The sequence below is a fragment of the Giraffa tippelskirchi genome, chromosome 5 (assembly GCF_054371585.1).
Source record: "Giraffa tippelskirchi isolate mGirTip1 chromosome 5, T2T-mGirTip1v1.2.pri, whole genome shotgun sequence".
Taxonomy (NCBI): domain Eukaryota; kingdom Metazoa; phylum Chordata; class Mammalia; order Artiodactyla; family Giraffidae; genus Giraffa; species Giraffa tippelskirchi.
Window position 1 is genome coordinate 3,247,389 of NC_137279.1, and position 288,358 is coordinate 3,535,746.

The 288,358-nt window shown below is 41.5% G+C and overlaps 1 protein-coding gene, 3 long non-coding RNA genes and 1 other non-coding gene across 13 annotated transcripts; 3 read left to right on the forward strand and 2 right to left on the reverse strand.

The window, feature by feature from the left end:
• The first annotated feature begins 1,366 nt into the window (after positions 1-1,366).
• On the forward strand, positions 1,367-8,651 carry LOC145504738 (uncharacterized). The gene is made up of 3 exons (XR_014052463.1): positions 1,367-1,437; positions 5,955-6,328; positions 8,089-8,651. It is a non-coding gene; the product is annotated as an uncharacterized LOC145504738 (long non-coding RNA).
• An 87,608-nt stretch (positions 8,652-96,259) lies between these two features.
• Positions 96,260-215,136, reverse strand: PTPRC (protein tyrosine phosphatase receptor type C). Of its 9 annotated transcripts, none has more exons than XM_081493082.1 (32): positions 215,068-215,136; positions 214,871-214,983; positions 160,869-160,895; positions 157,210-157,404; positions 153,945-154,211; positions 153,096-153,164; positions 151,642-151,671; positions 149,280-149,489; positions 147,634-147,768; positions 146,391-146,531; positions 143,127-143,246; positions 140,873-141,031; positions 138,930-139,138; positions 134,327-134,387; positions 123,226-123,334; positions 122,584-122,618; positions 120,222-120,331; positions 119,569-119,659; positions 119,402-119,478; positions 116,647-116,683; positions 116,452-116,549; positions 115,475-115,600; positions 113,175-113,332; positions 112,495-112,630; positions 110,362-110,511; positions 107,089-107,179; positions 105,458-105,591; positions 103,742-103,876; positions 102,176-102,298; positions 101,779-101,957; positions 100,059-100,194; positions 96,260-97,734 (listed from the first exon to the last, which is right to left on the reverse strand). In XM_081493082.1, exons 2-32 carry the CDS (start codon positions 214,941-214,943, stop codon positions 97,459-97,461), a joined length of 3,897 nt encoding a protein of 1,298 aa, XP_081349208.1. In that variant the 5' UTR covers positions 214,944-214,983; positions 215,068-215,136; the 3' UTR covers positions 96,260-97,458. The 9 variants fall into 9 exon arrangements, with proteins under 9 accessions (XP_081349208.1, XP_081349210.1, XP_081349207.1 ...); XM_081493084.1 differs by having other exon boundaries at positions 157,228-157,404; positions 214,871-214,986; XM_081493081.1 differs by having other exon boundaries at positions 214,871-214,986.
• On the forward strand, positions 129,080-140,814 carry LOC145507148 (uncharacterized). The gene is made up of 6 exons (XR_014054614.1): positions 129,080-129,275; positions 129,364-129,540; positions 133,557-133,673; positions 136,104-136,250; positions 138,316-138,440; positions 140,299-140,814. It is a non-coding gene; the product is annotated as an uncharacterized LOC145507148 (long non-coding RNA).
• LOC145508081 (U6 spliceosomal RNA) lies at positions 132,995-133,098 on the forward strand. The gene has a single exon (XR_014055346.1). It is a non-coding gene; the product is annotated as a U6 spliceosomal RNA (small nuclear RNA).
• Positions 215,137-221,557: 6,421 nt separating the features above from the next.
• On the reverse strand, positions 221,558-231,747 carry LOC145507912 (uncharacterized). Its single transcript, XR_014055236.1, has 3 exons — positions 231,463-231,747; positions 230,707-230,814; positions 221,558-222,403 (listed from the first exon to the last, which is right to left on the reverse strand). It is a non-coding gene; the product is annotated as an uncharacterized LOC145507912 (long non-coding RNA).
• Positions 231,748-288,358: the final 56,611 nt, after the last annotated feature.

Consider the following 288,358-nt stretch of genomic DNA (forward strand, 5'->3'; position numbering starts at 1 on the left):
GGGTCGCTAGGAGTTGGATACAACTTCCCTTTCACTTTTCTCTTTCATGCATTGGAGAAGGAAATGGCAACCCACTCCATTGTTCTTGCCTGGAGAATCCCAGGGACGGCGGAGCCTGGTGGGCTGCCGGCTATGGGGTCGCACAGAGTCGGACACGACTGAAGCGACTTAGCAGCAGCAGCAGCAACATGATGTTAATAAAGAAGAAACATCTAAGAAGGCTAGAACATTTTCCCTGGAGAACTTGGTAATTGATAGCATCTTAACCATTAGTAAGTAAGCCTTTGTGTTTCTTTTGCAGAACAAATTTTCCATTTGCTGAGACTTTTTATAAATGTCAATTTTGTTAATGTGACTGATTTTTGGATAAACGAATCCTAATATGTAATCCAAATTCCACTGAGCCTTCAGAAGTAATAGTCTTCGAAGATGAAACTATAACCCAGGGAATCTTCTCCTGATCACTTTTTGGAATTGTCTAAATCCAACCTCACTTACTTTTTACCCCTACTTTTTAAAGATCCTGAAAGATGACAACTTTCCTCTAGTGATTCAATTTTCAAAAGAGTTGAAACATCCTAATGTTACAAAGTTTGGTGCCTATAACAGCTGATTGATTCACAGGGACTGGAATGAAAAGATCAATACAAATTTTCACCTGTACTTAATGAAAGACCTCCAAAGGTCATTGTGGTGGACAGAATCAGATTATCTTATTTTTATTTTTGCCAGATCTTTCCTCACTGGGAAAACAATATGTGGTTACAATATTTAGATTCCAGAGGGGGTGGGGGGCACAAAATTCACTAGCAAAGGTATATTTTGACAAGAACAGAATTAGAAAAACTCATTTCCAAGGGACACTTTTGTCTGACTGGAGGACATCACCTCCTTTTCTGCTCTCCCGCATACAGTTTTTCACTAAATTAAGCTTGGAGCAGCTAAAGATTGGGCCCTGTATTATTATTCTTTCCATAATACCCTCGTCTGGAAAATAGAGATAACAGAAATGTTTTGAAAAATAAGAATATTATTGGAAGAAGTGTTAAGTCACTCAAAAAGTTCATTTAACAGCTAGAAACATATTCATGACTATGTTGTTGCTTAGTCGCTTAAATGTCATGTTTTTGGCATATGGTCAGGAGAAAATATATGGTCCGTTGCATGCAAGAGTAAAAATTCCTAATTTAATGAAACACTTGAACAAAGAGCAAACAAGAATTGTTTGTCTGAAAGTTAGCCCTTGGCGTTGCTTGGTATCAGCAATTCTGGTGGCCAAGATCTGTGATGAGTCAAAACCTGTTCGAAGGTTTCTGTGTTAGAATTTGGAGGATGTTTAGCTTCTGTGACTCCGACTTTAGATTCTAGAACATCCCAATGCATGGAGCCCCATGAGGAAGTTAGCTGCTCCCTTCACCCTGTTTTACATCAATCCAGGTGAATGCGAGGTGGAGGGGGTGTAGACTGTGTCTGGTGGGCAGCTGGATATAGACCTGTGCCTGAGAATTAAGGAAGACACACATACATATTGTGTGCTTACTGTATTCAAGGAATTATGTCAGGTCTCCAAGGTCCATGGATGTTTGAGAAACAGTCCCTGACCTCAAGAGTCTCACTGCCTAGTGGCACAACAGCCAGAGGCATATGCAATGTACCTTCACACAATGGCTGGTGTGTCTATTTTTTATTTTTGAAGGTCATGTCACAGAGAAAAAGATTCGATATAGAGACTAGAATTCCACATCTCTTGGTGTACTTGTCCTTAACTTACGACACTTCCTTCTTCTCTCGTTTGAAAGTTCAGTGGGAAATATCACATGGCCTTTAAGTCTCAGAATATATATATACAGAATCATTTATCTTGTCTTCTTGTGCAATTTTGATTTTAAAACTCCTTAGCTAATAATTTGGTAACAAAAAGTTACTAAAACAGAAACTTATACATTGTATATATACAGTGATGAAAAGGGGTTGGGGTAGGGAGTAGAATTCAATCACTGGTGACTCACCCCCAATTATTCTGTGTTTCTGAGTCTCTCTACCAATGAAGCATAACATTTAATGCTTTTAGAGAATAACTATCTGTCTCCATCCTATAGTTATGCTGCTGTTGTTCAGTAATATCCGACTCTTTGCGACCCCATGAACTACAGCACAGGCTTCCCTGTCCTTCACTATCTCCCGGCGTTTGCTCAAACTCATGTCCTTTGAGTCAGTGATGCCATTCAACCGTCTCATCCTCTGCCGCCCCCTTTCTCCTCCTGCCCTCAATCTTTCCCAGTATCAGGTTTTGTTTTTTTTTCCAACGAGTCAACTCTTCGCATCAGGTTGGCAAAATATCGGAGCTTCAGCGTCAGTCCTTCCGATGAATATTCAGGGTTGATTTTCTTTAGGATTGACTGCTGTGATCTGCTTGCAGGCCAAGGGACTATCAGGAGTCTTATCCAGCACCACAGTTCAGAAGCATCAATTCTTCAGCACTCAGCCTTCTTGCCTGGTAGAATCCGCCTACAGTTCAAGGGACCCCGGTTCAATTCCTGAGTCGGGAAGATCTGCTGGAGAAGGGATAGGCTATCCACTCCAGTATTCTTGGGCTTCCCTCGTGTCTGAGACAGTAAAGAATCTGCCTGCAATGCAGGAGACCTGGGTCCAATCCTTGGGTTGGGAAGACCCCCTGAAGAAGGGAAGGGCTACCCATTCCAGTATTCTGGCCTGGAGAATTCCATGGACTGTATAGTCCAAGGGGTCGGGACACGACGAAACAACTTTCACTTTCACTTTTTTCTTTTTTTCAGCCTTCTTTATGGTCCAACTCTCACATCCCTGCATGACCACTGGAAAGACCATAGCTTTGACTATCCTGTGGCTATACGATGAGTTTATTTGTACAATGTCATCTTTTCCATAAAGCTTTTAAGTACTTCTGGGCATGTCTATACTCTTATGCCTGAAATCCATTGATAGCTAAGCTTCCCCCATCCCCAAATCTGCATTTGTAGATCCTTTTCCAGAGGAAAGGTAACAGTATTTGCATTTGCGTTCTTCTCTCATCACAAAAAAGCATCAGCTTCGTGGCTGGAATGTTGCAGCTGCTCACCAGCCTCCAGGCAACACTAAAAACTAGTTTTAAGACAGGAAACCAGGAAGAGTGTTGTATTTAATTGGAGTTTCAGAGAGGATATAAAAAAAAACACCAACATTGACTTTGATCCGAGATTATCGGGTTAATACCCTCACTGATTAAAAACTGTAACCTCTAGAGCCACTCTATCATGAATAGTAAATAACAGTTGTTGAAAATAGTTCTACAAATGTGTCATTTTGTCAGTTTCCTTCTGCATTAATCTCTAATAACCATTTATGAGTAATACAGGAGAGAGGCTGCTTGTTAATTAAGCCCAAAAGGAAAAATTCTGAAAAATATGATGAAGTTATTGCATATCTTTGCCAGAAGCTAGGTGTTTTCTCCCTGGATTGATTAGTGGTGGTGAGGTGTCCTTACAGGGTTGTAAACAGTGATTTCATAAAGATCACTTAAATCATAATTTTCTACTATAACCTAGTCCCATTAAAAATGGTTTAACTCCATCTGGCATAGATTTTAATTTATCATATGGTCCTTTTTGAATATTTAAGTCATTTGATTTCTTTTTGTAAGATATGTTAATATGAAAGGGAAGCAACTCAACAGTGAAGATTTTAAAATTTGGATGAAAGGAAACTTTTTTCTTTCTTCTTTCTCTCTTTTGTCTCTGTCTCTCTCTCTGGAAACATTTTAATATATAATAATTTTGGTGTAACTCTTTTGGAGAAGAAACAGTTATAAAGAATATAATGAGTAGTTTAAAACTGTTAAAATATCTGGATTATTGCTACATATTTAATAAGGAACATTCTTAGAATGGTACAAACATAAAGTAATATCTGAATGAAGTCTTTTGTCTTTTCTCTCCTCAATTATGATTTTAATGAATCGAGTTGCCACATGGTCCTATTGTTCAAAGAACAAGCTGATCTATTAATATTTCTTTAAAAGGTACTGTGAATTGTTAACTAAATATTGGGTTTTTGCCTATTTGTTCTCTTAAAATGTAGAATGGAGGAAATATTAAGGCCTATAAATGTATTCTCTTTGATGGAAATAAAAAAGAATAAAAATATAAAAACCATAGAATATCATGTCTAGAAGAGGTCATTCATCAGCGTTCAAAATAATTCTTTAGACAGTTAATCCAAACGTATCATACAGCATCTGTTTGAGGAACAACTGTGCTAAAGTATTTCATTTTCATGACATTTATTGAGTGATGTGATAGTTAAGTTCAATGGACTTGACTTTTGGTTAGAATCCTTTCTTGGCCCACAAGTCACCTGTAAAGAAAACCTGCTGGTCATTATTAGGAAAGGTTCTTGCATGTCCAAGTCTCCCTTGGATTTTTCTTTCTTAAGGATAAATTCGCATAAAAGTGATCTTGGAGAACTGCCTGGCAATCCAAAGGGCAGTACTTACCCCCCTACCACCCCACCGCCCGCAAAAAAAGTGATTTTGATGTAGTAACCCAAAAGCTGTGTAATGCATATTGGAACTTCATATGAAAAAGCCTTTGTAAACTGCCATATTTTCTGAATATAGTATTTTATATACTATTAAAGCCACAAGAAGTAATCTTTTAATAGAGATACAGCTTGTACTTAAAGGTTATCAAGTTCTGCTGACCTCATCTATTTTAAAATTTCTCTGTGGAATGACCCCTAGAAAACTATTATACACTACTTTTACATAATAAATTCTGTTTTATAATTCCCATGGATCAATTTTGTTTACTATTTTCATTTCCCTTTTACCTTCCTAATCATTCAAAGTTTTTTGTTGTTTTGTTTTTTACCACAGAGTTAGTGCTTCCTAAAAACTAATGGGAAATAAAATTGTATTATATACATTGTTTCACAATTGATGTGAGAGGTTGATGTAAAAAGCATTTGGTATCCTGTTGAATGAAAGAACAGAACAGATGCTTGTATAATTTCTGGAGCCAGAAATACATTCACACTATCTTCCAAAAATAGTAAGACATTCTAATAACACAGTTCATGAGGAATGAAGTAAAAAAGCTTGGGAGAGTCGAGGTTGTAGACTATATTTTGAATGAAGCATGGACGGTTTGAAAGATTTTATCTGTGTTCTAAATATCTGGTTGTAATCACTCAATTTATAATGTAACAATATAACTGTAAAGTAGTATTTGATTGTTTTAAATGAAAAAAAAACTAGCACGTGTTATTTTGGATTATGCATATCTGATCTCTTCCACTGACAAATTTTAAACATATGTAAGCAAGAGGTCTACCTCTTTTCAAAAACTAGATGGTTTCCTAGCAAAATACTTATTTTCTATAGAACAATATTGCTCTTAATTTTCTAATATTAATTTATGGGATTAACAACAAACCAGGATAAGACAAGTTGAGTTACTATCATGGTAGTGTTCTCTAGGGGTTAATTTTTAAATTATTTTGAATAATGGTCAATGTATTCCTCCTTTCCAAATTGAAGGATGCATCAACCATTCCTGCAAAGTCTCAGAACACAAGCATTATATTTCCTTGTTAAAAATAAACACTGCTGAACATAGCATTGGCACAGTTTGTTGAAGTCATGATGGCTATACTATTGACATAATGGTTCATCATTATGAAAAAGAAAAAACTGGTTTCAACCATGATTTGAATCTTTTCACTGTATTCTGTTCACGCCAAAATCAACACAATCCTTGTGTCTTTTCCTATCAAAAAGGTTTTATTCTCATTTTAAAAATATACTTGTTCATTGGTTCTTTAAATGATTAACTGTTCATAAAGGAATAGTTTTGATAGCTCAGTATAACTACAAAATAGCTAATGATATTTGGAAAAATGTGGTATTGTGTATATTTTCTTTCCTTTCTTTGCTTCAGGAAGAAGCCTAAATTTCAGAGCAAAGAAACACTGACATATTTTTCCCAGCAGACAGACTTTGAAACATCAAAAAAAATGAAGATTTGATAACTGTTTAAATGTACAATAATACTGAAACAGAGGCCTAATTATATGTAAAGCCCATGACATACTTACTTGATTGAAAATGATTTCTGACAGCAGCTCAAGGACAAGAAACTATTTTGAAAGGTGATCAGGAAAAGCCATCTTGACTGTGTTAATTGACGATGAAGATAAAGATGCATTAGGTTAATGATGCAGGAGTGTTTGAGATGAAGGATAACTTTTAAGTCAACCCCCAGCCTTTTGAGACTCACCTGTCTTGGAAGAGCCAGTCAGCACCACCTACCAGGTAAGAAAGCAACACAGCAGAGGGCTGACCTTACTGGGAATGTTATTGTGCTGGTCTTTAAAGAATGATATATTTAGAGGCTACTTAGAAAAAAAAATCTAGCATTTCTCTTTTTTCAGTCTTAGAAGTGGGGAAGCAGCAGTTTGTGAAGCATTAAAATCTTAGGAGATACATTTAAATCTCTATCCCTTAAATAATGAGCGTCACACTAGCCCTTGCAAAATATCTAATATGAGGGATTGTTTAGCAATAAAGTGAACTAGTGTATGTGACAGTGATTTTATGTAACTGTGATGGTGAGTGGCAGATCCCGGAACAAAGGCCCAACTCTTTTACTTTCTAGTTATTGTGTTGTGTTGTCCAGTGAGGTGCATCTTTTAAATTGCTGAAGTTCACATGCCGAGAAAACCTTCAGACATATACACATAGTTTGCATAAAAAACATTTTTAATCAAACCTGTGATAATAAATGGTTAATATAAGGAAAGTAAGATAAGCACAAAAAAATCAATAATTCTAGGTTTTTGTTAAAAGTGACGTTCTTTTGGGGGTTATGCTGGTTCTTTCTTCCTTAACCTTCTCTACTAGACTAAAACTCTGTAAATATTTGAGGTAGCGTATGGTTTTTTAAACAGGCGGCCCATAAATGTATCTGTGAATACTTCCAAAAACAGACATCACAAATCTTTCCAGAGAATACAATTTTCTTTTAAAATGATAAAGGCTCCATAAGTGTCCATTGGACCGATTTGCCTGTGGAAAAATATTTTTTGGTGACTTACAGTATATTTTGGAACATATATACCAGCGGTCCCCAACCTTTTTGGCACTAGGGACCAGTTTCAAGGAATACAATTTTTCCGTGGACCAGAAGTTGGGGGAAATGGTTTCGGGATGATTCAAGTGCGTTACATTTACTGCGCACTTTATTTCTGTTATTACATCGGCTCCACTTCAGACCATTAGGCATTCGATCTGAGGTTGGGGACCCCTGATCATACAATATGGGTTTCATGTGTAAAAATTCGATTCCTCTACACATTAAGCATCAATCATTTTTTTTCTCATTACTGGTAACTTTGCCAAATAGTACAAAGGTTGTGCTAGAAATGAATCTCTTCTCCAAAAAAATTTCATAAGGGCATTTAACAAATTGAGTAGTATGGGATCATTTCCATAGTTTATCGGGGGAGAAAAACCAGGAACATTTCAGGCCCTTTGCCGTCAGCAGGAGGAAGGGTTATCGGTAATTACGAGGCTGTTGGAAAACAAAATTATAGGCCCCTCCGGGGTGTCAGTGTTTCAATAGTAAAAGCTTGTCTAATCGGAGCCAAGCTTTGGCATGACTTGCCCTGCTTTTTCTGCTTCCCCAGTGAAGAACCATGTCCAAGTATTAAGCTTGGCTCTCTCTGCATTGACTCAGACGCTGACACTTTGAAGCTTCCACTCTTTCTATTGAAGTAGCCAGAAGTCCCAATAATTACAATGATAATTACCCAGAATGAGCATCCGTAATAGGCTGTATAATTGGTAAGGTGAAAGTGCCCGTGCTGAACCCCTTCAGGAGATTTCATATCTGAAAGAGAGAAAGAAATCCTCTAAGAGAATGGAAATGGACTTAAGGAAGGGGTCGGGGCCCCCAAATACCAGTTAAGGGGCATCCCAGGTATTGCAGGTTTCAGAGAGCATGAGGCGAGGGGAGGAGACAGCACTGGCTGTTTTTCTAAAGCAACATTTCTCGCTCTTTCTCTCTTGAAAAGATCCACTTCCATGAACAGAAGATAAAGCTGATTAAACCATAAATATTCATGAACAGGAGCTGCCCCTTAAGCGTCGAGATGAAGTAGCATGAAGGATAAGACTTGTGCGGTCTTATGGAGAGTCTGCTTCCATGTCATTGGTCCAGCTCAGAGCCTGGTGCTCAATGTAGGTCAAGGCGTCAGGCGAGGGAAGGACCACAGGATGACATTGGGATGCTCTATTTCACACACTTGCCCTCTGGAAGGACTGGCGGAGGAAGTCACTTAAATTAAGCACAGGTCATCAGACAAGACATACAATCTATTCCTAAAGCAGACAACTCAAGCATTCCAAATCCCTGTGGCTTTTTTACCGGGGCTCATCACACTGCCTCCCCGTGTCCCTCTGTCAGTTCACGTTAGGGCTGGCTGTGTTTAAAAGTGATATTTCATGTATCCTGTGACCCTCTCGCTCAAAGCAAAGAAATGGCTTTGGTTTATTTATGACCTACTAACCTTAAGGAAAACTGAAATACTTACTGTTCTCACAAGCTTAGGAATGGAGAAATAAAAGCTAAAATAAATCTGGCTTTGATACAAATTGTTCTTATTCTCCCCTCACGACCCTCCAAAATGATGGGAAAGTGGAGAGGAAGATATTTGTCCATAAATGGCCTATGTATTGTGGCTCTTTTTCATTCAAGGAAAACCATGCAAAAATTCAGATTGCTGCCATCTGCTTAGAATTCTGGAATTGTGACACTGTGTTCCCCCAAAGTGACACTATACGCTTTCTCGCAGAAAATGTAAAACCTTGGTACTGTCAAATCTCAGTGCTTTAAAGATAAATATTTTACAGCCAAGATTAAGTCGTGAAAATAAAGACGTAGAAAACATAGGATCAGAAGATACTAGTAATAGAAAGCCATGCTTGAAGCAGTGAAAAGCTAAGTTGAATCAGTAAGTAAAGCAAAGTACAGAACAAAAACATGGGAGAATATAGGCCTCTAAAGTTTATTTTCTTTTCTGGTACTAGGGTACCTGCAAGCAAGAACAAGATCCTATTTTCCGGTGGTGGAAATGTAAACTGCTCTGAGAGGAGGCACCATCTTCAACAAAGTATAACTAATCATGTATCACATTTAGTCAAAGGAGGAAGAAAGAATTAATTACTGAATTTACTACTGCTATTTTATGTGTAAATGAAATTTAGTCGAATTTCCTTTTGTTATGAGTGAATCATTTTTATATTTAAGAATTTTAAGTTAATTATATTCTGCTAAGGACTTCTAGGAAAATATGCTGGAAAATGAAGGAAAACAAGGTTATGTGTTGCAATTAATTCCAACTGCCCTAGAGCTTTGCTTATTAGTAGGCCGATGCATGTTTTACGTTCATGCAAAATACACCATCTAGAGGCTTTTTTTTTCTCAGAGCATCCCTATTATACAAATGTCAGCAGAGGTACCAAGAGATGAATAGGCGTGATTGAAACTGGCTGCATGTTGACCTGACACTGATACCATCCTGTGCAGGCAGCAGAGTGCGAGAGATACGCTTCCATCTGAAACTGATCGTGCAAACAAGTGAGCGCCCAGTCCCATGATAGTGTCTTCCCACCTCCAACACCTGGGGAGCAAGCACACCCTCCTAAGGAGTTTTATTCTGTAGGGAGAATGTACTTATTTCAAAAGAATGAAACACTACGAAGTTCAGATTAGTCACTGTTTATATTCTAAGATTATGTGTCACCTCAGTATGAACTCCCAAGAGATCACTAAACTCTCTGCCCTGAAAAAAAATTATCTGGAAGGTATGAAACAATTGGTGGCTTTAAAATATTTTGACTGAGTAAAATATTGGATTATATACAAGTTGAGAGGAACTGTTCCACTTATATTTCAAGAACGATGGTCTTAATTGAATAGACTGTGATCACCTTCAAAGTAGGAGCACAAAAGATTTGGGTCACCCATGGATAATCATAACCATGTTGGGTGCCAGTTTGAGTGTATGAAATAGTGACTTTCTGCTGTGATTTTGATACATGCAAAATGACTTTTTTTTAAAAAATTGATGGCAGAAAATTATTGAAAGTGGGTCTAGAAATATATTCACTGGAGTTCACAGAATTTTAAAGTATAAGTCACAAATCCCTCTTGGAGAAAGGGAATATGAAAAGAGCAGAAAAAAACAAACAAAAAAACGGTTAGGATTTTCATGTCCAAAACTTTGGAAATGAACGGCTTTGTAGCACAACTAGATTGTACCTTTCATTGAAAGGTAATGAAAGTATCAATGAAATCTTTGTACCATAAGCTAAGAGAAATGTGTTGAGTTGGTTTCGTTTATTTTTTGTTCAGTAGTTTTGAAATGATACTAATTTTAAAACTCTCTTTTAGAAAAATATATATCTATTAAATACAAAAGGATAACACTAACATTAATGTGATTTTAGGTAATGTAAGAAAATTCTGTTTAATTTATGTAATCCAAATACATCATGCTTACCTACCATAAGCATAACCATATTTAAATTATGAGATATTGTTTTGATTTGATGCCTCAAGCTACTTTGAATAACAAATTCTCCGTGTCATTAACAGTGAGATAAATTCATCCCTGGAACTAAGCCAAAGAGGCCTTTTTTTTTAGCTCAATGAAACAGATCCTCCTCTCTCACACAATGTGACGTGGAGGGCTGCCAAACTCTCGGCTGGAGGAATCACGCTTCTTCTTTCTTATTCTTCAGAAATGGCTTAAAATGCATAAAATGTATGACTGCAGCTCCTCTGTGGTTTCTGTCTCCCACCCTCTCCAGATCCTCGCAGATATTGGAAAGTCAGCAGAATTCTGAGCTTAGAGGTTGCTTCAGTGAACATTCAACGCTGTCGGTGAGTTTGGAATTAAAATCAAAACCATCGACCGTTGATTGTACCCTATGGCCAACCACCATCTCCACCCGTGGCTTCAGAAATTGCTCAAGACAGGAAACCAAAGCAGGACACACCAGGACCTTCTCTTCCTTGGGCAGAGGTTATTTCTTAAAAGGTCACAATCAACATTCATTGCTGTCGGTGGGTTGAACTGTGTGGACAAGCTCACTGAACAATGAATGCAACTGTGGCCCCGCATTTTGCAATCATGATCAAGAGCTATGCCATCCTTGAAAGATGTTGTTGGAAGTAGTAATAACGTTCTTTATGTCAATTTTCCAATCGTCAGAGTCCATACGATCAGATTTCAATGGAAAAGACACTAGTTAAACAATATTTTTCTACATTTCTGTATGTTATGCATAGAGCACTTTTTAAGAGAGTTAAGCTATTTTGCTCATGAAATCTATAACACAACTAAGTTTGCCCATCTTCGTATAGGGGTGAAAAAAGAAAGCATGAAGAATTTTATCAGCATCTTTGCCTTTGGTACCCATGCCCTTAAAGCAACAACAACACTTAAAAATATCTGTTCTCTGCATCTTTTGTTAGATTTCCTGGTCAAATTGGAACATATGTGCCAAGTCTCTTCAGGCGTGTCCAACTCTTTGCCACCCTATGGACAGTAGCCCACCAGGTTCCTCTGTCCATGGGATTCTCCAAGCACGATTACTGGAGTAGGTTGTCATTTCTTCCTCCAGGGGATCTTCCCAACCCAGGGATCAAACCTGTGCTCTTATATCTCCGGCATTGGCAGGCGGGCTCTTTACCGCTAGCGTAATCATCAAGTAATTGTATCTTTCTGCTACTCTGACTAAAATACTTCCTCTTGTCATGGAATTTGCTAAAGAGGGAAGAAAATATATATAAATAGCTATAGAACTCTCAGGACACTTCTGAGAGTCATAGAGCAGATTGATGTCCATAATTAAATCCAATTTGAAGAGGAAATTTTACCCACATTTTTTGTTTTCCCTTCCAAGAACCTTATCTATCATTAGACTTATGACCACAGCTTATGAATTGCCTCCTGTTACACCATGGTTTGGGTTTCTTAACTAGTTTGGTGCAATGTTTTTATACAGTCTAAATGTCTTTGAATTTGATTACAGCAGTTTTAAACTTATCATTTTTGATGATGATAATCATCCTATTATTAGTTATAGGAATAACAATATAAATACTTATGGAGCATCTATGTTTGGAGTATCTGGAAGGCTTAAATGTTTACTTTTTAAAGTCTGCTAAATATATTATTCTTTCCATTTCTCGCCTTTTTCAGTTCCCTTTACCTTTAACTCCCACTGCAGTAGCCCATTCTTGAGCCCCTGCTCCAGAGCTCATCATGACCATCACATATTTCAGCACGTCCATACCTGAACTGTGAGGGTCCGCTCTCTACCTATACACGTCCTCCTATTCTAGTTTCTCATTATTTTGTCCCCCAAATAACTGTCTATTCTGCTGCAGTGTTGCTGAAAACACACACACACACACACATACACACAATCATATGATTTTGTGTTTGGACGTGTTCATGGGCTTTCAAATTTCCTGGTCCCTCGACTCCGACCTTACATCCCCCCAGCTCCTCCCTAGGAATTATCCCCAGCCTTCTCCTTGCTCCTCAGCAGCTCCTCTCTGCTCCCTGGTTTGCAGCAGGTGGACTGACCTCTGGGCTCTGTGGAGAAAGAAGCTTTAATCTCTCCGGCTGTCCTTCCATTTTTCACTCGTGGTCTCTGAAGGCGTGGCTTCCTCCCTGTGGTGCCCTTCCTGCCTCCTCCTTGTCAGAACAGGTCTTCCTCCACAATATTCCTCTCCTTTGTTGCCATATTGGTTCTTCTCATTTCAGTTCAGTTCCGTTCAGTTGTCAGTCGTGTCCGACTCTTTGCCACCCCATGGACGGCAGCCCGCCAGGCCTCCCTGTCCTTCACCAACTCCGGAGTTTACCCAAACTCACTGTTTTCATTTAACAGGATGACAGAGGATGAGATGGCTGGATGGCATCACCGACTCAATGGACATGAGTTTGCGTGGACTCTGGGAGTTGGTGATGGACAAGGAGGCCTGGCGTGCTGCGGTTCATGGGGTCGCAGAGTGGAACACGACTGAGCCACTGAACTGAAAAGTCAGGTTTCTCTCTTTTTCAACAGAAATAAAAGAAAATTCGGAAAGATCTCTGTACTTGCTGCATCCTTGAAATAATCATCCCGTTTGTTTCCTCCTGCTTCAAGCTGGGTCTTCAGAAATAGGATGCAGGAGCCACAGTGCTGTCTGTATTTGATGACTGCCTATTTCACCTTGATTACCTGTAATTTGGCTGCTTCTGACATTCTTCTCTCTCTCTCACACATAACTTTGCCCTGTTGAAGCTGTTCTTGATCAAATGCCCAGTGAGCTCCCTAGCACCAGGTACAAACCACACTTTCCTGTCCTCATCCCACTTGAACACCCCTTGCTGTCTGTCACTACTGGCATTTGTTCTTTTCTTAAACTCCAGTCTCCATTGACATGGTGAGCCTATCCTCAGTGGGATTGCTTCCCGTCTTTTAACAGTGCTGTCCTATTGTTTAGAGGCCCATCTTTATCCGCCTTACCTAGCACAGCTGGTTTGTTTGTGAGACACAACTTTGGTTCTCAGAATCACTTCTCTTCCCACACTTGACAATCTCTGAAGCGATCTCAGGCCCCTGTACACTGTTTACATCTGCTTAGATGTTGCTGATACTCAGTCTTTGTCTCCAGATGAGATATCCCAAATCTGCAGACCCACCTTCTGCTCTTCCCATAAACCATTGTCCATACATGACTGCAACAAATTTATCATCTTTCCCCCAAAGGATAACAACCTTTATCTCCTGGGCAACCAAAGCCAGAAATCTGGACATCATCCCATTGTTCTGACTTTTGCTTTCTGTTCTTTCCTGCACATATAACCACAAAGTCCTAAAGACCTACACTTATTGCTGTCCTCCTAAGATCCCATTTTTCCTATGTACTGCTCCTCTGTCATTCAGAAACTTGTACTTCTTACTTGGGCTATTCCAATGGTCATCCAAGTAACTTTCTGTCTACAATCAGCCATCTGGTCAATATACTTTACCCATAATATTTTTAAAAACTCTTTTTAAAAATTTAATCTTGTTTTGGAACACTTTCATGTACTCTGAATAAAATGCCCTAGTATGTTTAATAGATATATTGTTCTAATGGGAAATGTGAACATAGCTAAGTGGGAAAAAATAAAATTTCACCTTAAACCTCACAGAATCTCTCAAGTTTTATTTCAGTATATTAAGGAACTGATTGCAATTTAAAATTTTTTCTAAAGTAAGTGAGGTTGAAGATTTATTAATCTTGAAAAGGTGAAGAACTTTTAAAATATTAAACACAATAAAAAAGAAAAATAAAAGAAATCAAAATAATGGGAAGATTTGACTACTTGAACTTAATCTTTAGCATGTCAAAAAATACGATAAAAAGGCAGATTGACTAATGACAAAGAATATGAGAGATAAAACAAATTATTAACCTGCTTAATATGCAAGATTTTAAAATATATGTTCAGTTCAGTTCAGTCGCTCAGTCGTGTCCGACTCTTTGCAACCCCATGGACTGCAGCACGCCAGGCCTCCCTGTCTGTCAGCAGCTCCCGGAGTTTACTCAAACTCACATCCATTGAGTCGGTGATGCCATCCAATCGTCTCATCCTCTCTCACCCCCCTCTCCTCCCGCTTTCAATCTTTCCCAGCATCAGGGTCAATATAGAAAATTTAATAAGGAGAAATTAACACCTCAAGAGAGAAATGAACAATGCATCTGAACAGAGAAGTCACAAAAGAAATGCAAGTGGGAGAGGTAACCTTCACATCCATGATGTAAAATTCTGCTTCACTTGTGAAAACTCAGGTGTAAAACAAGGAGATGTCATCCATCTTTAGTAAAGTTAATGGATGAAGAAAAGAACCCAGAAGCCACTAATGCTGAAAGGAATGTCCTCATACTGTACAATGTATGATTATCTTTGGTTTTTGCTAACACTCATTTTTATGCTTAATCTGCCTTTTTAGGACATTTAATCTCCCCAGTGATGGCTGATTGGACCAAGAGCACATGTTTGTCCCAAGAGGAAATAATCCATAAGTCTGGAGGAGACTTTCATATTTTTTTCCTTGGGAACTTGAGCTAAAATCCTTTAAATCAGTCAGGAGGTAGTAAGTGTGTGTGATATCTATAATGTCATGAGGACACGGGGGAGATTTCATTTTATTCTACTTACCTGTCAGTAAGTCGAAAGTAGAGGGTGGTTAGTGAAGAACAGCAATTCCATGAAAAATGGATGGAACAGCTTTTGCCCACAAAACTCCAAGTCCAACCAACTGTCTTTGCTATGCTTTTTGATGACTTTTACACACCTACCAGATGACTGATGCCTTGAAATTAACCCTAGTTTATTTGTTAGCTAAAACTATCCTGTGCTTGTGAGAATATGAATGGATGTAAACTTTATGGAAGAAAACTTTTATTTATTAAGAATTTTTAAATGTTTGTAAACTTTGAATCAGTCAATCTCATTCTAGGATTCTCTTTAATGTATGTATGTACAAAGATATTTAAAGCAACATTAATTTTAAAAATATCATGATGGCAGCAAACTATAAGTCTGACAATGGGTAATGGGACAATGGATTATGACAGGAATTTGAGAAAAAAAAGAAACAAGATGTTTTCATGAGTGGAGAGCCTGCTTATAATTAAGTAAAACTCAGACTGAGGATTAAACCCCAACTTACTAAAGGAAAAGTTATGGTGAAATTTATTAACCTTCCTAAGTCTCAATTTTCTTAACCATATAATTGGTATAATATTTCTTATCTGATAACTTTTTAGGAGAAATGAAATAATTTGCTTAATTACTTTTTCTCAATGCCTGACACTTAACACTCAGTAGTAGCAGTAGATTCTATCCTATGTATGATAACATCTCATTATGTAAAAGTTATTCTTTTCATTTACCTCTTAGTGCTGAAATCTTAGTTGCTGTTCTTCTATGAATTATATATATATATATATATTTCCTTTTCTTTCTTTTTCTTTGGCTTTGTTTTTCTTTGATTTGTTTTAAGCTGTTTTAACGTATACCTCTTGATTATCCTGAAAAACTCCAGGCCTTAGTTCAAAAAATCACACCACAGATTATGCTTAACTTTTGATCAACTACAGAAAGAAATAAAGTTAAATGGGATTATTGTTTACTCTATTGAACTGATACAATGATCTAGGTATACTGTCTCCTTTAATCCTCACAGGAGCCATCTTAGGAAGGAAATATGATTTTAAATATGGGGACAAGACAGTAAGTCATATGCCTACTCTCATGACTGGTTGAGTGATGGCTCTCAACTCTACCATCTAGTTTATACTCAAGTTTTAAGAATCCAACTATTAATGAACAACTTCAAGAAAAGAAAAAAATACTATATTTCTTTCAAAACAACAGTTCAATCCAAATCAAGTTTCCCTGGAACTTAAGTGAAATACAAAGACATGGTCTAAGAACAAGGTGTAGCCTCCCAGACTCCATATTTGGAAGGATGGTCTATAATTTAAGTGATGTGAGACCTGGTTTTTCTTGTTCATCAGAGAAAATTACTTGTTTTGGTTGCTGCTCCAGGCTGGCACCAAAAGCTGTGTCAAAGATATGATAAGAGTTCAACAGCATTAGGTGAATGAATGAGTCATAAATACAGCTTCACAGCAAGCCGAGGCTCACATGACATGATGCTTTAGGCCAGATGCTGTTGAATCAAAGTTGAGTCTTGGTTAAAAGGTAGTTTTTTCAGGAAACTAAATGTGCAACGGTGGCATTTACTTTTAGCCTCTAGAGTGGATTCCTAACATTCGCTTATATATATATAATATACGAATTTAACCACAATATTTCTTCCAATCAGAGCAATAACAGCAAGCCAAACCATCATTGTAAGTAGAAGAGAAGGAAGAAAGAAATGGAAGGATGGAAGGAAAAAAAAAGAACTCTGATCATTATGATTTTGAAATGCCATCAATAATAAGACACTTCTCAATCTAAGAGATGTTAAAATCAAAACAGATGCATCTTAGAGTTGATGAAATAGAGTATTTATTCCCAGAAATCCACCAGGTTGTAGTCCTTCTTTTAAACAATAGACACAAACCTGAAAATGTAATGCAAGCAAGAAAAAAATTATGGAAAATTTGGAGGAATGGTTTTAATTTTTCCCCCACCTTTGACCACAAATGAAATGCATGGTTTGGAGTTTATAAGTGTTTTCAAGGATTTCCAAGAGTTGTTTGAGTTGTACATTATGTTTATCCTAGATGCTGACTTGAAAATCCAACTTTCCCCTTGACCTTAAGGTAAGAATAACTCCTAGGTATAAACAAATTTTTCATAATTTCTAAGACTATAAATTATAGCTAGTAAGGAGAGCTAGCATTTGTCTAGCAGCCAAATTTGTATTTTTAAGAAAATCCTTTCTTTCACCTTCCACGACGTCATCACAATTCAATATAATTTTAAGAGGTCTTAATCACATTTTCCAAATCAGTCCCCCATCCTCCTGAGACAAATTCACTCATTCTTTCTGCTCCCTCTGTGAGTACCTACAGAGTCCTTTAAAACACCCCTCCCCATGCAAATTTTTCCAGATTCCCGGCCTGACTCTCTCTAAGCCCTAGACAGACAGCTTGGACTCGGGCACATAAAGCCTTAGCTAGTGGCGCCAAATCACACAAAGCCATTTTTAAGATGCCTGTTCTCTGCTATCAATCCTCTTACCTTAGGCAACCCCCTCCTGCTGGTTAAGTGCTAACACATGCTTTACAACTGCAGGAGGGGATATGGTTTACAGATTAAAATTAGATGCCGAATTAAATTGCTTGAACACAGCAAAAAAGAAGAGGGTAGTACAAGGAGTGGAGGAGACAATTTGGTCATGCCAGCACTCACACACTTAATTCCAAGACTTGAATTTCCATAAATTCCCATTAGAATCCTTGGGTTCAGCTTCTACTTTCATTACTGAGAGTCATTTTCAGAGCACTAACACACAGAATCTGTCAAAGAATAAGCAGCCCCATGAAAATGCATGTTCAAAATGTGGAATTTACAGCCATGCGAGATCGCTGAGTCAAATACCAGAGCTCCTTTTAGAGAGCCAAGGAGAGTAATTTAAGGACTCCTAATGACATGTGTAACTTTTCAGGCTACTATAATAAGAGTAATCAGATCTCAGGCTTCAGGGTGTAACCTGATCACCTGTGCTTTTCAGAAAAGAATTTCTTATACACGACAGCACTGCACAGCTGGCTGAGCATATTACTGGGCATGTCAGAAGGGAGAGGAGGAGAGAGCACCTCCTCCAGATCATTAAATGCCTTTTGCAACTGGTAAACACAAACTAACATGGCAGTGAAGATAGATGAAACTTGATTAAATAAAAAAAAAAAAAGACAGCTGATGCCTGAAAATTACGACCTAAATCCATTATAAAGGAATACGGCCAATGACATGTAGTTTCTTGGTTTAGAATGCAAGGGCATAAAATGCAAAGTTTTGTACTCTTCTATTCAATAGACATGTGCTTAGAGCCTATTTTTTCCTGGCATTTTGTTGAACAGTGGGTGGTACCTTAAAGTCAAGTGGCAGAGAAAGATATATAGCACAAAGTTTACTATTTAGAGGGCTCTAAAGTAAAGGGCTAGAGAATAAAAGGTAGACCACCAGAACTCAAAAAAAGATCAAGGTTGAGTCTTCCTAGCTTGCAAAGCAAAGGGATGAAAAGCAGTGAAGAACATCCCTCGGTCACTGACAGATAGGAGAAAGTTATGGAGCTCTACTGATAGAGGAAAGTATCCGTGGTCATGTTGTAAGTTAGCATTGAAATCTAGCTCTCTGGAGATGGTGATAATTGAATTCAAGTTCTACCTATGGTTGGGTAAAACAAACCTCATAGTTAATTATTGACCAGTGAAGTGTTTTCAGTTAGGTCCAGGAAGGGTTTGCTATGCCAAAGTCACTGCAAGTTCACGGTCTTCTACTAGTTTCATCTGGTTAGAGCTTGTTGTTCAGTTGCTCAGTTGTGTCCGGCTGTGACCCCATGGACTGCAGCATGCCCGCTTTCCCTGTCCTCCACCCTCTCAAACTCCATCTCATCCTCTGCTCTCCCCTTCTCCTCCTGCCTCTCATCTTTCCCATCATCAGAGTCTTTTCCGACGGTTAGAGCTAGTTGTCATGAAATTTAGTTTTCCTATCTTCCAGGCAAGTTCTGCTCTAGTTGAAGTTTCCATGTGCAGATCTGGAAGGTAATTGGTCAAGGAGCAGAGGGTATGGAGTCAAGGAAAAGAGACAGAGCACTCCACACAGTGAGAATAACACATGTGGGCACCAACGTGGCATCGGAAAGGCTATTACAGGAACCAACGGAGACCTCCACGGTACGGATGAAACAAAGCCTGCACAACTGCTGTCCCTTGAGGTTGAGAAGGTGGCCTGTGGCCAGCCCATAATATACAATGGAATATTACTCAGCCATAAAAATCAATGAGACTGGATAATTTGTAGCGATGTGGATGGACTTAGAGTCTCTCATATACAGCGAAGTATGTCAGAAAGAGAAAAGTATCGCATATTAATGCATACATATGAAATCTAGAAAAATGGTACAGATGCACCGATTTGCAGGGTAGAAATAGAGACAGAGATATAGAGAATGGACATGTGGACAGAGGAAGGGAAGGTGATATAATGTGTATACTTATAGCTCAGGGATGATGTTGTACAGCAGAAACTAATACTACCTTGTAAAGAAGTTACGCACCAATAAAAAATAATTTTACTACTGTCTGAAGGAAAATAGAAATCCACCAAAGGATTTTAAAACAACAGGTAAGGGTGGGATTTGAAGGGCCGTCGATGATCTGATTGAATTTAAAAAATTCACTCTGGTTACAGTGTGAACCACAAGTACAAGCTGAAATCAAGATTGCCGGGAGAAGTATCAATAACCTCAGATACACAGATGACACCACCCTTATGGCAGAAAGCAAAGAAGAACTAAAGAGCCTCTTGATGAAAGGGAAAGAGAAGAGTGAGAAATCTGGCTTAAAACTCAACATTCAAAAACTGAAGATCATGGCATCTGGTCCCATCACTTCATGGCAAATAGATGGGGAAACAATGAAAACAGTGACAGACTTTAATTTTGGGGGCTCCAAAATCACTGCAGATTGTGACTGCAGCCATGAAATTAAAAGACGCTTGCTTCTTGGAAGAAAAGCTGTGACCAACTACACAGCATATTAAAAAACAGAGACATTACTTTACCAACAAAGGTCCACCTAGACAAAGCTATGGTTTTTCCAGTAGTCATGTATGGATGTGAGAGTTGGATTATAAAGAAAGCTGAACACCGAAGAATTGATGCTTTTGAACTGTGGTGTTGGGGAAGACTCTTGAGAGTCCCTTGGATTGCAAGAAGATCCAACCAGTACATCCTAAAGGAAATCAGTCCTGAATATTTGTTGGAAGGACTTAATGCTGAAGCTGAAACTCCAATACTCTGACCATCTGATGCAAAGAACTGACTCATTGGAAAAGATCCTGGTGCTGGGAAAGATTGAGGGCAGGAGGAGAAGGGAATGACAGAGGATGAGATGTAGGATGGCATCACCGACTGGATGGACATGAGTTTTAGCAAGCTCTGGGAGTTGGTGATGGACAGGGAAGCCTGGCGTGCTGCAGTCTATGGGGTCACAAAGAGTCAGACATGACTGAGTGTCTGAATTGACTGTGTGAAGCTTTGCTAGCTGACCTGAGGGTTTAATAGCTGCTTGGGCTTCTCCAGTGGCTCAGATGGTAAAGAATCCGCCTGCAGTATGGGAGACCTGGGTTTGATCCATGGGTTAGGAAGATCCCCTAGAGGTGGGCATGGCAACACATTCCCATATTCTTGCCTGGAGAATCCCCACAGACAGAGGAGCCTGGCAGTCTATAGTCCATGGGATCACGGCTGAGCAACTAAGCACAGCACAGCACACCATTGAGGAAGCAATTATCATTGTCCAGAGAGAGATGAAGGAATTCGAAACAGAAGTTTCCAATAAATATGGGTGATTTTTACAATGAGAAAGAGTGATTGTGTGAGGGGAAATAATTAGGGCATCCAAAACGCAAACTGCTGGATAATTGATGAACATAACACTTAAGGCTTGATCCCAAGTTTCCATCTTAGAGGCTGTGTTTGGCAGCCTCTGAAATGAGCCCCGGTGATCCTCATTGGCAGGTATTTATACTCGTGTGCAGTCGCCAGTTCCTGAGCATGGGCTGGACCCATTGACTTCATTCTAACCAGTGGAATGTGGTGGGGGTGAAGGAGTCATTTCCAAGATCAGGTCACCAGCAGACGTATCCTCTCTTTTGATGATTCTCTTCTGCTTTCTCCCAGTCCAGCTCTTCTTCTGTCATGAAACAATCTTGGTGGAAAATTGTCTGCAAAGATGGGCTGAAGCCACAGCTGCTTGAGTGAACTGGCAGGTGGATCCCACTGTAGTTTGATCTGGATATGACTGAAGCTGGACCAATGCCTTGACCGCAGCCTATGGAGATGCTGAGCCAAGAGGGATCCAACCAAGCCGCATCAGATTCCCGACCCCAGCGTGAGGTAGTAAGTCTTCATTCTTTTAAGCTGCTAAGGGTTGGGGTGATTAGCGATAAGAGACTAATGTAGAAAGCTAGCTGGATAAATAAGAAGTTCGCCCTTCTTATGTCACTTCTTCTATTTTTTTTAAATCTCCGGATGCACCATTACACTTCTTCACTATCTTAGACTTTTTCACTTTCCTTACTAAATCTTTTCTTAATATGTTATGTTTTACAGGAGTCAGTGTACAGATAGATATAATAGAAATATTAGATGCTTTTTTTTGGTTTGTTTCAATGGTTCAGAGGTTGATAAAAGAAAAAATGAATACAGATGTGATGTCTTTATAAATCCAACTCTATTATAAAATTAGGAGGTATTTTGCATTGGTAAATTTCACACAATAGATGAACTCAAAGTTTTAAGGTATCTTTATCTTTTCTGCTTTGTTAATTTAAGCAATTTTTCGTAAAAATTATGGTAGTACTTATTAAGTAAAAATGACAGTCGTCAGGTTTTTGATGTGATTACATAATAATAGAAGAAAGAACTCTTGGTATCTCATTGATGATATTTGAGTACCATAAAATAAGAATGATGGTGGGTATATGGAGGATATGAACTGATTTCCATGAAACCTTGTCCAGCGGGTACCGCACTGCTGTTTTGGCTGCTTGATGTCACACTCAGCAGGGACTGCTTCCGCCTGCTGACAGAGCCATCTCATTGGATAACAGCAATCAGGCTGCCAGGCTCTGCCTCTTCTGGGTACCACAACTCCCCTGGAGCGCTGACTCAGACTGCCAGAGCTGCCGTGTGGAGGCTCAGAGCGGCTTTCTTTCATCCTTCAGTGTAGTGCTCTAATAAAATGGTACTAACGAACTGCATTTTCTTCAATATCATATAAAGCCTTCATGGACCATTTCTTTCTAATTCATAGAATCAAGCATAAATCCATAAATGGAGCCAACAGAAGCATCTCTGTGTCAAACACCTTGCAAAGGTGCTTTTAGGACTAAGCCCAAACTAAAAATTATTTTTTGTGTGAAAACCTCCCGATTTTTCATACAATAGATTCCTGGAAAATCATGGCCAGAATTATCTGAATCGAGACAAAGGAAACCACTTGACCTCAAACTAATTCCACCCAGCATCAAAGAAAAGTCATCCTCAACCTTTTCATGTCCTTCTGTTAACAACAACAGCAACAATGACAAGAACAAAAAATTAATAAATGTCTAAAGATCTCAGTCAGTTAAGAATCTGCCTACAAAGCAGGAGACCCAGGTTTGATCACTGGGTTGATAAGATCCCCTGGAGAAGGAAATGGCTACCCACTCCAGTAGACTTGCCTGGAGAATTCCACGGACAGAAGAGCCTGATGGGTTACAGTTTATCGGGTTACAAAGTATTGGACACAACTGAGCAGCTAACACACACACACACACACACACACACACACACACACTACTTTGAATGATTGGCAGAATGTAAGAAGTTCAGTTCAGTCACTCAGTCATGTCCAGCTCTTTGTGACCCCAAGACTGCAGCACCAAAGTTCTCCCTGTCCATCACCAATTCCCAGAGCTAGCTTAAACTCATGTCCATTGAGTCGGTGATGCCATCCAACCATCTCATCCTCTGTTATCCTCTTTTCCTCCTGCCTTCAATCTTTCCCAGCATCAGGGTCTTTTCCAATGAGTCAGTTCTTCCCATCAGGTGGCCAAAGTAATGGAGCTTCAGCATCAGTGCTTCCAATGAATATTCAGGACTGATTTCCTTTAGAATGGACTGGTTGGATCTCCTTGCAGTCCAAGGGACTCGGAAGAGTTCTCCCCAACACCACAGTTCAAAAGCATCAATTCTTCTGTGCTCAGCTTTCTTTATAGTACAACTCTCACATCCATACATGACTACTGGAAAAACCATAGCCTTGACTAGATGGATCTTTGCTGGCCAAGTAATGTCTCTGCTTTTTAGTATGCTGTCTAGGTTGGTCACAACTTTTCTTCCAAGGAGCAAGCGTCTTTTAACTTCATGGCTGCAGTCACCATCTGCAGTGATTTTGGAGCCCCCAAAAATAAAGTCTCTCACTGTTTCCACTGTTTCCCCATCTATTTGCCATGAAGTGATGGGACCAGATGCCATGATCTTCGGTTTTTGAACTTTAAGCCAGCTTTCTCACTCTCCTCTTTCACTTTCATCCAAAGGCTCTTCAGTTCCTCTTTGCTTTCTGCCATAAGGATGGTGTCATCTGTGTATCTGAGGTTATTGATATTTCTCCTGGCAATCTGGATTCCAGCTTGTGCTTCATCCAGCCCAGCGTTTCTCATGACGTACTCTGGATATAAATTAAAGAAGCAGGGTGACAATACACAGCCTTGACGGACTCCTTTCCCGATTTGGAATCAGAATGTATTTGAATTTGGAATATAGGAAAGGAGAACCCATGTGATTGCTTCCCTTAGAAAAGACAGTGGAGCAGGAAAGACGGACAGCGGAAACTTGCAGCCTATTACACTGCTGGCTCCCAATACAAATAACATGAATAGATTCACAATAATGCAGAATTATTTTCACTTTTGGACAATGCATGTAAGAATCACCTGGGCTTCCAGACAAAAGTCATATGTTATAAATACCATTCTTGATATGAAAGTGGCAATAAATCTTCCAGAAGATAGGAAGAAGAAAAGAGGTTGCTAAGTCACTTCAGTCGTGTCCAACTCTGTGTGACCCCATAGATGGCAGCTCACCAGGCTCCCCCGTCCCTGGGATTCTCCAGGCAAGAACATTGGAGTGGGTTGCCATTTCCTTCTCCAATGCATGAAAGTGAAAAGTGAAAGTGAAGTCACTCAGTTGTGTCTGACCCTTAGCGACCCCATGGACTGCAGCCTACCAGGCTCCTCTGTCCATAGGATTTTCCAAGCAAGAGTACTGGAGTGGGTTGCCATTTCCTTCTCCGATAAAAGAGGCTAGAGAGTACAAATTTAGAGGCTTTTGTGTCCTCACTTGAAGACATGGAGATTGGTAATAAACTGCCAATAATGATGGGAGAAGAAACAGTAGTTTCAATAAATTATTTAAAGCTAAAACATTACCAACAGAAGAGCTGTATACTGACAGTTACTGACAGTGTGTAGAAGAGTTAGGGAGAATCATAGCGAGAAGTCAGTAAACTATGCAAAGTGGGTAAATCAATATAAATATTGATAAATATATTTTTAAGAATATACATAAGACAAAAAATTATTTCTAAGTGAAACTGAAGAATATTCTTTTATTTACGAACACCACTCTGCAATTTTTGGACTATGATTGATGTAATTTTAAGAAAAAAATATTTAAAAAATATTATAGAATAAAATGGCACTAGTATAGGCTGTATTTTACTGATTCTCAATGGAAACTAGTGTGCAATAGTTTTGATAATTCATGTTTGTAAGGCAGTTTTCATGTTAAATACAACAACTTATCCAGCTACCCAATTCCTCTGTATTCTGAAACTTCACAAACTGATTTCTGAGAGCCTCTGAGGTATTTCAGATGATTCCATTGATAATGACGTTTTCTCTGCCCCCTGAGGTCAATACCCACAACGGAAGCTCTCGTGTCCTTTTCAATACCGTCATTGCCAAAGACACACGAGTCTGACTTGGCAAATTGGTGACAACCAGAAGCCATGGTTCTCACGGGTCAGTGGGGTGGCTGCTCCTCCTTGCCACCCTCCCACACTCATAACTCAAGGTTCCAGAGGGTTTTTTTATTTTTTTCTAAAAAGAAAATTCCTTTGGCTTCTGCCCACAGCCTTTCTTCTCATAAAGATCAGGGAGATATCTAAAGGTCCAGCAGGGAACTGTCCCAGCACAACCTGCTTCCAGCCTGCAGGATGGCAAAGGTACAGTGGAGGCTGAAGCTCCAATCCTTTGGCCACCTGATGCGAAGAACTGACTCATTAGAAAAGACCCTGATGCTGGGAAAGATTGAAGGCGGGAGGAGAAAGGGGTGACAGAGGATGAGATTGTTAGCATCACTGATTCAATGGTCATGAGCTGGAGCAAGCTCAGGGAGATACTGGAGACAGAGGAGCCTGGTGTGCTGCAGTCCACGGGGTCCAAAGAGTCGGACACGACTGAGCAACTACAAATAACAACAAAGGGCACAGCTGGCCTCAAGCATTTGAAAGCTGCCAGAACCTACTAGTTCCTTCAGTTTGGATTCTCTTTTCAGATTTGTTTTGTATTTTAAGACTCAAATTCTCTATGCAGTAGGTATTATGCCCTCACAGATATCAAAACACACGGCTCCCTAGCTATGGACTAAATTGAGAGGGGCTCATCATAGACTCACATTCCCAAATCTCAGAACAGGTTTCTGGTTCAGTCAGGCAATGTCGACCAATCGACAATCACCGTCTGATTGGTTAAGGAGGCAGAGTTCTGTAAACCCATGCCTGTTCTAACGGAAATCCTGTAGTAGAGAGTGTAGGAAGAAGGGACTTTCCTGGTGGTCCAGGGGTTCAGTCTTCGCCTTCCAATGCAGGGGATGTGGGTTCTATCCCTGGTTGGGGAGCTAACATGCCACGTGCCTCACAGCCAAAATACCAAAACATAAGACAGAAACACTATTTTAACAAATTAAATAAAGTCTTAAAAAACAGTCCACATTATAAAAAACATTCTATAAAAAAGTGTAGGAAGGATTATTCTTCAGAAGAATGAAGGGGAGGTTGTGGTGTTAGAACTCAAGGAGAAGAGCATCCAGGCGCAGGAAACAACAGCCCAGGTACAAGGTCGTGGAACCCCTCTTAGTGGATATAAGTTGAGTGGTTTAAAACTCGAGTGCTTTCAGTATGTACCCACCTTCACATATAGCAGAGAAGTTTGTCCAGGTGGTGTAATTTGTGGTCAGCAGAGCCAAAACTGTGTTCATTCTCAATCCTATTACGAAGCCCAAATTTTCCACAGCTATTTAGTGTTCTGTTCAGGGAAGTTTCTTTCAAGTGTGGGCGCAGTGGTGAAGAATCCACCTGTCAATGTAGGGGAAGCAGGAGATGCGGATTCAATCCCTGGGTTGGAGACATCCCCCGGAGGAAGAAATGGTAGCCCACTCCAGTATTCTTGCCTGAGAAATCCATGGAGAGAGAAGCCTGGCGGGCTACTGCTCATGGGGTTGCAAAGAGGGGGACATGACTGAGCGACCAAGCACGCACAGACAGGACGAATGCAAAGCAGGAGAATTACAAGTTATCCCGTCATGAACTTTAATAACTTCCCTCAAATTAGATTCTTAAATTAGCTGAATAGTCAAGGAAAGCCTTGATGGCGTGAGTTACACAGGGAGAGATTTTGTATGCCTGTTTTCATGATGCAATGCTTAGGGAAAATACAAAATAAAGTATGCAGTCTTATGCAAAAAGAAAACCATTCACCTTAGAAATTAAGACTCAGGAGACACGAGGCATATGGTGAGGCTCTGAAGGAACGGGCCCGCTCGTGTTCCCTCACACACCTGGTGGTTTAATGTCAGTCTTTCGAGTTAAGGCATCAGGCTTGAATGCTAGTGAATTTGGGCACGTTCCTTCACACTTTGCTACAGCTTCCTTGACTTCTAAGCTACAAATGGTTTTAAAAGCCTCATGGAGTTGTGGTGAATTAAAATGATTATATACAACACAGAACGATGCTGAGCATATACTAAGACTTGAAAATTATTAATGCTAGCTATTACCCCTAGGGAGAAGGTTAGACACTCTGAAGCCGTGAACTTCTAGAAGCAATGGAGAAGGAAAAATGGAGGGGGGGTCATTCAAGAGTCAGAGAGGCACCAGTAGGCACACTTAAGCCCGGGATAGCATCATTGTGGCAACCCCTGTGACTGCAGAATTGGTTAAGGTCCAAAGCTTCACATATGGTTTTTGAGATGGAGTTTTGACAGTTTTGTCCTGCTGTGGGGGTGATGCCTTATTAGACTGCCCAGTGCAGAGGTCAGCTTTGTATAATTTTGGTATAGTTTCTCCCGAGTTTACTCAGTAACTACTTTGAACTTAAATCTGGACATGGCTGTTACTTAGCCAATTTGGCATGAGAATTTTGTAAATATCTTTTGAAAGAAAACAAAAAGTGTGGGACTCCCTTACTCCTCCTTCATGGAATAAGAATATTGTATGGAGAAATACACACCGGTACGTTAGATTTGGGGTTGCTGAATTAGGATCGGAGCAGCTCAAACCTTAATAGCTGTGATCCTGTGCCATTCAGAGACCTTTTGCATGCATGCCAAGTCACTTCAGTTATGTCTGACTCTTTGTGACCCCATGGGCTGTAGCCCGCCAGGCTCCTCTGCTCCAGGCGAGAATACTGGAGTGGGTTGCCATGCCCTCCTCCAGGGGCTTTTCCCAACCCGAGGACCCAATGTCTCCTGCACTGGCAGGCAGGTTCTTTACCACTAGCACCACCTGGGAAGCCCGACGGACATTCAGACATCTTGGGTCCTCAGTTTTTGGGTTTTTTTTCTCAATTGTTTGTGAGACTGTTTAGTCAAATAAAACCTTATCCGGAAGCCATGCATATAAAACAGGTATGAGGGATGCTTCTTGATTAAAATATAGAAGAAATGATAGAGTCCTGAAAATTCAGATCTCCTCCTCTTGGTTCCTTTACAGTTCCCTAGGGCGGTTACATAACTTCTGGATAAAAGCCTTCCCCAGGCCCTTTCTGTTTTTAGACACGGATTTCAGCTGAGCACCTACTTCCCGCAAAGCTAAGCACAACTAACATACCATAACCAGAGAAAGTGGTTACTACAGCTTTTTGCCTCTTCTGTTCTCTTCTGTGTATTTTGCCTTCTTTAAGTCTCCTTAAAATACACTCTTAAAAATGTCTTATTAAATGGAAAGAGATTATCAGTAAACCACTATCAAGAAACCATTTTAAAATACGATAAGATCACAAACGCAAGTAATCATCCATGAATTATTCAAAAATCAGTGGATTACTCTAGTTTCTCTGGGTTAAACTTGGTCAACATTTCTTGTTGCAAGAAAATGCCACTCTCTTGTATTCATGTTTGGAGCCTTAATTACAGTTACAACTGTTGCTTCTTGTCTAGGCCTTCAGTGTTTGGAGTAAACAACCCAGATTTGAGGTCAAAAGAGTTGGTTTTAAGTCCAGTTTCTACCACTTGCTAGTTCTATGAAAGTTAATCAAAATGCTAAACATTTTGAGCCACAAGTTGAGATAAATAATATTACTCAGGGTATTCAATTGGCTTTGTGACCACCATACTTTCTCTTTAAAAAAAAAAATTTTACTGGAGTGTAGTTGATTCACAATTTTTTGCTAGTTTCTGCTATACAGAAAAAGTGAATCATATACATATATCTCTTTTTCCTAGTTTATTTTCCGGTACAGGTCATTACGGAGCACTGAGTCGCATTCCGTGTGGTGTACAGTAGGTTCTTGATGTTTATCCACTCTATGTATAGTAGTGTATCTATGTCAATCCCAATTTCTCTCTCTGGTAGGTGGCCAAAGCGAGACAGGGAGATGAGGTAAGAGACTATCACAGCAATTTACACATAAAGAGGGTGGCCCTGACCAGTGTCCTAGCCTTTTTAAAACTTAATTTTATTAGAGTACAGTCGATTTACAATGTTGTGTTAATTTCTGCGGTACAGTGAAGTGAATCAGTGGCCTGTTTCCTGTCTTCTGTAGCGGAATGTAAGCTCCTTGACTGCAGAGAGGTTCACTTCTTCAGTGATGTATCAACTACCCAGAGGGCTTCCCAGGTGGCTCTAGTGGTAAAGGACCCTCTCCTGATGCAGGCTACCTGAGAGACCTGGGTTCGATCCCTGGGTCAGGAAGATCCCCTGGAGGAGAGCATTTCAGCCCACTCCAGTATTCTTGCCTGAAGAATCCCATGGACAGAGGAGCCTGAAGGGCTACAGTTCACAAAGTTGCAAGAGTCAGACACGACTGAGAGATTAAGCACACACAAACACGTACACACAATTACCCAAAACAGTGCTGAGTACAGAGTGGAACATGAATAAAGTGTTGGTTGACTAACTGAACAAATGAATGAATAAATAAATACATATTTTGAAGTGGTTTTGTCCCACAGCACCTACCACGGTGTCTGACATGGAGAAAACACCAATCAAACGTTACTAGTCTTAAGAAATTTGCTCAGAGTAAATTCTGAGGTTATTGGATCACCAAATCCATTCATAAGCATGTGGATAGACTTTCCTATGTAATGTTCCATATGAATCCTGAAAATGATTGGGTAGCAACAATAAAACTTAATGTGAGGCATTTTTGTTTATCAAATTCCATGCTTGTTTGCATGACAATAACACTTTTTATTATTGTAAGAAGTTTTTCATAACATTTTCTCAAAGCAAGATTGGCTGTACTGTAATTTTTCTGCCTGGGGATATGTAGAACATCTTCTTAGCTGTCTTGCAGGCTATCTTTATCCAAACTTATTTAAAAGAGTGTCTCTAGAAATATCCTCACATTTTATTTTGAAGATTTTTAAAATGTAACTGTCACACATTTCTTACCAGTATTTCATTAGTGAGCTCACAAAGCTAACAAAGAAAATAATTTCACGTTTTGCAGCTAAAAGGAGACTCTTAATGTCAAGCCAGCTTTTCAATTCCTGTTCTCGTGATCGCCAATGCTTGTCCAGTCATAGGAATTATCATAACCACCCTTTCCTTGAGTTGCTTGGAAGACTATGACCAGTCATAACTACAGAACTTTGGTTTCCCAGCTGGAAACATGGCTGTTCTCCATGGCATATGCAAGACTTTCAAGCAGGAATCAAATTCCCCGGTTTATTTTGGGTATTAATGTAACATGGACAGACCATGTCAAAGGTGAACTCTCTTGGAGCGACCATAAAAAGACCCACCAAAAAAAAAAATGCAATTCACCATCACTTTCCTATTGTTACAGATATTTAGCACCGATAGCTTGGAAGGAATCAATACATTGAAAAGAAGATTCTGAGCTGAAACACCTCATTTTTAAACAAGGACAGTTATCATGGGTTTAAAGGACAGTGAGTTCACAAGGCCCCAGTGTGAACACGAGCGACCGAGGGAGAGGAGGTTTACAGCAAGGCCACTTCCAGCTGCCGGCAGGTGCGGCCCGGGTGTCAGTCTGAAGACGTGACTCATTAAGTCCTGCCCCTCCGGTACTGTACTCTTTATGACAAGCAAAACAAGAAGGAACAGTGAGGCTTTTATATTTAACCCATAAAACTTAACACTCTGACCTCAACCATATAAACCAGAAGTGAAAGAGGGCATTGCAAATCTGACCAATAAAACTGGAAAAGCACTTCCACGCTGGGATTAGAAGACGCTATGTCTGTGTACACCAGCGAGAGAACAATTTGTAAGCTCCTTTGTGTAGGTGGTTGCAGAACCGGCAGAGTCCACACTCTTTGCAGCATTTCAGACACGTTGGTGAATGGTGGACAGGCTCCTCAGCAAGAGCTGGTTTGCCCCAGGGGCTGGGAGGTCTCTTGGGTAGAAAGCCATGGTGATGGGACTTACCTGGTGGTCTAGTGGCTGAGACTCCTTGTTGCCAATACAAGGAGCCCAAGTTCGATCCCTGCTCAGGGGGCTAGATCCCTCTTCTGAAATAAAGACCCAACACAGCCAAATAAATAAATATTGGGAAAGAAAGAAAGATGCGATGAGGTGAGGAAGGACCCCTCTGTTGCAGAGAGAAGATAGCATGTCATGTCTGTCGGTCTCCTTTTGTGTCAATCCTGAGAGACCTGTACCACGTACAACTGAAACTTCGTGCACACCCAGAAACAAGCCTCCATTTCCCCTTCCCCCAGGCCCCTGACCACCACCACTCTACTCTCTGCTTGTGAATTTGACTCTTTTATTCATAAATTTAAATCTTTATTAAATCTACTTAGTCATTTTTGTAAAGTTTTTATTTTATGTTGGAGTATAATTGATTAACAATGCTGTGTTAGTTTCCCGTGTACAGCAAAACGATTCAGTTATGCATCTATAGGAAGCTGTTCTTTTTCACATTCTTTTCGGATGTAGGTTATCACTGAGTGTTGAGCAGAGGTCCCTGTGCTGTACAATAAGTCCTTGTTGGTTATCTATTTGAAATATTGCAGCGTGTCCATGTCCATCCCAAGCTCCCAGGATGTACAGTACACTGTGATCATCTCACCTTGGAAGAGAGGAAAGTGCAGAGAACTGAGAGGAGGATGTTGTTTTAATGCTCTCTTCCTGGGGAAAGAGAAGTGAAAATAACACTGATGTCAAGAAGGTGTTCTTAAGTTATGATTTCAAGTTTTTCATAACCGTATCATAACTTAAAAAAAAAACTTAGAAACACCTTCTTTTCTGCACAACTTTCACTCCAAGTTTTTATCTACTTAAAAATAAACCTACCTATGACCCAATGATTCCACTCCTACGTATTTTTACCCAAGAGAAATGATAATGTATGTTTTCCAAAAAAACCCTTATACAAGTATGTTCATGGCAGCTTTATTTCTAATAGGTAAACTAGGGGATTTTAATATGCTACAGTTGGTGAAACTAGTGAATTATAACTCAACTAAAGACCTACTTTATGAGAGGCCCAGGTGCGCCCCTTAAACTCAAGCTGGAAGACACCGCATCCTCCACAATCTCTTCTGCACATTGTCTGATGAGCCCACGAAGGGAAAGGAATTATATGGAGAATAGAAGCTCTCGCTATCAAGGTCATTTTCTGGTGGGTCCTCACCAACATATATTTTAAATAATGTATGAAGACACCATCATAAAGATGGGGAAAATAAACTTTGATTCCCAGGGCTTCAGGGTTTGAGAGATCGACGCACCCAATGTTATGCAAATGGAGACCACCTGGCCTCAGATTTGCTGCTGGGAGGAGCTGGCCTGGAGGGGAGGAAGCAGAGAATGTAGTTGTAATCTGGTGCAAACCTGGGCTCTGTCTCTTGCCCCTTTGTTTGCCTCTGGAGCTCAGCAATGCTGTGTCTCACTTTGCAAAGTAAGGGAGGGTGTTGATGTGAGAAAGTGTGGGACCCCTTACACACAGGAGGAAGGGTCTCCAGTCCAAGCGCTTTAGGTAATGCTAGCTTTTCTGATTTTACTGTTGTTCAGTCACTCAGTCGTGTCCCATTCTCTGTGACCCCGTGAACTGCAGCACGCTAGGCTTCCCTATCCTTCAATATCTCCCGGAGTTTGCTCAAACTTATGTCCATTGAGTAGCTGATGCTATCTAGCTTTTCTGATGCATTCAGCCAATTCTCCAGGAAACCCTTAATTCACAACAACTGGGTCGGTTTGGAGGCCAAAAAGATGGGGATGATCAGAAAAATCCTGAATACCTGACACCCTTTGAAATGTCAAGATCCTCTAGACATTGCTGTTATCCAGGCTTTAAAAGAAATGGCTGTTTGTTGTGTTTTATTTTTTTTTTTTACTCTACTTCCTATTCTCTCTTAGAGACACTGAAGCACAGTCCAGCTGGCAAGCAGAAACAACATAACAAAAAAGATGAAGAGACAGGGATGAGCTGAAGGGGAAAAAACACCACCAGAGTCTGTATAATTCACAAGCTAATTATCGACTTTGGACATTTGAGAGTTGACCCCACTTTTATAACTCAGAGCCACCAGAAAGCTGAAGAGGGTCCCCTAATATAAAGCAAGTTCTACACATTTTAGCAATTTTTACGATGAGCCAGGAGTGATAATTCAACTGAATAATACTTCTCCGGAGTCTTAGGCATTGTATAGAACAGCTTAATTGTAAAACAGAAAAAATGATTTTATGAGGTTCAATGTCATGTTTTGCATAAGACCCAGTGTATTCAGTAGCAATAAGCAGGTACTGTACTTCCTATTGTAGAGGAAACTGTCAAGTTTAAGCCCTTTTTCTCACTTCTTCAGCATGAAAAGATTTCAAACTGAATGTGTTTGCATTTAATGGCTTTATAGCAGTTATTTAAAAAGGTTTCTGTCCCTTCCTTTCAGGTATTTTGTTTTGGAAGGGCCGGGGCAAGGGGATGACCCAGAGGGATGGGATGGGGAGGGAGGTGGGTGGGGGGTCCAGGAAGGGGAACACATGTAAACCCATGGCTGATTCATGTCAATGTATGGCAAAAACTATTACAATATTGTAAAGTAATTAGCCCCAAACTAAAATAAATACATTTATTAAAAAAAAAATTATATTGGAGTATGGTTGACTAACAATGTTGTGTAAGTTTCTGGTATTTTTAAATGTTTTTATTTACTGTTTGAGCATTTCCAAGAACTAGCCCCTTGTGGTTCCACCATCTTTTGACACAGTTTCACACAGTTTTCAGGGTGATTGTGAAATTTTGTAATTTTTCAGGAAGTCTCTGCTGTTATGGTCCTAGTGGATGGGTGTCCTGGTCTGATGTTCATGAAAGGACCTGCCTATTATAATAGAACAGCAAGTCTTCAAAAAGGTATATGGAATTTGGGAGGAGGTGTTTGAGCTCACAGGTTTCATGTAGAAATGGTACACAGGAGAGGGTAATGGAAGGGGTGAGTGGAAGCAGCCCTTCCCAGAGGCAGCTTCTGATCTGAGCTGCACCTGCAGAGGCATAAATCTAAGCCCAGTTCAGTTCAGTTCAGTCGCTCAGTCGTGTCCAACTCTTTGCAACCCCGTGGACTGTAGCACACCTGGCATCCCCACCCATCACCAACTCCCAGAGTTTACTCAGATTCATGTCCATCGAGTCAGTGATGCCATCCAGCCAACTCATCTTCTGTTGTCCCCTTCTCCTCCTGCCTTCAAACTTTTCCAGCATCAGGGTCTTTTCCATGAAGTCAGTTCTTCGCATCAGGTGGCCAGAATATTGGAGCTTCAGCTTCAGCATCAGTCATTCCAATGAATATTCAGGACTGATTCCCTTTAGGATGGACTGGTTGGATCTCCTTGCAGCCCCAGGGACTCTCAATAGTCTTCTCCAACACCACAGTTCAAAAGCATCAATTCTGCGGTGCTCAGCTTTCTTCACCTTCCAACTCTCACATCCATACATGACTACTGGAAAAACCATAGCTTTGACTAGATGGACCTTTGTTGGCAAAGTAATGTCTCTGCTTTTTAACATTCTGTCTAGGTTGATAATCTTCTTCATGATGAAGAAGTGAGAAATGGGGCTTAAACTTGACAGTTTCCTCTACAAATAGAAATTACAGTACTTGTTTATTGCTACTGAATACACTGGCTCTTATGAAAACATGACATTGAACCTCATAAAATGATTTTTCTGTTTTACAATTAAGCAGTTCTATACAATGTCTAAGACTCTGGAGAAATCTTATTCAGATGAATTATCACTCCTGGCTGTAAAAATTGCTAAAATGTGTAGAACTTGCTTTATGTTAGGGGACCCCCTTCAGCCTTCTGGTGGCTCTGAGTTATATAAAAGGGGTCAACTCTCAAATGTCCAAAGTTGATAATCTAAGACAGAAGAGAGAATCTCTTTGCAGACAATCTCTGAGCTGTCTTTCTCCTTGCAACAACTGTGGGCAGCCTGATAATTAAATCCAACACTTGATTTTGGATGAGCCCAAAAGAGGATTCAGAATTTTGTTTTTAACAGAGTGCTACCGAAGCACTACCAATCAACAGCAACTGGAACTTTTCATCAATGAAGGACACATCATGCCATCCTGAGATTAGATAATCTCTGTGGCATAAGAGTGGTTCCAGGTGATCTTTTATTTGATTCATATACAAAATTAAAAATAGATTTGGGGCGAGTCTGAAAGTAAGACTTGGGCACTTGTGCAGCCTGTGGGAAGAATTCATATAGTGAGGGAGTGATCTGTCCAGTCAACAGTCATGTGAGTGGCTTGTGCAAGAGGCTCTTCCAGCCCCAAATGAATGCGGCTCCAGCTGACATCTTGACGGCCAAATCATAAGACTCCAAGTCATCACCGTCAAGCTAAACAGCTTCCTTTCAATAGGGACTGCATTGGATCTGTAGATTGCTTTGAGTAGCATAGTCATTTTGACAATATTCACTCGTCCATTCCAAGAACATGGAACATCTCTCCATCTGTTTGTATCGTCTTTGATTTCTTTCATCAGTATCTTATAGTTTTCTGAGTCCAGGTCTTTTACCTCCTTAGGCAGGTTTATTCCTAGTATTGTATTCTTTTTGTTGCAATGGTGAATGGGATTGTTTCTTTACTTTTTATCTCTGACCTTCCATTGCTAGTGTATAGGAATGCATGAGGTTTCTGGGCAATAATTTTGTATCCTGCAACTTTATGTGCAAACAAATACTGTTTGATTCCGCTTAAACAAGGTACCTAGACTAGTCAAATTCATAGAATCAGGAAGTACTTTGGTAGATGTCAGGAGCTGGGGAAGGGGGGGAAGGGGCGATGGGGAGCTAGTGTTTAAAGGGACCGAGTTAAAGTTTAGGAAAGTGAAAAATTCAGGAGATGGATGATGGGGAGCGTTATACAACAATGCGAATGTATTTAGTGCTGCTGACTGTACAAATAAAAATGGTTAAAATAGTGTGTTTTATATTATGTGACTTTTACCACACCACAATAAAGAAGGATTTAAAAAAAAAAATCTTAGCTGTTTCCTGACCTTCATAAACTCAGTTCAGTTGCTCAGTGGTGTCCAACACTTTGCGACCCCATGGACGGCAGCACACCAGGCTTCCCAGCATCACCAGCTCCCAGGGCTTGTTTTTGCTTTGACTCAGCCTCTTCATTCTTTCTGGAGTTATTTCTCTATTCTTCTCCAGTAGCATATTGGGCACCTACCGACCTGGGGAGTTCATCTTTTAGTGTCATATCTTTTTGCCTTTTCAGACACTGTTCATGGGGTCCTCAAGGCAAGAATACTGAAGTGGTTTGCCATTCCCTTCTCCAGGGGACCACATTTTGTCAGAACTCTCCACCGTGATCCGCCCGTCTTGGGTGGCCCTACACAGCATGGCTCATAGCTTCATTGGGTTGGACAGTGGGATGATAAATGTATGTTTTTTGAGTCCAAAGAATAAAAGACTTCATTTCTAAAGGAGTATGGGTTTGGTGGTGAGGATCATTAAGCCTTGTATTGTGTTTTTTGTTTTTATGGCTGCAGCACGCAGCATGTAGGGTCTTACTTCCCTGACTTTGGAGGCATGGAGTCTTAACCACACCAGAGGGTCCAGATGAGTTGCCATGCCCTTCACCACATGGTTCCGCAATGTCTGATAAAGCCTGCTGCCTAACATTTGTATATATGAAAGAGCAGGACCCTATGGGGACTTCCTAGCACAGACTCCCACCTCGTCAAGTCCTCAGCCTACCTTTGTCTGTAGAAAAAATTTTAGTCAAAGAATAAATTCAAACAGAAAAGTAAGAAAATGTAGGAGCAAAGGAAAATAGTCAAATGAGACCAAGCAATAATAGCTTAGTCATTAAACAAAGCCAAGGACCTTTAGCTCCTTCTGAAGGGCTACAGATAATTTTCTGAGCCATATCCTGTGAGCTGTCTCATAGATACTGAAACTCCCGCCAGGTGGAAGAAGTTAGCTACAGGATGACCACACTGTAGCCATGATTCTGAAAACTGGCCTCAACGAAAGGGAACAAACTGCCCCGGAACTGAAGACTGACTGTACTTAAAACAGTCCAGATAATGCTGGTAAGATACCAATGACCAATCTCAGGATGGCCATCAGACCTGGCCATGCTGTTTGTAGCCCCCTCCCTCCCCCCATGCACCCTTGAAACCTCGCATTTAACAGTTCTTGCCCACTGCGACAGGGGAGTCTTCCTAGGTGGAGTGGTGGTAAAGAATCCACCTGCCAAGGCAGGAGACATGGATTCGATCCCTGGGTTGGGAAGATGCCCTGGAGAAGGAAATGGCAACCCACTCCAGTATTTTTGCCTGAAAAATGCCATGGACAGAGGAGCCTGGCGGGCTACAGTCCATGGGGTTGCAAGGAGTTGGACATGACAATCAGCTCAGCGTTCACACCCCCCCACTGTGGGGAGTTGGTATTTGGACATAAGTTCACTTTCCTCCCGGGTTGCCAGCCTCTGAAATAAAGCGAACTTCCCTTTATATCAACCTGTGTCTCGAGTTTTGGTTTTGAGCCCCAAGAAGCCAGACCCCATTTTAGGTAACATATATGTGTTTCTGTGTGCTTATGTTTATATTCTTGTGTGCATGTGTGTGCATGTGCACAGTGAGTGCACACTTGTGTCCTTCAGTAAAATCCAGTGTCATGAAAATAGGACCCAGTTGTAAGTCCTGGCAATGCGGTTGATAGCGTGACTAATAGGAAGCACTATTTTTTGACTGCCACACTGAGCCAGGTGATGGAGACACGTTCTGTAAGACGTCTCACAACCTTCAGAGGCAGCTGCTCCTAAGCATCGTTTCCAGGCTACTGAATAAACACTTAAAGAGGTTATGTAAGTGCCTAGATTCATCTAACTAGAAACTTTATATTACTTAGAGACAAGTGCTACAAAATGAAGAAGCACTATAAACAAAAAATAGAGAAGTCTTGATGAGAAGCTTCACCGGCCTTAACCTTTGCCCAGATCCCTAATCTGTACAGCAGAGTCTCTCGGGTTCACTATCAGAACTCATTTTTCATTATGACAATTCCATCTGCATGAAAAATAAAAAGAGTTCAGGGTAGACTCCTACTTCATCCTTGCATGAGTGCATATGCTAAGTTACTTCAGTTGTGTCCAACTCCTTGAAAACCTATGAACTGTAGCCCACCAGGCTCCTCTGCCCATGGAATTCTCCAGGCAAGAATACTGGAGTAGGTTGCCATGCCCTCCAGGGGATCTTCCCCACCCAGGGATCAAACCTGCATCTCCTGAATTGCAGGTGGATTCTTTATCACTGAACCACTAGGGAAGCCCCTCATCCTTGCACACCTGAGTGTAAAATTACTTTCTGATTGCAGAGCTGCTATTTTTAGTTTGGACATGCAGAAAAGCGCACGCACGTGTGTGTGTATGTGTGTGTGTGTGTGTGTGTGTGTGTGTGTGTTAATGTTTAGAGACCAACATTTGGACTCCTTCAACCAATTCAACTGAAAAGTCCCCTGACAGAAAAATCAGTACTATCTGAGGACAGCTATAACTTAGTGTAATTTGTTTATTGCATTTTGAGAATGCTGTATATCCTTCCTACACTTGACATAATCTACTAAGCTGGTACCTGATGTTGATTACATGATTATATTCCAGAGTATTTAAAATAGCTTCCTTGTATCTAGTCAGATGTGTAAATGTTGATTGACAAGTTGAGATTCTTACTCAGACTGGAAATTCCTTTCAGAATCAATTCATAAACACTCCTGAAGAATGCATGCCTGAAGAGGATTTGATTACATTACTTTGTATTGCATGTTTGGGAAAAGTGTTAGTGGCTGATGTATACATGTTCTGTTGGGATTTATTTTGAAAACAGAGTTTTATTCTATAGGCAGCCTCCTGTTGTGTATTCATGGTTATTTTTCCACTTCATTGGTTAAAAAGAAACAATTCCAACCCAATCAATTTGACAACGTAAGTTACAAGAATTTCTTTATTTCCATAGAAAAGCTTGCTACCTTTTATGCAACACCTGCTAAGAGTTTTCCATATATCAGGAACTACGTTATATATATTTTATGCATTATATTTTCATCTTATCTAACCCCCAATAATCCTGTGAGTTGGGTACCATTATATCTGTTTGATGGATAAGAAGCTAAGAGTCTGAAGGTCAGGCATTTGGTAACTAGTGGATTCTATCCCGGGTTCTTGAGAACAGAATAGACACAGATTATTTCCACAAATCTCAAAGCCTATTAGCCCATAAATATCTAATTAGCAGTTCTTGTGGTCTCTGAAGTGTAAAGACCATGATATTCAAGACACTTTGGGAACTCAGTTAAATCAGATCCCTAGCCAGTTAAATAGACCAGAGATTTGAGTGAACCTACTATTGTGAGTCCTGACTCAGAAAACTTCGAAGAAGCACAGGACAGATTTACGCGCTTCCTCAATCAATGACTAACACTAACCCTTGCTTTCTGATGTCGTGAAAGGAAACTTAACTCTATCGCTCATGCTGATCAATAGCTCGAGCTCCAGAGCCGATGTTCAGCAGGTCATTTTGCCTTTAATTCTTTGTAGCTTTGTGATTTATTCAAGTTCCTGAACGTCTCTGTGTCTCAACCCCCCTTGTGTAATATGGAGCATATAACAGCATTTATACCATAAACCAGTATAATGATTAGCTGAATCCTCATTGAGAATTATTATTTTGCTTCTTATTAACATTTCTTTAAAACCTTGCAGCTATAAATTAGATTATAAAGCTTTTCTACTAATTATTATTATAACTCAAGATGCATGATTGGAACTGAGCAATGTACTACTTCCCACTGCAGTTTACGTCACCTAGGAGATAGAGCCACTCCTTAATTTCTGGTTCTCACAATAAAACAATTATGGGTAAGTTAATGGAGAATGATCTGTTTATCTCTAAGAGGCACTTCATAAACAATTCTGAGAAGTCAATAATGTCTTGTCATTTATACAGCACTTTTAAATTTCTTAATATGTTTTTACATGACATATTTACTGCAACCCAGTGATGTTGGAAGGGAAACATTACCATCATTATTTACAAAAGCAGAAAGTGAGTTTAAACGTGGCGTTTGGGTAGAAGGAAGGACAGAGGCTCTAGCCTCTAATTTTTTGATCTCTTGTGTCTCCTCTGAACAGTCTGAGGGAAGATAAAAGGTGATGATGGTCTGTTTACCAGAAAACTGGATTTTCCCCATCTTTGCCCATCCCAGTGAAGATTATCCCTAATGAGGACCAGAGCCCCCAGAAAGAAAGGATGGAATCACTTTTAAAACACTACAGGGACCCAGCAATCCCACTACTGGACATATAGCCAGGAAAAAAACAACAACACATAATTCAAAAAGACTTCATTGCAGCCCTATTTACAATAGCCAGGACATGGAAGCAACCTAGATGCCCATCAACAGAGGAATGTGATAAAGAAGATATAGTACATATACACAATAGAATCTTACTCAGCCATAAAAAAAGAATGCAATTGGGTCATTTGTAGAGCGGTGGATGGACCTAGAGACCATCATACAGAGTGGAATAAGTCAGAAAGAGGAAAACATATCATACATAATGAATGTGTGTGGAATCTAGAGAAATGGTATAGATGACCTTATTTGCAAAGCAGAAGCAGAGACGCAGACATAGAGAACAAATGTGTGGGTACCAAGGGGAGGGAGGGCATTGAGAGACTGGGATTGACACAGGTACCCTAATGACACTGTGTATCAAATAGGTGGCTAGTCAGAGCCCGCTGTAGAGTGCAGGGAACTCTACTCCATGCCCTGTAGTCACCTGAAGGGGAGTGAAATGCAGAACAAGAGGGGATGGACGGATACACACGGCCGATCCATTTTGCTGTGCAGGAGAAACGAACACATCATAGAACCACCCGACACCTGTGGCTGATTCACAGTGACGTATGGCAGAGGCCAGCACGATACTGTAAAACAACTATCCTCCAATTCAAAAAAAAGATTAAAACATGAAAGCAATCCATTCATTCCCAGAGGCAAAGAAGGCAGGCAGTCTCTAGAAGCTGGGAAAATCAAGGGAAGAGATTGCTCCTTAAAGCCTCCAGAAGTGTAGCCTGTTGATACCTTGATTTTAGCCCACTAAGAGGTATTGTGGCCTCCTGACCTTCAGAATTTTAAAGCAATGTATTGTATCATTTTAGGATACTGATTTGGGAGAAATTTGTTTCAAAACAATAGGAAACTAACATCGGATTTATGTTTGATTTTATCGTGAATTTATAGTTCCGTAGAAAGATTCGGGAGGATGTGTGCTCCATGTAAGAGAACAACGGACAGTGCTAAAGCACCAAAGCTGGAAGGAGAACAGCCAGGGGGCCTGGATGAAGTGAGGATGCGGGTGAGGACCAGAGCCATGCAGGCGGGGAGCTGGGGACCACAGGTGCCCAGAGCCCGGATAAACTCTCTTCCTTCTTAGGGAATTTGAACAATAGGGAAACGTGAGGGATGACTTAATTGGATTTGCCTTTGGGGAGACTTGAAAAACAGTCCTTGCAAGAAGCAGAGTGAGATTTAAAAGCTCAGCCAAAAGTTAAGGAATACAGTACCCAGTGGGAAGAGTATATAATACAGGTGCCCTGTGCAGGAACACCTTCATGGGATAGGTATAGAGCTAAGGGGCTTCCCAACTGGCTCGGTGGTAAAGGATCCGCCTGCCAATGCAGGAGATGTGGATTCAATCCCTGGGTTGGGAAGATCCCCTGTAGAAGGAAATGGCAACCCACTCCAGCATTCTCACCTGGGAAATCCCATAGACAGAGGAGCCTGGTGGGCTACAGTCCACGGGGTTGCAAAAGAGTCAGACAAGACTTAGCAGCTAAACAACAACAATGCGATGATCAGGTACCAAAGGATAACTTGCTTCTAGTTCTGATTTCCATCTATAGTAACCGAGAAGGCTGGGAAGGATAAGAGATAAAACTGCAGACCAAGGGCTTGCTCACCCCTCCACCTCCCAAAGAAGACCCACAGTAAAACATTCAACCTGGAGACCTCACTCTGCAAACACAGCTAACAAGTACCATTCACTGCTATGGTTCTGGAAAACCATACTATCTATCTGTGATTTGAATTCATGACCATCAGCAGGCAAAGCTGTAACTTTCTGTTTATCTTAAAGCTTTAACTTTTTGATTTGCATGGGAGAATGGTTCTATTTTTCTATTTCTATTTCTCAGTTGCTGAGTCGTGTCTGACTCTTTGCAACCCCATGGTCTGCAGCCTACCATGCTACTCCATCCATGGAATTTTCCAGACAAGAATACTGGAGTGGGCTGCCATTTCCTTATCCAGGGGATCTCCTTGATCCAGGGATAGAACCTCAGTCTCCTGCGTCTCCTGCACTGGTAGGTGGATTCTTTACTCCTGCACCACCTGCGAAGCCCATTTTCATGCTAGCATTAGTGAATAATGTGAAAAGCGAAAGCAAAAGTCACTCAGTTGTGTCCTACTCTTTGTTACCCCATGGACTATAGCCTGCCAGGCTCCTCTGTTCATGGAATTCTCCAGACCAGAATACTGGAGTGGGTAGCCTTTCCCTTCTCCAGGGGATCTTCCCAACCCAGACATCAAACCCAGATCTCCCACATTGTCGGCAGATTCTTCACTGTCTGAGCCACCAGAGAAGCTCAAGAATGCTGGAGTGGGTAGCCTATTCCTTATCCAGTGGATCTTCACAACCCAAGAGTCAAACCGGGGTCTCCTGCATTGCAGGCAAATTCTTTACCAGCTGCGTTGCCAAGGAAGCTCGATAAATATTGGGGACAGATAAATTAGGAGCTTGGGATTCAGTTCAGTACAGTTCAATTGCTCAGTCGTGTCCGACTCTTTGCGACCCCATGAACCACAGCATGCCAGGCCTCCCTGTCCATCACCAACTTCCAGAGTTTACCCAAAGTCATGTCCATCAAGTTGGTGATGCCATCCAGCCATCTCATCCTCTGTCATCCCCTTCTCCTCCTGCCCTGAATCCTTCCTAGCATCAGGGTCTTTTCCAGTGAGTCAACTCTTCACATCAGGTGGCCACAGTATTGGAGTTTCAGCTTCAACATTAGTCCTTCCAATGAACACCCAGGACTGATCTCCTTTAGGATGGACTGGTTGGATCTCCTTGCAGTCCAAGGGACTCTCAAGAGTCTTCTCCAATACCACAGTTCAAAAGCATCAATTCTTCAGCGCTCAGCTTTCTTCACCATCCAACTCTCACATCCATACATGACTACTGGAAAAACCATAGCCTTGACTAGACGGACCTTTGTTGGCAAAGTATTGTCTCTGCTTTTTAATATGCTATCTAGGTTGGTCATAACTTTCCTTCCAAGGAGTAAGCGTCTTTTAATTTCATGGCTGCAATCACCATCAGCAGTGATTTTGGAGCCCAGAAAAATAAAGTCTGACACTGTTTCCCCATCTATTTCCCATGAAGTGATGGGACCAGATGCCATGATCTTCGTTTTCTGAATGTTGAGTTTTAAACCAACTTTTTCCCTCTCCTCTTTCACTTTCATCAAGAGGCTCTTTAGTTCTTCTTCACTTTCTGCCATAAGGGTGGTGTCATCTGCATATCTGAGGTTATTGATATTTCTCCCGGCAGTCTTGATTCCAGCTTGTGTTTCTTCCAGCCTAGCGTTTCTCATGATGTACTCTGCAAATAAGTTAAATAAGCAGGGTGACAATATACAGCCTTGACGTACTCCTTTTCCTATTTGGAACCAGTCTGTTGTTCCATGTCCAGTTCTAACTGTTGCTTCCTGACCTGCATACAGGTTTCTCAAGAGGCAGGTCAGGTGGTCTGGTATTCCCATCTCTTTCAGAATTTTCCATAGTTTATTGTGATCCACACAGTCAAAGACTTTGGCATATTAGCTTATACAAAATAAATAGCCAACAAAGACCTACTGTATAATACAGGGAACTGTACTCAATATTTTGAAATAAACTATAAGGCTGTGGTCCCCCAAACTTTTTGGCACCAGGAACTAGTTTTGTGGGAAGTAATTTTTCCATGGACCTGGGGATGGGGGATGATTTGGGGATGATTCAAGTGCACTGCATTTATCGTGCACTTTATTTCTATTATTACATCAGGTGTTAGATCCTTGAGTCCCTGACATAAAGGAAAAGAATCAGAATATATGTATATACAGATAGATAGATAGACTGATAGACAGATAGATAGATAACATCACTTTGCTATACACCTGAAACTAATAAAACAGTGTAAATCAATTATACTTCAATTTTTTAAAAAGCAAAAATGAATCAAATATGGGGCTTTCTCTAAATAATGTGATTTATAAATTATATGGGCTTCCCTTGTGGCTCAGCTGGTAAAGAAACTGCCTGTAATGCAGGAATCATGGGTTTGATCCCCGGGTAGGAAAGAAAAAACGAGTAACTAAGGCATCATTTTGACAAGCTTTTAAGTGCTGATGCATTCATCTGTCCTCAGTCAAGCAGCCTTGTCCCACTCCTGTGACCCCACGGACTGTAGCCCGCCAGGCTCCTCTGTCTGTGGGATTCTCCAGGCAAGAATACTGGAGTGGGCAGCCATTTCCTCCTCCAGGAGATCTTCCGGACCCAGGGATTAAGCCCACATATCTGGCATCTTCTGCATTGGCAAGCGGATTCTTTACCACTGAGCCACCTGGGAAGCTGAGTAGATAACAACAGCCACCACCCCGCGCCTCTCCAGGAAAGCACCCGTGTTCTGTGTGCCCAGTGCCTAGTACTAGGAAGTCATTTATTTTCATCATAGAAGAGAGCTTACATCCCGAACAGATTCTCTTTTTTTGAAAATATTCAGAAGAACACAAGACACCAACACATGTTTTGTATACATTCTTTGTTTTAAAAAATGTCCAAATTTCTTACCCACTTTTTTGCTTTTCTTCATCTGAGGCCCAAATCCTTATTTGAAACGTTTTGCTGATTTCCCAGAATGCTTCGGCACAGAGCACACACGTGCTCAAGTTCACTCTTGGGACTCACTCCAAGAGTCAGCGCCTTTGTGACAATCCGGGTGAATCTTTTTCCAGCATTTTGAAAATTACTTATCAAATGCAGCATATTATCCAAGCATTCTAACCTTGTCTATTTAACCGATTAACCTTTCTTTTCACTCTTAATGGGAGTGTAGAGCAGCAGTTTACTGAGTTTAACACGCCTATCAGACACAAATAAGGTGCCAATGGGAACAGTGTTTGTTACAGCTGGAAAAAAATATATTTTTGTACTACAGAACTCTGTGAACCATTAATGAAGTTAATCCTCTCAGCATATGCTATTTACTGAAAGAAATCACCATTTTATCCATTTTGCTTAGGCATAATGCCAGAACTATAATAAAATGAATTAAGGCTAATTACGATGATTTTGACCTCAGGATAATGATATTAAAATGATCAGGCAGAAGAGAAAATTGAAATTGAAAACATGTGGAGACCATCTTTTTAGTCTTTGGATTAATTTCAAATGTATTAGGAGTATTAATCAGCCGGTTGCCCGACTTTGTATAGTCCTCTTAGACTGTTCAGCTCAACAAACACGTTCCCTCAGGCAGCAGGACCAGGCTGGGTTCAGTCCTCTGCTTAGAGGGTACCCCAACCTGAAGAGGGCAGAGATGTGCTTGGATTTGACATAGAATAGCTTTCTGTGTGGTGTTCATGAAAGGAACAGTTGGAGTAGGCATTGAGCTAAATCAGTATGTGTGTGTACGTGTGTGTTTGTTAGTTGCTCAACCGTGTCCAACTCTTTGCCACCCCAAGGACTGCATAGTCCACCAGGCTCCTCTGTCCATGGGATTCTCCAGGCGAGAATACTGGAGTGGGTTGCATTCGCTTCTCCAGGGGATCTTCCCCACCCAGGGATGGAACCTTCGTCTCCCTCATTGCAGACAGATTGTTTACTGTCTAAGCTACCAGGGAAGTCCCAAGTTGGTGTATGACGCGGACAAATGAGAGATAGATAAAAAATGATGGACAGATGATAAAAATAGATACAGGCTAGATCGATGTATAGATAGAGCTAGAATGATGACAGAAGATAGACAGGTAGAGAGATGTATAGATAGATAAGCGTTAGTCATTCAGTCATGTCCAACTCTTCGTGACCCCTTGGACTGTAGCCCACCAGGCTCTTCCTGGTACATGGAATTCTCCAGGCAAGAATGTACATGTCCATCCTAAAGTCTGTAATCGGAAGTGTGAGTCCCCTCATTTTGTTCTTTTTCAAGATTTTTTTAAATATCCGGTATTGAGTTACAAGTGTAATCAAAGTCTAGTCCAAATTCATCATTAGCATTGGGCACAAGTAGTGCTTGGTACTCTACTGTAAATATGAACGTGTTCGGCACAAGACCGTTACACAACATGTGTATAATAAATATATTCCCGTTTGTGTCCACTTTCTTCTCACACACAAGATAATATTCTATAGCTGAGATAGATTTTGGCAGCTAATAGGAATTTTCTGTGTACGGATTTCAGATAGCAGGATTTTCTGTCTTCCAACGCACTACAGAGATGTCCCTTCTAATGAAAGATGTGAGATTACAGAGTTAAAACATGGTGAGGACTCAAATCCCTGGTCTAGATGCCCTGTACCCCAGGGAACAGCACAGGGCTGGATAGCGGTGGTGTTGACCCAGCGAGAGATGATGCTATCTGACAAGCTGGGCTGCTTTCCTTGTCGACATGGAGCTCCCAAGAGAGCCGTCAGGCATTTTATGCCTGGTGAACTGTGGAGCAGGCTGGGCTTCTCTGACTGTCTTTCCAGCCAGGGGTGTGGGGAAATAGCAGACACATAAATCCCTGGAAGCTCCACTGAGTGGTCTGAAACACTGCATCCCTTTGTAGGCTGACTTCTGAATATTTCTCAGATTTCTCAGAGCAAGCAAGAGCCACTCAGGTCAATTAACTCTGTCTGTCAAGCGTTTTCTTTCTTTAGATTCCATCACTCCCACTTGCTGAGTCAATGTCCATTTTTTGCATTTCCTCCTCTTTCTTTGAGGTTTACTTACCCTGAGTACATCTTTCACTGGACTTTGTTATGTTCTTTCTCTAGCCTCTCATGATTACAAATCCCCCAGTCCTTTAATTTTCCTTCCCACCCCCACCACACCCTCATCTAATTATCTTTTTACAAAGCCTTCCTCAAAGAAACCTTTATAATGAAACCTGAGGAAGATGGTGACAATTTCAGACAATAAGAACACACCAAATACACCTTCAAGTGGCTATTACATTGCAGGCATTTTGCAATCGGCTGGAGACACATCATGCAAAGGATGGGTACCTCCCTTTCCACGCAATTAAACACATGCTTATGAGTGTGTAATAAATGCTACAGGAAAGCATGAGGTTCTGTTGGGTGAAGCATTTGCCCAGAGATACCTGGAGGAAATTGAGACAAGTAGGATGAATATGGGGAAATCGGTGGAAGAAACATTCCAGCCAAAGAAAATGACATTTGGAAGCCATGGAGTGGAAGACCCTATTTCAAGATCCGAAAGTTGTCCAGTACAACTGGAGCTTAGGACAAACAAGGAAGATAAAACTGTGAATTCAGAAAGAGGTACTTAGAGACCACATATAGGAGTTTGGCCCCATCTCTAGGGGACAACCAACGGTTTACCCGAAGGCTGACATGATGGAAGCTGTATGTACAAAGGAGGAGAAGGGGATGACAGAGGATGAGATGGTTGGATGGCATCCCCAACTCAATGGACATGAAAGTGAAAGTGAAAGTTGCTCAGTCGCATCCGATTCTTTGCAACCCCATGGATTGGATTGTCTGTGGAATTCTTCAGGTCAGAATTCTGGAGTGGGTAGCCTTTCCCTTCTCCAAAGGATCTTCCCAACCCAGGGATCAAAACAGGGCTCCTACATTGCAGGCGGATTCTTTATCAGCTGAGCTATGAGGGAAACCATGAGTTTGAGTAAATTCCGACAGGTGGTGAAGGACAGGGAAGCTTGGAGTGCTGCGGTCCGTGGGGTCACAAAGAGTCAGACACGACTGAGTGACTGAACAGCAACAAGTTTGTGTATTGGGGTTGTATTGTAAGGGGACAAGGTCTGCTGTGGTGAGGAGGTTATTTCCATAGCCTAGATGAGGAATTAGAGTGATGAAACTGTGTCACGCAAGTGAGTATTTAAAAAAAAAAAGGAGCAGATTATTTAGTTCCTTCAGAGATAGAAATTGCAAATATAGGAGTTATAGGAAGAGAAACTACCAGGCTTGTGAGAGAAAAAACACAAGGATTCTAACCTGAGAAAGTACAGATAGATAAAAATCAGACATGCCTTCCTGGAGAGATCCCAGAATGCCAGAGGGCGTGTTTATTATCAAAGGCAGCAGGGGCATTAACGGTTCAGGATATGCAAGATGGCACAACTGGAACAATACTTCACAAAGGAAAAGCATGCGCTTTATAACATTCCTAAATATTAAAGTCTGTTGAGTTTTAGCTATTGCTAGCTTTGAAATATTTTTGTCTGCCTTACCTCATCTTATACTGGACTTCAATAAAATGGATTTTTCATTTGGGTAATAAAACCCAGCCTGCGTTACTTGTAAAATTTGAACGTGTATCCTCACAAGGCACAGATCAAGGAGGGAGAAAGCATGAGCCAAGGTCCTCATGGAGAATCAGAAGGTTGGTGACTGAGGCAGCCTCTGAAAAAGACATTAATTCTTATTTTTACCTCCGTGGGACCTTGAAACAGAAGGCACTGGCGCCTGGATGAGCCAGGGAAGTTCCTTTCACTGACAGCGTTTGAAAGACCCGGCCATGGACTCCATAAACCTGTCACGGTGACTCTCATGAAATATTTTGTAACTCTAGCCCACACCCCTTCTCTGAGCGTCAGTCTCATTTATCCACCTGCCTCCTTGATCCAGTCTTACGTCTAGAGCAGAGCTGGCCTTAACACGCCCACATCTGAACTCTGGACCCGCCCACGTGCTGAGGCGTCTCTGCCTCCAATCTCCATGCCTCTCAGTAAACAGCACCACTAAAGCCAGCTTCTGAAGCCAGAAAAATAGGGGTCATGTGCGGACCCTTCCTTGCCTACCACATCTAATCTTCCTGGTCTTTTCATTTTTTTCTTTGATTTTTTTAGTTTCCTCGTGTAAGAGAGACCGTATCATGTTTGTCCTTCTCTGACTTATTTCATGTACCCTCGAGGTCCATCTGTATTTTCACAAATAACAAGATTTCATTCTTTTTATGGGTGAATAATATTGCATTATCTTTATCCTTTCTATATCTTTATCCGTTATCTATATCCATTCTGTATCTATCCATTCATCCATTGATGGATGCTTGAATTGTTCCCATAGCTTGGCTACTGTGAATAAAGCTGCAATGAACACAGCAGCGCATATATCTTCTGAATTAGTGTTTTCATTTCCTTTGGATAATCTCACTTTTTTATTTTTGCTTTTGATGTAAGATTTAAAAAATCATTGCTAAGACATATGCCAAGGAGATTACTGTATATGTTTTCTTCTAGGAGTTTTACGGCCTCAAGTCTTATATTCAAGTCTTTAATTCATTTTAATTAACTTTTATGTATGGTGTAAGATAGTGGCTCAGTTTTTTTTTTTTTCTTTTGAATGTGACTGTCTAATTTCCCCAGTACAATTCATTAAACAGGCTATCATTTCCCCATTGTATACTGTTGGCTCCTTTGTGATAAATTAATTGACATATATACTTGAGTTTATTTCCGGGTTCTCTATTCTGTTCCATTTCCATTAGTCTTTGTGTCCATATTTTATGCCAATATCATAGTGCTTTGATTCCTGCAGCCTTGTAGCATAGTCTGAAGTCTGTAGCAGAGTATAGTAACACAGTCTACTATAGAAGTGCAGCTCTGTAGTATAGTCTGAAAGTTTAAGACTTCTAGCGTTATTCTTTGTTCTTAAGGTTGTTTTGGCTATTCAGGGTCTTTTGTGGTTCCATACAAACTTTAAGAATTTTATTCTCTTTCTGTGAAAAATACCACTGGATCCTTGGTAGGAATTGCATTGAATAGGTAGATTGCTTTGCATAATGTAAACATTTTAACAGTATTATTCCTTCCAATCTATGAGCATGGAATATTTTTACATTTTGTGTATCCTTCAATGTCTTTCATTAAAGTCCTTGATAGACAAGTCTTATAGTTTTCCATGTATAGGCCTTTTTGACCTCCTTGGTCCTTATTCTTTTGATACAACTGTGAATAAATTTATTTTCCTCAGTTTCTTTCTAGTAGTTCATTATTAGTGTATAAAATGCAACAGCTTTTGTGTATTGACTTTGCATTCTCTAACTTTAGTGTATATGTCTATTAGTTCTAATAGTTTTTTGGCAGTCTTTGGGTTTTCTCTATATGGTAGCATGTCATCTGCAAATAATGGCAGTTTTGCTTCTTTCTTTCCAATTTGGATGATTTTATTTCTTCTTCTTGCTTAATTGCTGTACTAGGACTTCCAAAACTATGTGGAAAAAAAAGTGATATGAGTGGACATCCTTGTCTTGTTCCTGATCCTAGAGTAAAAGCTTTCATTGAATGTGACACTGGCAGACATAATTTCCCTCGGCAACCCCTTTCTAGAGATTTTCTGTCATTAATGGCTGTGGGGCTTTGTCAAACACTTTTTGCGCATCTATTATGATCATATAAATTTTATTCTTCATTTTGTTAACATGGTGTATCATACTTATTGACTTGTGAATGTGGAACCATCCTTGCATCCATGGAATAAATCCCAGTTGACCATAATATGTGCTGCTTTTAATGTATTATTTAATTTGGCTTGCCAATATTTTCTTGAGAATTTTTACCTCTTTGTGCATCAGGGGTGTTAGCCTATAATTTTCTTTTTATGGCATCTTTGTCTGGTTTAGTATCAGGGTAATGCAAATCAGGTAAAATGTGTTTGGAAAAGCTCCCCCTCCTTCTGTTTTTTGGAAGAATTTGAGAAGGATTTGGTATTAATTGTTTTTTAAAATTTTGGTAGAGTCCTGGACTTTTGCTTGTTGGGAAGTTTTTGATCTCACGTTCTGATTCTCTGGAAGAAGAAACGAAATTTAAGGGCCTCTCCCTGGTGGCTCAGCTGGTAAAGAATCTGCCTGCAATGTGGGAGACGTGGGTTCGATCCCTGAGTTGGGAAGATCCCCTGGAGGGGGGCATGACAACCCACTCCAGCATCCTTGCCTGGAGAATCCCCGTGGCAGGCTGCTGTCCGTGGGGTCTCAAAGAGTTGGACACGACTGAGTGACTAGGCACAGAACACCATGGTATTTTATGATGAATGAGGCAGAAGCATTGAAAAATAGTGGTGCCGACACATTTATTGTAACAATCAAAAGGAGAGAGCCTTAGTTTTCCTAACTGCAGTGAAACCAGAAAGTGACCTTTCACTGTGCATTTGTGCCGGCTCTTCTTCTTTTACGGTAGAAAAATAACGATATAGGGAGATTCATGTGTTCGTGAGCGCCACTTGGCTTGTTTCGACGAGGCCCCACCGTTCGACCCAACGAGAGTAAGCGGCCAGTATCGCCTGCCTTCCTGCCTCTCCTGTGTCTCCTCTCAGTTCTTAGAAACAGACTGAAGGTATAATTTTGATCTGACTGCTTCATGCCTGTTTTCCTGCCGTGTCTGTTATATATATGAGTCATTTTCCAAATGTTTAGAAGAGAAAAACATTGTGTCAGAGCTCATTGCAGCATCTTGGAATTCCTTGGGGAGTCTGGGGCTCCTCATGGAAACTGCTCTCCAGAAGCCTTGAGATTAGCTCCGGAGTTCACTCTGTCACTCCCGCTCTGCGTGAACTCGGACAAGCCAACCTGTGTTTCTGGACTTCAAATTACAGGCCTGCGTGCAACAAGACCATTGGATTTGATTACCTGTAATCATGTTTTCATGATTTATTTTGCAAGTGTGGGGACCCCTATTTAATTTAGGTAAGCTCGGTGATTATAAAATAGCAACACAGTGGTTATCACTTCTGAGCTGGTCACAGAAAGAAACCAAGAGGAACAGAGAGAAGGCATCAAGGAGGGCCAGAGCAGACACTGGACTTTAGACCGTGTGATTCATTCTAGTATCACTGCTGTGTTTTGGCCAAGTAAAAAACTTCATTTAGATTCTGTACCAACCAGCTTAAGCTAGATCATGTTGAAGTAATGTGTGTGTGTTAGTTGTTCAGTCATGTCTGACTCTTCGCGACCCCACGGACTGTAGCCCGCCCGGCTCCTCTGTCCATGGGCTTCTCCAGGCAAGAATACTGGAGTGGGTTGCCATGCCCTCCTCCAGGGGATCTTCCCCACCCAGGAATTGAAGCTGGATCTCCTGCATTGCAGGCGGATTCTTTACCATCTGAGCCACCAGGGGAGCTGCAGTAATAAGTGGCCACAATTATCCATGGCACACACCACCAACAACAAAAGCTGTTTTACATTTAAATTACATCTCCAGTACGGATTGGTTCTGGCTCTGCTTCTAATTTTCTTTATTCCTGGGCCCAGGCTTAAGGAACAGCCTCTCCCGAAGTCCCAAGGATGTGCCATTCTTTTCTTTTTTTTTTTCTTAATGGCTTCCAACTTTGTGTTTATTTGCTTATTTTAAATATTTATTTTTGGCTGCATCGGGTCTTAGTTACAGCACGTGGGACCTTTTGTTGCAGCTCAGGGACTCCTGTTGCAGTGTGCAGGCTTATGGGCTTAGCTGCTCTGTGGCATGTAGGATCTCAGTTCCCCAACCAGGAATCAAAGCCACCTCCGCTGCATTACAAGGCAGATTCTTCACCACTGGACCCCCACGGAAGTCCCAGGATGTGCCTTCCTTAAGTAAAGCAATGAACAAGGATGAAACCATACGAGGGCCTTTAAAACTGCTCCTGAGCAGCATCACGTTTCCCTTCCACTCCTGTCTTATTGGCCAAAGCAGAGTACACTGCTGAGTCTGAATTCAGGGAAGAAAGAAGGATGACCATCTTACAAGGAGAGAAGCCAGCACTTAGGGACAAAAATGCGATGTACTACAGGCACATTTTTACGGAAACTGAACAGAATGTAGTGATCCTACAGGAAAGTAAGGATACTTGACTGCCAACCTACTAGATAAAAGATGTGCAACCACCACTACCGGTTGACTTTCTTTACACAGAGCAAAGACAGCAGATTCCCTGTCCTTCTAGTACAGCTATCTTCCAAACACTGGCTTAGTTATACACTGATCAAAGTGGAGAAGGATCACATCCTGCTCACGGGATCGTCCTTAACTGTTCATCCCCACTGCCATGTCCGCACCTCATTCCGTTCACTCTTATCTATTTTTTTCCTGTTTGCATTATGGCCACAGTTTTTCAAACTCAGAGTTTCACAACTTTTGAAAGTTTTATAAAGCTCTATATTTGTTCAATAAATGCACATGAACTTGGCTTGTTACAAAGCAATAACAAACTACCTGCCATAGGAAGGCTAACACTTCTGCAGATGGGAAAATTTGCTTTGCATGTATTTCGTAGTGGTTTTCTGCATTTAAGTATTTCAACATTTAAGACCACCATTGATATCACACCTATAATAATTAAGAGATTACAACAATTTAGGGCACTTTAGCTTTATAACCTTCCAAGACTTATGTTATTTAGCTGTATAACAAGGGGAAAAAAATGGTCTAAAGGAGAATGAGTTTTGCTACATCTTAAAAAACAACTAATAATTGCCTTTCAATGTTTATTACTGCTTTGTTTTGTTTTCTAAGCAGGAAGAAACTTTACACATGCACTCCAGAAAATCTTAACAGGGCTCTTCGGTATTCTTTTATTTATATATACAAAGTCTAAATATATTTAATCCATATAAATTATAATGCCCTTTAATTAGCCAAGTAAAAATTGGAGCTGATCAGAAATGAACCATTTCTATAGAGCAGTTCTCTAGACAAGGCAGGATTAGAGACCAGCATTAAATAGTTTTTTCTCTTTCCTCTCAGCCACCTGACATGAAAAAAGCCCAATTAACAAGATTTCTTGGAGGGGGGAGGGCGTGCTCACCTCACTGACCAAACTTTCTGCTGATTATATGATTATAGCACCGTTTTTCCTTTCCTGACTCTTTCCTCACCATCTTTATGCATCAACCCTTCTGCAGATATATTTTGAAAATTATCACCAGACAAATGTATCTCCCCCTCTTTCTAAGTCACTCGTCTTCTTTTCATTCTCCATGTTTTGGTGTTTGAAGTCGGCTGATCGTGAGGCCAAGATCAGAGACTGACTCACGGCAGGACCTCTCCCCGTCAAACCTGTCCAACTGTTGCTTCCAACCAGTCTATTACGTGCTGACTTTATTGTGTCGTGATTTTGCTTTCAACTTCCACATACTGATTTGTCACTTGCTTCTATTTTCAGCTGTGTGATCTTGGGCCAGTTGTTTAAATTCCTGTGTCCTAGCTTTCCTATTTGTATAATGAGGAAAATACGAGCACCTACCTATTTGTGTCATTAGGAAAATAAACTGTTGCTAATAAAGCACTTGAAATAGTGCCTGGGACATAGTAAAAACTGTTCAGTCAATGTTAACTATTACCATGGAGATGAATACACATGAGAAATCTCAAGCTTTGGAATTTGACTCCTCTGTGAATGCAAGTCTTTCCATTACTGCTTTTGAAAATATAAAAATTTCCAATAATCTGATAAATGCATTTAACAATTTTATTTACCAAGCACTTTTGCATGTGATATTTTGGTAAGTTCCATGAGGGTAGAAATCTCTGGCTTCCTGTCTTGGTCATTGTGATGAGATGTATCTTGGTAACTGTTTGTTGATTAATGAATAACAAAATGATATTCTTTTATCCTTGCAGTCCTGGATCTTGTGAAGGAATGGAGATGTAATTCAACCAGCTGTATTAGCTTGGTAGGGCTGCTTAACAGAGTACACAAGACTTGGTGGCTTAAACAACAGAAATCTATTTTCTCACAGTCTGGAGGCTAAACATCTGAGACCAAGGTGTCTGCAGCACTGGCTTCTTCTGAGGCTGTCTCTTTGGCTCATGGGTGTCCACCTCCTCCTTCTGTCTTCATGTGATCTTTATTCCATTTGTGTCTGTGTCCTCATCTCTTCTTATAAGGACACCAGTCATACTGGAGAGGGTCTACCTGAAAATACCCCTCATTTTAAACATAATCACCTCTTAAAAGACTCTATCTCCAATGCAGTCACATTTTGAGATTCTAGCCGGTGATAACTTCACTATATTAACTTGGGGATGTCTCTCATGTTAGGGTTGCACATAGAACCAAACCTCTTTAGTCATCTTCCTGACACAGGGATCGAACCTGCATCTCCTGTGTCTCTGGCATTGGCAGGCAGATTCTTCACCACTGAGCCACGTGGGAACCCCTGTAGTCATCAGGTTCATTTATTTTATTTCCATCAAAATGTGATTTACCCTAGGCTTCCCTGATGACTCAGCTGGTAAAGAATTCACCTGTAATTCAACAGACACAGGAGACCCAGGTTCAATCCCTGGGTTGGGAAGATCCCCTGGAGAAGGGAATGGCAACCCACTCCAGTATTCTTGTCTGGAGAATCCCATGGACAGAGAAGCCCTGGCAGGCTCTATAGTCTGTGGGATCGCAAAGAGACTGAGTGTCTTTATCCTGGTAACAGGGGAAATGGGTGGCAAATATTTGGCAAAACAAGGAATGGGAATAAAGATGAAAAAATCAAAGTCAAAATAGAGAAAGAGGAGGAAAAATAAAAGAAAAGTTAAAGCTATAACAAACCTAGACAGCATATTAAAAAGAAGAGGCATTACTTTGCCAACAAAGATCTGTATAGTCAGAGCTATGGTTTTCCCAGTAGTCATGTATGGATGTGAGAGACGAACTATAAAGAAGTCTGAGCGCCAAAGAATTGATGCTTTTGAACTGTGGTGTTGGAGAAGACTCTTGAAAGTCCCTGGGGCTGCAAGGAGATCCAACCAGTCCATCCTAAAGGAGATCAGTCCTGAATATTCACTGGAAATACTGATGTTGAAGCTGAAGCTGCAATACTTTGGCCTCCTGATGGGAAGAACTGACTCATTAGAAAAGACCCCAATGCTGGGAAAGATCGAAGGCAGGAGGAGAAGAGGATGACAGAGGATGAGATGGTTGGATGGCATCACGGACTCAATGGACATGAGTTTGAGCAAACTCTGGGAGTTGGTGATGGACAGGGAGGCCTGGTGTGCTGCAGTCCATGGGGTCACATAGAGTCAGACACAACTGACAAAGCAACAACAGAAGAAAAGAGAAAGGAAGAAAAGACTGGCTAGAAAAGTAACTTATCCTGTGTGATGAGTGTTTTTTTTTTTTTTTTTTAAGGCTAACTCCCTGAAGGCTTTAAAGAAAAGGTTATTACAATCAGTAATCTAAGAATGAGAGGAAAAGCTAATGCTGGCCATAACATTATCACCATCTTTCTCCACTATTAATTCAAAGCCTCACTTTTCACTTTCAAATCACATTTAAATTGTTTTTTTTCCATGATGTCAAGCTTGGTCTGAAAGCACTGATGAACTTTTTTTTTCAACTTTATATACAGAAAACCATCAACAAGCAGACAAAACCCCAAATCATTACTAGGGTTTTTATTAACTGCCCCAGAGCTGGCTCTATCTGTGTCGGTCGACAGCCTGTCCCAGCAACCACAACTGCGGTGTCCAAATCACACAGCTGGAAGTCTCAGCACTTGGAGCGACACTGTACATGCTGCGTCTCCATTAATCCATGAACTTAATACACATCCGTCCTCCAGTGGTGCCTCAGTGTCTAACTGAACTACTTACATCCTGTAAATTTGCAGTCGTTTTGACTTCTAGAAAACAAAGCAGTCAGGCTTGCCTGATCTCATCAGTTTAATCTCAGAGTATCTAAGCTACTCCACAACTCATGTATCTTTAAGTAAAAAAGAAAAAAAAAAATGGCACAGAAAGAGCTGTTATTAGAGACATGTGTTCCAGGCTGTGATCAGAAATCATTCGTCTTTCTGGAGGAACATGAAAATGTGAATATAATATATTAAAAACGAATGTGGCTAATGAATGACTATGTGCTGAAATCACCTCAGTCACGTGTAGGATGACATCGTCAGGGACTTCAGTATCCGTTGGAAAACACATCTTCTGGGGAGAATTATTATTCACAAAGGCCGTGAATCTGTCAGTGTATGTAAGTGTGTTTAATGTATTAATTACACTATATCTGAAAGTTTCTTAGCTCTGCTCATTTAAGTCTCAGAAGTCAGGAAACAGTATAGACTAACCAGCGGGACTTGATTCTACAGGGGTTTGGGGACAGAACTGTCTTTTCATGAGTTGCAGCTTTATTGCCTTGAGCCTTCTTGGCACTAGGCAAGTGGGCACCGTTGTCATATAATGTCACACAGAAGCAAGAAGAACCATTCATTATAAAGAAGAACACCTATCAGCAGATCTTCTTCCTGTTTTACAATTTGGATAGCACCTCACAATACCCTTCCCTGTTTTGTGCATCAGTTCAGTTGCTCAGTCGTGTCCAACTCTTTGTGACCCCATGGACTGCAGCACACCAAGCCTCCCTGTCCATCACCAACTCTCGGAGCTTACTCAAACTCATGTCCATTGAGTCGGTGATGCCATCCAACTATCTTATCCTCTCTCATCCCCTTCTCCTCCTGCCGTCAACTTTCCCAGCATCAGGGTCTTTTCAAATGAGTCAGTTCTTCACATCAGGTGGCCAAAGGATTGGAATTTCAGCTTCAACATCAGTCTTTCCAATGAATATTCAGGACTGATTTCCTTTAGGATGGACTGGTTGGATCTCCTTGAAGCCCCAGGGACTCTCAAGAGTCTTCTCCAACACCACAGTTCAAAAACATTAATCCTTTGGTAGTCAGCTTTCTTTATAGTCCAACTCTCACATCCATACATGACTACAGGAAAAACCATAGCCTTGACTAGATGGACCTTTGTTGGCAAAGTAATGTCTCTGCTCTTTAATATGCTATCTAGGTTGGTCATAACTTTCCTTCCAAGGAGTAAGCATCTTTTAATTTCATGGCTGCAATCACCATCAGCAGTGATTTTGGAGCCCAGAAAAATAAAGTCAGCCACTGTTTCCACTGTTTGCCCATCTATTTGCCATGAAGTGATGGGACCAGATGCCATGATCTTGGTTTTCTGAATGTTGAATTTTAAGCCAATTTTTTCACTCTCCTCTTTCACTTTCATCAAGAAGCTCTTTAGTTCTTCTTCGCTTTCTGCCATAAGGGTGGTGTCATCTGCATATCTGAGGTTATTGATATTTCTCCCGGCAATCTTGATTCCAGCTTGTGTTTCTTCCAGCCCAGGGTTTCTCATGGTGTACTCTGCATATAAGTTAAATAAGCAGGGTGACAATATACAGCCTTGACGTACTCCTTTTCCTATTTGGAACCAGTCTGTTGTTCCATGTCCAGTTCTAACTGTTGCTTCCTGACCTGCATACAGATTTCTCAGGAGGCAGGTCAGGTGGTCTGGTATTCCCATCTCTTCAAGAATTTTCCACAGTTTGTTGTGATCCACAAACTGTGAATTTGACATAGTCAATAAAGCAGAAGTAGATGTTTTTCTGGAGCTATCTTGCTTTTTGGTGCATGGTGCAGGGAAATGGAAAAGATTACCAGCATTTATCAAATCCTTACTCTATTCCAATTGTTTCCAATCACCCAGACTATAGAACCACACTGTAAATGGAGAATTAAATTAAACCATCCCCACTTAAAACCAGAAAAAAAAAAGGGAGCTTAAGTAACTTTCCAAAGTTGCCATCCTCAGTGAGTAGGAGACCTTGGACTTGAACTCAAGCTTTCAGCACCAAAGCACTGAGACTAACTGCTATGCTGTATAGCAATTGGGAGCATGAACTTCCCTTAATGAGGACCTTGGTCTTAAAGAGGAAATGCTGAAATGTCCTGTTTGTCCCACTTTGCCCTAACAGTAAGCCATGTGTGAAGAGGTCTGAGTAGGACAAAGGCCAACTACTTTCAAAGAAGAAATAACAATAGGGCTTGCTCCAAGTGGGGAACTTCCTCCATGAACTTTCCAAGCACTTTCTAAATAGCAACCAGGAGGAGGGAAGTTTGTGAAGGGTGGATTTGAATATAGGACAATCCCAGCCTCTCTACCTGAGAGACACTGAGCAATTCTTTAAAACTCTCTGAACTTTAGTTTCTTTACTTTTTCTGAAAATAACAATAGTATTTATCTCCTACATTTGAGGAAGTCATAAGACTTTCTCATCTTCTCAAAATTATGACAAATAATTTTAATAGCCACACATGGTTAACTTCATTTGACAGCTGAGAGAAGTAGGAAGCAACACAGTTTAAATTCAATTCAGTCACTTCTAAACTCGATGCTTTTTCTCCTAAACCATGCAGCCTCCCATAAGGAGCTGTTTCTAAATTTCTAAAAACTTCAGTGGATTGTTAGGTAGCAATAACTTCCCTCTCAATGGAGATATTCATATGCTGAAGACCATCTAGCTAGGAAGAAGCATTTCCTTGGGAACCTAAGATCCTTGACTACATGACCACCTAAGATCTGGCCATCCATTGTTCTGACTTTGTGGAAGATATGTTTCATATAACCGTTGGTTATAGCATCTCCCTGTAGTTAGTTAACTTAGTAATTCCCTGTGTCTAATTACACTAAGGTGACTCAGTGGTAAAGAATCCATCTGCCAGTATAGCAGCTGCAGAAGACCCAGCTGGGGGAGATCCCTTGGAGGAGGAAATGGCACACCACTCAAGTTTTCTTGCCTGGTAATTTCCATGGACAAAGGAGCCTGGCAGGCTATAGTCCACGGGTTCACAAAGAATCAGACACAACTGAGTGACTGAGCACACACACAGGCATTGAGTACAGAAGAATATATTCATTACGCTGTGAGCCAATGAGTTTTGCATTCCATGTTGTTGTTCAGTCTCTAAGTTGTGTCTGACTCTTTACTAACCCATTGACTGCACCATGCCAGTCTTCCCTGTCCTTTACTGTCTCCTGGAGTTTGCTCAAGTTCATGTCCATTGAGTCGGTGATGCCATCCAACCATCTCATCCTCTGTCATTCCCTTCTCCTCCCACCCTCAATCTTTCCCAGCATCAGGGTCTTTTCCACTGAGTCGGCTCTTCGCATCAGGTGGCCAAAGTATTGGAGCTTCAGCTTCAGCATCAGTCCTTCCAATGAGTATTCAGGGTTGATTTCCTTTAGGATTGACTAGTTTGATCTCCCTGAAGTCCAAGGGACTGTCAAGAGTCTTCTCCAGCACTATAGTTCAAAAGCATCAACTCTTTGACACTCATCCTTCATTATGGTCCAATGCTCACATCCGTACATGACTACTGGAAAAACCATGGCTTTTACTAATGTGGTCCACTGGAGACAGGAATGGCAAACCACTTCAGTATCCTTGCTTCACGAACCCCAAGAAAGTATGAAAAGGCAAAAAGATATGACTCCAGAAGATGAGCCCCCCCCTAGGTTGGTAGATGGGTTCCATGACCCTAGATTAAGTCCTTAGATTCATCAAGATCCCTTGAAATACAAGTAGGGATGAATTCACTCAATCCATCTCTAATTCTGGGAAGCAGATGAAGATGTATGTGCTACTAAAGGCAACTTGATAGCTTTCTTATTTCCTTATCCAAAGGCTACTATTATCCTTGGGTAGAAACAACTCATTGCTAAAAAAGCTACATTTCATGGAAGGTTGTTCCAGTTTCATCAGTCCTAATGTGGGATCCACTTTCCTAAAATCTGAAATAGACCTGCAACTTTCTGAATCTATCCTTAGGCTACACCTGCCAGGCTGAGTTTATTTTTAAACTGAGCTTGTGACTAAATAACTTAATAAATATAGTACCCAGGTTGGGAAGCATCTTTTGATGTAATTTACCATTCTAATGCCATCTGTTGCCTTTTGCAAGCATTATAAGCATGTCAGACTGAAGGTTAATTCAAAAAGAAACCAGAATTCTCTTTGAAGTATTTTATTGCAGCTCTGTAGTCTGCTTCCACTGGTTGTGTAGAGGTTATGTAATTTTGTTTTTGAAGAGTCAGACCTCTTTCTTTTCTTGAATTTGCATTTATTTGTGTGCTTTGTCCTTGCTATTTTTATGCTCAAAGGCCATACTCAGTAATCATTTCAAATAAACAAAAGAAGATCAACTTGAATTAAATGGAACAAAGAAAAGGTAAGCGCATACACAGCTCTTTGTCACTTGGCAAGATATGGTAGTACCAACTTGGCTCTAATTTTTAAAAGAAATAAGAATAATGTTCTGACCAAAAAGCAAAAAAGTGGGGGGAGGGAGCAGGTAGCTTCTTTAAATAAATCTGGGTTGAGATTTTCCAGTAACCCAGAATTGAAGTGACCCATGATATCAGCCATAACGTTCGACAGCAAATGTGCTTCCTCTCCATTCCCGATGGAATACCAGTATTGGATGCAACTGCTCTTTCACTTTTGCCCCAGAAAATAATCTTAGAACAGAATAAAATATGAAGGGGCTACAAAAGAAAGCAGAGGGTATGATTCCTTGAGTGCAGAAAACACATAAAATAAGGCCCAGGATTTTCCATAGACCGGTGCAAAGAGATAGAGACCCAGGAGAGAGCAGCAATCCATTCTGCTGATAGAGGCTGAGTTCAGTGTAGGGCTGATGAGATATCTGGAATTTGCGTGTCTACGTATCTGAAAACAGGGAGCTTGGCTGAGAGCTGGATTGTACACACTCGAGGGAGGACTCACAGTGCAGGATGGAGAGCAAGGCAGAGAGCAACATGGAGACATCCGATGCTGTGCAAATATTCACTCAGTTCCATCAGGGCACCATGGTAACCCCACAACACCATGACTGTGTTTTTAAACCCAATATACAATATATACGCATGCATGCTAAGTCACTTCAGTAGTGTCCACCTCTGCATGAACCCACAGACTGTAGCCCACCAGGCTCCTTTGTTCATGGGATTCTCCAGGCAAAAATACTGGAGTGGAATGCCATGCCCTCCTCCAGTAAAATATATAAGTATTTGTGTAATTAATAAAACATTAATAAATATGCAGCACTATTTATAATAGCTAAGACATGGAAGGAACCCAAGTGCCCATCAACAATTGACTTAAGCAGGTGTGGTATCAATAGACAGTTAGATAGACAGACACTAGATATAGATAGATATGCAATGGAATTTACTTAAGTCATTATGAAAGGATAAAAGATTGCCATTTCCAGCAACATGGGTGAACCTGGAGAATATAAGGCTTAGTGAAATAAGTTAGAGAAAGATAAAATACTATATGATATCAGGTAAGCATGGAGTCTGAAGAATGAAACAAATGAGTGTGGGTACAAACAGACTCACAGATAAAGAAAACAACTTCATGGTTACGAAAGGGGAGAAGGAGAGGGGGAGGGAAATATTAGAGGCATGGGATTGATAGATACAAATGACTACACATAGAGGAGATAAGCTGCAAGAATTCACCGTATAGAGCAGGGAATTATACTCAATATCTTGTGATAATCTATAAGAGAATATAATCTGCAAAAGAAAAATAAGACTCAAATCACTATGCTGTACACCTGAAACTAACACAATATTATACATCAACCACACTTCAATTAAGAAAATAATGGGATCAATCAATCAATCAATCAATGGATTTTGCTGTTGTTTAGTCACTAAGTCATGGGCTGCAACACGCCAGGCTTCTCTGTCCTTCACTATCTCCCAGAATTTGCTCAGATTCATATCCACTGAGTCAGTGATGCCATCCAACCATTTCATCTCTGTCACCCCCTTCTCCTCTAGCCTTCAATCTTTCCCAGCATCAGGGTCTTTTCCAATGAGTTGGTTCTTCCCATCAGGTGGCCAAAGTACTGGAGCTTCAGCTTTAGCATCAGTCCTTCCAATGAATATTCAGGGTTGATTTCCTTTAGGAAGGACTGGTTGGATCTCCTTGCAGTCCAAGGGACTCTCAAAAGTCTTCTCCAACACCACAGTTCAAAAGCATCAATTCTTTGACGTTCTGCTTTCTTTATGGTCCAACTCTGACATCCGTACATGACTACTGGAAAAACCATAGCTTTGACTAGATGGAATTTTGTTGGCAAAGTAATGTCTCTGCTTTTTAATAGGCTGTCTAGATTTGTCATAGCTTTTCTTCCAAGGAGCAAATGTCTTAAATTAAAATTTCATGGCTGCAGTCACCATCTGCAGTCAAGAATGCCGAGAGTCTCTCCGAGCCATCTTTTTTTTTGAGCCACCTACTGTATTCCAACTTGAACATGGTTAGCCTAAGGGCGCTGCTCCAAAACTGGGAATTAATGCAGCTTTAGAAAGGCGGCCCGGCAACAGCCAGCAATTGTAAGTAAGCAGATAAAGCATTGTTTGCTTTGTGAATATAACTCATACCTGGTTTCTCTAGAGTTGTTCTAGACTGTAAAAAAGCAAGCCTCTTTAACCAGTCTAAACTTATGAAATAAGAAATATACGGCTATGTTTTAACGCTGTGCCAACTTTAAAGAAACACAAGCATATTGACATTTTCGAACTGATTAAAATTCTTACAGCCTTTGACGGGCATTTATTAAGCAGGTAAGTTCAGCCGTGTATAGAGCTGCTTGGTATATATTCTCTTGATGTAGAAAAACATGAAAGGAACACAGGGACTAGTACTTTCCTTTGAAAGAGTTGGAAGCATGGCTCACAGATTACAACAATTACATTATTCTCTGTAAACATCTTCAACGCAGAGACTTTTACCATTTCACAAGTGGAAAAATTGAGATTAATTTTGCGTTAAGTAATAATATCCAGATTTCTTAGACCCTGCCCAGAATTCACTGGCTTCCAGCAAAGTAGCTGCTTGAATTTAAATTTTAAAAGAGCTATATTTTATGGGAGGCTTACATGCATCTGCTGTTGGAGAATTTGAAGAAGGCAAAAAGCTCTTTGTATACAAGCTTCATTCGGGCAAACAAATCAAATGGATTTTGCTGTAATGTGGAATGAAACATGAAAAAGTGGGAGTTTATTAGCTTTTTATTTAATGAAAATAATAATATTTGAAGTGTGAAATATTTCAAGAAAAGGATAATAAAACTAAAACCACATTGAAATTAAATGAATATTAGATATCAATTATTAGAAAAAAATTAGTTTGTCTACTTATTACAACATTTCCTTAAGTTTATCAGACTTTTGTAATTTGGTATTGTTTACTGAGATTTGCAGATTATAAGGTTTCTAGAATATATGTACATGTGTGCATGCTAAGTCACTTCAGTCGAGTCTGACTATTTGTGATCCCAAGGACTGTAGCCCGCCAGGCTCCTTGTCCATGGGATTCTGCAGGCAAGAATACTGGAGTAGAGTGCCAGGCCCCTCTCCAGGGGGTCTTCCTGACCCAGGGATCAAACTGGAATTTCTTTACATCTCCTGCATCGATAGGCAGGTCCGTTACCTACCACTAGTGCTACCCGGGAAGTCCGTATATGTACATTAAGTCACAAAAAACTGGAGTTTGGGTCTTTTCAGCCTGAACTGCCTGTTCTTCTTGCTTGGTCCTGCAGTAAGCCTTTCTTCCAGAAGTTATTGTGCATTTCTTTATAATTCAGCCCGAAAATTTAAACCACAAACAAAAATACCTGAGGCTTAATTTGGTAATCTAAAATCAGTGACCATTTCTGAAGCAATCTGTCTGTGAAGAAATTCAGGGGCAATTGCTTCCTGGAATTAGTGATACAATGACTGAAATTACAGTCATGTCTTCCACTGCGGAAATCCATGCCTCGGTCGGACCTTGACAATGCAGATGCAGTATGCGTGTGCGCTCAGTTACTCAGTCCAGTCCGACTTTTTGCGACCACATGGACTCTAGCCCGCAGGCTCCTCTGTCCCTGGAATGCTCCCCAGGCAGGAATACTTGAGTGGGTAGCCATTTCCTCCTCCAGGGGATCTTCCACAACTAGGGATTGAACCTCATCTCCTGCAGATTAGTTACTGTGTCTGAGCCACCAGCAATTTCAATAGGCTCCTCTGTCCTTGGGGTTGTAAGACTTTTTTAAAATTTTTAATCGTTGAGATAAACCTATTCACATGTAAATAAAGTTGTTTATTCACATGTAAATAAAGCTCGTTTGCTGGTGATTGAAAACATTGTCAGCTATGATACAGAGGTGAGGTATTTTGGAATCCTCCTTGATTGAAATTGTTGACATAAAGTCAATAGACTACCAGATATTTCTCTAGCAAAGATGGATGTGTTTGGGATCAGCAGAGAATTGCAACTTGGGGGCTGCAAATGGGTCAAGCCATGTACAGGTTCCACGTGGCAAGGGAAGGCGACCCCTTTTATAGAGGAGACAGGAAGTGGTGAGGGCTATGGAAGCAAACAGACAGTAGCTTTGCGCTGGCCGAGTCCTCACAAGAAGTAAAAGGAGTCTGTCTTCCTGTTGGGCCCTGCTGTGGTCCTAAGGAGTGAGCCCTCCCCACTCTGGTCTACTGGGGTTTCTGTTTATTAATCTTTTGCAAATCAAAGGAGCCTGTCAGTAGGAATAATAACATAGTGTCTTAGTTGTTGTCAAGGTGTCACAACTTAGTATTGTGTTTAACTAAGTTTCCCAGGTGGCACAGTGGTAAAGAATCTGCCTGCCACTGCAGGGGACACAGGAGACCCAAGTCGAGTCCCTGGGTTGGGAAGATCCCCTGGTGGAGGAAATGGCTCCCAGCTCCAGGATTCTTGCCTGGAAAACCCCATGGACAGAGGAGCCTGGCGGGCTACAGCCTATGGAAGACTAAAGAGTCAGACACAACTGAGCACATGAGCACTGAAAAGTTTCAGAAAAATGAGACGTCTGTGCACTTTAGTATGATCTTTAAATATAAATGATATTCTCAGGCATTTGATTTCCCAGCTGATATGCTTTAAGGGTCCACACCATCATTAGAAAGTGCCGGGAAATTGATATAAATTAACCAGTGCTTAAAATAAAATCTACTCATTGATCAGATTGGAAATGGTTTCTCGCAAACTTTGGGCCCTGGGTATGGGGCCCTCTCTGAGCACATTCTTTGACAACATGCCTGGTGCCGTGTCCTGCTCAATCAGCGTTTGAGGGTGAAAAGGGTGTTATTGATGATTCCTACTGCGTATACTTGAAAGCACCATTGAGTTATTGGTCCCAGACCAAATATTGCACATGTCAAAACAAAGCCAGTGGACTTGAAAAGGTTGTGGGAGTCTTTGAAAACTGCTCTAAATTCATGCAGATGGAATGAAAACTGATTTTGATGCTGAGCATAAGAGTAATGACGTGAGTGGAGACGTGAAACCATGTAAATGACACACAGCTCAGGAATGCTGATGAGAAGAAAGCTGGATGCACTGAGGTTCCTCCCCTGGGCTGACCGGGTCCACCCCTGCTGTTCCTTTAAGAAGCTGTTTGTTAAGGATTGAGATAAATTGATCCCTTGCTTTTTTATGTGCAATATATTTTGATTCAAGCCTCAGTACTTATTTCCAATCAAAAAAGAAAAATATCAAATGCTGAGGAAGACAAAGGATCTGTCATATATTTTGCAGAAAAGCGTTCATCTTTTGTTTGATAACTTGCCTTTTGGTAATATATATATATTTTTTTATTCACAGAAAAGTTATTCAGGCACTTTGATAAATTACTGTTTCTTTCTCTATACTGAAGTGGAAATAATACTGTGGCTTTCCCCAGACAATTCGGGGGTGAAAGTTACTATATGAATACATGGTATTTATCACAAGACTGGGTCCTATAACTTTCATGGTGATTTCATCTGGGCTTAGCTAATGGTTTTTCCATTCTTGCCGGGTAAGGTCTTAGAGCGTGCAGGATCCTAAAAGACCACCCAAACTGGAATCATAGAAAAGGTTCCAATCACCGCGGTGAACGCACTGGCCTAGAATCCGTCCATGGGCCCTGAGGCTTGTGCTGATGAATCACCTCTCGTTCCGAAGCTTTTACACTCACTGTCCAGTGTTTTAAACACTCTCTTTCTGGAGTGACCCCAGCGCTCTTTGCAGCTCTGAGATGCTGTGCTTCTCTGTGGGGAAACTTGCTTCTCTGCCTTGGAGCAGTTTCTTCCTTCCAGGGGATGTACCAGGTGAGTCACGTTCCGGGACACCATCAGCATCGTGATATAAATTCACCCTCTTGTCATAAATTCAGGCCCCCAAAATTCAGGATAGACTCCATAGGATGGAGCTGCCAAAGGGAGGTGCCAAACCAGGAGAGCACAGGGTTTTCAATGTTCAATGAGTTAAGAGAATGCATTTGTGTGTTTAGTTTACTTCTATTTTATTTCTTTATAGAAGTAGAGTTGACTTACAACGTTGTGTTAATTTCAGGGGTACAGCAAAATATTTCAGATATACATACACAGGATATCTGTTTTTTGTGATGTCTTTTTAAAATTTTTTGAACTTGAGAGTTAATTTGTGAATGAACATATTTAGAAAACCATAACAATGAAAACTGTATTTAAAAACACGTATTCCAATGAGTGCATGTTCTGTTATAGGGCCCCCTATATCATCCAGAAATTCCCTGACTAAAGGGAACTATGTGGTTCCTGAATTGCACTGTATGTGTGTTCTTAGTCAGAACCTAAAGATATTTTCATGATTTCTTGCGAGTTTACAAAACCTTTTCCATGAAAGATAGATTTTACTCTAGTACTTGCTCTCGAGCATGGGAGAAATTGAATATATTTCTAAATAACTTATTTTATTAAAATTATTTCTACTCAACCAATAAAAAGAAGAAGAAGGACAAGACAAGGACAGAAAAAAAATTAAGAATAATGCGGGTGGAAAAGCAGGGAAAAGAAAGCAGCAGCCATTCAAAAATATTCATTGACTGCAGAGGAATCTACAGGGTTCTGCTTTTAATACTCAACATCTGCCTTTTAAAACATATCAATCACATGATCACTAACAGCTGTTGCATTAGAATTTTAATCAGCCATGATTTTCAAAAGGGAGAAAGAATGCTTTTGGATCAGTGGATGGAAAGTTATAGCTTCCAGGGCACCAGCTTGGTACTGGCAACCAATGCGAAATTTAAAGAGACAAAACTTTACCAAGTATCATAAACACTCTTCCTGAGTGAAGAGCTTTGCTATGAACAGCATAAATGTTCCCACATGTTTGGAAGCCCAAAGAAAACAATGCAGGTCATGCCATGTGTTTAAAATGATACATTTAATGTGATACGAAGTGTATTAAAGTAATTTCAAAAAAGGCTTTACATTCATCACCAGGCAGGAAAACATTAAAGTGTGGTACATTGTAATCACAAGAAATACTGAACAGAATGGGTCCTTCAAACTGGGGGAGCCTGTTTCTTCGTATGTGTGTGCAACTCCTGCTCGTGGTGTTGGAAATTAATAACCCGTGTGGGAGCGAGAGCTTCAGGATGAGAGCAGTTTTATGTATATTGGGAAAGAGGTTACTCCTGTTTGGAATTAACTTCCTGCTTTCTTGGAGATGACGTATCAAGTCTGTTGCATTTACCTTCTCTAGCTAGGACATTATGGCAATATGCTAAAAATTCTTGCATTGAAGTAAGGTATGTTGTTCCAAATTAAGGGGGAAAATATGCTTACTTCCAGCACCGAATATTTCTTAATTCCTCAACCATTTTCTGCTAGCGGTGGTCATGGAGGAATCACTGGTGTCCAGCGAGATTGAAAGAGAATTACATGTATATGTGACTCTGACAAAATAACTCTATCACGCTCCAGAAATACATAGAACGGGAGTGTTTCCTCCAGAGTCCTATTTGTTGAGAATATGGTAGAGATAATGCCTCACATATCATGGCTAAAATAAATTTCAACTAAGCTCTCTTTGAAGGCATAGATTTCCAATCAGAAGGATTGGATGACCAAATGACCTTAAATGACCAATACAACAAATTTATCTTTCGTCTTATTTGTAATAAATAAAAGACCTAGAATAACTACAGGTGTGACTATTGCATGGTACTTAATTTCTTATAAGAAATTATTTCTTATAATGATCTTAAATTATATCATACAAGATTTATGAGACTAAACATTTATGATGGCTAATCATCCCCACTCCAGTGTCCTGGCCTGGAGAAGTCCGTGGACGGTATAGTTGGACATGACTGGGTGACTTTCACTTTATCACCCAAACAGGGCTTCCCAGGCTGCGTAGTGGTAAAGCATCTGCCTACCAATGCAGGAGACCTGGGTTCTGTCTCTGGCTCGGGAAGATCCCCTGGGGTAGGAGATGGCAACCCGCTCCAGTATTCTTGCCTGGGAAACCCATGGACAGAGGAACCTGGTGGGTCACAGTCCACGGGGTCACAGAGAGTGGGGCAGGACTGAGTGAATGGGCATGGACATGCAAGCACCCTAACCCATTCTAGGGCACAGCAAACACTTACTGCAGACACGTGTGCCCACATTCTACATTGAAAATGATGGTGCAAAACACACTGTAAGGACATGGACTTGCTTTCCCTGAGTTCAGTCCTAGAACAGATAGAAGGCAATTGTGACTGGGAAGCAAATGGAGATTGAGAGACAATGACTGTCTTGGTCTTGGGGTGTTGGGCATCCTGGGATGAAAGCCTGGGTGAGCTTTCCCAGCAGGATACTGGTGCTGGGCTTGGCGGTGTGTATCCAGGGCATCCTAAGGAAAGGAAAGGACATGCCTGGTGGCCTGTGAGTTCACTGTGAGCAGCCAGATGGCTCCATGATGGACTCATACTCACAGAAAGGAAGAGTCAAGACAGGAAATGGAACACCTAAACTGGAGGATGACAAGTCCTCAATGCTGTGCTCAGATCTGTGACTCTCCTTTAATAAACACGGAGACTCCATCTAATGAAATCACCTGCAAACCTCTGGAAGCATAGGATTCACCAGAAGATCCATCAGGGACTGCCACGGGGAGAGAAGTCACCAAGGTCCAGGATCCCAGTCCCCACTCAGAGTTCAGCCAGAGATGAGTGCCACTCATTCACAAAACATCATTAAGGAAAGGGTTCTCCTGTGTAAGGAAAAATAAACTAGTTAAAGAAGTGCTGTGCTAAGTCACTTCAGTCATGTCTGACTCTGCAACCCTATGGACTGTAGCCCGCCAGGCTCCTTTGTCCATGGGATTCTCCAGGCAAGAATAGTGGAGTGGATTGACGTTTCCTTCTCCAGGGGATCTTCCCCACCCAGGGATCGAATTTGAAAAAGAATAGATACATGTATACGTAAAACTGAATCACTTTGCTGTACACCTGCAACTAACACAGTGCTTTAAATCAGCTATACTCTAATATAAAGTAAAAAAAAATAAATAAATAAATCGGAAACTTCTAAATAAATAAATGAAAATTTACTTTTCTGAAAAGAAGCAAATGTAGAAAGCTAGGAAAATAAAGTAAGTCAGTGATGTTCTGGTTAACAACTTTGTTTTTGTACTCTTCAAAGACAGATTTTTTAGAGATTGGTTAGTTTCTTGAGATTAAAGGAAGTAAGTACAAATCTAGTCTTAAAAATATTCCATTCTAATCCTTAAAAGAGATTGAAGTGAAGTGAAAGTCACCCAGTTGTGTCCGACTCTTTGCGACCCCACGGACTGAGTCCATGGAATTCTCCAAGCCAGAATACTGGAGTGGGTAGCTTTTCCCTTCTCCAGGGAATCTTCTCAACCCAGGGATCAAATCCAGGTCCCCCACATTGCAGGCAGATTCTGTACCAGCTGAGCCACAAGGAAAGCCCACGAATACTGGAGTGGGTAGCCTATCCCTTCTCCAGTGGATCTTACAGACCAAGGAATTGAACCGGGGTCTCCTGCATGGCAGGCACACTCTTTACCAACTGAGCTATGAGAGAAGCCCTAAAAAGAGATCATTATAAAATAAATATATAATACTTTCTTGAATATGTATAATATTTCTTTGAGATATGCTTTTTCATAGTATCATGCTTTGGCTTTCCTAATGTTCACAGTATTCGCCTTACATTATCTATTATTATTATTTTCAAAATCACGTACCTGGTATGCGAAGGACAGGGAAGCCTGGCCTGCTGCAGTCCGTGGGGTCGCAAAGAGCTACACACAACTGAGAGACCAGACAGCAGTAACAACCTGGCAGCTGGGATGGTAAATGGTTTGAAAAGTGATAGAAGAAAGGCTTAGCTGAAAAAGGTTTCATCCAAAGGTACAAGATAAGTACAAATAAGTCTGATTCCTATGGAGGAGGACTGAGAGTCCTGATATGATCCGACTGGGCACCTGGAAACCGTGATCCGTAGCTTTATGTTGCCTTCAGAAAATATTCGTCTTAGTGGTGAGCAAGGCCCTGAAAGTGTCAGTCACCCAGTCGTGTGGACTCTTTGAGACTCCATGGACTACAGTCGTCTGTAGAGGAGCCAGGCCCCTCTGTCCAGAGGATTCTGCAGGCAAGAATCCTGGAGTGGGTAGCCGGAATCTAAATTCCTTTACATGGTACACAGAGGATTCCAGCTTTCAATTTCCATCTGTCTTTACAGACTCACTTTTGTCATTGCTGGAGCCCTGGTTTCTCCCTGGCTTTCTCCTACCCACCTCTGTTGCCCCCAGGAGGCCTTGTGTGGGGAGGGGTATTCCCAGAGGGCTCTGCAGAGTTCATTTCCTTTCAGGAAATCAGACAGAGATGAGATGCACGAGCTGCACCTGGGATACATGTTTGAAACGTTTCTCCGTGACATTTCCTTGTGAGCCAGGTGTCCAAAGTGGTTCACTCCACTTCATATTGAACGTGTCTATCTGAATGTATTGCATTGGTTGTATTTGAAGATCACTTCACTTGAAGCCCTCTGCCATACAAGGGATAATAATATTACATTTAGCTGTGTGCTGTAAGTGATAAAAGTTATAACAACGGCGTGAGATAGAAGAACTCAATAAAGACCAATAATGACTTCTACTGTATTGCTTTATGTCTCCCAGGACGTTGCTAAGTGAAATCCCCAGAAGAGGGAGCTGGGGTTGATGGGGGTTTACTCTGTCTTCTGCACTTACAGAGGGTGACAGGCACAGCCAGCGGGGGGTAGGGTTGCTGTGGTTATCTTTGGGGGACAGGGGCTGCTGGACTGAGACAGAACAGTGACAGCTGTCGGAATGGGGAGGGCCCGTTAACCCCTATAAACTTCTGAGAGAGTGGTTTCCTTTGTGATGAGCTTGAAATGTTGAAGGGCTTGCTTGTGTCTCCCCCGTGGATATCACGAGGTCAGTCTAGTTGCCTTAGATGGAGCACAGCCAGACTCGTGGGGCCTTGACCACATCCCCCAGGCATCCCGGCCACCTCTGTCTAGAAGGCACTTCCCTCCCTTGCTGAGAAAATTCTAAGCACAGTCCCAACGTTGCTCCTTTCCTGAAGTTAGCCGCCCTCCAGGCCCCACGCCATCCATGGCAGGAAAAGGGCTTCCCATCCACTGTTCCTATTGGGTTTTACTCCACTTCGCAAACATGAAAAAAACATCTTGAGCTACAGGGAGAGAAAGCGGGGTTTCATAGTGTTACAAATGTAGTGTCATCACATCCTTGTGTCTCCACCTCTAGTGGGTATCGATTCCTCCATGAAAAAAGCAGGATAGTATTAACATGTGAGAGACTTTGTTTTGGGGGGCTCCAAAATCACTGCAGATGGTGACTGCTTCCATGAGATTAAAAGGCGCTTGCTCTTTGGAAGAAAAGTTATGACCAACCTGGAAGGCTACAGTTTGTGTGGTCACAAGAGTCAGACACGACTGAAGCAACTTAGGAGACATGTAGCACCTGGAAAGCTTACAATGTGCCAGATCCTGTACTGCGGACTTTATGTGTATATTAACTCAATCCTCATACCACACAACAAACTAAGTTTGTTTATTATTGATATTTTACAAATGAGATGACTCAGTCCTAGAGAGGTAAGTTACTGTCTGAAAGTGACTGAGTGAGGCTGGTGATGGGGGCTGAGCTTGGAAGCCAGGCAGCACCATAACCCTCTGTCCCGAGGACTGTCATATCATCTGTCATGCCATTTGCTGTCCTTGGGGAGGAAAAGCTGGGAGCAAGAACCAGAGCCAAAGACACTACAAAGCAAAGGAATGCCTGATGAGGCAAGTTCTCCAAAGGGAGAGAACGGGGTGGAGCAAGAGGGTGAGTCAACAAGGAACTGAAGGACCTTCTGATCCAGACGGTGGGAGTGCTCCATCCAAGCAGGGCTTTAGGGCCCCGCGCTGCTTTAGGAGTGGTACCCAGGACGCCAGAGCCCTTTGCCTCCAGGCGTGTGGATGAAAGAGAGGGAGGGTGTGGAGAAGCACCCTCACCATTGATTAAACAGGGATGCTCAGCTCACCGGACTGTTCACCTGCCCCTCGTTCATACGCACGTGAGAGAAGAGCACATCAAAGCATATCAAGACTAACATAAGGTCTTTACCAAACTCACTGATGGGTTGTCAACCAGCATCAGTTCATTTTCCACCCATTCCTGCAGCCTCAATTCAGCCAAGCTGGGCTGCTCTGACCCTCCCGTATGACCACTGATTCCACCCTACAAAGGGACTGCGCTGTTTTCCTTCCCTTTTTAGTAGCTAATTCCTCAGTATCCTTCAGAGTGTCCTTTCATCACCTTTTCAGAAAAGCCTCTTTGGGAGTCCTTAGCTAGATCAAATCCTAGGTCAAGTTCTCATGGCATCCTTCACTATTTTTTTTATCACAGTGTTGATTTTGTGTGTGTGTGATTGACTAATTTTTATTCGGGTTTCTCAGGTGGCACTAGTGGAAAAGAAACCGCCTGCCAATGCATGAACCGCGGGAGTGGCAGGTTCAATCCCTGGGTCGGGAGGATCCCCTAGAGGAGGAAATGGCAACCCACTCACTCCAGTAATATCGCCTGAGACATCCCATGGACAAAGGAGCCTGGCGGGCCACAGTCCTTGGGGTCAGAGTCAGATACTACTGAAGCGACTGGGCACACACCCAAGTTTGTCAAAGTGGGTGCAGCAAGGTGCACCCCAAGCGTGCACCAGAGCTCTTGTTGTCCACATCATTTCATTCAGATCCTTTTTGTTTTCTTTATCAACAAAAAGGCTAAATATCTCTCCCCATGTTTACTAGCCATCTATTTTCTGTTCACTACTGAATACAACCTGATCAACTTTTTAATTATTTTTTATAGAATGTGTGAATATGGGTGTGTTTGTATGTGTGTGTATTTCATATTAATTCTACATTTTCATATATGTTACAAGTATACACTCCAAGTTTGTGACTTGTCTTTTCACTCTTAACACAGTACATTTCAGTGAACAGGCATTCTTACTTTTAAAGTAATGAAATGTATGATTTTTTTTTTCCTTCATGGGTGGTGCTATTTGAATCTGGTTGACAGAATCCTCCTCTTTCACAGGAAAATCATTGTCCTATTTGTTTAAACATTTAAGTTTCTTCCTTTCACCTTTAAATCCCTAAACTAAGGGGAATTAGCATGTGTGTATGACTTGAGATGGAAATGGGATTTCATTCTGTTCCCCTTATTGCTAATCTGCTGCCTCCCCCTTGGTCGGCATTGCCAGGACCATCTTGAATTATGTTCCCTGCATGCCCACAGGTTTGTTCTATCGCTCTGTTCTGGGTGTGCTACTATACCCTGTCAAACTGAGTATTTTTATGTCTTGGGATATGAGGTTATCAGAGGTTAACCTAAGGTTAGCGGTGGCATCACAGGTTCTCCATCCTGGTGTCTCTGCTGATCCCTCCGTTGCTGCGGTCCTTCTCCCCTTTCTCCTCAACACTTTCCTCTCATCTCTCCTCCTCCCCACATCTTATTTCCCCCTCTCTTTACCCCCTGCAGTTCTTTCCACTCTTTATTCCATTAGTTTATTCATATCATTCCATTATTTTATTCTAGAAATAAAGAACTCACTTGCCTTCCAAAGAAACTTGCCTCTCAAATAACAGAGCTGGAAGATAAAAACTTGAGTGAGATGTAAGTTGAGAAAGAAATCCTTCCAAGAGGGATAAACCCCAAAGGAGGAGGAAAACAGGGAAGCAGAAGTGATTCTTAGAGTGGATAGCATTTGAGTTGAGACTTAATGGGCAGCAAGCTGTTACAGTGCCATCTCCAGGGTCGAGGCCTTCCAAGCAGGAGGAGCACCTAAAATAGGCTTCAGGAACATAAAAAGCAGACGGCAGTCAGCACACAGGTCAGCTACTGCACAGGGTAGCCTGCAGGTGAGAGGGTTGAGGTATGGGGGTCTCAGGCCAGCAAGGAGACTGACCTTTCCTTGCAAGGAACGGGAGGATCCCAGAAAGATAATGCTGCCGTCTGAGATGAATTAGAAGAAAGTGATTTGACATCAGGGTGTTGGATAAACCAAAGATGAGAATGTTGGAGTCCGGGAGACCCTGAGGTTGCATTAAAATCATCTAGTCAAGAGGTAGGAAGGGCTTCCACCATGGCCTTGGCCTCAGGTATCAAAATAATGGACATGTGCCAGGCCCCCTGAAAAACAGAATCAATCAGTCTGTGTGATCACAGGCCCCAGGAAGGGATCAAAGACAACATGGAAGCCTTGATCCCAGGACCCTGGGCGATTATCAATTCCATTTATGGGGACTCAATGGGAGTTTCAGGAGTGAATTAAAATGTGAGTTTGGTCCCTCAAAGGAGGCGCTGATGCCATCCTTTTTGGTCTAGTATCTAGCTATGTAAACCAGACATAAATAGCACCATCCACAAAGGAAAGATGCATACATTTCGTTGTATGTATGGCTGACTCACTTTGCTGTATACCTGAAACTATCACAACATTGTTAATCGACTGTACTCCAATCTAAGATAAAAAAGTTAAAAAATAACTAAATAAGCAAACAAATAAAAAAATAAGGACTTCTGTTCACCGAAGTCTATGATGCTAAGAGTGAAACTATATTGTACAGGAAGCTAAGGAGAAATTCACTCTATCATTGAATGTGGTCAAGGGGACACACGGGCTCGTCTTGCTCTTCCTGCAGAAGAAGGGAGAGTTTTCTGTGGAGACTGGTGAGGCGTGGAGTGGGAGAATCACAAAGGATTGCAGACAAGGGTTTGCAGGCAGTGATGGGGATTTAATCACCCATCTGTGGCAGAAGCCGCGGGATCCCGGCTGTTTCTCTTTTCTTATTGTCGTTGTTGTTGTCTTGTTATTACTTTGTTTTTTGCATAGTTTCAGATTTACTCTGCTAATAATATCAGCCCCAAAGAGCTGAGGGAAAGATTTTCATTTTCGGCTTCACTGCTTATAAAATACATTAATAGGCAAAAACAGAAATCAAAGCCATCTTTTTTTTTTTACGTGAAATTACAGAGTACATGTTTAAAAAACAAGTTTCCCTTTAACTCCAGATGCAGCCCTAAATCTTGAGGGGTATAAAAAAAAAATCTTCCACGTGGGAAGCTGGATTTTTAGGCTAATGAATGCAACTCTATTTTTGATACTATGCTATGTGTTTATATAAAATAGAGGAGCATTTTAGGCCAATTAGTGGCTTGCAAACCCTATACTTTTTCCAGCAAGGGCTAAGCTTGACGAACTTGAGAAGTTACTACAGAAAAGTTGTTGGCAGCGAAATTGTGTGGTCGGGTTGATTCAAGGCAACAAAGCTGGAGCATAAATTAGTTTTTATTTGTTAAAAGAAAAACAAACTCTGTTTGTTTTTGCAATACAGTTTGTTAGTCCTTTTAATTTGGGGGAAAATTTGGGGAATTCCAGTTCGCAGAGCAGTGAGAGGCTCGGGCCAGGGCGAGGCAGGCCCCGGCTCCGGGCCTGTGTAAATGGCACCCGCGTCTCCCTCGGTATACCACGGTCAGGGCAGCGGGCCGGGCCTGCCACGCCCGGACCTCGGCTGAACCCAGCGCCCGCCAGGCGGTGATGGGGACGGAGTCACAGGGGACCATTCAGAGCCGCAGAGGGAGCCCCCAGCACTGCCCCCATCCCCGACCGTCTTCTGCAGAGACTCTGGAATCCTAGACGTACAGGCAGCTGTTGCTTCGATAGAATGCTGGAGATCCTGGTGTCCTCTCTCCTTTCGGAGAAAAGAAACGTCAGAGCAGACAGGCAGATGCGGCAACACGAGACAATCCTGGTGCCCAGGTCCAAGGCACTTCGATGTCAGCTGGGCCATCGGCAGGTTCACTTGTTTGGTGGGACACGTGAGGACGTGAGGGGCGTTCTGAGCCCATCCTAGGAAAGCTAGCACGTGTGAAAATCAAGTGACCTGCCGTCCAGCTAGTGGTGAAGCCTCGGATGTTCTGAATCCTTGTCATCATTGTGCCGTACCCAGGCCTCAGCTGCAACTCCCCGCTGAAGCCAAGCTAACTCTATCTCCAGCCCCTAAACTGAACCCTGTCTCTACCCTAACCCTAACCCTGTCTCCAAACCTAACCTAAAGATAACCCTCACCCTAACCTTAACCCAAACCCCAGACACAACCCCAACCCCACCTTGAGCCCCAGTCGTGGGGAACTTGATGTGGGGGTTGCTCCATCTTACTGACTTTTATGAGTTGGTAAGAATCAAAGGATTTGTGGCGTAAGAGTTTTTTAGAAGTCTGCAGCCAGGCTTAGCCAAACATTGGTTTTTCTTCCCCTTTAGGGTTCACCAAACACTCTCCCACTTACAAGGCCCTTGAGACTCGTGACAAAACTCTCAAGTGCTGTGGTGGAGATTGCTAGTGGTTCCCAATGTCTATTTTGGTTTTTCTACAACAATAGAATTCCTATATTAGTCAGGGTTACTGTATTACTCCAGAGAAACGGAACCGATCAGATACAGAGAGAGATGTAAGACGAGATTTATTGGAGGAACTGCTTCGCAGGGTTATGGAGACCAGGACTCCCCACAGTCTGCTGTCTGCAGGCTGGAGACCTGGGAAAGCTGCTAGTGTCAGTTGGTCTGAGTCAAGGAGTTCTGATATCTGAGGGCAGGAGAAGATGGACCTCCCAGCTCAAGAGGAGGAAAGAATTCACCCTTCCTTCACTTTTTGTTCTATGTGCACCTCCATGCAGTGGGTGATGTCACCCACGTTGGTGAGAGAAGGGCTCACTGGTGAGGGAAACTTCAGTCTACTGAATCAAAGGCTCATCTTTTGTAGAAACACCCTCATAGACACCCCCAGACATCATGTATTGCCGGCTGTCTGGGTGCCCCTTAGCCTGATCAAGTTGACACATGAAATGAACCATCATGAGCCCTGATTTTTATGTGGACATAAAGGAGAGACTGCACATCCCAGGCTTCCTTGGAGCTCTATGTGGCCGTACAGCCAAGTTCTGGCCAATAGGATGAGAGAGGAGGCAGTGAGATGTTGGACGGCGACGTGCGCTACTTCTGTGTTATGCCATAAAAGGAATGGTATCGGGTCATTTGCAGAGAAGTAGACGCACCTAGAGACTGCCACACAGACTGAAGTCAGAAAGAGAAAACAAAAATAGTGTGTATTAATGCATATATATGGAATCGGAAAAACCCGATATAGATCTTATTTACAGAGAAGAAATAGAGACACAGCGGTTGAGAACAAGCATGAATACCAAGGGAAAGGAGGGATGAATTGGGGAATTGAGACTGATATATATATACTATTGATATATTGGTTGGAAGGACTGATGCTGAAACTGAAACTCCTGTATTTTGGTCATCTGAGGCCAACAGCTGACTCACTGGAAAAGTCCCTGATGCGGGGAAAACTTGAGGGCAGAAGGAGAAGAGTGCATCAGAGGATGAGATAACTGGATGGCATCACCAATGCAATGGACAAGAACTTGGGCAAACTCCAGGGGATGGTGAGGGACAGGGAGGCCCGGGGTGCTGCAGTCCATGGGGTCGCAAAGAGGACACGACTGGGCAACTGAACGACAAGAGCAACAGTATGCATGAAATAGATAACCAGGGAGAGCCTGCTGCACAGCGCAGCAAGCTCCACTCTGCTCCGTGGAGGGCCGGACGGGAAGGGAGTCCAGGAAAGGGGGCGTATGTGTGTGTACAGATACATCCATATACATCCATATACTCAGTGCTCCGTGGAGAGCCGAATGGGAAGGAAGTCCAGGAAAGGGGGCATATGTGTATGTACAGATACATACATACACATACACATACTCAGTGCTCGGTGGTGAGCCGGACGGGAAGGAAGTCCAAGAAAGGGGGTGTATGTGTATGTACAGCTGATTCATTTTTCTGTACAGAAGAGACTAGCACAACATTGTAAAGCTGCTATGCTGCTGCTGCTAAGTCGCTTGAGTCGTGTCTGACTCTGTGAGACCCCATAGACGGCAGCCCACCAGGCTCCTTCGTCCCTGGGATTCTCCAGGCAAGAATATTGGAGTGGGTTGCCTATACGCCAATGTAAATGTTTAAAAATAAACAAAGAAACACGCAAAGTCAAAAAAAAAAACCAACGGCAGGCGATCGCTTTCTCTCTTCCCACTTCGCATGAGAATGGAGCTAGAACAGCACTGAGAGGGAGAAACCTTGTTCTGGGTGAATTGGATGTATCAGCAAAGAAAAAAGGGCAGAAAACTGTGATTTTTATAGATGCTAATGGTTGTGTGACCCTGGGCACACTATGCAAACATTCTAAGTTTATTTCCTTAATTTAAATTTGAAATACAAATAGCTACCTTGGAGAATATAATGTATGTTAGAAGGGCTGTGTTTAAAGTGGTGATCACAGTGCTCTTACGGTCAGCAGCAAGCTGAGCCTGGTTTCGTGAGCTTCCGAGGGGGCAGGGCTGGACAGAAAGGTGGGGAAGCTAGCCAGGGAGTGGGACGCAGCCCTCGGGCAGTGCCGCAAGGCCTTCCTCTCCTTTGTGAGACCACTGCGGGGGTTTCCTTAGTGAGTAGACAAGACTCTGTGGTTAGCACTGGGACGCTTTGTCCTGAATTCACAGTAACAGGAAGAGTGACTCAGGCTTCAGCCTCAAAGGATGGAGAGGCTGAATCTGGTTTGGAACTTCCTCCCTCAAGTCAGGATCAGTCTGGGAACCGGGAGAACAGAACTGAGTGTTAGGATGATTCATAGACATTGGGGTGAAGAACAGCGAAGGCAGGGGGCATGCGGGGAGGCAAAGGGGATGAGCCACTTCAGGCAAAAGCAATCTTTACTAGCTTGGTAGTTTGAGCTAAGTTTTAGAAGTCAATGGGCCTAAGCATGAATTGCAGCTCCGCTAGCTAGCAACTGTTATTGGTACAGTTTCCACATCTGTGAAGGGGAAAATAGCTGCCTTTTGAAAATTGTTAATAGTCATCTTCCACTGAGTTCTGATGATGTGTCAAGCACTCTAGCAAATTTTTTTTTTTTTTTGCCCACCATCTTGAGTAATCTTCCCACCCAACGACTTTCCGGAGGTAAGAACTCTCATGATTTCTGAGTTACAGATGAGAAAACCAGGGCTGATAGACGTCAGAACACAGATCCACCATCAAACTCCACTGATAGTTTGCTTTTCATTTAGGATTAAACGAGAAAACCTAGTGTGCTTAGCAGACTTCCCAAGTGGGGCTAGTGGTAAAGAACCCACCTGTCAATGCAGGAGATGGAAGAGGTGTGGATTTTTCCATCCCTGGGTCAGGTAGATCCCTGGAGATGGAAATGGCAACCCACTCCAGTACTCTTGCCTAATCCCATGGACAGAGGAGCCCGGTGGGCTACAGTCCATGGGGTCGCAAAGAGTCGGACACGACTGAAGTGAGTGAGCACAATATACTTAGGACAGTGCTTGAGTTACTGCCTTAAATAAATGGTCATTTAAAAATATTATTCCAATTTTAGAGATGAAAAAATGGAAGCTAAGAGCCGTGCTGATAGAACAAAGCTCAGACGTTCTGCTCTAAAGGCTTTACTAGCCCTGCATCCTGCCTTTGCACAAAAATGACTGTTTGAAAGCAGCCTCCTCACCCAGGATGAAGTGGCAGGCTTGCCCTGCCCTCAGAGGTCAGGCTGATGCCCGGACTCTTAAGGACATGGCCCCACGCTTCACAGAGGGGATGTTTTCCTTGCTGGATGCATCTTAGGGCAGCAGCCAAGAGCAGCCTCCATCCACTACCCTGCTTGCCCCTCCTTTGCAGGGAGCAGAGCTGCTGGGGTCACGTGGTCTCTAGCTCACTTCTGTTTATGGAGTTTCTCAGCCAAGAGGAAAACCATTAGGTGTCAAATTGCAAGTAGACAGCATCCAAGAAGCTGCCTCTTCCAGAGCGATTTGCTGCCAAAGAACCTTAAATAAACTTTGTGCAGGGCAGATGTCTAAACCTCTGCTGCACGCAGTATATTTCATTTGTTAGATTAATACATAGAACTTGATTTGGTCTAATTAATTAGTTTGCGTTCTGAAAGCAGAAGAAAACAGTGGGCTTCTTTTCGCCTCTTCTGATTCTCTTTGTAGGGTTTCTTTGGGGGAAAAAGCAAGTCAGTGCATTACTTAGGATAAAAGAAAAATCTATCTGAGGACTTAAGCAAGGCTTCATTTATTTATATTTTTAGCCAAAGGTGAGAGATAAAGTCAACAATTTCCCTAGGAATCAATGGCTGTGCACAGCAGTAGTACAGATAGAGAAGACTTGAACACATAAGAGGAAAAAGTCAATAGAGTTATTAATAAAAAAAACTATAATGAAACATGTAAGACACTTTGCCTCCATCTTTTTTTTTTTTCTATACAATACTTTTGGAAGGAAACTGAATCTTTTGGCCCTCTCTTAAAATATATACATATAATAAGATAGAATCCTCTTATATTTTACATGACAATGAAGTTCATGCCTCTTGCCTGATTCCCCACCACAAGGTACATTAGTATAAATGGGCTCAGTCGTGTTGGACTCTTTGTGGCCCCACCAGGCTCTCTGTCCATGGAATTTTCCAAGAAAGAACACTGGAGTAGGTTGTCATTTCCTCCTCCAGGGGATCTTCCCAACCCAGGGATTGAACCCACGTCTCTTGCACCTTCTGCATTGGTAGACATGTTCTTTATCACTAGCGCGACCTGGGAAGCCTGCTATTAATATAAACGACTCTCAGTAAGCAGGGACATGCTTCTCAGCCCTGCAAAACTCCCTGCACAGACAAAAGGGTGTGCAGGAGTCAAGCTACTCCTGGTTCCTAACACTTGAGACAGGGCAAGAGTTGGCTGGAGGTAGAAGGAAGTTGGGTTTGACACTTTACCTTTAGACATAATGCAGTTTCTCAGGAGAGAATTCACACTGGAGACCAAGCAGACATCCTCTATAGGCGCTTATTGAAATGCTCTGGGAATGAATTTTTGGAAGGACCTGAGTCGAGTTCAAGGCAGATGTTGAGACTTCCTGGAAAACCGGAAAGTAATGAGAGACTGTTCTGTAAGAGAGTGTCACATAGGCCAAAATGAGATGCCCCAAGAAGACAAGGCAAGAGTAAAAATTTAAAGCAAGAACAAGTACGAAAGACAGTTGGAGGTCTAAACAATGAAATGTTACTGTATGTGATCAATACAAAAGCAGTGGACAGTTATCTGAGTGGAAAGCAGGGAAGATTCAGTTGGGCAAATGCAACCCTAAATTAAGGGTTACAAACGCATAAATAGTGAAAGGTCCAAAATTCAAGCTGAGAAACCAGTAGGTCCCAAGTGGCAGTCATGAAAAGAACATCAAGGAAAACTTATAATATTTAACATTTGATTAAAAGAACTCCCTTCTCCTAGCATAGCAGCAGTTTAAAAAAGAGAAAATGTACCTGTGTAAAAGGACATCCCAGGTGACACGAGCAGTAAAGAACCTGCCTGCCAGTGCAGGAGACGTAAGAGACACAAGTTCGTTCCCTGGGTCAGAAAGATCCCCTGGAGGAGGGTACGGCAACCCACTCCAGTATTCTTGCCTGGAGAGTCCCATGGACAGAGGAGCCTGGTGAGCTACAGGCCATGGGGTCCTAAAGAGTTGAACATGACTGAAGTGACTTGGCACACACAAAAAGCAAGGTCATCAGGGAGAATGTAGCCAAAGAAGAAAAGAGACCACGTGGGACAATGGGCTCCCTCTCGGGGGATGGTCCTCCTCAGGGCAACCTCCTCCCACCAGGTTTGAGGTTCGTAAAAACAGTTTACTCCGAACCCGGAGGAGGAGGCCAGATGCTCAAAAACACAGGGTCTGCCTCCTTGGGATCTATAAATCTGAGGCCACAGGTATGTAGCAGTGAGTCTGAAGTCAATACAGGTCATTAGGACAGAGGATTGGTTGCTGTTAAGATGCTCTACAGACCACAGACCCTCGACCCACGTGATAAGTGACCCCGTGACTGAGGACCTTGTCCCCGGTCAGGTCGTGCTTCCCAGAGCGTTCATCTCATGAGCCCAGAGTGAATGAAAGTGTGAGAAGGTAACCGGGACAAAGAGTAAACTGAAGACATCGTAGGCCACAAGGGAGGTCTCCCCGTCCATGGGCAACCAGCTTCAAGGTTGTGTGGCTTCAGGACCCTGGGAGGACCGTGGGAGTCAAGGTCAAGGGAGGCCTAGGTGTCCGGCTCACCTGATGGGGGAGCTTTGCCTTCAGGGGATGGTTTGAGATCTTCTGAGATAATCACCCTTCGAGGCTGGTGACCACAGAGTGAAAGCAATGGAGGCGAACACATGTCAGGATTAAATAAAAAGCCCTGAAAACCACTGTGTAGGAGAACTGAGCCCAGCACAGAGCAGAGTGATGTTTCAAGTGTAAAGTGTAACAGGGGGCAAGAAGCCGTTGTTTTCCTGAGTAGAACAAAGACCCCTTTTCCCCTTCTCCCCGCCTCCTCCTCCTGGCCTTCCTCCTCCTCTCCCTCTTCAGCGGTGGAATTGCAGTATCTAAATGTGAAGACGCAGAAGATGAAGCGAAGAGCGCCCTAGCAGATGGGCAGCGGCAGTTCTCTGGGACGGAAACAGGGCCGGTAAACTTAGCAGGGGACGGCGTCAAGCCCAGGCTGCTGCCGTGTTTACTCAGGCCAGAGCCACGTTTTAAAAATAATTGAGTATGAGTGCTTTTAGGGGTATGCATTTTCCATGTTTTTGAAGCTGCCACCCTTAATATTTTATCACGCTTTTCCATTCCTTCTTGTTATTTTCCTAACCTCTGAAGGTATGTGAGTTTGCAGACTCCAGCTCTTGAGCAGTGCTGGGAAGATCTCGAGGCCAGCGTTTTCAGAGGCATAACCTCCAAAGATGTTCAGACCTGCAGAGATAAGCTCAGGCCCAAGGGAAGAAATGTACAAAATCAAGACCACAACTGGGATGGAGACAGAAACCATTCCCAGGAAGGAAATACTATTCTAAGAGCTTCCATAGAGTTTCAAACTTTTTACGATTAAAATAAACAGATTTCTGCACCCATGTTTTTCTAAAAACAATATATATATGTGTAACCTAGAAAAATGGTACAGATGAACCAATTTTCGGGTAGAAATAGAGATGCAGGTGGACTTATGGACACAAGTGGGGAAGGAGAGGGTGGGACGAACTGAGAGAGTAGCGTTGACACGTATACACTACCCTGCACAAAGTGGGCTTCCCTGGTGGCTCAGACAGTAACGAATCTGCCGGCAATGAGGGAGACCCAGGTTCGATCCCCGGGTCAGGAAGATCCCTGAAGGGAATGCAACCCACTCCAGTATTCTTGCCTGGGAAATCCCATGGACAGAGGAGCCTGGCAGGCTACCATCCATAGGGTCATAAAGAGCTGGACATGACTGAGTGACTGACACTTTCACTTTTATGTGTGAAATAGTGGGAAGCTGCTGTATAGCACAGGGAGCTCAGCTCAGGGTTCTCTGATGTCTGGAGGAGTGGGTGGGGAGGTGGGCGGGGGGTCCGAGAGGGAGCGGACATATGTACATACAGCTGATGACTTTTTTGTACAGCAGAAGCCAACAATGTTAAGCAACTATACCCCAATAAAAAAAATAAAAATAGAAACTGTACTTTCTAAATTATCTTTATTAAACATGTTGCTTGCTTACCATCATATTATGTTATGTGTGTGTGTGTGTGTGTGTGTACTCAGTCATGTCCGACTCTCTGTGACCCCATGGACTGTAGCCCGCCAGGCTCCTCTGTCCGTGGGATTCTCCAGGCAAGAATACTGGAGTGGGTGGCCATTTCCTCCTCCAGGGGATCTTCCCGACCCAGGGATTGAACTCCTGTCTCCTGTGTCTCCTGCACTGGCAGGAGGGTTCTTTAACCCTAGTGCACCTGGGAAATGCACATTATATTATTTACTTCCACTCAATTACAAATTCTTTTGTTTCCAAAGATGATCAAAGAATATGTTGAAGTACCTAAACTTGCTTGCATTTAATTTACCACCTGATAAAGGTCAAATGAAGGAGTCGCTGGTCTGCAGAAAAGACCTTCCTCTGTCTTCCAAGGAGCCCAAACACATTGCGCAGAAGGGCTTCTGTGGGAGTGTTTCTGTTAGTGAGATGCAGAAATAGAGCTTTTACAACATTGTTCTGATTTGGAGCAAAGAAAACTATGACCAACCTGGACCTCCTTTTATGTTTTCCGCCCAGGAGGAGCTGGTGTCAATGTGGTTTAGATAGAGGAAGATGCTGGAAAGATTAGAGGCTTGGGATCTACTGCTGGAAGCTCTGACCCCAAAGCAAACTCCCTTCCCAGGGGTTCCTGCTGTCTGAAGTCAGAGACGAGTGGGTTTCTGAAATGGGTGAGGGGAGATGTCAGGCTGGACCACTTTCGAAAGGTTGTTCAGAAGACGGTCTAGAAAAATATCCTTCTCCACAGAAAGAGTATGATTGATTGACCTAGCAGCTCCATCCCCAAGTATGAGTGAGCCACTGACGTAGCTCTACTGACGCGCTGCGGACGCAGTGCCAGCACACACGGGGAAGCCTGTAGAGCAGGCCTGTCTGAATACACCATTGCGTTTACTGACATAACACAGAAGTGTGTCAATTGCTCAGTCGTGTCTGACTCTTTGCGACTCCACGGACTGTAGCCCACCAGGCTCCTCTGTCCATGGAATTCTCCAGGCAAGAATACTGGAGTAGGTTACCAGTCCCTTCTCCAGGGAATCTTCCAGACCCCAGGGACCACATTGCAGGCAGATTCTTTACCATCCAAGCCAACAGGGAAGCCGGTATCAAGTTATAGCATTTAGAAGCTGTCCACTCCTCTCCGCCCCAGCCTCAGGCAGAGTAAGGCCGTTGCAAAGGTTTTAGCACAACCTGGTGGTCATTTTACTTGGCACAAGAAGGTGAGGAAAAGCATTCAAGTACATCCATGCAAAAACACCCCAGTGTGAAAAAATTATCCAAAAGACAAATCATTCCCATGAGATTTACTGTCCAGCATTAGCTAATAAGAAAATATGAGCACAAATCAGTAAAAATACAGCATATATTTTATTAAATTTGTTTTTATTCACCACTCACTTGGAAAAGAAATATATATTTTGGTTCAAAAAGTATCCTGAATTGAAAATGAAGTCTCCACAGACTTTTTTTCCCCTTTTACTCAGAGAATTAATTATTTCTGTAGAGTTAATTTTTAAAATTATTTTTAACGTTAGTAATTTAGTCTTTATCAAAGAAATAAGTTGAAGCTTAAAAATAAGTTAATGATTTTTTTAAAATAAAAAAACATGTCTGAGGAAGTCCAAATTTAAACACTGAATATTTTGATTTTTTTTTCTCTAATAAATTAACATTCTTCTTAGAGTGATAAAAAACGTATAGAGTAGTTGCATGCTTTATTTTTCTGGTTTTCTCACCCTAGCATAGAAATCCCACTGAATTCATATATATTGCATATGTTTATAAGGGCTTTTATTTATTTATTTATTTTAGCATTACAGTGATGTCTATTTTTTCATGTTTATCTGGTTGACAAAAGCTTTTTTTTTTTTTTTTTTAATGTGGACCATTTTTAAAGTCTTTATTGAATTTGTTACAATTTTGCTTTTGTTTGATGTTTTGGGTTTTTTTGGCTATGAAGCATGTGAGATTTTTGCTCCCTGACCAGGGATCGAACCTACACTCCCTGAGTTGGAGGGAGAAATCTCAACCACTGGATGACCAGGGAAGTCCCAATCTGGCAAAAGTTTTGCTTATTGATATTTGGTTTTTAGATTTTAATTTTTATTTCATATTAGAGCGTAGCTGATTAACAATGTTTCAGGTATACAGCAAAGTGGTTCAGTTATACACATATATGATCGAGTTTTTAAAAATCATTTTTCCATTTAGATTATTACAAAGTATTGAGCAGAGTTCCCTGTGGTATGCCGTAGGTCCTTGTTGGTTTTCTATTTTAAATAAGCTTTATCAAAACATTTTCTAGTTCTTACAAAGCAAGGGCTAGAAGGGCCAATTGGACTGAGACACAGGCTGCCACTCAGGGAAGTTGCGCTTTCCAGGGGGTGTATAGGGACACATTTCCTCTGAGACTTTAGGTTACAGCTGATTGAGGTCAGAGCTGTTTAAGTCTAAGAATTTTAAATCTTAATATTTGTTATAGTTTTTGAAGACAATTTTTATCATGTGAATGTATAAAAAAATGAAGAATTTCCACATTTCACTTATTATGAACCCACAGCTGTATGTCTTTGGTAATCTTCACATTTTCTTTAATGATGGTATGATTTTTAAAGGTATAAATACCAGTTTTATTTATAAATTAACAAATTAATGATACTGTTTGAGTCAGTCATCCATTAAGAATTACTGTTGAAATATGACTATTTTGATCATTGAAATCTGACTATTTTACTGAAATTGGAACGGAATATTTACTTAGCTCTCTGTAATAAGCCCAGTGCTGAAGAGCTACACATAATGGAAAAAAAGGTAAAAGCTTCTCTTTTGTAATAATGCCCCCAAAAATGCTTTTCATTGGTAAATTCTACTGATTTGGAAGGTTATTTGCATTTGTATAAAAATGAACTATTTCATGTGCATTAATGCTTGATTTATTAAAAACACAGATTCTCATGAAAAAATGTCACCCATGTTTTACATGCCTATTCAGTAATAAAATCACTTCACAGAGACCCTGTAAAATTCATGATGCATTGAATTATTTGGCTTCTATATTGTACTACAATGATAATAGCTGTTTAGTCAGATAAAGTGGAACTGCTAAACATGCACCCAAATGAAATTTAATCATGTGTTTATTTTTGCACAAGTCTGATGGGAAAAACACCCCTCCCAGTAATTCTTCTGGGGCATTGTTTTTCATTAGCTGCTTCAAAGCAACCCCATTTCTTATTTTAAAACATGGCAGGTAGAGTGTGAAATTAATTTTAGGTAAAGTAAGAAAACCAAGGAGACAGGTCTTAGACCAAAATGTTTCTCTCCAAGACTACAGTGTCTACCCAAGAGCCTCCAAGGGCAATGCTGAGTATTGTTGAGATTCCTGCTGTCCCTCCTATGAGTTCCTGTCTGAATTCACCCCAGGGAAACCTCCCCTTCCTGTTTGATGGCAGGAAGACTTCCCCAGAAGGCAGGCTCAGTGTAGCATGAGCAGTTAGCTCCGCTCTCTGCATGGGTTTGTGGCCAACCACAGAGGCACCCATAAATTTGCTTCCTTCCAGTTAATACCATTTTCATTAGGATGTCCCCAGAGCCTACCATGGGCTTCCCTGGTAGCTCAGCTGGTAAAGAATCTGCCTGCAGTGCAGGAGACCCTGGTTCGATTCCTGGGTCAGGAAGATCCCCTGGAGGAGGGCATGGCAACCCACTCCAGTATTCTTGCCTGGAGAATCCCATGGACAGTGTAACCTGGTGGCCTATGGTCCATGGAGCCACAAAGAGTTAGGCATAACTGAAGCAACTTAGCATATGCAGCACAATATAAACGTTTACGGGCAGATCTTGGCGATATCATAGCTTCAGGTCCAGAGCACCGCGCTGAAGTGAGGATCTTGATGAAGGGAGTCACACTGATTTTCCTTCGGTTTCCCAGTGCATATAAAGGCTTGTTTACACCGCACTGTAGTCTGTCAAGTGTGCAAAGCATCATTTCTTTAAAAGTGTGAATTTCTTAATTAAAAGTACTTTATTAATTAAAAAAAAAGCCATCACCTGGCAACCCAGGTTTGCCACTGACCTTCCATTTGTACGCAATGCAGTATTTGTAAAGTTCGGTAAAGCGAAGAGTAATAGAAGTATGACCGTGCAGAAGAAAACTGAAAGATGACTGACGGCATTAAAATGCATTCAGTGATGCTCTAATGTTCCTGCCACAGAAAGGATATGCAAATAGAGTCTGACATAGTTCTTGATTTTGAGGAGCTGAGTTTCCTGAGACACTTGGATAATAGTCATCAGGGAATATGACATCGCCAAAAACCACCGTAGAGTTCTAAAAACTGTGCAACAAGAGTAAGCTGAAGGGGTGATGAAGTCTAGCTGAAGTAGGAAGAAGATACTTAGAGGTTAAGTGATATTTCGGGTGTGTCTTAAAGGCATAGAAGTTCACCAGTCAGTGATAAGAACTTACTAGGTCACCAAGAAAGGACAAAAGTCTAGAGTTGAGCAAAGGAAATGTAGACTAAAAACAGACGATATAAGGGATAGGACAAAATGGTAATTAATATGCTCAGAGAATGTTTCCCATCATAAAGTATCAACATGAGGTGATTGAAAATGAGATCCCGAGAATAAATTAATTAATCAATTAATAAAAGTTCTTATTAATACAATTATATTTTAGAGGGAATAATCAGTGTAAGATAGAAAATGAAGTTGAAGACTCAGAGAGGAGACCAAAAAATAATGTTTTATTTTAAGAGAAATAAATAAAAGAAAATTTGAGAATTAGGAAGTACAATATAAAAACAAATATAATCTTTACCTCCTCACACACATATATAAGGAAGAAAATGAGATGGGGGAGGAAAAGAAAGAGAGAGAGAGAGATCTAGAGATTGAGAATTAAAAGAGGAAAGAAACCATCAGAGACATGATTTAGGGAAATTTTCCCAAACTGGAAAATATTAGTTTCCATATGAAGAAGCCTCACAAGTGACTAAAAGAGTAACATTAAAAAGCAAACAAACAAAACAAAACATGCCCACACCATGGCACCTTCTGGTGAATAATAGATCCTAAAATATCCCAGGGAGGAAAACAAGAAAGCTCCAAAACCAGGTATCCGAAACCAAGTAGCATTAGACTTCTCAGAAGCAACAACCAATGCTGGAAATGAAAGAGAAATGCCTTTAAAAATCAGAAGGAATCTAATGGATGTAGAAATCTGAGAAAATGTCCCCCAAAGAAACCAAATGTATGGAAGTGTCAAAGATACAGTTCATGAAAAAAATCATGAAAAAATAAACTTTAAATATAAAGGTTGTAAGTGCAGAGAGCCCTGAAATAAGTCCCCTCATATACAGTCAGTGAATCTATGACAATCCCGAATATTCATTGGAAGGACTGATGCTGAAGCTAAAGCTCCAATACTTTGGCCGCTTGATGTGAACAGAGAGGCCTGGCGTGCTGCAGTCCATGGGGCAGCAAAGGGTTGGACATGACTGAGCGACTGAACTCAACTGGACTGAACTGAGGGTAGGCGGTCTGGTGGCCAGGGTGGTGGCAGGAACTGGTGATGCTTTGGACAAGCGTGTGAAGTGACTGCAAAGAGGCGAGGATGACCAGGGCTCTCCGTGGAAATTCCAGACCATTCCCAGTTGTTACTTTTTTCCTCTTGTAAAAATTCATACCAAAACATGTCTTGCACTTGTAATAATTTTAGCTGCTACATAAAACACAAATCTCAGATTATATTCCTAGAAAGATATCTTATATGTAAATCTTCACATGAAAAATATGTAAATGTAGAACTACGTTAAATAATGAATTATTTACAAAGTATGTCATCTTGCAATGCTAAATAAAATTAATCTCTTCCTTTAACATTGTATAAATTTAGAGTTGATTTTATTTCTGAAATTCACATGTTCTCTGAATGACTACAGGGCATTGGATTAAAATGCACTATAAAAATCTGTAGAGAGAAACAGTGGATTTTAGTAATTTGACTAAACTTGTCACTGATTTTGACCTTTTTTAACTTCCTGTATTTAAATTGTGAATAAATATTTTGCTACTTCTTGCAAGAACAAATAGAGTTTATTTACCACTGACTCTCATCAAAGGGGAATTTGACTTCCATGATTTAATGCTACTCTAAACAAAGAGAATACTGCCAAAGCTTGTTTTATTTACAGAAATAACTTGTTTCATTTAAGAAGTCATTTTATAAAACTAAAACCAACTGTGAGCTCAGATGAGAAACGTTAGACTATATTAAGGGAAACCCACACACTTGTACACACACTGAAAAATCCAGATGAACGCGTACTGCCTTTATATCACTGATACGGATTTTCTCTCGTAATTCACATGACTCTAGCTGCTGAGACAAAGTATTTCTTGGATGTGGAACTAACTGTGGTCACGTGTGGTGGTCGTATACTTGTGTCCTCCAAGAGGGACATAGAGTTCTTTAGGATTATTAGACAGTCCAAAACAGTGTGGGAGGAACATCATGATGAAGCTTCTAGGACAAAGATCTGATGGATTATTAAGATTTGTAACCTAATCAGAGTGCATCCTCAGGGACACAATAGTGTAAGAGGGAGAAAAACACTTTTAAAAAATGTTGTGAAAATAACCATTGCTAAGATGTTCCGAAGAACATTACCTTATATAGCTAGCTAACTGGTCTTTGCTATTGTCTATGAAGACCCACTACAGTGCATGAGTAACAATGGGAGATTATCTGCTGAGTCAATCCAAAGCAACTCAAAGCAGACACTAGATGGCTGTTGAGTAAGTTTACTTTTTTACACGTTTATTTTTGTATAATTTTTTATTGGAGTTTAGTTGTTTTACAATGTTGTATTAGTTTCTACTGTATAGCAAAGTAAATCAGCTACATGTACACATATATTCCCTCTTTTTTAGATTTCCTTCCTACCACAGAGCATTGAATAGAGTCCCTTGTCCTATACAGTAGGTGCTCCTTAGATATCTATTTCATTTTTACTAGTTATCTACTTTATACATCAATCCCAATCTCCCAATTCATCCCACCACTACCCCCAAATTATGACAAATACCCAACTTTTAGTTTTAAATCTTCTGCATATCCTGTTTTCTATCCCTGTCTTTAGAATGTCCATGGAATGAGAGCAAATAATTAAATATAAATGGAAACCCCCTTATAAAGGGATTTACTACGTGTCAATTTCTTATAAATGTACTAATTCAATTCTCCGCTGTTTTATAACTTGTAACATATGACAAAAGTCATGCAATATAATTCATGAGGGATGACTTAGTCTGAACTAATGAAAAATCTAAATTATGAATTGCCAGGAAAAATTCTCAGTCCGAAGTTATCTGAGCACATCTTGAGGAAGCCCCTTCCTTGAGCTTGTGTTGACCTATGGGGCAAGTTCTGTGGGCGACTCAGCTCCACCCCATCTTTCATCCGAAGTGTCGGCAGGGCACAGAATCTTTCCCTCCCTACTGCCTCACTTTCTCCCCCGCTTACAGAGTGAGCACAGTAACATCATGCAATCCATAAAAATTCAAGAGGATATTTTTATTCTTTGACAGGTCATCAGCCTCTCTTGGTGGGGTTTGTTATACCTAAGATGTACTATTGAGTCCAACAAGTTCCCCTTTCAAGGGAAATTAAATATAACATCCCAGAGGTCCCACTTATACTATGGTTAAAAGGAACATATGAATCAAGAAAGCCCTGGTTTTTCTAGAGAGAAATTTCTGTGTTCTTTAACACAGGAAGCCTACTTCCAGATCCATGGCATCCTAAGTTTGGGGACAGCTAGGTCATTGGCAGGGCTTCCCTGATGGATCAAACGGTCTTTGGAAAAGACCCTGATGCTAGGAAAGATTAGGGCAGGAGGAGAAGGGAGTGGCAGAGGGTGAGATGGTCGGATGGCATCACCAGCTCAATGGATATGAATTTAAGCAAACTCTGGGAGATAGTGAAGGACAGAGACACCTGACATGCTGCAGTCCATGGGGTCACAAAGAGAGGGACACAATTAGTGACTAAACAACAGCAGGTCAAAAGAACCAAGCTCCCTTGGACTCGCTCACCAGAGACGGGGGATGAGTCATAATCTCCATAAATGTGGTTTGCATTTTATGGTGTTCTGTTAACGTGCTTCAAATACTGATTGATGGGTTGTCTGACAAACATACTGAAGTGTAATCTAAACAGTAAGAACTTGTTCTGATTGCCAAACTGAGAGACAATGGAACAATGACATTTGCGATTTATTGTTGGCTTTTATTTCCTGGCACTCACTCTGGTGATGAGGTGATCTTTGTTTATATGCATTAAGAGGACAATCCTTTCCCAGGGATGTTTAAGAGTGTGTTTGTTTTCGTATAATAATTTCAATGTTATGAGTTCAGCTAAGCTTACCACATTGTACAGCATTGTTGAGAGAGCCATATATTTCACGTGATTTTGTTTTTGTTTTAATCATGGGATAAAGACAGCAAATAAGTTTAGACTGTTTTTTCCACTGATTTTTCAAAACACATGAACAAAGTTAATACTCGGGAAGGCAGAAGGGCAGAAGGTTATTAACACAGACTATGATGCCAGGAAGAGCTGGTTCAAACCCTTAGTCTATCATTTGCCAAATGTGTTATAACAGGCCAGGCACCTAACTTCTCTAAGAATCAACTCCTCATCTATAAAATGAAGATATTACAAGCATGTGGTGCATAAAATTTATCTAGAAAAACAAATGCAGATAAAATAAATAAGATGCCTGGCATGAATCATGCCTCAATAAATGTTATTATAGTAATAATATTTCTATTTATTAAGAAATGATACAGGATGTATATCCCCTTGATTAGATTAGTATTGATCCAAGAAAATGTAAAGAGGTCTGCAAAAGAAGGGGCTTCCTTGTTGGCTCAGATGGTAAAGAATCTGCCTGCAAAGCAAAAGACCTGGGTTGGATCCCTGGGTTGGGAAGATCCTCTGGAGAAGGGAATGGCTACCCACTGCAGTATTCTTGCCTGGGGAATTCCATGAACAGAACAGCCTGGTAAGCTGTAGTCCATGGGATCACAAAAAGTCAGGCACGACTGAACAACCAACACTTTACAAAAGAAGGACTATAGAAAATGGACCTTTAGCAGAATAAATCTTTTCACCTGAAATAAATGAAAAAAATCACAAATTTGCACATATCTTTTGAAGAACCTTTAGACCCTTCCAACTGTAAAATTTGTATAAGAGAATGAAAGCATAGCCTTTTCTACTCATTTTAACAGTCTTTTCCTTTGAAGTTGTGCCTTTTGAAGGTCTTTATATCAAGAGATTTGTTGCAATTAGCCAGGGCAATTACCACCCACTTTCTCAGACCTAATAGAGTGCTATGAGAACATTTTATAACAAATCTCCAGTGTAAATTAAAAACCAAATTAAAAAGATCAGTTCTAATTAGTTATAAGAAATAACAAGCTTCATATGCAATGTTTTAGCAAGAACAAAAATAGATATGAAAGTATCACTGTGTAAGTATTAGAGTTCTAAAAGCCATCTAGGTCTCCCACAAGGCAGGCAGATTCTTTACTGTCTGAGCCACTGGTGAAGCCCCATTAAGTATTACAGTTTTGAATAAAAGCTAAAAGCTTACATTTAAAAAATTATCATTGCAAAGACATTCAGCTAATATTTCACACAGTTTTATCTTTGCTTAAAGATGTTAAAATGTATATTTCTTTTCTGCAAAGATTCATTTTTCATAGTAAAATGTTAATGTCTCAGGAGTAATGAACCTTCTGTCTGACCACTCTCCCAGCTCATCCTTTACCGCAACTTCTTGTGTGCAGAAGAAAAACATGTTTCTAGTTTGCTTCTGTTAAATTATTGATAGTAGAAATTACTATTGCTCTATTACCTAAGTATTTATTTTGTGTCTTCTCAAAAGGATAGACTCAAGTGGAAGATACACATGTAAACACACAATGTTCACATTTTGAAGATGTCACTTGCAGCTGAAATCTCTAAAAAAAAAAACAAAAAACTTCTAAATTTTAACTATATCATAGTGTAAATGGCAACCGATCAAGTTTCTGTTAGAGAAACTGAGGTACAGAGTTTGAATGAAAGAAGTGAAGGCCAGTTTTCTTTCTTTCTGGAGTTCATAGCTGCTGACTCCTAAAACCTCTTTTTTCATTAGTAACTAAACAATGTAAATTAGAAACTTGCTTCATTCCAAACTTCACGTCTCACAAGTTACTGGCACAGTACTATAAAATAAGGTAAAGATGTCTTGCTAATTTTGTGTGTATAGTAATAAAGGAATCAGAAGGCTGAACGTAAGACAAAAGTGAGTTGAATGGAGAACATGTGAATATGCACAGTTGAGACACTAAGTTCCAACTTAGTCAAGAGAGTGAAGATGTAGAAAACCACGGCAGCTTAGAGGCAGTTTGTGACTGACGTAATAAACTGATGTAGAATTCAATAAAAAGGGTTTTGTTTGTTACCTTTTCTTGAATTTTTTTCAGATCCCAAACAATTATTAGACTCTCAGTTCAGTTCAGTTCAAGTCGCTCAGTCGTGTCCGACTCTTTGCGACCCCATGAACCGCAGCACGCCAGGCCTCCCTGTCCACCACCAACTCCCGGAGTCCACCCAAACCCATGTCCATCGAGTCAATGATGCCATCCAACCTATACATCTTTTATAAAATGAGATCTATAAAGTTGTTACACAAATGTTAATTGCAAAAGCCTATATTTTAGTACATGCTTAAATAGTTCATATATGAACATGTGACATACAATACATTATATACAAGAAAAGATAAGATTATTGTGGTTGCTGTTATCAATTCATGGCAAAAAGTAGTCTAAATATTTGAGAAATTCAAAGTAAAAGGACTTCAGTGAAAGACAAGAACAAATTTAACCATGAAAGATATGCATATGCAATATTATCTATCTCCTATCAATGTCTTATTCCATAAAAATAGGTATGTTAGGCTTCATATGGAAATATTTAGCACAAATACATTCTAATGACTCCACTTTTGTCCTAAGGATTGAATACACATTACATTTTTTTAAAGATGTTTATTGAAACTAAATTGTAGCAAACATATAGTTTTGGGTCAAAAGTATCAAGCAATGAATTTTATGTATTATACAGAGAATAATCCATGCCCCAGAACTGTAAACACCACATGAAGATAACAAGATAGGCTTTCTTGAAATTTTAAATTAGATTAAATAAGCCTGAAATATTGGACTAAATGCTAACATATGGAATGTAAGATTCCCAAATGTTAATTTAGTTAACTTTCCTGCAGTACACACTTTCTACTTTTATGTCTATTTCTGGAAGTAAAATAGGAAATTATAAGATGTATTTCAGCAGGACAAGGAGGCCATCTTGAGGTCATTCTAGAAATGTACATGTCCTTCTTACTGGCAGCACACACACAATTTATGATTAAAAAAATAGAACCCTTGAGCAAAGTTAATATTTCTAGTATAAAATACTGTCATTTTTCTTCAAAAACAACAAAACGGCAGTTTCTCAGAGCACTTAGATTTATGTGAAAGCACCCTCTCAAGGGTGTTAAACCCCGTGTCTGAAGGTTTCTGCCTCTTTCTCTTTTACACACACACACACATACACACACAAAGACACAAAGACACACACAAAGACTACAAAGAAGCTGCTTCTTGCTGGATGATAGAGATGGATAAAATTTAAAATAAGCATAAGACTGTACAAAAATGCTTCAGCAACACTGTCTTAAATATTTTTCTACAGTTGTAAAACAAAAGCTTCCCACAAACACCGGTCCACGCCCTTCATGAATCCACTGTGTACCTATTTTGCCTCTCTAGTTCTAGAAAAGTAGGAATAGCCTTGAATCCGGGGTTTGGAGCTGCCCCAAGTCTGTCTTTTCTATGCACTCTGAGTTAAAACTGGACTCGCGGGACCATTGGCGGCGTGCTCCGGCCCCTCAGCACCATCCGTGGGTTTGGCGCCTCCAGCCTCTTTGTCTCCTTCAGGAGCCTTCTCCAGGGCCTCCGGGGGGCTCGTGCAGTTAGCATCCGGCGTAGCTTTGTCCACCTCGTTATCAAATTCAACCTTATCTTCTGGATGCTTGCTTTTCTTTACTTGTCCATTCTGGGCGGGATAGGTGCTAGCAAGGACGTCATACAGGAACTGGTATTGCTCCTAGCCAAGGGAAGAAGCCAGGGATTACACAAAAGAGGTTTACGTAATTTTTTCTTTTTTTTTTTATATCGGATGAAAATGAACAAGACTTAATCATTTACTTGTGGAAGACTCTGGGAAACAGAAAACTATTCCCATGTGTTTTCATAAAAAGATGATTTTAAATGACTCCCTCTCCTTAGGATTCTAAAGGACTGACTGCAAGGCAGTCTCCAGGACTGACCTTGTAGCCCCGCCAAATCGATGCTTGGTCCCCTCTCAGGCCATATGGCGGTGTCTCGTTCCTAAGCTTTTGCAAAGGAACCCATTTTGGATGCCCATTCTCTTGGTTCATGCCTACATATCACTTAGCATCTGATCCAGAGTCTGCAGGAAGCCAGCCTGAGCCCCTCGGGTTAAGTTCTGTGCCCTCACTCATGTGCTGGTGATCTCTGTCATTTCACTCATATGCTCAGCCACTCAATCGTGTCCGACTCTCTGCGACCCCATGGACTGTAGCCTGCCAGGCTCGTCGGTCCATGGAATTTTCTAGGCAAGAATGGAGAAGAAATGGGTAGCCATGTCCTTCTCTAGGGGATCTTCCTGACCCAGAGATCAAACCCCAGGTCTCTTGCATCTCCTGCACTGGCAGGTGGACTTTTTACCGCTGCACCACCTAATAATTTCTGTGTCATTTCACTTAAACGATATTGCTTAGTATCTGTCTGCCTTTTCCTCACACTAAACAGCGAGTATCTTAATGGCAAAAGCACAGAGTAGGCACTGGGTATACTTTTAACATCAGTACATGCAAGGTCAAGGTCATGCACAAGTAAGAGCTGCCAGTGTTTGAGTGAGTGGTTAAGTCTGCACTGTGATGAGTGACTGACTCCCAGACCATCATCTGTGGTCACTACACTTAGAACACAACTTGGGTGATTAGGACAATGCTCATTCAACAGCCTCTCTGTACCCACGAAACAAAGCAGGACCCTGCGGTCCTCATCTCCCACCCCGTCCTCTGCTTGCCCTTGGTCTGTGGAAAAACCTTAGTCAAAGAAGAAGTTTAATCAGAGAAGTGAGAAACAAAGCCAAACAGTCAAAGGAGACCAAACCATAACAGTTTAGTCATTAAGCACAGTCAAGGACCTTTAGTTCCTCCTCGAGGGCTGTAGATAATACTCTGAGCCGTATCCTGTGAGCTGCCTTACGGATACTGAGACCCCCGCAAGGTGAAGTTAACTACAGGATAACCGGACTGTAGCCATGACAGAAGCTGCCACAATTCTGAGGATTGGCCTCAGAGAAACGGGAAGAAACCAACCATAGAACTGAAGACTAACTTCACTTAAAACAATCAAGACGATGTTGGTCAGACCACCGATGACCAATCTCAAGATGACTGTGAGAGCTGACCGCTGTTTCTGCATGTGGTCCCCACCCTCAGTCTACAGAAGCTGTGCCCGCTGACTGTCAGTGGGGTGGGAGAGTTGGCTTTGCACAGGCGTCCACCTCCCAGTTGCCAGCATCCAGGATAAAGCACCCTTTCCTTCCCACCAGCCCAGCCTCTTTATTGCATCTGAGTGGCGAGCAGCCAGACCCCCACACCTCTTTGGAAACTGACTTTGCAGGCCCTTTGGACAAAAGGCGAGTCTATCCCACCCCTGCACCTGAGCTGGCTTTGTGACCTGTTCAGGTAATAAAATGCAGGGGAAAGCGCATGTCAGCCCCCGGCCTGGGCCCCCAGGGGTCTTGCTCTGCCTCGAGGAACTCCGCTGCCTTTATGGGAGCATGTCTGGACCAGAAGAGACATGTGATCCACTCACCCCTGTTGCCACAGCTAAATGCCAGCCAACTGCCAGCCCAGGGGCACTCAAGGTCCCTTTGGACAAGCCGAATCCCAGTGGACACACCAGCGACAGCAGACATACTGGTCCCGGCTGGCGGAGCCTGGAGTGAGCAGCAGGACTATTCAACTGATCAGATTATTGAACTGTAATAAATGTTACCTTTCTTCAGTCTGTAAATGCCGGGGCGGTTTGTGACACAGCAACACAGATTGATACGAGATTAAAAGTGGAGGGATTGGGGGGATTCATGAGCTTTTAAAAAAAGTGTTCCTGAACCACCACCACACAACCCTGGCAAACTAGGTCTCTTATTTATACTGATAACAATCCAATGTGAACTGTTATGTAAAATGCAATTTTGAAAGAGAAGACTAGAAAAGTAAATGGCAAAGAAGTAACAGAAAGGGGAGGATGAGAGGAGGGGGAAGGCGTGGAAGGAGAGAGAAGAGGTAAAAAGGCAAAAACGCGTTACAAGCACTGACGCCGCACACTTACGAAGGTGGGGATCATTCCCGGCCGAGCTTTGCGGAGCGATTTCACAGCTTGAAACACATCTATCACTTCTTCCGTGTCAGCGCTTTCCAAGAGGTTGAACAACGCACAAAATACTCCTGTTTGCTGAGATCCATCTCTATAAAAGAAAGAAAAGATTAAAAAAATTCTACATTTTATGGAGAAAGTGATATTGGGATAAAAATCAAAAGACAGAGATAAGAATACATTCTTTGTTTCAGGTTTACTGTAATTATTTTATTCCAGTCTCTTAAGACCAGAACATTTCTGCTAAATGCATGTTTTATGCAAACTTTTTCAACCTGAGACTATAATAGTCCTTTAGTTTAAAAACTGTTTGTCTTTAGAGTTTAAAAATATACTTTCTCCTGTTTAGTGCTTTACTAATTACCATGCAATTTAATTTATGTATGAAGTTGTTAAGACACCTATCATAATGCCAATTTGACAGATGAAAATACTGAAATTTAGGGAAGATAAAGGCATGGCTAGAAACTGATGAAACCAGAAAAACTGGGCCTGATATACTGTAAATTACGAAATCAGGTGCTTTCTCTCCTCTCTTCTGCCTCTCTAGCGCTTTTTTTTTTTCACAAATGTTAACAATTCTACACCAATGGAAAAAGGATACCTCGTGAAATTATTCATTAAGAAGAGGGCAGCCAAATTACTTATCAAACTGTGAGAGGCATGTTACATTATAAAAAAATTCAATTTAAAATACTATTATTGGAAGAATTTTGTTGTAAATAACCAAGGAATGTACAGTAGGTATTCAGTTGTTCCCTAAGAAACACATAGTTTTAAATACTAAACTTTCCTTCTTTAGTTTTCTTTCCATGTAACTTGTACCTTTGAAAACTCAAATAAATGCCAAAAAGTAATATTTGTTTAAGGGCTTGGTTGTAGTGTAAGCAATTCTAAGAATAATAATGAGGCTTTCTCAGAAAGCCTCATTTCTTTTAAGCACTTCTCTAGATTTACATTTCTCATCTTACCTTAATATATTAATTTCTAATTTACTGTAACATTTCATGTAAATATTTTATATCTTATATTCTTCTTTCAATACCTCTTATTTAAGGTGGAGATTTATCATAGATGAAAGTTAGGGGTCTGCATAACATAAATTGAAAAAAAATCAAGTATTATTATGCGTATTATTAAAATCTTTGCTTTTGGGGGTCTGTTTAGGGAGTCAGGTGATGGGTTTCAAGTCAACGTTGCTAAGCATGAGATTTCAGTTAATAAATAACTTAAAGATATGTTTATTGGAGGCAAAACATTCAGTCCTCTGGATTCTACTGACAACTAATAGAGTGGCTCAATGCACTTATAAAGGCAGAAATAAAATGTAACATCTGTCCATCCATCTGTCCGCGCATGCTTCCATTCATGCATTCATTCAGGACAGGTGACATTCTGGGTTCAGCATTAGGCACCGAGTCAGGGGTTACATACCACTGATATTAAGGGGCTCATAATCTAATATTACTGCACTAAAATATCATTATTTCTACTGCATTTCCATAATAGTTACACTGCTGGAACACATGGGAGAGAGTGACTGACTCCCTAAGAGGCTTCCACTGCAGTTATGCATTTTTAACTATTAGGAGAAATTACATTTAACGGGAGGTGTGAGCCAAGAGGTCAAGCAGGATGCTGGTTTTTAGAACATAGCCCATGAAACCCCACCGACCTGCAGTGGACGAGAAGAGGCACATTTCTGTGACACTTATTCCCTTCGGCAGAATTCTTCTTAGGAAGTTTTTGTTTGAGATTCTGGATCATCAAGACCAAGTCTTTGGGTTCTGCGGGCGGCTCTTCCCCATTCCAGTTGTTAAATTGGTACTGGTACACCATTCGTGGATCTTTCCTCTAAAACCAGAGGAGGGACCATGAATTCGAGGGAGAAACTCAGCCCATTCGGTAAGTTGATTGTTACTTTTCCCTCCCAGTTACTTACATTTAGATCATTTCAAGAGCTCATCCTGAAAACATTACATAGAGAGTTGCTTTGCTCTCACAGAGCAATGCATCTTAGTTTTTCAACCAGATCAATTACACCAAAGACACTCCTGAAACTGAGTGCATACCTTGGAATGTCTCAGTTCAAATGCACGGACGGTATACGCTGAAGATTTGTTGGTGTCCTTCATGTGAACTTCCACATCTCCGTATGTCTGCTTTCCTTCCTCCCAGTACTGAGCACAGGCTTCCTAGGTGAAAATGAACGCGATTCAGCATCACCTGCCCAAGGGCTCTGTCCGCTTGTCAACAGACTCAGAGAGCCGCCTCTCTCATCTCAGCTCTGACTCTCCTCCTCCTCTCTCTTCTTCACTCTGCTCTGTTAAATGTGAAATGACTGACTGTGCTGTCAAACTGAGTCCTCCTCATAAAAATCTAACACCTGTTGGAAGCATGCTGGACATCCATCCGACAGATACGTGGGGCTGCCTTGGGCAAGCCAAGGGAACCCAGGGAAAGCCGAGGTGCCCAGCACACCACAAGCATGGCTCTGTCACCCCAGGCTAGGTCTCAGCTCTGCTTTTCCCATCTTTCCATGCCCTCACCACCACCATTTCAAAAAGGGTGGCCGGGGCTGATGTTGTCATGACCCCTCCAAGAACTTAGGTCTCCCTGTCCCTCCAGGGGTCCAGGGGGGAAGAGACTGCACCTTTAGAAGCTTCGTCTCTATCTCGTCTGTGTCAGCTGACTATCTTAGGAAAGGGTCAGGTTGACAAACAGCTGGATCACTGAAGTACTTGCTCCTTCCTCAAATGATTCTCCACTAACTACAGACCCACAGTTGCTGACCCTGATAGGCATTCCTGTCCAAAGTCCTGTTCCATTCCCTGGCTTTCCCAATTTAGATGAAGGAAAAGATTACTTAACTTCCATGCCTTAAAGGGAAAGAAAAGAAAAAAGCATAAAATAGCTAGTGGGGAGCTGCTGTATAATACAGGGAGCTCAGCTTGGTGCTCTGTGATGACCGAGAGGGGTGACGGCGGGTGGGGACGGAGGCTCGAGAAGAGGGTATATGTATCCTACTGCATACTTCCCTGGTGACTCAGACACTAAAGAATCCGCCTGCAATGAGGGAGACCTGGGTTTGATCCTTGGGTCGAGAAGATCCCCTGGAGAAGGGAATGGCTACCCACTCCAGTATTCTTGCCTGGGAAATCCATGGACAGGAGACTGGTGGGCTACAGTCCATGGGGTTGCAAAGAGTCGGACACTTTCACTGCATGCTGGAATGCATTTTTAAGTTTCACTTGATGCACGTCCTACAAACAAATTGTACCTTCTTTTTACCCCCCGTCTCTGCTATACAGTAGGTTCTCACCAGCCCCTGCTTATGTGGTCTGCTGTGTTTAGCAGAGGGAGGCTCGGGGTTGCTGTGCATTAGACAATCAGTCTGTGAACAGTGGGCAGAGCTGGTGGGGGCTGGGGGAGGCAAATAGGAGGAAAGGTCAGAACCCAGGTGAAAACTCTGGAGGCCAGTGCTTGGATGGAAAATGGGGAGAATGAACGAATGGAACCGTGTGACGGCGGATCAAAGGGACTGGGATACAGAGATCCATCCAGTAAGCGATCCAAGAAAGAAGGGTCAGATTTTATGACAGGAAGACTTGAAAGAAGAGATTCTCAAAAGCACAAACCTGGTCTCCACTCTGCAGTTCCGTCAGCATGACGATCACCTTGACTTTTCTCTGGAAGACCATCTGCCAGAAGTCACCAATGGTCTCTTTCAGGGGCCCCTGAGCTGCAATCATCACTTCAGGTTTCCAGTAACTCTTTAAACAAAGAAAAATTGAGACCCAGTTACTGCTACTGATGAGGGAATAGTGTATTCTTAAAACAACCGCGTGGAAAGAATCACTTAATTTGATGTCAGCGCTGCCACCTAAAAATATTAAGATTCTTAGGTCCCATCTTGTGATGAACCGTAATGGAAAAGAATATAATAAAGAATGTATATATATATATATATATATATATATATAATTGAATCACTTTGCTGTACAGCAGAAATGAACACAACATTGTAAAGCAACTTCAGTTTTTTAAAAAAGTGACAGATTCTTAGGTCCAAAAAACAATGTGATGTCTCTATAAAAGATATTAATTAATGATAATCCTTGGCTACTAATGTAAAATCAAGTTTAAAAGATATTATTTTAGAAAACTAACAAATGTTTCCTTCCAAAAATATGATTTTTTCCTTTGAAAAGCTTAATGTGATGATTTTTTAAAAAGCACAATCATTTCAAAATTGTCTTCATCATGTTTCTAATTTATGTTTATATATTCTTCTGCTAGGGACCCCTGGTAGCTCAGCTGGTAAAGAATCTGCCTGCCTGCAGTGCAGGAGACTTCAGGGTTGGGATTCCTGGGTTGGGAAGATCCCCCGGAGAAGGGATAGGCTACCCACTCCAGGATTCTTGGGCTTCCTGGTAGCTCAGAATCAGCCCACAATGCAGGAAACCTAGGTTCAATCCCTGGGTTGGGAAGAAGCCTTGGAGGAGGGTATGGCAACCCATTCCAGTATTCTAGCCTGGGGAATCCACATGGACAGAGGAACCTGGCAGGCTGCAGTCCACGGGGTAGCAAAGAGACAGACACGACTGAGTGACTAAGCTCAGACAGCATTCTTCTGCTATCTTATAACTAATATTCTATGAATATGTATTTTAAGAAAATTGGGAAAAGAAATAAACTCAGCTTAGTGAATATGAAAAAAGTATTTACTGAATCACTTCAAGTTCCTCGCTTGAATTCTCAGTATACTAAAAAAAAAATGGTTTATGACACAGACTCACTTAAATATTCAGAAAATCTGAATGAAAAGTTTTTAACTATACAAATAAGCAAACTTGGATCTGCTTACAATATGGGTATCTGAGTATATATGAACATATTCAAATATTTGCTTTTGCTTAAATTTCATTATTTTTCAAATTATAGTCATATTTGTCATAAACTATAACTAATAGTATTGTTTTGCATCAATCATTAGGTTTTAACATATAAGTATTGCAATAAGTTAAGATATAGTATTAAAAATGGAATACATAGATATGGTCAAGCTTATTTTACAAAATTAGGCACCGAGTCAGGGGTTACATACCACTGATATTAAGGGGCTCATAATCTAATATTACTGCACTAAAATATCATTATTTCAATGAATTCATAGATATTCATAGACAGTCATAGACATTCATTCAATATCTATGTAATCATATTCATTCATAAATTCAATGAATACATAGATATGGTCAAGCTTATTTTACAAAATCACTTAGTGCACGGCCATAAGAACATGTGCATATTTTTTAGAGGTGGACCTGGGTTTGGGAATGGTGAGGACTTACCATGACAAAGGAAGCATTGATGTATCTGCTCATCTCCTCCGAGTCGCTGTCATCATCAGAGGACTCATCGGAGTCCTGCTCACTCTCCTTGCTCATTTCCAGCTCATGTTTCAGCGCCACTCTGTTAAAGTCATCTGTGCAAAATAAAAATAAAATTTAAATTTGATTTAAAAAATAAATAAATATCTGCTTGACCATCACGTGGAAACTAGAAAGTCATTTAGAAGTGACAGATTGCATTATGTATACTTATTGATCTACATGGAATGAAATCATGTTCCATTCTCATCGATTAACAAATTATTTTTTAAAATTCTAATAGAAAGGTGATTGATCCCAAGAAAGTCCCAGGAAAAAACATAAGACATAACTCTATGTCATAATGTTCCATATGATTATTCAGTATTTGATACATATACTTTAATTTTCCATGAAATAGCATCAGTCTGATGGATAAAATTTTAAAAATATATCTGTAAGTTAATAAAATACATACCTAAGGTAAAACCTAATTTTTCAATTATATCTTGTTAACCGTAAATTAGTAATCTTAATTAAATGAGTATCTCGTATAAATAATTATTTCATCAAGGAAAGTATTTAGTCCATAATTTCTCGCTGTTACTCAATTTCTTTAATTTAGAATAGCCTGATCAAAGGACCTGATTGCCTGATCAAAGGACCTGATTAGTTATATCACCATCAATTCCATATTTTAAACTGTATTCATAAGGATCTCTTCAGAAATTAACTAGGTCAACCACGCACTGGTCCAATTTATTGGGTTGTCTATCTTAGGTTATATATTCTCCATGTTAGTTTTAGTGTATGAATATTTATTTAGCAACTGAATAAAATTATAGTTGTATAGGTATGGTCCTATCAATATACTTAAATAGCAAAAGATGCATATTTTGATCTGTTAAATGTGATGATCAATAGTTTATGGCATATTTCCTGCCTACTTTTAACCTCCCCGATGTAAAGATGGGATAAACAGAAAACATAAATGGCACAAAAGGATGTAATTTCGCTACTTGGCAATTACCCTGGAGTAAATAACTGCAATAAACTAAAGAAGAGAGAAAACCTATAAAGAGAACTTGGCCTTTCCCCAGCTTAAGAGGTTATATCTTTCTGAAAACTCATTTCTGAATTAACTGATAAAAAGAAAACGCTGAATACAGTCTGTCCTCCAAAGTCCATTGTAAATGTTTGGAGTTCAGTGTATTTGCTACAACTAAAATTTAAATAACCTATAACTATTCTCTCCTGTCAGGCAAATGTTGAAAAGTTGCTTCCCAAAGGTTTGCGTGTGTGTCTCACATTAAACAAATTCAAAGAACTTCCGGAGAAGGCAATGGCATCCCACTCCAGTACTCTTGCCTGGAAAATCCCATGGATGGAGGAGCCTGGTAGGCTACAGTCCATGGGATCGCTAAGAGTCAGATACGACTGAGCGACTTCACTTTCACTTTTCCCTTTCATGCACTGGAGAAGCAAATGGCAACCCACTCCAGTGTTCTTCCCTGGAGAATCCCAGGGACACTGGAGCCTGGTGGGCTGCCGTCTATGGGGTCGCACAGAGTCGGATTTCACTATGATACAAAAGATAAAAATAAACTGCATACATGGAATGATGTTAGAATTCCTGTTTTTACTCTTATTTTCTTCTTGGTTCCCAATATGCTGTGTTCTCCAGCTCCTATAAGAAGGAAGTCTCTGAAGGAAAGAAATAGAAAGGAAACACCTTTTAAAATGTAATCACTAGTTTAGTTTATTATTGTAGCATAAGATGTTCTCTAAAGAAAAGAATTTCATTAAGTTTTGTGAAATTTGCATACATTCTCCAAGGTCCCAGTTTTTAAGTTTGTCCCTCATCTTTTATTTTTTAACTATTCAGGTCTTAAGTACACAATTATATAACAGAATATGTTTCCCAGTGAAGAGGTGCTAGATAGTAAAAACGTATGGCTTGTTCTTTTATAAGTTAAAAGCACTGTACAGATATTGGCCATTCTCCATATGGCAAAAACAATGTTAAATTATTTTAAATGACCCAAAATCAATTCTCCTCCAGGATAAAGTGTGCACAGATGACTTGGCTCATGCTTTGCATAATCAACACTTCATTTCTTTAAGCCCTCCGGACTCTTCCCCTCTCCCTCCTGGTAGCTAATCAGTTGGCAAGAGCTATCCGATCTCCGGGTGAAGCTCTCAAATCCTTCTGCGATTCTCTCCTCCTGCTTAGGACAACCACTTTCATTTCTCACTTGAAAACATCAGCAGTCTCTTCACCGACCTCTTTACCTTCAATTTCACTTGCTATAGTCCTTCTAGAACACAAAGGGCATGTTCCGCTCAGGTTTCTGGCAGCTTCCCGTCCTTGTCAGGAAGGACCACATCTGCACAGAGCAGGAAGCCCCTCAGGAGGCGGCCCTGACTGTCTCTGCAGCCTCACCTCCTGCAGGGCCCTCTGCACTGAAGCCAAACCAACTCCTCCACCTTCGGAGGGGGCCAAGCTGTCCTTTAATTCTCAGGAGACTCGCAGGGGTGTTTTCTGCCTGGACTACCCTTGTCCCTTTCTGTCACTCTGCTGACTTCTACTTGCCCTTTAGATATCCGTTCAAAGGTCAGTTTCTACTGGAAGATCCCCCTGCCTGCAGTCTTTCCTGCCTACTAAATAAACAAATATCTGTCAAGTGGATAAACAGCCTAAACTGAGGGAGCTCAACATGAACAGTTGAGGACCATTATACACACAGGTATACACACTCAGTTACACAGTTATACACACTCAGTGGAAAAGACCCTGATGATGGGAAAGATTGAAGGCAGGAGGAGAAGGGGACGACAGAGGATGAGATGGCTGGCTGGCATCACCGACTCGATGGACATGAGTTTGGTAAAGGACAGAGAAGCATGGTGTGCTACAGTCCATGGAGTTACAAAGATCCGGACATGACTGAGAGACTGAACAACAACAATATAGATATATGTGTGCATGTATATATATTATGAACACATTCAGAAAATCTATGGTGCCTTCTTTCAAACTCAATACAGCATTTTGTTCCAAACCACACTCATGTCTTCACCTCCTATAATGTTCCTCCAATCTTCAGCCATCCACAGTCTCCAGTCCACTTTTGTAGATAGGTTTCATTTCAAAAATTGCATCACTTTAAAAGTTATGATTTCCACCATACCTGCTATGTAAAATTACTCCTATTCTTCCTAGCCATTTATTCTAGCACCTCCAATTCAGTAATCTGCAATCCTATCAAAACCTTTAACATACTGTTTTTATGATTTTCTCATTGCACTGCATGTCTTTCTGTGGCTCATATGCTTTTTACTGACCACCTTAATTTTATTGACTTGCAAGCACTCTTAGCTCCTTCACTTCCCAACTTTCAATTTGTCACTTTAAAATATCCTAGATGTGCTTAACCCAACTGCACACAGCCTATAACCTCAATGTTACTGCAGGAAGCAAAAACAAAAGACCAACTGACTAACTCTCTTGGAAAATTCATGACCATAAATTTCGAAAGATCCAACAGTAATTTCTGGCCACCCCACCCCCTTCACCTGGGAGACTGCTTTCCTTCTTTGATAGAACTATGTCATGTCATTTTCTCTTTCTTGAGCATGAACTCTTCTTTGCTACTCACTTCTGCCCCACCCCCAAACTCTCAACCAATGATCTTACTTCATATGCTCTTAAGAAAGACAAGGCAATTAGACATGAACTGTCTCAATATCCCATCACTAATCCACCAGCCAACCTCCATCTCTACCCTTATTTTCTGTCTCCCTTTCTGCTTAGCTGGAATAATTTCACTGTTTCTATCAGAGCTGTGGTTACGACCTGTATGGATCACACTCACCACCCACCTCCACATGCAAATCACTTTGCCTCTTGTGATTAGAAGCACAGGCCCAATCATATTTGCTCAGTCAAAGAATTCACCCTTTCTTTTAGTGACTTTACATATGAACTTTTAGATTAAATGTATAAGTATTTCAAACAGTGTCTGTGAATACGGAGTATAGCAGAGTTAGTGAATTAAATGCAGTGGAAAGAGCAAGAATAAGAAAACACCCCTTACTGGAGACCATGCTGGTAGTCTGCTGGTTTCCCATCATAGTACAGTCTTCAGGTTGGATCATGTACTTGGTGACTATCTCAAGTCCCACCCCTACGCCCACCCCAGCCCCACTCTGATCCAAAACACTAAATGACTGTGCATCTGATAAAAGCACATTCCTGGTCTTGTTGTAAAAACCTCTGAATTGACCAGTTTGGTAATTCACACAAAGATTCGAAAAAATGAAAATCACAGGTGAAAGAAAAAAACTAACAAAACCTTTGTGACAACTGAACAATTTGGAGACAGCTATACCAACTCTCTGAAATCATAGTGAGCCACATTCTAGGTTAGTTTTCAAAGTGATCGCCTAATAAATAGGTTAGGACACACATATTTATCCTTTAGTTTCTACCAGCTCCAGCCAGTTCTCGTTCCTAAGTCATCATAAACTCCTATAATTATTTCCTTTACAAACCAAAACCAGATGTAGTTGTTAAAAGTGAGACGCTACACTGCCTTTGGCGGGCCAATTTTGTGGCTATATACTATTATTTTGACACTTTATTTTATACCAGGTTAACGAGGAATGGTTAAAATGTTGGCCACAGAGTCAGGTTTCTAGATTTAAACAAGTTTCCTACGTAATAGTTTTGTGCTTTCAGGCATTTCTCTTAAACTCTCTGCATCTAGTTCCCTCATCTGTGCTCATTTTATGGCAAAGCCCGAATTCAAGAGCCAGGCCAAGAGCACAGGACACCCTGGGAAACAGACAGAGGCTCAGGTGACTGCTGTTAGCGCTGTTGGTACCTGGAACTCAGCCTCCAGCGGGGAAGGCTCACTGGGCGGGTCTCTTTTCTTCATGTTAGACAGGTATGGATGTAACTCAGACAAGCTCACTTCTGTCTCCCCAAACTGATTGTACTCCACCAAGGCCTGGTGAATCAAGATGTACTGTGCCTGTCAGTTCAAGGAAGGATAGAGACAGTTAATTTATCATTTACAGTCCTATGAATCACATTTAAATAAAGTACACATTCCCCAAATTTGGTTCATCTGGAGACAATGTATGGAAGAGAACACTGGTATCTGCCACATTTAAATAATCTGGAAGTTGGCACTCTTAGTTCTCCGGGAAATGAGTAAATTCCATCTCAGATTATTTTGCCAGGAAAAAAAAAAACAGCTTCACAAATAGATTAGGCATCTATAATGTAGGTTATAGCTTCTATTCCATTCTTAATGTTAAAAAACGCTATCTGTTACTTCCTCCCGGGACTAGTATTGAGTCAGTATGTTAAATTACTAAGATATAAAAGTATAAAGTTCCACACTGTATCTGAGAGGAACAAAAAGCAAGTTGATATTCCATAGAACACGTTAAGAAAAAGTTTCCTAGCACCTTTTAAGATAGAGATTATACGAAAGAATCTGCCTGATTTGTGGGAGACCCAGGTTCAATCCCTGGGTTGGGTAGATCCTGCGGAGAAGGGAATGGCTATCCACTCCAGTATTCTTGGGGCTTCCTTGGTGGCTCAGATGGTAAAGAATCTGCCTGCAATGCAGGAGACCTGGGTTCAATCACTGAGTCAGGAAGATTCCCTGGAGAAGGGAATGGCAACCCACTCCAGTATTCTTGCCCAGAGAATTCCATGGACAGAGGAGCCTGGCAGGCTACAGTCCATGGGGTCACAAAGAGTTGGACACGACTGAGCAACTAACACACATACGAGAAAGCATAAAATACCAAACCCAGATTTAACTTTCCTTAACCTTTTATCATATTTGAATTCACTGTTTTTAAATAAATGACATACTTCTGATAAAGTTCAAGCTTCTTTGACGCCACCTCTAGTTTGACTGTATCCTTCCATTCTATGTTATTTTTCCACAAGAAATAATTCCTTTTTTTTCTGGTGGACAATCCATTTTAAGACTTCTACAATAATATGTCCACATTTATTATGTAAAATTTATTTATTATTTATAAATTATTTATTATGTATTATGTAAAAACATCATATTTCTCTGTCCTTTCTTAACAATTACATGCATCGTACTGTACATGTTTCATCTGGTGACTGTATCTGCTCATTGCTCTCATCTGAGCTCCTACCCACACTGAGAGCTACAGACCGATTAATCCTGCCAACTGCAGCAGAACGTGGTGTACACAGTCTATCTGCCCACATTCTGCTGGCCTGTTCCCATACTGATATATATTTAAAGTTTTCCATTTTTTGTTATCCTAGCAATGTTGAATTCAATGGACACTCTTGAATGTGTGTCTAGTTGTGCAGATTTGGAAATGCTTCTCTTGGGTACATACATATATATATGGAACTTCTGGGTCAAGTGCAGACATTCGCGATAATAATAGTCATCAATTACAATTACTGACTACATGTATGTTCTAGGGACTTGCGTAAGTGCTTTACTTGGATGACTTTTTGTGTCTTAACTCTGTAAGGTAAATACTATCATTATCTCCATTTGGATGACTTCATTGAAGCATAAGAACTTTAAAAACTGGTAGAAGAGTGCATGGTATTAAGAATAACTATCACAATTAGAAACTTCTAAATCTAGAAGTTCCAAAAACTAGACTCGTAACCACTGTACTGTACTATTATGTCTTCCTAGGTTTAATTTTATGAAATGCTGACAAACTTGGTTTTGGCATTTTTAATTGTTTCCCAACCTAGGATATGTAAATGGTATTTCATTATTTTTTAACATGTACTTTATAGTCATCTTTATTCCACAGTGCTCTCAGCCACCAATGCAAAATGCTTCTAACTTGACCGGTGCTTTAGTTTTCAGGAAATGGAAAGAAGTTGTTTGAGACTGAGAACAATTTGGATTTCCTTTAAGGTTACTACTCCCACCATGAAAAAAGATTTAAGTCGGAAGCTCAAAGTGAGCAACATGCCTAGAACATACCTCCACCTGAACCATCAGGCACCTCTGTCGCCTGAGCTTGACCACATAGCCGTAGACATCCACCCTGTTCTCTGCCTCCAGGCCTTCCAGCATGGCATCAATCCCAATGTAGGTGCCTGTGCGACCAACGCCAGCACTGACAAGACAAATGAATCGCAGGAAAATGAACAGAAGAGCCCAGAGGTGCCTCCCAACTCCCTCCCCACCCACCCCTCTAGGGTGATCCAGAGCCCCTGTTTGAGTTTCCTGAGCCACACAGCAAATTTCCCTTGGCTATCTATTTTGCATATGGTAATGTAAGTTTCCACGTTACTCTTTCCATACACCTCACCCTCTCCTCCCCTTTCCCCATGTCCATAAGTCTATTTTCTGTTTCTCCACTGTTGCCTGTAAATAAAGTCTTCAGTACCATTTTTCTAGATTCCATATATATGTGTTAGAATACGGTATTTGTGTTGAGGTTTGACAGAAAACAGCAAAATTCTGTAAAGCAATTATCCTTCAATAAAAAATAAATTAATTTTTAAAAAAGCCCAGAAGGGTTAAGCAGGGGAAACATTGTAACTTTCTTCTCATAAACTTTCTGGAAGCAACAACTGCCAAAGGGGAGGGTGGCCCGGACAGCCCCAGGGGTGCGGGTGTGAACAGCCCTGGTGCTGTGGGGCGAGGTCTTCATGTACCTGCAGTGCACCACGATGGGGCCGCTGAAGAAGTTGCTGAAAGCGTTTACCCTCCTGCGCAGCTTGAGGAGCAGGTGAGGGTCTTCAGGGACCCCGTGGTCCGGCCAGCTGGTGAACTGAATGTGAGTCACTGCTCTTCCATTTGCCTTTTCTTTTCTCTAGTCAGGAGATAATATTTCTTTTAGATGATTTTTTTTTTTTTTTAACTATGGAAAGTAAGTAGGTAGAAGGGAGGGCCAGTACAAAACACTTCTCATGCAAGTTTTTTTTTTCATTCATGATTACATTTTCCTCTCCAATGAATAACTAGGACCTGAGACATCATGCAGGGATGGCATGCAGTAACCGGTAAGCAATTACTTACCAGGAAGGTAACTAATGTATGACAAGTGTAGCTGAAACTGCTAGGAACTTTCATGCTGCCAAGCCAAAAACAAACAAACAAAGTAAAAACACAGGAACAAACACACAAAACCAGAGGCTGGTGGATGGGATTGAAAAGAAATAAAGTAAAAGCCACTCTCACAACGGTTTGAAATACTTCTTCTTGGGTAGGCAGACAAGTAGGACTATCATCATAGGAAGAAAGTCTGATTAATTATTTGACTAATACTGTATTTCTCATATTAGAAATGCCAGTTCAGACAGTAGACAGAGAACTGAGGAAAGTCAGCTCCAGATTACAGCTCATGTTCGTCCCAATTTCAAGGCAAGCACTAAAAGATGCATAATTCATAATCTCTAACCAAGTATGAAGAGGAACTACCAACTTGATTGGTTGTCATTTTCAGATCGGAAGTAACTGAGCTAATGAAGAAGAGTAATGTCAGACTAATCAATGTAACCAGATTGGCGTTGGCCTCTACATATCATCCAGATCTGTGACTGGTCCTTCCTGGCTCCAGTGCATCATATATTCAGCCATGAACCACTGGTTTCACAGCCCTCCAAGGTCATAGTTGTTAGTTGTTAGTGATGCTGTAAGACTTTAGAAGGCCATAGGAGAAGTAGGCAACTAGTATTATTTTTTTCTTGCACAAAATGTTTCTGGATCATATGGAAGTACAATTCAGATTACTGAGAAAACTTCCAATAAATGGAATTGAGAGAAACTATCAAACTTATCTATGTGTGTATGTGTGTATGTTAGTCGCTCAGTCATGTCTGACTCTTTACGACCCCATGGACGGCAGCCCGCTGGCGCCTCTGTCCATGGGATTCTCCAGGCAAGAATACGGAGTGGGTTGCCATTCCCTTCTCCAGGGGATCTTCCCAACCCAGGGATCGAGTCTCGGTATAAAGACCATTTTTAATATCTTTTTGAAGATATTTTCACATGCCTTTAAAGCGTAGAAGTTTTTATTATTTTCTCAGAGCTGTGAAGTCATCACCACTAATTATAGGGTATTTTCATGACCCTCCAAAAACCCTGTACAGATTAGCGGTCAGCTCCATTCCTGCCCCACCCACCTCAGTACCAAACAATCACTAACCAACCTTCTGTCCCCATAAGTTTGACTATTTCAGACTTTTCATGTGAGTAGAATCATATCATCATATATGGGAAGACCACCATTTTAACAGGCCACAGTGACAATTTTTTTTTCTGACCTAAACATTTTATCTCTCCTACAGAGTTAGAACTTTAGACTTCTTATAGTAGTCTCCATGCCATTGTATAAATATTCTTTCCTTAATGGTAATAAACCTATTGAGACTAAGGACTATTTTTATCACTCATTCAATAATTCAGTCATTCATTTAACACAATTAAGGAGCTCTTTCTACTTCAACGGAGAAGGCAATGGCACCCCACTCCAGTACTCTTGCCTGGAAAATCCCATGGATGGAGGAGCCTGGTAGGCTGCAGTCCATGGGGTCGCTAAGAGTCGGAGACGGCTGAGCGACTTCACTTTCACGTTTCCCTTTCATGCACTGGAGAAGGAAATGGCAGCCCACTCCAGTGTTCTTGCCTGGAGAATCCCGGGGATGGCGGAGCTTGGTGGGCTGCCGTCTATGGGGTCGCACAGAGTCGGACACGACTGAGCGACTTTCACTTCACTTCACGTCTACTTCAAGGGTCACAACATTATAAATACTTTGGATGCGATGTGCACAAAGATCATCTTCACTGTGACTTACTTAACCTTGGTGGCTTATTGTTTTAACCAACTCTTCCCCCACATAGTTCATTAAAAATAAAATTTCCAGGTATGTTTCAATGTCTCACATTAACTATTCCATAGTCACATTTTAGACTAACAGTATGAAAATTAAAATTCTATCAAAACCAAACTCACGTTTCCAACGGTCAGCTTCTGAATGATGTAATCTGGGCATCTTTTGTGCTCATTGATCTCCACAATCACATCTCCATAAACCCGGCTGCCCTCTTCCATTGACGGCCAGTATTCTGCACACTTGTTCTATGTTTAAAAAACCATTAAGCATTTAAGTTTTTCATTTAAATGAATTTGTTCATTAAACACTCTTTGTAAAACAAAACAAACAAGAAATGTGTTCTTTGAATGTCTCAAAACATTTTTCTATTCCATTTCACTGGGATGCTTGAAAAGTATTCCATTTCCCATGAAGTGCCCAGAAGGGTTTCCTTCACTCTACCCAGCAGATGACCTTCCCAGGCTTAGCTGCATACTAAATGGGGACGTACTTGGTGGTGAGCAAGAAATTATGTGGTTGCATGTGGTTAATTTCAGGCTGGGGTACACGGAAGTTTTCAGGCTTCCTAAAGTCACATTACATGAATTACCATCTATCTGCCCAAGGTCTGCATGAAGGTCAGTGTGTTTCAAGTATTCACAAGCACTTGTGAAACCAGCTCGCAGAAGTGTACTGAACTTGAAATAATACTGTAACAAAATAGGAATCCCATAGGAGTCCAGCACTAAGCAGAAACATTTATTTTATTCTTATATATGTAGATTTGTACGCTCAGTTGTGAAGTCGTGTCCAACTCTTTTGTGACCCCATGGGCTGCAACCTGCCAGGTCCCTTTGTCCGTGGAATTTTCCAGGCAAGAACACTGGAGTGGGTTGCCATTTCCTTCTCCAGGGACATACATTTATATATGTACATATTTTATCTTTCTATAGGTATGAAAATTTAAATCAAATGTTCAAAGAGAGAACTGTCTGTTTTGTCATCAAGCACATAGATGTGACTTTTTGAAATGCAATCCAACCCTCTCTTTTCCTAACATCCAGTCTCCACCTTGTGAGCCCTAGACCTTCACCCTGAGAACCTTCTGGGCTCCTACCTTGTTCCCTTCTTCACATCGAGTGACCATGACAATAACTGTGGCTTTCTGCTCCCAGATCATCCTCCAGAAATCATCAACAGTCTCATCCCTGGGACCTAGGGGGTAAACAAATGAAAACTGGTAAGAAATATCCTTTTTAAAGTGCTAAAAAGCTATTTTTCAAAAAGAATATCAGACTACCGGAGAAATTACCTTGTGCTGCAATGTATTTCCTGGGTTCTTTGAAACCCTGTTCAAAACAGACAAAAAAAAAATCATTTACTGAACGTTCAATTATTCATTTACATGCAAAAGTGTGAAGTAAGGAAGTTGCTTCAAATCTGTCATATCTTGAGTGTGTATTTTCTTGAGCAGTTTCAAATTATAAGGGGGAGTTTATTAACTCATGATCAGTCATTTAACTATGCCAAACATATTAACATTTACAAACAACATCCATGACTTCATGTGTCTTTGTGATATACCCTAAACAAAGCTGAAAAGTACGTAGGTTTTAGCTCCATCTAGGATGGTGCAGCAATTTATAAGAGTAATCAGGCATTCCTACATTTTATAACCTGTCAAGCTTTAAAGCACCCTCTGCCACAACTTAATCCTCCTTACCAGCCATAGAATAACTTTGGGGATTTTTACTCGATTTCTTTCAATAACTCATCCTGAGGTTAGCCTCAAACTTCTACCTTTTATCTAGTGCCGGGATACACCACTGATGGCCTAGAATCAGCCACATTATGTATTGTCTATAGAAGTGTATCCATGGGCTTCAGAGCTGAATAGCTGTGATAGAGGTGGTATATCCTGTAAAACCCCCAAAGTTGCTATCTGGCCCCTTACAGAGAAAGCCTGCCAATCTTTGGTTTCATAGAGTGACATTTTATGCATCCAAGATATATATTTTAGGTAAATTAAACATCATACAGAACAGTGTGAATATCATGGTAACATTTTTGGATAAGCAGGGGGTAACAAATATTCCATCCAAAAGGAGATCAGTCCTGGGTGTTCATTGGAAGGACTGATGTTGAAGCTGAAACTCCAATACTTTGGCCACCTGATGTGAAGAGCTGACTCACTGGAAAAGACCCTGATGCTGGGAAAGATTGAGGGCAGGAGGAGAAGGGGATGACAGATGATGAGATGGTTGGATGGCATCATCGACTCAATGGACATGAGTTTGAGTAAACTCCGGGAGCTGGTGATGGACAGGGAGGCCTGGCATGCTGTGGTTCATAGGGTCGCAAAGAGTCGGACACGACTGAGCGACTGAACTGAACTGAACTGAACAAATATTGCTGTTTTCTGCTTTATGTGTAAAGAAACTCTCAGTGAATAAATAGGAAACATGATGTGGTGGTTTAGTCACTAAGTCGTGTCCGACTCTTGCAGCCCCATGGACTATAGCCCGCTGGGCTCCTCTGTCCATGGGATTCTCCAGGCAGGAATACTGGAGTGGGTTGCCATGCCCTCCTCCAAGGGATCTTCCTAACCCAGGGACTGAAGCAGGTTTCCTGCATTGCAGACAGTCTGCTACATTGCAGATGGATTCTTTACTGACTGAGCCATCAGGGAAGCCCCAAAACAACTTAAAGGTTGCCTTTTAAGATGGGTGGGGGTACTGCCTAAATGGCGGACTGGGTGGGAGGAAGTTTTTTTAGTGTCTCTGTAATTTTTTTAATTTAATTTTTATTTTATATTGGAGTATAGCTTATTGACAGTGTTGTGTTAGTTTCAGGTGTTCAGCACAATGATTCAGTTATACATATACATGTATCCACTCCCATACAAAATAAAAAGTTTAAAAAAAGAAAGTTGTTCATATTTACTTCAGGGACAGTAAAATAGTCTGGCATGCTCAAGAGTAGTAGTAGTATTAGTCGCTCAGTTGTGTGCTACTCTTTGCGACCCCACAGACTGTAACCTGCTAGGCTCCTCTGTCCATGGGATTCTCCAGGCAAGAATACTGGAGTGGGCTGCCATTCGCTTCTCCAGAGGATCTTCCCAACCAGGGATAGAACCCAGGTCTCCTCTGCTGTCGGCAGATTCAAGAATATTCATGATAAAAACTGAAGTTTAGGATTAACATACATACATTACTATATACAAAATAGATAACCAATAAGGTCATGCTATAATATTCTGTGATAGTTTCTCAGTATTTTTATACTGCTTAATTTTTTTAATTTTGTGTGATGCATTACTTATTTAACAATAGTACAATAAATTACAATTTTAAAATATTTTGGATAAATTAACCATGCAGAATATCCTCAGATATTTACTAACTGAACACGGGCAAAGTAACAAATTAACCAGTGGCTTCCAGTCCTCACCTCTATGGTGAGGTGCAAAGGCAGGGCTCTTAAGAGAAAAACACACGCAGATAATTTAGGTAAAATATAGCAGACAACAGGCACCAGAGTATTTTAATTCTTAGTATCATTTTTTTGGGAGAGAAAAATTCTATATTACCTAGCAGTGATAATAAATAATAAATAACTGTTCTTGCAAATATTAGTGATGTTGTTGTTTATACCAGTGACTTTGATGGGCTTCCTTCAAATGATTTCAAATAATATTTCTAAAAACTTGCCAGGAGTGGACATGTGTATATATATAACTGACTTACTTTGCTGTACAACTGAAACTAACACAACATTGTTAACAACTTGTTGTTGCTGTCGTTTGGTCACTCAGTCGTGTCTGACGCTTTGCGACCCTGTGGACTGAAGCCCACCAGGCTCCTGTGTCCATGAGATTTTCCTGGCAAGGATACTGGAGTGGGTTGCCATTTCCTTCTCCTACACTGCAATAAAAATCTTTAAAAACAATAAAAATTTGCCATGACAAAGATGGAGCTGAATAGAATGTATAGACACAAGAAAAATGAAAATGGTCAGTGACAAATGGTGAGGCTGTAAAACCTGGCCGTTATGCATTTTTTACTCACATCAATATAGCTGGCATTTATATAGTTTGATCCTGCATCTCCGCTTATGTCAGAGAGTTCAACACGGTTGTAGTCATCTGCTCAATGAAAAGAAATATTAAATAGTGAAATAATGAATAATCAAGTAGCCTAAATGTATGGGAATCCAATTCTCAATCAACACTTACAGGGAAGGATATCAACATAGCGGTTTTTGTTCTGGTTAAAGCATCTTCGAGCATCCTTGATAGAAAACTTGGTGAATACCCGCGGAATGCTCTGAAAGACACAAAGATCCTTTAGGTCAGAGCAGATTGTAGAAAAACCACTTCCCCTCACCACTTATCATTCTGAACAAGTGAGACATCCTGGTACATATTTCCTTTACCCTGTTGAACAAGCTGCATATGGTAATTGAAATGAACATCATTAGGAATTATGCAAAAAGCGCTCTTTAAGAAAATGAAGGATGGACTACTTGGAGAATAAATCCAATGAGAGCAAATTTAGCAGTAATTGCTCTGCCACTTTCAAATTCATTGAAAAACACACTTGGATAATTATCCAGAGCACAAGGACACATCAGCCAAATGTATTTCTGGACATTACTTCATAACTAGTACTCATTCACTGAAGCAGCATTATCTTGAAATGTTGACTAGTTTTATGACTATGAATCTCTCTCCTGGTCTGCAAATACCTGATAATAATAGCTGCTTTGACTCCGCTGCACTATTATGTCGGATAAACTATCAAGGCCAACAGCTATACAGCACATTTAAGGTGGATCATGCTGGTGATGGAGTGAACCTTCCTGTCCTGTGGCAAGAGGAGCACACACCTGAAATTCAGCCAGGAAGAGCCGTCCTTCATCAGCGATCTTTCGCTTGTAAGTTTCCAGCAAAACATCTGCATGGATGGGCTCCACGTTCATCAGCTGCTTCTCATCATCTTTAAACACATTAAAGGTTCATGGCTAGTATCACATCTCTTTCCCACGTTCATACACATTTCATTAGAAGCAAATCTTGGGTTAAGTCCTGAGTGTTTTTCCTTCTCATAGACAGTCCACCTGGAACATCTCACTCACATAGAGAGATTCACTGTAAACCTATGGCGTCTAAATTTGGGGCTCTAACACTCTTCTCATCTTTTATGTATTAATCTTTCCCACTGACTTTCAGGTCTTCCACCCAGTTACCCCAGAAGGGCCCCAAACTCAAGATGTTCAAAGTCATCTCCCCTTTATTCTAGCATCTCAAATCTCAGCAAATGGGACCACCATTCCCAAAGTCACCTAACAAGCAAACTGCCAAGTGACCCACAATTTCTCCCTCTGTCCTTACATGCAACAGGTCACCGTGTACCTTCCACACCTTCTGCCCATGGTCACACTTGGGACCCCTCCTCATCCACATGACGACCCCTCTCCCTGCCTCCAGTCTGTACCACCCTGACTGACTTTTTAAACTGCCACAAATTCATCTTCTGATCCGCAAATATGAACGTGCAACTCCGCCTGCTGACAGAAAAGCTCACACTACTGTCTGTGCTCCATAGTCTACAGGTTAAAGTCTCAATGTTTAACGTGATATGTGAGCGCTTTTTATAATGTCACATGACTCATCTCAAGCACACTCTTGTTCTATATCTTAGGCACCAATATTCGCCATGCGCACCACGGAGGTTCTCCCCATGCCTCCATTCCCACTGCTCTCTCTGTAGAGAATGTCCTTCCTCACTGTCTATCTGCAGTAACAGATTTCAGGCCAAGTATCACCACTGTAAGGAGATCTAGGGCTACATTTCTTTGTTACATTATATACATTTTATGACAATTACTATACTTACCTATATTGTATTTTTTTAAATTTTATCTAAGTTATTGTGAAATATTGTAAACATATAAATAAGGGAATATGATGACTACCCTTATACCCGGGACTCGTCTTAATGTGATAGTCTGTATACTTGACTGTAAACACACTGTGTTCACTTTTTATGCCACCAGAGCATGAAACTCATTATATACCAGACTTGCGAAATAACTTCCTAAAGAAGAAAATCTATTAAAGTAAAGAGCTATAATTGCATATGGACACTGACAAACAACAGTTGCCTAATCTTAAGAGAACATAAGCTGCCACACACGTCAACAAATGTTCCTCCTCCTATCCATGCACATCTAGCAGCATTTCTTTTAGTATCCATGTTAATGTCCCCTATTTATTAGATGAAGAAAAAAGATGTCCATTGGGGTTATATTCAGCTTTTTGACTGTGGGAATCTTCTCTCCAATCACAACTATCAAGCTGTCCATGTGCACCTGTCCCTTTGGGTGGCTAGAGCTCCCTGGCATGCATTCATTCTGACCTAGGGCCACCTTCAAGGTCTTATGGGGTTTGGGTAAGTTCTAACCACTCCAAGGGGCAATCTGTGGCAACTCTGACACAAATGCTCCTTGACCCCTTCTGAGACAAGTTAAAACCAAACAGAGGCATTCTGAAATGTTTTCTATCTCGAGTATGCAGAACCAAATCATTTTCTTTATTATAAACACAGTTTCAACTTCTTAACCCCATCCCCCTTTTACTGGATCAAAAAACACATTTTTAAAGAGAATTGAAAGAAGTACAGTAAAGGTTGAAAAAAAGAGAGAGAGAAAACATGAAATACGCTCTCATTTCCTCAGTCAGGTTGTCATCTTTTGTCATGTCTGTCAATGTGCCTTTAGTGGGAACAGCCCCCATCCCACCCTTGCAGGGACGTGAATACACTTGCCACCTCCCTGTCTGTTTGACTTTCCATCTGCTCTTCCATCACTCTCCCACTTGTTGGCCTAATGATTCCCCACCACCTTAGAAGACCTAGATGCTTGCCTTCTGCATAGACAGCTTTCTGTCTCCTGTCTCTCTATAGCACCATACACATTCCATGACTATGGCACCTATCAAATTCTGTCATAGTTGCCCACATGTCTGTCTTCCTCTATGAGACCCTAAAACTTCAAATGCAGAGTCTGTGACCTGTCACTGCCGTAGTTTCAGGCACACTCTGAGAAGGTACAGATCCCTGCTGGTTAAATAAATACATCAGTGAATTTAAATTTTATCACAGAGGAAGTCCAGGTTAGATTTAAAAAATGTTGAATTATTATATAAAACAAGGGGGATATTTGCCAGTGAAAAAACGTGCGCACTTACCTCTTTCAACTAGTTCTTGCTGCTCATCTAAATTGCTGTAAAGATAAGAAATGTAAGTTTGCATACTCTTAAGAAACAGAATGCAGTTGGCAAGCAATTTATATTTAATGAACGTCTTGAGGGAAGGAGGAAGCAGAGATGGGGAGGATGAAGGGGAAGAGGGGAGGGGGTAGGAAGGCGTCATGGGTGGGGAAAGGGGTGAAAAGGAGGGGAGGGAGAAGCCAACCGGGGTGGTTGGTCAGTCTCAGAGAAGTGACCACATTGTTTTTATTTGGAACTTCTTGATTTTCACAAAGTGTAGTTGTTCCTGGCCAGAGGAATGTATATGCTTCCCAATATATTTCTCTCCATTGTCACTTCTAGATACCTATGACCCACTTCATACTAAAAGAACAGACATGTTCTTTTCCTTGATTATTACTGAAGGAAATCTATCCCATTATTAGTGAACATAGAAAAAAATAATATTTAATATAAACCAATAAGACCACAGGAAAGTCTTTCATCAAAGGTTGGTGATGTCCTAGACTTCTCACTGTCATCTCTGAATTCCACTTAATTGGTTCCAAGGTGGCCTCATAAATGGGACTTTCGTCATTATAACTATTATTATTATCTTTTCATTTTGAAATCAGCTCTTACCTGGATCTTTTCTTATGCAGATCATAGATTTTATAGAGAACAATGAGCAGGGCTATCGATGTCACAATAATCAGAAAGACCAAAAATACGATGACTGCTTTCGCGTTGTCTAGAGATGAAAAAGAACACATGAGGAGAGCTTACTATGGCAAAGATGTTGCTGGATTCTTTGAAATCACTTTTAAAGTACTTACATTTTAACATTTTCATTTCTTTTGAAGTTTTAAAAAAATATAATTTTTAGAATGAGGCCAAAGACAGGATGTTTTTGATTGTAAGTCTTGCCCATATCTTGCCCATTTATTGGTTCAGAACCAATAAAATATTTCATGTTTTAAGAATTCATAGAGTATAGAAGAGCAATTCTCTTCCTTTCTACTAAATAATGTCCATTTATGAGACACTATTATTTAGATTTAATTATCTTTCTTTTGGTCACTCTACAGAAAGGGATCAAATAGGTAATCTAGTTATAATTCTCAGAGATAACCTTCTATAGTTTAACTTTATGTGCAGAACTAGCTAGCTTCTTAAGGGGATCAGAAAGGTCACTGTCCCACATGAGATAAACCTGCTCATGGAGGTATAAAATCAATTAACCACAGGACAAAATTATTTTATTCTACACTTGATATTAGACTTATCCTGACGTGAATTTTCACAAAGGTTTAATGTGAAATCACATCCTTTCTTGGAGGAAGGGCAGAGAAAAGAGAGCTTATTGGAAATATCTCTTGTCCTGAACAAGTAGGTAATACTGTTCATCTATGGTGAAAGCCCAGTGAAATAATGTGGAGATTTTAAATAATGTGGACATCAGGGCCTGAGTCCTGGATACAGACTGCTTGGGTTTCCAGCCCAGCTCCACCACTTCCTGGGTGAGACCTTGGCCACAACCTTATTATCTTTGTATCTCCATCCCTAATTAGTAAAATGAGGCTAAGTTTGGTTGACAGGAGACATTTAGCATAGTGGCGGGACATAGTCAGTACTAATTATTCACTATTCACCCCAAATATTTTGGGTCTTAGTGTGTGTCACTAATTTAAGTATTTAAGATGTCTCAGAGAATGAGACAAAGATCCTTGTCCTCGTGGGACTGACGTTCTGGGAGGAAAGACAGTTAACCACACACACAATAAACAAGCGAAGAGTGAAACAGGTTGGGGGATGATGAAGCCGGGAGCGTCAGCTGCACAGTGCTAGAGCAACTGTGAGGAGAGCCCCACGTCCAAGGGCAGAGGAGCCACAGCAAGACGGCAGGAGGGGAGAAATCGCGTTTAGAATCAAACCCCATTCCCGCCAGATGCTCAAAGGGCTCAAACAAACCTTGTGCACACCAGGACCCAGAGACTCCACAGAGACTGAGACAGAACTGTGTCTGGGGGTCTCCTGAGGAGGTACGGGTTGGCAGTGGACTGCCGCAGGGGCAATGGCTCTGGTGCAGCAGACCTGGGCGTGGCATAAGCCCTCCTGGAGGAGGTTGCCATTAACCCACCATAGAGCCGCCAGACTGTACACAGGACTGGGAAACAGACTCTTGGAGGGCACAGACAGAACCTTGTGGACCAGGGCCCAGGAGAAAGGAGCAGGGGTCCCACAACGGATTGACCCAGACTTGCTGTGAGTACCCAGGGGTCTCCAGCAGAGGTGTGGGTCGGCGGTGGCCTGCTGCAGGGTTGGGGGCACTGAGTGTAGCAGTGCGTGCATGAGACCTTTCGAAGGAGGTCACCATTATCGTCATTACCTCCACCATAGTTTGGCCCCAGGTAAATAACAGAGGGAACACAGCCCCACCCATCAAACAGAAAATTGGATTAAAGATTTACTGAGCACGGCCCCGCCCATCAGAACAAGACCCAGTTTCCCCCTCAGTCAGTCTCTCCCATCAGGAAGCTTCCATAAGCCTCTTATCCTTCTCCATCAGAGGGCAGACAGACTGAAAACCACAATCACAGAAAACTAACCAATCTGATCACATGGACCACAGCCTTGTCTAACTCAGTGAAACTATGAGCCATGCTGTGTAGGGCCACCCAAGACGGACGGGTCATGGTGGAGAGTTCTAACAAAATGTGGTCCCCTAGAGAAGGGAATGGCAAACCACTTCAGTATTCTTGCCTTGAGAACCCCATGAACAGTGTGAAAAGGCAAAAAGATAGAACACTGAAAGATGAACTCCCTAGGTTGGTAGGTGCCCGGTATGCTACTGGAGATCAGTGGAGAACTAACTCCAGAGAGGAGGAAGAGACGGAGCCAAAGCAAAAACAACACGCAGTTGTGGATGTGACTGGTGATAGAAGTAAAGTCTGATGCTGTAAAGAGCAATATTGCATAGGAACCTGGAATGTTAGGTCCATGAATCAAGGCAAATTGGAAGTGGTCAGACAGGAGATGGCAAGAGTGAACATCGACTTTTTAGGAATCAGCGAACTAAAATGGACTGGAATGGGTGAATTTAACTCAGATGACCATTATATCTACTACTGTGGGCAAGAATCCCTTAGAAGAAATGGAGTAGCCATCATGGTCAACAAGAGTCTGAAATGCAGTACTTGGATGCAATCTCAAAAACTACAGAATGATCTGTGTTCGTTTCCAAGGCAAACTATTCAATATCACAGTAATCCAAGTTTATGCCTCAACCAGTAATGCTGAAGAAGCTGAAGTTGAACAGTTCTATGAAGACCTACCAGACCTTCTAGAACTAACACCCAAAAAAGATGTCCTTTTCATTATAGGGGACTGGAATCAAAAGGAAGAAGTCAAGAAATACCTGGAGTAACAGGCAAATTTGGCCTTGGAGTATAGAATGAAGCAGGGCAAAGGCTAATAGAGTTCTGCCAAGAGAACGCACTGGTCATAGCAAACACCCTCTTCCACCAACACAAGAGAAGACTCTACACATGGACATCACCATATGGTGAATACTGAAATCAGACTGATTATATTCTTTGCAGCCAAAGATGGAGAAGCTCTATATAGTTAGCCAAAACAAGACTGGGAGATGAGTGTGGCTCAGATCATGGACTCCTTATTGCCAAATTCAGACTGAAACTGAAGAAAGTAGGGAAAACCACTATTGGGTATGACCTAAATCAAATCCCTTATGATTATACAGTGGAAGTGAGAGACAGATTCAAGGGGTTAGATCTGATAGGCAGAGTGCCTGAAGAACTATGGACGGAGGTTTATGACATTGTACAAAAGGCAGGGATCAAGACCATCCCCAAGAAAAACAAATGTAAAAAGGCAAACAGCTGGGAAAAGAAGAGAAGTGAAAAGCAAAGGAGAAAAAGAAAGATATACATACCCATCTGAATGCAGAGTTCCAAAGAATAGCAAGGAGAGATAAGAAAGCCTTCCTCAGCGATCAATGCAAAGAAATAGAGGAAAACAATGGAATGGGAAAGACTAGAGATCTCTTCAAGAAAATTAGAGATACTAGGGAACATTTCAAGCAAAGATGGGCAAAATAAAGGACAGAAATGGTATGGACCTAACAGAAGCAGAAGATATTAAGAGGTGGCAAGAATACACAGAATAACTATACAAAAAAGATCTTCATGACCCATATAATCACGATGGGGTGATCACTCACCTAGAGCCAGACATCCTCGAATGTGAAGTCAAGCGGGCCTTAGGAAACATCACTATGAACAAAGCTAGTGGAGCTGATGAAATTCCAGTTGAGCTACTTCAAATCCTAAAAGATGATGCTGTGAAAGTGCTGCACTCAATATGCCAGCAAATCTAGAAAACTCAGCAGTGGCCACGGGACTGGAAAAGGTCAGTTTTCATTCCAATCCCAATGAAAGGCAATGCCAAAGAATGCTCAAATTACCGCACAGTTGCACTCATCTCACACACTAGCAAAGTAATGCTCAAAATTCTCCAAGACAGGCTTCAACGGTACATGAACCGTGAACTTCCAGATGTTCAAGCTGGTTTTAGAAAAGGCAGAGGAACCAGAGATCAAATTGCCAACATTTGCTGGATCATCGAAAAAGCAAGAAAGTTTCAGAAAAACATCTACTTCTGCTTTATTGACTATGCCAAAGCCTTTGACTGTGTGGATCACAATAAACTGTGGAAAATTCTGAAAGAGATGGGAATACCAGACCACCTGACCTGCTTCCTGAGAAATCTGTATGCTGGTCAAGAAGCAACAGTTACAGAACATGAAACAACAGACTGGGTCCAAATTCGGAAAAGAGTTCGTCAAGGCTGTATATTATCACCCTGCTTAGTTAACGTCTGTGAAGAGTACATCATGAGAAATACTGGGCTGGAAGAAGCACAAGCTGGAATCAAGATTGCCGGGAGAAATATCAATAACCTCAGATATGCAGATGACACCACCTTCATGGCAGAAAGTGAAGAAGAACTAAAGAGTCTCTTGATGAAGGTGAAAGAGGAGAGTGAAAAAGTTGGCTTAAAGCTCAACGTTCAGAAAACTAAGATCATGGCATCTGGTCCCATCACTTCATGGCAAATAGATGGGGAAACAGTGGAAACCAAGACACACTTTATATTTTGGGGCTCCAAAATCACTTGCAGATAATGACTGCAGCCATGATATTAAAAGACGTTTGCTCCTTGGAAGAAAAGTTATGACCAACCTAGACAGCATATTAAAAATCAGAGACATTGCTTTGCCAACAAACGTCCATCTAGTCAAAGCTATGTTTTTTTCCAGTAGTTGTGTAGCGATGTGAGAGTTGGACTATAAAGAAAGCTGAGCACAGAAAAACTGATGGTTTTGAACTGTGGTGTAGGAGAAGACTCTTGAGAGTCCCTTGGACTGTAAGGAGATCCAACCAGTCCATCCTAAAGGAGATCCATTCTGAGTATTCATTGGAAGGACTGATGCTGAAGCTGAATCTCCAATAATTTGGCCGCTTGATGTAAAGAATTGACTCACTAGAAAAGATCCTGATGCTGGGAAAGATTGAAGGCAGGAGAAGAAGGGGACGACAGAGGATGAGATGGTTGGATGGCATCACCGACTCGATGGACATGAGTTTGAGCAAGCTCCGGGAGTTGGTGATGGACAGGGAAGCATGGCGTGCTGCAGTCCATGGGGTGGAAAAGAGCTGGACACGACTGAGCAACTGAACTGAACTGATGGTGGGAGTAGAGGACTTTATCTATATCAAGGGTCACTACCACTGCTGTGATCACTGTGCTTCATGAAGATGGGCAGAGACCTAGTGTTCTTACTCTTGTAGGTAAGGAAACAAATTCAACCCTCCTGAATCATGTTTCTGAGGCAATACAGAAATTATACATTTGAGGTGGGGGTGGGCTGAGAAGCCTAGGTGCTTTGAAGGAAATAGGTGGTGAGGAGAATTTGCAGATGGTGCCCAGGGTGTCCAGGTCTTGGTTATCTCATCAACCACTAAAGTAGGCACTACTGTGAAGAAACTGCGCAGAGTGAATTCCAGCCTCAAGTCAGCGGGGACTTTCCCGCTGGACGACACGGAGACTGTTCTGGGTGAGCGTGACCGAACCACGAGTCCTTTAAAAAAGCCGAAGTCAGCGATCGGAAGCGCTGGAAGGACTCCCCAGGCTGCCTGGAGCAGGTCAGGTGGAAGGAACGTGAGGGGCTTCTGAGAGTTGACTGCAAACCTTGGTCCCAGGCCCCCAAGGAAATCAGGTCAGCGGTCCCACCACAGCAAGAAACAGGACTCTGCCAACCTGGATCGGCCCTGGGAGCATTGGTATGCATATTCTCCAGATAAAAACTCATCCTGGCCGACATCTAGGTTTCAGAAGACCCAGTCACCCGGAGCTGGAACTCTGACAACGGAATTGTGAGCTAATAAATCAGTGGGTGTGGTGTGAAGCCGCTGGTTTAACCCGTTAGACAGCAAGAGAAAACAACACACAGCCACCTCTCGCTTGTGTTTTTGGCTGGAGACAGTCCGTGGAGCTGAGTGAAACAAGCAGCCTCTTCCCCTGCCCCGCTCCCCTCCTCTGCCCGTGGCTGACCCTGGCTAACTCTTAAACAGACGTATGTTCTCTTCCTTGCTGTTAAGTGTGTCCAGGTAACTGAGATAAGGGTAGGAGGCATAGAGATCACGGCCGGGTCTGGTGTTTTCCACCCTGTGAAAGACCCTACACTCTCTTCTCCAGAGTGCTGGCTGGAGCTTGCTTGTCATCCCAAATTCAGGAACCACCTGTGGAGCGGGCAGCCCTTGGGTCCGCGTGGAGCTTTGAATGAGTGTGTGGAGCGGGACTCTGCCCTCGACAAGAACATAAACATCCCCAGTTGGAGCAGAAACGGACCTAGAGCCCATCAGACAGAGTGAAGTAAGTCAGAGAGGAAAATAAATGATGCGTATTAATGTCAGTATGTGGAATCTAGAAAAGTGCTACAGACGAACCTCTTTGCAGGGGTAGAGATGCAGATGTAAAGGACAGGCAGGCGGACACCAAGGAGGGGCGACAAACTGAGAGCGGAGCACTGACACACGTAGACAGCAGCGGGAAGACTGCACAGGGAAGCCTGCCCATCACCGCTCAGCTCCGCTCAGCTCAGCACCCTGAGACGACCCTGAGGGCTGGGCTGAGGGGCGGAGGCCCAGGAGGAAGGCGATGCACGTTTGCATGTAGCTAAGTCACTTCACTGTACAGCACAAACTAACCCAGCAACTGGGAAGCAACTACACTCCAATTTTTAAAAATGATTAAGAAAATAAACAACGTCTCCTCAGTTACGCCACTGGGATTTGGGGATCTATCTGTTATGGCATCCACCACTGTTCCAACTGATCGATACCCGTCACTCATCCCACACTGACGGAGCAAATGCTATGCTTGCTACAACTGTGACGGTCTCTGGGGAGAGGACAGAAAACACGGCATAAAAAGGCACCAGTTCTGGGGGAATCTTCCTTCTCTTTGGGGGGGAAACAAAGGCTACACAGATAAATAAGCCAATAAAATAATTATACATTTTCCTTGGATTTAAGGGAAAAAAGGTAGGGGTGAAAATAAGAGAAATCTATTTTCTACATGGTCTGTCGAAGATTTCCTGAGCATGGAGCATTTCTTTCACAGCCAGAAGCACGGAGTGACTCAGCCAGGTCAAGGGCTGCCCAGACTGCGTGTCTGGAGACAATGGATGAGGCTGGAGAAAATCAATCAGTAACAACACAGGCAATCTCCGCGGCCCACACGGCCCCTTAAGGACGACAGAACTTCTAGTCACCTTCTCCCATGTGTCACTGCAACTAGGATACAATTGCCAACGAGAACCCCACCCTCAAGGAAACCCTCATGTGAAAGATGGATGCCAAAGTAGTACATCAACTTTTGACTCCAAAATGTGACTGAGACCAACTCCAAAAGACGGCAAAAAGAAAGTGAACCAAAGAAAATTTTCCGCAGATAGTAGGCTCCAGGTCACAAAAGCCAGTAGCATCCAGGAAAATAAGTACGAAAGACCCACAGACGACCAAGAATAAAGAGGAGAGCCGAAATGGTCCCGGGACGACCAAGAATAAAGAGGAGAGCCGAAATGGTCCCAGGAGAAGATAAAACAAGGGAACATATGAAAAGAAAAAGGAGCTGGGAAGTCATACGGGATGCAGCAGAACAAACAAGCATACTTTAAAATAATTCTTCTATAAAGCTTGCATTTATTTATTTGTTTATTTGCCACACCATGCAGCATGTGGAATCTTATGCAAGGATTGAACCTGAAACACCCTGCAAGAAGGTGAAGACTTAACCACTGGACCACCAGGGATGTCCCCAGAAATACTTTCAAAGTCTACATTTTAAAGCTTAGATTCCATACCAAGGCAAAATATTCATCAAGTGCCATTATAAAGATATCTTAATGCATGCAAAATTGGAATATTTCCTTCTTACAGTACAAGATTAAAAAAACACAGTAAAATTTTAAAAATACATGGGATTGAAATGCAGCAATTCTAAAACGGGAAACTGATGAAGGGAAATTTTATAATGGCATCAGGGCTGTACCCTTAGAGAGCTTCAGAAGAAAAGGGCCTAAATGTTGTCAAAATACAGGTGGTGGAATGTGATGCCAGAAAAACTGAGTAAAATGCATTTCGAGTAGCTGTGCTTTTGCAGTTCACAACTCAAGACCCACCCTACCCTCGAGTAGATGTCACTATTAAAAGGGGACAACATTATTTATCTCTTAGGAGAATCTGTTGTTAGAAAAGTTAATACTTTTTCTGCCTTATGGAGAAAAGGACGATGGGTTAATCCTATATCTCCACTGATGGTAAAATCTGATAAAGATGGACTAACAGCTGTGTTACTTGGCAACAAGGCGAGCGTCAACACAATCCCTGAGTTCTCCATGACCTCTGGGCCAGGACGGGTGTGGAACTGTTACACGATGTATCGGTTCCTTTCTTAAGGTGGGGCATCTAAGATGGGTCGCTCCCTCACACGTGGCCTCACTCTTCTCAGTGGAGTCCAGAGGGTTGAATTGTTCATGGTCCTCAGACTGCGGTGGGTAACACTACCAGGAATTCCTTGGCCAGATCCCGCTTCTGACTGTGCTTCCTGCTCCGTATCTCTCTGCGTGAAGTGGTGCCAAGTTGGGCTTATAAAGATGGGTGTGTGGAATGTCCAGGGGAATCTATGACCCCTAAGAGTAGGTGCTGCCACTATGAACTACTTACATAATCAGAAAAACTCAGTGAAGCTGTTGTTATTGTAAGAGCTTAGAAAAGAAAAGTGCATGGAAATAAAGTTCAAGAGAGTTGGCTGAATGTGTATGGCATTTCACATGAGGAGCTTTCATTTAAAATATCTGAGTAGAAAGAACTAAAACATTTTATGGAACCTAGTCAAGCAGTTTGGAAAATAAGATGCTTTTATATCTTCCCTCTTTGGAAAGACTTGGGAAAATAAAGCATTAGTGAATGTGGACGTGCATATGAGTACTGGTGAGGTGCGATCAGAAACAGCTGTGTACAGACTTCCCTGGTGGTCCAGTGGTAAAGACTTTGCCTTCCAATGCAGGGACCGCAGGTTCGATCCTTGGTCAGGGAATCAAGATCCCACACGCCTCGTGGCCACAAAAACCAAAACATAAAATGGAAGCAATATTGTAACAAACCCAATAAAGACTTTAAAATGGTCTACATCAAACAGATCTTTAAAAAAAATAAAAATAAAAACCAGCTATGCTTGTTGACACTGCACTTGGAGGTCTGAATTTAACTTAATTTACAAAGCGAACGAGCAGAGAAAACCTAAACCAGTGCTAGGTCTGCTTCCCCCACAGGCTCAGACCAATAAGCAACTCTCAAAAGAGCAGCAGATGATATTGGTTTTAGACACGGAGGAAACTGTAAGAAGAACTGAAAGCAGAAATAGTGAAAACTGGGCGTTCTGGCGAGCAGAACAAGCAGTGGGGAGTGGTGATACTCAGCTGTTGTCGTCACTGTTACAATGACATTTAATCTCAGTGATTTCTTCCTACACGCACCTCTATTTTGATTAAAGCATTTTTGTGTGCATGCTCTGTCGTGTCTGACTCTCTGCGATCCCATGGACTATTGCCCACCGGGCTCCTCTCTCCATAGACTTGTCCAGGCAGGAATACTAGAGTGGGTTGCCATTTCCTTCTCCAGGGATCAAACCCCTGTCTTCTGCATTGGCAGGTGGATTCTTTACTACTGAGCCACTGGGGAAGTTTTTAAGGACTGTTTATCCTAGCTTAATTGGGTAAGTCAGAACAGCATAGAGTTGAGGGACAGGGAAAAAAAAGGTAACAGTGCTGGCTTCTGCAGCACATATACTAAGACTGAAACAATACAGAGAATTTTAGTGCCGCTCCTTTGTAAGGATGACGCACAAATTCATGAAGCATCCATATTTGGGGGGAATTTGGGATGAGCAGATGCAAACTGGTGTACATACTGCATAGATTATAATGGATAAACTACAAGGTCATACTGTACAGCACTGGGAACTATAGTCAATATCCTGGTTAAACCATAATGGAAAAGAATATAAAAACATAGTGTTTTTAGATGCATGTGAGATGCTTCCCTGTACAGCAGTGAACACAACATTGTAATCAACAATTCAACTAAACATCAATAAAAAGTAAGTTCAAAAACAGATAAGGTAACAATGTGTGACACAGTACACAAAGAATTTCTAACATGGAATACGAAACAAACCTGCTGGTTCCTAATGGGAAGAAACATCATAAACAGAATCATAATAGGAGTCTAGGTAGATAAATTCTTCATGAACTGTTTTATGAAACAAACCACCTTTTAAGAATTGAATTTCCTAAACTGAATTTAAGATATTATTTTCTTTTTCAGCAAACCTCAGGTTGGATACATTCAGTTGACTGAAAAGCAATGTCCAGAATTATCGAAATCCTGCTTATAATAAATAAACAGCCTTGGCTAACTGAATCTAGTTTTTGATCACGGGAGGTAAGGTTGACTGATTTGATCTCTGGGTAGGAAGATCCTCTGAAGAAGGAATTGGCAACCCACTCCAGTATTCTTGCCTGGGAAATCCCATGGACAGAGGAGCCTGGCTGGCTACAGTCCGTGGGGCTGCAGAGACTCAGAGGCACTGATGAGCTGAGCACACACACAAAGCATTTCTTTGAAAAAAAACAAAAAAAAACCTGTAAACACACACATGCCCCATGGCGATAAGATGACTGAAGATGGCAGACTGCCCCCTCAGCTTCACATTCAAACACGCTTATGTCAGAAGACAGCTGACTGAAGACAATAGCGGAGCCTTTCTTTCAAGTTTTCGGATAAATGCCAGCAGGACAATATATTCCACTGTCACATCTACTGAGTATTGTGGAGTGGCCAGGGGTGTGCGGACAGGAGAGGGGGCCCCATATCATGCATTGTGGCCCCGAGCCTGCCCAAGTGTAAGGCATTATTTTAATATAATGTTCACCTGCACATATGTTTGCTCACACAACTTAAAATATAATGTTTATGGAAATATATAATTTGAAAATTTAATAATTAAATGTGAGTACGAATGTAAAATAATAAAGCATTGGAAGCGTGAACACACATCCCATGAAAATAGAATAAATAGCCAAGAGAAGACTTACAAGATGTTGATGCTGTAACACTCTCCTGAGGACCAGCAAATATTGTATTGTGATAATAGACCTGGGTTTCAGAAAAGAGAAACAAGAAGGTTTTCTAAATTAAATTTGTGAATCACAATATAATACACTCATATTTGTCATACACTGCTGTTTATTTTCATTAAAATATATACTGGATAACTAGAAACTTCAAGACTATGACAATACTCTATTATCAGATTTCTTAAATATTTACCAGTGAAAACGATATAAAGAAATCTTATCCCATTTAGCAATAATAATAGTACTGATACTTATGGTCAGCAAGAACTAAGTGGACACGAAGGAATAAAATCCAACACACCAAAGTGTTCATTATTTAAAGTTAAAATTCCCTATGAATAGACTAGTATCTTCACATTTCTTTAAAAAGGAAATTCTGGTGTATTTTGCTTACTAGAGTTACACATACTCATACTCTGTACAAAAAAATTTTAAGGCTAAGTGGAAACAATTTAATGTAAGAATCACACTATTTATATTAAAGTGATATTTAGTTCACAAGGGTTAAAATGATACAAATTGATGACATGGCAACATCTACAGTTTAGACATAAGGAGTTCAAAATATTAAACATGATAAAGCAAAAACAATTTAGATATACAAGGGAAACTACATGGACCAAGAAAGCATTAAGAATCTTCAGTCAAAAAAACAAAACAAAACAATTGAGGTAAAAATAGATTTGAACAGTATAATTAAAAGAGATTAATGATAAATATACTTTGGCAATCTGATGTGAAGAACTGACTCATTGGAAAAGACCCTGATTCTGGGAAAGACTGAAGGCGGGAGGAGAAGGGGATGATAGAGGATGAGATGGTTGGATGACATCACCGACTTGATGGATATAAGTTTGAGCAAACTCTGGAAGTTGGTGATGGACAGGGAAGCCTGAAGTGCTGCAGTCCATGGGGTCGCAAAGAGCTGGACACGACTGAGACTGAACAGAACTGAACTGAATGATAAATACGATAGAGCTGTAGAAAAAAATATACCTAAGCCTTTACCCTGTGGAGGATATACAATCTCCCCAGTACTCACAGAATATTTATAAATATTTATCTCACATTGAGCTGTAAAAAATACTGTAAATTTCAAAGGGCAGAAATTGTAAAAGCCACTTATCTTTTTAAAATAATAAGTATAATACAAAAATGCAGCAACTAGAAATGCACAAACATTTTCTTTAAAAAAATTAATTAAAAATGCTTCCAAATTACAATTATATACTCTATGGAAATTATCAATAATAAGAACAATCTACTTTAAAAATCTATTCATTCAATTTTATGTCAGTCATTGAGAAATCAGAGATAAAAGACATGGGATAGAGTGAATATTTTAGCAAAGGACAATCGATAGGTTTAAAAGTTTTTCTTAGTTAATAAAAAAGAAAAGGAGAAAGAAATAGTCAAAAATCACTTTCAGTTCCCAAACTAGCAGAACATCAAAATAAACCTACAATAATGGAAAGTAATACATTAACAACTGTAAAAACAATTGTATTAATATTAACCAGAGATCAGAATGATTATAAAGCTAAAATGTTACTCCTTCATGAAGGTATAAATGTAGCAGCGGGTTCTGAAATAAACATAAAAGCAAGCTATGGGAACTGCAGAGAAGAGAACAATAGTCTTTTGAAGAGTGAGGAAGAGAATGGAAAGCTAAACTGTCTCCTAATTTGAATTTTAAGATTGCACTTTAATATGGTGTTGATCTGTATTTTTCCAGAATAAGTTATCACGACTGACACAACTGGAGAAAATTCCAGAAAGAGAGAAGAGTACTAAGTTCCTAAAGAGAGTGAAACCTAAGTGTTTTGAGAAACAGAAAGAAAGCCAGTGTGCCTGGAGCTTCCTGGGTGCTGAGGAAGATGAGGTAAAATGGACAATGATAGGTGATAATAATGTATTTGTTTGGGAAAATTAAAAAAGCACACTCATTCAAACCCTCCCATACTGTGGGTAGGAATGTAAATTGGTGCAGCCACTATGGAGAATGGTATGGATGTTCCTTAAAAAGCTAAAATTAGAGCTATCATATGACACAGCAATCTCACTCCTAGGTATAAATCCAGAGAAAAACATGATCTGAAAAGGTGCATGAACTGCGAAGTTCACTGCAGCACTATTTACAATAGTCAAGACATGGAAGTAACTTAAATATCCATCAGCACAGGAATGGACAGAGAAGATGTGGTATGTGTATATAATGGAATATTACTCAGCCATAAAAAAGAACTAAATAGTGTCATTTGCAGAAACGTGGATGGACCTAGATTGTCATACAAAGTGAAGTAAGTCAGAAAGAGAAAAACAAACATCGCATATATATGCTGAACTTAGAAAAATGGTAGAGATGAACTTATTTGCAAAGCAGAAATAGAGACACAGACGTAGCAAACAGACATGGTTACCCAAGGGGAAAGAGGATGTGAGATGATCTGGGAGATGAGGACCGACATACAGACACTACTGACACTGTGTATCAAATAGATAGAGAACTCTGCTCAGTGCTCTGTGGTGACCTAAATGGGAAGGAAATCCAACAAAGGGGATGTGTGTGCATATATGACTGATTCACTCTGCTGTACAGCAAGAAACTATCACAACATTGTAAAGCAGCTATACTCCAATGAGTTAATTTTTTAAAAATCTTAAATTATATGTAACTTCCTCTTGACCCAATACATTCATTTTCAGGAATTTATTCAGACAGAGATGATAAAAGACATATGCAAAGATGCTGTTATTTTCCAATAAGAGTGTTTACTTATTGTTGCTTTTAACAGAGACCAAAACAGTTATGGTTAGTAGAATGCAATAAAGCCATAAGACAGAACCTTATGCAACCATTAAAAATTAATAGCAGAATATTTAATATGGAAAAATGTTCATGATACAGTGATTTTTGAAACATGCAGTTTATCAAACTGTGCGCTTTTATCATGGAAGTTGTGAGATAATGAGAAATACATCCAGTTCCTGACACAGAGCTCCTAAAACCTTCGTAATTTCCTGCGTGCATACTCAGTCACTTAGTCGTGGCCAACACTTTGGGACCCCATGGACTGTAGCCTGCCAGGCTCCTCTGTCCATGGGATTCTCCAGGCAAGAATACTGGAGTGGGTTGCCTTTTCCTCCTCCAGGGAATCTTCCAGACCCAGGGATCAAACCCAGGTAGCCCACATTGCAGGCAGATTTGTTCTCACCGAGCCACTGGGAGTGATAGTCTTTTCTTCTATTGAAGTAACTCTGGGTGGGTTTCCAGATGGCTCCTACATGAGGGCTGGTCACTGGCAAGACCAAGCCATAATTAGTCTTGGAATTTTCAGCCCTCCCCCAGTCTCGTGAGAAGGGAGAAGAGTGGAAAATGGAGTTAATGATTGATCGCGTCTGTGTGATGAAGCCTCCATAGATTCCCAGAAGTACAGGGTCAGAGAACTTCCAGACTGGGGAGATCATTCACACCAAGAGAGTGACACCCCCCCAACCCCACGGGGACAGAGGCTCCTGCCCTCAGGACCCTCCCAGACCTCGCTCCACATATCTCTCCATCTGGCTATTGACCTGAATCCTTTCTCACAGCCTTCAAGTATTTGCCTGAGTTATGTGAGCTGCGTTAGTAAATTAATCAAACTCAAGGAAGGGGTAATGGGAGCCCCCAATGTGGAGCCACATCGAGCAGAAGTGATGGGGATCTCGTAGTTGTCATTCCGAAGTGGGGTGGGGCCAGTCTCATGGGACTGAGGCCCTCCCCTGTGGAATATGACACTTTCTCTGGGTAGATGGTATCGAAATTGAATTAAATTATGGGGCACCCAACAGTCGTCTCAGATAGCTGTTAGATGTGGGGAAAAACCTTTACACATTTGGTGACCAAGTGTCAGAAGTGTTTCAGGTCTGCAGTTTTCTTTGGAAATTCTTCTCTGTATTTCTTACAGGGAAGAAACACAGGAGACAGAATGAACTGAACGAGCTGAGGCTTCTCCTACAGCAAGAGGAAAAGACTGAGTCCTCCCCTTTTAGAAGCACATACACAAAAGATCAGTAGGCGGTGAGTTTATGGGTGAGTTTTTTAACTCTGCGTACATTGCTATTTCCTTACTTTTTTTTTTCTGTTTTCTAACCTCAATGTACCTGTAAAAAAATATTTGTAATTAAAGAAAGATCACATTAGTAAAGACAAAAAGCCAAGAACAAAAGATGTGCCAAAGTAATAATCGATAATTATCATTAATAAATAATAACAATCTGTGCCCCGTGTTTCTTGACATAGGAACAATAATTTAACTATAAGCAGTCATGCTGAAGGTCAAAAATATTCCACCCAAATATCTGCCATAAATCCCTGTATTTAGTACTACAGATGAAAAGTATGGAGTCAAAGTTTTAAGACTTATAAAGTATGATTCCCTTAAACATCAGAGCTTCTCAAGCTCGTGTGAGCACTAGTCCTAGTATTATTTAAGTACTGTAGAATAATAACTATAATATATATATATATATATATATATATATATCAGTTCTGGAGTGATTATAGAAATTGTAATCTTACCGAGAATTTATATTCTGTTAAATATTGAAGATCTTCTACCAAGAACATGCATTCTGATCTTGAATAATTTTTAACCAAGGTATTTCCAGTTCTTACTTCCAAATAGTAACTCCCTTTGGGGCCATTAACGCGGTCAGGAGGTTTACAGCTCACACGTATAGTATTTTCTGTCTTCCGTGAAGCACTCACATCATTGACTTTGCTTGGATCTATCAAAATGAAAAAAAAACAAAAACAAAACAGTGGTTACTTTAATCATTTGTTAAATGCATATTTAAATTACTGGATAATATATGTGAACAATATAAACCATTCTAAGTGCTTATTTGGGGATGGGGAAGTTAGGAGATAATGCACATAAAAAAGCTGTAAGAAAATGTCTGAAAATAAATTACACATCTTTCAATGAATATTAGCACATAAGTTGTACTTGAAACTATGAGATTTTTTGCAATTCTTCCAAAGAGAGTGTGCTGTTCTTCCTGTTCTTCAGTCACTCAGTTGTGTCCAACATTTTGCAACCCCAAAGACTGCAGCACCCCAGACTTCCTGTCCTTCACTGTCTCCTGGAGTTTGCTCAAACTCATGTCATTGAGTCGATGATACCATCCAACCATCTCATCCCCTGTCGTTCCCTTTTCCTCCTGCTCTCAATGTTTCCCAGCATCAGGGCCTTTTCCAGTGAGTTAGCTCTTCCCATCAGGTGGCCAAATTATTGGAGCTTCAGCATCAGTCCTTCCAATGAATATTCAGGATTGATTTCCTTTAGGATGGGCTGGTTTGATCTCCTTGCAGTCCAAGGGACTCTTGAGAGTCCTCTCTAGCACCACAGATTGAAAGCATCAACTGTTCGGCGCTCAGCCCTCTTTATGGTCCAATCCTCACATCTGTACGTGACTACTGGAAAAACATAGCTTTGACCATAAGGACCTTTGTTGGCAAAGTGGTGTCTCTGCTTTTTAACACGCTGTCTAGTTTTGTCACAGAGAATGTGTAGAAGTAGAAAGCAGAGGAAACGAAGAGAAGGGGCAGGGAGGGAAGAGATGGTGATGGGGAAACCTCGAAGACCTACAGACGGCTCAGCTCCTCCTTTTGGAAGTGCTTACATGACCCTGGGGATACCTGGCTGAATTCTTCGTCAGCAACAAGTCGTCTTTGTTTCTGTGATAGCATAGAAATTCAGGAAAATAACCAAAGTGTAAAGTTTGAGGCCTTAGACTTTTGAAGTATGATCTTAAATGACGTTAGGAGCATTTTATATCCAGCCCCGGGTAGAACACCTTTCCTTTGTGAGCCTAGCCCCAGGTAGGGTCTCTGGAGCCCTAGCTGCTGATTTGCACAGGGCTGTTTCTTCTGTTCTGACCCTCAGGGAGTTCACAGTCATGCCAGAGACAGATGGAGCTTTGGACCTGCCTGGAATCTGTGGAGCCTCCCATTGGTGGCAAGAGTCGAATGAACGTAAAATGTGACTTAAAACAGTAGGCAGTTCATTGTAATGAGAAGAAAATGCTGACAAAGTATGATGGTTTATGAAGTGCTTTGTCATGCAAGCAAAATTCAGCAAGTGAATGGTTTGTGAGTGTGGTATTCTCGGGTATCTGATAGCAGTCAAAATTTTAGATAATATAGAAAACAATAGGTAATTCATTTTTATCTAAGTTGGTTAGGTACTTAATTGCCTGAACTCTTACACACTGTGCCAGCTCATATGTTCTCAGGCTTCATTCTTACAATTCTATGATTATACCTGAAGGACACAGAGAAAACTCCAGATGAGAGTTTTTAAATTGTTGTTTTTTAAATTATTATAAACCCTAGATATTAACAAATGTGCCAAGTCAATGTGCTTCCCAAATGAAGAATAAATGCGAACTTGCTCTTTAAACGGTTTAGACTTTGCTTCTCGCCATTCATAGAAAAAAGCATTAAAGTTTATAACTTACTTGTTGCACTTGTCTTAAATTGACAGGTCACATCTCCACTGCGCACTATTTTTCCTATGACATAGGCTTGTAACAATACCTCATAGCCTGTGTAAGGTGTCAAAGGGCGCAAATCCATTCCATTCTGGGTTTTATCCAGACTGTTGCAATATTTTTCACCTCAGGGGGAAAAACAGAAACATTTATTAAGTCATCAAAAGTCAGGATTACCACATATTTAACTTGGTCTGTGCATTCAATCACTCCAAGCCCACTCCAAACTGAGTGACTGAAATACAAAAATACTGTTTGTGCTCAGAAGTACATACAACTATCAGCAAATGTATTGAATGAATGTAATTACTCTAAATAAACTCAAATATTCCAAACTAATGGTTTTCATTGTTAATTTGGTACATAACATATTAATAAATGAGTCCAAGCATATCAGTGAAGATGGTCTATTTTCTTTCAGAGAAAGCACAGCCCGTGGTGGCTATTATGAAAGTCTTTTTTCCAATACTTCAGCGAAGCTTTTCCTGATAACCTCCAAACTTTGAACTTTGGTATGAGCTACCGTTATGGACTTCAGATACAGAATCCATTTGATCACTGATAACTCAGTCTCCTCGTCCTACTCCTCTAGGCACTGCAGTAATTTAGACAATGAGGGAAAGCAACGGAGTCCGAAGGCCGCGAGAGACAGCGGGCTGCGGGTGAGCTGGTTCCAAAGAACCCTTTGAGCAGAGTCGGTGCGTGAGCCACAGTGGAGGCTGGTTTCAGTCAGCTACCAACCAAGTTTCTGAGAAAAGGGCACAGAAAGCCTGATGCTCTACACCTGCCCATCCCTCCCCACCCATTCTCTTCAAGTATTATAACAGGACAGTTACAAATTTGGATAGCACTGAATAAGAAGGATCTGTACTTGTTGCAAACAATAAACAAAAACTTGTCTGACCACAATAACCAGTGCATTACATCCTGCTAAGCCTATTATTCAAATGCTTTTTTAAACTGTATAGAATATAAAGGAGCAATAAACATTGTTCCATAAATTCCCTGCATATACTCTGGCATTGAAAAAACTCCATAGTGGAGAGAGAATATAAACAGTGAGGAACACAGCAAGGGAAAGTGAGAAGGAGATTCAGAAAAGAGAAAAGAAAGTCAGTGTGCTCACACAGAAGCCAAGCAAAGAGGGTTCACGGGAGAGGTGTCCAGTGAGGCAGACGATCCGACTGTCTTGTTGTTTTATCTTCCTATAATTTCCACTTTTCTTTCCTCATAGACATAACTTTTCAAAGTGCCATAACCTCAAATACATGGCAAATATTTCTTCTCCATAGCATTTGAGTCTGTTTATGCTAATTGGAAAACTACATGTACACTGAGCTTTGCATTAGTAGTTTGATTATGATGATTCAACCAGCAAAAGCCATATGTTACCAAAATATAAAATAACACAGTGAAGATAAGTGGCTTTCTGCTTCTTGAAATTTGAATATTCATGTCTGGTTCCTACCCACCAAACAAAGAGATGGGACTCTGTGAGATGGTCAGCTCAAAACTACTTTAAACTATAGGGCAAGGGCTGTCAAGAGGGCTAGCCCAAGTGCTGAGTCTATTCTGAGATGGTCCACAGCCCCCACTGTGTTCTACAGGCATTTTAGATCCCTCACATCATCCAGGAGAGGTCTGTCTTCTTAAATAGTCCCTCCAAAAGAAGGGTGAGTCCAGTGGTTGGATAGCACATTTTTTGGACTGCCTTTACTTCTACAGAAGCTTAATGCTAACTAGAACGATGTTCTAAGATTCCATTGGCCGGTAAAGTGCCCTCCATGACTAAATGGGAATATGTACATTTTTATTCACCCAATTTTGTGTCTGCAGCAGTTGGATCAAGCTATGGAAGTGGTTTGTTTGTCGTCCAGAACAATGAGTTTAAACCAGTGCAGCTCACTTACATAATATTTGGAAGACAGCTGTGAGTATCATAGTCCAGAGATTTTCTTTCTCTAGGCTTTAGAGTGTGAAGATTATAAGTAAGAAGGTGAAGAAGGACAAGCAATATTGGGGATGTTCTGAGCTTCAGTCATCTCAGAGGCTGGGGAGTCCATAGTGAGTGGAGGCAGTTCTTAAAATCAAGACATATAGGATACCCATCACGGTTGCTGTGTAGAAAGCTCTGTGGCTCACTCGCTCCATCCATATATCTAGTGCTTTCCAATTTTAGATTTATCTTTCCTGATATGGAATTAAATTTTCTACAAGTTACCTGAAAGATTCCAATAGCAAAGATAGAATTTATCAAAATAATTTTGAGGTGGTTTCCAGGTAATCTTTCCTTCAGTTGCACTTATACCAGAACAAATTAAATTCTGAGGTGCTCCTGGTTCTGTTGAGAGAATAAGAATATAAAATATGAAAAAAACAAGACATAGAGAAACCATTGTTCATGTTATTAGCATGCATTGTTAACAGCCATAATTTGATTAACTATGAATCAAAGATGAAATTATAAGAAAGATACCTGCTCTTATTACATTTTCTTTAGAGATCATTTGGCTCAGAAAGTAAAGAATCTGCCTGCAATGCAGCAGACCTGGGTTCAATCTCTGGGTCGGGAAGATGACCTGGAGAAGGGAATGGCAACCCACTCCAGTATTCTTGCCTGGAGAATCTCATGGACAGAGGCGCCTGGCAGTTTACAGTCCATGGGGTTGTAAAGAGTGGGACACAACTAAGCATATAACACTTCTGTATATCTTCTTTTGTAACTACGTGTTTTATAATGTACTAGAAGATTGACTTTGTTAATAATTCATTTACTATTCAGTACCTATGTTCACAGAAGAGACTAGCTTACAGCTGCCTCATCTTTGCGCATGTTTGGTATCCACATAACAGTAACCCTAAGCCTATTCCAAACCCTAACAATAATCAAATTGAGTTGATAGATTTACATGTTTTCTATACTGTGGGATAGTTTGGATAGGACAGAAACTGTAAGCTTACCTTTATGGTTTTTCTTTTTTAAAGGGTAGGTGAGGTAAGCAGACAGGGGGTGTGAAGTGAGTGAAGAGGCATGAGACTGAAATTTTAAGTCTAATTTTCTAACTCTTCCCCCAGACAAACGCTCATAATTTGTATGTTCTAGAAAATTATTCATTTAACCTAACTTTTCATATTGGATACAAGATGCTTTATAATCTGTGAAATTTCTACTGTATTTCTAGTGTCCTTCTGTTAACGCATGGGGGAAGGTTGTTTTGCTAGAGGTCTATTTTACAATTCTTTTCAAAACCAAGCCTTTAAACTGATTAGTAAATTCCTGCTATTCTTGCTTGTTTCTTCTTTCAGTAATCTGTACTCCAGGCTTCGTTATTTTCTCCTTTCTGATATCTTTGTATTTTTTTCCTGGTTCTTTTCCGAGCACTCTCCATTGATTTCATTCAATAGGAGCTAAGTGATGAAAGTTCCCATAAATTATCACTTGATCTTACTTAAGGCACAAATTCCCCTAAAATACGTCTTTACTTTATTCAAGTCTGAATGCCTTTGCTTCAAAAGGTAAATGTAAACCATTTTATTTCTACTAACTTTTGACACTGTGGTTTGTTCAGTCACTGTCGCGTCCGACTCTGGCGACCCCATGGACTGCAGCCCGCCAGGCACTTTCGGCCACAGGATTTCCCCGGATTTCCCCAGAATACTGGAGTGGGTTGCCATCTCCTTCTCCAGGGGATCTTCCTAACCCAGGAATCGAACCCAGGTCCCCTGCCCTGCAGGCAGATTCTTCACAAACTGAGCTATGAGGAAGCCCGACTTTTGATGTGCTCTGTCATTTCTGCTCTCCTTAGTCCTCCCTCTCTCCCTCTCTGCCAGTTTCCCTCTACCCCTCCCCCTCCCCATTTTTCTTCTTCTTCTCCTCATCCTCCTCCCACCCCTCCTTCCTTCTCCTTTTCCTCCTTGAACATGTGGGACATCTTTTATTCTGTAACTTTCTTCTACTGATTATACCCAATGTCATCTATTCATCTGTCTTTCATATTTTTAGTGGTTGTTCATAAATTGCCTCACAATTAACATATTTTCCCAGTAAATTTCTAAAGTCAACTGGAATCATCTCTTTTGGTTGTTCAGTCTCTCAGTTGTGGCCAACTTTTTGGACGGCAGCACGCCATGAAGTGCAGCACACCAGGCCTCCCTGTCCATCGCCAACTCCCGGAGTTTGCTCAAACTCATGTCCCTCGAGTCGGTGATGCCATCCAACCATCTCATCCTCTGTTGTCCCCTTCTCCTCCTGCCCTCAATCTTTCCCAGCATCAGGGTTTATTCTAATGAGTTGGCTCTTCACATCAGGTGACCAGAGTATTGGAGCTTCAGCTTCAGCATCAGTCCTTCCAATGAATATTCAGGGTTGATTTCCTTTAGAATTTACTGGTTTCATTTCCTTGCAGTCCAAGGACTCTCAAGAGTCTTCTCCAACACCACATTTCGAAAGTATCAATTCTTTGGTGCTCAGTCTTCTTTATGGTCCAACTCTCACATCTGTACATGACTACTGGAAAAACCATCGCTTCGGCTATATGGACCTTTATCAGCAAAGTGATGTCTCTGCTTTTTAATTCACTGTCTAGGTTCATTATAGCATTTCTTCCAAGGATCAAGCATCTTTTAATTTCATGGCTGCAGTCATTATCTGTAGTGATTTTGGAGCCCAGGAAAATAAAGTCTGTCACTGTTTCCATTTTTTTCCCCATCTATTTGCCATGATGTGAGGGGAACAGATGCCATGATCTTAGATTTTTGAATGTTGAGTCTTAAGCCAGCTTTTTCATTCTCCTCTTTCACCTTCATCAAGAGGCTTTATTTCTACTAATCTCTTTACTTCTACTAAATACGACTGAAGTTTTAACACTTTTCGATTCCTTCTCCCTGCCATCTTCCAGATGCTGTTATTTTCCAGAATTTTATTTTTCAATTGCTACTAGTTATAATAATCTTGTTATTGTTTATGTTGCTGGCTTCTTAGTAGTAACAACTATTATTTTGTCATCAACAATTTGCTTTATCACTGCGTCTCATTAGCTTCTGTGCCCACCTTACTCCTGTGAGAGGCAGGATTTGACAGTGGCCCAGAACGGGGGAGCCTGGTGGGCTGCCGTCTGTGGGGTCGCACAGAGTTGGACACGACTGAAGCGACTTAGCAGCAGCAGCAGAAGAGGCAGGACACACCAAAAGGAGGAGGCTGCTACAGGAATGAGGAGATGCAGTGGGAATTGTGTCAACAAGCACGTCACTTACCTCACAGTCTTGTTTCCACCTGGACCTCACAGCAGCCTACAGTTTGCAAAAAGTTCATGGAGGTTTGGATTCTCTGTCATTTATTTCTAAATTCTCACTTTAAAATGGACACAAACCCTTTCTGTGAAACCCTTTCTCCAAATCCATAATATCTTTTTCTGTGATTCTCAAAGAGTCATAAGACTATAAAAAGAAAAGAAATTTAACATACAAATGTAAGCAATATACTCACCTCCAAAATCTGTTTCAATAGTTTTATTTTGGGTAGTAAGAAGCTGTTGATTATAGAATACTTGTGAACTACAAGTATAATTAGTTTTGGGTTCAAGGTTCCTCAGTTTAAATGTGTCATTATTACTTGGAGGAGAGACATCTAAAAGAAATAAGTATTGTATATGAGTATATGAATATAATATATCACACTTAAATTTCACTTTGGTTTTATATCTATAATTAATATCTATTAGATTAAAAACTTATGCAAATGGTCAAAACAATAAGTAAAAGATCCAGAGCTGTGCAGTAATAAGGTGTGATTTTGCTACACTCATGTTTAAAGGAAACACTAGTAAGCAGGACTGAACTTGAGAGTGTCTCTACTTTAACTGAAGAGCTGTTAGTTCATTGTTCTCTGTGCAGAACTGAGATTGCATTTGAGTCAGACTTTGTCTCATAGAGATCTGAGACCACGGTTATGTCATCAGTCTGTCTTACGTTTGTTCTTGCTTTCCTCATCCTGCCCATATCCAAGCCGTACATCTGCCCCGAAATATGATGTCTGTAACTAGTACCACACTCCATCCTCTGTGAGAGTGTTTATTTTCATCTGTCTGTTTTGCCAAATACGACCTATCAGGTGGCTTTATGCCAAGGGAGGGAGATTTCATCCCAATAAACTCAAATGAGAAATTAAAAGTTATTAAATCATTAATTATTAAAAAGAAATTCTACCTCAAGCATCCCCCTTCCATGAACGCCAATTCATATCCCTTGCAGCACTGACTTTTCTTTTTCTACTTTCCTTTGTAAAGGTCTTCTTGCAGTTTTTGATGAGTGTTGTTGATGGAGGGCGGATAAAGGGACTCATGGAATCACATGGAACTGCTTCCTTTCCCAAACATGCTAAGAGCGTGTGTATCTTAAATTTTTTAACCCTTCTCTGATAATCTCTTCAGCAATGCCTCATGCGTAACTGTTGCCAAGAAAATTCTTATAAATAAATTGATATTGCTATTTCAAAAATTATTCTTCCAGTGAAGTATTTGTCTATTTTGTGAGTTTGAGTGGTATAAAGAATACAAGTGTTTGATTCCAAATGTATCATGGACCGTGCAAGAGAGAGAGGGAGAGAGGGAAAGAGATTGAAAGACAGTGGATGAAAGGAGGGAGGAAGGAACAATTAGATAATATTTAGAGAAACTTCCCACTATAGGAAAAAAAAAACAAAACTCCTCTGATCAATGTTATATTCTTACCACATTTAAATTTGTATTTAATTTTAGTTTCATCACACATGAAATCATGAAAATTTTCGAATTGCCAATGTAAACAAAGGGAAGTATCTGCTTCTTTAGGTTCCACACAGTCTATCAGCTGAAACTGATTAGGATCTGTCAGAATAAAGATACAAAAAGGGATGATTAACATTTCATAACGTGTGCCTTATGTTCCATTACAGTTATTGAAATTATATTCATGATACAGAATCTGACAAGAATTTAGATTACTTTTTGAAAAGTTGAATAATTCTCAGGGTTTTGCATTCCTTAAGTCTTTATTCTTTTTTTTAGCATCACATATATTGGTAGCATTTCATTTAGAATTTACGCTACTTTAAAAAAAATAGAGCCCAAGCAAAAATCTAGATAAAACTGCATCTTTTGCACATTTTAAAAGACTCGCTTCATTTTGTTTTCTTACTTATATCTTCAGTTTTTCATTTGCCTTTTGATTATTTTCATTGAATGGTCATTACACAGAGCATGTGGGACTCCCTCTGGGTAATGCATTTTTGTAAAATTGTCACTTTCTGTTTTTATTTGATCATTTATTTCAGTAATATTTTTTAAAAATGAGTAGGTTAAATAAGTTTTTTTTTTTCAAAAACATCAGACGTTTAGCCTACATAAGTGTTAATAAGTAAATCAATGCTCTTGAATTAATAAAAGATGTAAGAGACTTGACAAACTTACACAGCTCCCAAGTCCCGTTCTGAAAACACATTTAGTAAGGGCAGCATCCCTGAAGTCTACATAGTGCCTTAGTCCCTTCTCTTTCTCAGCAGTAGCTGAGGCACCAAAACCAGCTTGATTCCCCTAATGTGACTATAACTCTCCTTTTTTTTTTGCGAAAGTACTTTTGTTTTTTTTCACAAACATCAAATATTTGACTTTGTATCTTTCCCCCAAGATATTCAAGACACGTGCAGGCGCGCTCAGTCGTGTCTGACTCTTTGCGACCACATGGACTGTAGCCCACCTGGCTCCTCCGTCCAGGGGATTCTCTAGGCCAGGATACTGGAGCGGGCTGCCATGCCCTCCCCCAGGGGGTCTTCCTGACCAGGGACTGAACCCACAGCTGCTGCGCCAGCAGATAGGTTCTTTTCCCACTGAGCCGCCTGGGAAACCTTTATTCTAGACACACTTGCATTTAGAAGGATTAATACATACATATATATATATATATATATAAACATTAATACACACATTATCTGTGTATATTAATCAATATTAATCTTATCAATATTGATTAATAGATACATATGTGTATTTATGTGTACATACATATAATGTATGCATATATGTATATACATATAATATGTATATATAGTGTATAAATAAATGAATATATATATATACATATATATAAAATGACTTGAATTCAGTAGAGGAGAGAAAGCAAGCTCGTGAATAATCGGTCAGAGGAGTAGATTATAAAAGAGGTGCAGGGAGGCGAGTAAGGGATGAAGACAGAAGGTTCCTCCAAGGTTACCGCTTTCACTGGGTCAGGACAGCAACACGCCCCCCCACCGCCGGCTTCCCCTCCCCCCGCCTCCTGATGGGCCACACACAAAACTGCACTGTTGTTGTAAACATACAAATAGAAAGCAGCTGGCATTTACCTGGTGGTACCTCTAAGGTATATTCAAATGGAGGATCACATGAAGGGTCTGACATGTTGATAGACCTAGTTTCACATGCAGGCAGGCCATGGTGCTGCTTTTCACACCCAGGAGATTTACATTCGTCTTCCTTAACATTAAGTGTTGCAGTAAATGTGTCATTGTCATTGTTGAAAGCGTAGCTCACAGACACATCTTTGTATTTGTCCTCTGAAAGAAAATAAGACAGTGAGGACTATCTTTCATTTTTCAGAACAAATAAACCTACATTAAGTACAAACCCCTTAACATATATTTTTAAAAATATCCAAACATCAACAAAAATATCCCCAGGAACATAAAATGGGGAAGGAACACATCAGTGCCTCCTTGTTATTCTTTCATGATTGTCTTCACATCACTGTCCCATCAGAGACCGCAGCTCACGAGTCTGTGTTTGGATGGTTACCGGATTCATGTGTCTTCCCAACTGGACTGTAAATTCCATAAGAGCGAAATCTATTTTGATCATCACCGTAAATTCAGATCCTTGTGTAAAACCTGTCATTAGTAGGGTCTCAAAAGTGGTTGAATTACGCAAAAAAGAGCAATAGACCTGACAAATTTCTGATTCCAGCTCTATCATTTGCCTTGCTTTCTAAAGTGTAGTACTTGATGATCTCTTTCTCCTGATACGTAGAACATTAATGGTTTAGAGAGCAGAGGCCTCACGGTCCCTTTGCTTCTGTAAAGTTATGACAACAGCTCCTCCTCACACTTTCTCGAATGTCATCTCACACTCTGCCCTTCATTCGAACAGATTCCATTGACTCAAAAAAACACCTTCTCAGTACACGCTGATTGACTCATTCGTTTTTTAGTGCAACAAAAATTATGATGCACTTATTTTAAAACACTGTCCCAAGCAACAGGAATACAAATGTTCCACTTTGGGGTCTCTAACGTGGAGATGGGCACAGGAATGGGCTAGAGAGGACAAGAAAAACACCAAAAAACAAGATGATTCACAAAGCAACACGGGAATAAAGAAGCAGAGGAGCCTGTTGTGGTTAGAGGGCCCGTGAGGCTCTCTAGAGCACACGCCTCAGTTTGCATTTTAAAATAGGAGCAAGACATAGAAAAAGTGATGGGGGGGGGAGAGGTAGGTGAGGCTGGCATGGAATTCCAAGTGTAGGGAAAGAACCTGGGTGAACGCAGAGGCAGGAAGAGACTTGGGCTCAGAAACCTAGAAGCAGCTCTCTAAGTCTGTGAGTCTGTTTCTATTTTGCAAATAAATTCATTTGTATCACTTCTTTTCAGATTCCAAATATAAGGGATCCCCTATGGTATCTCCCTTTCTCTGTCTAACTTACTTCACTGGGTACAACAATCTCTAGCTCAGTCTCTAGAGAACAAACTTACAGGGGGAAGGATGGGGAAGGGATAGTTGGGGAGTTTGGGATGGACAGGGACACACTGCTGTATTTATGCAAAACGGGTAACCAGCGAGGACCTGCTCTACAGCACAGGGAACCCTGCTCAGGGTTATGTGGCAGCCTGGAAGGGGGAGAGTTTGGGGGACAATGGATACATGTGTATGGATGGCTGAGTCCCTCTGCTGTCCACCTGAAACTATCAAAACATTGTTAATCAGTTATACTCTAAAACAAAATAAAAGGTTAAGAAATACAACAATGAGTATTTCCCTGTTACTTAAGTGAAAAGAGTAAAAAAGTAATAATGCAAGAGGAATCTGATCATGAAGGATCATATTAATTAAGCAAACATACAAAGGCTGGTGTTTGCAATGAATATATGAAGAGCTACTGAAAGCAGGGACTCCAGCAGTGAGATTTAGAAACACGTGGCGTGCATGAGCCTTGGTCATGAAGAAGAGCCCTGGTCTCTGCTTTCACTGAGAACAGAAGAAGGAGATGGGAGAAGTACAGATACAAACTGTTTTCAAGCATCTTCTTTGAGTAGAACCCTAGCGAGACAGAGAGACAGAGGAGACTTTTTCTTCTTGATCAGCCTTGAAGGTGCTATTCACATTCCACATTTATCATTACACGGAATCCTCCCCCAACCCCAAAACAAGCTTGCTATCACCCGACTTTAAACACCCAAACTAAGGGTAAGTGGCTCCACCAGAGCTGTTTAGCTAGTAATGATTGATCCTGGTCCTCAAATCCAGGTGTGAACATGACATCAAACTTCTCACCCTGAAGGACGCTGGCTCTGAAGAGCTGGAGCTAATCATTGGTTAGAAATTAGAGCCACTGAGTTTATTTTGCTGGGGTGGGGGAGCAGGGGTCTTGGAAACAAGAAATAAAGAATGAAATCATTAAAGTGATATATGTTGCCTCTAGGTAGACAAACTTACCACATGATGGCTTAGGTGTACTAGTAGGAGCTGAAAGAAAAAAAGAGAATGCAGATGATTAAAATCAACTTTTAGGATATCTCTGCCCTTAGTCATTTTGGGGAAGGGTGGTTTACAATATCTCATCTTCATGAACTGTAGAATCTACCGAATTAGGTTTAACAGATAAGCCAGAGTTTGTGGTGCTTAGTCCCATATTTGGATCTCAAAACCTCAAAGGTTGTAAACCAAGGAGCTAGCCCCATAAAATATTTTCATGAATTTACCTAATAAGCCCAATCGTGATAATACAATATTAAGACTTTTTGAGACACATCTGATTATGGAATGGTGATGTGGCTGACTATTCAAGCAGCCAGAGGCATTTTTAAAGTCTTTATCCTTTTGATTAATCTCAAAAGAGGTTTATATAGTTATGACCCCTAGAAAAGTTCAGTTTGCATCTCTATTTGCAAAGAATGTCTTCCCTGGTGGCTCAGACGGTAAAGCGTCTGCCTGCAATGCGGGAGACCCGGGTTCAATCCCTGGGTCAGGCAGATCCCCTGGAGAAGGAAATGGCAACCCATTCCAGTACTCTGGCCTGGAAAATTCCATGGATGGAGGAGCCTGGTGGGCTACAGCCCATGGGGTCGCAAAGAGTCAGACACGACTGAGGGGCTTCACTTCATTTGCAAAGAATATCAGAAAACAGGTAAGGGCTGCTCCATGCTCTGGTTTTACTTTTGTAAGCTCTTGACCCATATACTAGACTCAGGGTCACAAATCTGTCCATCCACTGAGACAAATCTTGTGTGAGCGTATATATTTAACTGAAGAACTGGACGGAACTGTGGCTTGTGGAAGCTGCGAGATCCCTGCTAGTCTGGGATTCCAGATGCAGAAGCTGAGGCGGGAATAGCACCCCGGCAGGCTCTGATTGGCTGAGATGGAGAAGCTGAGGCGGGAACAGCGCTCCGACAGGCTCTGATTGGCTGACCCGTCGCAGACTCCGCCAACTCCTGGGCGTTCACTCCCAGATGGAGGCCCCTCACCTCTGTCTCCATACCCGCCGCCCCCGAATGCTGAGGCTCCCCCGCCACTGACTTCTTGACACGGAGCCTCCCACTGAGAGAACTGTTCTGTTTCATACCAAGACCGAAACCCACTCTTAAAAGTCCTGGTATAGCTGGTCACCTCTACGCATTTTCATCAAGTTCACCCCCGAGGGGAATGCTACGACCAGGATGCCATAGGTTATCACAGTGACACCGGCCCGGATCTCAGCGGCTCTCGCACTGCAGGCGCGGATCAGTGCTTTGGACTAACTGCCGCTCCACGGCCCCAGGATTAGAACACTCTAGTGAACATCTTGAAGAAAGAGCCTGGGGCAGACGGGGCCAGAGCAGTGCCTTCAGTGAGCGTGTCCCACGTGCGTGGTGGTGGGGTGACTGCATGACTGGGGGTCAGGTTGTCACCTATGGTTGAGGGGGTGGTTGCAGGGCTAACGGTGGATGCAGTGGTCAGTGCAGGGGTCGTCTGCTCATCTGCAAGGAAATGAACAGAGGGTCACAGTTAATGAGCTTGTCCTCTTGAAGGGCGAGGGGAAAACGCCTCAGCAAAGATTATTTCTGAAAGGAATCTTTACTAGAGGCTTCTTCCTCATTTGAATGGACGCTTGCTTGTTTCTAAAACAAGAAAGTGAGTCGAAGGTTTAACTACACGTGGCCCTTTAAGATAACTAAGAGTTCATACCACAGGAACCAGACACTGTATACCCTAAGAAGAAACCCTTCCTTCCTGGGTGTAATTCTGACGTGTGCAGCCTCCCTCCAATTGCTCCTCATTCTGTTACAACTCTCCTTATTCTAATTATTACACTAACGAGGATCCCGGTCATCCTTTAGTACTATTCATCGCATAACAGGCTTTTTACATATCCCACCCTCATATCAATCGTATGAAATGAGTATTATTATACCCCTTTTTACAAGAAGTGAAAACAGACACACAGAAAGTAGGAGCAAGCTTCCTAAAGTCAACTACAAAGTTGAAGAGGCTGGATTTGATCTCAGGGCTATGGGACTTAAAGCTTGTTATCTTTCTTCTTTGCCATGAACTTTCATAAAATAAATAATAAAATAAAACATGCCCAGAGGAAGCTTACTGGTATGGTTTTGTTGCCTAATTTAGTATCAATGTGTGAAAATTTGTAAAACAGGAAACCCACGAGCCCTACTGGGTGTGAAATAAAAGAGCTGCCTGAAGGTCTCAAGTTTCCATTTCACCATCCAGCATCTAACATGCCTAAGGCATCACAGTCAAACCTGAGGTGTTATCGCGGGTGGTCGAGTTGGAGGTGAGTGGAGGTGAGGCGTTATCCTGGGTGGTCGGGTTGGAGGTGAGTGGAGGTGAGGCGTTATCCTGGGTGGTCGGGTTGGAGGTGAGTGGAGGTGAGGCGTTATCCTGGGTGGTCGGGTTGGAGGTGAGTGGAGGTGAGGCAGCAACGCTGCGGAGTGCAGGGCTGCGGGAGGTGGCTGGTGGGGAAGTGGGGCCTGCAGGCAAGGTGGCTGTGGTCCCTTCTCCTGGAGCACCTGTAATCACAAAGGCCATCAGCATTCCCGCCTGGCAAGGCCAGGGCCACGCGGCCCATGGAGCCACTGCCTACTGATCAAGCTAAGGCCGGGCAGCAAACACTCAAGCACTCCTGCAGCATCATAACCTACCCGTCTGCAAACCCGGATGAACACCAGCGCGGCGCGGGAGAAATGACCTGAAGGGCTTTGGCATCACAACATCCATTGTAAAAGTACCCGGGGGGGGCTACCCTGCTGGCTCAGTGGTAACGAATCCTCCTTCCACTGCAGGAGACACTGGGTTCCATCCCTGCTCTGCGAACACCCCACACGCCAAGGAGCAACCAAGCCCGCGCACCGCAACTACTGAGCCTGCGCTCTAGCACCCAGAGTTGCAACTACGGAAGCCCCCGCGCCCTAGAACCCTTGCTCTGCAACAAGAGGAGCCACTGCATGGAGAAGTCCCCATCTAGAGAGGAGCCCTGCGCTCCTCACAGCTGGACAAAGCCCGCGCGCAGCAGCAAAGACTCAGCAGCAGGAATAAATCAGGCATCTGGGACCTCGAGAGAAAGTCTGGACCCGCCCTCCCAGCCAGGGAGGCCTCGCTTCCTGGCGAGGGTGGGGGGTGCCATAGGTGATACTGAAAATGCACGGAGTGGGTGCTGCCGGCTAGGCAGAGGCCGCAGAGGTGGAAGTGAGCTCTGAGGGTGGAAGGCTGCGGTGAGGTCCCCACGAAGGACCTGCCCCCCAGCCCTGCCCCGAGCCTCGGGGCGGAGGAAGCCCGCGGTGCGGGTGCTCCCTCCTGATAGTCTGAAAACAGAGCTGCAGGGGATCTCGCCTGCACCTTTGCGGAACTGGGTATGTTTTCCTCCAGCTGGAGGTCATGATGTTCCCTTCAGGATGGCGGCTGCCCTTGCCAGGGGAAAGTAGACTGGTTTAGAGCCCAAGAACATCACGCTACTCTGACAGCAGCCCACTGGGTTTCCAACCACAGAGGAGCTCATGGGTGTAGAATCAAGGATGGTGGCCCAATGAAAGCCCATCGTGTATTTCCTTAAGACGTCTCATTGTCAAGGTTCAAAGCACCCATCGTGTGTTACACCCCCCCAGACACACACACACACACACACACACACACACACACACACACACACACTTCACCCAGAATCACAGCACAGGGGAGCAACATGTATTCACTGGGTGCCAACTAGATGCCCTGTTGTCCTGGCAGAAACAAAATACGGGCTAGCTCCTGGTTGAGCTCGTGTGGTCACTTCACTGTCCTGACCCCTGGGGTCACTGGCTCAATGGTATGAGGTTGGCCTTGCTTCTGCAGTTAGACGGCTGGGTGTGTCAGTGTGTGACACGCATGTGCACGTCTCCCGATGGCTCTGACATGAGAACACAGGCTCCCTCCCATCACGCACGTCTTCCCAGATTCTGGGTCTGAGTTCTCAGCTCAGTCTCTAGAAGCCACTTAACCCCCAAATTTAACTAAAGCCACTACAGAATGGAGAACTTAAACATCCGTTCTTCAGTTCCGGATCCTCAGAAGAAGCTTCCCACAGAACCAGGAGAAGAGTAGAAACATATTTTTTTTTAAGCCTTTAAAAACTGGCAGGCACATGACGGGCCCTTCTGAAATCACTCAGGCTTGACTTCAGGCTTCCTACACACCATTTTCTACTCCCCCACTCACTAGCTCATTCTCTCTGTCCCTCCCGAGGGTCCCCAGTCCTCAGGGCATCCTGAGAGCCCTCACTCTTCCCAGTCCAGACATCCGTGACCTTCCCTCTTCAAGGGAACCTACTCTTCCTGGTGGAGTGATCTCAGAGATGGCTAGGAGTGGCAATCACAGTTTTAATGAGGTTCATTGATCCTAATAGATTTTTCATTAGTGGACTTAGTCACCGGGACAGAAGTCCCTGGTGGGACAAAGCAGACCAGTCTATGTGACAATCACCCCTGCCCTCATTCGTGGATGGGAAGCATCTGGGAAAAACTCCTTCCATCCACAACTTTTGAATCTGTGGATTTGCTTAAATCTCCAGATGTTTTAAGGGCTTTCCAGGTGGCTCCATGGGGTCACAAAGAGTCAAACACATCTTAGCAACTGAACAACGAAAGGTGGCTCAGTGGTAGAGAATCCTTCTGCCAAGGCAAGAGACGCAAGATACACGGGTTCAGTCCCTGGGTTGGGAAGATCCCCTGGAGAAGGAAATGGCAACCCATTCCAGTATTCTTGCCTGGAAAATTTCCCACGGCAGCTGGAGTCAGTGAAATGGGGTGGCTGTTTAAAGCATGTGGATTACCTGTCATGATTTTTATCCCAAAGGAATGGTTTTAATACTTCAAAATAATAATTTGATTATCGCCAAGATTATTTTTCAGAAAAGAAAAAATGTGTTTTGTTTGAAAGCATATGAAGATTTCCAAATTCTACTGTTGGGACTCAGGACCCTAATTAAATAATTTTTTTAAAAAATGCAAGAGTCCCTGGAAGAAATCCAAGAGCAAAGCTGTATTATTAACCCCTAGTGTGATTTAAAAAAGAAAAAGCAAAGGTCTGTCTCCAGTGATTTTCTGATTTTGGGAACCTGGGATTGAACTAAGAAAAGCTCTACTTTGGGGTAAAAGCCAGGAAGGATGAGACTGACAAAGACCTGAGAGGGGATGTTCTGACTCTTGGAGGGCTACAGAAAATCTAGGTGAGCGGGATCCAGGAAGATGAGGCTGCGCGTGAGCCAGAGGACACTCAGAAGCCTTCAATGCACACCCCGACATTACCTAGGGGGCTTCCCTCTCTCCCCTTCTGCCCAAGAACAGGTTTCATGACTTTAGTCCACCAACATTCCACTAAAACCTAGATGTTCTACACTTTACACACTTTAGTGAAATCACATACACAGACACTGAACGCAGAATTTAAAAGCGAACTGTTCTGATAACTTTAAAATTAGAGAGAGAGAGAGAGACGAGTTTCCCTAATCCCGTGTCAGTTAAGATCTCTGCCAACCTGTCACAGCAGTACTACCATTTTGCCAAGAGGTCAGGGGTGCTCTCGTGGTGAGACTGCCTGCACTCGTGGGAGGCGCGGTCTCTGAGGAGACTTTTCCTCGTTCAGAGATGTGTGCAGGTGAGAATGCAGTGGTGAGAGCAGGTAAGGGGCTACTTGGAGTCGGAGTGGAGGGCTCTTCGGTCGTCTTCCGTCCTGTCATGTTCACAGGAGATGCAGGAAGGAGAAAAGAAACACTTGAGTCATACCCCAAATCATACCATCTGAGCCTGCTAACTCCCCCTCCCATTACCGTGTGTACATAAATATACACGCATTTACTTTTGTATATGTACACGCACCATAGTGCCAGGAGCCATGGTATATACGTGTATATTGGGGGGGGGTGTGCATACATGGTATATATGTGTATATCAGGGTGTGTGTGCATACATGGTATATATATGTATATGGGGGGTGTGCAATCATAGTATATATGTGTATATGGGGTGTGTGTGCATACATGGTATATATGTGTATATGGGGGGTGTGCATACATGGTATATATGTGTATATCGGGGTGTGCGTGCATACATGGTATATATGTGTATATGGGGGGTGTGCATACATATGTGCACACACACATATACAAATAAAAATGCATGCAGAGGTATAGATAAAACATGTAGACACATGTAAAGCAAGCTACAAAACGGGGGCTAAAGTTGAAAATAGGGAAATGGAATCAAAAGCAGTAATTCCCTCCCCGCCTCTTATTTCACTGGTGGACTCTCACCTGTCTGAAGCACTCAGGTTCAGAAGGATGAAACACAAAATGTGAAGATGATTAAAAGAAACTATAGAAGACTGATCAGGAAAAGAATAAAGAAAGATAAAGTTGGAAGGGGTTTATTAGGAGGGCTAGGGTACCAGGAGATAAAAAATGAACCACAAACGTTCTAGACACATACATTGATTTTTTTAGTCAATCAGATTCAAACAAAGCACAATGTCATGTGGCAGCCTGGGTGGGAGGAATTTGGGGGAGACTGGATACATGTATATGTATGGCTGAGTCCCTTTCCTGTCTACCTGAAAACGATCACAGTATTTTTAACCAGTTATACTCCAATACAAAACAAAAAGTTTAAAAAAAAATTAATAAAATGGAAAAAAGAAATTCAAACAAAGCAAAGAGTGGGTAAAAGACTGGAAAACAAAGTTCACAAATGTACGAATGACCTAAGTCTACAAAAAAAATCTTTTTCATGATAACAAATGAAACAACAGTCTGAGATGCTGATGTAACACTTTCCCCAGTTTCAGTTCACTTCAGAAAAAAGAAAAGTGTGGCAAGGGGGCGGTGGAGTAGAAGGTGCACAGCTGAGATGAGCGCGCAGTGGAAGAGGCCGCAGACAGGGCGGACAAGCGCTGTGTGCCAAGGGCCAGGGCACGTGTGCACGCTTCCTCAGCAAGCAGGCTTCTTCATCCCAGAGGACGGGGAAGTACACCCGTTGTTTAAAAAATAAATAAAACAACACTGTGATCTCTGACTATTGGGATTATAGAGATCCATTTTTTCTGAATTTTCTGTTTAACCTGTGTTTACTTCTATGAATAGCAAATTTCATGTTATGCAATATCTAATTCATGAAAAGTTGAGTTCTATCACACAAGCATTTTGATTCATTCAGTTCAACAGGATTAGACAAGTGAGAAATGCACAAAAATATAGGAAAAAGGAGAGACGTGGGCAGAGGGGGCGGGCGGAGACCAGAAGGACAGAACTAAGAACAGAGATGGAAGACCCCCGAGTAGAGGGTTAAGAAAACAGAAACAGCAACGATGGAAGGAATTCGCAGCTTCATGCACAATGTGGAAGGTGACGTGAAATCCATTTTTCACTAAGTATCCATGAAATCTGCCTGAGTCACATGGAATTGCCCCGAGGCCAGAGCACACGGAAGACCCAAGAACTAGTCTGTGGTCACAGAAAGGGACAGTGCGGTTGCCTCGTGTGTTCTTTGCCAAAGAAAGACTCCAAGCCCTAAAATTCCATGACCTAGTAAGTCACAAGTGAGTATTTTAATTAACAAACTTTCATCCATAATGACACGCCGACATATCCAACTGAGTAATAAACAAGTGGCATCTTCCTGTCTTCAGTGTCAAACGCTAAATCTAAACTTTGGGGTGTCTCATCGCCAAATGTCGAGTGATGGGAGGGGCGTGGGGCTGGGAGGAGACTGGAGGGGGGCCGGCAGGGAGACGGCCGAAGGGAGGGGCCGAAGATTCTGCCCAGTGACAGTGACCCACATCCCTCACTACGGACTAGACCGGTTATTCGTGCCTTGTTTCTAGGTTAAACTACGGTGTCGGCAAGGTTCCAATGAGCCCTTCTGCTTTGAGGAAAAGAGACTGGTTTCCAGTGATCGTGTTCTTGTACTTGGGAGAGAATATTCTGGCTTGCATCGGGGGCCACTATTTTCATTTACCCTGTTTCACCCTTCGGAGGCTTGCTGTGACGGGTCCATGCAGAGAGCGTGGAAACTCTCTCAATAAGGTGAGGATCACCTACTGTTTTAAATGTTCCCTCTCTTTTCTACCCCATTCCCATCCCCTCTGGCAAAAGGAACCAGTTTCTGTGGTTGAGATGAACTTACTCTTCTGTAAAAGGCGGAGGTGCTGAGTTGTATGTCAGTAGGTGGAAGAAACTGATCATAATCTGCCATGCTTCAAAGACTTTCCTACATTTACAAGACCTCTCTGCCATGGGCTAAAGTTTCTTTACGGAGCGGACACATGTATACCTATGGCCGATTCATGTCGATGGATGGCAAAGATCATCACAATATTGTAAAGTGATTATCCTCCAAATTAAAATTCTTTTTTAAAAAATAGCAAACAATTATGAGGAGATTTCAAATGTGCCTCATTAGAGCTGTGCTTTATAACTGTTAAACCAGGATTGTCTTGGGACATTATCTATCTTCTTAATGTATAATGTCAACCATATGGTTAATCAGGGTACCTATAACATGTTTTCAATAACAATAACATTTAAGCAGTGTAATTTATTTTTAACTGGATGTAGCCTAATTTTTCTCTCTCCTTTGATATGTGAAATATATGAATTAATCGTCAGCAACTTCATTGCTTAAATTTAATTTACTTCAGAATTAGGACACTTGTTAAAACAATTCGGGTGTGACAATACAACTTGGAAATGATTATTTAAAATATCTTGATACTGTCAAAACTTTTCTGTTGCAGGAATTTATATATATATATATATTTTTTTTATTATGTTTAGAATTCTAATTTATCATATAGTTCCCTAACTATGAAGCTCTGCAGTCTAACCAAAATAAATTGATTTCTTTACAATGATCAAATTTAAAAAGAGATTGAAAACTTGCCATATGGTTTACTGTCAGGTGTAAGAAAAGCTATAATTTATACACAATAATTCATCTACAAATAATAATAATATATTCAGGTAGTTATCAAACTTTATATCTTACAAGTAGGAATATAAAGAACAAGAGAATGTCAAGGGCCATTCATGATTATAAGGCTTGTCTGTACAAAAAGATTTCACTAGAATATTATAGAAAATTTTATCAGCATTAAATATACAAAGTTAGCAACAAAAATTAAAATAAGCAAAATGTAAATACCTTGAGTCTGAGGAACGGTAGAATTTCCTGAAAAAAGGAAAACAAACGTCTCTTAGAAAGTTTCAAATTTCACACATACATTTGTAAATATATATGTAGCATCTCCATGTTAATTCACATTCACACAGTCACAATTTTCAGTACCTTTCTCCCTGTGAAACCATAGCTATTCTCTTAATGTCATGTTTATAAAGCCCAAGTATGTCAAAATTACACTATTAATATTAGTTTTTGAATTCTCGGGTAAAATAAAAATAATAAACTAAAGGAGAACTGTTGGAATTAATTTCAAGTCTGCAAAAAAATTTTAAAGGACTTCTGTAAAGTTCTTCCCAAACGAATTCCTTTATTGAGATGATAAATATTGATTGCTTACTATGTTCTGTACATTATGCCACATTCTGGAAAAACTATGATCAAGATAAAGAAATCCTATGCCCTCAATGAACTTAGTCCAATGTGAGATATAGACAAAAAAGAAAGAAAGAAAAAAGAAAAAGTCATACAGTGTGATGACAGACAAGAGGAAATATGATATAGAAAAGAATATGCTGCTGCTGCTAAGTCGCTTCAGTCGTGTCCAACTCTGTGCGACCCCATAGATGGCAGCCCACCAGGCTCCGCCGTCCCTGGGATTCTCCAGGCAACAACACTGGAGTGGACTGCAGCCTACCAGGCTCCTCTGTCCATGGGATTTTCCAGGCAAGAGGACTGGCGTGGGGCGCCATTGCCTTCTCCGGAAAAGAGTATGAGGATCACCTAATTCAGACCCCCAGTGTTGGTGGCCGGCTGGTGGAGGAGGTGCTGGAGAGGGTTTCTTGGTACATTTAGTGTGTGAGCTCAGGGATTATGGTCAGCTACTGAACTGGCGTGATGAGAACTGGATGCCAGCCATGGAGCAAGGTGTGGATCCCTCCGCCATCTCAGGAAACAACTATTGAAAAGAAAGATCCTGTTGGTTCTCCCCCAAAAGACAGGCAGCTGATCTTGTGAGAGGGCAGCGGGCATCAGGTAGCATAATGGATGGGCCAGTGTTTAAGCTACTTCCTGCCTCGAGATTTTATTTTCTGAGGACAAACAGATCTGAAGAAACTCTCTCCCCTCAGAAACACCATCAGAGGTGTATCAGCTAGGAGTGTTCTTCAATTACATTCCCTGGTTTGCTCTTCAAAATAAAACATATTCTTGTATTAGGAGATCAAACCAGTCAACCCTATAGGAAATCAGTCCTGAATATTCATTGGAAGGATGGATGCTGAAGCTCCAATACTTTGATCACCTGATGTGAAGAACTGGCTCACTGGAAAAGACCCTGATGTTGGGAAAGATTGAAGGCGGGAGGAGAAGGGGACAACAGAGGATGAGATGGTTGGATGGCATCACTGACTCAGTGGACATGAGTTCAAGAAAGCTCCGGGAGTTGGTGATGGACATGGAGGCCTGGCATGCTGCAGTTCATGAGGTCGCAAAGAGTCGGACACGACTGAACGACTAAACTGAACTGATTTTATAGATAGATAAATAGATACACACACACATATACTATACATTATTTATATTATAATATGAGCTTCCCTGGTAACTCAGATGGTAAAGAATCTGCTTGCAATGCAGGAGACCCAGGTTCAATCCCTGGGTTGGGAAGATCCCTGGAGGAGGAAATGGCAACCCATTCCAGTATTCTTGCCTGGAGAATCCCATGGACAGAGGAGCCTGGCGGACTATAGTCCGTGGAGTCACAAAGAGTCCAACACAACTGAGAAACTAACACTTTTCAGTTTCATATAATATTCATTATATATAAATATTTAACAAAATATTCAGGCACTACAGCAATGTAACTGGAAAGACACTTTCATTTCCATAAGCCATATCCAGTAGACTACATGTATTTTTTTAAATATTTCAATTAGTTTTTAGAATTTAGCTACATTGCAAAGTAGGAACACATAGAAAGACAATCTGCATGAATTAGACTAGTCAAAAATCTAAATAATATGTAAAGGACATGTGTGTATGTAAAGTGTGTTAGTCACTCAGTTGTGTCTGACTATTTGCGACCCCATGGACTGGAATCCCCCAGGCTCCTCTGTCCATGGGATTCTCCAGGCAAGAATACTGGAGTGAGTTGCCATTTTTTCCTGCAGGGAATCTTCCTGACACAAGGACCGAACCCAGGTCTCTTGCATTGCAGGCAGATTCTTTACCATGGAGCCACCAGGGAAGCCCCTCTAAAGGACATATCCACACTCAGAAATCCTCTGACCACTGTTGCATAAATATACACAACAGATGCTTCTGTAGAGGTTATCTCTCCGCGCGAGATAAAGAGAGGGTGGGAACTCCCTGGTGGCCCAGTGCTGAGGACTCCGAGCTTTCACCGCCGAGGGCTCAATCCCTGGTCAGGGGTGGGGAACTAAGATCCCATAAGCCCTGAGGTGTAGCCAAAAAAAAACAACAAACAAAAACATGATAACGTAGAGGAAGGTTGAAATTATGTCAATATTTAGAGGAGACTAAACTACAAATGTCTGTATAGTTTGTCAACATCCCATCATAATTGGAAGTTCTTCCAAAATTATATAAGCAGTGATTTCAAGGGTCTGTTGCATTTCATGCATCAGAACATTAGCAAAATCACAGGCCGAAGGGACTCTGCTGAATCCTTCTCACTAAACAGGAAGACCTGATGAGAAGGGTTTTGTGAGATATGTAACTATGTCACTGTTTAGCCATCTGGTCAACGCGTTTGGTCACTGAGAGGTCTGATCGGCCAACAAAGCTAGTGGGTTACTGTGTTGTGTGATACAGGCAGGCAGCTCTCTTTATACCCAAGTTCATGTATGACTAGGAAGCAACCACCTACTGTTAGTGGAATCAAACAGACCTGGAAAAGCAAATAAAATATCTGCCTAAAGCAATTAATAACTTATGTAAGACAGGTGCCTATCATACAGTTGTGTCCAACTCTTTGTGGCCTCATGGACTGGAGCCTGCCAGGCCCCACTGTCCGTGGGATTCTGCAGGCAACAATACTGGAGAGAGTTGCCATTTCCTCCTCCGGGGGATCTTCCAGACCCAGGGATAGACCCCGCATCTTTTGCATCTCGTGCATTGGCAGGAGAATTCTTTACCACTGAACTCCCTAGAAAGCTATTTAATATTAGGAGGTTGTGCTAATACAAATAGCATTACAACAGGTGTCAAACTTATATGAACAATACAGGGAAAGTTTGGAAAACAGGTGAAGAAAAATGTGTGAAATAGCAGTAGGAATTATGAGGGTACATGCTTAGGATATGACAATCAAGAGAAGGCATCAAGATTTCTCAGTTTTGTCTTTTTTGCATTGAACGGTCTCTTGGGTTCCACACACACATATCATACCCAATAAATATAATAAAATAGAGCACCATTAGATATCAAGTGTTTCTGTATATTATAATTTGACTTTTTTTCTTCTGGGAATAACGTTTCTTACCCTTTAACAAAAAAAATGTATATATATGGTAAGAACCAGTTTTCATCGGTTAGACAAGGGACTATTTAGACATATTCCAGTAGGTGGCACAAGAGCACCAAAAATCTGCAACTCATTTCCTTGCATTCTCATCCCGCTGCTGTGCATCACCCAGGGAGCTGCCTGGGTACATTACACAGATGAAAATGGAGATAACCGGCCACTTGATCTTCAAAGCCATGTTATTCTAACACATGTCTTGTTACTGAATTTACCTTTCCCAATATGTTTCTTTTACAACTCAAAATGTTTAACTGATTGCAAATCAAAGTTACCTTGAAGTCACACCCCTAAGTCCCCCACCAGAGATTTCAGCAAAAACTAGGAATCAATTGAGCGAAAATGACATTTCAAAAGACATACTTGAGCTTTAAATACCAACTATTCCTATCACCACCACTGCCCCAGCCCCCTACTCCCTCAAAAGGAATGGAACGCCATTTCCAAAGGGACCTAAATCTGTCTCGTTTGGCAAATCTAAGAAAGGTACAAGGACAGAGGGGTGAAACAGAAGAGATAAAATAAATGCTGATTTTCAGCATCCAGCCTCCAATGAATGGTTGCATGTTTTGAAGGTTAAAAATGCACACCTGACCTCTGTAAACACAAAGGCAATATAAAAATGGAAAAGGCAAATCAAGACAAGAAAAAAAAAATACAGGTCAAGCAAAACAGATAGGTATGATTTTCCTTGCTTACTAAGGCATTATAATAATAAAACAGAATAATAAATATAAAAGGATTCTACCTTAACTTATTCTTTAAATGTATGATCAACAAACAGCAAATCCAACAAATATATCCAGTTACTACGTATCTATGGAATAAGTCTTCATGCAAGTGACAAAGCATTAACTAGATTTCAGAAAATTATAGGAATTAGTCTTTCCTTCCCTCCTTCAGTAAATATAATAATTAGAGCAACAATTTGCCAAAAAGCTGTGTATTAGGCACTATGAAAGCCTCTTTACATGTTTTTGCCCTTAAGCATCCCAGCAAGTCAATGAGTCAGCAATTATTTTTCCTATTTTATAGGGAATGAAACGGACACTAAAGGAGCTTAGTAAATTATTCGGTCGCACACCGAGCAAGTGGTAGATGTGAAAGAGGCTGTCTGATACTAGTTCTCCTATTTTTTATGCAGAATTTGTATTAAAACATTGCTTACATTTTTTAAATGTCTGAAGTCCCATTTATAAAACAGTTGCTTCTTACCACCAGAAAATCATTTTAGATACTTCAACTGGTATAGGAACATAGGATTTTAATATCTATTGACATGGAGCTCTTTTGACAGATAAGGAAACTAAAGCTCAGTGAGTTTAAATGTCTTTCCGATTTCATCCAGTTTAACTCGGAGATTTACTGATGACTCAATGGTAAAGAATCCACCTGCCAATGTAGGAGACGTGGGTTCGATCCCTGAGTCAGGAAGATCCCGTGGAGAAGGAAATGGCAACCCACTCCAGTATTCTTACCTGGGAAATCCCCTAGACAGAGGAGTCTGGCGGACTACAGTCCATGGAGTCACGAAAGAATAAGACATGACTTAGCAATCGAACAACAACAACGTGATTTATAAGCTCCATCAATTACCTCAGAATTTCAACATCCCTTTGGGGAAGCCTCATTCTTAGATACAATGGGCTTCCAAGAAACACAGACTGAAATCTATAAGGACAGAGACCAAACTAAACAGAAGAAAGACTTGGGAGAAACAAGAGAGTGCAAGGAACAGACAGACTCCTGAAAACTCGGATTCTTCTTCTCGGAAGTGAGACAGTAGTGGATCCACGAACAGAAGAAGGGGCGCTAAAAAGCAACATTTCAAGAACAAGAAAGGAGGTCGGTAGATACTGGTTAAAATCTTTAGGAAAACCAAACAGCAGGACAGCAGAAAATACCTTTTAAAGACGGCCCAGAAGCTCAGGGTTTGTGCTTCCTTCTGGAAAGCCGGAGGATGCGTAACAAACAGGTAAAGGGCCAAGCCCTGGTCTTACTATAGATCTCACAATCCCATCTCGTCGGAAACGCCAGAGAGCAGTCGGCATTGTCCTCTCCTAACAGAGGAAGTCTCGATAGCTAAATACATGCAAGGCTAAAGAGCTCCTGGCAGGAGGAGTTTGGTTTTAAATGCAGATATGATTCTAAAATGTCCCAGGCTTATTCAACTAACACACTGCCATTGGGGAAACATATTTAATGCTCAATCCAGTAGTTACTCTAAAGAGACCCAGGATGAGTAAAATACCATGTGTGAACCATCAGAGGGGGATTCAGAGTAAGTCACACATTGAAATTTATTTTTTAAAAGTGCAAATTGCTGAATGATGGCTATAAAAGAGGTAGCTTCTTACTTAGAAAAAAAAATGATGGGGGCTCATGGAAGGCAAGGAAGGGTGTGAACAGAACCGTGATGAACTAACAGAACTAAAACCAAGCTGAGGGACTTCCCTGGTGGTCCAGTGGTTACAACCTCACCTCCCAGGGCATGCGGGTTCCATCCCCAGTCAGGGAGTTAAAGATCCCACATGCCTCACAGTCAACCAAAACATAAAACAGAAACCATACTGTAAAATTCGTTAAAGGCTTTAAAAATGGTCCACATAAAAAATGCAATCTTTAAAATAAAAGCAAATAAATAAAACCAAGCTGAGACCTTACCCTTTAGTGTGTATGTGTGTGTACTCAGCTGTGTCTGACTCTTTGTGACCCTATGGACTGTAGCCCGCCAGGCTCCTCTGTTTGTGGGATTTCCTAGGCAAGAATAGTAGAGTGGGTTGCCATTTCCTTCTCCAGGGGATCTTCCTGACCCAGAGATGGAGCCCAGGTCTCCTGTGTCTCCCTGCATTGGAGGCAGATTCTTTACCACTGAACCACCAGGGAATCCCTTATCTTTCAGTATTTGTACCCAAATCTTTGAGGAAGGAAAAATAAAACATTTCTGAAAATGGTTTACTCTTATTATGTGCGTGCTTTAAAACTAAACAAACAAGCAAAAAAGTCTGTGAACAAACCTACATCTCCTAAAAGGAGTGGGATGTGGGAGAGAGAGGGTGGTGGGTGGGCTTCCTGGGGCCGGGGGTTGACAGCTGGCTGCAGGGCTGGCACTGATCCAATTCTGGGTCAAAGTCCATGACTTCGCATCCACAGACTTTTTTAAAAAAAGGAACCAAGAGTGAAATCTAAATTATAGTGGATTGGCCAAGAGGTTATGGAAAAACCCAAATGAACTTTTTGGCCAACCCAGTACTAGCTTCTAGTGAACTAAACACTAGACAGTAAGAAATAAACGGGAGAACGACGCTAGGTTGCAGCGAGTCCGCCTAACCAACCTGTCTCCCCTCTTGCAAACGGGATCCCTAGGTCTGCTGAGGCTGCCCAGAAGGGAAGGGAAGTACAAGCAGAGTCTGATACCACGCGCTAGTAACTTCTCATTTCCTCTTGCTGAAAACTCCGAACAGAAACACTTGATTGACTTTCAAAATCATTAAAGGAACCCGGCCTAATGGGAAAAGCTCCCCTTTCAAACAGAAGAGGTTCTCAACACGCTCTTCTCATCAGAAGGCTGTTTGCACAGCGAAGAGCAGCCTTGGTGGCTTTTCTGCTCTTGTGGTTTCTCCTCCTCCAGGCTACTTCTGTTTTTCTGATTCTGAGTCTTTATAGGAAAGGAAGAGGTGTAGCCGTGCGGTTAAGCGCGCAAGCCTTTGCAAATGGTGCAGCGCGTTGCCATGGCAGCGGCGGCAGCGGCCCCAGCCCCGGGTTAAACCACAGCTTCTCTAGTTGATGGCGAAGCCGGCTGATAAGACGACGAGCTCGGGCTGCAGCCCTAAGTTTCGGAGCTCTTTGTTTTTTTTCAATGAAAGGGTGTTTCAAAGAGAAGGTGGAGAATTAGGAGGGTGGTTTGTCTCCCTTGGAAGCACTCCATTTGGAAAGGCGTTTGCAGATCATATTTTAATGAGGAAAAAAAAAAAGTTCAATCCAAGCTCCTCTTCAATAAAGTAAAAAGTCACCCTCTCTTGGGCCCGCAGTGAAATTGGATTCATTAGTTACATAATGCAGCTTAGAGAAAACAGGTTCCAAAGAGAAAAGTAAGACAGATGTGTTTATTTGTAAATAGAATTCACACTCCTTTAACCTTAAGATTACAAAATGACCAAACAGAGCAGAGGTGAAGATATTTCACCAAGTGCAGAGTTCTTTATCATCACCTACGAATGTTACTCTCCCGCTACGACATACCACATCACACCCTTTGCAAGCAAATGTTCTGAGCTAAATATGTTCAGTGACTTCCTTAATATCACACTTGAAGTCTCCTGAAAGGTCACGCCTGAGAACACAGAGGTGTATGGGTGCGTTTTGGTACCTCGGCCACATTACCAACCGGCTGCAGCCCCGGTTAGTAACCGTTCTCCATGCCGACTGTTTCTACCAACTGCCCTAGGTCCTAGCTAAAGACAGTTAGTTCCTGATGTAGAAAAGGTTGAAAGAATATAGGAACATCCATAAAGTATCAGCTCTGGTTGGTAACCATTTTCCACGCTGAGTATTTCTACCAACTGCGCTGTTGCTGTTGTTGCTCACTTGCCAGCTTGTGTCAAACTCTCTGAGATCCCGTGGACGACAGCACCTGGGCTTCCCTGTCTTTCCCTACCTCCCAGAGCTTGCTCAAGCTCATGTCCACTGAGTCTGTGATGCCATCCGACCGTCTCACCCTCTGCTGCCCCCTTCTCTTTCCGCCTTCAATCTTTCCAACTGCCTTAGGTCTTAGCTGAAGATAGTTAATGAGACATAAAATATTAAAATAGCATATGAACACCCATAAATTATCAATCCTGGAAAAGGTCATGAGATCATTTTTATTGAATGTTTTCAGGAAGATTCATATTGGGTCAGCTTCTTGGGCTTTTATGTGTCAGGAAATTTTCCTCTCTCTTAGGTAAAAAGGAACATTTTTGGAATACCTACTCTCTTTGGAATATCTCTGTGGGGTGTTAGTACTCTTGCTTCATATATGAGAAATCAAGGATGCTCACAGTTTGAATAAATTGAATTAAATGAATATACAGAGTGAGTAAGTTAACAGTGCAAAAACTCAGTCCCACCTCTACCAGACAGCAAAGAGCCAGCATTTTTTATCAACCACATAAGGCCACCCCCTGGCACTGCAAGATTCAGAGCATCCGTTTCACATTATTCTTGAACTTTGCTCATACTCCATGAATATCTAGAACCTGGGCTCTGAGCTTCTTTCCCCAGTCTTTCCCCTAGTCTGACTCTTACCATGTCCTATTTCACCAACCTTAACACTCGGTCCTAAACTGTGACCCTCCCCCTCACTTTCCCATGCATTTTAGATACAGCCACAAGGAGTCCACTTTTAAAGTGTACTGATATGCTTTATTCTTGTTAAAATAACTTAGTAGAAGATTCCAGAATCTTTACTGTTATTATTGAAAGCCCTCCCCAGTCTATCTCCAAATTGCCTTTCCAATGACATTGTCAGTATGCTTAAATGAAATTACCTATTTAACTTCAAATTCAGTTTAAGTGTGATTTATTGCAACCAAATAGGGTTTCAGAATACGTCCCCACTTCCCTTTCAGTTTAATTTTACCCTAACCTGGAATATCTTTCCTTCTTTTAAAGACCCTGAGTCATGGCCATCCAAGATGTGATTCAAAATCCAACCTCATGTAAATTTTCCTGGTCCCCTCAGGTCACCAAGGTCTTCCAGTGTTTAGAATAATAATAATGTATGGCACTCACGGGCATACATATCATGAATAAACCTATCTATTTAGTTATCTCTTTACATGGAATGGTCCAGTTAAGGTCGTAGGTGTTTGGAACAGCACAGGAGGGCTTGAATCTCTCCATCTCCACTCTCTAGCTGTGTGACCTTGCAAAACTGACATACCCTCTCTGAACATCAGTTCTCCAGTTAATCTATAATATCTACTCATAGGGCTGTATGTCTGTTAGGTAAGACAATGTGATGCACTTAATGAGAGCACTTAGCCCCTAAGTAATCACTGAGCCCTTCCTCACTTAGGGACTTAAATGGATAACGACCACTGTTTTTCTCATGGACACCATGATTATCACCTTTGGGCATTTGACTTGCTAACTCTATCTGTGTTTCTTAAAGTTGCTGGTGAATCGTCAGCCCTTGCATTTTACACAGTGACTATTTATGGACGGTAAATAATAAATATCTTGGGTTTTAGTCTTCATACAGTTCGTACATGGTAACACAACATTGAGCAACATAATTTTGAAACTCATTGTAAGATATGGGATGTGTAATTTCTCATTTCATAAGACAGTATTGTGGTTCCTCTTGGCATTTTCATGTGCTTTCAAATTTCCATACCCATCTCTATTTATGTCCTGCAATGAAGAACAAAATGCAAAACCGTACCCACAGCAGATTGAATAATATTTGTGAGCTTTGTTCTCCTTGTGTGTAGGTAGAGACAGAATCATTACACCTCATGTATGTATAGGTACAAAGGAGGATTAGATTGAGTAATATTTGTGGAGGGTTCACAAAATGGACAGCAGGCACACAAGTGGTGTTGAATCAATGTTCATTACAGTAACGTCCAACCACCACTCTGCTTTTTTCACTTGGTGACCCTCAGTAGTCCTAATTTTCAAAAAAGAGTCAGGAATCCAGGGGTAGTTAAAACTACCATTTTAAGAGGCTCTCAGGGCTAAGTCATCTATTCATTTAATTGGCAATCAAAATCTCATTTTATTTTTCATTATGAGTTGGGTAAGAATCTATATGTGCGTACCATCTTGAATTCTCGATTTTTGCAACCCTTTTGTAAGGTTAATGCAACTTGTGCTGGGAAAAAAAGGAAAGACTCTGAGTTCCATGCAGAATATGTCATGTGCCCTTAGTAAGGATGTGCTTTTCATATACAGTGCTGTGTCTTCTATATTTCTTTTGCATGCTCCCCATCCCTTGGATGAAAGACTGTTGCTGAAGCTCCAATACTTTGGCCACCTGATACAAAGAGCCAACTCATTGGAAAAGATTCTGATGCTGGGAAAGATTGAAGGCAAAAGGAGAAGGAGCAGCAGAGGATGAGATGGTTGGATGGCATCATCGACTCAATGCACATGAGTTTGCACAAACTCCAGGAGATAGTGGAGGACAGAGGAGCCTGGCGGGCTGTACTCCATGGGGCTGCAAAGAATCAGACATGACTTAGCAACTGAATAACAGCATTCTCTGGAGGGCTTTGAAGAAATTTTATCAAAGAAGGGCTTATGAGTGAAAATAAAGATACCAGCCCTCAAAAACATGTGCTTTCCTAATGACCCCTCAGCTGTGATTTCTATCTCGGGCAAGCAGTGGCAATGGCTGGGGCCCATGGGTTCTGAGCCCCAGGCCTCCCTTCCCAAAGGTGCTCAGACATCAGACCCATGCCGTCTGGGATCCAGCCTTCTGGCCGTCACCCAGAACACTACCCCAGAACCCCTCACCCACTGACACCGATCTTAAGTTTGACAATTGAACAAAAAAATACATGATAGTGATAGCCCATGAAAGACTTTTCTTATTGCCTCTGATTTACATTTATAGGATAGCAGAGGCTAACACAATATTGAAATACTAAGTGGTACAAAAGAACTACAGGAATACTGTACAGCTCAAGCTTCTATCTATGTATCTCTGTCCTTTGTAAAGGTAATATAGCAAAACTGTAAATAAATTGTATGCACACCAAAAGATAATAATAATCTGCCGGATGGAGACAGGTGTGGCTTCTTTTCAGCCTCACGTCCAGTTCACTGTCCTCCTTAGCGACTGGCCGAGGCATTGCCCAAAGTCAAAAGAATACCAGAGGCTTTTGTGCAAGCTCTGCTAAGGTTGTCACTCTTTTAAAACCTCCAGACACGGCTTCCTTAGACCCGAGTCCTGAGTGTCCAGGGCCAGCTTGGGGGCCCAGACACCACATCAACTCTCTGTGTATTGAGTTGAAACTGGTTTGACTGAATCGAGTTGTTAAAAAACACAACAGCGTTACAACACTGAAGAGTGGATGTGCGGTGGCCTAGATAAAATGCCTCAGCACAGGTCTGTTTCTCATCGCAACTACGTCTTTACTTACTTTTCACATTAAGGTGCCATCTTCATCTCACAGAGCATGCATACCCTCGAGTCTGAGGTGTCGTCCTCAATCCTGGGGCAGGAGCAAACTCTGGGCAGGCAGAGTTCTGAAATGGTGCTTTCCACAGGCTTTGGTCATCATTTTAAGTGAAGTCAGCAGTGACGACAGAAATTAGCCCACCCTTTTAGATCCAGGAGCCACTGGTCAGATAAAGGGGGCATTCAGGGTAGGGAAGCCTGAGACTCTGTGCACCACTGCAAAAGGCATGGGGTCAGTCCCTGGCCAGGGAACTAGAATCCTGCAAGCTGTGAGGTGTTACCCAAAAATGTGTGCATGTATGCATGTATGTGTGTGTGTGTGTGTGTGTGTAATAAAATAAAATGGATAGAGATACCTTCCTTCCCTTTATAGTGATAAAATGATCCTAGGAAAACAAACCACATGGGTTTGAATTATCAATTCATTAACATATTTGCATAATGTATACCTAATTTACAGAGATAGGAAAATCATTTTTATGCTTGATCTATAATAAAGGAAATCTGATTCCTGGCCTAGTATGTCATTTCATGTCATAGAACAAAAAGGATACTTGGGCTGAGATAATTCTTATGGAAATCTCATGAGAAGCTCAGAGATTTAATTTTTTCACATCGTTTGTCTCTTTATGAGAATCTATTCCAGTTGACCCTAGTGAGGGGGAAGGTGAGGTCAAAGGTAAATAAATTCCTACAGTTAATGAGATATTATCAATGTTATATGCTTTTTTAAAGAATGAAAGTTACATGTGAATGAGATAAAGGTAAATTTGAGCACATTTAGTGAGAAAGCATTGGGTTTTTTTTTTTTCTATTATAAGTACTTATTTCATAGTCTCTCACCTATCTCAAGAAAATTACATGTCTTTCAAATTTAGATTTTGTCCCTGATAGCTCAGTTGGTAAAGAATCCACCTGCAATGCAGGAGGACTGGGTTCAATCCCTGGGTTGGGAAGATCCCCTGGAGAAGGGAAAGGCTACTCACTCCAGTATTCTGGCCTGGAGAATTCCATGGAGTGTATAGTCCATGGGGTCGCAATGAGTCAGACATGACTGAGTGACTTTCACTCACTTTCACTTTCTCACAAAAATGAATTACACATCAAAAAACTACAGTTACTAGAGTCTTACAGTGAGTAGAATTGAGAAATATTTAAAGTTTTCCAAGGATGACTGGAAAAAATTTGTTATAACTGAAATCAGGCTTTCAGATTACAGAAATAGTTAACTGAAATTCACATGCTATATAACTGTTAATAGATTATTTTAAAGAATTATGCATTTGTCTCATGCATTGAACATGGAATGGTGTTCTGTTTCACATATGATAATATACATGTTTCAATGCTATTCATGAGACAAATGCTCAGGGCTGGGGCAATGGGATGACCCAGAGGGATGGGATGGGGAGGGAGGTGGGAGGGGGGTCCAGGAAGGGGAGCACATGTAAACCCATGGCTGATTCATGTTAATGTATGGCAAAAACAACTACAATATTGTAAAGTAATTAGCCCCTAACTAAAATAAATAAATTTATTAAAAAAAAAAAAAGAATTATGCCAACTAGTGGGGGCACTGCAGAGTTTCCAGAAATGGAGTGGGAATTCTGGTAGAGAGGTTTTGCAGTATATGGTACAATTAAAGTTTTTGGTAAATTAAATAAAGTCACTTTGGTATATGCATGGGAAAGGGAACCTAGAAGTGTTTACATCGTTATATTAACTAATAAGTATTATTAACTGCTTACCTTATTATCCATCTATTCACATATTTCTATGTCTACATTGTTATCATGAATATTATATTTGTAATTAGAAAATTAATATTGACTGTGTGCTAAAGAAGTTCTTTTAAAGCTACATTTAATCTCTATATTTTCTGCTAATTGGTTTTGAGACAATGATTGAAAGAATATGAAACAGAATGTAGCTATGTTTTTAGAAGTTAAGGATCATGTCATACAATGTCCTCAACTTGTGGATTCTTAAAAACTGCACTGACAGTTATAATATATCAGAACAATGGACCCACTGTGAATCTTAGAACATGTAGCCACATCTTTTGAAAATGGAGAATATAAAATAGAATTGGGAAAATGAGAAAATATTTGAAATGGCTTAGAGCATCCCTCTAAACGTAGAAATGACAGCAACAATAGTCATGGTGAAGATGACAGTACTAGTTAATGTTGACTAAGCCCTTGCTCTGCTAGTATGATGGGCTTCCCTGGTGGTTCAGTGGAAAAGAATCCACCTGCCAATGTAGGAGACATGAGTTTGATCTCTGAGTTGGGAAGATCCCCTGGAGAAGGGAATGGCTACTCACTCCAGTATTCTTGCCTGGGAAATCCCATGGACAGAGGAGCCTGGCGGGCTACAATCTGTGGGGTCGCAAAGGGTCGGACATGACTTAGCAACTAAACAACAACCGCTAGCATGACCCTGGGAGCTTAGACAGATAGTCCTCCCTTTATGAGGTGCCCGGACACTCTGCTCGGTCTTGACTAATACTGATAACCCCCTTCCCTCGCTGCTCCTCTGGAAAGCTCCCAAGCCACTAGATCTTCAAGACCATTCTTTCTTTGATATACATCCCATGGGGTGCTAGGAGGCATCACAGAATCACCGTGGACTGGACCAGCACACAGAGTGCACGGCCCTGTGGTCCAGGCTAAGAGGGCGGGGGGCTCAGAGGCTCTGCTTCCACCCGTGGATTTAGGTCCCGAGAGTGAGGCTTGCCTTCTTATCTAAATACTGGGTGGATAAGACCCGTCTGGCCGTGGTGTGGTGAAGACGAGGGATCCGTAAAGACTCAGAGGCGTAGTAAGCTTTCCAAGTCACAGGCAGCTGCTTTCATTGCCAGGGATGCAAATATGAAGCAGGAAAGGGCTACAGAAAGGTCATAGCGAAGACCCGGTGGACGTTTCCATGTGCAAATCTGTGTCCACTGATACTTGCGTGAGGGCGTCTGTGATGGAGGTGCTACCTGAATTTCAGAGGGGAGGTCAGTGCCACGTTGACGAGACCAAGTCACTGTGGTAACAGTCTAGCTGCAGAGTGGCACATATGCCAGTGGGAGTCACAGAACCCCGGTGAGCCCCAGTGAGCCCAAGTGAACCCCAGGTTTCCGCATCATTGTGAGGAGAAAACAGCACACTGTGAGTTACTCAGTCCTAGAGGAAGCTAGTTTGATAATAAAATCCTCTTGAAAATTACTCATCATTAGTATCTATGTTCAAGAGAGAGCATCACAGTTCAGTTGGTCCATCAGACAAACCCCAGTTCAAATCCATTCAACAAGACACCTGATCAGGAACTCTTCAAAAGTTCCAAGATCATAAAAAGCAAGGAAAGATGTAAGAATGGTCACAGGTCCAAGGAGACTGGAGAGGCCTGGTGAGTAATCAGTGTGGCGTCCTGGACTGGTACTGCAGCAGAAGGGGGACACTGGCATTAAACACTGGTGAAATCTCAATGTCTATTTCTCAATTTTGACAAATGGACCGTGGGTATGTAAAAGGTTAAAATTTGAGGAAGCTGGGTGAAAAGTAGATGCGAACTTTCTTTGCAACTTTTCTGTGAATCTAAAATTATTCCCCAATTAAACATTATTTTAAAAAGAGTTTTATTTTTATGCTTCTGAGAAACATAAAGATTTTCTCGCACTCTTACATAGAATTACTTTTGAGATTCAGAGGCACTTTCATAGCACATCTGGTAAATGTTTGCCATTGTGGCTCTGTCTTCATGGAATTGCAATGCAGATACTGCAAATAGCCACTAGGAAAAAGGCCACATTGCATGCTGTGCCCTGTTTTAGGAATCATAAAATTTCAGGATTGAAAGATATAATAGAGCTTGCTTAATCATCTATTCAACATGAAACTGCTTTAGAAAATTCCTGCACACTCTGTGTGAGTTCCTTCTTAAGCGTCTTTATAGAAAACGTGCTCACAGCTTTTTATAGATGTGGACACAGCATCCATCACCTAACAGAAGTGCTGGTGAGTTTGAGATAATTGCTCCAGGTTCCCATAAAAAGAGAACATGGTCTTTAGGCCAAAGTGTCAGTGTCATTTCTACTACAGGTAAGGAATAAGCAAATGTGGGGAAATAAAGGCCTTTGGGTTAAGAAGATAAATCTGGATTCTGTTGAAGATGCGTAAATATAATTTTTTTCAAAGTGGTTTTTGATTGCTACTTTACGGTATACCAAATGAATATATGAGTCTACCTATAGAGCTTATAAATAACTCTACTTATTTTGGGGGTTTTTAGTCCCTATATGTTTACACAATTCACCATAGCATGAAAGTCATTTAATTAAAGCAATGTTTGGAGAGAAGTATATTATGAACACTCCCAACTGTAAATTTCTTAAATTTGGGTTTGCTTTTTAAAAAATATCAGCAAATTAAATACATATATGAAGTAAAGTGAAGTGTTAGTTGCTCACTTGTGTCTGACTCTTTGCAACCCCATGGACTGTAGCCTGCCAGGCTTCTCTGTCCATGAAATTCTCCAGGCAAGAATACTCGAATGGGCTGCCATTTCCTCCTCTAGGGGATCTTCCTGACCCAGGGATAGAACCTGGGTGTCCCACTTGGCAGAAGGATTCTTTACTATCTGAGCCACTAGGCAACCCTATATAGATAGATAGATATCACAAACCAAAAGATTTATTTGTGGAGAAATTCTGTTTCACTCTGAGAGCATATTCTTCTGTAGTCTTTCATCATACTCTGTTAATTTTCAATAAGAGACTGTATTCCTTACTATCACTGGAAGAGAGATAAACATGAACTCTTTCATTTTCTAAATAACAAACTGAGAGACTGGGGCTTTGCCCCTATAAAAGAAACAGCCCAAACAGTGTCTTCTTGTTTGATAAAATCCAATGTTTCACTGTTAATTCACTCAATACATATTGTCAAATCTCTGTTGTGTACAAGATGCCATGTCTGTGATGCCAGGGAAACGCAGTCTTTGGTGTCGGGTGACTTACAGCCTAATTGACACGTGGTCCTAATAATACTGACATGTGCACAGCCCTTATCACGTACCCAGCACTCTCATATACCATCTTCAGTGTCTGTGTGAACATGCCATACATATTAGCTTCCTCGCTAATTGCAATCACGTGGGGTGTGTATAATTACTGCCCTGACTTTAGAGATGAAGAAGGCCCAATAAGGCACCATGAATAGTTTGTCCAGGCCTATTTGGCTCCTGAGCAGCAGAGACGGGAGTTGAGAGCAGACAGCAGAGCTCAAGGTCAGCTCTCTCCCTCACTGGGCTGTGACCACACGGCATCGCGCTAAGCGCCCTAGTGGAGCCAAGCACAGCTGACCACGGCAACAGACAGACAACGCCTAACCCGATCTTGGGGGCATAACGGAAGATGCCCCGGAAAAAGCAGTATCTAAGCTGAGAAGGACAGGTTGGAGCTGGCCAGGGAGGAAAGATGAGTCTTTCAGAGGAAAAAGAACAGTGAGGACCCGAGTGGAGAACCTAGAACATTTCAGAAAGTGAAAGCAAGAGGAGAGGTAGAAAGGGCTCGAACCTGGAAGCGAAACTGCTCTGCTCGTGGAAGGACCTCCTATTACACATTCTTCTCCTCCGGCAACCAGACCCGGGGGGTGCTCTCAGCAGGTGGGTGACCCATGTGTGGATTCAGAGTGGAGTTCAGGCAAACGTGAACTCCACGAGGGCAGGGGGTGGGAGCCTGCCAGATACTCTCAAAATGCTGTTACCATACCTTCCGCTGCAACTAACAGAGGGGGGGAAATGCTCAAACAGAATAAATACCAAGGAATTTATTGTTTTCCCCAAAAGGGTTAATTCAGTGGCTCCACAATGGTATCAGAGCCCAGGTTTCTTCCATATATTCTCTGACACTCACAGGGTGTCGACCTCACTGCCCTCAAGGTCTCAAAATGACTAGGTGCCACCGTCTCATAAAATATAGACCAGAGACAGGAAGGGCGCCTCACCATTCCTTTGTTTCTTTCTAAACCTGAGGACGAAGCCTCCCCAAGCCCACTTGATGTCTCATTGATCTAAGTCACACTCCTGTTAAAGAGAAAATGTGCGTCACAAGCTACTCTGACCCATCAGCTGTCGTCGCCCCGAAGCAGCCAGCTCTAACTGAACTTCATCATACGGAAAGGCATAAATAGATGAATAAATAAAAGAATACAAAACCAATTTCTGTTTCTAAAAAGTTCTCATTAGCAAGAAAAACACAGAGGTGTGGGGGTTACAAACTCAGATGTTTCTCTTAAAAAAAAACCAAAACTTTTACTTTGTATTGGGGTATAACCCATTAATGGGCTTCCCAGGTGGTGCTAGCTAGTGTTGCAGGAGACATGAGACATGGGATCAGTCCCTGGGTTGGAAGACCCCTGGAGGAAGGCATGGCAACCCAGTCCAGTATGCTTACCTGGGAAATTCCATGGACAGAGGAGCCTGGGGGGCTTACAGTCCATTGAGTTGCAAGAGAGTCAGACACAACTGAAGAGACTTAGTACGCACATACGCCTAGCTGATTAACAGTGTTGTGATAATTGCAGGGGAACAGCGAAGGGTCTCAGTCATACATATATGTGACTCCATTCTCCCCCAGACTCCCCTCCCATCCAGGCTGCCACATGACATTGAGCAGTCTCAGATGGTTCTACTGTAGGAAGCCAAGTGAGCTGCAATCAGAGCTATGGCAACAGAAGTGGACAGGAGTGATTATTTCAAGAGATATAAAGACTGTCGACTTGGGAATATTTTATAACTGAAGGCAGAGTAAGGGGAATGGAGACATTCAGAAAAGGTTCTAAGTTTCTGTCTTCCAAACTAACTGTGTGAAAACTGATAGAATTCCCTGGTTCAGGGACCACAAGAGCAAAGTAGGTTAACAGAAGAAGGTTTTGAGTAGAGTTTCGGTAAGGCTATTCTGAGATGCCTGGGAGACGGGTTCTAGGTGTCGGGTGTATAGTTGGACAACGTGGATCTTTAAAGCAGAGGAGACAGCAACACTGGAGACACAGACCTAGAAGCCGCCCCCTTCCAGAAGACAAACGGAGCAATGGGAGGGAGTGATGGCTCCTGGAAAAATACCAACGCCAGCAATGAAGGTGCCAGCAGAGCAAGAGGAGCCGGAGGGCTGAGATCAGGAAGAAAGCCTAGAGAAGGTGGTTCCATGTTTCCTGGAAACTAGGAGAGGAAAGAGATTCAAAACGAAGAAAGCCAAACATCTGGGAGAGGTGGAGTAAAATAAATGTTCAAGCTTGGTCCATGGGATTTAATTTTTTAGAAACTGGAAGATGGGGGCCAGTGATGTTGTGTGTGAGTGTGAGTAGGTGTAAGAGGAGAAGGGCTGAGAAAGGAGTAGGCGGGTTGATGAATGGGAAGTGAGGGTGTTGACTGTGAGGTTGGAAAAAATCTTTACAAAGTCTGTGAAGGAGACGAAAGAGCTAGAGAAGAAAGACTTGCAGAGATGCAGAGTGGAGACAGGGGACTTATTATTTGTTAATTACACTTTCATTGCAACTACTTCTCCCAAAATTGTGTTTCAATGATCACATTTACAAATTGTTCTGAAGCCTTTATGGCAGAGAGCTTTTAAAAATGTAATGTAATTATCTCTGGGATGTATCATGTTCTAAATCCATTAGGAAAAATTTTAAGCTTTTAAACCTTTGTTTTTAAATTTAAGTAATGAATGTGCCCAAAGCTATCTTGTGTTCTTTTTCCTGTGGGTTTCTTCAATGGTTTTTCCTTTTATTACCAATCTTTAAGCCTCAAACTGATTAGGTTTCAAATTTAGAAAGTTAAATACAATTTTTATGCTTAATAGGGTTGTATAACATTAATCAGTTATCATGAATTTTGGCTTCCCGTGTTTTTCAGTATCTGACATAGTTACCATGAATTTGAGGCTTGTATCTTTCCTTAAAAGTGCTAAGGAAATAGCAAATAATGTGAAAACTTGAAAAACAAAGGAAAATACTTTAAAAGAAATATTTAACTTTTAAATCTAATTGTATCATCTCTTTCTAAAGAAGTCAACCTACGTCTCAGCCTTTATAACTTGAAAAACTCTTGATCAAACAAATCAGTTAACCCCCTGCACAAATGAAGCCTGCTGATAGACTTTCTAAGTCATCAAATGATTTCTTAGTGAAACAAAGGAGTTAATTTTTTTCCCCCTAAGCCTAGAATAGCTCTAGTTAAAGTCAGTTATGAATATGCTACCCTTTTCGCCATAAACACACATAAACCCACAGGCACACAAAATCCTCATCTGCTAAACACAGCAGTTCATTAACAATTGGTTAAAAGTAATATTAAAGACCAGTGGAGGTAAAGAATGACAATTCTCAAGGTTTAAAAAAATCTTGCAGGAATTCCTTGGCAATCCAGTGGTTAGGACTTGGGGCTTTCACTGCTGAGGGCGTGGGTTCGATCTCTGGTTGGGGAACTAAGATCCCACAAGCAGACAGACCTAGCAGAAAAATAAAACCAGATCTTGTTTTGTGGATGAAGTGGGAGGGAGGGCACACAGGGCATCACAGGAGAACGCTGGGTGAGCAGGTGGGTGGGTGTGAGCCCTGGCAAAGAGGATGGAGAGCCAGCAGGAGCACGGCCAGTCAGAGAGGCAGGACGGGGCCCTGTGTGAGGATCTGGCAGCGGAGGAAGTGACACTGAGAATCTGTCATTTTCAAACACACTCACATCGACCACCACAATGTGAATTCTGAAAATGGGTTCGTTTCTTGCGGTTACTATGCAACCAGGGAGCTACTTCTTTGTAAATTCTGACCCAATGTGTTAGCTGTGGGCACCGTTTCAACCATGTTATTTGCACAAAAGTCACTCCTTTGAAACGACTGCCATTAAACTGGATCCCAGAAAATGGTATCTTCTGCGAGCCAACAGTGCCTGGGTTCCAGCCTGTCTGTCCCAAGTCACCTACTGTACATGTGAATAACTTCTAGCTAAATGTATCATGGCCTCGGTGGTCTTGCTACGTGGGTGGATGGAAGATCTTTGTTAAACAACCTTAATCTCCCTTAAATATGTATCTGTTCACCAAAGGACTCTAATTCTTCCATAGGTAGAGATGGATATTCCAAACCTGAGAGGCTAAAACACCTGCCTACGCCTTTCAGAGTCTGAAATCTCTGTGACTCTGAGTTTATCTCCTCTAGAATGTACACTCTTAGTCTCCTCTGTTCCTTTACCTTTGCTCTCACTTACCTGTCTCACCTAATCTGAAAAAAATCTGCTTGTTCCTGGAAAACACTTTAGCTGCCATCGTATTCCCCGCTTCCTTTCAAAGCATCTTTCTTGATATAGAAGTGACTCGGGACTTATCCTCCATTCTCACCTTAACCCAGATCAGTGGTTTTTCCTCCAAACCATGCGACTGGAATGATTATGCTCATTTGGCACTTACCTGCCAAATGCAAGAAAGGCTCTTATTTCATTCTCCTGCATACTGTCTGTGCTCAGTGGCAGTATGGGACATGCTTGGCTAAATTAAAGCCCTCTCTTTGCAGGCAGGTTCGTACCCCAGATGTCTGAATGCATCTCTGTGTGCTGCACCTCCCCAACTCCTATATGATCTTTAAAACCCCACCTTTAAAACCCCACCTTAGCTGATAGTACTTCTTGCTACCATGTCACTCTCTCCTTATGCTTATATAAAATTCATCACACTGTATCTTCACTGTATCTTCTTATTTGAGCATGCGGGATGCTCTTCTCCCACATAGGCCTGTGGTAATCCTCACCATTTCTGCTCTTCCTCTGAAGTCACTTTCTGTGAGACTGCCCTGACCCCTGGAACAGTCTCTGTTCCACTGGTATGACAGCACATTTTAACTCTGACTTCTGCTTTCAGGGTCAGCTACACGCTAAATCCCTGAGTAATATTCTAACACTCCCTCACTCTGCCTGTGTTGTTGTTATTTAGATTTTTTTTTTTTATGGAGGCCATTTTTTAAAGTCTTTATTGAAGTTATTACAATATTTTTTTCTGTTTTAAGTTTTGGTTTCCTGGCCGTGACACTTGTGGGATCTGAGCTCCCTGACCAGGGATCATACCCACACCCCCTGCCCTGGAAGGTGAAGTCTTAACCTCTGGACTGTCAGGAAAGTCCCTGCCACTGTTTATTTTTATGACTCTATTTTCTCATGCTGTGTGCTGTCCAGGACATCTGTGACACAGCGACTATGTATCCAAACCTTAGGATTTAAATTCTATCAACCACTTGAATATTTCTCCAGACATCCAATGTGTTGTTACCTGTTCAGCATATTTCTATGGCACCTTGTGAATTGCAGGTTTGCAGACATGTGCATGCATGTCTGCAAATAGAGGAAACATGTTTCCGAGGCAAAGATCACGGCTGTTTCCATTCTGTGCTCTGCCCGGTGTTGAGCACGTTGCTCCCCAGATAACAAGGACTAGATACCACAGCTAGAGGGACCCCAGTGACCCAACTCCTGGGTCAATGAGCGCCCCTGCCCTTTGTTGCCTGTCAGCAAAGTAACTAAGCCAAAACCTTCTCTTCCCAGACTCATTTGGCCAAAGAGGCTGGCCTCTTACATCACCACTGTATGATAGAATCAGTCCCATCTGAGGTCAGCTCACTGATTTTCTTTGATCTTTGCACACTGGGAAGCTTGTCAGATAAAATGGCCTAACACAGATTTAATCATAGGAAATGAGTACCCACTCGCAACGAGCAGACACCGTAAGTACTCAAAAGCTCTTCCTTACCCTCTCCTACCTTGTCCAAGTCTACCATAGAGGCTGGAAGGTGAAAATGTTTTATTTCTCCATGCCTCCTCCCTATCCCGAATTGCAGTGGGTGCCCCATGATCATTTTTCTGGCCAATAAGTGTAGACAAAGCCTTTGGGAAAGGTTTCCATCTCTTAAACAAAAGGCAAAAGCTCACTAGAAAAAAATCTCTTGCTACTTTGCCCTTCCCTTTCTTCCTTCTTGGGATGCAGATGAAAAGTATGGATGGACAGCAGCCATTAAGAGACATGAGATGGCCAGTATGAGGACAAAAGCCGATAAAATCTTAATAGAATTAGACCAGACACGTGAAAAGAGGAGAGACACTTTTTTAGAGTCACTTTAGCCATTCCGATACCTCTGTGCTGGGCATGGATTAAATTCCTCTAGATCCCTAGTGGTATATAGTTTTCATTTGTTTGAGTTATTTTACTTTGTTTGCTAGCTGAATACCAAGCTGACTGATAGAGTAAGCTGCAGGATCCTTGTCGAAATTTCTTAGAGTTATCTACACTCAAGTGAGGTTAGATTTTACTTTTAAAGACAAATAGAAATAAATCTACTATGTTTAAAAGTAGTTTAAATAAATTAAATTATTTAAGTAAATATTATTTAAAATAAAAATTATTTGAATAAATAAATTAATTAAAAATAAATCTACTATGTTTATGATGGAAGTACTCATAGTCTACTTTGAAAATAGTGTTTTCTTAAGAAGGTCTCTTTGCTCATGGAGTACTGTATGCCTGTGAATTCTGTGTCTGGTCTGACCAAGGCTGCATAAAATCTGTTTGTGCCATCTCTGCTCTGGCCCTGTACATCTTAAAGACTGCTCTGAGTCCTCTCAACTCAGTTAATAGATTATTCGACCTTTCAGTTTTACATTTCCTTCAGCATCTAGACATGGTTAGCAAATGCTTCCATCATTGCCTTTTCTTTCTAAGATAGAGCAATCTCACCTCAACGATTGTTTCTAAAAGTGTTTGGCCTAGAAAAAAAAAAATCTATTAAATCCAGAGATCACTACCTCTATTAAATCTACAATCACCAAGGGAATCTCACCCTTGTTTCTGCCTCTCCTTCTTCTCAAAGTGAAAAAACACACTTTTCCAGACACATAAGTTTGCCATTTCCACCATTCAAACTTCTATAAGTTGATGTCCACAACTCTACCTGCACCTTTAAATTTGAAGATGTGAATCAATTAAAAGACAGTGAGCTCCCTTTGTAGGTCACGGTACATGAATGGCAACATGAATCGTGCATGAGCTGCCTTTCCAGGATCAGGAAGAGATTCACTCAAATTTCTCCATGTTCTCTTTTTATCCTGAATGTGCCAATCAGAATTTATCTGCCTACACTTCAACAGTTTGCCAAAGAGACTCTTCATTTGGTCTTTCTTGCCATGCACCCTGTGAGACATGCTTGAATGTTTGTGTTGTGTTTACCAGCCAGATGGTAGGGAACCAAGAGGACCCTGTACTGAGTTCAGAGTTATCTGTTCTTGAAGTGAAGTGAAAGTCACTCAGTCATGTCCGACTCTTTGCGACCCCATGGGCTATACAGTCCATGGAGATCTCCAGGCCAGAATACTGGGGTGGGGAGCCTTTCCCTGCTCCAGGGGGATCTTCACAACCCAGGAATCGAACCCAGGTCCCCCGCATTGCAGGCGGATTCTTTACCAGCTGAGCCACAAGGGAAGCCCAAGAATACTGGAGTGGGTAGCCTATCCCTTCTCCAGCAGATCTTCCTGACCCGGGAATCAAACTGGGGTCTCCTGCATTGCCCGAGGTTTCTTTACCAACTGAGCTTTCAGGGAAGCCTGATATCTGTTCTCGGAGACACACAAATGTGTCGAGAAATCAGGATGAGAATGTCAGATGCTCTGGGGGCTGATCTTTCTGCTGCTTCGCTGGCTTTGCCTCCAGCCTGCTTCACTGCCCTGGTGCCTAACTTGATTTCTCTGGCCCATTTTGATGTCAAAACACATCCATCAAAATTATAATAAGTAGCAAAATGTATTCCCCTACAAAGTAGGATACCCAAATGATCTATTAAACTGTTATAAAAGGCTGTGAAAATCTTCCAAAATCACTCCCCTTGTGCTGGACTCAACCCCACTGAGATTCAAGACCCTCTCTGAATTGGAAGACCTGAATTTTTCTTCATGGGCTCCCAGAACATCAGCCTTAAAGGGCTAAAGATAGCATTGACTTCTGTTGATATGTGAGTATCACAAAGTCAAAAGAAAGTAGCTGTCCAGTTGCTTCTTTGGGTGTTAGAATCTATAGGCGTTGAAAGGAGGAGGCCCAGTGGACTAGTCCTTAACTTGCAACCCAGTGCTTCTTGGGGTCCTAAGTAGCCTCAAGGAGGAGACTCTTGTCTTCTTTCTCAGCTAGAGTTTCATACTTATGAGCCATAAACATCAGAGCAGGTCTTGGCATCTTGAAGCTGGAATTTTCCCAATTTTCAAAAAGTATTCATTAAATTCCATTAAGAGTCCCTCTACTTGACCTTGTTATCAAGTAACATGACAAGTAAAAATTATGGGGACTTCCTTAATGGTCCAGAGGCTAAGACTCCTCACTCCCAATGCAGGGGGTCTGGGGTCACGATCCCTGGTCAGGGAACTAGATCCCACGTGTCGCAACTAAAACCTGGCACAGACAAATAAATATACAAAAACAGGAAGAACATAATAAAAGGCTTAAATGGTTTTCTTAAAAAAAATTATGAGTTGACTAGAAAGCCCAGCTTTCTCCAAGGAAACAGTTTCTACATTGGGCCCCAAGGAGCTGGTCCTAAGGGTCTGAAAAACACAATGTTCTCTGCAACTTGTTCTCAGGAAGATAGGTGGGCACTTGGTTTTCTTACGCACAAAGCATCTTTAAATCTCTTCTCACCAACCAAATAGTTTATTTTGCTGTTAAAACCCTTCACAGTTGCAGCAGAATTCAAATCATCCATTTTGAGCAAATACTTTCCCATTTTTGTATGGTTCCTTTCAAATGTGGGAAGATGGGCTGTTCCCTATTTCTCACAACCAGCCACAGATGCTGAAGGAGACAGAATGAAAATCCACACTCTCACCTCAGTTATCCACAGGTCAGTTTTCTGAGAACACACAGGCTTATGTGGATGTATAAAAATTAGAGTTACGCTGTTCCAAATAGTATAATTTCCCTTCCTCTCCTCTCCTCCATACAGTCTTGCCGTGTGATGTACTGGTTCCTAGATGACTTATGGGCGTGTGGAAGAAAGAAATACAGTTCTGAAGCACTGAAAGTGCTTGTTGCTATTTTTATTTATTTATTTTACTTTTTGGCCACACTGCACAGCATTCGGATCTTAGTTCCCTGACCTGGGATCAAATCCGAGCCCCTGCATTGGAAGCTCAAAGTCTTATCCAACTGGGCTGCCAGGGAAGTCCCTGTTGTTATGATTAACAGAGAAAAGCTCTTTTGTTTGCGTTCTACTCTGCTCATAGGCAGGCAAGGTGACGTTAGACATAAAGAAATAATAATACAAATAATAGTACAGCCATGACAACGTGCGTGCTCAGTTGCTCAGTCGTGTCTGTCCCTTTGCGACCCCATGGACTGTAGCCCACCAGGCTCCTCTGTCTATGCAATTCTCCAGGCAACAATACTGGAGTGGGTTGCCATTTCCTACTCCAGCAGATCTTGCTATCTCAGGGATCAAACGAACCCAAGTCTCCTGAGTCTCCTGCATTGACAGACAGGTTCTTTACCACTAGAGCCACCTGGGAAGCCCACGATAATAATAAATACTAACTAATATACGCTCACACATATTTAATGCTTTCTCTGGGCTAATCATTTATTCTTTAGGACTTGGGAGGTAGATGCTCAAAATCTCACCATTTACAGATGAAGAAATGGAGGCACAGAGAGGTTAAGCAACTTTCCCAAAGAAATTCAGTACATGGAGGGGCTGTGATTTAAATCCAGGAAGTCTAGTTATTCAAGCCCCCAATCTTAACCAACAGAAAGACTACCCTATAACTGAGAGTACGTCTCCAGGCCACCAGGTCTGCTCTGGATGCAGAGGAGGCTGCAGGTCTGCAGTGACCTGGGTCAGGGCATTGCCCATGGGATCCCCTTAGAACTGAAGCCTCTTTTCATGCTTCCAGAAGCTCACTGGTGCCTCTACCTATCCAGATTCAGGATTTTTTCCTTCTATTTCCACAAACCCACCTGAGCCCCTCTACACTTCACAAGGGGTTGGGGCTTATTTAATTAGATAAAGGAACCGTATAGCTTCAAGCACTCTTCAGAATGCTGTTTTTTAAAGAAAGATGAAAAGTTCAAGACCATTATTATTCAGATTGTGAACACTCCCAGCTTGGCTTGGCCCCGTAAATGGACTGAAAAGAATAAAATTCAGCAAGGTGTCGAGAGGAGCAGGTGTACCCAGCAGGGCTCAGGTCTGCGGAATTCAGAATTACATAGCAGAGTCGTGATCCAGGGCATCCTGCCTGCAGGGTAATTGTGCGGGAAGAGTGTCTCTGCTCCCCAGGAGCGTGGTCACAGACTCAGGAGGCTGCGGTGGTCCCCAGGAAGGAGGACACAGATGCTCCCCTTCTCCTGTGGCAGGTGGTTTGTGCCTTGGCTGGGGACCATAGCAGTTCAGCCCCTCCCCACCACATTGAGACACGTGGCATTGTTGCAGCAACTGCACAAATGGATGGGTTAGTCCAGAATGAGAGCTTGACCGATCATCACTTAAAGACTGCTTGAAAAGATATGGGCTTCCCAGGTGACGCAGTGGTAAAGGACCACCTGCCAATGCAGGAGATGTGGGTTCGATCCCTGGGGGGAGAAGATCCTCTGAAAATGGTAACCCACACCAGTATTTTTGTCTGAAAAATCCCACAGACAGAGGATGGGCCACAGTCCATGGGGTAGCAAAAGAGTCGGACACGACTGAGTGACTGGACACACACACATAAAAGATATATGTAGTTTTTCATTTCCCCCAAATAGTGTTCCGTATCTTATTTGCTCTACTTGTGGTATATCTGGCTTCCCAGTGTCTTGATCTTTAATATATAAAGTTTCTTTCCCTTTTTTAATACTTCATTTCAGATAATATTGAAATAACAGAAAACAAACAAAAAAAATTACTCCTACTCACATCCTCAATTGCATTGTTTTAAATTCACATCACCCTTTGGTCTGTTCATGAACATACTCAATATTTGCTTTTTCACCCTAATATCGCAGGTGCAGTTTTACAGTCTACATTTTCCATTAAGAAATGTCATGTTTATTTCACCAGGTTGCCTCCTTCTCCCCCATATAGTGACCTCTCCTGCTGCTGTCACCTCACCCCTACCCTCCACCCTAAATTACACCCAGCCTTTGTTTTCCTCATCGATACCTGGCAATTAACTTCCTGTTAAACCAAATAATTATCAGATCCCTTAAGAGAAAATAAAAAAGAACAAGGGCTTGAAATGAAGACCTCAGAGCTAGAGGAGAAATCACCATTTTCACAATTCCTATGAAAACACCAGCAGGCAAGTTCAAAGAACAGAAACGTCACTGTCCAGGAGCTGGCTGTCTGCAGCATCTGTGAGGCTGTCGTAGAAAAGCGACGAGTGACCCTGGTCTGTGTGTGGAAGGTCACTGGGTAGATTTAAAGCAGGAGTCTCCGGCATAAGGGGAGAACAAATCTTGAGATTTTTTTCAGTCTTCCTAAATGCTTTTTCATTTCTTCTCTCTCTCTCTCGTCATCCTACTTTATTTCTCTCATTGCTACCAAATAAACTACTCCCACCTGTGATGCTCTGGTCTAAAATATATACTGAGGGACTTCCCTGGTTGTCCAATGGTTAAGAATCCACCTTCCAATGTAAGGGATGAGGGTTCGATCCCTGATCAGGGAACTAAGATCCCACATACCTAGAGGCAAGTAAGCCCGAGTGCCCCAACTAGAGAAGCCAGGGTGCTGCAACAAAGACCTAGCACAGTCAAAATTAAAAATAAAAAAAATGCATTGATATTTGTGTTTATAGTAAAACAGGCTTATACTGTATTTTTATAAATTTACCTAAACACACAGCTCCCAGAACATTCCTAGTCAAAATGATCCAGAGTCAAAAGGGTCCGGACCACATCTTCCCTTTGCTTCCTATGAGCCATGTAACTTCAAATAACTTACCCAATTTCCCGACACCTCGCATTCTTTATCTATCAAATAGGGACAACAAATGGATGTACACCATAGGATTGTTGTAAGAATTAGGTGAGTGAATGAATATTGCATTCAACATAGCACATTTCAAGTGCTGAATAGTGTCAGTCATTGTAATGATTATTCCTGTTGATGTTATTACTTAGAAGCCAATATAGCATGGAAGAAATATGTCATGGGAACCCAGTTATGTGGGCTCTGAGATCACCAGCATTTAACGTGAAAAGTTAGCCTATTAGTTGGACATGGTCACTTCTCGATAGCCATCCTTAGAAAGACACGTTTGCTGAGTCAAGATCCTAGGTGTCTGAAGAGCCAGATGCAGCCCTGGATACCACACCGAGAATGGAATTGAAATCCTGGAATATACAGAAGAGGCTAACCCAATCGTGTGGGGAGTGGAGGATGAAATACAGCATGCCAAGCATAGAAATTTAAGAAAATGTAGAATATTTTTTCTAAGATAAAATAGTGTTGGTGAGGATATAAGAAATACATCCAAATACTTGAAATATTATATGGAAGAAGGTAGCATCCTATTTTATTATGCCGACGTAAGAGAAAGAAATTTACCAAGTTGGTTTAAGTCAGTAGGTCTCCAAGTGTGTTCTGCAGACTCACAGGGTCCCCAAAAATCTGTCAAGATGTCTTCAAGGCCAAAACAATTTTCATAGTAATGCCTATTTTTTTTTTCCTTTCTTTCACTCATTAGTAGAAAATAGATATTCCCAGAGGCTACATGGCATATGATACAACAGCAGTCAAAATGTAAAAACAGGGAACCCCCTGGTGGTCCAGGGGTTAGGACTCAGCATTCTCACTGCCAAGGGCCTGAGTTCAATCCTTGGTCAGGAAACCAAAATCCCACAAGCCGTGTGGTGTGGCAAAAAAAAAAAAAAAAGTAAAAGCAGATATGAGAATCCAAGTATTTCTATTAAGACAGACATTAAAGAGGTTTATAAAAATGTAAAACATTGTCACTAGCCTTACTAAATTCTTGTTTTGTAATATGTGATTATTTTAAATAAATAATACATATTTATTATTTTAAATAAATAATATTATAAATACTATTTATATTCACACCTATGGGGTTTGTTTTTATTATTAAATTAATAGTAAATAAATACTATACAGTCTCAGTTTTCTCTTTCATTACGGTCAGTAGAGATATGACCCCCGTAAAGAAAACTCTTCAAGGCTCATAATGATGCTGAAGAATGGAGTTTACTTTAAAGAATGGTCAAGAAGGTGCACTGTAACTGAAATGTTTGAGGTCCAGTCATAATGGAGAGGCTTTGAAACTACCAATTTCAAATAATTTGAGCTGTTCACCACCAAAGTAGACTTTCCTTTTATAGTTGTTTAGTTGCTAAGTTGTGTCCGACTCTGTGTGACCCCGTGGATGGCAGCCCGCCAGGCTCCTCGGTCCATGGGATTCTCCAGGCAAGAATACTGGGGTGGGCTGCCATTTCCTTCTCCAGGGGATCTTCCCGATCTGGGGACTGAACCCTCATCCCCTACATCAGCAGGTGGGTTCTTTACCACTTGAGCCACCAGGGAAATCCCCCGACAGGAAGGGTATATGGTAAATGGATGCACTGACATAAATGGTCTCTAAAATTTGTTTCAATTCAGATTGTGCAATTACCTTGAGGAAGGAAACGAAAGAGAGATATTGTTCTCACGGGGCTGCTGGAAGAGGGGGCAGATTGGCATGTGGTTACGGGTGGAAGTTTGGGGTGAAGCAGAAAGTGAAGAGTTCTCCCCAGGCAAGGGACGTGCACTCTGACCGCTGTGCCCGAGGTAGGTTCTCTGAGAAGAGGCTCTGGGTTCACAGCCCAAGTCATCTACATTTCTTAAGGACCTCCATCTAGTCAAAGCTATGGTTTTCCCAGTAGTCATGTATGGATGTGAGAGTTGGACTATAAAGAAAGCTGAGCACCACAGAATTGATGCTTTTGAACTGTGGTGTTGGAGAAGACTCTTGAGAGTCCCATGGACTGCAAGGAGATCCAACCAGTCCATCCTAAAGGAGATCAGTCCTGGGTGTTCATTGGAAGGACTGATGTTGAAGGTGAAACTCCAATCCTTTGGCCACCTGATGCGAAGAGCTGATTCATTGGAAAAGACCCTAATGCTGGGAAAGATTGAAGGTGGGAGGAGAAGGGGATGACAGAGGATGAGATGGTTGGATGGCATCACTGACTCAGTAGACATGAGTTTGAGTAAACTCCAGGATTTGGTGATGGACAGGGAGGCCTGGCGTGCTGCAGTCCATGGGATCACAGAGTCCAGTCGCAGAGACATGACTGAGCAATTGAACTGAACTGAATTGGGTGAATAAAGGCTGGTTTTCCTAATGGCCCCACAAGTCTCCCCTGAACATTCCAGAAAGTAATGGTCAAGAGTCATTTGAAGAGGTAAATTGGTCAGAGCACATATGATTCCTCCTCTAGACTATGTCACATCCAATAACTTGGAAGTCTTGACTCAGTAGACTCATTGTTCTGGTTCTAATGCTGGTATCAACATTTGTATCTAATATTTACATATATTTGTTGTTGTTGTCCAGTCACTAAGTCATGTCCAACTCTTTGTGACCCCATGAATTGCAGCACATTAGATTTCCCTGCCTTCACTATCTCCCTGAGTTGTATACATATATGTTTCTCTTCTCTTCCACTCAGTTTTACATCAAAATTTAAACACAGCTGCACCAAAGATAAATGTGCAAACTAGAAGAATGCAGTTCATAGAGGAAACGCAAAAGATGATAAGCAAATGAAAAAAAAACCACAGTAAGTATCAAATTAAATGCAAAATAGGCACTTTAAGGAGTACCAGTTGCCCCTATAAAATTAACACGTTTGAAAATCATGCAAGTAAACCCTGGCAAATGTACACGAGAGACCTACATACCTTGCTAGGAAGAGCCTCGGCAAGAAAATCTTCCTGAAAAGTGCTTTGTGCATATACATGGAGAGACTTAACCCATTCCTGGTCTTTGACATAGACATTCCAGGCTTGGGACTCTGTCTAAAATAGTCACATACCTATGGTCAAGGGTTTCTGCATAATGATATACATTTTAAAGAGAAACTGCCAAAGCATTCTTCTTTGACAACAAGCTAAAGAACTAGTTCCAGTTAACCTTCAGGACCAAGCTGGCTTGGTCATCAATCACACACTGTCCGATTCTTGAGACAGCCCCCACCTGCTGTCGCCTGAGAATAAGCTTTGGTCACCTCCAGGTCTCCAGGGGGGATCACACAGGAGGTTCCATGTGGGGGGGCAGACACTTCCCACCACTGCCATGTCTTCTGTCCCTTGGCTCAGAGTGATGCGTATATCTGTTGAGTCCTTGTAGGAAATAAGCAAGTAATCGCTATGACACTATGTGTCCAGTGACCACAGGCAAGAGCACAAGATGAAGATCAAAGTGTGAGGACGTGGTACCTGATCGTCAGAGACTCGTGTGGACACCCCCTTAGGACCAGACACCTTAGGATCGGCCATCTCCACTGATCCATGTTGGGTTTCCAATCTTAAGGAAATAGAATCTCACTTCTCTGAACATGTTTACTTTACTTGAAATCACTTGGTCCCTAATTTTAAGTTCACCATTAAGGCTTCGAAAAAAATATATACATATATTGTTAGCAAAACCGTGCCTGGGCAGAAAATGGCCTTTCTCATTCACCACTGCCGAGGCAGAGCACTGCCTGCCGGGGGAGACGTTTGCTCCCCGCTGCCGTGAGGTAGGACCACGTTGCTTTTCCAACTTGACATTCTCAAGTCTCATTAACAAATGTCTTTTCTTCTGGAGACTTACTCCAAAGGGAAGATGCCTTCTCTGATTATTGTGAAAAGCTTCCGACAACCATGCCATGTTCTCTACAGTCATTGTGGGGGACCGGATGAGTAGGGTTTTCCAGAAACTAGCATCAGAACAAAAGAGTCATTTCATCACTTTGTCATATGCGTGTTTGTGTGTGCACGTGTGTGTAACAGATGTGCTTCATTTACTATTCCCAGGTCACGAATGCTGAAGTGTTAACCAGCTTTTTGGGGGTGAGAGGGACACGAAAGGGGGGAGGAGGCACAGAAAACTCATTACCTTAGTCTGTAAAAGACCAAGTAAAAAGGCTCTACAACCCAAACCATTTCACATGGAGGAAATGTTTTTCTCACGCACTAGAGACTGGCAAGTCACGGTGACCATCCTAGCCTCGGCGTGTCTTTCTGTCTGGAGGACATAAAGCATTTACATTCCATGTTTCCTTCACCAGTTCATTTATTCATGGTGCATGCTGCTTTGTTCTATGCCCACCTGATATAAGGAGGTAACATAATAGCATCCTACTCAGACTCAGTGGTTTGCCATTTTTCTCGCAGAATAGCAGCCATCAGTATCAGTGTCTCTACACAAAGCAGTCTAAAATATTCCCACGTTCACAAGTTTTAAGGGTTCATTCATTCATTTCTTGTGAATTCAGCAAAGATGTGTTGAAAGACTGCTCTCTAATGCAAAAGAATCTGCACCTGAGGGTATAACAGCAGACAAGGAAAAGGCGACCCTTGCAGGGACTCACGGGGTTCTGTGCTGTACTGTGCTTAGTCACGCAGTCATGTCTGACTCTTTGCAACCCCGTAGGCTGTAGCCCTCCAGGCTCTTCTGTCCATGGGATTCTCCAGGCAAGAATACTGGAGTGGGTTGCTGTACCCTCCTCCAGGGAATCTTCCCAACCCAGGGATCGAACCAGCATCTCTTGTATCTCCTGCATTGGCAGGCGGGTTCTTTACCACTAGCGCCACCTGAGAAGCCCTGCAATATTTCAGAGAGAAACTAAAATGTCAAGGGACAGGTCAGAAGACCTCCCTGTGGGGATGTGGAAGGTTGCAACCTACAGGCACATCAACCTCTTCCCTAAAATGTGAATATATAAACACAAAAAACAAAAAACTGGGCTATGCCATGGAGCTGGTTACCAGGCTACAGTTCAATATCTAAACATAATTAGACTAGTCTTTATAATTATGGAAGAGATGCTACCAATGCGTACTGATTTTTAGGAGGCCTGGAGGAAGCCCGTGGCAACAAGAAACCTACAAGAACTTGTTCAAGATGAAAGCAGGGATGTTAGCACATGAGCAGAAATTTTGAATGGGTAGAGGGTGCCCAAGTGTCGCGGTGGAGACGCAGCACTGAAATGCATATTTAGCAAGAATGGACTTTCCTCTCAGACTTCTGGTATCTCCATCTGGGTGGAGATTGAAAAAAAATAGAGCCAAAGTTTCTCACAGTGTTTTGCAACTTCTGCTTCCGGACTCATTGAGAAACCCGGAAGAAGCAAGATAGATAAAATTGAAAACACTGTTCAATTGTATGAAATGACAATTGATTTTTACCCACAAAACTCAGTCTACCTCATTCAGATATGTTTGGGATTATAGGCAAATATCCCTAATGAATCTATTTTTATTTAAAAAGAAACGCTGTTTATTCTTGACATTCTCTACCTTAGCTTGGGGAGGAATAAAGTCTTCACTGTTTGACTTCAATAAATACAGAAAATGGAATGAGTTACAAAATTTGAATTTCTTTGATGAAAAAAATATTCAAGCACCATACTGGTGAGTATTCAGGCTCAGAAAAGCTTCTTTTCTCCATTAGTAAACTTGGAAAAACTCAGTTTTCTGAAACAGTTAATTATCAACACTATGATTAGAGGAAAGACACAGGTAACTTTCTCTGCTCTAATAACCAAGTTTTTGTTTTTTTAATATCAGCCCAAACTTTGCTTTACTGTAGGAAAAAGATAAATCAAAGTCTTTAGTCTAGATATTCATATACATGTACACTATTGTATTTTTATACTATCATTTACTATTTACACCTACTGGTGTAAAATGATCTTAATTCCATGCTATGCTGCATTTTAAATGTTCTATAAACCCAAGAAACACAGCTTCTAGTTGAAACAAAACTGGCTTTCCTCTCTAACTGGAGCTCCCTGTCTAGAGCACTTTGCTCCAACTCCCTGCTAGAAGGCTGCCTTTGTCTGCTTTCACAATTTCGAGTCACAGGATGTGGCTGCCTCAATGTTTATCTCCATCTGGCAGAACATAACCAACCTGTTTGAGCTCTCAGCTCCGACTTTATAGCAACTAAATGTTCCTTGGGTTCCCAGCCCCTCACCATCTCCATGACGCGCATTTCCTATAAAACCTTAAGTCAGTACACTCGGTGGGGGAACTCGCAGCAATGCATGACAAACAACTCAACTCATGGCACCCAGCCGAGCTGCATCAATTGCTAAACAAGTTTCTGAGGTCCCTCTGATAGCTCCTGAGCACGCCCTGTTCTGAATTAACCTCTCCTATTCTACTGGCAGGTGTCTGGACTCACAGACACCCTGGGGGGGGCGGCGGGAATATTGAGGACGGAGAAGAGAAAGGAAGGAAAGCAACAGTATCTTTTAGTTTAAAACCTGAGGATGATAGATACCTCTTTCTTCCCTGTGCAGACGGTGCAAACACATCTGTGACCCTTTTCACCATGAAATGCTTAGGGTTGGTTCTAGCCCATCTTATCAGAAACACCTGCCTGACACAGTTGAACTGGTTTTAGAGAGGGACAGGCATTGTGGAGCCCTATGATTGAAGTGGGTCTCTATTAATCTATGAAATAAGGACTGAATTGCTGTTTTACCTTTGGGACAACTGGTAAATACATAGATCATTCTTACATGGGAAAAAAAATGATGTCCTTACAATGAAGACATTTTTATATTGTTCTGTTAAGCTTTCTTAAAGCTTTTTACTATTTACTGTCTTGTGGCTATAGTAAAACTCTCAAATTTGTGGATATTTCTGATCTTTTAAGTTTCTAAAAAAAAAAAAAAAAATCAGTGTCCCCTCTGGTCGCTTTAAACTGTAACCCATCAAACTTCCTGGTGAACAATGCTTTCTATGTCCTTCCTGAAAGCATCCAAGGGTTATGTCCTCCCCGAATTGCACAACGGTACTGCCGGGGGAGTCCTAAAGGAGTGATTTCAGCTAAACCACTAGTTTCCAAGGAAGGTGATGAAGGCCTGAGATTTTGCCCTCAGACAATTGGCAATGCCTAAAGACTTTTTGGGTGGTCTTGACTGTGGTGAAGGGGAGAAGGGGGCAAGGGAGGCTACAACGTCTAATTTGTAAAGACCAGGGGTGCTGCTGAACATGGTGCAATGCACGAGACAGCCCAGTTATCCAGCCCAAAACGTCAATCACACTCAGACTGCGTTCATCTCACTTTAGGGAACTGAGCTCCGAGGACCTCAAGTGACTGACCCAACACCACCCAGCAGGGTCGGAGAGGGTCGAAGCGACAGGAACTGGTGACAGGGTCAAGGTTCAAAGCTTGTCCCTAAACGTCTAATCTGATACTCATTTCATTCTGTCAGGCAAATTGCTAAGAACCTTGGGGTGTACAAGAGGATTTCTGGACTAGGGTTCCTCATTTTAGGGTTTATAACACAGGGCAAGTCTTAAATGATCTTGTTTCAGTCTTTTTCACTCGTAAAGTAGATGAGCTAAAATAGATGATTTCTAAAGTCCTTTTTAGGATTTCTGTACTCCTCTAAAATTCTATAATTATATAAACAATGATGCCTTCCATTATAATTGTCTCCAAATTCCCTTCATCTTTCTTTTTAAACATCTCTAGGAATCCTAACCCCAAAAGAAGCAGAAAATATTGCTGCTAATTTAAACAAAAGAAAACAGTGCCTAACCAATGCTTGACTCTCAGTAAATAGTGAAGGGCATGGTGGTTGTGGTTTAGTTGTTAAGTCGTGTCTGACTCTAGGGGCCTCACAGACTGCAGCCCCCCAGGCTCCTCTGTCCATGGGATTTCTCAGGCAAGAATACTGGAGTGGGTTGCCATTTCCTTCTCCAAGTGAAGAGTGCAATAAGATTCAAATATGTTATCTAAAAATAAAGTGAAAGGAATAAAGGCATCCTCATTGTCTATGATTTTAGTAGGAAAACAAGTTTTTCTGGTCCTTTCATATCCTATGTACATATTAACTTATTTTGGCCATAAACATGCAATATAAATACTAGGAAGACACAAGAAAATCAGTCATGTACTCAGAAAGGTGTTGCTACCCAATTAATGGAATTTGCTTGACAGATAAAATCCATGATGTATTTCCTGAGATAAAAGTCCCCCAAAACCTTCACTGATCTTAATTCTCAGTAACTCTGATATTGTAGATAAGAAAAATTAATCAGTGCTTTAATTTTCATACTCATGCATTTAGAGCAAAAGTGGGGTTAACATTGCTTCTTATATGCTCTATTTTGAAGACTAAAACATTCAGTAGGTTAGTTGCTACAATTGTAAAAGAGGACAAGTGATTTTTTTAAAAATGTATAGTTCTCTGTTCACTAAAAACAAAACTATTACCTGTAATTTGTATACATAATTTTTTGGGGGGAGGAGGATTACCATGTAGGAGGAGGATTACCATGTAATTTCTAAGTCCTAATTTTAAATCCTCTTTCTTTATTAAGGAAAAAAAGCAAATGGCATTTTAGAAGTCAGACTGCTGTTAATTTTCCCACTAGTTGATTTTTTAATCAGAATAAAATAAGCTACCACTTCTCTCTCTCTCTTTTTTTTTTGGTACAAAAAGAATTTTAATCTGACCCATATGCTATCATTATTGTTGACCTCTGGATATTTTAACAACATTTTGATGAATCTTAAATCAATTAACACTCTAAAGGAAAACATCTGTGGTCCTAATACTTTTTAGAGTGGCTCTTAATATTGTTTTCATAAGGAATTTAAAACGTATTTAGTTTTAAAGAAGTCATTGAAAATTCCATAATTCAGTATGTGTTAAAACAGTAGATATGAAAGTCACGTCCATTTTATTAACAAACATGAGGCATGTGCATCTGTAAGAAAAGATTATTAAAAAAGTCAGTGGAAGGAAATATTTTCCTGCCCGTCAAATCTAGATGTTCAGCCCATAAGATGGAAGCCTAGAAAGAGAGGCGGGCTATGGTATCTGATGCACTTCAGAAGTGTTATTTCTGATAAAATTCATGGACAAGGAAAGCCAAATTAGATTTTTTAATGAATTAAGCTTTAGTTTTAAAAGAATTGTAGCAATATTTTCTACATTCAATATGGAATGGAATAAACGGTGAATTAAAAGACACAGAAATTTTTTTTCAGAAATAGCATTATATAAATACTTCAGTTTAAAATATAAAGATTATTCTTTTAGCAAAAAAAAAAAAAAAAAAAAAACAGGATAGATCCATAATAAGAATTTTCTTTCAAAAACTGACAAAACAGATATCAGAGCAAATATTCCACAAAACCAAAGCTTTGTGTGTTGCATTGATTTTTTTCTTTTCTCTAGTCCATTAGTCTTTAACAAATACAGATGTTTTATTCCATATTTCTGTTTGATTTATAGATTAATATGAGAACATTTCTTGTTTTTTAAATCAAGATTTCAACTTTTATTCCAATTCATAAAGTGAAAAACCAAAAGAGAGCTAATGATTATAGTAATAACAGAACTTCGTACTCCCTCATGGTTTTCCAAATCCTTAAAGAATTCCTTATATGACTTCATTTCATTACACTTTATGAAGTGCTTTCTTGTTCATTTTCTGTAACCACCCCATACTTAGAAAGTACATTTTGACATTTAGTTTAAGAGAAGGCATTCTGTCGAGGATCACAAAAGTCATTTTGGATTCCTTGAGCCTAATGTACTTTTTTTGTTTTGAAAATTGACTAAGCCAGATGGGAAAAACATGTAAAGTTAGATTGATGTTAATAGAAAATATCTTTAGTTTTACAGCACTCCTGAAAAATAGAATGTGACAAAACTGGCACAAATTTTACATTTGACAACTAAAGATATTTTTGTGATTCTTATTTCCTCAGCTTTGAAGTTCTGCTTATACTGTATCTGACTTGTTCCGCATCCAGAACGCTGAGGTTCTAACGTGTCTCTCTGACCTCGCACAGGCCATTCCCAGTGGTTCTTTCATCAGCTCCTCTAGATGCCCTCAATGTAGCATTGCCTTCTATTCTTAGAACAGGGATCATCTTGTATTGCAAAGGCTTTGGTGAGTTGTAGGTCACCCTGAAAATGGTCTTCCTCTCTGTAAGAACCTCTCTCTCTTAAACCTGTAGACTTGTGGGTTCCATTTGTTCTCAAGTTACCAGCGAGCAAACCAGCATTGCAGCTGCTCACATGGAAAGCTGTTTCGAGTTCTCTTTTATTTAGATGGAAAGTCATTCCCATCATTCAAACTTTTATCCTTGAAACAATGGGCAAATAAAGTCATACTTGCTCCATCACTGAGCTAACACCTCTGAAAATGGATTACTTGGTTGTACGAGGCTTTAATCGTCCTACACCTTACACACAGGTGGATGGTCTTACAGCAGCTAGGCTTTCTGATTCACTGATGCTAAAGTCACAAGCATGATTATCTATTTCCCCTGCAGTAAGAGACTGCTTAAAATACACTGGTCCTCTTTCTCTCCTTCCCTCTCCCCAAACCTCAACCTTGCATGCACGTGTGATGAAGCAGTTTTGCCTAAACTAGGCTTTATACCTGGACAAAGATACAGCAAGGCCGGAAGAGAAAGCTCTATAACTGTCTTCTGTGCTGAGACTTGTCGATATGATTTCCTTATTGGGATCACAGGAAACTACCCAAACATTCGACATGCCTGTCTTTCAACTTAAGTGAAACACCATCCTACAAAACTAAACATGATAATATTTATATTACTTACTCTTTGGGTTTAATCTTATTAATAATTCTGCTATCCTCTACTAAGATTAGAGACCGAGGATTGTCAGATCATTTTTTGATACTCTGAAGGATTCTGAAGACAGAAAATGTCAAAAGAGACGAGAGCAGAGTGGTGCAGGTGGCCCGTCATACTGAGCGCCAGGCACGCAGGAGGGGCCCTGGGCTCCTTCCTTCTCAGTCCTTGTGCTGAAAACCAGAGCAACAGGGAAGGTGAAATCTACCTCTTCCCTCTCAGCCCAGGGTAGCCAGTAGCTTTTATGATAAATATTGGGAAACAAATGAACAAACACAATTATGAGCCAGACTTGATACTGGTTGTGTACCTAAGTTACATGAGGTCACATTTATGAAATGTTGAGAGTAGTATTTGGTCAGCACTACTTTTCTTGCTAGTTAACTACCAGTGAGAACAAAAATAAGCTCCTCTAAAGATTTACCTCTAAGAAAACCTCTAAGCCTGAAATTAAGATCTTTTTTTGTGTACGATCTCAAAAGGACAAATCCCTGTGTGTAGGCTGTTAGGTTCTACCTAGTACAAGCCTATGGGATAAACAATTGTTTTCAATTTTCTCAAGGAAATGAAAGATTTAAAATTTGATTTTGGAAATAAGCCTCTTACAGAGGAAGACAAATGCTATGTGATATCACCTTCATGTGAAATATAAAAAATAATACAAATGAATCTATGTACAAAACTGAAATGGATTCATAGACATAAAAAACATACTTATGCTTACCAAAAGGAAAAGGGAGGGAGGAAGGATAAAGTAAAGTGTAGGATTAACAGATACACACTATTATACATAAAACAGATAAGCAACAAGAATTTATGGTATAACTCAGGGAATAATATGAAATATAATAATCTGTAGTGGAAAATAAAATATATATAACTGGGTCACTTTACTATACACCTGAAACTAACACAATAATATAAATCAACCATATTTCAAAAAAAGAAATGACTTTAATGTAACAAATTCACTCTCAACAACCTGGCAAAACTTGTCCAAGTATTGCCTTAAATAGTATTTAAAATTTTTTTTATCAGTAAGCATCAAAGCAAGGTCCCCACAATAGACTCAACAAAGCATTGTTTTTTTGAGTTAAATTCCTAATTCATTAAGTTCTCAATATATTTTAGAGTTGTTATTAAAAAACTATTGTACCTTTCTTTTTTAATAGCTAAGCCAGCAAGCTATACATATGATATGTAGGATATTTGATATTTGATATATCACATATAACACATATATGTGATATTTGATATACCATATATATTCGATACTTCTAAATATCATTATAACTTCATTCATACTTATTTTTGTGATAACATTCAAGTCAAATGGGGATATTTGACAATAATTAGTACATTCACAATCTCTGATCAAGAGGAGACATGAATTGGGATTTTTAATGGGATTTACTGGATTCTCATTATATGCCAGCAACCATGTTAGGTCTTTCACAATCACTTCTTTTTTTCAACATCCAAAGCAAAACATTCTCCATTTTCCCACCAGCTACCCCTTCTCACATTTTCCCTTAAACCCTCCTGCCAACCCCTTCAAACATGGTCACCAGGGCTCGGCTTCAAGTCCTCGGCCCTTCTCCATCCGAACAGCCTTCCAAGCATCTCAGAGTCAGTCTCTCAGTTCTAAATTCGTCTGCACACAGTGAATCCCAAAGTTATGGCTCCAAGCAAGACCTAATGAGCCCCTCACTCTTTAAAAAAAAAATTTATTGGAGTATAGTTGCTTTATAATATTATGTTAGTTTCTGTGATATAGTAAAGTGAATCAGGTATATATATATATACATATGTGTGTGTGTGTATATATATATGTATATACATATATATACGTATGTGTGGGTGTTAGTTAGTCATGTCCAATACTTTGTGACCCTATGGACTGTAGCCCACCAGGCTCCTCTGTCCATGGAATTCTCCAGACAAGAATACTGGAGTGGGTAGTCATTCCCTTCTCTAAGGGCTCTTCCCAACTCAGGGACCAAACCTGGGCCTCCTGCATTGCAGGCAGATTCTTTACCATCTGAGCCACCAAGGAAGCCCTAATATATATATATATATATATCTCCTCTTTTTTGAGTCCCCTTCCCATTTAGGTCACCACAGAGCAGTGACAGAGTTCCCCGTGTTATACAGTAGGTTCTCATTAGTTATATATAGTATCAGTAGGGTGCATATGTCAATCCCATTAAGTAGGGAGACCCCTCATGTTTAATTTAACTCCAACTGATTTCTCCACATCTCTAGATGGATGTCTAATGAGAATTCAAGCATGGACAAAATAGACCCTGGATTGTCTGCCTCCTACTGGGATGTTTCCCGTCTTAGTTGCTCACGGGGGAAAAAATGAGTCTTTCTGTACAACCTCCTACTTCCTTTCTACACCGCAAATTCTCCAAACCCTGTGTGAATCTGTCCTTTCTGTTAATGTGACCACTCAGTCCAGATTCTCCCTTCTGCCAACTCAACTGGTGCTAACTAGTCCCCAGGCTATGTCTCACCTCCAGCCTGCTCTCCTCACAGCAGCCGGGATAGTTTCTTAAGATGGAAAAGAGGCTAGGTCATTCTCTGCTTGAAAATTCCAAATGGCTTATTCTCATTGCACTTAGGGTGAGTCCACACTCTTTCCACCCCCAAGAAGTCCAGGGAACCTGCCCCTTCTGTTTCTCTCTCCCCCTTCAGCACGCCTGATACTCCATCTGTACCTGCTATACTGCAAGCTTCTGACCTCCTTTCTGGGCCGTGAACCCATCAATTGTTTGCTTTTTCCAAAGGGTCTTTGCACCTGCCAGTTGCTCTTCACATGAATCTTTATATTCTTGGCAGCTGACAAGGAGCTTGATGACACTTCCTCAAAGAAGCCATCCTTGATCACTCTGTCTGAAGGTCCATTCAGCCCCATCTGATGGGTCTCCATCATATCACACTGCTTCACTCTCCAACACTCATCAATATGCGAATGTTCTCAATTATGTATTTGATTTTCTGTTATCTTTCTTGCTAAGATGTAGGCTTCATGAAAGTTGTAATTACCACTATTTTTATTACTGGTGTATTTAATCTATGTCAGCACTTGGAATAGTTCCTGGCACATAGTAGGGGCTGTAAAAACAAATCAATGAGTAAATTGTCTCATTTAAGAACAGCTGCCATTATTCCCATTGTACAGATAATGAAGCTGAGAATTTAAGAGGGAATTTTCCTCATGTTTCATAATTGGAAAACTCAGAATGAAGTCTAGGCAAGATGTCAGAGGTTAATTTCTTCATCTCTTTAAAAGTAGAACTTGTCTGAATCCAACATGTTTAGTATCATCTCTTTTTCAACTAGTAATAACCATGTTTATCTATCTGCAGTATTCAAGGAGTTCTTCAAAATCAACAGGGAAAAAGGAGGCAATGGCAATGTATATAGGCAAATATAAACGGCCTTCAAAGATGAAGTTTAACTGCTCATTACTAATAAAGATGAAATTGACTAGTGAACAAGAAAAGTAAAGATTAAAGGAAAGGAATATGGGGGGGGGGTGGAAATTGCCCCTATAAACTTGGCAGAAATGTAAAAGAATGAAATACAGAGTGGTGACAAGGAGAGGGGGTTTGAGAACTCATTAAGCTTCGAAGCGTGTATTGATCATGTCTAGTATTATCTCTTTAAATTGCTTCTGCAACTTCCTGACCCTTTTCTTGTCCTCACCTACCTCCTTCATATCATCACTTCCTGTCACAGTCAGAACTCTGAACTGGCGCCTTCCACTTTCTGAATTTTTTTTAGCAAGTATGTATCTTGATCACACCTGAAGAATCAATAAGCAAATTAAGAAAATAAAACCATGGACCACCGAAAAGCAGAAAGACAGGGTTTATTACGGAAAAGTTAAAGTCTTAGTTTAGTAACCCAAAAGGGGGTTTAGAAACCAAAGTCTGAGAAGCCAGAGTACAATACTTGGCCTGAATTCTCTGATTGGCAGCCCACATTCATCATAGCAACCAAACAATAGATACATTTTTTCTTTAGTTCCCTTAAAGTTATGGTCAACTTATTCCTGGAGCAGCAAACTGTAAGAATGCTCTACCTGATTCATTTACTGTGCCTCTGGGATGACTATGAAAAGATAATCTGGTGTCTACACTTCCTGGAATGAGATGAAAACCTCATGTGTGTTCCATGATCAAAGTGTTTAGCAAAGGTCAAGTTACTTCCCTTGCTTCAAACTTCAAAAGCAAAAAAAAATCTAGATACTTTGGTAAATTATTCAATAGCTTTCACTTTGTATAATATCAAAAACAAATGAGGTATGGGGAAAATCCAGCATTTCCATCCTATCACTCAGCTCCAGCCAGAATTGGTGCTACGCTTTTGTTAACCACCTTTTCAAGACTATGGTAATACATCATTTTTGCATTATTATCATGGCATCAATATTCATAGTAAAGATCAATTAATCAAAGATGTCTTTTTGCTTTTTATAAGAGATAGTCTTAGATCTCGCTAAAGACAAGGTAGTGGCTCGGGGTACGATGGCTCTCTCATCTAGCTAAATCAGGTGGATGTGGATTGACGCCCCTTTCACAGAAATTACCTCCAAGAAACTGCTTGACCCGCAGTCTTGGTGTGATTTTCCCGTTGCCATGCAGTCACGTGCATGTTCCCCTGCTTTCTAAGCTGACCATTAGGAAGGCTGGAAAAATAAATGCAGCGTCAGACAGACTCAGTCTGCAGTCACAGCTGTGGACTGCCTTGCTGGTCCAGTGGGAAGACTCCATGCTCTCACTGCAGTGGGCACAGGTTCAATACCTGGTCAGGGAAATAAGATTCCCACATACCACGTGGCGTGACTAAAAAAATAATAAATTTAAAACAAGAAATTGCAGCACTTATCCCTCCCCTCCCACAAACTCCGACTCCTTATGAGGGGGTGATCTTAGAAAATTACTGTGAAAGATCATCAAAAACAGTTGAGGATTTGTTTGTGGTGTGTGTGTGTGTGTATGTTTAAAATTCCTCTCCAAGTAAATATTTTATTTTCAGTTTAAATCATAAACAAACCAAAACAAATTGATACTGTTGGCTAGCTCCTCCATACATCTACCACCTTGATTGATTAAATATCTAATAATAATCTATACAACTCAGGGGCAGCCCCAAAATTTCTGTAACCAAAAGCCTGCTAAAGAAATCTGGTTGGAATGGGGGCCTAAATGTAGCCTGGCAAGAATAGAGTTTTTATTTAAATAATGTACTATATGTAGATTTTAAAGGAATAATTTATAATTTGTAAAAGATTGAGAACACAAATAATTATCTGTTGCAAGTTATACTATTACTTTAAGGAGAGGGCTTATGAAGAATTTGGAAGATTTAGGGACTTCCCTGGTGGTCCAGTGGTTAGGACTCCATGCTTCCACTGCAGGTGGCTTGGGTTCCATCCCCAGTCCAGGAAATAAGATCCCGAATGCCACAAGGTAGAACCAAAAAAAAGAATTTGAAAGATTTAAAACTTTATCTCTAAGCTGCATTGCCACATTGAGATCACACGTTACACAAGGAAAGCCATGGAATATGGTATTCCCAACTCACTGTACGGGGAAAACTCTCACAAAATATTGATTAATGAATACATGGATAAATAAATAGGTTTTGCTAGTCTGGTAAAATGAAATACTCATAAAGTGTTTAGGTGATGGGTATTGGTAACTGATTTTTATTTCCTTATGTATTTATTTCTGCATTTCTCAAGTTGTCTAGAATAATCATGGTTGATTTGCAGAAAAAATAAGATAGGCAATTTTATACACAGCATGTGACTGAAAGAGAGGAACAGCAGGAAAGAAAAAAAGACAAAATATTAGCAGGGATTTTAGGAATTTTTTTTCTTTTGTCTATTTCTTGAAGTTTTCTATCACATAGAAATTTTACTATGAATAATTCACTTAAGGAACAACAACAACAAAATGATAATTCAAATCATTTCTATGAGTTAAGTACTTTCCAAGGACAGGGTTGGGTTGAACCATTCAACTCCCTGGTAAATAAATAGAGACCTACTGAAAACCTACCAGAGCCCACCAGCAGCAGTGAGAAACAGCCAGGGAAACAGACCTCCAAGTCAGAAGAGGACCTACCGAAGCATGAAGGGAGCAGAAGGCCAGAGCAAGTGCAGGAGGGCTGCCCGGAGGAGGTGGCCTTTGAACTAAATTTTGAAGAGCAATTATACTTTGCCCAATTTAAAAACATTATGGAGGGAAGAAAACACAGTGGGGGAGAGTTGCAACAGCTTGCAGGCAAGAGAACACTGTATTTTTAGGAAAATGGAAGTGACAAGAGTATCCAGTACATGTCACAAAGTGGCTCCAGATAAAGCTGGAGAAATCTAGAGGCATTCCCCTGGAACCATGTGTGCTGTGCTAACTGCTTTCATTTTTCCAAAATGCACAGAGAACAGAGGAGGGTGATTGTGTGTTAGCTGCTCAGGCATGTCCAACTCTTTGTGAGCCCGTGGACTATAACCTGCCAGGCTCCTCTGTCCATGGCATTCTCCAGGCAAGAATACTGGAGTGGGTTGCCAGTTCCTTCTCCAGGGGATCTTCCGGACTCAGGGATCGATTTCTGGTCTCTCACACTGCAGGCAGATACTTTACGATCTGAGCCACCAGGGAAGCCCATTAGACACTTTATTCTTTTACTTCACTTGCCATTGTGTCTTGAGAACATTTTAAACTTCTGTTGATTGTTCTATTTATCTTTTTAGCCACCAGTTAGTAAGAAGTTGGCACAAACAAATGAGAATTAAAATATAATACACGTGTACACCCATGGCAGATCCATGTCAATGTATAGCAAAACCACTACAATATTGTAAAGTAATTAGCCTCCAATTAAAATAAATAAATTTATATTTAAAAATATGATAATTCTAGACTGTACAAGTCTAATAAGTCTTTCTAAAGTTTTCATTGGCTACCTGAGAAATAACGAAAACTCAAAATCTCAAAGGAAACTTGCTGAAAGAGCTCTCAATCACAAAATGGGTGTTACTAATAGAAGTATTAACACAAAATAGATCTGATGATGGCTAGTACTGCCCAATCTAAAATTTGACAAAAGTGAAAAACCATATCACATAAATTACATTTTATGTGACTTTGAAATGTGAAAAAAAAAGGGAAGGAATCAACAGTGTCTAAAACTGCACACAGGAAATGTTGTTTCTGGCTACACAGAAAAATTAAAGTCTTGAGGGAATTTAGATTTGTATTGCTTGACAAGAAAAATTACACTTAGAAAAATAATAGGGCTTCCCTGGTGGCACAGATGGTAAGGAATCCTCCTGCAATGCAGTAGACCTGGGTTTGATCCCTAGATCGGGAAGATCCCCTGGAGAAGGAACTGGCATCCCACTCCAGTATTCTGGCCTGGAGAATCCCATGGACAGAGGAGCCTGGAGGGCTACAGTCCATGGGGTCGCAAACAGTCAGATAGGACTGAACAACTAAGCACGTATATTGCTTGACAAGAAAATTTACACTTAGAAATACAATAGCCATAAAGGAAAAATTCCCACAGGCATAAACTATAATCAGTGAATGTGAAGTGGATAAAAATCAATTCATGAATTTAATAACAATCGTAAAAGCTACATGAAAACTGATGCTGTTGAACTTTAGTTCAGTAAAATAAAAATGGAAAAACTGGTAATGATTCAATTAAGTTATATAAAAAATGCTCACAGAATTAAATTGGCTTAATAGAGGGAGATTTTTGTGTGAAGTCTGTTTTCAAGGAAAACCCAAAAATGTTGGTATATTCTAATTAAATGCTTATCTTCATAAATGTTGAGTCAAAACACCCCTGAGATCAAAATCACGGGATCAATATCTTCTCTATCCCCCTGGGAGGCACTGAAGAAGGGATGAGCAAGGGTGAGTTTTGCCTTTTACAAAGATAATCCTAGTGCGGACTGAAGAAAAGAAGGGTTCCAGACTATGGTTACAGTAAGAAATAAGACTCTGGAGCAGAGTTGTGGTACAGGATGGAGCTATAAACCGTTTAAAAAGTAGAATACAGAGGAGTTTGCAAAGCTCTAAAACAGGGGATATGAAATTTAAACCATTCAAAGATTCCTAAGGGTTTATTCCTTTGACACACAGACTCCAACTTCATTTTCTCAGACTCTCTCCAAGAAGAGGTGTGACTTGGACCCATATTTCAGTGGGGAAGAGCTGTCTGTGCAGATTGCATAGGATTATAAAAGGGATTTTCAACTTTGCAGAGCATCTCATCGTTTTCAAAGCATTTTGACAAGATTATTACTTTTCATGCTGATGACAGTTTACAGATGAGGAAACTGTGGATCAGAAGTGGAAAATGATTGGACCCAGATGATACAATTCATGGAATTTGATTTTCAATGTATTTCTCATTCCACCTGCCACGATCTTCTCCAACTTGGAATGGGTCCTGACTCACTTCCTATGATGCTTAGTATTTCTCTTTTATCAGTCAATGAAGGATTGTTTTTTTTTTCCTTTAAGTAGATATATTTAAAATACAGTGACTGCACTTTATTCCCTTGATATTGTCCCTTTGATAACATCTCTTAACACCATTACTTATACATGTGTCTCTAATCCCTTTTTATGACTGTCGGGATTGACTGTTGACAATACAGAGATTCTTCTTATCCATCAGGGATTTTTGCTAAGCGCACTTTGCCAGCTGCTCATTTCCTAACACTACATCAGAGCAGGACATTGAGGTGCCCTCAGCCCTCAGACTCTGCTTCAGAAGGTCGCTTTTTCAGAGGGTTGATGAATTTCCTCCAGTCAACCACATGTTGTTTGAAAGTACATTTTTAAATATATGAATGACAATTACTTTCATTTAGATATCATGACATGTAGTTACAACTTTATCACACCTGCAATATACTTACAGGAGAAACTGAAGTTTTAGTAAAGCAAATCTTTTTTCACTTCAGATACATGTGTCTCATTTTTAACAGAAAATGAATGTTTACTCTTTCAACACTGTATAACTATGCACCATAAAAGATGTTAAAGTTTGCTTCAGTTTGGGTCATCAGTAAAGAATCTAATAAAAGTATTGATAATCTTCCTGATTATTTTTTCAAAAATGAATCAATGAAAGATACAGTGATTGGACATGAACGATTCTTGAGTATTTCACCAACACTGACTTTCTATTTACTTATGTTTGTCCCAGCTGAAAGAGTAGGAAATTTTCATTTCTTTATTTTCTCTTACTTCTGTTGTTGTATCTGAACACAAAATATTCTGATTACAAGAGCCATTCCCCAAACTCTTGACAGATTGAAATTCAAGTAATATATTGATGTATATATTTAAAGGTTAAAGGAATCCATATTAAAGATTTTAGGAAATAATTAAATATTTTCTAATCTAAATATTGGTTGGGTTAGCTGTGTACAAAAAATCTAATAATTTCTATAATATTTAATTCCATGTGTTTCAGAACTATGTAGAAATAAATATCACATGATATTTTTAAATGAATAGCCTGCCATATTTTATTTTTTTCTTTATCCTTCCATAAGACTACTATCTTTGTTTATTTTAATTGAATTACAGTTGATTTATAATATTGTTTTAGTTTCAGGTGTACAGCAAAGTGATTCAGTGATTCTTTTTTCAGATTATTTTCCTTTATAAGTTATTACAAGATATGGAATGTAGCACCCTGCACTATAGAGTAGATCCTCATTGCTTAGAAGACTGCTACTAAGATCTTTATGCTTGTAAACGTCATAGCATTAATTCCTTAGTGATAGGCAGCTTTGATGTGGTTGGGTGTCTTATAATGAAAAAAACAATTTAGACAAGATTAAAATTAAGTTTAAACTGAGGTTAAGTTAAAGTTCCATTGTCTTCTCTCCTAACAATTCCCATAAACTTAGAAGATGACTGAAAATGATCAGAGAACTGCCCTGAAGACGAATTCCTTTCTCCGCACCATTACCTTACGTACACGGTCTGAAAACAAAACCCTGCAATGTTCATGCTGGGCTTTCAGTAACAAATTTGATCAACCTGACTACAAATCTCTGCTCTTAACCGTCTCAGACTGAAATTCAGTATCACATTATCTAGGAAGAAGTGATGCTCAAACTCCTTCAGGCTTTCTGTGCACAGACGGCGAAACTGACAGAGTGAGCTGTCTTCTATCTGCCCTTGGAAACGGTCCCAGGGCTCTAGGTCAAGTGCTGCCCTCGCCAGTACGTGTAAAGGCTGGACAAGACCCCAGGTGTCTTGTACCCCTGCCACATGAGTCCCTCCCTTCCTAGTTCTTACTTTTTGCCCCAGGGACATCTGGATTTGAAGAACAAAACTGATGCATCAAACGAAATGGCTCTAACAAGAATGTCCGAAAGAGCAAGTCAAGAAAAATTTAGGAACAATATTCTTGAACACTGGATTTTTAAGAAATAAGAGGCTCTTTCCAGATAAAAGGTAAAATGATATGAAAGAAGGAAATGGGGACGGAGGGAGGCAATGCCTCTAAAGATTTAGATCTAAAATGATTTTATCTACTCTTGATAAAAGTGTTCATTTTATTCAACAGCCTCCCTCCTTCCACTTGGCCTCAGGCTAGTTTTTTCATCTTCTATTTCTCCTCTTTCCATCTTTACTGTTTTCTCATCTCCCCCCCTCATTTCTCTATTATTATAATCTGCAGATATGTCCAAAAAAAAAAAAAAATACGCCCATTACTTTTTCAGTACCTGGGAAGAAATCAAGCACAGATGATACAAAAAAGATGGTTCCTGCTTTCATGTAAGTTACACTGGGAAGCATGCTCTGATTGGTAAATAGTAATGCCAATAACAACAAATTGAAATAGTATGTGAAACACTGTTTCATTTTTCATACAAGAAGGGTGATAAAATGCATAGAATCATGGTGGAGATATTTTGTGGCAAGAGTGATGACAGAGAATTTTAGAGGGGAAATAGGATTTGCCCAGTACCTTAAAGGTCTGGAACAAGTGTAGAGAAGCAGGGTGTTGAAACTGCCTCCTGCTTGTTCTATTTTAGCCCATCATAAAAGGAAAAAATATCCCTGCCCAGCTCCTATCTCCCCGAGGAGTCAGGTGCCCTGGCAGTGAGTTTAGAATGCAAACCAAGGCGATGAGAAGATGTCGGAGGGTTTTTTCCTCTTTCATCTTATATTTTTAAAGCTGTAGGGTGTGAAAAGAAATGGACAGATGAAGAAATCGTTGCAATACTGAGTGTGATAAGTGATAAAGACATGAATTAAAGGGATGGCAATGGAGATGAAGAGGGGAAAGATTTTAGAGATCTTTATAAAGTAAAATGATAGGACTTGGGGACCATTTAAATATATATTTCAGACTTTCTCTTTTGCAAAAACTCAAGGCAATGAAACAAGATTCCATTTAGGAAAGGAGGTAGGTTCACCCGTGTTAGGGGTGAATCTGGAGACGGAGAATAAGGACCATCAGTTCACACCCGGTGATGATAAGGATCTCTGAGTTTAGAAATAAGAATAAAACTGACGAAGACTGAGGCCCATAGAACCACAGTGTTTAAAAGTAGACAAATATGGAGAACCAGTAGACAGATGAGAAACCAATATATACTCACATACATGTTTGTATGTGCAATGAAATAACTAACATATATTTCGTATATAACCCACACACGTATAACTAGCCTGTTCACGTCTGTGTGTGTGTGGATATGAACACGTAGAGGCATCTATATTCTTACAGAGGTTAACTGTCACTGGTGAAAGGACACCGAGTCACCCAAACACAGCGAAGACCTAGCTCATTGCCAAGTTCTCGGACGCTGTCCTCAGTCTCGTGGAGCAAGGGTGGAAAAGGAAAGCGGACCCCTAACCTCGCCTCACCTTTCCCCTGACCAAACGTGTTTCAAATTCTAGCAATAATGAAGACCCCAGGCAGGTGTGTATTAGGAAAAATACATTCCAAACAATCAATGCATCTTCACACCCACACCCGCAAATCTCTACATTGTATTTAGACCTTAATAGTATTGCGGATCAAATTCCATTCACAATTAGACTGAACTCCCACAAGTGTGCAAGGCAAAGTACACATTTGTAACATGAGCTATTTATTTTCTGTCGATGGAAAAATGAAAAGTTATGTCCAGGAAACGACTCTTAACCATTATGATTCATGACTCACATAACTCCTGCATTCATAGCTGTGACGGTACGAAGCTGTGACCTGGCCGTACTTTGTTGGAGCCAGAGATCACTCATCTCTATCTGCACTCTTGAAACCATCTCTGTTCCCATGAATTATTTAGAAAATTTAAACAAAATGTTGGTTTCCTGTTGTCTCAGCAAAGAGGCACAGAGCAAAGAGATTACTGACTTTTATGTAAAACTCAACCCAGCATTGTTACTGCTCTGGGAAAGTTGAATTTTGCCTATTTGTATTTTAGAGATTAAATAACATCCAAGTTGTGCGTCAATTTATCCATCGATGTCTCTCCATTTGGCTCTATTTCTTTATGTGTTTAGAATGCACAATATAAATTTGATGTCTGATATTTCTTATAAACATTAAACTCAATTTAACACATTCAAATAAAACATATAACCCAGCTCACAGCTTGCTAATAAAAGAAAATATATCATTTAAAGAATTAATAATTTCCAAAATTATGCAGTGAATCACAAAATCTCTCGTGACTTAAAAGTATGATGAACAAGATTTGCACACCTATATAATTATATCTATTTTTTTTTTTTCAAAAATGAGTATATGTTACAGGAAGACTAGAAAAATGTTTGCTCTTGGTGTCTCTCTGAGCAGTTCAACTTAAACTTGGTCTTTCAAACTAAATCTTTGTATACCTATCCATTTATCTATGGTACAAACTATTCAGCAAAATTGGTTTAAAGCTTTCTAGATCATTTTATACTCTCATTTTGAATATAAATTCAAAGATGTTTCTTATAGTAAAAAGACTTAATAGGCGAAGTTGAAAGTTTTATGGTAGTTTGCTCTATGGCCTACAAAATATCTCATTTAGAAAGTTTTGCAACAATTTCTGAGTGAGAACTTTAATGGAAATTTACTCTGACACGATAATACACATATTACCTTATAAAAATGATTATTCCTTATAATGCTTTAATTGTGATAACCAGCTTCATAGGAATGGTAACTTAATAAACATTTTCTGTACTAAGGCAAAATGCTATACCTACATAAAAAATATTTAATCCATTTTTGCAGTTAAAGAAAAAAAAATATACACACTGCTTTCTACTGTCTTTAGTTTCACAGAATGTACATTAACAGTGTAGCATGTTCAGAAGAGAACTTTTGTCCTGGCTTTTAGAGAAAAGGAGAGTGGTGGAAAATTTTTGAAAAAGCATTTCAAAGTGAATTACAATAAGCCAGATTTTTAAAAATGTTTCCCATTTTTTAAACTTATTTAGAAATCTGCAAAATACCATTTCAAATATCCTTTCAATAATTAAAAAAAAAGCTTTTCGATCCTCCACCATAAGAAGTAATACTAAATATCAACCAAAATGTACTCATGACCCACACTGAAACCGTTCGAGAAATGTCCACTAAGTGGACCAGAAATGTACAAAGATCTTAAAGTTGAATAGGTGCAGGAGGTCCACTCAGTTACATTTTCCTATAGAATGCATTATTTGCATGATTCTTAAGAGTTTAAGTATTTTTATCTCGACAAGGCTGTAAGATTCACCCAGCACCCAGGAAGGGCGGTGGCCCCGTAAGACTATTCAGAGGAAATAATCATTCAAAGGATTGTAAGGAACAAAAACCTTGATTTAAAATACATTTTGTGATAAAAATTTTGCAAAAAGTTACTCTTTAATTCAATATCCAAATTTGTTATTTTAAAGTACCATACAATTAAGTATTCAATAAAATATTTTGGCCATAATCAAAATTTGAGGAAGCAAACCTCTGGTCTGAAAAGGAGGAGTGGTTTGCGTGCAAGCAAAGCCATATTATGATTTTTACAAACGCAGTTTTTGTTAAAAAGATCAAAATTTAGTTTTTTGGTCATTCAGATGTCTTCAGACTTTCAACACTGCTGTTGTAACATCCCTGAACAGTTTGTAAACCAAGATACAGATAGACAATGTTTGCCTTTGGAATCATGATTTTGGGGGCCAAACATGTACACCTTTTTAAACAGAAACAATGTATTCTGTCCCCCAGGGAGCCATGTCTCTCTGAGGGACGATGACTTTGACCGTTTTACAGCGGGCTTCCTCACCTCTAGTCACCAACACTTAACTTGCTTTTATGTCTATTTCAAACCAATGTCCTTACACACACACAAACACACACAAAAAACTAAGGAAATATGAATTTCCTTGTGCTTACCTGTAACAAACACTGCGGTGTTCAGGAAGGCAAAGCCAAATGCCAGAAGTTTAAGCCACAGATACATGGTCATATCTGGAAATCAGCCAAATCCCTGAGAGACAGCATGCGTCCTTCTGAAAGGCAAAATAATGGTTATCTCCGAACCAATGTTTCTCTGTAAGGCCGAATCAAGGAGGAAAGAAGTGAATGCGTACTCTTCAACTGGTGTCTTATCAGACAGGGGTGATTTCCTCCTACTGCCCTGAGAGCAAACCACTTGCTGCGAGGCAGTGATGTCAGATTCGGTGTTACTAACTTCTCCAAAAGGGCTGCAAAGGGTCCTCGTTGCAGGAAGTCAAGAAAGTTGTTCAAAGTCACTGCCAAGCCCTCTTACTTCCTTAATTCAAGTAATTAGACTGAGTTACTAGGCCTCTCAAAAGATTTCCCCTCAAGAAAGATGCGTTTTTAGTATCTAAATAATACTCCCGTGCAGTATTCACAATAACTAGAAAATGACATGCCCCACCCCCAAAAATCTATAACAGTCTTACCTAAACAATGATGAAACAGTCAGCATGGGTATAACAAAAATGAGGACTGGGAAGATGATATGCTAATTGAATTAATTAAAAAAAAAAAACTGTATTTGTCTTAAAATGACCAAATGAATGAAAAAGCAACTACCTCTTTGGTTATTTTCGACAACCAGAATCACGTACCATTAGGGCATTCAGAATCCAGCAATATGACAATTGGGTATCCAGCCACTTCCTATGCAAAGCTCTCTCAGAAAGCTTAATAGGCTTGCCCCAGATCTTTCACAGATATTCTTGCTGGGCCAGGAATGGAATCAGAAACTCACTTCTCCTGCAGCAAATCATGATTCAGTAAAGGAGTGCCTCTGTGACCTGAGATATTCTTGGTGTTGCTGATGACAGAAAGAAGAGACATTCAGTCAAGAGCTGTTTTTTACAAAAGTTAACCTTTTATTCCCCCTCAGCCATACTTTCTCAACCTTTCTGATTAAATGACAGCAAATAAATGTACAACATCCTTTGTGATTTTGATGGCGTCCTCAGTAAGTCCATTAATTAGGAAAATGCATGCGAGAAGGAAGCCTCTATGACGTCAGCAATACAGGACGGCCCTGGTGGTCCAGGGGCTAAGACTCTGAGCTCCCAACGCAGGGGGCCCACTCTCAATCCCTGGTCAGGGAACTAGATCCCACATGCTGCAGCTACACCATCCTGCACTCTGCAACGAAAGAACCCACGTGCCGCAACGCGGACCCGACAGAGTCAAATAAACCAATAAACAACAAACATTTTTTAAAAAGTCAGCAACACGGTGAAGTAAACTGGTCTCATCACAGTACCTGCAGCCATGCCTTAATAAAAACCCTAGCACACACACAGACAAGGCATCGTGCTCTGAACTACAGATCGGGTTAAAGGATCTTGGAGACACAGCCCTTGCAATAGCCTGGCTGGGAAGCACTGGAGCAGGATTCCTATGTTGAGGTGTATGAACCTTTTGATGCTTGCATGCTTATTTGTTTTTCTCTTACTTTGGCTGCTAGGAACTACAGAGCCCAATTTGCACGCCCCCCCCCACCTTGGTACAAATGAAAATAATTCCACCCCTTAATTTCTGAATAGTAACATTTTAATGAGTTTCTTCTTATTATGATGATTTTAAATGATGTTTGTTATAGTAGCTAACACTACTGTACTCGTACCACATTCAGGAAAATGCTTAGCCCTTTAATCATACAATGCAATTTGTACAACAAACTTGGAGATAAAGAGATACATAATTCTTCATCTTGTCTGTAAAGTTCAAAGAGGTTAGGTGATTTGTCTGAAGTCTCACAGCTGGGAAGTAAGTAAGCTACATTTTGAACCCAACCTCAAGTTTCATCTAACTTTCCTTGTTTGCTTTACTATTTTTTTTTTCATTTTTCTCATCTCCTTCTCCAATCTTTTTTACTTTGTACTTTTTTAATTGTTCATCTCAGAAAGATAGAACTTGCTGGCATACAAATGATATGGTTCTCTTTTTACAAACGTGTTTTTAAATTAAGTGTCTGTGCACGTCAGCACTATCGTTCAGGAGTTAGACCTAAAGAAAAGTATTGATCTATGTCAGAGGTCACGAATTTTAGTTCTTCTCACCTCAACCTGTTTCTTAAAACACATTTGCAATGGAAATCTATCTGGGGATTAGTTGTGAGTATCTTTAAGCAAATAGCTCACTCTTATAGTAGAGCATTTGGTAAACTAGAAGCCAGGAGAAAACTGTGTGACATGCCATCTTTTAAAAGGGAGTTAAGACAATATAGTTTGAATAAGCTGAAGAGAGGGGATTAGAAGCCTTTAAGAGACATTTTTAACAGGGCTTTGCAGATCACAACTTCGAAGGAATAGCAAGAAATCAGGAGATTTCATCTCATTTCAGGCAAGTGGGCAGAGAGAGTCCACTCAAGGAACGCTGAGGTTAATTAGCAACAAATGAGTCGGATGATGTTTTTATTTTAACGTGTTAAAATTGAGTGTAGTGTCAACAAGAAACAGTAGGCTTTGGGGTAGCAAAATGTGTAAGGGATACTAGAAAGGTATAAAGAAATAGGGCCTCATATAGAAAGACACCACTGGGTAAATAGCATACAATTCAGGTCCTCTCAGCAACTTCCCTGGTGGTCCAGTGGTTAAGACTCTGCCTTCCATTGCTGGGGCACAAGTTCAGTACCTCATCAGGGAACTAAGATCCCACATGCCATGCCAAATACTTCATTTTTAAATATTAATAAAAAAAAATTTTTTTAAGCCAGACATGAAGAAGAAAAAAAGATCTGGCTCAGAAGGAGGTGATAGTCAAACCCTGCCAAACCTCGTAGGTTCTAAGCCACTTATCACTTTATCCTTAGAGACACAGGAGCTGTTGGGGTGTGTGAAGAACTGTTCCCGAGTCTCCTTGCTGATGATACCTGCATCCAAGATCTGATCCCTGCACTCACTTCCCTGTCGTCATCTCACGTGACACAGCATGAAACACTGTTAGCCTCTCCGCCAACCCTTGTCTCCGGGCAGCTTCCAAAACACCATTCTCTACTAATTTTCCCTGACCCTCACTGGCTCATCCTTAGAAGCTGTCACGAGCGGTCCTTCCTGCCCCTGACACAGAACAAGCTCAGGCCAGGCCCGCTTCACTCTTCCTGGGCCTCGGAACCCTAGCTCTCCTGGCAATTCTCGGTAACCTGGTCCATGGATCCATAAATGTCACTGCCAACTGATGCAAAAGACTCAATACTGATATGCAAAAGAAAAGATTTTGCCTAGTGGCCAAGAAGCAGGGTAAACTCCTAGTTCAAGCAACGACTTGATTCCCTTAATATGGAGCTAGTAATTCTACCATAGTGTTGCTGTGAGAACTGAATTAATGAAACAAGCGTTCCGTTAATGGTGTGAACGTACGAGGTTACACTTAGAAGCGCACACAGCAGAGCCTGCATCCTGTCCCTCCTTCCAGCCCCGACCAAATGAGGAGAGCCCCAGAGGAGGCAGGGGAACACCCCGAGGACCTCACCTCTCCAGAACCTTCTACACCTCCTCCTGACAACGTCCTGTGGACACGGAAGGAGAGGAGGTGAAAGAGCTACACTGACTGAGGTTGAATTGTTCAGCTCAGCTGGATGGACCTGTTTTTTACCCCAATGTAGCTAGGCAGTTGGGGTACCTTCCCTATTATTGTTAAGAGATGGATAAAGAAGATTCAATATGCTTTCTGTAATTGGTTTAAAGACACTGTGGATGGCAAGATGCATTCTGATTTCAGCCAGATCGAAGTGCTTTTTAAGATATGTGTCTCAGAATCAATGAAATATATTGAAAGAGATAACCCATGGCAGGAAGGGTATACAATTATTTTAATGAGCTCAGACTATTTAGTAAACCAGTAATTTATTAAAAAAATATATATATATATATGATCCAGGCAGTGAGTTCTGATGGGTTTCCAAATCTGCCTCCATAAGAAAGTCTTGTAGCTTTTCACAAATTCAGAGACTATTCCACTCTGGCCAGGTGGTCTGTGGATCCCACATTGTCCTTATTCTATGAGGTCTGAGCCTGGGCATGAGTGCTCTGCTTCAGTAAGATGACCGATGACAAGTCACGTTTAACATTGGCTGGTTCCCTGCAAGGCTTCAGGATGCTATTTCTCTCTGTCTGTCTGTCTGTCTCCATCTCTTACTGCACCGGCTCCTGGCAATGGATGACTTCCTTTTCTGGGCTATTCTAATTACCTAACTAGATGCATAATATCACACATAGCAAACATGCTACAGGAGATGAATTGGCTTCCAAATGCTATGAGGAATATAATGTTGGAAATCATGATGGTGTAAAAGGGAGGACTCTGTACACTCTATTGAATATGCCTTAACTGTAACCTAACATGTTCACTCTAAGCCATGTACTGAATACTCACTCGACTGATTTAGTTTTCCAGAGGCTCAGGCAGTAAAGAGTCTGCCTGCAAAGCAGGAGACTCGGGTTCAATCCCTGGGTCATGAAGATCCCCATGAGAAGGAAATGGCTCCACACCAGTATTCTTGCCTGGAGAATCCCATGGACAGAGGAGCCTGGTGGGGTCATAAAGAGTTGGACACGACTGAGTGACTAACACAGAGTTTTCACAACCCTAAGTGTCGTGACTTTTTCAACAAGATAGAAAACAAAAAAACAAAAGATGCTGCACACTTGGCTCTGAGCTGTCACTGACGCCCCCCTCATACCATGTCCACACAGCCGGGGTCCTGCCCTCCGGCATCCATGGCTTTTCCTCTGTGGGACGTCTCCCATCACATGTGGTACCATGCTCAAACTCCTCATCATCAGCTTAATAGCTTAGTAGTTCTTATAGTTTGAAAATATTGTTAAACAGTCATCTGCATTTTACTTGTTTTTTCACAAAAACATTTCTAGAAGTTCACGCTGTATTTAATACAAAAGTCCATCTAGTCAAGGCTGCGGTTTTTCCAGTGGTCATGTATGGATGTGAGAGTTGGACGGTGAAGAAAGCTGAGCACCGAAGAATTGATGCTTTTGAACTGTGGTGTTGGAGAAGACTCTTGAGAGTCCCTTGGACTGCAAGGAGATCCAACCAGTCCATCCTAAAGGAAATTAGTCCTGGGTGTTCATTGGAAGGACTGATGTTGAAGCTGAAACTCCAATACTTTGGCCACCTCATGCGAAGAGTTGACTCATTGGAAAAGACCCTAATGCTGGGTAGGATTGAGGGCAGGAGGAGAAGGGGACGACAGAGGATGAGATGGTTGGATGGCATCACTGACTCGATGGACATGGGTTTGGGTAGCCTCTGGGAGTTGGTGATGGACAGAGAGGCCTGGCATGCTGCAATTCATGGGGTCACAAAGAGTCGGACACGACTGAGCAACTGAACTGAACTGAACTGAACCAACAAGTACCTACTGTATAGCACAAGGAATTTGGCTCGATATTCTGTAATAACTTAAAGGGGAAAAGAATTTGAAAAAAAATGGATACTTGTATGGGTATAACTGAATCACTTGAAATTAACACAATATTATTAATCAACTATACTCCAATATAAGATGGAAAATGTCTTTAAAAGTCCATATTTTAATCACATAGTGGTTTGACAGCCCTGTGGAGCAGTAGGATAGTGTCAATAAATAAGTCAGTAGACACTGTTATAAATGCTGCAAAATACAAGTTTCAAGTTTAAATTTCTGAATCCAACATGAAATCAATCCACATAAATAATCGATGATTAAAAAAAAAACCAAAAAAGTTCTGTCAAAAAGTTCACAGTAAATCTCAAAATGTCAAAAATATGGACATGCCAATGTTCCAAGCTTGTCACACAGAATCACAAGGGAAATAGTGTCAGAGTGGCGATGGATGGACTGGACCCCATGAAGCTAAATTACACAGAACCAAGGCCAAGAATGTGAGAGAAAGTGTACATTTGATGTAATGTGCTCCTAGAACTTCAATCTCCTGGAAGTCTCAACTTTAACATGCTCTTGGCATCATAAAGCCTTTGCGTATTGCTTTGGCCAACTTGTAAAACACATTATACAACAAAACAACAAGAAATACCACAGGAAACTGTACTCAGTATATTGTAATAACCTGTAGGGGAAAACAATCTGATAAAGAGTGTATATATATATATATATATATATATATATATATATGCATATATATCTAGCTGTATGTATATAGTCTTTCCAGGTGGCACAGTGGTAAAGAATGTGCCTACCAATGTAGGATACACAAGAGATACGGGTTTGATCCTTGGGTCAAGAAGAGCTGCTGGAGAAGGGAATGGCAACCACCCCAGTATTCTTGCCTGGGAAATCCCATGGATAGAGGAGCCTGGCAGGCTACAATCCATAGGGGCACAAAGAGTTGGACACACTAAGCAGGCACACACGCGTGCGCACACACACACATACATGTATACCTGAATCACTTTGCTACATACATAAAACTAACACAACATTGTATATCAGGTATACTCTAATAAAAATTAACTAAAAAAGATTCATTCTCCATTCTGATTTGTTTAAATTTAACATGTAAGCTTTGATTGTGCTGGTTTCAATTGAACATGATTTCAAAGATGTCCTTAGGTTTGATAATGTGAGATATAACATTTTTTTTTTTTTTGGCCAAGTTGTCCAGCGTTGGGGATCTTAGTTTCATAAACAGGAATCGAACCTGTGCCCCCTGCAGTGGAAGCACAGGGTCTTAACCATTGGACAGCCAGGCACGTCTCATCACACACTGTTTTGAGGGTGATGAACTCCTGTATGATTTTTTTTAATTTGGAAAACATAATTTTTCATAAACCATTTTATTTGCTCGAATAAGGCCCAGTGCTGGAGATACCCGAGGCCGCCTCCTCCGAGGAGCCCTCTGGTCCAGCCCTCTCCCCACAGCCCTGCAGCACTAGCACACTCATGGAACACCTGTGCCCATGGACTGCTTCACACCAAGTGTCTCCTGGGGCACGCTGCTTGGGAAGAACCAGGGCAATGCTGCGGATACCGAAATCCCACGTGTTTCTTGCAAACCGATGAGCTGAAAGCTACGGTAGCTGCAAGTCTGCCTAACTCGAGGTCTCATGGGTGCTGCTTCTGAGAATTAGAAGGGTGAGAAAACCTGCCACTTGGGTCACTGAGTTGTGCAGAGTACTTCCTAGTGCAAACATGATTTCTGAGAAGCCAGCTTTCTCTGGGGACGAAGGAGAGACACAAGGGTGGGCGGTGTGACTTTGTGAGTCGGTGTGTAAGAGACCCAGCCCAGCTTTCCCTGCGGGCTGGCCTTGGTTGATCTCTTCCTCTGACTTCCGTCTGCTTTACCCTCACCCATGTCATTGGAACAAGGCTGTGTCCCAAGACACCACTGAGAGATCCTAGCAAAGTAATGAGAACTCTGGCAGGACAGCCAGGCAGCTGACAGGCTCAGAAAACAGACCGAGCGGATCGTCGGGGATCACCTGCGGGAGACAGAAGATGAGAGTTAAACTCACAACCGTTCTCCCCCCAAATGCGCTTTTGTTCTAGAGCTTCCTACCTCGGCTTATGGCACTACCAGCCATCCTGTTGTGAAAATAGAAACCTCGGTGTCATTCTCTAAATTCACTTCCTCCAGTCCATCTCTAACTTCTCTCCATGTGACCGCCTAAGCACATCTTCCTTTCTCTCCGTCCGCCTCACCAGCCAGGCGGACCACCACCTCGTGACGATGCAATGAAGACGACGTCTTCGCGGCTCTGCCTGTCTCTGCTCCAACAGCGCTTCCTACTCCCCAATTCATTCTCCGCTCTGACATCAACGAGGTCTCTTCTAAGTGAAATTACACCTTAGGCACCTGCCCACCAATCTGTCAATATTTTTCCACAGATTTTAGGGTTAACAGAAAAATGCTTAAGAGGACCTTCAGTGGCTTTGCATGACCCAAATTTCTGCTCCTTCTACAGCCCAATTTTTCACCATCCCTGCACCCCAGTGGCTCACACCTTCCTGTTTACCATAGTTGCATCCAGGTAAGAAATTTTACATATGCCCTCTTCTCCACCTCTTGACACTCTTTCAATCCTACAGGTAGGACCAAGCACCCTATCTTGGGGAGCATTCCTTTACTTCTCTGATTAGACTGAATAACCTACCGTTACCCTCCCAGCATTTATTTCATCTTCACAGTCACATTGTTTGGGTAATTGTTTGATTAATTTCACCATCAAACCAAATGTTCCATGAGGCCTGCACCTCCAGTGCGTGGGCAGAGGTGAACTCTCATTAGTTGTTAAATGAATGAATAAACACAGAAATCTTTCCTGATGTTTCTGAATGGCCTAAGACTCTCAGGACTTTAGTGCAACCCTGAGGTGAGGATTCAAGTTTCCACCCTTCCTGGTATAAAGTGGGTAGGAGGTTAGATTTGAGTTACAGAAAATAAAGAGGTGTGACAGCCTGAGAATACCTGAATTAAGGTCATAGAATCAGGTCTGCTGTGCAGACAGTCCCCAGCTGATGGTGGTTCGACTTGGCCATTTTTTGATCTTATGATGGTGCAAAAATGATATGCATTCATTAGAAATCATACTTCAGATATTGAATTTTGATCTTTTCCTGGGCCAACAATACATTATACAATACTCTCTCCAAAGGCTGGGCTGTGGCAACCTCAGCTCCAATTCAGCCATGAGATCACGAAGGTAAACAAGCCATACACTCACAACCATTGTGCTTTTCACTTTCAGAACAGTATTCAATCAACTACATGAGCTATTCAACACCTCACTATAAACTAAGTTTTGTATTAGATCACCTTGTCCAACTGCAGGCAGTGGATGCAGGCTAGTCTAAGCTACAATGTTCAGCAGGTTTGATGTACGAAATGCATTTTGACTTGTGAAATTTTCAACTGACAGTGAGCTTATCAGGACATAACCCCATCACGAGTGGAGGAAGATCTGTGCTTGCTGAGTAGGGCACCCTTATTCTTCCTGTTTACCAAGACACATTCATTTTATGCTCTGTATTCAGGAAGAAGCCAAAGAGCATGTAAAACCAAAATCATCTTCCAAAAGTTGTAGCTGTGTTTTGATGGAAGTCCTTTTAACAGTAAGAAGCACTCCGTTAGTTAGAGTTAATTCTTCCTGCTGGATCAAAGAGACTCTCAAATGAGTTTTTCAAACACTGTGAAAGCTTATGTTTGCCTCACAAGATTGTTCAAGTCTAGTGTCCCAGGTTGGAAGTTGATTGTCCCCACACAGTGGTTCAGGGACTAGGTCCCTTCCGTCTTGCTGCTTCACACTTCCCTGGCCTTGGAGTTGCCAGCGCTCAGGGGCAGAAGGGTAAAGACAGCATGGATCCCGCGTACACAGTGCTTTGAGGCCGTGGCTTGGAAATCACACTTTGCCACCCACTCCATTGACCATGACTTGTGATGTTGTCAGAGCCAGATATGGTGGGGGGAGGGCAATGGGGAAATGTAGTCTCCAACTGTAGGCAACAATTCTATACTATGGAAGAGAGAGTACATATAAGCTTGGGAGGACAGCTAGACAGTTTTTCCAAAAATACCTTGGGTTTAGATAAGGAAAAAAAAATATGCAGGAGAACTTGGAAGTAGAAACAAGACAGTATTGGAAAAAACAAAAAATACTGCTATGTGTAGAAAGAAAGAAAGAAAGTGAAGTCGCTCAGTTGTGTCCGACTCTTTGCGACCCCATGGACTGTAGTCTACCAGGCTTCTCTGTCCATGGGATTTCCCAGGCAAGAGTACTGGAGTGGGTGGCCATTTCCTTCTCCAGGGGATCTTCCTGACCCAGGGATCAAACCCAGGTCTCCTGCATTGCAGGCAGGTGCTTTACCCTCTGAGCCACCAGTACAGTGCAAATAAGAGTGAGAAGGATATTATCCATGCCCTATAGGAATTCAGGCTTCCCTGGTGGCTCAGATGGTAAAGAATCTGCCTGCAATGAAGGAGACCCAGGTTCAATCCCTGGGTCAGGAAGATCCCCTGGAGGAGGGAATTGCAACCCACTCCAGTATTCTTGCCTGGGAAATCCCATGGACAGAGGAGCCTGGGGGGCTACAGTCCATGTGGTCACAAAGAGTCAGACACGACTGAGCGACTGACACACTTTCAAGCTAAACACTACAGGAGTTCAAGCCAGGGAGGAAAATGACAAATGCACAGCTAACTATAACGTCAGATGCTGTGTGACATATACGTGAACAAACGTATATGTATGTATGCGTATGTGCGTTCAGGTTTTTTTTTTATGAATTTAAGACTTTTCAAATCTTCAGGACATGCTTAGATCTTAAGAATTATCTTTATTTTCTTCAGATGATAGTCAAGCATTGGGTTTTGTGGATGCCAAAGGTATATCATCTGTAAAAAGGTATTTATTAGATAACTAATGCGAACCTACTATATAGTACAGGGAACTCTACTCGGTGCTCTGTGATGTCCTAAATAGGAAGGAAAGTCAAAAACTAGGTGATGTATGTACACTTATAGCTGATTCACTTTGCAGTACAGCAGAATCTAGCACAGCATTGTAAAGCAACTATACTCCAATGTGAAATTAATTTTTTTTTTAAATGTTACTTGTCTTATAGGAGAAGCATAGTATTTTTGACCCCTTATCACCTGTCAAATAACCTTGACACTATAAATTTTTTTCATGAATTGAGGGTGTATTTACTATGTAGTAGGCTTCCCTGATGGCTCAGCTGGTAAAGAATCTGCCTGTAATGCAGGAGACCACGGGTTGATTCCCAGGAAGATCCCCTGGAGAAGGAATAGGCCACCCACTCCAGTATTCTTGGATTTCCCTGGTGGCTCAGATGGTAAAGAATCTGCCTACAATGTGGGAGACCTGAGTTTGATTCCTGGGCTGGGAAGATCCCTTGAAGAAGGGAATGGTAACCCACTCTAGTATTCTTGCCTTAGAGAATTCCATGGACAGAGGAGCCTAGCAGGCTGCAGTCCATCGGGTCCCAAAGAGTCAGACACAACCGAGTGACCTTCATTTTATTATGAAAGGTAGTAAATTTTCACAGCAAAAAAAAAAAAAAAAAAAAAATCATTGAAGATTAAGCAAGATGAGAAAGGCGGCACAGTAGGGAGTGAACTGGAGTGAAAATGGGAAAATACCATGAACCTGAGCGATTTTGCGGAGCAAGATGATGTTTGAAGAGCCAAGAGGGGAGAGTCATCTTTAATTAGTTATGTTTTCTCAAGCACTACTGATAGCAGTAATAGCAGTAGTAGCAGTTCTAATATATTCATCAAAACCTGTTCTCACATTAACATGAATTTTGTCCCAGGGTCAGAGCAGCAGTATGAGGCCAGCAGTTTTATGTCTCCACATTTCCAGGCTCAGATTAGTAAAGAAACTTCCCCTAGTTTATTAACACTATGAGAGACAAAGCTTAAATTTGAACCCAAGTCCCAAGTTTAAGCACTTGAACCCAGCCCAACCTTCCAAAATTCCACACTAAAGGATTTTATTTGCAAGTTCATATAATTCTATGCAACTCAAATGGTAAAAGCACAGAATCAGGGAACATTTTCGATCAAACCTACCTTCGTGTCTCTCAGAAGTAATAAACGGTGCAAACACTTATAAAAAGCAAATTTTCAGGGGTTTCATGCCCAATCTCTTCTATCCACCTTCTAAACATTGCAGTTCATGGTCCTGTTCCTCCTCCACACTGTCTCCCACGACAGTCTGATTGACTCCCGTGAATTAAAATGCCGCGGACTTCCATTGATTCAAATCTTCATCCGTATTTTCTACCCGAGGCCCAAACTTCACTTCTGTGCCCATTTCCTATTACCTAATATGACAGGATTGTGCCCCACTGACAAACACGCGGACCCTGAACTCTCCACGCCCCCCCCACATCCCACCCTCCTGCCCCATGTGTATCCCTGCCCCAGTGAAGGGCACCACAACCTACCCAGTTACTCAGGCCAGGCACCTGGAGATCATCTCCACTTTCCATCCTCATCTCAAATGGCCAATTCCAATCCAGAAGCAAGTTTCCTCAATCCTGGGTCTAAAATGTGCATCCCTTTCATGTCCTTCTTCCCACTGGCACCACCGCATGTCTATATGACATGGGTTCTCTCCTGGAGAACCAGAAAGGTCTCCTACCCCAGCTCTCAGCTTCCACTCTTGCGCTGCTCAAACCCATCCTCCACAATGGCAGCAAGAGAATCTCTTAAAAGGTAAATAAGCCCGTGATAGGTCCTTGCATATAATCTGCTTAAAGGTCCTGTTTGCAATTCAAATAATATCCAAACCCCTTAGGAGAGCCCGCAGAGTCCTGTAAGTTCCAGCCTGGGTCTCACACTTGATCCCGTGGACTGTTTGTTCCACGCTTCTGTGTTTGTTCTCCCCTTACGTTGGCAATGATGTATGCGGTTAACTTGAGCTACACTCCTTCCCTCCTACTTCCCATCACCAAATCGTTCTTGGGGAACGCTGTACCAAGGTCAGAGGACAAAAAAAATTCTCTGGAACTGACCAAGCCCCACAGCGACTGTTTCCATGAGCCTCAGGATCTAAACCAGTCAGTTCTCTGACCCCATACTAGGTAAAATATCCACCTATTACCCACCCTATAACATCCCAATCAATCACCTAATGCCACCCTTCCAACAGGAATTTTCTGTGTCTTCTCGGTCAGTTAGTCAGTTCAGTCACTCAGTCACATCCGAATCTTTGCGACCCCATGGACTGCAGCACGCCAGGTCTTCCTGTCCATCACCAACTCCCAGAGCTTGCTCAGACTCATGTCTGTCGAGTTGGTGATGCCATCCAGCCATCTCACCCTCTGTCATCCCCTTCTCCTCCTGCCTTCAATCTTTCCCAGCATCAGGGTCTTTTCCAATGTCAGTTCTTTGCATCAGGTGGCCAAAGTATTGGAGCTTCAGTTTCAACATCAATCTTTCCAATGAATATTCAGGATTGATTTCCTTTGGGGTTGACTGGTTTGATCTCTTTGCTGTTCAAGGGACTCTCAAGAGTCTTCTCCAGCACCACGGTTCAAAAGCATCGATTCTTCTGTGTCTTGAAGCTGTAAGAATTGGCTACTAGCCCACTAAAGTGCTCGGCTCTCGCTTGAGCCTGCTGCTGTTCTAACAGCGTCTCCCACTCTGATAAACTCTCTTCTCTCATTCTGCCTCACATCTGGAACTTCTTTTCCAACCCGTGCATAGACCACGATACTCTTCCTTTTCACATCATGGCTTGACTATCAGAAAGGCTTTCCCAAACTATCCTTCCTAAAGAAGACCCCAATTCTGATTCTCTCCTCTATTTCAGCCCCACCGTCTTTCCCTTTGTAACATCTTTCAATAATTGGGATATTTTGATTTGTCCACATATTTCCTAGACTTTCATCCACGTTCCCCACTTGGATGTAAATTCCATAAGGGCGGTGGTCTGCTCACTTTGCCCACCATTGAATCACTGGAGTCAGGAGCAGCACCTATACTTTTTTTTCTGGCCTCACCGCACAGCATGAGGGACCCTAGGTCCCCAAGCAGGGATCGAACCCGCATCTCCTGCATTGGAATTGCAGAATCTCGCCACTGGCCCTCCAGGGAAGCCCAGTATCTGTCTTCTGGAAAGTGCCCAGTTCATGTCAGTGAAGGAGAGCGTGGTGGTATACATGAACAAGACGATTAAATGAGCAAGTGGAAGATGTGCATTTTTTTTTCTCATGTGAGGAAACCTTAACACATATAATTTTGTTAGAGACACAGCATAATATATTGACAGCTTACACTTTTGAGTGAGCTTTCTTTCCTAAAAATGTAATAGCTGCCACCAAGTTTTGAGACCTTTGTATAAAAGTTACTTTGCTATCTACATGTAATGGTGCTTTTTCTTAGCACAGCTTTCTCAGTATAAAATCATACCTGACTGAATTGAAACATGAACTAAATAAAATGGATGTTGAGCATCTGGCACCATGTCTTGTGTATGAAATGTCAGTCCCTTGGAGAACACAGCCTGGGATATGGACATTGATCCCGGGGTCAGAGAACTTGTTTCTATTCTCAAGCTTCCCACTTACTTGCTCGCTGACCAGTTAACCACTCTTTCATTTTTTACTTAAGGGCGATACTCCATCATTTTCTGCCTGTAATATTATCTGTCACATATTAGCTTCCATAGATAATGTGATAACATAATAACAAATTGCTTTTAGCTCTAATTTAGAGGCTTAAACCCATCATTGGGCCATTTGGGAAAAGTTTAACGTAGTTTTTAATGAAACTTAATAGTCTCAAGGGCTTCCCTGGTGGCTCAGATGGTGAAGAATCTGCCTGCAATGTGGGAGACTCGAGTTCGATCCCTGGATCTGGCAACTGACGACAGTATTCCTGCCTGGGGAATCCCAAGGACAGAGGAGCCTGACGGGGTATAGCTGATAGAATCACAAAGAGTTGGACAGGACTGTGTGGCTAACACACACAATAGTGGCAAGAGGGATAAAAATGAAAACACTAACATTTTCCAAATAAGATTCTAGTCCAGTTTTAAAAAAATGTGAGGCTATAATTTTGTAAACGTGAGTTTCAGAAATCCACAAGCACGTCTTTTCTAATCTCTTACTAACAATTTAAGAACCCGGTTCAAGTGTTTGAGACTCACTAATCTAAAGGAATCTGCCACCAGGCCTGCCAGGGGCACTTGTGTTTCCGTCAATGGACTTCGCTTTCATTTGTAATCAGTTGGCTCAGATGGACAGATGGTTGCGGGGTTTTGACCTTTGTTTCTTTGGGGAGAAGTATTGTGTTAACCACCCAAGGAAGTCACCTTCCCACTTTCTAGAACCACACTGAGACTCCATCCTCCACTCTGAACACATGAAAGCGTGACGAGGTAATAAACCCCCAGACCCCATCTCATCGTGATTTGGCACGCAGTAGGAAGCCGAGGGGGCTTATGTAATCGTCAATGACTTCTCCATTAAAGAGGAGTCAGTTACCCTTGTTGGGGACAACTGGGTGAATCATGAACGTGCCCCATGGTAAGACCAGAAACACAAAGCTCTCAAGTTTGTTAGAAGGGAGTCCAAACACCGAGAACAATTAGAATTCTAAAATCTCCACTCCTCCATGGGATCCTCATTTCCAAACTGAAGATGAAGACTGAACGAGCTTTTTCCCCTCAAGCTTGATGTCAAGGCAAAGAGATGTCTTCGGTTTAACAACTGGAGTGCAATTGCACACATGTTCATTGACTTAGGGAAAAATAATTCAACAAATGTCCTCTACCTTCCAAAAATCTCCCCTTTTGGAAAAAGGTTGTAGGTCAAGTGAGAGAGATGAAGGAGGTCACACTATCCTTGGCAAGATTTAAACAAGAGGAGATACTTTGGGAAAATGGCAGCTTCCACATCATGTCTCTTGAATGCTCGCCCTTTAAGCCTTGGGCCCATGTTAGCCACACGTGGAGGTCATTTACCATAAAGGGCAGCAAATTTTTCCATAAAGGGCGAAGTGGTAACTGTTTTTTAGTATATACAGTTTCACAGAGTAGATAACATTTAAACAAGTGTGTATTGCTGTGTGAATGAAGATTTATTTATGGCTACAAATTTGAATCTCATATATCTTTCAGACCTCATGGAGCTTTATTCTTCTTCAGGTTCTTTTTAAAACATTAATACATTTTAAAACCTTTCTTACTCATGGGCATTCTTAGTTCATGACACAACAGGCTGCAAGACTGAATTGGAGAGAGAAAAAGATCCTCACCCAGCCCTCAACTGCTCCAGTCCTTGACATGTGTATTATCCCAGATGAGGCCCCAGTTATCAGGGCAAGATGAGTCATCTGGCTGTGCTCTTGCCAAATCCTTGGTTCCTAGAGCATGAGATATGATAATAATAAATCATTTTAAGCCCTAATTTTGGGAATCATTGCTTAAGCAGTGGTAGATAACCAAGATGACTCATAACAAAGACAGCAATGAAAAGTGGCATTGAATATTTTCAAAAACTTGGAGACCATCTCAGTAGCTTGTCTTCACAGATACCTCTTTCCCTTGGGCCCCGAGAGCCAACAATTTTGATTGTATTCATCAAAGTAAGTAGTTTTCTTGGTGCTGTAGATACAACTCTATTATCAAAACTAGCAGTTTCCATTTAAACATCACATTGAAAGCTATGCAGGGGCTTCCCTGGTGGCTCAGGGGTAAAGAATCCACCTGCCAATGCAGGAGACACGGGTTCGACCCCTGACCCGGGAAGATTTCACATGCCATAGAGCAGCTAAGCCCAAGTGCCCCAAGTACTGAGACTGTGCTCTAGAGCCCAGACATTGCAACTGCTGAGCCCGCGAGCCCTAGAGCCGGGCTCCACGAGAGAAGCCACTGCAATCTGCCTGCATGCTGCAACTAGAAAGGAGCCTCCGTTCACCACAATTAGAGGAAAGTCCATGCACAAACGAAGCCCCAGCACAGCCAAAACTAACACTCCTGGGTGCTTTATCCTATGTTCGCCCCCAAATTACCTCTTTGCCTTACTGAAAATCCAGGTTTTTTGACAGTTGCGACAGAAGGTGCCCTGAGACACAACATGGGAAAAGCCTTTCTGGCTTTTCAATACTTTCAAAACCAATACTTTCAGAATTACATCAAGGATACTCCCTCCAGGCATCGGTGACAGGCCATAAGAACAGAAAACCAGGTAGGCACAAAGTCCACGTCATCAGCAACTCACCGTCTAGTAGTAAAAACAGACAAAATAACAAAATATTCAAACGCAGTATGATCACAGGGGAACAAGGCTGTGGCCTGAAGGAGGAAGTGATAACCGTGCCTGAGCTGATGGCAGAAAGTGCAGAGAGGGAGCTGGGCGGGGGGTGGCGGCAGCAACACCCGCCTGCCCCCAGTTCTCAGCAAAACCCCTTGTTTGAAGTCCTGCAGAGGTTTCCAGGTCACAGAGCCGCTGTGTGCAGGGGAGCGGTTTGGAGAGATGGGCCCTTCTCCGGGACTGAAAGGCCTTGGATGTGACCCCAGTGGCTTGGATTTCAGCCCATGGGCAGTGAAACACCCTCAAAGCATTTTAGCACTTCCTGTTGGTAAACTGGTCTGTCAGTACTTAGGCTGGTGGACAAGCCTCATGTCACCAGGATGAGAGCCTGGACCAAGGCAAGGCCACCAGGCTGAGGGTGGAAACCAGCAGCCAAAGCTTCTCAGGATGCTTCCTCAATGCCTTACAGACTGTCAACAGGAGGGGGTGAAATGGAAAATGCCCAGGCTACTCCCAGGCTAATACCAGCCAGACGATCAGGCCATGGGGCACATGTGGGCAACTGAAGGCCTCTCCCCATTGGCATTCAATCCCAGCTTCTGTTTTGTCTTATACATGCTTCCCTTTTTCTTCTTCTCTGCTACCAACTCATTTCCATTTTCCCTCAAGAATGTACAATTTGGTAACTTCCCTTTTTTATTGTTTGATTTTTATGTTCTTTTTGTCATCGCCTTCCTAACAAGCCTTTGGTTGATACATGCTCTCTGTCTCTCTCTCTCTTCTTTCTCTTCTTTCTTGGTCTTAACCGTTATTGTTTCTTCCTCCAAGCCCTTGGAACAGGTCCAGGACCCTGACATCCCGGCGGGATGGAGGGTCTGAGTTCATTCGCGGCAGAATGTCCCTGGGAAGCCCGGGCCAGCAAGGACGGCTCCTCCCCGCCTCAGCCCTTTCAGGGCGGGTCCCTCCGCACCGCGTCCACTGGGGCCCAGCACATGGCGTGGGAAGTGGCATTTCGGTCTAGAAAATGTGAAACAGCTAATGGAGGGCTCAAGTGCAGCTCCCCACAGCCTCCGCGCTGCCTCTGATGTGGGGGAAGTGAGCTCAGTCAGCAAGGCTCCTCTTTGCCCCTCCCCTCCCCTCCCCCCTCCTCCTCCCCCTTCCTCCCTCCTCTCCCCCACCCCTTGCTGCGGTGCAGCTGCAAAGCATGTGCTGTGAACCTTGGGGCCACAGAGCCATGACTTTGCCGCTGAGTTAGAAGCAGAGAGAAATGGAGGCCCGGGGGCCTGAACAACGGCAAGGTGGCCCTGGGTGTCCCCGCAGGAGGCCTTGCCCACCCACAGCTCAGAGCTCCTTGGAGCAGCCCCTCCAGGCCCTGCGAGCACTTCCCCTGCGATGAAGAGCAGCTGAGATGCTTGCGGGTTCCCTGTGCACAGGACCACCCGGCCTCTCTGGCTGCCTCGACCCGGAGTGGAGCCGGCTGGCCCTGCCCACCTCAGGGTGCTCTCCAGTGGCGCGTGGAGGGGAGCGGGGCTGGGCAGACCCCACAGGCACACCCCTGGGGCTCACACCCATCCCTGCCCCCAGCTGACACACACAGCCTACCTCTGGAAGGGATCCTTCCTCATTTAAATAAGAAGCTATGCTTTGAGGGCTCCTCCAGTGGACTGAAATGTCTGCTACGCCTGGAAACATACAAGTGAGGAGAGAGCCGCTCACCTGTTACCATGGCGCCCAGCGTCCCCTCAATGAAAAGTGATGATCGCAAAGAAAGAAGGGGCTGGGAGATTGAACAGGTCAATGCCAGTGGCAAAACGACTTATTGTCTAAAGCATATGATGAAGGAAAGTATGCATTCTAATCCTAGTCACCTGATTAAAGACTGCTGAAGGAACCCAATTCATTCTGTAGGATTTATTCTCCTGATGCCCACAGTTCCAAATGAATAAGCCAGCTTTTCTTCAATGTTTACTTTGACTTTTGTATTTTTGAAATACAGGAACCAGGTCCATATCGTACTGTGTTTGAACACAGTGATGCTCTGCCTGACGGTCTGGGGTAGTGCTTTAAAGGATGTACATGAACCTTGGTTTCTGAATAAAGAGGTGAATCCCACAAATAGGCTGGGCATCTGTACCAAGGGTAGAAACAGCTGAAGCTCATAAACACTGACACACTGTAGATACTAGGTGAGATGCCCACAACAAACTGAAAGCAAAGGAGACTATGCCAATCTATGCACAGTTGTGTGTCCATTTGTAATTAAAAGGGAATTTTTTTGCTACTAGCTTTTGAAAATTGACTTTTAGAAAAAGCCAGTTCTCAATATTAAATGATATTCAGGATTGTATGGTCATTTTGTTAGGTATGTGGTAGTGGTACCTGATGATACAAATGTGAGTGCAGGAGAATGTTAATGATGTTTATACACCCTGGCTGAAGTCTTTAATAGCAAAATGTTATGTTGTTTTTACAATGTTTCTGAATAAAACATCAAAGAGGTTAAATTGAGAGATTGATAGATAACAGACAAAGAAAATACAGCTAAATGTTAAAAATTGATGAGTCTAGGTGTAGTATGCAGGCGATCACCGTACAAGTATTTTTATTTAATTTTCATAATACAAACTTAAAAAAGAATATATGTAACAAACATGCAAATTTACCTTTCAGTCAACAGTATCTAGTCAAAGCTCTCTGATACTCACCATCTAAAACATCTTCATTATCACTCAGTAGTATTCACTTTGCTGCTACATTAAAAGCATGTCCAACTGAAGCTCAGTTTTAAAAGGATGCTACAAATACACATTCATGGGCACAGGGAACTCTGCTCAATGTTATTCAATGTTATATGGAAGCCTGGATAGGAGAGGAACTTGGAGAGAGAATGGATGCTCTACATGTATGGCTGAGTACCTCTGCTGTGCACCTGAAACTATCACAATGTTGTTAATCATCTATTCTCTAACCTAAAATAAAAAGTTTAAAAGACGTACACATTCATGGATGAACTTACCCATCTTCCTATAAAAGGGGTGCATTTTATTGATGAATATAAAAGTAAGTTCTGAAGATCACATTTTGCAGGATTCCATTGATGTAAAGATCTGTGTGTGTGTGTGTGTTTGTGTGTGGACACAAACATATCATAGAGAGACGACCATTTGCCAAGAGGCAAGCGGTGATTATCTCTGAGTGCTGGATTTTCAGGCGACATCATTCTCTTCTTTGTAGGTGTTCATTTTTATTGGTTCTTTACAATGAGTGTTAATATCATCTTAAAACACAAAAGGGTAAGAAAGCAAGTAGTCATTTTGTCTTTAATCCCATCCTATTTAATCTGTTCTTGTTAACCAGAAACAGTCAATACACACAGTACCCAGGTATGAAATTGACTTTCTCAAGAAACATGCAAAAGCATGGAACTATTTTTACCTTGTACTTAAACCCATATTTCTTTTTCTTTTCCACTTAGGATAGCATTTGAGTTTGCGGTTTATATTTCAAAGAATTAGAAATTCTAAATAAATAACGCCCTTCAGCACTGTATTTTCCTCTATACCTTAGGAAAGAATTATTCATGGACTGTAGGCAGGCCAAACCATAAGAAAACTAAGTCAAACTGACTGTTACATTTTCAACGAGTCTCTTTTTACTCACTTAAAGCGTTGTCATAAAGGCAGATCTGTACATTTCTACAGACCTGCCTTTTAGCGTTCTTATCTCATGGTGTATCTTATAAATGGATTGCACACATTTTGTTTTCATATCGGTATACATAATTATGAAATGAATTAAGCTCAAAATGCATTGCTGTATAGTGTATACTTTTCCTCATCATGTTTATTAGGATGATGAAATTTATCCTTAATTTTTAACATCTTCAGCCATATTTACTGGATGTTCACCATGGCTGCAGGTGGACCCTGCTCACAAAGTGGTTAATTTAAATATTTCAAAAACTAGCAACATATATGGCAGAAGCCTTCACAATACTGTAAAGTAATTATCTTCCAATTAATATAAAGAATAAATTCTTAAAAATTAGCAACATGCAACAGGCAGAACAAGAATAACTTTCTTACCCTCTTCTTTAGTGGATTAAACCATAATCACTGCTGTTCATGCTAATGTATTCAAGGTAGCTCATGCAGAAATAGAAAATTGTAATACAACACAATTACTAGTATATTTCTTTCTGGTTTGCTTCATTCATCCTTTTGAGCAAACCCTTTCTGAAGTAAGGATCAGAAAAATTCCCTAATAGTGATATAGTGGATGGAGTCCTCAACTAAAAACGTCAAAGATCTATTAACATAATCTAGTCTCATTTCTGCCATTAACTAGTTAATAGCTTGGGATTTGTAGAAATCACTACAAATTACTTAACTGATCTATCGATTTTGTAACTGGGAGAACAAATGGTTTGGACTGGGTGTCTTTAAGGTCCTAATGCACTGATGTTCAAATCTGGAAAACACTGTCTCTGATCTCCCTTGGAGGGAGGGAGGGGAAGCAGAAGGCCCGTGTCAGCACAGCCAGGTTCTAGAGCTGCACTGGCCCCGGTGGATGCATCAGTTTCCCTCACACTGTCAGCCCTCTCCCACAACCGTGTCTAAGCAACAGAGTTCTGGGTTTCCATCCAGTGATCCCTTGTCTGTGCTTGTTTGTGTCAGATGCAGTGTGCAGCCTGGCTGAAATCAGCACATCAGTGAGATCAACTCCCTTTTGAAGCCACCTCTCCCGGCAGCTAACAAGGCTTGTCCATCCCTCTTTGTCTCTGGGGCTCCTGTGTTTTTTTCTCCCCGTATCTCCCCCTGGCCACTTCCCATTTGTCTGAATAGCATCATAGGTCGATGCTTAGACCTAGCTCCGGTGTAGCTCCCTAGGATTCCTGTAAACGGTAAGAGGATTACAAGTAAATGTGCAACTGAAATCTGAAAATGGCTTTGGTAACAAAGCATCAGGGCATCGCTGTTTCTCCAGCATAGGACACAGTGGCCACTGTTTCTGCAGTGATAAGATGCCCCTGACTCGGACAGGGCACGTCATCGACTCGGTGGGCATGCCTGTAGATTTCATCTGCAGCGGCAGGGACCAGTAGCACCTTTCAGCCAGGACTGGAGAAGGAGGGATGACCCCAGAGCTGAAAAGGAGGAGAACCAAAGATGGCGAGGGCGGCTCAGAGGATGAGTCAGAAGCAGCACATGTGAGACTCCCCGCTCCTGCCCCGCAGATGATGCTGGGACAATTGGAAAAGGATGCTGAAAAGGCCAGACAGAGTCCACAAATGGAAGAAGGGATATTGTGAGCTTCCTCTTGCCATCTGCCTAGGAAACACATTTTACATCTATTTTAGCAACATACTGTTTGACTCCAGCTGCCTGAAAATCCCCTCTGGCTAGTCTAAATCATCTATAATTAGCCTCGACATTTTCCATGATTTCCAGAATCCTAACACTAACACAATATTCCATGATATAGTCCATGCTACTGAATAATATGTCAAATGCTTTTAAGTACATAGATGTAGGTCACTACTGGGCTTCCCCGATGACTCAGCAGGTAAACAACCTGCCTGCTCTGCAGGAGATGTGGGAAACACAGGTTTGATCCCTGGGTCCTGGGTCAGGAAGATCCCTTGGAGGAGGGCAAGGCAACCCACTCCAATATTCTTGCTGGGAAAACCCCATGGACAGAGGAGCCTGGTGGGCTACAGTCCATGTGGTTGCAAAGAGTTGGACACGACTGAAGCCACTGAGCACGCACACATAGGTCATCACTAACCCACCAAATTAATCAAATATATTTAAGCCACAAATTCGTATTGAACACCCACCCTGAATTACTTAGATGTGATGCTATTACAGCAAGAGTGTGAGATTCAGGTGGAATATCCATCAAAATAAAGAATGAGATAAATTTTAAGAGACAGGTTATGATTTCAAACAACAATAATGAAAGCAATGGTGACAGGGCTTCCCTGGTGGCTCAGTGGTAAAGAATCTGCCTGCCAATGCAGGAGACACGGGTTCGAGCCCTAGTCCCAGAAGATCCCACTTGCCACAGAGCAACAAGCCCCTGCACCACAACTACTGAGCTTGTGCTCCAGCACCTGGGAGCGGCAACTGCTGCAGCCTGTGCCCCACAGCTCGATGCAACTAAAGAAAGCGCGGCAGCAACAACGAAGACCCAGGGCAACCAAACACAAATAAATAAAACCACAGCAACAGATCAAGAGCCACCACCTATCAGTCACTTGCTGCATACCAGGCACTTTTTTGGAAACTTTTATTTAATTGTGGAAACCAGTATTGAGCAGAGAGGTGTCATCTCCCTTCCACAGCTGGAGGTGGGTTTCAAAGCCAGCTTAAAAAATGGGCAGCGATTATTTTTTGAGGGGGTGTTTATATTGTGTTTGTGGTTGTTTTAATCTGCATTAACTGTTACCGTTTAAACATGAGAAGGATTTACTTCCACATTCACATTTTTAGTTTCTCTCAAGAAACTAGAAGATTGTGTGCTACACTAGGGCTTCACGTTTTACATAATAATAACATGATAAAGCTGAATCATGGATGTCAGCTCTAAACAAGGCATCAAGGGTCCACTAATGTATTTTTTGAAAAAGGCAAGCAATTTAACTTGATAAATTTTCACAACGTTATTAAGAAATTAATTTTCACAAAGAAGCGCCCACATCAAAAAATGGATCATTAGCAATACCTCCTCATCCTTGTGCTCCCCCCACGTCCCCCAATCCGAGGTCATTACTACCTTGACTCTAGCACATAGGTTATTTTTGTTTGTTTCTGAATTTTACATGAATCATATACAGTTAATGTTGTGTGTGCCTTCTACCACACATCACTGTATTTTTGAGATTTATTCACGTTGTACTAATGATATGCAGCTTGTTCATTCTGGTTGTGAATTCTAATTCCATTCACAAATATATCAATTTTGTTTAGTCATTCCACTGTCGATAGACATCCTGCTTTTTTTTTCTAGTTTTCGGCTATTGCAAATAATGCTGCTGTGACATTCTGGTGCACATTTTCTGGTGAACATACCTGCATTTTTCTTAAGAGAATTAGCCAAAGAGTAGAATTGCTGGGTCACATGGTACGCATGGCTTAATTCCAGCACTCATGCTCAGTCACTCAGCCATGTCTGACTCTTTGCAACCCCATGGACGGGAGCCCGTCAGGCTCCACTGTCTGTGGGATTATCCCAGCATGAGTACTGGAGTGGGTTGCCATTTCTGCCTCCAGGGAATCTTACCAACCCAGGGATCGAACTCAAGTCTCCTGAGGGTCCTGCACTGGCAGCTGAATTCTTTACCATTGAGCCACCTGGGAAGTTCAGCTTCAGTTATTGTCAAAAATATTTCCAAAGTGACTGTGCCAATGTACACTCTCCTCAGAAGTGTATGAGTACTCTGATTACTCCCAATTCTCATCTTCCCTCCTTTTACCTTTTCTTTCCATTTTTCTTCTTCCAAATGGGAGTGTAAGAATATCCCATCATGCTTTTAATCGGCATTTCCCTGGTGGTGAATGAAATTGAGTACTTTCCACAAATCTGTTGACAATCCTCTTTTGTAAAGTACATGTCAGTCTTTCACCCATTCTTTTTTGAGTTGTCCTTCCCTTCTTAGTTTATTAGTAGAAAATCTTTATATGTTTGAGATATAAAACTTTGTGAGATGTATTACAAATCCTTTTCTCCTACTATGTAGCTTAATTTTTATTCCTTAACAGTGTTTTTTAGTGAACAAGACTTTTCCTTTTTTTGGGGGGTGGGGGTGGGGCTTCCCTGGTGGCTCAGATGGTAAAGCATCTGCCTGCAATATGGGAGACCTGGGTTTGATCCCTGGATTGGGAAGATCCCCTAGAGGAGGGCATGGTAACCCACTCCAGTATCCTTGCCCAGAGAATCCCATGGACAGAGAATCCTGGTGGGCTACAGTCCAGGGGATCACAAAGAGTTGGATACGACAGAGTGACTTTCAATTAGTAAACAAAAATTTTCATTTCTACTGTAATCCAATTTGCCATTTTTTCATTTCATTCATTCAATTAAAAAAAATTGATTTTGATTGTCCTGGATCTTCATTTGATTGTACTGCAGCCAGGCTTTCTCTATTTGTGGCAGGTGGGCGTCTCACTGCAGTGACTCCTGTTGCAGAGCGCGTTCTCCAGGCACATGGGCTCGGGAGCTGTGCCGCATGGGTGTAGTTGCTCCGAGGCATGCGGAATCTTCCCGGACCAGAGACTGAACCCTTGCCCCCTGCTTTGGCAGGCGGATTCTTATCTACTTCACCGCCAGAGAGGTCCAATTTCATTCATTTTTTCTGCATTTCATCCTTTCATTCCGGAGAAGGCACTGGCGACCCACTCCAGTCCTCTTGCCTGGAAAATCCCATGGACGGAGGAGCCTGGTGGGCTGCAGTCCATGGGGTCACACAGAGTCGGATACGACTGAGCGACTTCACTTTCACTTTTCCCTTTCATGCATTGGAGAAGGAAATGGCAACCCACTCCAGTGTTCTTTCCTGGAGAATCCCAGGGACGGGATAGACTGGTGGGCTGCCCTCTATGGGGTCGCAGAGAGTCGGACACGACTGAAGCGACGCAGCAGCAGCAGCAGCATCTTTTCATTCATTTTGTACTTTTACTTTTATAAATTTTCATGTCCAGTTTACAAAATTGCTACCTATCTGAAGTTCATGAAGATATTCTGCTGCTTTCTTATGGACTATTTATTAATAACTTAACTTCTGACATTCAGATCTATAATCCATCTGAAGTTGCTCTTTGTCCATGGTGTTGATGTATGGGTTAGGATATTTTTTTCTGCATGGATGTACAACTGACCCAGCACAATTTATTGAATAAAAACCATCCCATCACTAGAGTGGCAGCTTTGTCATAAACTGTTACACAATCAATGTTTGGGACTTTTTCTGGACTCTTTTGAGCTCTTTGGGCAGTTCATTCTTGTACCACTACTATAGTGTCATAACTGTACAAAAAAATGATATCTAACACTGTGAGCCCTTCAGCAACGTTCTACAAGATTGCTTTGACTAGGCTTGGTCCATTGCATTTCCACATAAATTTTAAAGGGTTTGGCAGTTTTCTGAAAATATCTTCTGAGATGTTGATTGAGATTACATTATATACTTTAATTTTGAGAAAATGTATATCTACCTTATTTGTCTTCTGAATCATGAATGTGGTACATAATCTCCATTTATTTAGATAATCAGTTTTTCTCAGAAATGTTCTGCTGTGTTAACTATAGGTGTCTTGCAAATTTTACTAGATTTATCTCTAAAAATTTGATGTTATTTGATACTACTGTAAATTGTGTTGCATTTTTACTTTCATTTTCTGTTTGCTCTGGATACATAGAAATGTAATTGGTTTTTATATAATTACTTCATATCCAGCAAATGTAGTTTCAGTGTTATTAAATTCACTTGTGAATTTTAGTAATTTGTAGATTCATTTGAATCTTCTACACACTTGACCGTATTTCTTTCATGCTTAGCTTTCTGTCTTTATTCCTTTTCCTGCCTTCTTGTACTAGGATGGCCCTCCAGTAGCCAGCTGAAAAACTATGATGATACTGAGAAAGTTTCTCAACCCCAAACTCAGAGGGGAAGCCTTTAATATTATACAATTAACTATGGCATCTGCTGTAGGGTTTTGCTTTGTTTTTTTAAATAGAAGCTCTTTTTTTAGATTAAGGAAGTGGTTCTCTCTTCCCAGTTCACTGAGTTTTTTTCATGACACCATGTATTTCTTTTGTTCTTGGATCTGAGGAGAGAACTACAGGATTACTGTCTGTCTCTCTCTCTTTGTCTCGGCCTCTGTCTCCATTTCTTTCCTTCTCTCCCAATTACATGGTAGAATACATTGCTTTTTCAATGCTAAACTTTCTTTGCATTCTTGGAGTAATGTCATGATGCATATTATTCTTTTTATATTTCTTTATATGTGCTAATATTTTATTTTTGTTTTCTTTTGTACTTTCCTTGTAATGCCAGTGTAAACGTTCAATAACAAGACTGTGCTGCCATCTTAAAATAAAATGGAAGCTATTTCCTTTTGTTCACTCTTTGGGAGAGTTAATAGAAGACTAGAGTTACTTCTTATGAAAACTATCTGGGTCTAGAAGGTTGCGAGGAGAAGGAATGGGATCATTAATTATGGAATCAGTTTTTAAGTTAAAAAAGAAAGTAGTTTTGCTAACTCTTGTTGAGGAAGTTTGGATAAGTATTCTCAAGAAATGCATTTATTTGGTCTAAACTGACAACTTTCTTAATATAAAGTTGTTCTTAATGTTCCTTTGCTATTTTTTTTTTTTATAAATTTATTTATTTTAGTTGGGGGCTAATTACTTTACAATATTCTAATAGTTTTTGCCATACATTGACATGAATCAGCCATGGGTTTACATGTGTTCCCCTTCCTGGACCCCCCACCCACCTCCCTCCCCATCCCATCCTTCTGGATCATCCCATTGCCCCGGCCCTGCTATTTTTTTTTTAAAGTTTGTAAGATCTAACTGGTGCAGCCACTGAAAAGCAGTAATTACTTTGCTTATTTATAATAGCTAAGAAGTGTGACCCTAACTATCCCTCACTAGATGAATGAATAAAGAAAATGTGTTTGTGTGTGTATGTGTGTGTGTGTGTGTGTATAAAAGCATTATGTTGTACACCTTGAACTAATGCAATGCTCTACGTCAATTATATCTCAATAAAACTGGAAACAAATTTTAATATTCACAAGTTCGGTAGTGATACCATTTTAAAAAATTACTAGTGTCAATATTTTATCTTTTTTTCTCTTTTGTCCTAATCAGTTCTGCTGAATATATACCAATCTTTTCAAAGAACCAATTTGGAGATTTTGTTGATTTTCTCACTTATTTTTATTTTCTATTTAATTGATGCTTTTGCTGTTATATTTATTTCCTCCTTTCTTGTGTGTTATTTTGGTTTGATTTGCTACTCTATTTCTAGTTTCTTGAGATGAAGTCTTAGATCTTTGATTTTCAACGTCCACTGTTGTCCTACACCACTAACTTGACTCATTTATATTACCGCTTTCATCTCTAACAGCATTTTAGGTTCATAAATCTCTTAAATGGTTAAAGATCAGTGTGACATATTTATATGTTGATAGGAGGTAAAAGAGCAAAGACCCAAATCCAGGCTATATTACCCTTAAATTCACAGTCTTCCTTCTCATATAGGGTTGATTCTATAAGCCATTAGGTGAAAAGAAGAGCGCGTTGTAAAGCAAAAGTAAAGCTTGGCTGATGCACACTTCTTGCAAAGTACAGAGCAGCTTCTGGAGGAGACAGAGAAGTGAGAGGAGGATCAGACTAGTTGTGTCTGGATCCTCCCTAAGTACGAGTCTTTCTGCTTCTGTGGCCATTGTTTCCTCAACTGTAACCGCAAGAATCGTGGACCAAGCATTCCCAAGGTAACTTTCCATGCTAACAGCAGAGTTTCAAAGAGGAAATGATGATCAAAGGTATTGAATGTTATGGAGAGGTTTAAAATGCATAGTTCAAGAAATAGGCAATGCACTTTTTAATCACGTAATCATTGTACTTCTAAAAGTGAAAGTGTTAGTCACTCAGTCATATGCAACTCTGTGAGCCCATGGACTGTATCCCACCAGGCTCCTCTGTCCATGGAATTCTTCAGGCAAGAATACTGGTGTGGGTAGCCATTCCCTTCTCCAGGGGATCTTTCTGACCCAGGGATCAAACCCAGGTCTCATGCATTGCAGGCAGATTCTTTCCGTCTGAGCCGCAACAGAAGCCCCGTATTTCTAAAGGTGGGAGCCAAATGGCAGCAGTTTTAAAATTAAATGGGCTCTATGCCTTTCTCAAGTGAACGGGAAACTCTGTACAGAAAAACATTTTGCAGAGTCTTCCCCAGCGGGGGAAAGTCACAGCAGGGATAGAAAGTACGGACTTTGTCAGTCTGAGTGGCACTTGATTCCTGGGTCCTCCTTTTCATAGCCAGAGACTTACAGGCACGAGATGGGACCAATCAAGAAAGATCATCACAAATGGCAAAAATAATAATAATTAACTCAGTTTTCAACATCAAAAGAGTACTGTAAAGAGTTTGTACTAAAAAAAAAAAAATCCGAGATAAACAACATCTTGTCCAGTCAAGACAAACTCGACAAGTCCTCACACAAAGACAATTCATAAGACAGTTGTAAAAAAAACCCCTTCAGTGACCTGAGGTTTTCATCTATGACTTTATAGGAGCAAAAAAATTAAAAATAAGAGGTTTAATTCTCCTTGTTGAAAGTAAGGGGAAAGACTATCCTCTCATTTTTCTTAAAGCATAGACCTCAGAAAATTTTAAATTTTAAGTACTTTCTCCTCTCTTTAAAATGTGTGCACACATCCTTTTGGAATAGATAAAAGATAGAAAACCTTTTCTCAGCTTTGTGACTGACTGGGACTGTGCTCCTAGGCACTTGGGAGAGTGCTTGAAATGTAACTTCATGGGAGGGAGCATCCCTGTCTCTCAGTTTCCATGGGAAGGTAGAAATCCAACTGTAGTGGATACCTTGCTCCAAGTTCAAAATTGAAAACTGAAAATAAAAGTCTCTCAGTTGTCAACTCTTTGAGACCCCGTGGACTCTAGCCCACCAGGCTCCTCCGCCCATGGAATTCTCCAGGCAAGAATACTGGAGTGGCTTGCCATTCCCTTCTCCAGGGGATCTTCCTGACCCAGGGATTGAACCCGGGTCTCCTGCATTGCAGGCAGTCTTTACAGTCTGAGCCACTCCATCATAAAAATATTAAGCATTTGTTTCTTCTCTGGATAAAGCCAAAAAGCTAACATAGATGGTGACGCCAATTTCCAAAGTAGAGTTTGGATAAACTATGAGTGACTGTCCAGTTTTCTTCCTTGAAGGCTAGTTCTTCTTTATTTCAAGTCTGGAAAACATAATGGATTGTAGCCACCTAACTATATCAATCAATGAGTTGTTGTTGTTGTTTTTTTTTTTTGTCTTTTCGGTCTCTTAGCAGATTACCTGTGGTGCATGGGTCTGGATGAAGGCTTACTCAAGAACAAAAGTGCTTTTGTTCTCTACGAACTTTGTGGGGAGAGTTTGTGAATTTGAAGATGATTTTGTTCTTATTTATATTTGCCAAATGCATAGTAGGGTTGAACCTAGCACTGACCCTTCTGAGACTTTAAAGCACATGCCAAGATAAAGAACCGCATGTTTGTAGCTAGACTTCTCTGATGTCTGCTCCCAGCCAACTGAGTGAATCACTGCCTAGATGTGGCTTGTGCTCGGAGGGGAAAGGAGATGGAGAGAGTCAAGTCTTGAGCCTGGACCCCAGGGAGCATGTTCCTTACATCAGAAATATTTTGTTTGTCTCCTAGTAACTTTCTGGAGCTGGCTAAGTGTCCTCCAAGTGAACACTCTCTCACATAGAAGAAATAAAGGGAGGTGTTAAAGTCCAGTGATCCAGAGTTCAGAAAGAAGGAAAGCAGAAGTGAATATACTTGGGACTCCCTGGCTGCCCAGGGGTTAAGACTTTGCCTTCCAATGTTCAATCCCTGGTTGGGAAGCCAGATCCCACATGCTTCACGGCCAAAAACCCAGAACATAAAACAGGAGCATTTTTGTGACAAATTCAATAAAAACTTTAAAAATGATCTTCATCAAAAAAAAATCTTAAAAAAAGAAAGGAAGGAAGGAAGGAAGCAGAAGTGAAGGTAACTTGAAGTTACTGGGTATGAGTTTCAGGGCCTCTGGCTTAATGGGCCCCTTGCAAGGACCTAAGGAGGTGTTTACATGGTCATATATGTTTATAAAATTGGCAAAAGTAAGAAGTTTCTGTATTCTTTTTGATAAAGAGGACCCGCTAAATCATGAAACCTGTAAGCTCTTGCTGTGAGAGGGAACAGAGAAATAAAACAGGAGCAAGAAAAGGTGGAAGAGTAACTGAATTTACAGGTGTTCCCAAGACAGGGTTTTCAGAAGAAAGCAGGCCCTTTCCGAAAATAGCCACCACATTTTCTTAGGAAAAAATAATTTAAAAAAAATTCCTGCCAAGTAATAAGAAATTCAACTACCCAAATGACCTAAATTCTTGACATCCAACTGAAAGCCTGTCAGAAAATAATTCTCCAATACATCTGCTTTTCTTACACATAATTTATTTCACACATTTAAATAGCACCAGCTGAAAAGAAAGTAGTGTGATCATTACAATCGTACTCTCTTTCAAAAACAGAATGTTTTTAGGAGTTTAGGACTTTAAATTATGAAAGTGCAGGTGAAATTTTTTTCTCCCATATACAAAAATTGTTCCAGCAAAAAAGCAAAAATCACTACTTCTGGGCCATTTTTTCATATTATTATAAAAATGTGAGCCTATGCAGCAGAAGGTAATGACAACCCTTCCCCAACATCTTTGTTTCTGAAAGACTCTGAATTAAAATAAGAGGAAAGCTCATTGAGCACAGCCCCAGGTGGGTCGGGGGCTGAGGAGACACAGAAAGGGCAGCCAGTACAAGGATCAGCCTCCAGTGTGAACAGGCACGTCCTGCACCCGCCAGAATCCCAGAGGGTCCTGAGCTAGGGGTCTCCTCCTTTGTGTTGGGTGGGGCTTTATGAAGGTGGAAGAGTGAGCAGAATCTGGACTCAGAGACTAGAAAGGAATGGGTTTGGAAGCCTCAGGGATGAAAGGAGAGCAGTAACTTGGCCCCCACCCAACCTCTGGAAGCCTTAAGCTTTGCAGACTTACTGTGAGGTTGCTGAAGGTGACTAGAATCTGTTTTTTTCTTTTTCTTTTCCATTATGTTTTATTAAGGATATTGACTGTAACTCCCAGCAGAACCTTGTTGCTTATTTATTCTATATATAATATAGAACTTTGGTGCTGGAGAAGACTCTTGAGAGTCCCCTGGACTGCAAGGAGATCAAAATAGTTGATCCTAAAGGAAATCAACCCTGAATATTCATTGGAAGGACTGACACTGAGGCTGAAGCTCCAATACTTTGGCCACCTGATGCAAAGAGCCAACTCAATGGAAAAAACTCTGATGCTGGGAAAGATTGAGGGCAGGAGGAGAATGGGACGACAGAGGATGAGATGGTTGGATGGCATCACTGACTCAATGGACATGAGTTTGAGCAAACTCTGGGAGACAGTGAAGGACAGGGAAGCCTGGTGTGCTGCAGTCCATGGGGTTGCAAAGTCTGATATGACTGAGCAACTGAACAACAACATCAGCAACAACATCTGCTAGTTCCAAACTCCCAATCCACCCCTCCCCTTGGCAACCATGAGTCTATTCTCTGTGTCTATGAGTCTGTTTCTGTTTCAAAGTTCATTTGTGACATTTTAAATTCCACATGTAAGTGATATCATATGGTACCTGTCTTTCTTTTTTGACTTACTTTGCTGAGTTGATAATCTCTAGGTCAATCCATGTTGCTGCAAATGGCATTATTTCAATCTTTTTTATAGTTGAGTAATAGTTTACGGTTTATACATACCATATCTTCTTTATCCATTTATCTGTTGATGGACATTTAGGCTGCTTCCACATCTTGGCTATTGTGACAATTGTGTTGCTGTGAACACAGGGGTACGTGTATCTTTTCCAATTATAATTTTATGTAGATACATGCACAGGAGTGGGATTGCTAGATCATATGGTAGATCTTTTTTTTTCATTTTTTGAGGCGTCTCCATACTGTTCTCCATAGCAGCTGCACCAATCAACGTTCGAAGGTGGTTAGGACCTTAACCTTGTCTGTCCTTCATAGGAATTCCCTCCAAGATTTTCCTTGCCCTGCACAAAGTATATGTACCTTAGAAGCTGAAAAACCAGGGTCACAGGAGAAGGAGTCTATCTTTATCCTGTAATTTTTCAGGCTCTGGTAGGTAAATAGCATGGGTCTACCCCAGTCTTCCACCTTGAATTCCAATCAGTGATGAAAATGGGCAGTGGTCCAAAACAAAGATGGGGGCTGGGTCCCCTGGAGCAGGGGCAGCATCTGGGCACGAGGTGTGCAAGGGAGCCAGCGGGGCTGAAGTGAGGCCAGCTGCCAGTTCCTCTTGGGACTGTGGGTGGTGGGGGTGTGTGTGATGGGTAATGAGTGAGGCCTCCGTAAACCACGTGCTTGATTTTTCATGTTGTTCTGTTCATAAAAGAACTTTGGTGATTGAACAAATTTCACTACTTGTTTCAGTAGGGGCTCTCTTCAACCAGGCTGAAACCTCCTCAGGATCTCTCTCTCTCTTTTTTTTTTCTTAATGTGTGTTTTTGGGGTTTATTTGTCTTTATTTTCTCATTACCATGGAATAGCATCCAGTGATTCTCAAGCAGCAGCACTCTGTTTGATAATACCAGGTAATTCGCTATGAATTCATGATATTATAAAATAATAACTATAAGAATTCTTGTTCAAAAACATAAATAGGGAAAAAGTCCTAAACAACAGAAGTCCAAAAACTTCAAATATTAACATTTTCTTAAACTAACCATTATAAGAGTTTTAAGTTTTGTGATCAGGAGAAGGAAATGGCAACCCACTCCAGTGTTCTTGCCTGGAGAATCCCAGGGATGGAGGAGCCTGGTGGGCTGCCGTCTATGGGGTCACACAGAGTCGGACACGACTGAGGTGACTTAGCAGCAGCAGCAGCTAGACATCAACTGTGTGTGGATATATAACAACAGAAACAAGGGCAGTAATTCTACCAAATTTGAAATAATTCTTCCAAATGGTCAACTTATTTTCAAAGGATGAAACTTTCTAAGGCAAAAGTGCAAGGAGATGAGTTGATAGCACTTTTCACTGTACACAAAGGTCACTGGAGCCCAAGCCTGATCTCCTCCATAAGCTCATGACTGAGGGCTAACAGAGACAGATTTTATTTTCTTGGGCTCCAAAATCACTGCAGATAGTGACTGAAGCCATGAAATTAAAAAGCATTTTCTCCTTGGGAAAAAAGCTACAACAAACCTAGATAGCATGTTCAAAAGCAGAGACATCATTTTACTGTCAAAGGTCTGTCTAGTCAAAGCTCTGGTTTTACCAGTAGTCGTGTATGGATGTGAGAGTTGGACCATAAGGAAGTCTGAGTGCCAAAGAACTGATACTTTCAGATTTGGTGCTGGAGAAGACTCTTGAGAGTCCCTTGGACTGCAAGGAGATCAAGCCAGTCCACCCTAAAGGAAATCAACACTGAAAATCAATTGGAAAGACTGATGCTGAAGCTGAAGCTCCAATACTTTGGCCATCTGATATGAAGAGCCGACTCATTGGAAAAGACCCTGATATTGGGAAAGATTGAAGGCAGGAGGAGAAGAGGGCGGCAGAGAATGAGATGGTTGAGTGGCATCACCAACTCAATGGACATGAATCTGAGCAAACTCTGGGAGATAGTGAAGGACAGGGAAGCCTGGCGTGCTGCAGTCCATGGGCTTGCGAAGAGTTGGACACGACGTAGCGACTGAACAACTATCATCTGATCTAGTAGATGAATCACACTTCTGGAGTGCCACTTCTAGGAACCACCTGGAACAAAAAGTTTAGAATTCTCTTTTGCATTTAATCCGACTCAGTTGGAATGGCCCTTGTCTCTTCATGAATGAGAGCACTTGGTGTGGAGGCGTTCACAGTGTTGACCTGGTATATGAAAACAGCCAGCCTATTATTAAGACCCAGAGGCTGCTCCTAAATCCATTCAATGAAACAATGTGTCTTAAAAGGCTGTAATAACAAGTCAATAATAAGAACAAGGTTCTTCAGTTCTCACAACTGGTGATGTTGTCTATTTTACACGATGTGGCCAGCGTTGATTTGACAGATATGAGGATTTTATATACTGTATTGAGTAATGTGCCTCTATCTGCAGAAACCTGAAAGCTGCCAAGTACATTTCCTGTTAGCACAAAGATTTTATTTATGTGGTGAAAAAGCAGCTGCGGCCCCCAAATGTGCCTCGTTTACTTTCGCACTTCCAAATAGAAAATGTAAACACTTAAGCATAAGAAAATGCCAAAAGTGGGATGAATTACATAAAATACACATTTTGAACAATGTGTCACATAGATAATGCTGACCACCTCCATGATAGCAAAATACAGCACTTACATAATAATTCACAATGAACCCAGTCACAGAGGCCAAGTTTAACATTTCATAGGATCAAGACCCTCAATTTGGCCCACGAAACAGTTTACAGAACTTAACCCAAAATGATTTAGAATATGTCTCTTCCTAAGTAATCTTCATTTCAACATTTTTGCTTTTTTATGCTCAGTCTTGCAATATGAAAATGCAGGCAGATAATTAAAAAAAAAAAAAACAAGAAAACAACAAAAACAAACTCATATGCTATTCACTTATAGTTTCAAGCAATAATAAATGGGGTTTTGAGGTTTTAACTAGGTGTCCTGAAGTTATCATTATCTAGGTTTATTTGAAGTCTTTGAGACTTTTAAGTCTAACACAATGTTTATGATATAAAGGGATTTAAATGTGACCTTGCTGACATTATAGTTAAAGCAGCCATATCTGGTTTACACAAGATAACTTTCATTTACAAGCTCCTGTGATCACTCTGTTTATAGAATGAGATTGGTATTCTAGGGTTTTATTTATTACTCATAGCTGTACTATAATTAAGCTAATTTTCTATTTTGAGCAAAGAGGTATTCTTAAAGGGGTGTGTCTGAGTACGTTTCAGTTGAACTCATTTCATATTCAAGATCTATTAACATATTATCTTTGAAAGCCCAAAAGGTTGGAAGCAAAATCTTTTGACTCTCAGTATAATCACTGAGTTTTCTTGAGTAGATGGACAATTTACTTGACATATTAATAGTTCAATAAAGGACAAGTGTTGTGTTCCACCTATCTCTTCCTCTTTTTCTTTTTTTTTTTTCTTATTTTCTTGTCTGTGCCACATGGCACGTTGACCAGGGATCGAACCCACATCCCCTGCATTGAAAGCGCAAAAGTCTTCACCACTGGACCGCCGACGACGTCCCTTCGCATATGTTCTTGGCATTGGATCGGGCCATGATTTCTTAGTCTTGACAGTATCGGTCTTACGCTTGGGTAGTTCTTTGCCATGAGGGCCTTACCTGAGCACGGTACCATGTTCAGCCGCATTCGTGGCTTCTGAACACTGGATGCCAGCAAGACTTCCCAGCTGCAACGACCAAAAATGTCTCCAAATGTCCTGGGTGTAGGAGGTGGGGGACAGATGGAGGGAGTAAATTGACCCCCAGTTGACAACAGCCACTGGATTGGGCGTTAGGAATTTTAGAAAGTAAATAAATTACAGAAGAAAGAGAAGACTCTCTTTTACCTAGCATCGGCTTAAAACCGCTTTGAATTCGCCTCGGCTAAGGATGGTGGGCTTTCTCTTCTGTTCCCGCAGCGCGGAAGCCTGGTCCCCAGAGGGGCGCGGAAGGATGCTGTGCCTTCATGGCAGCGGGGTGGAGGGACTCCTGCATCTCCGGGCCGCGCTGTGCGGATGAAACCCGCCCCGCACAGGAATTGTCTCCACCCGGCTCTTCTGGGGTCCGTGAAAAAATCTCCCTCTCTCACCCAGATGAATTGCAGAAACCCGTAACCTTTTCAAGCGCGGGAGAATGGGCTTTGTCTAACCCGAAGTGATTTTCAATGAAAGCGAACATTTACATCGGTCGGGGCCGCTCTCCCGGGGTGTGCGGGAGCGGACCCCCGCGCGGGGTGACCCTCCCACCAGGCCTGTGGCCCCCGCCCGCCTGTGGTCATTTTTGATGTGGGCTTGGGGGTCCTGCTCGGAGCGGGCTTCGCCCGGGGCCGCTCGTCCTTACAGAAAACGTTAACAAGCGCGCACGCTGAGGGCTGAGGTCTCCCGCAGCGATCCTGACCTGAGGCCGCAGATTCGGTAGTGAGTTTATGGCTTCATAGCATGGTTTTAGTTTAGTCACCTCAAAGATTTGTGTTCCTGAGACTTGCACACCGCCCGGCCCTCCCCTCCCCGGAGCGCTCCCCACCCCCAGCCCTCAGGCCCCCAGAGGAAGTTTCTCTTGTAAAGAGCTCCGATGCCACTGGGCAAGCTAACGAGCCGCAAACGCTGAGCCTCCTTCAAAACAGCTAGAGGGCTGCTTTCGGTTCTTGTCCTTATCCAGGTCTCTGCAATACCCCCTGCCCTGTCCCCGCCGCCGCGCTGTTTCCTCTTTATCAGACTTGGAGTCAGGCTGAGCAGCTTTTCACCTGGACGCCGACCACAGGAAATTTAGATCGCTCTGAAAAAGAAAAGACTGAGCTCTGAGAAAGACTGAACCGCTTCACGGTGGAATGACTTCCTTCACCCAGTAGACTGTGCTCAAGCTGACTGGGCTCTTCTCCTTATTTACAGTTTGGTAGTGGGCTAACTCTTGGCTGAGGGGTCTTTCCTGGGAGTCTGGGTGTTCAGCACAACCCCTGGACTTTACTCACTGGGTGTTATAGCAGCTCCCACTCTTGGCATGACAACCAAGAACATCTCCAGAGGTTGCCAAGTGTTCCCTGGGGGTAGTATTACTCCCTGATTGTTTAGTGGCGAAGTCACGTCTGACTCTTTGTGACCCCATGGACTGTAGCCCCCCAGACTCCTCGGTCCATGGGATTCTCCAGGCAAGAACACTGGAGTGGGTTGCCATTTCCTTCTCCAACCCCCTGATTAGAACCATTGATTTAACGTCACAGGGAGTAACTGTTTGTCATTTTATTATGTGCCGAAATTTTAAGACTGCTGAACATTTACTACTAGAAACCACAGCCACAGAATCAGATGGCTTTGCTTTTTCCCAAAAGAAAACGTTCCTCCCTGTTTTTTTTAGATTTCGATTTTACTGATCATCAGTATTTCAAGGACAAGTGTCATAGATTTTGCCAACTTCATTTTCTTTAGGAAAGGAAAACTCATATACTTAATTTTTTTTTTAATTTTGCCAAATATCTTGATAGAGATGAAATGGAGAGAAACCTGTTTAGTTGGAAGCCAGGGTGTTTCATTTTTCATGAGTGGTTTCAGGGTAAGTGGATTTTTTTCATAGTCGAGAGGAATGAGATTTTCTCTCTAGCACCTCCTTGCTGCTCCCTTCATGACACCTTCCCATTTTTCCTGACCAAGTCCAGATCCTCTGTGCTGCCGCGTGTTCCAGGGAAGCTGGGCCGTGAGATCAGGTGAGCCCGTAGTCGATCATTCACTTATGATTGAATAACAGGGGACCTAGGGGCTTAGGATTTTAGTAAGGAAATATCGCCAGGTCAACAACCGACAAATTACAGCACATAGAACTCTTCAAAATTACATCAATTCTTGTGGTCTTTATACCAGTAGTACACAAGGTACACTTTAAGAAATGTTTTTAACTAAGTGCATTTTAATTTGATGAAAACTATAAATAAAAAAATAAATTAAAACTATAGATATCATTGCAACTGAGTACTTTTTGATTTTTTTCAAGTAACCAATTAAAATAGAGCTTGCTGATTGCACTTTGCATTTTAGCTTTATCCTTGACACATGAACTTTAAATAAGGGTCATTTGCTAGAATCTACAAGGAGAACTCTGGTGGAAAGAAGAGGACTTGATATGGGACAAGTAAAATAATCACAAAGATGGACAAATAAAGAATCAAAAGACTTCCTTATGCTTAAAAATTCAATGATATTTTTGCATTCATAGTTGCATTTTACAGGATACTGTTATTATTGCACAATGTGTTTGGTTGCTAAGTCATGTCCAACTCTTTGTGATCACCAGGACTGAGGTCCACCAGGTTCCTCTGTCCATGGGATTTTCCAGGCAAGAGTACTGGAATGAGTTGCCATTTCTTACTCCAGAGGATCTTCCTGACCCAGGGTTCAAACCTGTGTTTCCTGCACTGAGGGCAGATTCTTTACCATTGAGCTACCAGGGAAGCCATTATACATGATAAATCACAATAGAGTACAAAAAACTTAAGTAATAAGATTCCAGTGAGCAACAAGCAGATAGTTTTTAATTATTTATTTATTATTTATTGATTGACTTATTGTTAGTAGGAGCAGTGGTGGGGTGTAGAGTATGAATTTTGTCATGCAGTAGGTGAAACAAAGTAAGATGAATTTCTCAGTACTGAGTAGTGCTGGAGAGACTCTTCAGGGTAGCAGTCAGAAATGAATGTCTGTCTCTGCAAAACCTCTCTTGCTGTGCAGATTTAGAAAGGAAAGCAAGTTTTTGCTTGCAGGCATTATGTAACCGGAAACAACAGCTGGAGGGATTTTATTGCCTGGATCTGTGAGGTGCCAAACACAGACAGAAACTGCAGAACTTTAACAGTGGAATTCAAGATCGGTTAAAACACGGCACTGAAAAAGACTGACTTCGGAGTGAGTGTGGAGAGACGGGGATCATCTCTAATTAGGGCATCAATTCCAAAGTAAATTACCACCCAGGTGAATTGTTTGGGCTTCACACGGGGTATAGATCAGAGTAAGACGCAGAAGATGGGCCGAGTGTCAACAGAAGACAATCGTCAGAGGGTCGGGAACAAGAAAATTGCACTAATTGCTCCTGATTACAATTCTCATTAATAATCAGGCGAGAATAAATGGAAACTAATACAGAAAAACATTGTTGTTAATTTTTCATATTATTTGTAGATAATGGGCTTCCCTCATAGCTTAGTCGGTAAAGAGTCTGACTGCAATGCAGGAGACCTGGGTTCCATCCCTGGGTAGGGAAGTTCCCCTGAAGAAGGAAATGGCAACTCGCTCCAGGATTCTCGCCTGGAGACTCCCATGGACAGAGGTGCCTGGTGGCTACAGTCCATGGGGTTGCAAGAGTCAGACACGGCTGAGCGACTAAGCACACAGCACAGCACTTGTAGGCAGTAGGTATGTTTATGCGCAGGTTAAACTGCTCAGTAAACGAGACATATTATTTCATGGTAGAGGCTTCTTTCTGCTTGACTAGTTACTGTATTAGTTTATGGCGTTGAATGTTTAAAGAATAGCTTGGAAGCATCATCTTAAGTTGGTAAAATGATGGATCTGAGTAACAGTTTTTGACAAAAGTTTGGTGCTTACAGTTGAAGAATCTGTAAAACAGCAGAATTGAAATTAGCCTATTAGTTGGATATGTGTTCATACACATTATCTCAGTATTAGTGTGAATTAGGTCAGTCAATACTATCTTGTATCATTGCTATATGATCCTGTTATCCACATGCCAAGTCACTTCAGTCGTGTCGACTCTTTGTGACCTTATGGACCATAGCCCGCCAGGCTCCTCTGTCCAAGGGATTCTCCAGGCATGAATACTGGAGTGGGTTGCCAAGTGCTCATCCGGTGGATCTTCCTGACCCAGGGATCGAACCCATGTCTCCTGCGTCTCCTGCATTGGCAGGCCGCTTCTTTACCACTAGTGCCACCTGGGAAGCCCCTGTTATCCACATAATATTGCAAAGAGGTCCTTGAAATACCCTTTCCATGAGAGGGAAGAACTCGTTCAAAGGACTTTTACTACGGACATTTGATATATTCTGATGACAGTAACTTGCAGTACCATCATCCATTCATTCGTCTAATTTACACACCTGCACACAAACATGCAGATATAAGAGGCACTGCCCTGGTTTGCTCAATGTAGGATGTGAACAAAGCTCCAGCCCCTTTCCTCGAGAAGTTCTCAGTCCAGCCAGGTATGGCCCCTGAGGAAGGATTTGAGAGCAGAGCAATGGGAAGGTCATTAAGAGTTTTAGGCAGACAGCGACATAATCTGATTTACACTTTTTAAATCTCCTAGGACTCTGCAGACTGTGTCTTGTAGGGAATCTAAAATGAAAGTGAAAGAAACAGTTGGATGCCGTTGCCGTGGGCAACATGAGAAAGGATGGTGCCTGAAAGTAAGGACTGTCAGAGTGAGGCGGAAAGAAAGGGACAGGCTGCAAATGCAGTGGAGACCTGACTCCAACTTTGACTATGGTGGTGGGCATGGTGTGGGCCTGAGACGTGAAGGTAGAAAGGTTCAAATTTGGAAAATTCTTTGTAAAAGAAATTAAAAGTCTAATTCATGGCACTTTAATACAGGTGCTAAACCAGAAGAATCCGTTGGTAAAAGGGATGACAGAATTTTTGAATTTCGCATTAATGGATAGATGTGATAGTGAAACCGGGTAATAGGATGAATTCCGGGGCTGAATAGAAATAAACTGATTTGGAATCATTGGACTGTGGCTAGCATTAAGGTGATAATCAGAGTTGGTTAAGCTAACCTCTCTTTTTCATCACCCACAAGAAATTTTGGAAAATTACCACCCCCGATATATTTTGAAACAAACAGTTACTTCCATTTTTCAAGCTCCCTCAGATGCAGGGATTGCAATGTGGACTTGCCCTCACCCATAAGAGGTGAGAGGAATCACCCTCCTGCTGGGTGAACTCCTAGAAAACATGCTTCTTGCCAGATAGAAGAGCCAGAGGAGGCCTCTCTCCCTCCCTCCCTCCCTCTTTCCTCTGCTTTGCCTTCCACCCATGCCCTCTGGTGTGTGAGCCACCAAACACATCTGGTTTAGTGATGTGTTTCATTGTCTCTACTCAAGCTGCCATGATTCTTGCGTGCGTGCTAAGTCACTTCAGTCATGTCTGACTCTTTGTGACCCCATGGACTGTAGCTCACCAGGCTCCTCTGTCCTTGGAATTCTCCAGGCAAGAATACCGGAGTGGGTGGCCAGGCCCTCCTCCAGGGGATCTTCCTGACCCAGGGATCAAACCCTCATCTCATTACATCTCCCGCATTGCAGGCAGATTCTTTACCACTAGCACCACCTGGAAACCTGCCATGACCCTTGCTTGGGTCCATGAAACATGATGAATGTGAAGCATCATTTCTAGGTGGCAGCATTAAGAAGCCCCACAAAGTTACAAAATACCAATCCAGGATTTTGATAAATCAACTCCAGTCTTCTTGTTAAGAAAGCGATAAATACCTTCATGCTTGAAATGACAGTGGAAAGGGTTTTCTGTCATGAATTAATCCTTGCTGGTAGGGGGTAGTACAGTCAAGTGTCAATTTAGGCTAAAAAATAATAATAATAATAAGTGGAGGGTAGGTTAGCCATGGATATAGTTGTATGAGTCCAACTTAACTGAAATCTTAATAGTATGTGATATGATAAACTAGATTTTTTTTAAAAGTTGTTCTTAGTTTAGAATCTCTTTTTAACAAACAACAGCTTGGCATAATGGAATGGGTCTGCCAAACACAAACTTAATCCAAAAATCCACTCCTCTCTACTTTAGCTTTGTGACTGTTGGCAAAGTTGCTAACCTTTTTATGGTTTCCTAAGGTGGTTGTGTCTGATTCTTTGTGACCCCACGACTGTACAGTCCATGGAATTCTCCAGGCCAGAATAGTGGAGTGGGTAGCCTTTCCTTTCTCCAGGGAATCTTCCCAACCCAGGAATCAAAATGGGGTCTCCTGCATTGCAGGCGGATTCTTTACCAACCCAGCTCTCAGGGAAGGTGGTTGTGAGAACTAAGTGAGGGCCCCCCGGTACAGCATGTGATGCATGAGCTTGGAATGCGGTGAGCTATTGGTAAACAGTCTCCAAGCATCAAATTTCTCATAACAAATCCACAGGCTTGACGTGAGCATCAAATGATATAATGCATATTAAATGTCTATCAGAGAGAAAGTTCTCAAAGAATACCCAACACTTCACCTCTAGATCAATAACCAAGCTAAACTGCTTTCATATACAATGTCTGGTGGAAATGAAATACACAGTAAAATTAAGTATCCATTTCTATAAGATGATGAAATAACTTGAAAGAGTTGGAATCTATCTGGTTTGAAGATCTTTGAGGTCAGGAATTGAACATAAAAAATGAGGAGGCTCTAGAGAACTAGGGGCTTCCCAGGTGGTTCCTGTGGGTAAAGAATCCTGCAGTGCAGGAGACACAGGATACACAGGTTCGATCCCTGAGCCGGGAAGATCATCTAGAGGAGGACATGGCCACCCTCTCCAGTATTCTTGCCTGAGAAATCCCACGGACAGAGGAGCCTGGCGGGCTACCATCATAAGGTGGCGAAAGTCAGACAAGACGGAGAGACTAAGCACGCACACAGAGAACTAGACGTTCTGTGTCCATTGGAATTAACGTTTGAATAAACGTCAGATGGAGGAGGAAAGCTCTAGATATCCATTCTGGAGACTCAAGAAGCTTGGCTGCCTGTCTAGTTAATCTTTTTGTTATGGCTCAGAAGTTTGTGTTTACCCAGCTAAGCCTCACCTTGGGTTCCCCTTTCTTGGAACGCTTCCTGACTTGTGTGCCTGGCCTTGGATCATTAAACCTGGAGCTGTTATAGCCCCAGATTCCGGCAGCTATGTTTCTAACCATCGTGTGGTAACCCAGCCATGAACCTTGTTTTTTGCTGTTCTACTCAAGCCTGAATAGTTCTACCCTCTTACTTGCTTGTCCCTATAAAGCTTGAGCACCAGTAATGTGTGACTTCTGAGTGGCAGTGTTAAGATCCAGGGTACGGTTCATTGAGTTTCCTTTTCCGTGGCAGGTGATCCTGGAGGCAGAACCACGTCTGATCACTGAGTGAGTGCAATGGCAGAGAGAGAAAGACCCCCTGCCAACCCTCGCAGTAGGAGCAAGAAGCAAACTTGGTTCTTCTAAGTCTCTGAGAGGTTGAAGCTGTTGGTACCCACTGCCTAACTTACCCTACCCAGATGAAAACGTTCATGAAAGGAAGCTCTCTACCCTTGATTAAAACACTCAGATCTGCAGATCCAGACTGGTCGTCTCAGGAGAACTCACTGAAGGTCCCTTATGTGCGTAGTCGTTTAGTCATGTCTGACTCTTTGCGACCCCATGGACTGTAGCCCACCAGGCTTCACTGTCCATGGGAGTCTCCAGGTAAGAATACTGGAGTGGGTTGCCATTCCCTTCTCCAGGGGAACTTCCCAACCCAGGGATCGAAACCCACATCTCTTGCATTGAAGGCAGATTCTTCACTGTCTGAGCTACCAGGGAAGCCCCAAACTCCCCTACTCAATTAAAATTCCCCAATAACAAAGTATGTTCTGAAGGTCCAGTTGGAGCAGCCAGCACATTTGGAGATATTTTAGCATCTTTACTTTGTGTGTTATGCTCAAGGACTCAAAGGGAGAGTACGTTAGTTAGGATTCTTAAGAAAGAAAAGAATGTACCATTTTCAATGTCTCTGTTTTGAAATATATAAATAAACAGCTTTACGTGGTAGCAATATGGGTTGATGGCCAACTTGAATTAGCACCAGGTTCATGAAAATACTAATTTGAAAACCTATATGCAGCCCAGTGTTCATAGGAGCATTATTTACAGTAGTCAAAACATGGAAACAACCTAAGTGTCCATGGATGGATGAATGGCTAAAAAGATGGGGTGCATGTATACAACTGACTACTACTCAGCCATAAAAAAGAATAAAATCCTACCATTTGGGGCAACATGGATGGACCTTGAGAGTATTACACTAAGTGAAATAAGTCAGAAAGACAAATATATGATTTCACTTACAATCAACAGAGAGAACAAGAGAGGGAGGGAGGGAGGGATAAGAGAGAGAGAGAGAGAGAAATTGGCTTACACAATCCCAGAGTCTGAGAAGTCCCTGTGACCTGTCATCTGCAAGCGGGAGGCCCAGGAGAGTGGGTGGTCCACAGGCCTGGGAACCAGGGAAACTCCCATGATGGAAACCGCAGCCTGGGGGCAGAAGCGATGTCCCAGTTCAACAGTGACGCAAAAAGGGGAGCACTCCCACTTCCTCTGTCCCTCGTTCTATTCAGCCCTCAGGACTGGATGAGCCTCCCACACACATGCTGGGGCGGGGCATCAACTTTACTGAGATACCCACTCAGCGCTCATGTCAGCTGTCACCCTCCCAGACACGCCCAGAAATTGTGTTTCCTCTGGCACCCCAAGGCTGGTCAAGTTGACACATAAAATTGGCCATCACCAAGAGGAACATAAAACAAGGCTAAGAATCAAATGAAGAAGTGAAATGTTAGTTGCTTGCTGGTGTCCAACTCTTGGCGACCCCATGGACTGTAGCCCACCAGGCCCCTCTGTCTGTGGGATTCCCCAGGCAAGAATACTGGGGCAGGTCGCCATACCCTTCAAATAAGGGGATCTTCTCGGCCCAGGGATTGAACCCGGGTCTCCTGTATTATAGGCAGATTCTTTACCATCTGAGCCACTAGAAACTCAGTGGTAAAGAATCTGCCTGCCAATGCAAGAGCGTGGGTTCCATCCCTGAATGATGAAGATCCCCTTGTGGAGGGCATGACAACCCACTCCAGCGTTCTTGCCTGGGGAATCCCATGGACAGAGGGGCCTGGTTGGCTACAGTCCATGGGGGTAACAAAAGAGTTGAAAATAACTTAGAGGCTAAACAACAACAACAAGAATCAGAGCCCTAATAAAGTAGGGGAGAGGTTCTTTCTGGGTTTAGGCCCTTGCATCTTGTCTGAGAGAAGCTGAGAGCTATCTTTTAAAGCATGACTCCTACCACTCTTTTCAGTACTATCGATTTCAAACTTAGGAAGTCATATGGAGGAAAAGCAACTGACTTTTCTTTCTCATTTTTTTCTTTATTCACTTTCAAGTCAGATAATTGGAGTGTTTTCTGTGTAAGTTTGGGAGAAAGGACATTCAAGTGGGCCGGCTAACTCCCTGCACCTCTGATGGGTTAGGAGCTGTGCGGGTGGTTGAAGAACCTCACAGGCTGGGCCCTTGACGCTGGACGGAATGCACATTTATGCCAAGCACCCACGTTTTCTGACCCTTCAGAGCTCTCACAGTACTTTACCTCCAAAGCTACCCTACCTGAAAAACAAAGCTTGCTTCACTGAGAAACTCTATTACTTATGGGTTATTTAAGCCGTCCGAGATGGTATCTAGATCTTGATGGAAGAAAAAGATGTACAGAGTCAACTCAGGCACAAAGAAGGCAGCAGCTCTAATGCTGTGCTTCGGTCTCTCACTCGTGTCAGACTCTGCGACCCCGCAGACTGCAGCTTAAATGAAGCAACTGCATTTGTAAAGTTAAAATCAAACCGACATGTTGAACCGCATGTGTAAATCATTGAGTATATCCATGAGCTTCTTAGGAGACATTTCTCTTGAAATTCCTTTTCAGTGGTTAAATAAAAATTAATCTAAAGTTTAAAAAAAAAAGCACAAGCAAGACCATAGGTTTGATAGTTATTTTATTTTGAATTCTTTTCTTGCTGGTTTTTTGTTTGTTTTCTTTTGCTCCCCACAGCATGTGTGATCTTAGTTCCTCCACCAGGGATCACACCGCTACCCTCTATAGTGGAAGCTCGGAGTCCTAACTGCCGGAGCGCCAGGTGAGTCCCTGAGATGGAGTGTAGTATTTTTAACGGAGTGAAAAGGAGAGTGTTCTTTATCAAGCTGTACCTTTTGGTTCTTGCACATTCCTAGTATCTTTGGGGATACATATAGAGTATGATGATATTCCAAAATAAAGAAAGAAACTCTGAATGGCTTCTTAGGTCTTGGTCAAGAGACAATAACTCCCTGAGTGCAAGGTGAGCCCACCCATCGCTAGGTCAGCCCTTCTAGGAACGTCTCTTGTCACCCCTCAGATGGTAGGGCCCCCATAATTCCACACTGACCTTCAAGAACCCAGTGAGGGGAAAATGGAAAGCACAGGGTACCTGTTGATTTAGACACAGACAAATAGGCAAAATTTTCAACCAAACTCAGGAGGGGAGAACGTGGGCACATCACAGATCTTAAGTCTTAATTGAATTTAATTTAATAAATGCAATGCCTCTAATATTTGAGGCTGGTGAGATAAGAAATGAGCTATTCCTGAAGACCTTCACAATGAATAATCTAATATCAATTCTCGGTTTTTATCTTGCTCCATAACATTCAGTAGGGTTGATCCCTCCCTACTTCTTTTTTTTTTTCTTTATGTTTGGCTGCCTCAGGACCTTTATCATATCAGGCAGGATCTTTGTCGTGGAGTGCAAGCTTAGATGACCCATGGTATGTGTCTTGGTTCCCCAACCAGGGATGGAACCCGCGTCCCCTGCATTGCAAGGCGGATTCTTAACCGCTGGACCACCAGGGAAGTCCCAATCTCTCCCTATTTCTTGGAATGCTTTCTAGGCTTGACTTCCAGGATGTCAGGCTTTTCATTTTTACCGGCTGCTCCTATTTTGGTCTCTTGCTGATTCAGCTCAATTCCCCAGCCTCTAAAGTTGAAGAGGCACCACGATTCAGTGCTTGGATGTCTCCAAGCCTCACACTTCCTAGTGAGCCCCCTGCACAACACCACATGTACACTGATGATTGTAGAATATCTCTAACCTCTTTGTGAACTCCAGACTTGAATTTCCAACTGCCGACCTGACATTTCCACTTGCATCACAAAATTACATAATTTAATCCTCTCTGACAACACTCTTCTCTCTGTTAGGAAATGAGACTGCCATCGAGGTCAAAATCTCAGAAACACATCTTTACTCCTTTCTTGGCCTCATATCTTGCATTCACTCTATCGAATTTTATCAGCATGCTCTTTAAAATATTCTAGAACTGAATCAGTTATTACCACCTCCAGTGCTATTACATTTATCCAAATTGGAATCTACTCCTGACCCCTTACTGTCAATTTTCTAATTAGTGTTAGCTTTTAAAATGTTAAATCTCCTGCGTCCAAACGTACACCCTTGCTAAAAATCCTACAACAACTTCTCATCACTCTGAGAATGAATTCCAAAGTGCTTCCTTCCTACGAATCGCCTATGATTTGAGCACCTGCACTCTCTCCAGTCTCGTCTTCGAGGCCCCTTAACTGACTCAAGCCACCTGACCTCCACATGTTCACTGTGGGTTAGGAGGGTGAAGGGGGGGCAGTCATGCTCCAGTCACTGTTTATTTGTCTCTTTTTTATTGCACTATAGTTGCTTCACAGTGTATGAGTTTCTTCTGTACAACAAAGTGGATCAGCTGTTGGTACACATACAGCCCGCCTTATTTTGGATTGCTTTCCCATTCAGGTCACCACAGAGCAGTGAGTAGGGTTCCCTGAGCTATAGAGCAGGTTGTCACTACTTGTCTATTTTATGCGTAGTATCAATAGTATATGTATGTGTGTATATATACATATTCACATCAATCCAAATCTCCCAATCCATCCCACTCACCCCCATTCCCCTTTGGTATCCATATGTCTGTTCTCTACATTTGTGTCTCCATTTCTACTTTCCAAATAAGACCATCTATGCCATTTTACTAGATTCCACATACATGTATTAATATCCTACATATTTTTTTCTCTTTATGTTTACTTCACTCTATATGACAGTCTCTAGGTCCATCCACATCTCCATAAATGGCACAGTTTTGTTTCTATTTGTGGCTGAGTATTATTCCATTCTATATATGTACCAAGTCTTCTTTATCCAGTCCTGTTGATGGACATTTAGGTTGCTTCTACATCCTGGCTATTATAAATCATGTTCCTGTCACTCTTCCTAAATTTGCTTATTTCTCTCCTCAAATGTTCTTCTCCAAGGAGGCCTCAGGGCTCACTTGTTCAGTCCCTTTATTGTTTCTTCAAATTTTCACTCGCAAAGAGTCCAGAGCTGTCTTTCCGGTTCTATACTCTAGTCCAGGTTGATCTTTCTCTCCCCTGCGTTGTGCTATTTTTCTTCATAGTCGCCAAAATCCAGAACAAAAAAATATATAAACTGGTGATTTTCAAGAAGTTAGACATCAGGTAATAAGCAGTAAACCCTGGAAGATTGAAGACAAACAAAGTTAGGCCTACCATTGCCTCAGACTCCTGACTACCAGCTGCGCGGCACTGGAGCGACTGTGAGGAGAACCCCACATCCAGGGTAAAGGAGAAGCCCCAGCAGGATGGCAGGAGGGGTGAAATCGTGTTTAGAATCAAACCCCCATACCTGCCAGGGATACTCAGAGGGCTCAAACAAACCTTGTGCACACCAGGACCCAGAGACTGAGACAAACAGTGTCTGGGGGTCTCCTGTGGAGGTACAGGTCAGCAGTAGACTTCCACAGTGTCAGGGGCTCTGGTGCAGCAGACCTGGGCATGGCATAAGCCCTCTTGGAGGAGGTCACCATTAACCCCACCATAGAGCTGCCAGACCGTACACAGGACTGGGGAAACAGACTCTTGGAGGGCACAGACAGAACCTTGTGCACCAGGGCCCAGGAGAAGGGAGCAGGGGTCCCACAAGAGACTGACCCATACTTGCCCGGGAGTGTCCAGGACTCTCCGGTGAAGGCGTGGGTCGGCAGTGGCCTGCTGCAGGGCTGGGGACACTGAGTGGAGCAGTGCATGCCTGGGACTTTTGGAAGGAGGTCTCCATTATCTTCATTACCTCCACCATAATTTGGCCCAAGGTAAATAACAAGGAGGGAACACGGCCCCACTCATCAACAGAAATTTGGATTAAAGATTTACTGAACACAGTCTTGTCAAACTCAACGAAACTAAGCCATGCCATGTGGGGCCACCCAAGAAGGACAGGTCACTGTGGAGAGGTCTGACAGAATGTGGTCCACTGGAGAAGGGCATGGCAAACCACTTCAGTATTCCTTCCTTGAGAACCCCATGAACAGTATGAAAAGGCAAAAAGATAAGACACTGAAAGAGGAACTCCCCAGGTCGGTAGGTGCCCAATATACTACTAGAGATCAGTGGAGAAATAACTCCATAAAGAATGATGGGATCGAACCAAAGCAAAAACAATACCCAGCTGTGGATGTGATTGGCGATAGAAGCAAAGTCCGATGCTGTAAAGAACAATATTGCATGGGAACCTGGAATGTTAGGTCCATGAATCAAGGCAAATTGGAAGTGGTCAAACAGGAGATAGCAAGAGTGAATGTAGACATTCTAGGAATCAGCGAACTAAGATGGACTGGAATGGGTGAATTTAACTCAGATGACCATTATATCTAAAACTGTGGGCAGGAATCCCTTAGAAGAAATGGAGTAGCCATCACAATCAACAAAAGAGTCCGAAATGCAGTACTTGGATGCAAACTCAAAAACGACAGAATGATCTCTGTTCATTTCCAAGGCAAATCATTCAATATCACAGTAATCCAAGTCTATGCCCCAACCAGTAACGCTGAAGAAGCTGAAGTTGAATGGTTCTATGAAGACATGCAAGACCTTTTAGAACTAACACCCAAAAAAGATGTCCTTTTCATTATAGGGACTGGAATGCAAAACTAGGAAGTCAGGAAACACCTGGCATAACAGGCAAATTTGGCCTTGGAGTACAGAATGAAGCAGGGCAAACGCTAATAGAGTTTTGCCAAGAGAACGCACTGGTCATAGCAAACATCCTCTTCCAACAACACAAGAGAATACTTTACACATGGACATCACCAGATGGTCAACACTGAACTCAGATTGGTTATATTCTTTGCGGCCAAAGATGGAGAAGCTCTATACAGTCAGCAAAAATAAGACCGGGAGTAGACTGTGGCTCAGATCATGAACTGCTTATGGCCAAATTCAGACTTAAATTGAAGAAAGTAGGGAAAACCACTAGACCATTCAGGTATGACCTAAATCAAATCCCTTATGATTATACAGTGGAAGTGAGAAATAGATTTAAGGGACTAGATCTGATAGACAGAGTGCCTGATGAACTATGGACAGAGGTTCGTGACATTGTACAGGAGACGGGGATCAAGACCATCCCCATGGAAAAGAAATGCAAAAAAGCAAAATGGCTGTCTGAGGAAGCCTTACAAGTAGCTGTGAAAAGAAGAGAAGCGAAAAGCAAAGGAGAAAAGGAAAGATATTCCCATCTGAACGCAGAGTTCCAAAGAATAGCAAGGAGAGATAAGAAAGCCTTCTTCAGCAATCAATACAAAGAAATAGAGGAAAACAACAGAATGGGAAAGACGAGAGATCTCTTCAAGAAAATTAGAGATACCAAGGGAACATTTCATGCAAAGATGGGCTCGATAAGGGACAGAAATGGTATGGACCTAACAGAAGCAGAAGATATTAAGAAGAGGTGGCAAGAACACACAGAAGAACTGTACAAAAAAGATCCTCACAACCCACATAATCATGATGGTGTGATCACTCACCTAGAGCCAGACATACTGGAATGTGAAGTCAAGTGGGCCGTAGAAAGCATCACTATGAACAAAGCTAGTGGAGGTGATGGAATTCCAGTTGAGCTATTTCAAATCCCGAAAGATGATGCTGTGAAAGTGCTGCACTCAATATGCCAGCAAATCTGGAAAACTCAGCAGTGGCCACAGGACTGGAAAAGGTCAGTTTTCATTCCAATCCCAAAGAAAGGCAATACCAAAGAATGCTCGAACTACCGCACAATTGCACTCATCTCACAGGCTAGTAAAGTATTGCTCAAAATTCTCCAAGCCAGGCTTCAACAGTACATGAACCATGAACTTCCAGATGTTCAAGCTGGATTTAGAAAAGGCATAGGAACCAGAGATTGAATTGCCAACATCTGCTGGATCATCGAAAAAGCAAGAGAGTTCCAGAAAAACATCTATTTCTGCTTTATTGACTATGCCAAAGCCTTTGACTGTGTGGATCACAATAAACTGTGGAAAATTCTGAAAGAGATGGGAATACCAGACCACCTGACCTGCCTCTTGAGAAGTCTGTATGCAGGTCAGGAAACAACAGTTACAACTGGACATGGAACAACAGACTGGTTCCAAATAGGAAAAGGAGTACATCAAGTCTGTATATTGTCACCCTGCTCATTTAACTTATATGCAGAGTACATCATGAGAAATGCTGGGCTGGATGAAGCACAAGCTGGAATCAAGATTGCTGGGAGAAATATCAATAACCTCAGATATGCAGATGACACCACTCTTATGGCAGAAAGCGAAGAAGAACTAAAGAGTCTCTTGATGAAAGTGAAAGAGGAGAGTGAAAAAGTTGGCTTGAAACTCAACATTCAGAAAACTAAGATCATGGCATCTTGTCCCATCACTTCATGGGGAAATAGATGGGGAAACAGTGGAAACAGAGACACACTTTATTTTGGTGGTGGGTGGGGGGCTCCAAAATCACTGCAGATGGTGATTACAGCCATGAAATTAAAAGATTCTTGCTCCTTGGAAGAAAAGTTATGACCAACCTAGATAGCATATTAAAAAGCAGAGACATTGCTTTGCCAACAAAGATCTGTCTAGTCAGAGCTATGGTTTTTCCAGTAGTCATGTATGGATGTAAGAGTTGGACTGTAAAGAAAGCTGAGTGCCGAGGAATTGATGCTTTTGAACTGTGGTGTTGGAGAAGACTCTTGAGAGTCTCTTGGACTGCAAGGAGATCCAACCAGTCCATCCTAAAGGAAATCAGTCCTGAATATTCATTGGAAGGACTGATGCTGAAGCAGAAACTCCAATCCTTTGGCCATCTCATGTGAAGGGCTGACTCATTGGAAAAGACCCTGATGCTGGGAAAGATTGAAGGCGAGAGGAGAAAGGGCCGACAGAGGATGAGATGGTAGGATGGCATCACCGACTCGATGGACATGAGTTTGGGTAAACTCCGGGAGTTGGTGATGGACAGGGAGGCCTGGCGTGCTGCAGTCCATGGGGTTGCAAAGAGTCGGACATGACTGAGCGACTGAACTGAACTGAGTGACTTGGATGAGACTCCAGTTCATGAGATCAGGACAGAAGATCAGGTGTGGCCCAGAACATTTCCTGTGTTGAGGAGACAGAAGTAAGAGTTCGGAGGGATAAACAGAACCTGAAATGCATTTGAGAAGAGCGTTTACTGTGCTACTGTTTGATAGAATGTTCTGTATATGTTTGTACACATCCATTTCGTCTAAGGTATATACTGATTTTCTGTCTGGATGACCTATCCATTATTGAAAGCATGGTATTGAAGTCCCCTATTATTATTATATTTTGTCTATTTCTCTCTTCAAATCTGTTAGCATTTCCTTAATATATTTAGATGTTTTGATGTTGGGTGCACATGTATTTCACTGGAGAAGGAAATGGCAAGCCACTCCAGTATTCTTGCCTGGAGAATCCCAGGGACGGCGGAGCCTGGTGGGCTGCCGTCTATGGGATCGCACAGAGTCGGACACGACTGAAGCGACTTAGCGGCAGCAGCACGTGTATTTCGGGATTCCCGGGTGGCTCAGTGATAAAGAATTATCCTGTCGATATAGGAGATGCAGGAGACGTGAGTTCCATCCCTGGGTCGGGAAGATCCCCTGGAGAAGGAAACGGCAGCCCACTCCAGTGTTCTTGCCTGGGAAATCCCATGGCCAGAGGAGCCTGGCGGGCTGCAGTCCATGGGGTCACAAAGGGTAGGACACAACTGAGCAGGCGTGCACACACATATATTTTATAATTGTCTTCTTTTGATGAACTGTCCCTTTATGACTATGTGATGATCTTTCTTGTCTCTAGTTACGTTTTTTCCTGACATAAGTTTACCCTGCTCTCTTTTGTTTTCCATGTGCACGGTCTATTTTTACCTATTGCTTCACTTTGAGCCTATGTGTGTCCTTAAAGCTAAAGTGAGCCTCTTATAGGCAGCATATAGTTGGGTCTTGTTTTGTGAGCAATTCAGCCACTCTGTGTCTTTTTCATTGTTCCTGAATTTAATCCATTTATATGTAACATAATTAATAGGTAAGTACTTACTACTGCCATCTTGTTGTTTTCTGACTACTTTGAGGTTCCTTTCTTCCTCTCACTGTTTTCCTTTACAAATAGATGATTTTCCAGAATGGTATACTTTGATCCCCTTTGCTTTCTCTAGTATTTACTATGGGTTTTTTGCTTTGTTGTTGCCCTATACATAAATTATTATATAAACATATGGTTGTTGGTTGTAAATCGTGTCCAACTCTTTGTGACCCCATGGACTGTAGCCCCCCAGGCCCCTCTGGCCATGGGATTTCCCAGGCAAGAATGCTGGAGTGGATTGCCATTTCTTTCTCCAGGGCATCTTCCTGACTCAGAGATCAAACCTGCCTCTCTTGCATTGCAGGTGAATTCTTTACTTCTGAGCTACCAGGGAAGACCACTACAGCCTATTTAAAACTGAAAATGAAAGTGAAAGTGAAGTTGCTCAGTCATGTCTGACTCTTTGCAGCCCCATGGACCGTAGCCCACCAGACTCCTCCATCCATGGGATTTCCCAGGCAAGAATACTGGAGTGGGTTGCCATTTCCTTCTCCAGGGGATCTTCCTGATCCAGGGATAGAACCCAGGTCTCCTGCATTGCAGGCAAACTCTTTACCATCTCAGCCACCAGGGAGGTAATTACATATTAAGTTTAAAACTGATTACATATTAATTTCAATTGCATATGAAAAGTCTGTTTTTTTTACTCTCCATTTAGATGTTTTGGTTTTGATGTCATATTTTGCACCTTTTATTTTTATTTTTTGGGAGGGTATAGTTGCATTACTACATTGTGTTAGTTTCTGTGACACAACAGAGTGAATCAGCTATATGTGTATATATATATATATCCCCTCCCTCTTGCACCTACCTCCCATCTGCACATCCCACCCCCCTAGGTTATCACGGAGCTTAGAGCTGAGCTCCCTGCACTATATAGCAGGTTCCTACTAGATATCTAGTGGGATTTTAGATTACCTGTACTAGATTTTACTTACCTGGCTCCTGAGAAACCTGCATGCAGGTCAAGAAGCAACAGTTAGAACTTTACATGGAACAACTGACTGGTTCAAAATTGGGAAAGGTGTGCAACAAGACTTTATACTGTCACCTTGTATGTTTAACTTATATGCAGAGCACATCATGAAAAATGCCAGGCTGGATGATTCATAAACTGGAATCAAGATTATCAGGAGAAATATCAACAGCCTCAGATATGCAGATGACACCACCCTAATGGCAGAAAGTGAAGAGGAACTAAAAAGCCTCTTGTTGAGGGTGAAAGAGGAAAGTGAAAAAGCTGGCTTAAAATTCAACACTCAAAATATTAACACCATGACATCTGGTCTCATCACTTCATGGCAAATAGAAGAGGAAAAGTGACAGATTTTATTTTCTTGGGCTCTCAAATCACTGCAGGTGGTGACTGCAGCCATGAAATTAAAAGGCATTTGCTCCTTGGAAGGAAAGCTGTAACAAATCTAGACAGTGTATTAAAAAGCAGAGATATCACTTTGTCGACAAAGGTCTGTAGAGTCAAAGCTATGGTTTTTCTAGTAGTCATGTATGGATGTGAGAGTTGGACCATAAAGAAGTCTGAGTGCCAAAGAACTGACACTTTTGAACTGTGGTGTTGGAGAAAACCCTTGAGAGTCCCTTGGACTGCAAGGAGATCCAACCAGTGCATCCTAAAGGAAACCAGTCCTGAATATTCATTGGAAGGACTGATGCTGAAGCTGAAGCTCCAATACTGTGGCCACCTGATGCGAAGAGCCAACTCATTGGAAAAGACCCTGGTGCTGGGAAAGATTGAGGACAGGAGGAGAGGGGGCTGGAGAGAATGAAATGGTTGGATGGCATCACCAACTCATTGGACATGAGCTTGAACAAACTCCAGGAGATGATGAAGGACAGGGAAGCCTGGTGTGCTGCAGCTCATGGTGCCGCAGAGTTGGACACAACTTAGCAACTGAACAGTAACAATTAGGTTATGAAGGTTTACTGAGTTCTTTGTTGATGTCAGGTTTCCCTTGATGCTTTGTGATCCCTGTAGCCTTGTTTAGGTATCTGCATATTTGAAGAAGCAGTCACCTCTTTCAGTCTTCACAGACTGACTTCAGTCTGAAGCCCATTTGTGGAGAGGGATCCTCGAGAGCTTGCTGTGGCCCTGGGTCTAAGACTGCAGGGCTCTAAATGCAAGAGTATGTAGTGGCTCTGGGTCTGGGGTTTCTGAGGTCTGGAAAGCTCAGGCTGATGGGGACCGTGACACTCACGTGGTTCTCAGCATTCTTAGGCTGCTGAAGGGGTCTGCAGAGGCTTCAAGAGCTGGTGGGGTCCTTGGAAGCACTCTGTGCCCACCAGTTAGGGAGCAGGGCAGGCCAGCCGGGGTGCCTGCACGGTGGTGCACACACGCTGAGCAGCAGGGCTGGTTGCACGCGAGTGTGTAGTGACGAGGGCGGGTTGCAGACACACACATAGACTTGAGGGCCTGCAGCAGTGGCTCTGGTCAGGTGCACAGGCTCAGCAGCTGTGGGGCCCCTTGCTGTCAACATGCACTCCCGTGACTGCCGGACATCCCCACTGGCCCCACTTGACCAAGGTCAAGGACATGCAAACACACAGATAGATGGGTTAGCTGCAGGGGAGCCCAACCGTGCATGCCAGTGTCAGGAGAGAAGGCTGGCTCTGGGTCCACAAGCAGCCTGTGGGAAGGGGGTCAGGGCTGTCCGCGTACTCTACTGTGACTGCAGCATCTCGTCACCAGTACACACGCGGCATGCGGCCTGTGATGGGACTCAGGCCAGTGGCGTGCAGGTGCCAGCGGGAGGTGCGGGCTCACTGTGTGCACACGTCAGTGGGGTCAGCTGCAGCGATCTGGGATGTATCTTGCCCCCTGTGCTGCTGCAGATGTCAGTGTTGACTGCCAGTGTGGATCCTGCACTCCAGGGGGAGCTGGAGGGTGGGGAGGAGGGAGGAGGCGGGTATTCAAGCTGCTGGCGTCTGCAAAGATGAAAGCGATAGGAAGGAAGCATCCTGGTGAGGTCTGCAGGGGGGCTGTTGTGGTGGCTGTGCTGGCCTTTGGTTTCTTGAGCTGCAAAACCCACTGGGACACCCTGTATAGGGTGCCCCTGGGAACCGTGCTCACTCCCACCACGTGGCTCTTACTGGTTGCCACTGCCCTTTTCCTGTTCCCAACTCTCTGCTATTCATCTCAGCTTCGCTGGGTCTCTGGGTGGGGTGGGTCCAAAGAGCGCTCTCCAGGAAGTGCCTGCAGGAGGCTGGGGAAGCTGTCAGGCACCCTTCTCTGCCTTTCCTGGCAAGGGGCACTCTTCTGAGCTGGGGAGTTCCCTGCCAGAACTGACCAGCTTCAGTCCGGAGTAGAGGACGATGTAAGCAAAATGAAGCTATCGCTTCCTTCCCTTTCTGTGCGGTTATCCTCCAGCTTTCTGTTTCACTGCACTGCCGAGGTTTCCTAAGTGAGCTCCTGAGCTCTACCAGAAGAGTTTTTGCTCATGGGTTGCTGTCTAACGATTAATTTCTGTTGGAGAATCGTGGCTGGAGTCTTCTACTCCATCATTTGGTGACATCACTTTTTAGCATGTATTAAATTGGGGTCCCCAGAAAGGGATGAGTGGGGAAAAAATGTAAGGAAACAATGGATGAACACTTTTCTAGCTTGATGAAAACTATAAACCCGCATATATAGAAGAAGTTTCAAAAAAACTCATGCACAAAGCATGAAGACAGCTATAGTAAGGAGCATCATAATCAAATTTCTCAAAACCAACAACAGATGAAAATATTGAAAACATCAAGAGAAAAAAAGCATGTTACCTGCAGAAGACCAAAGATAAAGAGGACAACAGATACTTCACTGAAGCCAATAAAAGAGAAAAAGCATGTAAAATGTTGAAATGTAAAAAAAGATTGTCTAGAATTCTGTACATAGGAAACATATTTCAAAAATAAAAGCAAAGACTCTTTCAGAAATATAAAAGTTGATGAATTGATCACATCACCAGCAGATTTGTGGTACCAAGAAACAAAAAATGTTAAAGAATGTACTTGAGCATAAAGTAAATGGTATTGAGTGAAAATATTAATCTACACAAAAGAATGAAGATCACCAACAATGTTAACTAGGTGAGTAAATGTATAAAATTTTCCCTATTATTTATTGAAATTTATCCAGAAGATAATTCAGTACTGGACAAAAAATAATGAGATACAGTGAGATTCTTGACATATGTAAAAGTAAAATGTACATAACAAAACCACAAAGGGCAGGAGAAGATAAATGAAAATACACTATTAAAAGACTCTTATACTACACATAAGCGGCTATCATATCATTTGAAAGCAAACTAATAAGTTAAGTAGGTATACTAATAACCCTAAGCAATAATGTACAAAAATGTGATAGTTAATGTCAATAAAAAATAACAAAAACAAAAAATACCCAATCCAAAAAAAGATAGACAAAAGAAAAGAGAATAAAGAAAAAATGAAACAAATAGAAAGCAAATAGCAAAATGATAGATTATAATCTAACTATATTAACTACCACATAAATGCAAATATTCTAAAAAAAACCACTTAAAAAGCAAGGACAGTTATACTAGATATATAAACAAGATCTATACATGCAAGAATTGATGGTTAAGTAGACATAGTTTCAAAATAATGGAATGGAAGAGGATATAACATCATGATACAAATTGAAGGAAAGTTGAAGTGGCTATGTTAAGATCAGACAAACAATTTCAGAATAAGAAATGCTGGAGGTAAAAATGATCATTTTACAGGGATGAATTAATCAAGAGAACATTGTAATCCTAAATATGCATTTTAATACAGAGCTGCAAATTCATACAGCAAAAATTGATGGAATTACAGTGAGAAAAAGACAAGCTACAGTACAACTAGAGTTAAAGATTTCAATACTCCTGTGTAAATAACTGATAGAACAAGTACAGAAATTGTTAAGTGTATAAAATACTTAGATAACAAAGCCATTAACTAAATTGACTTAGTTCATACTCCATTCAACAATAGCAGATTACACAAATTTTTCAACTGTGCATTGGACACACCAAAATAAACCATATTCCAATCCATGAAACAATTGTTGACAAATTCAAAAGAGTCAATATATATATGTTTTTTGATAACAGTAGAATTAATTTAGAAACAATAAGAGAAATATTTTTGGAAAACCCCATATATTGGGAACTAAATAATACGCTTACAAATAATTTATAGTTCAAAAAAGAAATGAAAAGAAAAATTAGAAAATATTTTGAAATGAAAATGGATTATGATGCATTTGAGTAAAAATTAAAAATTAGGGAATTCTTCAAAAGCTATGTGTAGGGGAGTTCATAACACTAAACAGTTTTATACTTTTTAAAAAATCTTAATACCCAAAGATTAAGAAAATTGAAAAAAACTCAGCAGTGGCCACAGGACTGGAACAGGTCAGTTTTCATTCCAATCCCAAAGAAAGTCAATGCCAAAGAATGCTCAAACTACCTTACAATTGCACTCATCTCACACGTTAGTAAAGTGATGCTCAAAATTCTCCAATCCAGGCTTCAACAGTACATGAATCATGAACTTCCAGATGTTCAAGCTGGATTTAGAAAAGGCAAAGGAACCAGAGATCAAATTGTGAACATCCACTGGATCATAGAAAAAGCAAGAGAATTTCAGAAAAACATCTACTTTTGCTTTATTGACTATGCCAAAGTCTTTGAGTGTGTGGATCACAACAAATTGTGGAAAATTCTGAAAGAGATGGGAATACCAGACCACCTGACCTGCCTCTTGAGAAACCTGTATGCAGGTCAGGAAACAACAGTTAGAACTGGACATGGAACAACTGACTGGTTCCAAATAGGAAAAGGAGTACATCAAGGCTGTATATTGTCACCCTGCTTGTTTAACTTATATGCAGAGTACATCATGAGAAACACTGGGCTGGAAGAAGCACAAGCTGGAATCAAGATTGTGGGGAGAAATATCAATAACCTCATATATGCAGATGACACCACCTTTATGGCAGAAAGCGAAGAAGAACTAAAGAGCCTGTTGATGAAAGTGAAAGAGGAGAGTGAAAAAGTTGGCTTAAAACTCAACATTCAGAAAACTAAGATCATGGCATCTTGTCCCATCACTTCTTGGCAAATAGATGGGGAAACAGTGGAAACAGGGAGAGACTTTATTTTGGGGGCTCCAAAATCAATGCAGATGGTGATTGCAGCCATGAAATTAAAAGATGCTTACTCCTTGGAAGGAAAGTTATGAGCAACCTAGATAGCATATTAAAAAGCAGAGGCATTACTTTGCCAACAAAGGTCTGTCTAGTCAAAGCTATGGTTTTTCCAGTAGTCATGTATGGATGTGAGAGTTGGACAGTGAAGAAAGCTGAGTGTCGAAGAATTGATGCTTTTGAACTGTGGTGTTGGAGAAGACTCTTGAGAGTCTCTTGGACTGCAAGGAGATCCAACCAGTCCATCCTAAAGGAGATCTGTCCTGAATATTCATTGGAAGGACTGATGTTGAAGCTGAAACTCCAATCCTTTGGCCACCTGATGCGAAGAACTGACTCCTTGGAAAAGACCCTGATGCTGGGAAAGATAGAAGGCAGGAGGAGAAGGGGACAACAGAGGATGAGATGGCTGGATGGCATCACCAACTAGATGGACATGAGTTTGAAACCAAGGAGCTCATTCTTTAAGAAGATCAATAAAATTAATAAAGCACAAAATTTCAACATCAGGAATGAAAGAGTTGACATTACTACAGAATTTGTAGATATTTTGGATATTAAGAGTATAGTGGTAAAGAATCCGCCAGCCAATGCAGGAGATGCAAGAGATTCCAGTTTGCTCCCTGGGCCAGGAAGATCCCCTGGGGTAGGAAATGGCAACCCACTCTGGTATTCTTACCTGGGAAATCTATGGACAGAGGAACCTGGTGGGCTACAGTCCATGGGGTCACAAAAGAGTCAGACAGGACTTAGCAACTAAACATGAACAAACTCTTCTCCCCCCCATGGACACCCCAAAATTACAACCACTTATAGAGAAGTTGGGGCTTCCCTGGTGGCTCAGATGGTAAAGAATTCGCCTGCAGTCGGGGAGATCTGGGTTGGATCTCTGGGTTGGGAAGATCCCCCAGAGGAGGGCTTAGCAACCCACTCCAGTATCTTTGTCTGGAGAATCCCAATGGACAGAGGAGCCTGGCGGGCTACAGTCCATGGGGTCACAGAGTCAGACACGACTGATCCATAAAGCACAGCACAGAGAAGCTGGACTTCCGGGGTGGCTCAGTGGTAAAGAACCCGCCTGCCAATGCAGGAGACGTAAGAGATTCGGGTTCAGTCCCTGGGTCGGAAAGATCCCCTGGAGGAGGGCATGGCAACCCACTCCAGTATTCTTGCCTGGAGAATCCCATGGAAAGAGAAGCCTGGAGAGCTACAGTCCTTGGGTTGCAAAGAGTCAGACACGACTGAAGCGACTTAGCACGGTAGAGCATTACCTATGAGAACAACCTGAAGATGAGCTGAAAAGATTTTCCACAATTAAAGACACAAAGAAGGGACCACAATGACACAGGCAGGAGGAGCAGAGATGTAGTAAAGTCAGGACCCTCATTCTCAGGTCAGCAACAAACAAATGGGGGGGAGGGTAATCACAATTGCAGAGGTTCTCCCCAAGGAGCAAAGGGGTCCAAGCTCCAGCTTGGGCTCCCCAGCCTGGGGTTCCTGCATGGGAAAAACGAGGCCCCAGAACACCTGGCTTTGAAAAGCAGCAGGTTTCGCATTCGGAAGACCCAGGCGATTGTAGGGAACACAGACCCCACTCTTGCAGGGCACACACGGAATCTCACACGCTCTGAGTCCCAGGGCAAAGGCAGCACTTTCAGGCACACTTGCTGGTCTGGGGGAGCCTCCTGGAGAGGCAGGTGGACCTGAGACTCCTCCTGGGGAAGGAGGCGATGGCGGCAGGCATTCGAGAAGCTCGTTCTACAGGGTAACATGAGTGTGGGCGAACATCACTTTGGCATCTTTCCTCTGGTCTGTTGATGCTGGGGGCCCAGCCCTGCCCTCCAGCAGGCCTGGGGCCCCTGTGCCCTCCTTGGCCTCGCAGCCAACTGTGTGGGGAGCTGACCCCACCCTCCATGTACTCACAGCCATCCCCTGAGGGTGGGCTCACCGCCAACTAGGCCAGGGCCGGGCACCGCCTCCTAGTGGACCCCCAGCACAGCCAAAGAGCACAGGCAGCCCCTTAGGGAGCACCCCTGAAGCTACCCCTCTGGGGACCACACAGGAGCAGGCTGCCAGGCCCAGGAGGGTGCCTCTCATGTCCATGAAAATCCCACAGCCAGCACATTCCTCAAGGTGAAAACTGAATGCTTTCCCCTCGAGGTTAGAGACAAGATAGGATGTCCGCTCTCCCCACTTCAGTTCATTGTGTGAAAGATTCTAGCCATCAAGGCAAGAATAGCTAGACCAAAGCCACCCTGACGGGCAAGAAAGAAGTACCCGTGTCTCTGTTTGAAGACAACGTGATCGTCTTTGTAAGAAATCTGGTGGATGTCACCTACCACTGGGGAAAAGTTAATTTAGAGATGTTGTAGAGTAAAAGATCAACTTACAAAAATCAAAATTGTATTTTCTGTGTATCAACAATGAATAATTTGAACTGAAATTTAAAAAAAAAATACTATTTGTAGTAGCCTTTAAATAATCAACTACATTGAGATGAATCTGATAAAAGATGTGCATACTACATAAAACTGAAAATTATAGAACATAACTGAAAGAAATTTTAAAAAATTTAAATAGATGTTTCCAGTTTATAGCTCAGAAAACAAGACATTTTGATATTAATTTTCCTCAAAATTAATTAGATTAATTAATTAGATTCACTGTGCTGCTGCTGCTGCTAAGTCGCTTCAGTCGTGTCCGACTCTGTGAGACCCCATAGACGGCAGCCCACCAGGCTATCCCGTCCCTGGGATTCTCCAGGCAAGAACACTGGAGTGGGTTGCCATTTCCTTCTCCAATGCGTGAAAGGGAAAAGTGAAAGGGAAGTCGCTCAGTTGTGTCCTACTCTTAGTGACCCCATGGACTGCAGCCCACCAGGCTCCTCCGTCCATGAGATTTTCCAGGCAAGAGTACTGGAGTGGGGTGCCATTGCCTTCTCCTATAGATTCACTGTAACCCCAATCAAAATCCTGTGTGCTTTCCTATACAAATTAATAGTCTGATTTGAAAATCTGCATAGAAATTCAAGGAACCTAGAAAAGTCAAAACAATTTTGAAAGAGAAGAACCAAGGAGGATTAACTTTAACTGATTTCAAGACTAGCTGTAAGGCTAAAGTAATAAAATGTGATGTTGGTATAAAGAAAGAAAATAGATCAGTGGAACAGAATCGCAGGCCCATACATAGATGGACAACTTTTTGGCAAAGATAAATATCTATGGAGAAAAGAGTCTTTTATACAAATGGTGCTCAAACACAATTTTTAGTTGATTTTTTTAATATGGTAATCAATCAATTGGATAAGCATTACTCAAAATATAGACTTTGAGTCACACCTCACATCATATACAAAAATTAAGTAAAAAGTGATTCTAGATGTAAATGCTAAACCAAAAACTCTAACATTTCTGAAAAAAAAAGAACAGGAGAATATCTTTGTCATCTTGTGTGTTAGGCAAAAATTTCTTTGCTATAATACCAAAAACATATACATTAAAAAAAAGATTAATTGGATTTCATCAAAATTTAAAACTTGTGATCTTCAAAAGACTGTTGAGATCATGAAAAGTCAGCCTGGGAGAAAATATTTGCAAACGATAAATATAACAAGAAATTTGTATTCTAAATACATAAAGAATTCTCAAATGTCAATAATAAGGGGGGAAAGTCCATTTTTTAAAACGGAAAAAAAATTTCAAGGAGCCATTTCAACAAAAAGCATATGTGGATAAAAAGGAAGTGCACATGAACAGATGCTCAGTTCTATTAGTCATTAGAAAAATTCAAATTAAAACTGCAAGGTAGGAAATTCCCTGGTGGTCTAGTGGTTAAGACTCTGGACTTTCAAAGCAGGGGCTTGAGTTCAATCCCTGGTTGGGGAACTAAGACCTTACATGCTGTGCAGAGCAGCCAAAAAACAAAATAGCAAAATTTTAAAAAATAAAACAAACTTCACTTTTTAAAAAGTCCTTAAAGCCTCATATTTATAAAAAAAAAAAAGCAAGAGACCTGTATATCCCTCTTCTGCTGCTGCTGCTGCGTCGCTTCAGTCGTGTCCAACTCTGTGCGACCCCATAGATGGAAGCCCGCCAGGCTCCACTGTTCCTGGGACTCTCCAGGCAAGAACACTGGAGTGGGTTGCCATTTCCTTCTCCAGTGCATGAAAGTGAAAAGTGAAAGTGAAGTTGCTCAGTCGTGTCCGACTCTTCGCGACCCCATGGACTGCAGCCTACCAGGCTCTTCTGTCCATGGGATTTTCCAGGCAAGAGTACTGGAGTGGGGTGCCATTGCCTTCTCCCATATCCCTCTTAGAAAGGCAAAAATTAAAAATACTGACCATACTGACTATTGGCAACAGTGTGAAGAAGCTCTAATTCTTTTTTTTTTAATACTTATTTATTTGTTTATTTGACTGTGCCAGGTCTTAGTTGTGGCACATGGGATCTAGTCTCCTGACCAGGGATCGAACCCAGGCCCCTGCACTGGGAGCATGGAGTCTTAGCGACTGGACCACCAGGGAAGTCTTAGCAGCTCTAATTCTTATACATCAAGAATGGAAACACAAAATGGTACAGCCACTTTGCAAACTCTTTGACATCATTTTTAAAAATTATATATATATATATATTATGTGTTCTAATCAATCTGCTTCATACTGACTCATACAAAAGTGTTTTAGCAGCTTTATAAAATCTGGTTTTGACAGAAAAGTGGGAATTTAGGTGGCACCTAGAGAGAGGTGTGGTAGCCATCGTCTTGATGGTGATAGTTCAGGACTCTCTCAAAAAGAATTCAATGATTCTGCCGTGTGTGCAGAACTGGAGTGCTACTGTGTATTCATAGTCACACTGCTGAGGTTTGACTCCCAACCCAGTTAATTTGGTACGGGCGGGTCTTTGGCAAGTTTCCTTCTCCATTCTCATGAAATTGTTGAGATGATTTAACAGACTGAGTAGTAAGTGCTCAATAAATGATAGCTGTTATATTTTTATGCTAAAATGTGGTTGGTGGTGATGCAGGGGGTGGGAGTGGTTCATAGCTTTGATTGGATGCTAAAAGAGTCCCGTGACTCAGAAAGGCAACAAGTCCTCTGATAACTGAAGCTGTGGAAACAGGTGAAAAGGCTTAAAGACAGTACAGAACCCTAGGGGAACATCTGAGCTTAACAGACAAGACTATTGAGAAGTAATACAGAGGGGAGGTGAAAGCAGGAAAAGACAGGGTCACAGAAACTAAAACAGAAAATATATTAAAAAAAATATATTATCAAATACTACAGCCCTGTGAAAGCAGCTCAATTGTAAGACGGATCCATTGGACTTGATAAGTTTGTGTTGCATTTTTTTTGAGATATAATTGGCATAGAACATTGTATTTCTTTCAGGTGTACAATGTAATAATTTGATACTTGTCTGTACTATGAAATGATTATCACAGTAAGTCTAGTTAACATTGACTTTTTTTTTTTATTGTTTTGTTGCTTTACAATGCTGTGTTAGTTTCCACCGTACAGCAGAATCAGCTACTTGAACACGTATGTCCCCTCTTTGTCATCACCAGAGCACGGAGTGGCGTTCCCTGTGCTATACAGGAGGTTCTCATCAGTTACCTGTTTTATGCATCATATCAATAGTGTGTATCTGTCGATCCCAATCTCCCAGTTCATCTCACCCCCTCCTCCCTGTTTGGGTCCATCCATTTGTTCTCTACGTCTGTGTCTGCATTTCTGCTTTGCAAGTAGGTTCACCTGTACCATTTTTCTAGATTCTGCATGTATGCGTTGATGTACAATACTTGTTTTCCTCTTTCTAACTTACTAACATGGATCTGTGCGAGAGCAATGCCACCAGAGAGGTGGCGAAGCAGGCAGGTGGTAAAGGGGCTGTGAATGAATGCTTTGGAATTGTTGGCAGTTCATTCAGACAACTTTTCCAAGAACTTTAGAAATGAATTTAAACCAAAAAAAGAAAAAAAAAAAGGAGAAGAAGAAGGCTATAACTGTAGGCATTAGTAGGCCAAAGAGCGCTTTCCTCAGACTGCCGCTCTAGGGCAGAAGTCGCTTTAGAGGGTGGATACCTTGATGGGCATGGCTATATTCTGTTAAAAGCTTATTCATGGAGACAGGCAATGGTAGCAGGCAGAATCTGATCCTGCCAGAGAGGATAAATTGGAGATAATAAGACAAAAACTGGGGTCTGATGTTTCAGGGAGATGGTTAAAAAAACTGAGCAGGCAAGGAATGCGGAGACTTGAAGGAAGCCCTTAGCACAGGCAACAGAGAGGAGGGAATCGAGTCTAAATAGATGTAGGGGATGAAAACCACAGGTCTTAGCAGCCAGTTGGATGGAGGAAGGGATGAGGATGAAGGTCGGAAGCTTGGCTCTGGCTTGGGGGACAGTTGCTCCCACTGACTAATGGGAAACCCTGCAGACACAGTCACAGCTGCAGAGGATGCAGTACTTAGGAAACCTCTGTGTTCTGGCCACAAACCACAGCCTTGACCAAAATTCTCACCTCCATCCAGGACTAGCTACATAATTTCCGGGACTCACTGCCAAGTGAGTGAACATGTGGGCCTTCTTGTTCAAAATTGTTCAACGTCTCAAACAATACCCCAGAGCATTCCACCAAGGAGCCATTCTAAGTGCTGGACGAGGTGTGACCACACAGGCCAGAAGACCGTAAATCTGACTGTACCTCCAGCTCCAGCCTGGCAGCTGGCAGGGGGAGGTCAGCTACTGGACTTCCGGAAGCAGGCTACATTTACACACAATGGGACCACTTTTGCTTCTTTTTTTTGACTAATGGTTTTTCAACAGTGCTTTACCATATCAATAACTTAAGGAACTTCTTTTTACTGGGGTCCTAACTTTTTAACATGCCTCAACAGCCCGTTTTTCTTAGTCTCCCAATCTGGAACATGGAATAAATAGCTGTACTTCGATGATAATTTCACTTTAACAGAGCTTTTTTTTTTTTTTTCTTTCCTCCAACTCACAGCTAAGACAACTGCAGCGTGTCAGAGTGCATTCTCCAGAACAATTGAAAAAGCCCTTGGAAGGTGAGTTTCTCCAATGCATCAGGTTGACAAGTGCATTTTGGGAGCTGGTTTGAAAGTGAACACAAGTTCCAAAGCCTCAGGCAGCAAGCTGTGCTCCAGGGCTGCTCTCACCTGGGGGCCTGTGGATGGCAGAGCTGGCTAACCTGCTAAGAGAATTTTGTGTGGTCAGAGGGGAAGGTTTTCTCTGACCAGGAGTCCAGAGCCACATCCTGTCTGTCCACTCAACACTGTTGTTTTCTGACCTTAATCGACTGACTTAACTTCACTTAGTACCTCTGCCTCTGGTGACATAGGACGTCTGGATCTTCAAGGTCCAAAATTCACTTTTCTATTAACTTTGCTGTCATTCCACAAAGCTCCCTAGGCCCTAGCATGTCAGGATATTCAATAATGAACATTTCATAATGAAGAACAAATGAAAATTTCATCTTCATCAATTGCAGTGATTACATACACATATTTTTTGGATTTAGATTTTCATATATTTTTTAGTCATGACAACTATTATAACCAAGTATCAGAATTGCTTTATCATAAAGGTTTTTGACAATTGTGAAGCATTTCCATATTTTTCATGTATGGACATGTTTTTATACGTCTTCTTTGTGAAACCAAAACAGTTTTGATATTTAACTTTACATATTAATAAGAAAGATTTCAGAGAAATTAAAATGTTTTGGCTCATTCACAAATAAAATGTATTATTGATTATTCACTTGCTCTTTACCTCAACTTTTTATTTTTTAATTTTTATTTGATTACATTTGAAAGGGTATGCAATTTATAAATAAATAACATTTAGAAATCAGAGGTAAATGCTGAAAAATTTCTATTGATTGGTGTGTACTAAACTATATATATTCAGTGGTCCGCATAATTACCTATCATTGACCTTTAGGAGACATTCCAAAACTGGGTTGGTACTTTGTTCTAAATGAGCTCTAAGTTGTTCATTTTTTTTTTCTTTATCTCTGAGTTTATTATTTTTAACAATTAATTGTTATCCCAGGTTATCTCAAGGAAAGAAAGTTACTCTTGCTTTTAGAGAGGTAAGGTGGTCTTGTTTTGCAAAAAAGAGTCTAATTTAGAGACCCGGGCCAGGACTAGTCCTAAACTGCTTTGTGCTTCAAAATGTAGTGAAATGTGGGTAACTCTTACCTTTTCTTATAAAACATAGTTTAACAGAGCTATTTAATATTTAATTTAATCACTTCTAAGGCATTTCCCAGGTGGCTCAGTGGGTAAAGAATCAGCCTGCAATGAGGGAGACCTAGGTTCGATCCCTGGGTTGGGAAGATCCCCTGGAGAAGGGCATGGCAACCCACTCCAGTATATTCTTGCCTGGAGAATTCCACTGATAGAGGAGCCTGGCAGGCTACAGTCCACGGGGCCACAAAGAGTCAGACACAACTTAGCAACTAAACACTTTCTACACTCCATCTGACAAGCTTATCTTTGAAGGTTCAGCTGACTTACAGCCTCTTTAGTGAAAACATTCGTGATTAATCTGGAATATTTATGCACAACTATGTCACAGACTGTTATCCACAGGTTTAAAATCTTATCTTCTCAGCTGGAATATGAGTTCTACACAGAGTTTTGTTTTGTTTTTTAATTCACCTCCATATGCCCAGTGCTTAGAACAGATCAGTTCATTGTTGATAAATGTCTGAAAAATTCCAGAATGAATGAAAGGAAGAAAGAAGAAAGGGAAGAAAGAAAGAAAGAGAAAGAAAGGAAGCAAGGGAAAGATTGATTAAATGACTGGATAAATAAATGAACAAATGGTATTTAAAAGAGAAGTTGCTATTAGAGCTATTGGAAGAGAGCAACACATTTCTCATTTAATATTCTCTGTTAGGCAATCAGTAGACTCAGCCCTGAGCACTAGATGGAGAGGAAACTCAAAGGTTTGTAGCTAGAGCCAAATAGAGCAGGCAGCAAAAAAAAGTTAGCACTAAACCAGAGCTGGGCAGATCATTGAAACAGAGCTTCCAATTCAAAGAGCCTGAGCCCGAAAGTCGGAATCCAAGTGAAAATCAAAGGAAAGAAGGAAGGAATGCAAGAGAGAAGAAAGGAGGCAGAACCAACAGAAACCCCAAAGGAGAGCACTCTTTATGTGCAGTGATGTCAGACACGACTGAAGCGACTTAGCGCACAGCAGTGTCCTCGGCATTCCGCAGCGACTCAGTCAGACCCTGGAAGAGGCCGCCCAAGCTCCTGTGTTCATTCTGCTGCCCACCAGATGCCTTTCTTTGATGCTGACACTTCTCTCATTTGCAAACCAGGGATGACAGTCTAGCTCCCTCCCAGGGCTGATGTGAGAAATTAACTAAAACGTGTCTGTAAAGCATTTAGCCTCATTCCAACATATAATCAGTGATAAATGTTAGCTACTGTTATTAGGAGACCCTGATTCATTTGGACAGACAAGGTAAAATAAGAGAACGATACATCTATCTGGGTCTTGGTGGCTCAGATGGTAAAGAATCTGCCTGCAATGTGAGAAACCCAAGTTTGGTCCCTGGGTTGGGATCCCTGGATTTGACTCCCTGGAGAAGGGAATGGCAACCCACTCCAGGTATGCTTGCCTGGAGAATTCCATCGACAGAGGCTACAATCCACGGGGTCTCAAAGAGTCGGACATGATGAGCAACTAACACTTTCATAGGTCTTGGATGGGGTGACAGTATTTTTTTAAACTTTTTCTTTTATATTGGAGTACAGCTGATTAACAATGTTGTGACAGTTTCAGGTGCACAGCAGAGAGACTCAGCCACACAAACACAGGTGTCCATTCTCCCCCAACTCCCCTCCCATCCGGGCTGCCGGATAACAGTGAGCAGAGTTCCCTGTGCCATACAGTAGGTCCCTGTAGGGGGACAGGATTTATCAGTTGCTTAGACCAGACCTCATCTATGTGTGTTGGCTTGGTAACTTAACCTGGTTGGTGTGTTCTTTCACTAGCAGAGATTGTCTTAGAACATATTTAGCAAATCCATATTGGAAATAATTTTTTGAATCATGAAATAAAAGATGCAAATTATAAAAAAAAATATGTTAAATCACACTGGGTCAACATTTTACATTTCTGAACAGAAGACAAAAAATGAAACACTGCACTAGTAATCAAGAAAATGCAGATAAAATACAATGGTGATTTTGCTTCTACAATAAGACAGAGGGGGTTATAGTGTGAACCTCCCACAGGGACCAAGTAGGAAAGTTGGACACATTGTAAAGGGTTTAAATTAGACACAGTGGGGAGGGGAGAGGGATAAATTAGGAGGCTGGGATTAACATATAAGCATTACTATATATAAAATATATAATCAACAAGAATCTACTATATAGCACAGGAAACTATACTCCATATTTAGTAATAATCTATAAGGAAAAATAATCTGAAAAAATATATATATAACTAAATCACTTTGTTGGTCACTTGAAACTAATACAACATTGTAAATCAACTATACTTCAACTAAAAAAAATTTAAAAATCAGACAGGAACTTGCCTGACGGTCCAGTGCTTAGAACTCTGCACGTCCACCACAGGGGGCACAGGTTCGATCCCTGGCTGGAGAACTAAGATCTCGCTGCTGTCTGGTGCAGCCAAGAACTTTTTAAAAAATTAGACGAGAATGTTCTGCTACAATGACAAGTAGAAACTAGTAGCAGAAAGATGACTAGAGAACACCTAGATGTTGAGAAATTAGACAATATTTTTCTAAATAACCCATGGCTCAAATAATTAAATAAAATGTAAATGATATCAATGAGAATTAAAATATGGCCTATCAAAGCACTGAGAAGTATATAGCATTGAAGAATATATTAGAAAAGGAAAAAGTACATATAATGAATGATTTTTATTGATCTAAGTATCCATTTTTTATACACTTGGAAAAGAGCAAATTAAACACAAAGAAAGTGGAAAAAAGGAAATACATATAAAAGCAAAAAGAAATGAAAGACAAAACTGTAGAACAAATTAACAAGACCAAATGTTGCGGTCTTTAAAAAGACTTATAAAAGTCATAAATCCATGTTGACTGGCATTTTTTTAAGAAAGGTGAAAATAACTAAGACCAGGAATAAAAACGAAGTCATCACTACAGATATTTATTCCAGGTAGGCATTTCCCCTACAAGACCAAAGGAATTCACATTAATGGAATAAAGGAAAAACAATTATGTGATCGTTTCAATAAAAACAGAAAAGGTATTTGATAGAGTTCAACATCTATTCAAAACTAGGAATAAAAGGAAATTTCATTAAACTTATTTTTTTTAAAAAAAACAGCCAGCTTTCTTTTCATGGAGAGATATTAAAAGCTTTCCTCCTTGGATCTTGAATGAGGCAATGATGTTAAATCATTTTCTCAAATCAGAGTAGAAAAATCAGAATCACATTTAGGTTAAAATGCAACATGGATGGACCTAGAGATTGTCACACTGAGTGAAGTATATCAGAGAAGACAAATACCATATGATATCACTCATATGAGGAAAAATGGTACAAATGAACCTATTTACAAGACAGAAATACAGCCACGAGCATAGAAAACACACCTGCAACAGGGGGAAAGGAGGTGGAGGAATAAATTGGGAGATTGGGATACACATCACTATATACAAAATAGGTAACTAATAAGGACCTACTATGTAGCACAAGGAAGTCCACTCAGTACTCTGTAATGGTCTATATGGGAAATGAATCTAAGAAAGGGTGGATGTGTGTGTATGTATAACTGATTCACTTTGCTGTACAGCTGAAACACAACACTGTAAATCAACTCTACCCCAGTAAAACTTCATTCTAAAAATGGAAGTTAAAAATAACCCATCTTAAAATGAATTCAACTTGTTCATGAAAAAAAGTAATCATTTTTCAAAATGCGTGTCGATCCTTAGCATCTGAAGCTGCCTTTTTCTGGGAGGAGGGAGAGAAGGAGGGAGAAAGGGAGAAAAAGACAGAAGATAATTGGATCTCTCTCAACCATTTTTCTTTTTTTCTATTTTTTTTTAATATGAAAAGGCATTTAAAAGACAGAAAATTGTAAGCAGTTCCAGAGGCTCATGTTAACACGTAGGTGCTACTGGTGTGAAAGAAAGGAGAACAAGGCAGAAAGCCAGACAAGCCAGGAGATTTACGGAGGTGCAGGGGAGAGGCCGGCAGGGCTGGAGAATGAAACACTTGGAGACTGAGGAGGCAGCTTTTCAAAGTCCCTGTATTTTACGTTTTGCTTCTATTTTATTTTCTACTATGGTGTCATAAATGCTCCTAAATCCTGCTACGAATTAGATCGCTTGCTCTTCACTGAGTCAGAAACAGCTGTTATCTCTTTTGACTAGGATGCGAAAGTATCAAACTGCAGAAATAAAATGGATTGCAATAAGTCGATGGGGACTTCCCTGGCGGCCCAGTGGTCAGGGCCTGGGAGGTGGTGGTGCTGGGGGGTTAGCGGTGTGCATGCAGGTTCAGTCCATGGTCAGGGAACGAAGACCCCACACACGTCATGGCCAAAAAAAAAAAACACAGAACATAAATAATGGAAGCAATATTGTAACAAATTCAATAAAGCCTTTAAAAAAATGGTCCGCATCAAAAATTCTTTAAAAAGAATGAAATAAAATAATGGATGGTCCTGATTTCTTGCAAAATCCTCCCCAAATTAAAGCCAACATTTCTCACTATTACCATTGTCACAAAAGGACAGTCAGCTGCAGCCTGAATTTAATAGAAATGTATGAACGTAAATAAAAATAAACCAAAGCAGTAGGAAAAAGCCAACACTCAATGCCAAATTTATATTGCTATTTTCAGTTATCATGACCTGTCTTACAATGATCTTTCATAAACTTTCTTATTCCAACTAAATTTAATATTTGGGTTTCAAGTAAGTGAGATGAATCCTACTCCACTGTGCAGCTTACAAGTTAACACAAACAACTAATTTTTCCCAGTAGAATCTGTATAAAAATCCTCATTTACCAGGGCATACACCACAAAGCAAAATTCCATGCAGACGTAAAGTCTATGCTCCCTCCTCCCTAAACGTGTTATGTTGGTTGAAACATCAGAATTGTCACTGGGACAAAATACCTAGTATGTTGCCCTTTCCATGTGATCTTATCGGTATCTTATAGACACAGCCAGAGATTCTTGGCAAAATCGAGGGCTCCCGGCCGTAACAAGGTCAACAGTATAGACTATACCACTCTGGATTCAATCACCCATGGGCCATTAAAAGCTGACTTTATAAAATATAAATAAATAAAACCACGAATCTGTTGGCTGAGTTTTGCCAGCGCTTCTGGTACTGAACCTCCCCAGCCCACTCTAATCAAGGCTGTAAACCGCCTGTGATTAAACTGTTTTTCCTGTGAGAAGCAAACAAAGATACATTGAAGCCAGGCAGGTAACAGCATCATTCTCCAGACTTCACGGAGCCAAATTTCACGTCGCCAATCAATATGGAGCCACAAGGTTGTTTTTAAATGCCTTGCCACGGGAATTGGCTCGCAGCCACCGGAGCAGAGT

Bases quoted from the DNA above. Each gene is read 5' to 3' on its own strand.
- PTPRC (XM_081493082.1), bottom strand. From the start codon at position 214,943: ATGACCATGTATCTGTGGCTTAAACTTCTGGCATTTGGCTTTGCCTTC. The intron at 141,032-143,126 runs GTAACTTGTAGA...TTTCCCCCTGAG, and splicing joins TTGCTATTGGAATCTTTCAG to GTGAAAAATATTGCAACAGT. The intron at 113,333-115,474 runs GTGAGTTTGGTT...TCTCCTGACTAG, and splicing joins AGAAGCTGACCGTTGGAAAC to AGAAAAGAAAAGGCAAATGG.